Genomic DNA, 288358 nt, shown 5'->3' with positions numbered 1-288358 from the left:
CAAGCTTTGCCACGACCCTCACCACATCCACCAGGAAGGTACACCAAGAGTAGGGTCAGGAAAGCCAGAGAAGGTTTTACCATAGAAGGCCCAAGGGAACCGGACAAAGGTGGATCCCTGGTGGGGACGGCCAGGAGAAAGAGAGAGAGAGGGAAGCTCAGGACCACGCTCCGGAACTGCCTGGGGGTTGGCCGAGTCCAGCACCTGGTGGATGCAGCACGGCTCGGGTGGTCACTCAAGGCCAGAGTGACTGAAGGAACATCTGTGAGTAAAAACCCTGAAACTGCATCTCACGTCTCTGACTCTCCTTTCTGCACTATCACTACCCCCATCATCCACACCAGCTGCCCTGAGGCCATACCCCTCCCGTTGGGGGTTATACCACCATCGCTGCACCCATACTACCGGCCTCAGCGGACTGTTCTGCAGCGGCGGCCTTGTACCGCAAATCAACGGGTGGCGTAGTCGACACAGAAACAACATCTACCAAGACTGCCACACACTTAGTTTGACCACCCTGGGCACGGACCGGGTCACCGCCACAAGGACTACTACCCCTATCTAGATCCGGCTCCGGGTATCCCTTGAACATGGCCCAGGGGGCGCGTCATATACATGGAATGGGAGGGGGGAGGGATAGAGCATATATACATGGAATGGGAGGGGGGAGGGATAGAGCATATATACATGGAATAGGAGGGGAGGGAAAGAGAATATATACATGGAATGGGAGGGGGGAGGGAAAGAGCATATGTACATGGAATAGGAGGGGAGGGAAAGAGCATATATACATGGAATGGGAGGGGGAGGGAAAGAGCATATATACATGGAATGGGAGGGGGAGGGAAAGAGCATATATACATGGAATGGGAGGGGGAGGGAAAGAGCATATATACATGGAATGGGAGGGGGGAGGGATAGAGCATATATACATGGAATGGGAAGGGGGAGGGATAGAGCATTTATACATGGAATGGGAGGGGGAGGGAAAGAGCATATATACATGGAATGGGAGGGGGGAAGGAAAGAGCATATATACATGGAATGGGGGGAAAGAGCATATATACATGGAATGGGAGGGGGGAGGGATAGAGCATATATACATGGAATGGGAGGGGGAGGGAAAGAGCATATATATGACGCGCCCCCTGGGCCATGTTGTTAGGGATACCCGGAGCCGGATCAGATGGGGGTTGTAGTCTCCGAGTGGCTGTGACCCGGTCCGTGCCCAGGGTGTCAAACTCAGTGTGCGGCAGTCCTTGCAGATGTTCTTAGTGTCGACTACGCCACCCGTTGATTTGCGGTCAAAAGGCCGCCGCTGCAGGATGGTCCGCTGAGGCTGGTGGTGTGTGTGCAGCTGTGGTAGTATAACCCCCAACGGGAGGGGTATAGCCTCAGGGGGTCAGACGTGGAGGATGGTGGTTGTGAAGGTGCAGCAAGGAGACTCAGAGTCAGGAGATGCAGTTCAGGGCTTTTACTTACTGGTGTTCTTTTGGTCACTCTGGCCTTGAGTGACCACCCGAGCCGTGCTGCGTCCACCAGGTCCTGGACTCGGCCAACCCCCAGGCAATTCCGGAGCGTGGTCCTGAGCTCCTTTCTGACTCTCCCTTCCTCTGGCCGTTCCCACCAGGGATCCACTTTTGGCCGGCTCCCTCGGGTCTCTTGTTGGTCAAGCCTCCTCTGGGCTCCCTGACCCTATGCTCGGTGTGCCTTTCTAGTGGATTTGGTGAGGGTCGTGGCAGATCCTGCCCATGACCTCCGGTTCCTGGCTAAGGTGTGCTTTGGCCTCTGCCAGCTTGGGTTCCGGTACCCTGGTCCGCCAACCATTCACCCTTCTGTCCTTATTCTGGGATCTTGGGGTTCCTTCTTGTTTCCTCTCTGGGTCCTTCTGACTCCTCTCTCTCTCTCTCTCTCAGCAGACTCTGTTCTGGAGCTGGGCCCAGCCGGAGCCACAGCTCCCTGTCAGCCCTCCTGGCTGAGCTCCTCTGCTCTGCTCCTCAGGCTAAAGACTCTCACTGACTGACCCTGTTCTAAGATGGTGCCCACCTTATATACGCCCTCTATGTGTGAGCTCAGGTGACCAGCACCCAATGAGCTCCTATCTTTACCCAGACTACTCCCCCTATCTGCCCCTACACTACTGGGATGTTCCACCCCCCTCCCACTCCAGCCAGGGACAGACGCTGTCGTACCTGCACATATACTTGGTGGGAGTACCGTAGTTCTGTCCCCCGGAAATGGGATGTATGTAGTGCATGCAGCCTACTAGCTCAGTTCCACACTCCATCCTTACCCGGGAGTGGAATACCACACCTCTGGCTTGAGGTGTAATACCCCTGTAGCAGCCGAGTCCTCAGGGTGCTACATATACATGGAATGGGAGGGGGGAGGGATAGAGCATATATACATGGAATGGGAGGGGGAGGGAAAGAGCATATATACATGGAATGGGAGGGGAGGGAAAGAGCATATATACATGGAATGGGAGGGGGGAGGGATAGAGCATATATACATGGAATAGGAGGGGAGGGAAAGAGCATATATACATGGAATGGGAGGGGGGAGGGAAAGAGCATATATACATGGAATGGGAGGGGGGAGGGAAAGAGCATATATACATGGAATGGGAGGGGGAGGGAAAGAGCATATATACATGGAATGGGAGGGGGGAAGGAAAGAGCATATATACATGGAATGGGGGGAAAGAGCATATATACATGGAATGGGAGGGGGGAGGGAAAGAGCATATATACATGGAATGGGAGGGGGGAGGGAAAGAGCATATATACAGTACAGACCAAAAGTCTGGACACACCTTCTCATTAAAAGATTTTTCTGTATTTTCATGACTATGAAAATTGTACATTCACACTGAAGGCATCAAAACTATGAATTAACACATGTGGAATTATAAACTTAACAAAAAAGTGTGAAACAACTGAAAATATGTCTTATATTCTAGGTTCTTCAAAGTAGCCACCTTTTGCTTTGATGACTGCTTTGCACACTCTTGGCATTCTCTTGATGAGCTTCAAGAGGTAGTCACCGGAAATGGTTTTCACTTCACAGGTGTGCCCTGTCAGGTTTAATAAGTGGGATTTCTTGCCTTATAAATGGGGTTGGGATCATCAGTTGTGTTGTGCAGAAGTCTGGTGGATACACAGCTGATAGTCCTACTGAATAGACTGTTAGAATTTGTATTTTGGAAAGAAAAAAGCAGCTAAGTAAAGAAAAACAAGTGGCCATCATTACTTTAAGAAATGAAGGTCAGGCAGTCTGAAAAATTGGGAAAACTTTGAAAGTGTCCCCAAGTGCAGTTGCAAAAACCATCAAGCGCTACAAAGAAACTGGCTCACATGAGGACCGCCCCAGGAAAGGAAGACCAAGAGTCACCTCTACTTCTGAGGATAAGTTTATCCGAGTCACCAGCCTCAGAAATCGCAGGTTGACAGCAGCTCAGATTAGAGACCAGGTCAATGCCACACAGAGTTCTAGCAGCAGACACATCTCTACAACAACTGTTAAGAGGAGACTTTGTGCAGCAGGCCTTCATGGTAAAATAGCTGCTAGGAAACCACTGCTAAGGACAGGCAACAAGCAGAAGAGACTTGTTTGAGCTAAAGAACACAAGGAATGGACATTAGACCAGTGGAAATCTGTGCTTTGGTCTGAGAGTCCAAATTTGAGATCTTTGGTTCCAACCACCGTGTCTTTGTGCGATGCAGAAAAGGTGAACGGATGGACTCTACATGCCTGGTCCCCACCGTGAAGCATGGAGGAGGAGGTGTGATGGTGTGGGGCTGCTTTGCTGGTTACACTGTTGGGGATTTATTCAAAATTGAAGGCATACTGAACCACCATGGCTACCACAGCGTCTTGCAGCGGCATGCTATTCCAACCGGTTTGCGTTTAGTTGGACCATCATTTATTTTTTAACAGGACAATCATGGGCGGACCTATCGCCCGTGCAGCCGGTTCATTGAACGGGGGCCCCCGAGGGAGAGGGGGCCCCTCCAGCCTCCAGCAGGGCCGCCATCAGAGCATGACTGCCCTGACACCAACAAGGGGCCCAGCCAGTCGGGGCCCCCTCGGGGCCCCCCTCTTGTGCGTCTCCTCATGGGGCCCCCCCCGCCATCACATGACCGGAAATGTCCCTGTGCTCAGCATGGGCCCCCGGCCCCATGCTGAGCACAGGGACATCTCCGGTCATGTGACGGCGCCGGCACAATACTTACCCCTCCCCGTGCCTCCGCAGCGTCTTACGCGTCCTCTGACTGTGATGTCTCAGGTCAGAGGGCGCGGTGATGTCTTTACACCGCGCGCGCTCTCTCCTGACCTGTCACAGTGCAGAGCGGGAAGACGCGGGCAACGCTGGAGTCCGGAGCAGCGCCAGCAGCAGATAAGAAGTGAGGTGAGTATTGTTTTTTTTATTTTTTTCATGTATGGGGGCATGGGGCATTATATGGTGGGGAGAGAGAGGGTGTGACATCCTGCATGGGGCATTATATGGGGGGGTGATATCCTGCATGGAGCATTATATGGAGGGAGAGGTGACATCCTGCATGGGGCATTATATGGGGGGTAGAGGTGACATCCTGCATGGGGTATTATATGGGGGAGGTGACATCCTGCATGGGGCATTATATGGGGGGGTGACATCCTGCATGGGGCATTATATGGGGGGGTGATATCCTGCATGGGGCATTATATGGGGGGTGACATCCTGCATGGGGCATTATATGGGGGGAGAGGTGACATCCTGCATGGGGCATTATATGGGGGGTAGAGGTGACATCCTGCATGGGGCATTATATGGGGGTAGAGGTGACATCCTGCATGGAGCATTATATGGGGGGTAGAGGTGACATCCTTCATGGGGTATTATATGGGGGGTAGAGGTGACATCCTGCATGGGGCATTATATGGGGGGGTGACATCCTGCATGGGGCATTTTATGGGGGGTAGAGGTGACATCCTGCATAGGGCATTAAAAGGGGGGTGTCATCCTATATGAAGCATTATAAGGGGGGAACAGCCTGCATGAAGCGTTACATGGGGGCCAATATTCTGTATGGAGTGTTATATGGGGGTCAGTATTCTGTATGGAGCGTTATATGGGGGACAGTATCCTGTACGGAGCGTTATATGGGGACCAGTATCCTGTATGGAGCATTATATGGGGACCAGTATCCTGTATGGAGCATTATAAGGGGGTCAGTATCCTGTATGGAGCATTATATGGGGCCCATAATACTGTATGGAGGACTATACTGTCCGGTCTGCACTGTGCGCTGTGAGGATTCGCCGGCTTCTGAGCTATTGTAGAATTTACAATAGATATCGCTCATGTAATGTAGTAAGTGAAATCCTTGGCCTTGTACTATACATATATATTTATCTGTGGTATCTGAGCATCATGAATCATGGTATGTGTTAAAGGGGCCACTGAAACTCTGTCGCCCAGGGCCCACAAAAATCTGGAGCCGGCCCTGGGGGTAAGTATAACAAGTTTTATTTTTTTTAAATACAATTAATTAACTAGGAGTGGGGGGAATCAGAGATGCACGAGGGGATGAGAGATGCACGGGGAGGGGGGGGGCCTTCATGCCCCCTATGAAGGGCAGGGGGGGGCCCCCAAAAAGTTCTTGCACAGGGGCCCACTACAGTCTGTGTCCGCCCCTGGGTGGAGTCACTGTGTACATTCATTACATTACTGATCCTGAGTTACATCCTGTATTACACTCCAGAGCTGCACTCACTATTCTGCTGGTGCAGTCACTGTGTACATACATTACATTACTGATCCTGAGTTACATCCTGTATTATAATCCAGAGCTGCACTCACTATTCTGCTGGTGTAGTCACTGTGTACATACATTACATTACTGATCCTGTACTGATCCTGAGTTACATCCTGTATTATACTCCAGAGCTGAACTCACTATTGTGCTGGTGCAGTCACTGTGTACATACATTACATTACTGTTCCTGTACTGATCATGAGTTACATCCTGTATTATACTCCAGAGCTGCACTCACTTTTCTGCTGGTGCTGTCACTGTGTACATATATTACATTACTGATCCTGTACTGATCCTTAGTTACATCCTGTATTATACTCCAGAGCTGAACTCACTATTGTGCTGGTGCAGTCACTGTGTACATAAATTACATTACTGATCCTCTACTCATCCTCAGTTAATTCCTTTATTATACTCCAGAGATGCACTCACTATTCTGCTGGTGGAGTCACTGTGTACATACATTACATTACTGATCCTGAGTTCCATCCTGTATTATACTCCAGAGCTGCACTCACTATTCTGCTAGTGCAGTCACTGTGTACATACATTACATTACTGATCCTGAGTTCCATCCTGTATTATACTCCAGAGCTGCACTCACTATTCTGCTGGTGCAGTCACTGTGCACATACATTACATTACTGATCCGGTTCTGATCCTGAGTTACATCCTGTATTATACTCCAGAGCTGAAATCACTATTCTGCTGGTGCAGTCACTGTGTACATACATTACATTACTGATCCTGTACTGATCCTGAGTTACATCCTGTATTATACTCCAGAGCTGCACTCACTATTCTGCTGGTGCAGCCACTGTGTACATATATTACATTACTGATCCTGTACTGATCCTGAGTTACATCCTGTATTATACTCCAGAGCTGCACTCACTATTCTGCTAGTGCAGTCACTGTGTACATACATTACATTACTGATCCTGAGTTCCATCCTGTATTATACTCCAGAGCTGCACTCACTATTCTGCTGGTGCAGTCACTGTGCACATACATTACATTACTGATCCGGTTCTGATCCTGAGTTACATCCTGTATTATACTCCAGAGCTGCACTCACTATTCTGCTTGTGCAGTCTCTGTGTACATACATTACATTACTGATCCTCTACTGATCCTGAGTTACATCCTGTATTATACTCCAGAGCTGCACTCACTATTCTACTGGTGCACCAATGTGTACATATATTACATTACTGATCCTGTACTGATCCTGAGTTACATCCCTTATTATACCCCAGAGCTGCACTCACTATTCTGCTAGTGCAGTCACTGTGTACATACATTACATTACTGATCCTGAGTTCCATCCTGTATTATACTCCAGAGCTGCACTCACTATTCTGCTGGTGCAGTCACTGTGTACATACATTACATTACTGATCCTGTACTGATCCTTAGTTACATCCTATATTATACTCCAGAGCTGCACTCACTATTCTGCTGGTGCAGTCACTGTGGCATACATTACATTACTGATCCTGAGTTACATCCTGTATTATAATCCTGAGCTGTACTCACTATTCTGCTGGTGCAGTCACTGTGTACATATATTACATTACTAATCTTGTACTTATCCTGACTTGCATCCTGTATTATACTCCAGAGCTGCACTCACTATTCTGCTTGTGCAGTCACTGTGCACATACATTACATTACTGATCCTCTACTGATCCTCAGTTACATAATGTATTATACTCCAGAGCTGCACTCACTATTCTGCTGGTGCAGCCACTGTGTACATATATTACATTACTGATCCTGCACTGATCCTGAGTTATATACTGTATTATACTCCAGAGCTGCTCTCACTATTCTGCTGGTGCAGTCACTGTGTACATACATTACATTACTGATCCTGAGTTACATCCTGTATTATACTCCAGAGCTGTACTCACTATTCTGCTGGTGCAGTCACTGTGTGCATACATTACATTACTCATCCTGAGTTACATCTTGTATTATAATCCAGAGCTGCACTCACTATTCTGCTGGTGCAGTCACTGTGTACATACATTACATTATTGATCCTGTACTGATCCTGAGTTACATCCTGTATTATACTCCAGAGCAGCACTCACTATTCTGCTGGTTCAGTCACTGTGTACATACATTACATTACTGATCCTGAGTTACATCTTGTATTATAATCCAGAGCTGCACTCTCTATTCTGCTGGTGCAGTCACTGTGCACATACATTACATTACTGATCCTGTACTGATCCTGACTTACATACTGTATTATACTCCAGAGCTGCACTCACTATTCTGCTGGTGCAGTCACTGTGCACATACATTACATTACTGATCCTCTACTCATCCTCAGTTACTTCCTTTATTATACTCCAGAGCTGCACTCACTATTCTGCTCGTGGGGTCACTGTGTACATACATAATATTACTGATCCTGAGTTACATCCTCTATTATAATCCAGAGCTGCACACACTATTCTGCTGGTGCAGTCACTGTGTACATACATTACATTACTGATCCTGAGATACATCCTGTATTATACTCCAGAGCTGCACTCACTATTCTGCTGGTGCAGTCACTGTGTACATACATTACTGATCCTGAGTTCCATCCTGTATTATACTCGAGAGCTGAACTCACTATTCTGCTGGTGCAGTCACTGTGTACATACATTACATTACTGATCCTGAGTTCCATCCTGTATTATACTCCAGAGCTGTACTCACTATTCTGCTGGTGCAGTCACTGTGTACATACATTACATTACTGATCCTGAGTTACATCCTGTTTTATAATCCAGAGCTGCACTCACAATTCTGCTTGTGCAGTCACTGTGTACATATATTACATTACTGATCCTGTACTGATCCTGACTTACATCCTGTATTATACTCCAGAGCTGCACTCACTATTCTGCTGGTGCAGTCACTGTGCACATACATTACATTACTCACCCTCTACTGATCCTCAGATACATCCTGTATTATACTTCAGAGCTGCACTCACTATTCTGCTGGTGGATTCACTGTGTACATACATTACATTACTGATCCTGCACTGATCCTGAGTTATATCCTGTATTATACTCCAGAGCTGCACTCACTATTCTGCTGGTGCAGTCACTGTGCACATACATTACATTACTGATCCGGTTCTGTTCCTGAGTTCCATCCTGTATTATACTCCAGAGCTGCACTCACTATTCTGCTGGTGCAGCCACTGTGTACATATATTACATTACTGATCCTGTACTGATCCTGAGTTACATCCTGTATTATACTCCAGAGCTGCACTCACTATTCTGCTAGTGCAGTCACTGTGTACATACATTACATTACTGATCCTGAGTTCCATCCTGTATTATACTCCAGAGCTGCACTCACTATTCTGCTAGTGCAGTCACTGTGTACATACATTACATTACTGATCCTGAGTTCCATCCTGTATTATACTCCAGAGCTGCACTCACTATTCTGCTAGTGCAGTCACTGTGCACATACATTACATTACTGATCCGGTTCTGATCCTGAGTTACATCCTGTATTATATTCCAGAGCTGCACTCACTATTCTGCTGGTGCAGTCACTGTGTACATACATTACATTACTGATCCTGTACTGATCCTGAGTTACATCATGTATTATACTCCAGAGCTGCACTCACTATTCTGCTGGTGCAGCCACTGTGTACATATATTACATTACTGATCCTGTACTGATCCTGAGTTACATCCCTTATTATACCCCAGAGCTGCACTCACTATTCTGCTAGTGCTGTCACTGTGCACATACATTACACTACTGATCCTTAGTTACATCCTGTATTATACTCCAGAGCTGCACTCACTATTCTGCTGCTGCAGTCACTGTGTACATACATTACATGACTCATCTTGAGTTACATCTTGTATTATAATCCAGAGCTGCACTCACTATTCTGCTGGTGCAGTCACTGTGTACATACATTACATTACTGATCCTGAGTTACATCTTGTATTATAATCCAGAGCTGCACTCTCTATTCTGCTGGTGCAGTCACTGTGCACATACATTACATTACTGATCCTGTACTGATCCTGACTTACATACTGTATTATACTCCAGAGCTGCACTCACTATTCTGCTGGTGGAGTCACTGTGTACATACATTACATTACTGATCCTGAGATACATCCTGTATTATACTCGAGAGCTGCACTCACTATTCTGCTGGTGCAGTCACTGTGTACATACATTACTGATCCTGAGTTACATCCTGTATTATACTCGAGAGCTGAACTCACTATTCTGCTGGTGCAGTCACTGTGTACATACATTACATTACTGATCCTGAGTTCCATCCTGTGTTATACTCCAGAGCTGTACTCACTATTCTGCTGGTGCAGTCACTGTGTACATACAATTACATTACTGATCCTGTACTGATCCTGAGTTACATCCTGTATTATACTCCAGAGCTGCACTCACTATTCTGCTTGTGCAGTCACTGTGTACATATATTACATTACTGATCCTGTACTGATCCTGACTTACATCCTGTATTATACTCCAGAGCTGCACTCACTATTCTGCTGGTGCAGTCACTGTGTACATACATTACATTACTGATCCTGAGTTACATCCTGTATTATAATCCAGAGCTGCACTCACTATTCTGCTGGTGTAGTCACTGTGTACATACATTACATTACTGATCCTGTACTGATCCTGAGTTACATCCTGTATTATACTCCAGAGCTGAACTCACTATTGTGCTGGTGCAGTCACTGTGTACATACATTACATTACTGTTCCTGTACTGATCATGAGTTACATCCTGTATTATACTCCAGAGCTGCACTCACTTTTCTGCTGGTGCTGTCACTGTGTACATATATTACATTACTGATCCCGTACTGATCCTTAGTTACATCCTGTATTATACTCCAGAGCTGAACTCACTATTGTGCTGGTGCAGTCACTGTGTACATAAATTACATTACTGATCCTCTACTCATCCTCAGTTAATTCCTTTATTATACTCCAGAGCTGCACTCACTATTCTGCTGGTGGAGTCACTGTGTACATACATTACATTACTGATCCTGAGTTCCATCCTGTATTATACTCCAGAGCTGCACTCACTATTCTGCTAGTGCAGTCACTGTGTACATACATTACATTACTGATCCTGAGTTCCATCCTGTATTATACTCCAGAGCTGCACTCACTATTCTGCTGGTGCAGTCACTGTGCACATACATTACATTACTGATCCGGTTCTGATCCTGAGTTACATCCTGTATTATACTCCAGAGCTGAACTCACTATTCTGCTGGTGCAGTCACTGTGTACATACATTACATTACTGATCCTGTACTGATCCTGAGTTACATCCTGTATTATACTCCAGAGCTGCACTCACTATTCTGCTGGTGCAGCCACTGTGTACATATATTACATTACTGATCCTGTACTGATCCTGAGTTACATCCTGTATTATACTCCAGAGCTGCACTCACTATTCTGCTAGTGCAGTCACTGTGTACATACATTACATTACTGATCCTGAGTTCCATCCTGTATTATACTCCAGAACTGCACTCACTATTCTGCTAGTGCAGTCGCTGTGTACATACATTACATTACTGATCCTGAGTTCCATCCTGTATTATACTCCAGAGCTGCACTCACTATTCTGCTGGTGCAGTCACTGTGCACATACATTACATTACTGATCCGGTTCTGATCCTGAGTTACATCCTGTATTATACTCCAGAGCTGCACTCACTATTCTGCTTGTGCAGTCTCTGTGTACATACATTACATTACTGATCCTCTACTGATCCTGAGTTACATCCCTTATTATACCCCAGAGCTGCACTCACTATTCTGCTAGTGCAGTCACTGTGTACATACATTACATTACTGATCCTGAGTTCCATCCTGTATTATACTCCAGAGCTGCACTCACTATTCTGCTGGTGCAGTCACTGTGTACATACATTACATTACTGATCCTGTACTGATCCTTAGTTACATCCTATATTATACTCCAGAGCTGCACTCACTATTCTGCTGGTGCAGTCAGTGTGGCATACATTACATTACTGATCCTGAGTTACATCCTGTATTATAATCCTGAGCTGTACTCACTATTCTGCTGGTGCAGTCACTGTGTACATATATTACATTACTAATCTTGTACTTATCCTGACTTGCATCCTGTATTATACTCCAGAGCTGCACTCACTATTCTGCTTGTGCAGTCACTGTGCACATACATTACATTACTGATCCTCTACTGATCCTCAGTTACATCCTGTATTATACTCCAGAGCTGCACTCACTATTCTGCTGGTGGAGTCACTGTGTACATACATTACATTACTGATCCTGCACTGATCCTGAGCTATATACTGTATTATACTCCAGAGCTGCTCTCACTATTCTGCTGGTGCAGTCACTGTGTACATACATTACATTACTGATCCTGAGTTACATCCTGTATTATACTCCAGAGCTGTACTCACTATTCTGCTGGTGCAGTCACTGTGTACATACATTACATTACTCATCCTGAGTTACATCTTGTATTATAATCCAGAGCTGCACTCACTATTCTGCTGGTGCAGTCACTGTGTACATACATTACATTATTGATCCTGTACTGATCCTGAGTTACATCCTGTATTATACTCCAGAGCAGCACTCACTATTCTGCTGGTTCAGTCACTGTGTACATACATTACATTACTGATCCTGAGTTACATCTTGTATTATAATCCAGAGCTGCACTCTCTATTCTGCTGGTGCAGTCACTGTGCACATACATTACATTACTGATCCTGTACTGATCCTGACTTACATACTGTATTATACTCCAGAGCTGCACTCACTATTCTGCTGGTGCAGTCACTGTGCACATACATTACATTACTGATCCTCTACTCATCCTCAGTTACTTCCTTTATTATACTCCAGAGCTGCACTCACTGTTCTGCTCGTGGGGTCACTGTGTACATACATAATATTACTGATCCTGAGTTACATCCTCTATTATAATCCAGAGCTGCACACACTATTCTGCTGGTGCAGTCACTGTGTACATACATTACATTACTGATCCTGAGATACATCCTGTATTATACTCCAGAGCTGCACTCACTATTCTGCTGGTGCAGTCACTGTGTACATACATTACTGATCCTGAGTTCCATCCTGTATTATACTCCAGAGCTGTACTCACTATTCTGCTGGTGCAGTCACTGTGTACATACATTACATTACTGATCCTGAGTTCCATCCTGTATTATACTCCAGAGCTGTACTCACTATTCTGCTGGTGCAGTCACTGTGTACATACATTACATTACTGATCCTGAGTTACATCCTGTTTTATAATCCAGAGCTGCACTCACAATTCTGCTTGTGCAGTCACTGTGTATATACATTACATTACTGATCCTGAGTTCCATCCTGTATTATACTCCAGAGCTGCACTCACTATTCTGCTGGTGCAGTCACTGTGCACATACATTACATTACTGACCCTCTACTGATCCTCAGATACATCCTGTATTATACTTCAGAGCTGCACTCACTATTCTGCTGGTGGATTCACTGTGCACATACATTACATTACTGATCCGGTTCTGTTCCTGAGTTCCATCCTGTATTATACTCCAGAGCTGCACTCACTATTCTGCTGGTGCAGCCACTGTGTACATATATTACATTACTGATCCTGTACTGATCCTGAGTTACATCCTGTATTATACTCCAGAGCTGCACTCACTATTCTGCTAGTGCAGTCACTGTGTACATACATTACATTACTGATCCTGAGTTCCATCCTGTATTATACTCCAGAGCTGCACTCACTATTCTGCTAGTGCAGTCACTGTGTACATACATTACATTACTGATCCTGAGTTCCATCCTGTATTATACTCCAGAGCTGCACTCACTATTCTGCTAGTGCAGTCACTGTGCACATACATTACATTACTGATCCGGTTCTGATCCTGAGTTACATCCTGTATTTTATTCCAGAGCTGCACTCACTATTCTGCTGGTGCAGTCACTGTGTACATACATTACATTACTGATCCTGTACTGATCCTGAGTTACATCATGTATTATACTCCAGAGCTGCACTCACTATTCTGCTGGTGCAGCTACTGTGTACATATATTACATTACTGATCCTGTACTGATCCTGAGTTACATCCCTTATTATACCCCAGAGCTGCACTCACTATTCTGCTAGTGCTGTCACTGTGCACATACATTACACTACTGATCCTGAGTTCCATCCTGTATTATACTCCAGAGCTGCACTCACTATTCTGCTGCTGCAGTCACTGTGTACATACATTACATTACTCATCCTGAGTTACATCTTGTATTATAATCCAGAGCTGCACTCACTATTCTGCTGGTGCAGTCACTGTGTACATACATTACATTACTGATCCTGAGTTACATCTTGTATTATAATCCAGAGCTGCACTCTCTATTCTGCTGGTGCAGTCACTGTGCACATACATTACATTACTGATCCTGTACTGATCCTGACTTACATACTGTATTATACTCCAGAGCTGCACTCACTATTCTGCTGGTGGAGTCACTGTGTACATACATTACATTACTGATCCTGAGATACATCCTGTATTATACTCGAGAGCTGCACTCACTATTCTGCTGGTGCAGTCACTGTGTACATACATTACTGATCCTGAGTTACATCCTGTATTATACTCGAGAGCTGAACTCACTATTCTGCTGGTGCAGTCACTGTGTACATACATTACATTACTGATCCTGAGTTCCATCCTGTGTTATACTCCAGAGCTGTACTCACTATTTTGCTGGTGCAGTCACTGTGTACATACAATTACATTACTGATCCTGTACTGATCCTGAGTTACATCCTGTATTATACTCCAGAGCTGCACTCACTATTCTGCTTGTGCAGTCACTGTGTACATATATTACATTACTGATCCTGTACTGATCCTGACTTACATCCTGTATTATACTCCAGAGCTGCACTCACTATTCTGCTGGTGCAGTCACTGTGCACATACATTACATTACTGACCCTCTACTGATCCTCAGATACATCCTGTATTATACTTCAGAGCTGCACTCACTATTCTGCTGGTGGAGTCACTGTGTACATACATTACATTACTGATCCTGCACTGATCCTGAGTTATATCCTGTATTATACTCCAGAGCTGCACTCACTATTCTGCTGGTGCAGTCACTGTGCACATGCATTACATTACTGATCCGTTTCTGATCCTGAGTTACATCCTGTATTATACTCTAGAGCTGCACTCACTATTCTGCTGGTGCAGTCACTGTGTACATACATTACATTACTGATCCTGTACTGATCCTGTGTTACATCCTGTATTATACTCCAGAGCTGCACTCACTGTTCTGCTGGTGCAGCCACTGTGTACATATATTACATTATTGATCCTGTACTGATCCTGAGTTACATCCTGTATTATACTCCAGAGCTGCACTCACTATTCTGCTAGTGCAGTCACTGTGCACATACATTACATTACTGATCCTGAGTTCCATCCTGTTTTATACTCCAGAGCTGCACTCACTATTCTGCTAGTGCAGTCACTGTGAACATACATTACATTACTGATCCTGAGTTCCATCCTGTATTATACTCCAGAGCTGCACTCACTATTCTGCTGGTGCAGTCACTGTGCACATACATTACATTACTGATCCGGTTCTGATCCTGAGTTACATCCTGTATTATACTCCAGAGCTGCACTCACTATTCTGCTGGTGCAGTCACTGTGTACATACATTACATTACTGATCCTGTACTGATCCTGAGTTACATCATGTATTATACTCCAGAGCTGCACTCACTATTCTGTTGGTGCAGCCACTGTGTACATATATTACATTACTGATCCTGTACTGATCCTGAGTTACATCCCTTATTATACCCCAGAGCTGCACTCACTATTCTGCTAGTGCAGTCACTGTGTACATACATTATACTACTGATCCTGAGTTCCATCCTGTATTATACTCCAGAGCTGCACTCACTATTCTGCTGGTGCAGTCACTGTGTACATACATTACATTACTGATCCTGAGTTACATCCTATATTATACTCCAGAGCTGCACTCACTATTCTGCTGGTGCAGTCACTGTGTACATACATTACATTTCTGATCCTGAGTTACATCCTGTATTATAATCATGAGCTGTACTCACTATTCTGCTGGTGCAGTCACTGTGTACATATATTACATTACTGATCTTGTACTGATCCTGACTTGTATCCTGTATTATACTCCAGAGCTGCACTCACTATTCTGCTTGTTCAGTCACTGTGCACATACATTACATTACTGATCCTCAGTTATATCCTGTATTATACTCCAGAGCTGCACTCACTATTCTGCTAGTGCATTCTCTGTGTACATACATTACATTACTGATCCTGAGTTATATACTGTATTATACTCCAGAGCTGCTCTCACTATTCTGCTGGTGCAGTCACTGTGCACATACATTACATTACTGATCCTGTACTGATCCTGAGTTACATCCTGTATTATACTCCAGAGCTGCACTCACTATTCTGCTGGTGCAGTCACTGTGTACATACATTACATTACTAATCCTGTGCTGATCCTGAGTTACATCCTGTATTATACTCCAGAGCTGCACTCACTATTCTGCTGGTGCAGTCACTGTGTACATACATTATATTACTGATCCTGTACTGATCCTGAGTTGCATCCTGTATTATACTCCAGAGCTGCACTCACTATTCTGCTGGTGCAGTCACTGTGTACATACATTACATTACTGATTCTGTACTGATCCTGAGTTACATCCTGTATTATACTCCAGAGCTGCACTCACTATTCTGCTGGTGCAGTCACTGTGTACATACATTACATTATTGATCCTGTACTGATCCTGAGTTACATCCTGTATTATACTCCAGAGCAGCACTCACTATTCTGCTGGTTCAGTCACTGTGTACATACATTACATTACTGATCCTGAGTTACATCTTGTATTATAATCCAGAGCTGCACTCTCTATTCTGCGGGTGCAGTCACTGTGCACATACATTACATTACTGATCCTGTACTGATCCTGACTTACATACTGTATTATACTCCAGAGCTGCACTCACTATTCTGCTGGTGCAGTCACTGTGCACATACATTACATTACTGATCCTCTACTCATCCTCAGTTACTTCCTTTATTATACTCCAGAGCTGCACTCACTATTCTGCTCGTGGGGTCACTGTGTACATACATAATATTACTGATCCTGAGTTACATCCTCTATTATAATCCAGAGCTGCACACAATATTCTGCTGGTGCAGTCACTGTGTACATACATTACATTACTGATCCTGAGATACATCCTGTATTATACTCCAGAGCTGTACTCACTATTCTGCTGGTGCAGTCACTGTGTACATACATTACATTGCTGATCCTGTACTGATCCTGAGTTACATCCTATATTATACTCCAGAGCTGCACTCACTATTCTGCTGGTGCAGTCACTGTGTACATACATTACATTACTGATCCTGAGTTACATCCTGTTTTATAATCCAGAGCTGCACTCACTATTCTGCTTGTGCAGTCACTGTGTACATATATTACATTACTGATCCTGTACTGATCCTGACTTACATCCTGTATTATACTCCAGAGCTGCACTCACTATTCTGCTGGTGCAGTCACTGTGCACATACATTACATTACTGACCCTCTACTGATCCTCAGGTACATCTTGTATTATACTTCAGAGCTGCACTCACTATTCTGCTGGTGGAGTCACTGTGTACATACATTACATTACTGATCCTGCACTGATCCTGAGTTATATCCTGTATTATACTCCAGAGCTGCACTCACTATTCTGCTGGTGCAGTCACTGTGCACATACATTACATTACTGATCCGGTTCTGATCCTGAGTTACATCCTGTATTATACTCCAGAGCTGCACTCACTATTCTGCTGGTGCAGTCACTGTGTACATACATTACATTACTGATCCTGTACTGATCCTGAGTTACATCCTGTATTATACTCCAGAGCTGCACTCACTATTCTGCTGGTGCAGCCACTGTGTACATATATTACATTATTGATCCTGTACTGATCCTGAGTTACATCCTGTATTATACTCCAGAGCTGCACTCACTATTCTGCTAGTGCAGTCACTGTGCACATACATTACATTACTGATCCTGAGTTCCATCCTGTATTATACTCCAGAGCTGCACTCACTATTCTGCTAGTGCAGTCACTGTGAACATACATTACATTACTGATCCTGAGTTCCATCCTGTATTATACTCCAGAGCTGCACTCACTATTCTGCTGGTGCAGTCACTGTGCACATACATTACATTACTGATCCGGTTCTGATCCTGAGTTACATCCTGTATTATACTCCAGAGCTGCACTCACTATTCTGCTGGTGCAGTCACTGTGTACATACATTACATTACTGATCCTGTACTGATCCTGAGTTACATCCCTTATTATACCCCAGAGCTGCACTCACTATTCTGCTAGTGCAGTCACTGTGTACATACATTATACTACTGATCCTGAGTTCCATCCTGTATTATACTCCAGAGCTGCACTCACTATTCTGCTGGTGCAGTCACTGTGTACATACATTACATTACTGATCCTGAGTTACATCCTATATTATACTCCAGAGCTGCACTCACTATTCTGCTGGTGCAGTCACTGTGTACATACATTACATTTCTGATCCTGAGTTACATCCTGTATTATAATCATGAGCTGTACTCACTATTCTGCTGGTGCAGTCACTGTGTACATATATTACATTACTGATCTTTTACTGATCCTGACTTGCATCCTGTATTATACTCCAGAGCTGCACTCACTATTCTGCTTGTTCAGTCACTGTGCACATACATTACATTACTGATCCTCAGTTATATCCTGTATTATACTCCAGAGCTGCACTCACTATTCTGCTAGTGCATTCTCTGTGTACATACATTACATTACTGATCCTGAGTTATATACTGTATTATACTCCAGAGCTGCTCTCACTATTCTGCTGGTGCAGTCACTGTGCACATACATTACATTACTGATCCTGTACTGATCCTGAGTTACATCCTGTATTATACTCCAGAGCTGCACTCACTATTCTGCTGGTGCAGTCACTGTGTACATACATTACATTACTGATCCTGTACTGATCCTGAGTTACATCCCTTATTATACCCCAGAGCTGCACTCACTATTCTGCTAGTGCAGTCACTGTGTACATACATTATACTACTGATCCTGAGTTCCATCCTGTATTATACTCCAGAGCTGCACTCACTATTCTGCTGGTGCAGTCACTGTGTACATACATTACATTACTGATCCTGAGTTACATCCTATATTATACTCCAGAGCTGCACTCACTATTCTGCTGGTGCAGTCACTGTGTACATACATTACATTTCTGATCCTGAGTTACATCCTGTATTATAATCATGAGCTGTACTCACTATTCTGCTGGTGCAGTCACTGTGTACATATATTACATTACTGATCTTTTACTGATCCTGACTTGCATCCTGTATTATACTCCAGAGCTGCACTCACTATTCTGCTTGTTCAGTCACTGTGCACATACATTACATTACTGATCCTCAGTTATATCCTGTATTATACTCCAGAGCTGCACTCACTATTCTGCTAGTGCATTCTCTGTGTACATACATTACATTACTGATCCTGAGTTATATACTGTATTATACTCCAGAGCTGCTCTCACTATTCTGCTGGTGCAGTCACTGTGCACATACATTACATTACTGATCCTGTACTGATCCTGAGTTACATCCTGTATTATACTCCAGAGCTGCACTCACTATTCTGCTGGTGCAGTCACTGTGTACATACATTACATTACTAATCCTGTGCTGATCCTGAGTTACATCCTGTATTATACTCCAGAGCTGCACTCACTATTCTGCTGGTGCAGTCACTGTGTACATACATTATATTACTGATCCTGTACTGATCCTGAGTTGCATCCTGTATTATACTCCAGAGCTGCACTCACTATTCTGCTGGTGCAGTCACTGTGTACATACATTACATTACTGATTCTGTACTGATCCTGAGTTACATCCTGTATTATACTCCAGAGCTGCACTCACTATTCTGCTGGTGCAGTCACTGTGTACATACATTACATTATTGATCCTGTACTGATCCTGAGTTACATCCTGTATTATACTCCAGAGCAGCACTCACTATTCTGCTGGTTCAGTCACTGTGTACATACATTACCTTACTGATCCTGAGTTACATCTTGTATTATAATCCAGAGCTGCACTCTCTATTCTGCTGGTGCAGTCACTGTGCACATACATTACATTACTGATCCTGTACTGATCCTGACTTACATACTGTATTATACTCCAGAGCTGCACTCACTATTCTGCTGGTGCAGTCACTGTGCACATACATTACATTACTGACCCTCTACTGATCCTCAGATACATCTTGTATTATACTTCAGAGCTGCACTCACTATTCTGCTGGTGGAGTCACTGTGTACATACATTACATTACTGATCCTGCACTGATCCTGAGTTATATCCTGTATTATACTCCAGAGCTGCACTCACTATTCTGCTGGTGCAGTCACTGTGCACATACATTACATTACTGATCCGGTTCTGATCCTGAGTTACATCCTGTATTATACTCCAGAGCTGCACTCACTATTCTGCTGGTGCAGTCACTGTGTACATACATTACATTACTGATCCTGTACTGATCCTGAGTTACATCCTGTATTATACTCCAGAGCTGCAATCACTATTCTGCTGGTGCAGCCACTGTGTACATATATTACATTACTGATCCTGTACTGATCCTGAGTTATATCCTGTATTATACTCCAGAGCTGCACTCACTATTCTGCTAGTGCAGTCGCTGTGTACATACATTACATTACTGATCCTGAGTTCCATCCTGTATTATACTCCAGAGCTGCACTCACTATTCTGCTAGTGCAGTCGCTGTGTACATACATTACATTACTGATCCTGAGTTCCATCCTGTATTATACTCCAGAGCTGCACTCACTATTCTGCTGGTGCACCACTGTGTACATATATTACATTACTGATCCTGTACTGATCCTGAGTTACATCACTTATTATACCCCAGAGCTGCACTCACTATTCTGCTAGTGCAGTCACTGTGTACATACATTACATTACTGATCCTGAGTTCCATCCTGTATTATACTCCAGAGCTGCACTCACTATTCTGCTGGTGCAGTCACTGTGTACATACATTACATTACTGATCCTGTACTGATCCTGAGTTACATCGTATATTATACTCCAGAGCTGCACTCACTATTCTGCTGGTGCAGTCACTGTGTGCATACATTACATTACTGATCCTGAGTTACATCCTGTATTATAATCCTGAGCTGTACTCACTATTCTGCTGGTGCAGTCACTGTGTACATATATTACATTACTAATCTTGTACTTATCCTGACTTGCATCCTGTATTATACTCCAGAGCTGCACTCACTATTCTGCTTGTGCAGTCACTGTGCACGTACATTACATTACTGATCCTCTACTGATCCTCAGTTACATCCTGTATTATACTCCAGAGCTGCACTCACTATTCTGCTGGTGGAGTCACTGTGTACATACATTACATTACTGATCCTGCACTGATGGTGAGTTATATACTGTATTATACTCCATAGCTGCTCTCACTATTCTGCTGGTGCAGTCACTGTGTACATACATTACATTACTGATCCTGAGTTACATCCTGTATTATACTCCAGAGCTGTACTCACTATTCTGCTGGTGCAGTCACTGTGTACATACATTACATTACTCATCCTGAGTTACATCTTGTATTATAATCCAGAGCTGCACTCACTATTCTGCTGGTGCAGTCACTGTGCACATACATTACATTATTGATCCTGTACTGATCCTGAGTTACATCCTGTATTATACTCCAGAGCAGTACTCACTATTCTGCTGGTTCAGTCACTGTGTACATACATTACATTACTGATCCTGAGTTACATCTTGTATTATAATCCAGAGCTGCACTCTCTATTCTGCTGGTGCAGTCACTGTGCACATACATTACATTACTGATCCTGTACTGATCCTGACTTACATACTGTATTATACTCCAGAGCTGCACTCACTATTCCGCTGGTGCAGTCACTGTGCACATACATTACATTACTGATCCTCTACTCATCCTCAGTTACTTCCTTTATTATACTCCAGAGCTGCACTCACTATTCTGCTCGTGGGGTCACTGTGTACATATATAATATTACTGATCCTGAGTTACATCCTCTATTATAATCCAGAGCTGCACACACTATTCTGCTGGTGCAGTCACTGTGTACATACATTACATTACTGATCCTGAGATACATCCTGTATTATACTCCAGAGCTGCACTCACTATTCTGCTGGTGCAGTCACTGTGTACATACATTACTGATCCTGAGTTACATCCTGTATTATACTCGAGAGCTGAACTCAGTATTCTGCTGGTGCAGTCACTGTGTACATACATTACATTACTGATCCTGAGTTCCATCCTGTATTATACTCCAGAGCTGTACTCACTATTCTGCTGGTGCAGTCACTGTGTACATACATTACATTACTGATCCTGTACTGATCCTGAGTTACATCCTATATTATACTCCAGAGCTGCACTCACTATTCTGCTGGTGCAGTCACTGTGTACATACATTACATTACTGATCCTGAGTTACATCCTGTTTTATAATCCAGAGCTGCACTCACTATTCTGCTTGTGCAGTCACTGTGTACATATATTACATTACTGATCCTGTACTGATCCTGACTTACATCCTGTATTATACTCCAGAGCTGCACTCACTATTCTGCTGGTGCAGTCACTGTGCACATACATTACATTACTGACCCTCTACTGATCCTCAGATACATCCTGTATTTTACTTCAGATCTGCACTCACTATTCTGCTGGTGGAGTCACTGTGTACATACATTACATTACTGATCCTGCACTGATCCTGAGTTATATCCTGTATTATACTCCAGAGCTGCACTCACTATTCTGCTGGTGCAGTCACTGTGCACATACAATACATTACTGATCCGGTCCTGTTCCTGAGTTCCATCCTGTATTATACTCCAGAGCTGCACTCACTATTCTGCTGGTGCAGCCACTGTGTACATATATTACATTACTGATCCTGTACTGATCCTGAGTTACATCCTGTATTATACTCCAGAGCTGCACTCACTATTCTGCTGGTGCAGTCACTGTGCACATACATTACATTACTGATCCGGTTCTGATCCTGAGTTACATCCTGTATTATATTCCAGAGCTGCACTCACTATTCTGCTGGTGCAGTCACTGTGTACATACATTACATTACTGATCCTGTACTGATCCTGAGTTACATCATGTATTATACTCCAGAGCTGCACTCACTATTCTGCTGGTGCAGCCACTGTGTACATATATTACATTACTGATCCTGTACTGATCCTGAGTTACATCCCTTATTATAACCCAGAGCTTCACTCACTATTCTGCTAGTGCTGTCACTGTGCACATACATTACACTACTGATCCTGAGTTCCATCCTGTATTATACTCCAGAGCTGCACTCACTATTCTGCTGCTGCAGTCACTGTGTACATACATTACATTACTCATCCTGAGTTACATCTTGTATTATAATCCAGAGCTGCACTCACTATTCTGCTGGTGCAGTCACTGTGTACATACATTACATTACTGATCCTGAGTTACATCTTGTATTATAATCCAGAGCTGCACTCTCTATTCTGCTGGTGCAGTCACTGTGCACATACATTACATTACTGATCCTGTACTGATCCTGACTTACATACTGTATTATACTCCAGAGCTGCACTCACTATTCTGCTGGTGCAGTCACTGTGCACATACATTACATTACTGATCCTCTACTCATCCTCAGTTACTTCCTTTATTATACTCCAGAGCTGCGCTCACTATTCTGCTCGTGGGGTCACTGTGTACATACATAATATTACTGATCCTGAGTTACATCCTCTATTATAATCCAGAGCTGCTCACACTATTCTGCTGGTGGAGTCACTGTGTACATACATTACATTACTGATCCTGAGATACAAACTGTATAATACTCCAGAGCTGCACTCACTATTCTGCTGGTGCAGTCACTGTGTACATACATTACTGATCCTGAGTTACATCCTGTATTATACTCGAGAGCTGAACTCACTATTCTGCTTGTGCAGTCACTGTGTACATACATTACATTACTGATCCTGAGTTCCATCCTGTATTATACTCCAGAGCTGTACTCACTATTCTGCTGGTGCAGTCACTGTGTACATACAATTACATTACTGATCCTGTACTGATCCTGAGTTACATCCTGTATTATACTCCAGAGCTGCACTCACTATTCTGCTTGTGCAGTCACTGTGTACATATATTACATTACTGATCCTGTACTGATCCTGACTTACATCCTGTATTATACTCCAGAGCTGCACTCACTATTCTGCTGGTGCAGTCACTGTGCACATACATTACATTACTGACCCTCTACTGATCCTCAGATACATCCTGTATTATACTTCAGAGCTGCACTCACTATTCTGCTGGTGGAGTCACTGTGTACATACATTACATTACTGATCCTGCACTGATCCTGAGTTATATCCTGTATTATACTCCAGAGCTGCACTCACTATTCTGCTGGTGCAGTCACTGTGCACATACAATACATTACTGATCCGGTTCTGTTCCTGAGTTCCATCCTGTATTATACTCCAGAGCTGCACTCACTATTCTGCTGGTGCAGCCACTGTGTACATATATTACATTACTGATCCTGTACTGATCCTGAGTTACATCCTGTATTATACTCCAGAGCTGCACTCACTATTCTGCTGGTGCAGTCACTGTGCACATACATTACATTACTGATCCGGTTCTGATCCTGAGTTACATCCTGTATTATATTCCAGAGCTGCACTCACTATTCTGCTGGTGCAGTCACTGTGTACATACATTACATTACTGATCCTGTACTGATCCTGAGTTACATCATGTATTATACTCCAGAGCTGCACTCACTATTCTGCTGGTGCAGCCACTGTGTACATATATTACATTACTGATCCTGTACTGATCCTGAGTTACATCCTGTATTATAACCCAGAGCTTCACTCACTATTCTGCTAGTGCTGTCACTGTGCACATACATTACACTACTGATCCTGAGTTCCATCCTGTATTATAATCCAGAGCTGCACTCACTATTCTGCTGGTGCAGTCACTTTGTACATACATTACATTACTGATCCTGAGTTACATCTTGTATTATAATCCAGAGCTGCACTCTCTATTCTGCTGGTGCAGTCACTGTGCACATACATTACATTACTGATCCTGTACTGATCCTGACTTACATACTGTATTATACTCCAGAGCTGCACTCACTATTCTGCTGGTGCAGTCACTGTGCACATACATTACATTACTGATCCTCTACTCATCCTCAGTTACTTCCTTTATTATACTCCAGAGCTGCGCTCACTATTCTGCTCGTGGGGTCACTGTGTACATACATAATATTACTGATCCTGAGTTACATCCTCTATTATACTCCAGAGCTGCACTCACTATTCTGCTGGTGCAGTCACTGTGCACATACATTACATTACTGACCCTCTACTGATCCTCAGATACATCCTGTATTATACTTCAGAGCTGCACTCACTATTCTGCTGGTGGAGTCACTGTGTACATACATTACATTACTGATCCTGCACTGATCCTGAGTTATATCCTGTATTATACTCCAGAGCTGCACTCACTATTCTGCTGGTGCAGTCACTGTGCACATGCATTACATTACTGATCCGTTTCTGATCCTGAGTTACATCCTGTATTATACTCCAGAGCTGCACTCACTATTCTGCTGGTGCAGTCACTGTGTACATACATTACATTACTGATCCTGTACTGATCCTGAGTTACATCCTGTTTTATACTCCAGAGCTGCACTCACTGTTCTGCTGGTGCAGCCACTGTGTACATATATTACATTATTGATCCTGTACTGATCCTGAGTTACATCCTGTATTATACTCCAGAGCTGCACTCACTATTCTGCTAGTGCAGTCACTGTGTACATACATTACATTACTGATCCTGAGTTCCATCCTGTATTATACTCCAGAGCTGCACTCACTATTCTGCTAGTGCAGTCACTGTGAACATACATTACATTACTGATCCTGAGTTCCATCCTGTATTATACTCCAGAGCTGCACTCACTATTCTGCTGGTGCAGTCACTGTGCACATACATTACATTACTGATCCGGTTCTGATCCTGAGTTACATCCTGTATTATACTCCAGAGCTGCACTCACTATTCTGCTGGTGCAGTCACTGTGTACATACATTACATTACTGATCCTGTACTGATCCTGAGTTACATCATGTATTATACTCCAGAACTGCACTCACTATTCTGCTGGTGCAGCCACTGTGTACATACATTATACTACTGATCCTGAGTTCCATCCTGTATTATACTCCAGAGCTGCACTCACTATTCTGCTGGTGCAGTCACTGTGTACATACATTACATTACTGATCCTGAGTTACATCCTATATTATACTCCAGAGCTGCACTCACTATTCTGCTGGTGCAGTCACTGTGTACATACATTACATTTCTGATCCTGAGTTACATCCTGTATTATAATCATGAGCTGTACTCACTATTCTGCTGGTGCAGTCACTGTGTACATATATTACATTACTGATCTTGTACTGATCCTGACTTGCATCCTGTATTATACTCCAGAGCTGCACTCACTATTCTGCTTGTTCAGTCACTGTGCACATACATTACATTACTGATCCTCAGTTATATCCTGTATTATACTCCAGAGCTGCACTCACTATTCTGCTAGTGCATTCTCTGTGTACATACATTACATTACTGATCCTGAGTTATATACTGTATTATACTCCAGAGCTGCTCTCACTATTCTGTTGGTGCAGTCACTGTGCACATACATTACATTACTGATCCTGTACTGATCCTGAGTTACATCCTGTATTATACTCCAGAGCTGCACTCACTATTCTGCTGGTGCAGTCACTGTGTACATACATTACATTACTGATTCTGTACTGATCCTGAGTTACATCCTGTATTATACTCCAGAGCTGCACTCACTATTCTGCTGGTGCAGTCACTGTGTACATACATTACATTATTGATCCTGTACTGATCCTGAGTTACATCCTGTATTATACTCCAGAGCAGCACTCACTATTCTGCTGGTTCAGTCACTGTGTACATACATTACATTACTGATCCTGAGTTACATCTTGTATTATAATCCAGAGCTGCACTCTCTATTCTGCTGGTGCAGTCACTGTGCACATACATTACATTACTGATCCTGTACTGATCCTGACTTACATACTGTATTATACTCCAGAGCTGCACTCACTATTCTGCTGGTGCAGTCACTGTGCACATACATTACATTACTGATCCTCTACTCATCCTCAGTTACTTCCTTTATTATACTCCAGAGCTGCACTCACTATTCTGCTCATGGGGTCACTGTGTACATACATAATATTACTGATCCTGAGTTACATCCTCTATTATAATCCATAGCTGCACACACTATTCTGCTGGTGCAGTCACTGTGTACATACATTACATTACTGATCCTGAGATACATCCTGTATTATACTCCAGAGCTGCACTCACTATTCTGCTGGTGCAGTCACTGTGTACATACATTACTGATCCTGAGTTACATCCTGTATTATACTCGAGAGCTGAACTCACTATTCTGCTGGTGCAGTCACTGTGTACATACATTACATTACTGATCCTGAGTTCCATCCTGTATTATACTCCAGAGCTGTACTCACTATTCTGCTGGTGCAGTCACTGTGTACATACATTACATTACTGATCCTGTACTGATCCTGAGTTACATCCTATATTATACTCCAGAGCTGCACTCACTATTCTGCTGGTGCAGTCACTGTGTACATACAATTACATTACTGATCCTGAGTTACATCCTGTTTTATAATCCAGAGCTGCACTCACTATTCTGCTTGTGCAGTCACTGTGTACATATATTACATTACTGATCCTGTACTGATCCTGACTTACATCCTGTATTATACTCCAGAGCTGCACTCACTATTCTGCTGGTGCAGTCACTGTGCACATACATTACATTACTGACCCTCTACTGATCCTCAGATACATCCTGTATTATACTTCAGAGCTGCACTCACTATTCTGCTGGTGGAGTCACTGTGTACATACATTACATTACTGATCCTGCACTGATCCTGAGTTATATCCTGTATTATACTCCAGAGCTGCACTCACTATTCTGCTGGTGCAGTCACTGTGCACATACATTACATTACTGATCCGGTTCTGTTCCTGAGTTCCATCCTGTATTATACTCCAGAGCTGCACTCACTATTCTGCTGGTGCAGCCACTGTGTACATATATTACATTACTGATCCTGTACTGATCCTGAGTTACATCCTGTATTATACTCCAGAGCTGCACTCACTATTCTGCTAGTGCAGTCACTGTGTACATACATTACATTACTGATCCTGAGTTCCATCCTGTATTATACTCCAGAGCTGCACTTACTATTCTGCTAGTGCAGTCACTGTGTACATATATTACATTACTGATCCTGAGTTCCATCCTGTATTATACTCTAGACCTGCACTCACTATTCTGCTGGTGCAGTCACTGTGCACATACATTACATTACTGAACCGGTTCTGATCCTGAGTTACATCCTGTATTATATTCCAGAGCTGCACTCACTATTCTGCTGGTGCAGTCACTGTGTACATACATTACATTACTGATCCTGTACTGATCCTGAGTTACATCATGTATTATACTCCAGAGCTGCACTCACTATTCTGCTGGTGCAGCCACTGTGTACATATATTACATTACTGATCCTGTACTGATCCTGAGTTACATCCCTTATTATACCCCAGAGCTGCACTCACTATTCTGCTAGTGCTGTCACTGTGCACATACATTACACTACTGATCCTGAGTTCCATCCTGTATTATACTCCAGAGCTGCACTCACTATTCTGCTGCTGCAGTCACTGTGTACATACATTACATTACTCATCCTGAGTTACATCCTGTATTATATTCCAGAGCTGCACTCACTATTCTGCTGGTGCAGTCACTGTGTACATACATTACATTATTGATCCTGTACTGATCCTGAGTTACATCGTGTATTATACTCCAGAGCAGCACTCACTATTCTGCTGGTGCAGTCAATGTGTACATACATTACATTACTGATCCTGAGTTACATCTTGTATTATAATCCAGAGCTGCACTCTCTATTCTGCTGGTGCAGTCACTGTGCACATACATTACATTACTGATCCTGTACTGATCCTGACTTACATACTGTATTATAATCCAGAGCTGCACTCACTATTCTGCTGGTGCAGTCACTGTGCACATACATTACATTACTGATCCTCTACTCATCCTCAGTTACTTCCTTTATTATACTCCAGAGCTGCGCTCACTATTCTGCTCGTGGGGTCGCTGTGTACATACATAATATTACTGATCCTGAGTTACATCCTCTATTATAATCCAGAGCTGCTCACACTATTCTGCTGGTGGAGTCACTGTGTACATACATTACATTACTGATCCTGAGATACATCCTGTATTATACTCCAGAGCTGCACTCACTATTCTGCTGGTGCAGTCACTGTGTACATACATTACATTACTGATCCTGTACTGATCCTGAGTTACATCCTGTATTATACTCCAGAGCTGCAATCACTATTCTGCTGGTGCAGCCACTGTGTACATATATTACATTACTGATCCTGTACTGATCCTGAGTTACATCCTGTATTATACTCCAGAGCTGCACTCACTATTCTGCTAGTGCAGTCACTGTGTACATACATTACATTACTGATCCTGAGTTCCATCCTGTATTATACTCCAGAGCTGCACTCACTATTCTGCTAGTGCAGTCACTGTGTACATACATTACATTACTGATCCTGAGTTCCATCCTGTATTATACTCCAGAGCTGCACTCACTATTCTGCTGGTGCAGTCACTTTGCACATACATTACATTACTGATCCGGTTCTGATCCTGAGTTACATCCTGTATTATACTCCAGAGCTGCACTCACTATTCTGCTGGTGCAGTCACTGTGTACATACATTACATTATTGATCCTGTACTGATCCTGAGTTACATCGTGTATTATACTCCAGAGCAGCACTCACTATTCTGCTGGTGCAGTCAATGTGTACATACATTACATTACTGATCCTGAGTTACATCTTGTATTATAATCCAGAGCTGCACTCTCTATTCTGCTGGTGCAGTCACTGTGCACATACATTACATTACTAATCCTGTACTGATCCTGACTTACATACTGTATTATACTCCAGAGCTGCACTCACTATTCTGCTGGTGCAGTCACTGTGCACATACATTACATTACTGATCCTCTACTCATCCTCAGTTACTTCCTTTATTATACTCCAGAGCTGCGCTCACTATTCTGCTCGTGGGGTCGCTGTGTACATACATAATATTACTGATCCTGAGTTACATCCTCTATTATAATCCAGAGCTGCTCACACTATTCTGCTGGTGGAGTCACTGTGTACATACATTACATTACTGATCCTGAGATACATCCTGTATTATACTCCAGAGCTGCACTCACTATTCTGCTGGTGCAGTCACTGTGTACATGCATTACTGATCCTGAGTTACATCCTGTATTATACTCGAGAGCTGAACTCACTATTCTGCTGGTGCAGTCACTGTGTACATACATTACATTACTGATCCTGAGTTCCATCCTGTATTATACTCCAGAGCTGTACTCACTATTCTGCTGGTGCAGTCACTGTGTACATACAATTACATTACTGATCCTGTACTGATCCTGAGTTACATCCTGTATTATACTCCAGAGCTGCACTCACTATTCTGCTTGTGCAGTCACTGTGTACATATATTACATTACTGATCCTGTACTTATCCTGACTTACATCCTGTATTATACTCCAGAGCTGCACTCACTATTCTGCTGGTGCAGTCACTGTGCACATACATTACATTACTGACCCTCTACTGATCCTCAGATACATCCTGTATTATACTTCAGAGCTGCACTCACTATTCTGCTGGTGGAGTCACTGTGTACATACATTACATTACTGATCCTGCACTGATCCTGAGTTATATCCTGTATTATACTCCAGAGCTGCACTCACTATTGTGCTGGTGCAGTCACTGTGCACATGCATTACATTACTGATCCGTTTCTGATCCTGAGTTACATCCTGTATTATACTCCAGAGCTGCACTCACTATTCTGCTGGTGCAGTCACTGTGTACATACATTACATTACTGATCCTGTACTGATCCTGAGTTACATCCTGTATTATACTCCAGAGCTGCACTCACTGTTCTGCTGGTGCAGCCACTGTGTACATATATTACATTACTAATCCTGTACTGATCCTGAGTTACATCCCTTATTATACCCCAGAGCTGCACTCACTATTCTGCTAGTGCAGTCACTGTGTACATACATTATACTACTGATCCTGAGTTCCATCCTGTATTATACTCCAGAGCTGCACTCACTATTCTGCTGGTGCAGTCACTGTGTACATACATTACATTACTGATCCTGAGTTACATCCTATATTATACTCCAGAGCTGCACTCACTATTCTGCTGGTGCAGTCACTGTGTACATACATTACATTTCTGATCCTGAGTTACATCCTGTATTATAATCATGAGCTGTACTCACTATTCTGCTGGTGCAGTCACTGTGTACATATATTACATTACTGATCTTGTACTGATCCTGACTTGCATCCTGTATTATACTCCAGAGCTGCACTCACTATTCTGCTTGTTCAGTCACTGTGTACATACATTACATTACTGATCCTGCGTTATATACTGTATTATACTCCAGAGCTGCTCTCACTATTCTGCTGGTGCAGTCACTGTGCACATACATTACATTACTGATCCTATACTGATCCTGAGTTACATCCTGTATTATACTCCAGAGCTGCACTCACTATTCTGCTGGTGCAGTCACTGTGTACATACATTACATTACTAATCCTGTGCTGATCCTGAGTTACATCCTGTATTATACTCCAGAGCTGCACTCACTATTCTGCTGGTGCAGTCACTGTGTACATACATTATATTACTGATCCTGTACTGATCCTGAGTTACATCCTGTATTATACTCCAGAGCTGCACTCACTATTCTGCTGGTGCAGTCACTGTGTACATACATTACATTACTGATTCTGTACTGATCCTGAGTTACATCCTGTATTATACTCCAGAGCTGCACTCACTATTCTGCTGGTGCAGTCACTGTGTACATACATTATATTACTGATCCTGTGCTGATCCTGAGTTACATCCTGTATTATACTCCAGAGCTGCACTCACTATTCTGCTGGTGCAGTCACTGTGTACATACATTACTGATCCTGTGCTGATCCTGAGTTACATCATGTATTATACTCCAGAGCTGCACTCACTATTCTGCTGGTGCAGTCACTGTGTACATACATTACATTACTTATCCTGAGTTACATCCTGTATTATAATCCAGAGCTGCACTCACTATTCTGCTGGTGCAGTCACTGTGTACACACATTACATTACTGATCCTGTACTGATCCTGAGTTACATCCTGTATTATACTCCAGAGCTGCACTCACTATTCTGCTGGTGCAGTCACTGTGTACATACATTACATTACTGATCCTGTACTGATCCTGAGTTACATCCTGTATTATACTCCAGAGCTGCACTCACTATTCTGCTGGTGCAGCCACTGTGTACATATATTACATTAGTGATCCTGTACTGATCCTGAGTTACATCCTGTATTATACTCCAGAGCTGCACTCACTATTCTGCTAGTGCAGTCACTGTGTACATACATTACATTACTGATACTGAGTTCCATCCTGTATTATACTCCAGAGCTGCACTCACTATTCTGCTGGTGCAGTCACTGTGCACATACATTACATTACTGATCCGGTTCTGATCCTTAGTTACATCCTGTATTATACTCCAGAGCTGCACTCACAATTCTGCTGGTGCAGTCACTGTGTACATACATTACATTACTGATCCTGTACTGATCCTGAGTTACATCCTGTATTATACTCCAGAGCTGCACTCACTATTCTGCTGGTGCACCACTGTGTACATATATTACATTACTGATCCTGTACTGATCCTGAGTTACATCCCTTATTATACCCCAGAGCTGCACTCACTATTCTGCTCGTGCAGTCACTGTGTACATACATTACATTACTGATCCTGAGTTCCATCCTGTATTATACTCCAGAGCTGCACTCACTATTCTGCTGGTGCAGTCACTGTGTACATACATTACATTACTGATCCTGTACTGATCCTGAGTTACATCCTGTATAATAATCCTGAGCTGTACTCACTATTCTGCTGGTGCAGTCACTGTGTACATATATTACATTACTGATCTTGTACTTATCCTGACTTGCATCCTGTATTATACTCCAGAGCTGCACTCACTATTCTGCTGGTGCAGTCACTGTGTACATACATTACATTACTGATCCTCTACTGATCCTCAGTTACATCCTGTATTATACTCCAGAGCTGCTCTCACTATTCTGCTGGTGCAGTCACTGTGTACATACATTACATTACTCATCCTGAGTTACATCTTGTATTATAATCCAGAGCTGCACTCACTATTTTGCTTGGTGCAGTCACTGTGTACATACATTACATTACTGATCCTGTACTGATCCTGAGTTACATCCTGTATTATACTCCAGAGCAGCACTCACTATTCTGCTGGTGCAGTCACTGTGTACATACATTACATTATTGATCCTGTACTGATCCTGAGTTACATCCTGTATTATACTCCAGAGCAGCACTCACTATTCTGCTGGTGCAGTCACTGTGTACATACATTACATTACTGATCCTGAGTTACAGCTTGTATTATAATCCAGAGCTGCACTCTCTATTCTGCTGGTGCAGTCACTGTGCACAAACATTACATTACTGGTCCTGTACTGATCCTGACTTACATACTGTATTATATTCCAGAGCTGCACTCACTATTCTACTGGTGCAGTCACTGTGCACATCCATTACATTACTGATCCTCTACTCATCCTCAGTTACTTCCTTTATTATACTCCAGAGCTGCACTCACTATTCTGCTCGTGGGGTCACTGTGTACATACATAATATTACTGATCCTGAGTTACATCCTCTATTATAATCCAGAGCTGCTCACACTATTCTGCTGGTGGAGTCACTGTGTACATACATTACATTACTGATCCTGAGTTACATCCTGTTTTATAATCCAGAGCTGCACTCACTATTCTGCTTGTGCAGTCACTGTGTACATATATTACATTACTGGTCCTGTACTGATCCTGACTTACATCCTGTATTATACTCCAGAGCTGCACTCACTATTCTGCTGGTGCAGTCACTGTGCACATACATTACATTAATGACCCTCTACTGATCCTCAGATACATCCTGTATTATACTTCAGAGCTGCACTCACTATTCTGCTGGTGGAGTCACTGTGTACATACATTACATTACTGATGCTGCACTGATCCTGAGTTATATCCTGTATTATACTCCAGAGCTGCACTCACTATTCTGCTGGTGCAGTCACTGTGCACATACATTACATTACTGATCCGGTTCTGATCCTGAGTTACATCCTGTATTATACTCCAGAGCTGCACTCACTATTCTGCTGGTGCAGTCACTGTGTACATACATTACATTACTGATCCTGTACTGATCCTGAGTTACATCCTGTATTATACTCCAGAGCTGCAATCACTATTCTGCTGGTGCAGCCACTGTGTACATATATTACATTACTGATCCTGTACTGATCCTGAGTTACATCCTGTATTATACTCCAGAGCTGCACTCACTATTCTGCTAGTGCAGTCACTGTGTACATACATTACATTACTGATCCTGAGTTCCATCCTGTATTATACTCCAGAGCTGCACTCACTATTCTGCTAGTGCAGTCACTGTGTACATACATTACATTACTGATCCTGAGTTCCATCCTGTATTATACTCCAGAGCTGCACTCACTATTCTGCTGGTGCAGTCACTTTGCACATACATTACATTACTGATCCGGTTCTGATCCTGAGTTACATCCTGTATTATACTCCAGAGCTGCACTCACTATTCTGCTGGTGCAGTCACTGTGTACATACATTACATTACTGATCCTGTACTGATCCTGAGTTACATCCTGTATTATACTCCAGAGCTGCACTCACTATTCTGCTGGTGCGGCCACTGTGTACATATATTACATTACTGATCCTGTACTGATCCTGAGTTACATCCTGTATTATACTCCAGAGCTGCACTCACTATTCTGCTAGTACAGTCACTGTGTACATACATTACATTACTGATCCTGAGTTCCATCCTGTATTATACTCCAGAGCTGCACTCACTATTCTGCTAGTGCAGTCGCTGTGTACATACATTACATTACTGATCCTGAGTTCCATCCTGTATTATACTCCAGAGCTGCACTCACTATTCTGCTGGTGCAGTCACTGTGCACATACATTACATTACTGATCCGGTTCTGATCCTGAGTTACATCCTGTATTATACTCCAGAGCTGCACTCACTATTCTGCTTGTGCAGTCTCTGTGTACATACATTACATTACTGATCCTGTACTGATCCTGAGTTACATCCTGTATTATACTCCAGAGCTGCACTCACTATTCTGCTGGTGCAGTCACTGTGCACATACATTACATTACTGATCCGGTTCTGATCCTGAGTTACATCCTGTATTATACTCCAGAGCTGCACTCACTATTCTGCTGGTGCAGTCACTGTGTACATACATTACATTACTGATCCTGTACTGATCCTGAGTTACATCCTGTATTATACTCCAGAGCTGCAATCACTATTCTGCTGGTGCAACCACTGTGTACATATATTACATTACTGATCCTGTACTGATCCTGAGTTACATCCTGTATTATACTCCAGAGCTGCACTCACTATTCCGCTAGTGCAGTCACTGTGTACATACATTACATTACTGATCCTGAGTTCCATCCTGTATTATACTCCAGAGCTGCACTCACTATTCTGCTAGTGCAGTCACTGTGTACATACATTACATTACTGATCCTGAGTTCCATCCTGTATTATACTCCAGAGCTGCACTCACTATTCTGCTGGTGCAGTCACTTTGCACATACATTACATTACTGATCCGGTTCTGATCCTGAGTTACATCCTGTATTATACTCCAGAGCTGCACTCACTATTCTGCTGGTGCAGTCACTGTGTACATACATTACATTACTGATCCTGTACTGATCCTGAGTTACATCCTGTATTATACTCCAGAGCTGCACTCACTATTCTGCTGGTGCGGCCACTGTGTACATATATTACATTACTGATCCTGTACTGATCCTGAGTTACATCCTGTATTATACTCCAGAGCTGCACTCACTATTCTGCTAGTGCAGTCACTGTGTACATACATTACATTACTGATCCTGAGTTCCATCCTGTATTATACTCCAGAGCTGCACTCACTATTCTGCTAGTGCAGTCGCTGTGTACATACATTACATTACTGATCCTGAGTTCCATCCTGTATTATACTCCAGAGCTGCACTCACTATTCTGCTGGTGCAGTCACTGTGCACATACATTACATTACTGATCCGGTTCTGATCCTGAGTTACATCCTGTATTATACTCCAGAGCTGCACTCACTATTCTGCTTGTGCAGTCTCTGTGTACATACATTACATTACTGATCCTGTACTGATCCTGAGTTACATCCTGTATTATACTCCAGAGCTGCACTCACTATTCTGCTTGTGCAGTCTCTGTGTACATACATTACATTACTGATCCGGTTCTGATACTGAGTTACATCCTGTATTATACTCCAGAGCTGCACTCACTATTCTGCTTGTGCAGTCTCTGTGTACATACATTACATTACTGATCCTGTACTGATCCTGAGTTACATCCTGTATTATACTCCAGAGCTGCACTCACTATTCTGCTGGTGCACCACTGTGTACATATATTACATTACTGATCCTGTACTGATCCTGAGTTACATCCCTTATTATACCCCAGAGCTGCACTCACTATTCTGCTAGTGCAGTCACTGTGTACATACATTACATTACTGATCCTGAGTTCCATCCTGGATTATACTCCAGAGCTGCACTCACTATTCTGCTGGTGCAGTCACTGTGTACATACATTACATTACTGATCCTGTACTGATCCTGAGTTACATCCTATATTATACTCCAGAGCTGCACTCACTATTCTGCTGGTGCAGTCACTGTGTGCATACATTACATTACTGATCCTGAGTTACATCCTGTATTATAATCCTGAGCTGTACTCACTATTCTGCTGTTGCAGTCACTGTGTACATATATTACATTACTAATCTTGTACTTATCCTGACTTGCATCCTGTATTATACTCCAGAGCTGCACTCACTACTCTGCTTGTGCAGTCACTGTGCACATACATTACATTACTGATCCTCTACTGATCTTCAGTTACATCCTGTATTATACTCCAGAGCTGCACTCACTATTCTGCTGCTGCAGTCACTGTGTACATACATTACATAACTCATCCTGAGTTACATCTTGTATTATAATCCAGAGCTGCACTCACTATTCTGCTGGTGCAGTCACTGTGTACATACATTACATTATTGATCCTGTACTGATCCTGACTTACATACTGTATTATACTCCAGAGCTGCACTCACTATTCTGCTGGTGCAGTCACTGTGTACATACATTACATTACTGATCCTGAGTTACATCTTGTATTATAATCCAGAGCTGCACTCTCTATTCTGCTGGTGCAGTCACTGTGCACATACATTACATTACTGATCCTGTACTGATCCTGACTTACATACTGTATTATACTCCAGAGCTGCACTCACTATTCTGCTGGTGCAGTCACTGTGCACATACATTACATTACTGATCCTCTACTCATCCTCAGTTACTTCCTTTATTATACTCCAGAGCTGCACTCACTATTCTGCTCGTGGGGTCACTGTGTACATACATAATATTACTGATAATGAGTTACATCCTCTATTATAATCCAGAGCTGCACACACTATTCTGCTGGTGGAGTCACTGTGTACATACATTACATTACTGATCCTGAGATACATCCTGTATTATACTCCAGAGCTGCACTCACTATTCTGCTGGTGCAGTCACTGTGTACATACATTACTGATCCTGAGTTACATCCTGTATTATACTCGAGAGCTGAACTCACTATTCTGCTGGTGCAGTCACTGTGTACATATATTACATTACTGATCCTGAGTTCCATCCTGTATTATACTCCAGAGCTGTACTCACTATTCTGCTGGTGCAGTCACTGTGTACATACAATTACATTACTGATCCTGTACTGATCCTGAGTTACATCCTGTATTATACTCCAGAGCTGCACTCACTATTCTGCTTGTGCAGTCACTGTGTACATATATTACATTACTGATCCTGTACTGATCCTGACTTACATCCTGTATTATACTCCAGAGCTGCACTCACTATTCTGCTGTTGCAGTCACTGTGCACATACATTACATTACTGACCCTCTACTGATCCTCAGATACATCCTGTATTATACTTCAGAGCTGCACTCACTATTCTGCTGGTGGAGTCACTGTGTACATACATTACATTACTGATCCTGCACTGATCCTGAGTAATATCCTGTATTATACTCCACAGCTGCACTCACTATTCTGCTGGTGCAGTCACTGTGCACATGCATTACATTACTGATCCGGTTCTGATCCTGAGTTACATCCTGTATTATACTCCAGAGCTGCACTCACTATTCTGCTGGTGCAGTCACTGTGTACATACATTACATTACTGATCCTGTACTGATCCTGAGTTACATCCTGTATTATACTCCAGAGCTGCACTCACTGTTCTGCTGGTGCAGCCACTGTGTACATATATTACATTATTGATCCTGTACTGATCCTGAGTTACATCCTGTATTATACTCCAGAGCTGCACTCACTATTCTGCTAGTGCAGTCACTGTGTACATACATTACATTACTGATCCTGAGTTCCATCCTGTATTATACTCCAGAGCTGCACTCACTATTCTGCTAGTGCAGTCACTGTGAACATACATTACATTACTGATCCTGAGTTCCATCCTGTATTATACTCCAGAGCTGCACTCACTATTCTGCTGGTGCAGTCACTGTGCACATACATTACATTACTGATCCGGTTCTGATCCTGAGTTACATCCTGTATTATACTCCAGAGCTGCACTCACTATTCTGCTGGTGCAGTCACTGTGTACATACATTACATTACTGATCCTGTACTGATCCTGAGTTACATCATGTATTATACTCCAGAGCTGCACTCACTATTCTGCTGGTGCAGCCACTGTGTACATATATTACATTACTGATCCTGTACTGATCCTGAGTTACATCCCTTATTATACCCCAGAGCTGCACTCACTATTCTGGTAGTGCAGTCACTGTGTACATACATTATACTACTGATCCTGAGTTCCATCCTGTATTATACTCCAGAGCTGCACTCACTATTCTGCTGGTGCAGTCACTGTGTACATACATTACATTACTGATTCTGAGTTACATCCTATATTATACTCCAGAGCTGCACTCACTATTCTGCTGGTGCAGTCACTGTGTACATACATTACATTTCTGATCCTGAGTTACATCCTGTATTATAATCCTGAGCTGTACTCACTATTCTGCTGGTGCAGTCACTGTGTACATATATTACATTACTGATCTTGTACTGATCCTGACTTGCATCCTGTATTATACTCCAGAGCTGCACTCACTATTCTGCTTGTTCAGTCACTGTGCACATACATTACATTACTGACCCTGAGTTATATAATGTATTATACTCCAGAGCTGCACTCACTATTCTGCTAGTGCATTCTCTGTGTACATACATTACATTACTGATCCTGAGTTATATAATGTAGTATATTCCAGAGCTGCTCTCACTATTCTGCTGGTGCAGTCACTGTGCACGTACATTACATTACTGACCCTGTACTGATCCTGAGTTACATCCTGTATTATACTCCAGAGCTGCACTCACTATTCTGCTGGTGCAGTCACTGTGTACATACATTACATTACTAATCCTGTGCTGATCCTGAGTTACATCCTGTATTATACTCCAGAGCTGCACTCACTATTCTGCTGGTGCAGTCACTGTGTACATACATTACATTACTGATCCTGTACTGATCCTGAGTTACATCCTATATTATACTCCAGAGCTGCACTCACTATTCTGCTGGTGCAGTCACTGTGTGCATACATTACATTACTGATCCTGAGTTACATCCTGTATTATAATCCTGAGCTGTACTCACTATTCTGCTGGTGCAGTCACTGTGTACATATATTACATTACTAATCTTGTACTTATCCTGACTTGCATCCTGTATTATACTCCAGAGCTGCACTCACTATTCTGCTAGTGCAGTCACTGTGTACATACATTACATTACTGATCCTGAGTTCCATCCTGTATTATACTCCAGAGCTGCACTCACTATTCTGCTAGTGCAGTCGCTGTGTACATACATTGCATTACTGATCCTGAGTTCCATCCTGTATTATACTCCAGAGCTGCACTCACTATTCTGCTGGTGCAGTCACTGTGCACATACATTACATTACTGATCCGGTTCTGATCCTGAGTTACATCCTGTATTATACTCCAGAGCTGCACTCACTATTCTGCTTGTGCAGTCTCTGTGTACATACATTACATTACTGATCCTGTACTGATCCTGAGTTACATCCTGTATTATACTTCAGAGCTGCACTCACTATTCTGCTTGTGCAGTCTCTGTGTACATACATTACATTACTGATCCGGTTCTGATCCTGAGTTACATCCTGTATTATACTCCAGAGCTGCACTCACTATTCTGCTTGTGCAGTCTCTGTGTACATACATTACATTACTGATCCTGTACTGATCCTGAGTTACATCCTGTATTATACTCCAGAGCTGCACTCACTATTCTGCTGGTGCACCACTGTGTACATATATTACATTACTGATCCTGTACTGATCCTGAGTTACATCCCTTATTATACCCCAGAGCTGCACTCACTATTCTGCTAGTGCAGTCACTGTGTACATACATTACATTACTGATCCTGAGTTCCATCCTGTATTATACTCCAGAGCTGCACTCACTATTCTGCTGGTGCAGTCACTGTGTACATACATTACATTACTGATCCTGTACTGATCCTGAGTTACATCCTATATTATACTCCAGAGCTGCACTCACTATTCTGCTGGTGCAGTCACTGTGTGCATACATTACATTACTGATCCTGAGTTACATCCTGTACTATAATCCTGAGCTGTACTCACTATTCTGCTGGTGCAGTCACTGTGTACATATATTACATTACTAATCTTGTACTTATCCTGACTTGCATCCTGTATTATACTCCAGAGCTGCACTCACTACTCTGCTTGTGCAGTCACTGTGCACATACATTACATTACTGATCCTCTACTGATCTTCAGTTACATCCTGTATTATACTCCAGAGCTGCACTCACTATTCTGCTGCTGCAGTCACTGTGTACATACATTACATTACTCATCCTGAGTTACATCTTGTATTATAATCCAGAGCTGCACTCACTATTCTGCTGGTGCAGTCACTGTGTACATACATTACATTATTGATCCTGTACTGATCCTGAGTTACATCCTGTATTATACTCCAGAGCAGCACTCACTATTCTGCTTGTGCAGTCACTGTGTACATATATTACATTACTGATCCTGTACTGATCCTGACTTACATCCTGTATTATACTCCAGAGCTGCACTCACTATTCTGCTGTTGCAGTCACTGTGCACATACATTACATTACTGACCCTCTACTGATCCTCAGATACATCCTGTATTATACTTCAGAGCTGCACTCACTATTCTGCTGGTGGAGTCACTGTGTACATACATTACATTACTGATCCTGCACTGATCCTGAGTAATATCCTGTATTATACTCCACAGCTGCACTCACTATTCTGCTGGTGCAGTCACTGTGCACATGCATTACATTACTGATCCGGTTCTGATCCTGAGTTACATCCTGTATTATACTCCAGAGCTGCACTCACTATTCTGCTGGTGCAGTCACTGTGTACATACATTACATTACTGATCCTGTACTGATCCTGAGTTACATCCTGTATTATACTCCAGAGCTGCACTCACTGTTCTGCTGGTGCAGCCACTGTGTACATATATTACATTATTGATCCTGTACTGATCCTGAGTTACATCCTGTATTATACTCCAGAGCTGCACTCACTATTCTGCTAGTGCAGTCACTGTGTACATACATTACATTACTGATCCTGAGTTCCATCCTGTATTATACTCCAGAGCTGCACTCACTATTCTGCTAGTGCAGTCACTGTGAACATACATTACATTACTGATCCTGAGTTCCATCCTGTATTATACTCCAGAGCTGCACTCACTATTCTGCTGGTGCAGTCACTGTGCACATACATTACATTACTGATCCGGTTCTGATCCTGAGTTACATCCTGTATTATACTCCAGAGCTGCACTCACTATTCTGCTGGTGCAGTCACTGTGTACATACATTACATTACTGATCCTGTACTGATCCTGAGTTACATCATGTATTATACTCCAGAGCTGCACTCACTATTCTGCTGGTGCAGCCACTGTGTACATATATTACATTACTGATCCTGTACTGATCCTGAGTTACATCCCTTATTATACCCCAGAGCTGCACTCACTATTCTGGTAGTGCAGTCACTGTGTACATACATTATACTACTGATCCTGAGTTCCATCCTGTATTATACTCCAGAGCTGCACTCACTATTCTGCTGGTGCAGTCACTGTGTACATACATTACATTACTGATTCTGAGTTACATCCTATATTATACTCCAGAGCTGCACTCACTATTCTGCTGGTGCAGTCACTGTGTACATATATTACATTACTGATCTTGTACTGATCCTGACTTGCATCCTGTATTATACTCCAGAGCTGCACTCACTATTCTGCTTGTTCAGTCACTGTGCACATACATTACATTACTGACCCTGAGTTATATAATGTATTATACTCCAGAGCTGCACTCACTATTCTGCTAGTGCATTCTCTGTGTACATACATTACATTACTGATCCTGAGTTATATAATGTAGTATATTCCAGAGCTGCTCTCACTATTCTGCTGGTGCAGTCACTGTGCACATACATTACATTACTGATCCTGTACTGATCCTGAGTTACATCCTGTATTATACTCCAGAGTTGCACTCACTATTCTGCTGGTGCAGTCACTGTGTACATACATTACATTACTAATCCTGTGCTGATCCTGAGTTACATCCTGTATTATACTCCAGAGCTGCACTCACTATTCTGCTGGTGCAGTCACTGTGTACATACATTATATTACTGATCCTGTACTGATCCTGAGTTACATCCTGTATCATACTCCAGAGCTGCACTCACTATTCTGCTGGTGCAGTCACAGTGTACATACATTACATTACTGATTCTGTACTGATCCTGAGTTACAGCCTGTATTATACTCCAGAGCTGCACTCACTATTCTGCTGGTGCAGTCACTGTGTACATACATTACATTACTGATCCTGTGCTGATCCTGAGTTACATCCTGTATTATACTCCAGAGCTGCACTCACTATTCTGCTGGTGCAGTCACTGTGTACATACATTACTGATCCTGTGCTGATCCTGAGTTACATCATGTATTATACTCCAGAGCTGCACTCACTATTCTGCTGGTGCAGTCACTGTGTACATACATTACATTACTTATCCCGAGTTACATCCTGTATTATAATCCAGAGCTGCACTCACTATTCTGCTGGTGCAGTCACTGTGTACATACACTACATTACTGATCCTGAGTTCCATCCAGTATTATACTCCAGAGCTGCACTCACTATTCTGCAGGTGCAGTCACTGTGTACATACATTACATTACTTATCCTGAGTTACATCCTGTATTATACTCCAGAGCTGCACTCACTATTCTGCTGGTGCAGTCACTATGTACATACATTACATTACTGATCCTGTACTGATCCTGAGTTAAATCCTGTATTATACCCCAGAGCTGCACTCACTATTCTGCTAGTGCAGTCACTGTGTACATACATTACATTACTGATCCTGAGTTACATCCTGTAGATCTTTTTATTATAAAAATGAAAAACATAACAATAATAATAACAGAAACATAACAAAATTATCAACCACAAAATAAACAATGTAATGAACTGGTCCAGCCGCTCCCTCTCTCCTCACACACATATTATACATATATACACAATAATAACTACTCATATTGCAGACTTCTGGTCCGGTTACCAAACAAAATAATAACAATATAATAAGTAAAATAAACAATAACCGACAAAAATATATAGAAACTAATATATACATTTTTTTTATATATATTAATATAAAATAAATACTAACTATACAAATGTAAACATTACTAAACAAAACCCCCCACACTCAAGCCCACCAGTCCCTCCCCGGCACTGACCTGAGAGCTGGTCCTGCGCCTCATGCCTCAGTCCAACGTCCATAGGCCAGATCAGGCAGTGCCAGTTTTTCACCCAAATAACCAGTGTCCCACAAGATGAACCCACCTCCCCCTTTTCCCTCCACCGAACCTAACACCTACACCCAAACCCATATATACAATATATACAGAAACAAACAATACAATAACCACAACTGACAAAGCCCAAGTTCGGCGCCTGCAGCCCTACATCACTGTCTACTGATCAATAAAACAAAAATCTATGGTGTCAGCAGCAGCCCACCACCAGGAGAGGAGACGACCAGACTAGGGCACACTAAAAGAAAAGCCCCTCCAGAGGAGAGCGGCCCTCCGTGTACCCAGTCTCTCATACTCCAGAGAACGTACCTTCACCAGGTCACCGAGTATGGTCCTAAACACATCGTCCACTGGGAGGATTTTCCGCTGCGTCGATACTAAGCACCGTGCGTTCCACGTGTGATACCTAACCACTGCGCTAACTAGAAATAAGGTGCAGCGGTCCTGACCACCCAGGTCCCCGAATGCTCCATAGGCCAATTCCGCATAAGAGAGCCCGGCCAGCTGGGGCCAGCCAATGGAGGCGCCCACCCTGTTGTACACCTCTGTGTTAAAGGGACAACGAAGCAGGAAGTGGTCCATGCTTTCAAGCATGGTAACACAATGCTCCCGAGGACAGTTCCTGTCCTCAGAGCTCCTACTCTTCAGATTGTCCCTCACACACAGCTTCCCATGGAAGCAGCGCCAAGCCAAGTACCAAAACTTTGAGGGGATCCTGAAAGAATTCAAAAGATGCAGACCCACCCCAAGATCCCGACTTGGGCAATCCCTGCGCGCCAGAGGCCTCTGAAAATGGGTCAACAGAACCCTTTTGTCAAGGAGCTTCCTTGGCAGAGTCCTGAACTCCCACATTCCCAGACCCCACCTGCGAATTACCTTCAGAACCACAGTAGCGTAAGCCGGTAGATGTCCATGTGGTGTGCGTAGATCTTTCACTTGCCCTCCTGTCTCCCATTCCTGGAAGAAAGGCTGAAACCATCGCTTACAGGAGAATACCCACAGAGGAGCCCTCTCTTTCCAGAGGTTTGCAATATTGATCTTAATGAAGGTATTCACAAGGAATACCACAGGGTTCACCATACCCAACCCTCCTAGTCTCCTCGTATGGTAAGTAACCTCCTTCTTGACAAGGTTCAGTCTATTCCCCCATAACAGTTGGAAGAACAAACTGTAGACCCGAGTCCAGAGAGGCTCCAGCAAGATGCACACACTGCCCAGATAGATCAGCACAGGGAGCAGGTAAGTTTTGATCAGGTTTATCCTTTCCCTTAGGGTCAAAGACCAACCCTTCCATTGGTACACCTTCTGAATGGCGATCTGTAGCCTGCTGTCCCAATTTTGTTTGGGGCAATCCCCCTGGCCAAATTTGATGCCAAGAACTTTTGCAGAGACTTTGGGTTCTGGAAGGGTGTCCGGGAGATCAAAACCAGAATCTCCTCCTCCCAGCCAGAGACTCTCACACTTATCCCGGTTGATCTTGGACCCGGATGCCTCCGAGTAGCGATTTACCTCTGACATCAGCCATTCTGCCTCCCCATCAGAGGAAACAAAAACGGTGACATCATCGGCATACGCCACCACTCTCAGAGTGGCTTCCGGTGCTGCCCGGTCCATCACGATCCCAGCCAATGGTCCACGCTCCACCCTTCTAAGAAGTGGGTCAATCGCAAACACGTACAGCAGCGGGCTCAAGGAACAACCCTGGCGAACACCACACCCAACCTCAAAAGAGCTGCCAATCCAACCGTTCACAAGCGGGAAACTCTCTGCCCCAGCGTACAAGGTCTTAAGCCAATCAACAAACCCCCCCGGCCGGCCATACCTCAGAAGGACAGACCAGAGGTACTCATGATTAACCCGATCAAACGCTTTTGCCTGGTCCAATGACAGCATGTACCCCTTCCAGTGACCAGCCCTACTCTGCTCCACCGCCTCTCGGACACAGAGTACAGCACTAATTGTACTGCGGCCCGGAACAGAGCAATGCTGGGCCCCCGAAAGGAGCTGGGGTGCAAATTTCACCAGCCGATTAAACAGCACCTTTGCCAAAACCTTCCTGTCTGCATTCAGAAGCGCTATGGGAGGCCAATTCTCAATGCAAGATGGGTCCTTACCCTTTGACAAGATGATCAGGGCAGACCTCCTCATTGACTTTGGCAGAGTGCCCGAGGAAAGACATTCATTGAATACCTCAGTCAAGAGGGGAACCAAGGCGTCCTTAAAGGTCTTATAGAATTCAGATGTTAAGCCATCTGGACCGGGAGATTTCTTTAGGGCAAGCCCTTCAATCGCCAACTTAACTTCCTCTTCCCTGATCATCTCTGTCAAAACGCCAAGAGAGGGGTCTACCCCTGGTTCGGGGACGGCTTCAGCCAGAAAAGCCGACATCTCATCCCAATCCAGATCCCTCTTCCCCAAGAGGTGCGAGTAGAAGGATCTGACGACCTCCAGAGTCACTATAAAAGGCCGTCTATATGACATTACATGAAATTGAGCCTGTGTTACGGACACATGGAAAGTCATTACAAGATTTTGGCCTACACCTTCCTGTTGGCAAGTACGATGATCCAATCAATTCTGGCAAATATTACGACCCTGTTGCGGAAAAGGCTTTGAGGAGAAATTCCAAATGTTAAACCCAGGACAACGAAAGGCTTTCGAAAAAATCAGAGAAGCTTTTGAGATTCCAACTTGCAACAACGTCTATTTTTTATTGACGGACCTGGTGGAAGTGGTAAGACATTCCTGTATAATACAATCATGCATTACGTTCAGAGCAAAAATGAATTAGTCTTGCCATGTACATTTACAGGCATTGCTGCTACTTTGCTGGAAGGAGGCCGAACTTCCCATAATCTGTTCAAACTGCCTATACCAATTAATGAAACGTCGACGTGCAATATTCGTCATGGCAGCAATACTGCCAATGAGTTGAAAAACGCCAAACTCATAATCTGGGACGAAGCTTCTACGGCTCCAGCTCATGCTGTAAATGCAGTTGACACCTTCTACAAAGAACTCATGGCTGAAGATCCAAAAGTTCCCTCCAAAAAAACGTTCGGAGGTGCAGTGTCTGTTTTTGGTGGAGATTTTCGACAAATCCTTCCTGTTGTACCACATGGCACCAGAACCGAAATAATTTCAGCATGCATGAAGAACAGCAATTGTTGGAGGAATATTGAAGTCCTCAAATTGGACCAAAACATGCATACCAATGAGGACAATGTCCCCCAAGAACATCAAGGCTTTTCCCAATGGCTTTTAAACCTTGGAGATGGAAAACTTCAAGAACCAGGACTAGAGGAAGGTATCTTTGAAATTCCTTCTGTCTGCATTGAAAATGGATGTATTGTTGATGCTGTCTTTCCTCAAGTCATACAACCAGAAGATAAAAGCATTGCAAACCGTGCAATCCTAACTCCAAAAAACCAACATTCACATGAACTGAATGAAAATGTTCTTAGACGAATTCAGTCTGAATTGAAATGCTACACCAGTATTGATTCCATTCAGCAAGATACTGCAAATGCTGAGGAAGCAGCAAACTATCCGATGGAGTTCTTAAACAGCTTAACGCCTGGTGGTATGCCTCCTCATAGATTACATTTGAAAGTTGGAGCAGTAGTCATGCTATTAAGAAACCTTAACTCAAGAAGAGGTCTTTGCAATGGCACCAGAATAGTTGTGAAGCAAATGATGTCAAAAGTCATTGACTGTGAAATCCTCAGCGGATCATTTAAAGGTACAAGGGTATCATTCCCAGAGTTATTCTGCCCCAAGCCATCCTCATCTTCCTTTTACTTTAAAACGAAAACAGTTTCCCTTAAGACTTGCTTATGCTATGACCATCAACAAAAGTCAAGGGCAAACACTGGATTCAGTTGGCATATATTTGCCATCTCCAGCCTTCAGCCATGGCCAACTTTATGTCGCCTCTTCAAAGACAAAATCCTTCCAACAAGTCAAAGTCAAAGTTTTTGCTACTGATCAACGAGGCAACTTAAAGAAAGACCACAGAGTTTACACCAAAAATGTTCTTTACACAGAAGTTTTTGCACAATAATTTTTTTTTCCAGCTAATAGTTTAATAAAATGTAAAATGTTATATATAACAGTGAATGTGTCTTTCTGTTCAAAGCCAAAATGGGTGGCGGCTGTGCAGTGTGGTGCCTGAGTCAGAGCGTGTGCACACTGCACTACGATGCCATTTTACTGAAGACACTGTGTGTGCAAATTCCCAGACACAGTGTCTTCAAGAAAATGGCGCCAGATATTGTGAGATGCGCACACGTTGACTCAGGCACTATTTTATGGGAACAGCACATACCAGGATGGGGGCACAGGATGGCAGCAGCACATACCAGGATGGGGGCACAGGATGGGAGCAGCACATACCAGGATGGGGGCACAGGATGGCAGCAGCACATACCAGGATGGGGGCACAGGATGGGAGCAGCACATACCAGGATGGGGGCGCAGGATAGCAGCATATACCAGGATGGGGGCACAGGATAGCAGCACATACCAGGATAGGGGCACAGGATAGCAGCACATACCAGGATGGGGGCACAGGATGGCAGCAGCACATACCAGGATGGGGGCACAGGATAGCAGCAGCACATACCAGGATGGGGGCACAGGATGGGAGCAGCACATACCAGGATGGGGGCACAGGATGGGAGCAGCACATACCAGGATGGGGGCGCAGGATAGCAGCATATACCAGGATGGGGGCACATGATGGCAGCAGCACATACCAGGATGGGGGCACAGGATGGCAGCAGCACATACCAGGATGGGGGCACAGGATGGGGGCAGCACATACCAGGATGGGGGCACAGGATGGGAGGAGCACATGACAGGATGGAGGCCATATACCAATATAAATGCTCGCCACCCGGGCGTAGAACGGGTGGTTCAATAGCTAGTACATTATAGGTGAAGTAGACTCAAAAGACCAAAGCAGATTCAACCTTAAAGAACGAGTCATTACTTCTTCTTTTACCCATGAGCCCCGCACGTCATGCCCTACTGCCCCAATGCACATTTCGAATCTTCCTCAGGGGGTGCCCCTGCGTGCGTTGGGGCAGTTGGGCATGACGTGCGGACTCACGGGTAAGTGCCTCATTCATTACCAGTATACTTATCTCTAACATTCAAGAAGTTGTCCACTACTTTATGTATCCCCCCCGGGGCCCCTAAGACTTATTGTGAATACCTTCTGTTGCTGATAATGCCTGTGAGCGGCGCTATCGGTTGCCGCTCACAGGCATCACGTGACTCCGGCTGACGTCATGACAAGTGAGGCGTGACTCAGCACTGGGGTCCCCGCGGTGGCCGCTGGGTTGTGGGTGGGGTTACTCCCCGCGTCACACCTAGCATCCACCGTGCGCTTTCCCAATGAATGGAGAGAGGCAGAGCGCGTGGTGGATGCTGGGTGTGACGAGGAGGGGTAACCCCGCCCACAGCCTGGAGTCCACCCTGGAACCTGGAAGACAAAGACCCCCGGCTCCTGCCAGCACTTGTCATGACATCAGTGGATGTCAGAGCCGGCTGCAGCCGGGGGTCACATGATGCCTGTGAGGGGCCAGTGATAGCGCCACTCACAGGCCGTATCTGCAACAGAAGGTATTTACAAGAAGTCTTAGGGGCCCCGGGGGGATACATGGGGGGGATATAAAGTAGTGGACATCCCCTTTCAGCCATGGCGCTCTGTTTTACCACCTGTGTGCCTGTTTTTATGTAATCTCCACCTATATGATGTGTGCTGCTCCTCTTTATTGATTTTGATTTAATTATACTGAGTTAGGACCTAAGCACTATAATACTGTTGTGGGGATCTATGTGATACTGCTATATCTATGTCAGATATGTAATTGGTCTGGCACCCCCACTAAAACCACGTCCCCTCCCCCACCCCCCACCCCCCCGTCCAACTAATCTCATATATGTGTGTCTCTCTTGTGATTAATACAATTGATATTGATATTTACTTTATGATTGAAGTAGTAATGACTCGTTCTTTAAGGCTGAATTTGTCATGTCATTGTATCATAACACAGGATAACAAAAAAAATGGTGGTAGCCCATGCAAGTGCTGCACTCACTCTTCTGCTGGTGCAGTCACTGTGCACATACATTACATTACTGATCCTGTACTGATCCTGAGTTAAATCCTGTATTATACCCCAGAGCTGCACTCACTATTCTGGTAGTGCAGTCACTGTGTACATACACTACATTACTGATCCTGAGTTCCATCCAGTATTATACTCCAGAGCTGCACTCACTATTCTGCTGGTGCAGTCACTGTGTACATACATTACATTACTGATCCTGTACTGATCCTGAATTATATCCTGTATAATACTCCAGAGCTGCACTCACTATTCTGCTGGTGCAGTCACTGTGTACATAAATTACATTACTGATCCGGAGTTATATCCTGTATTATACTCCAGAGCTGCACTCACTATTCTGCTGGTGCAGTCACTGTGTACATACATTACATTACTGATCCGGAGTTATATCCTGTATTATACTCCAGAGCTGCACTCACTATTCTGCTGGTGCAGTCACTGTGTACATACATTACATTACTGATCCTGAGTTACATCCTGTATTATACTCCAGAGCTGCACTCATTATTCTGCTGGTGCAGTCACTGTGTACATACATTACATTACTGATCCTGAGTTACATCCTGTATTATACTCCAGAGCTGCACTCACTATTCTGCTGGTGCAGTCACTGTGTACATACATTACATTACTGATCCGGAGTTATATCCTGTATTATACTCCAGAGCTGCACTCACTATTCTGCTTGTGCAGTCACTGTGTACATACATTACATTACTGATCCTGAGTTACATCCTGTATTATACTCCAGAGCTGCACTCACTATTCTGCTGGTGCAGTCACTGTGTACATACATTACATTACTGATCCTGAGTTACCTCCTGTATTATACTCCAGAGCTGCACTCACTATTCTGCTGGTGCAGTCACTGTGTACATACATTACATTACTGATCCTGCACTGATCCTGAGTTATATCCTGTATTATACTCCAGAGCTGCACTCACTATTCTGCTGGTCCAGCCGCTCCCTCTCTCCTCACACACATATTATACATATATACACAATAATAACTACCTACACCATGACATCTGGTCCAGTTACCAAACAAATAATAACAATATAATAAACAATAACCGACAAATTATATACATACTAATATATACATTCTTCTTTTTTTTTTTTTTTTTTTTTTTTTTTTTATAAATAAAATAAATACTAACTATACAAATATATACAAGACAAAACAAAACCCCCCACACTCAAGCCCACCAGTCCCTCCCCGGCACTGACCTGAGAGCTGGTCCTGCGCCTCATGCCTCAGTCCAACGTCCATAGGCCAGATCAGGCAGTGCCAGTTTTTCACCCAAATAACCAGTGTCCCAAAAGATGAACCCACCTCCCCCTTTTCCCTCCACCCAACCTAACACCTACACCCAAACCCATATATACAATATATACAGAAACAAACAATACAATAACCACAACTGACAAAGCCAAAGTTCGGTGCCTGCAGCCCTACATCACTGTCTACTGATCAAAACAAAACAAAAATCTATGGTGTCAGCAGCAGCCCACCACCAGGAGAGGCGATGACCAGACTAGGGCACACTAAAAGAAAAGCCCCTCCAGAGGAGAGCGGCCCTCCGTGTACCCAGTCTCTCATACTCCAGAGAACGCACCTTCATCAGGTCACCGAGTATGGTCCTAAACACATCGTCCACTGGGAGGATTTTCCCCTGCGTCGATACTAAGCACCGTGCGTTCCACGTGTGATACCTAACCACTGCGCTAACTAGAAATAAGGTGCAGTGGTCCCGACCACCCAGGTCCCCGAATGCTCCATAGGCCAATTCCGCATAAGAGAGACCGACCAGCCAGGGCCAGTCAATGGAGGCGCCCATCCTGTTGTACACCTCTGTGTTAAAGGGACAACGAAGCAAGAAGTGGTCCATGCTTTCAAGCATGGTACCACAATGCTCCCGAGGACAGTTCCTGTCCTCAGAGCTCCTACACTTCAGATTGTCCCTCACACACAGTTTCCCATGGAAGCAGCGCCAAGCCAAGTCCCAAAACTTCGAGGGATCCTGATAGAATTCAAAAGATGCAGACCCACCCCAACATCCCGACTTGGGCAATCCCTGCACACCAGAGGCCTCTGAAAATGAGTCAACAGAACCCTTTTGTCAAGGAGCTTCCTTGGCAGAGTCCTGACCTCCCACATTCCCAGACCCCACCGACGAATTACCTTCAGAACCACAGTAGCGTAAGCCGGTAGATGTCAATGTGGTGTGCGTAGATCTTTCACTTGCCCTCCTGTCTCCCATTCCTGGAAGAAAGGCTGAAACCATCCCTTACAGCAGAATACCCACGGGGGAGCCCTCTCTTTCCAGAGGTTAGCAATATTGATCTTAATGAAGGTATTCACAAGGAATACCACAGGGTTCACCATACCCAACCCTCCTAGTCTCCTCGTATGGTAAGTAACCTCCCTCTTGACCAGGTTCAGTCTATTCCCCCATAACAGTTGGAAGAACAAACTGTAGACCCGAGTCCAGAGAGGCTCCGGCAAGATGCACACACTGCCCAGATAGATCAGCACAGGGAGCAGGTAAGTTTTGATCAGGTTTATCCTTTCCCTTAGGGTCAAAGACCAACCCTTCCATTGGTTCACCTTCTGAGTGGCGATCTCTAGCCTGCTGTTCCAATTTTGTTTGGGGCAATCCCCCTGGCCAAATTCGATGCCAAGAACTTTTGCAGAGACTTTGGGTCCTGGAAGGGTGTCCGGGAGATCAAAACCAGAATCTCCTCCTCCCAGCCAGAGACTCTCACACTTATCCCGGTTGATCTTGGACCCGGATGCCTCCGAGTAGCTATTTACTTCTGATATCAGCCACTCTGCCTCCCCATCAGAGGAAACAAAAACGGTGACATCATCGGCATACGCCACCACTCTCAGAGTGGCTTCCGGTGCTGCCCGGTCCATCACGATCCCAGCCAATGGTCCACGCTCCACCCTCCTAAGAAGTGGGTCAATTGCAAACACGTACAGCAGCGGGCTCAAGGGACAACCCTGGCGAACACCACACCCAACCTCAAAAGAGCTGCCAATCCAACCGTTCACAAGCGGGAAACTCTCTGCCCCAGCGTACAAGGTCTTAAGCCAATCAACAAACCCCCCCGGCAGGCCATACCTCAGAAGGACAGACCAGAGGTACTCATGATTAACCAGATCAAACGCTTTTGCCTGGTCCAATGACAGCATGTACCCCTTCCAGTGACCAGCCCTACCCTGCTCCACCGCCTCTCGGACACTAATTGTACTGCGGCCCGGAACAGAGCAATGCTGGGCTCCCGAAAGGAGCCGGGGTGCAAATTTCACCAGCCGATTAAACAGCACCTTTGCCAAAACCTTCCTGTCTGCATTGAGAAGCGCTATGGGACGCCAATTCTCAATGCAAGATGAGTCCCTACCCTTTGACAAGATAATCAGGGCAGACCTCCTCATTGATTTTGGCAGAGTGCCCGATAAAAGACATTCATTGAATACCTCAGTCAACAGGGGAACCAAGGCGTCCTTAAAGGTCTTATAGAATTCAGATGTTAAGCCATCTGGACCGGGAGATTTCTTTAGGGCAAGCCCTTCAATCGCCAACTTAACTTCCTCTTCCCTGATCATCTCTGTCAAAACGCCAAGAGAGGGGTCTACCCCTGGTTCGGGGACGGCTTCAGCCAGAAAAGCCGACATCTCATCCCAATCCAGATCCCTCTTCCCCAAGAGGTGCGAGTAGAAGGATCTGACGACCTCCAGGGTCCCTGATCTGGATCTTTTCAGGGACCCCGCAGTGTCAACCAGTCCTGTAACAACTTTACTATTCACTGACATCTTGCAGTTTCTGTAAGGGTCTGGCGAGCGGTACTTCCCATAATCCCTCTCAAAAACCAAAGATGCGTGTCTATCATACTGACACCTCATTAGCAAAGATTTCACTCTGGAGATCTCCTCGCGGCTACCTCCAGTTGAGACAAGATGCTCGAGTTTCCTCCTCAGGCCCTGATACAGGTGGTACCTGTCCAGGCTCCAGAGTCTCGAGAGCTGGCGGAAGAATCTCGCCACCCTTTTCTTGAACATCTCCCACCACTCTGACTTACTACTACAAAGATCCAGTAAGGGTACCTGGCTCTGAAGAAAATCCTCAAAGGACTGTCTTATCTCCGCTTCTACCAAGAGAGACGAATTGAGCCTCCAAAAGCCTCTTCCTATCCGGGGAGTCTCTGTAACATTCAGAAAAAACAAAATCAAACAGAGATCGGAGAACTCCACCTCAACAGCAGATACTGCTGAAGAGACGGCTTCCTCCTTTAAATAAAACTTGTCTATCCTGGACCTACAGTTACCTCTATGATAGGTGAACCCCTCGTGGACTGCGGTGAGCCGGATGTGGACATCTACCAGGCGAGCTTCACTAGCTACACTATTAAGGGCGACGCCATCATAAGTCAGCTTGTCTCTGGAACCTCCTCTATCTCGGGGCCTCATGACAGTGTTAAAGTCCCCTCCAAAGACGACCTGCCGACTCGTAAAAAGGTAGGGCTTGATTCTCATAAAGAGACACTTCCGGTCCCACTTAGATTGGGGACCATAGATGTTAATGAGCCAGAGCTCTTGTCCCTTCATGAGGACATCTAATATCAGGCACCTCCCCATTTCTAACTCAATAACCCGTCGGCATTCTACCGGTGCGGTAAAAAGGACCGCCACTCCGCTATACGGCTCGGCCGCAAGAGACCAATAGGAGGGCCCAAGTCTCCACTCCCTCTGCCATATTTGGCAGCCTGGTCTCTTGCAAAAAGAAAACGTCAGCTTCAACCCGGCTGAGAAAATCAAAGGCCGCCAATCTAGCCATATTTGACTTAATGCTGGCGACATTAATGGACACCAGCGTCAACGGAGTGGGTACCGCCATCATTGGTGATTGAGTTAGATAGCTTTCTTCTTCCCACTCCCCTTATCCTCTGCCTCAGAGGAGGAATCCTTCCCCCTCTTTAATGATACAGAGGTGTCCATTCCCACATTTTTCCTTCTTTTTTCGTCCTTGTCTCCGGACTCTGGGCCAGTCCCTCCCCCCAAGGACCTTGCATCCCCAGGAGAAGGAGACTCGGCGCCCACTGTAAGCTCCGCCGAAGCCAGAACCTCACCCTCAGCCTCCTCTTTTGAGGAAGAGATGTTATCAAGGGCTTGGAAGCGGTTAGAAAGACCAACTAGAGGGGAGTCAGTTTTACCTTCCTTAGGTACCTTGGTCAGAGCGGGAGAAGATATTTTATCTCCCTTCTTTCTCTTCTTTTTGGTGCCGAGCTTACGCTTGTTCTCTAGCCACCGCTTATTGTCCTCATCCATATTTTCATATTGGGAGGATTCTGAGGCAGAGGGGGTTTCCTCCCTGTGGATCCTCCTGACCTTCTCATCAAACTCATCATCCCTCGGGGCCTCAGCAGCAACACTGACATCCAGGACAGGGGCCGCCCCCGTAGCCCGGGGCTCGCCCCGCTCCCTCTCCTGTCTGCACTTGTCTAGACGCCTCAGCTGGGCAGGCATCTTTTTATTGTTTTTCTTCCCTGGCCCCTCAGCTCCCCCACCCCTGCTAGTTCTCTCCCCAGCAAAATCGGCCTCACGGCTTTCTCCCACCGGGGTCTCGACTGCATTAGCGAAGGAGCGAGGACAACGGCTGACTGGGTGACCTAACTCACCACACAGGTGGCACCTAATCTCCACACAAGAGGCAGCAAGGTGACCGACACCCCCACACAACGCACATTTCTGCACAGTGCAGTTTGCACTGAAGTGTGTAGGGTCGCCGTACCTGTGACAGAGCTTTGGTTGCCCCAGGTAGAAGACCAGGATACGATCCCTACCCAGGAAGGCAGATGATGGAATGTGGGCAACCGTACCACCTGAACACTTAAGTTTTACCATAAACGTCCAGGCCCCTGACCAGATACCAAACTCGTTGCGTTTTTTATTTGGCATCTCCACCACCTCTCCACACTGACCAAGCCATAATCATCAACATTAACAGAAATAAACACTTGAAATAGATCACTCTGTGTGTAATGAGTCTACATAATATATGAGTTTCACTTTTTGTATTGAAGAACTGAAATAAACTAACTTTTTGATGATATTCTAATTTAGTGAGATGCACTTGTATATTACCTCTCTTATCTGAGATTCGTGTACAGGAGACCTATATCAGTTGGGATAGCGTTTTACAGGCATCTAGTCAGGGATTATTGCATTGTACTCCGTGCTTGAAAAAAACTATTCCCTATTGAGAACGCTGTTAGCTGCTTTTAAAATAGGGACAGGTGCTAGATGGTATTATCAGCTGGAAATGAGTGTTCATTCTGGATGTGTTTGATCATATCTCACACACCACATGGCCAGATAAGGTAGCAAAATGTTAAAATGACATTTGCGGGTGAATGCATTTTTCACCGTTGAAAAAAATGCAAAAGTGCAAAAACACATCAAAAACGATAAGTGTGAACTTAGCCCAAGGTCTGGAGGTGCATTTTTGCTTTTGGTTATTTATTTGGCTTTATATACAGTGGCAAATCCAACCAAAACAAAGCAACGAAAAAGGAGCCAATGGTTTTAAAGATATGCATCAAAATTTATTAGTACATAGATGATCAGACAAAAGCAGGAATCAGTGTGGAAAACACATGAGGAATAGAAACCCGCAACAACCCTCTTCACATGGCGGACACATGCAGGACCAAACAGTACAATTTAAGTCGGATATAGACTATCTAAGTATTTGAGGAGTAACACCATACATAGATGATATGTCAATACATATTTTCAAGTACAGCACCTATACTGGACTAGAATACCCATGCTGTTCTATACTGCTGAGTGTACGTTCCCTATCATATGCCAGATATAACCATAAGTGACCTGCTAAGTCACTATATATACATACCAGAGATATCAAGCTTCAGCAGAAGACAGTCAGGGAATAGTCAAAGATTTAGAGGTCCGTCTAAGGTCGGCACATGCGGAGCAGAGAAGCCCCGACGCGCGTTTTGGTGGTTCCCTTCGTCAGGGGGCATGTTTGCTGCCTCGCTGTCACTTGCTTATATTGGCGCCAGGCATATTTAAAGACCGGAAGTGATATCAGCGTCACTGCGGAGACCAGGACGCCAGCCGACATCCGCATCATGTGACAGCGGAGGGGCGGGGCTTAAGCCCTAACGCCACACACCGCTGAAACACACAGTGTCATTGCGGAGGTAGAACGCCGGCCGGCATCCGCGTCATGTGGCAGCAGAGGGGCGGGGCATAAGCCCTGACGCCACACACCGCTAGAACACAAAGACCGCGGGACCGGAAGTGACGTGTGCGTCACCATTGGGATCCGGACGCCGGCCAGCATCCGCGTCATGTGACAGAAGCGGGGGCTACAGAATAGCCACAACACCTCATGTCACTGGGACACGGAAAGCCGGCCGGCGCACAGACCCACATAGTCAGCACATTTGCCTGACTGTCTCCTTCACTAGACCAGGTATCATCGCATCCCTCTCATTGAAATAACGAGAGTCAGTTCTATAAGGCCATGATGCCACATATCAAAGATTGTCTAAAAGATAAAATAAAGAAAGAGGGGAAAGAAAACATGAACTGGGGGGGGGGGACCCAGAAATGTAGAAATTTTTCCAAATTTATTAAAAAAGAAAAACTTAAATATCACATGGTCATAAGTATTCAGACCCTTTGCTCAGTATTGAGTAGAAGCCCCCTTTAGAGCTAGTACAGACACGAATCTTCTTGGGAATGATGCAACAAGTTTTTCACACCTGGATTTGGGGATCCTCTGTCATTCTTCCTTTCAGATCCTCTCCAGTTCCGTAAAGTTGGATGGTGAACGTTGGTGGACAGCCATTTTCAGGTCTCTCCAGAGATGCTCAATTGGGTTTAGGTCAGGGCTCTGGCTGGGCCAGTCAAGAATGGTCACAGAGTTGTTCTGAAGCCACTCCTTTGTTATTTTAGCTGTGTGATTAGGGTCATTGTCTTGTTGAAAGGTGAACCTTCGGCCAAGTCTGAGGTCCAGAGCACTCTGGAAGAGGTTTTCATCCAGGATATCTCTGTACTTGGCCGCATTCATGTTTCCTTCAATTGCAACCAGTCATCCTATCCCTGCAACTGACAAACACCCCCATAGCATGATGCTGCCACCACCATGTTTCACTATTGGGATTGTATTGGGCAGGTGATGAGCAGTGCCTGGTTTTCTCCACCCATACCGCTTAGAATTATCACCAAAGTTATCAAAAAGTTCTATCTTCATCTCATCAGACCAGAGAATCTTATTTCTCATAGTCTGGTAGTCCTTCATGTGTTTTTGAGCAACTTCTATGCGGGTTTTCATATGTCTTGCACTGAGGAGAGGCTTCCATCGGGCTACTCTGTCATAAAGGCCAAACTGGTGGAGGGCTGCAGTGATAGTTGACTTTGTAAAACTTTCTCCCATCTCCCTACTGCATCTCTGGAGCTCAGACACAGTGATCTTGGGTTTGTTCTTTACCTCTCTCACCAAGGCTCTTCTCCCACGATTGCTCAGTTTGGCTGGACGGCCAAGTCTATGAAGACTTCTGGTGGTCCCAAACTTCTTCCATTTAAGGATTAGGGAGGCCACTGTGCTCTTAGGAACCTTGAGTAATGCAGAAATTATTTTGTAACCTTGGCCAGATCTGTGCCTTGCCACAATTCTGTCTCTGAGCTCCTTGGGCAGTTCCTTTGAGCTCATGATTCTCATTTGGTCTGACATGCACTGTGAGCTGTGAGGTCTTATATAGACAGGTGTGTGCCTTTCCAAATCAAGTCCTATCAGTTTAATTAAACACAGCTGGACACAATGAAGAAGTAGAACCATCTCAAGGAGGATCACAAGGTAATGGACAGCGTGAGACTTAAATATGAGTGTCTGAGCAAAGGGTCTGAATTCTTATGATCTTGTGATATTTCAGTTTTTTTCTTTTTTAATAAATTTGCAAAAATTTCTATATTTCTGTTTTTTTCAGTCAAGATGGGGTGCAGAGTGTACTTTAATGAGAAAAAAGAATGAACTTTTTAGAATTTACAAAATGGCTGCAATGAAACAAAGAGTGAAACATTTAAAAGGGTCTGAATACTTTCCGTACCCACTGTATACATTTATTCATGATGTGGGGGGGGGCGCGGTCCCGGGCCCATCAGACTATAGTTACCCCACTGTATGTACATATATATACAATATTCATTTTTTAGAGTTAGGCATATAACAATTTTTAACAACTGCATACCAATTCCGTCTTGTTTCAATGGCACTCTCATACATATACAGCGATGGGTGACATTGATGCCTGTTCCCCAGGTAGCACATTTTAATCCCCCAACTGGGGTTATAAAATCCTTGGGGATTAATTTCATAGTGCTTTTATGAATTTTTTTTTATATAGTACTGTCCACACTGAGTATTTAATTCTCCCCTCTTTTCCTTCCTTTTTTTACTGTCCCATTTTACCATTCTTATTTGAATAAAAATTAATGAAAAACTAAAAATAAATACAATTGTTCACGTCCCCCACTCAGCAACAGCGCTTCCGGCTGGAACATCACTCCGGACGGGCACAGGAGAGGGGCAGATTCGGGATGTTGCTCCCGCAACATTTCCACCTTGCCAGAGGACCCTACCATAGTCACTACCATGGAGTGGGAGCTGGAGGACTGCTAACAAAATTGTATTCATCTGAATGCTGGAACCAACGGTGCTGTACATACCTAGAACAAATGAACTCAGCTGTCTCCCTGCGGTGGATCAGGGGATACCTTGTGTAATATTAAAGATTTTCCTGCAAAAATTGCTGAATATTCACAATTATTTTCTATTAGTCATTATTATAGGTGGAGATTGTCTTACTGACCCCACAGCCCTGGTGAGAAGGGTGGTCTCTAGAATACAGAAGGTCTTATTATGTCACAGTGGGCATGTGACCCTGGGCTCCCCAGGACGCCCAGCACCGAATCCAATTGGTTCCTGTGCATAAAACTTAGGTCGAGCCACATTTAGGTAAAAGGGTCCGAGTCTATGGATAAAATCTATGGATCAGAACATGTTTTTCCTACATTGACCATCATTTTTAGGTGTAACAGAATCACTGGTCCTCTCCTCCACTTTTGGCCGAGGTCTGGAGGATTACTGGGAGACATGGAACAGATGTTCTCCTGTTTGTAGCCCACCCATCAGACATGTATGTCGTAAACAACTGACACCCCATAAATGTCAGGAGGACTCTATTAAATACAAAGGGACATTAATCAATTTAAAAGTTTTATTTTTAAATTAAGAATTGCATGGAAGGACGAGGAGATGTTCTTGGAGGAGCCTCCTTCTTCAGCAGATGTTCCTTGCTGGTCAGGAGGCCACATGTAGATGGTGCCAGTCCTTCCATACAGGTACAGCATTGATGGTGGATGTGCTGTACTTTCCTCAGGGTGCTAGACGTGGCGGTTTTCTGCCCTCGCGATGTTTATGGAGCCGCGGTGACAGACACCAAATAAGCAGCTTTCTCGGATGGAGTGAGCAGCCCTGGATAGTCCACGCCGGCAGGATGAGATCACCCGGCGGAAGAGAGAACCTATGAGAAGAGACGTAACACTGATGTCAGTAACAGGACTCCATATCAGAGGACACGGCTGTGCGGTCACTGTGGCCCATACACAGGTACGGGGGGATTGTCCGCCATCATACATGTGACAATCCCACCACTGACAGATCTGCTCCACGGCCGACACCACACAACATGGGGCTTATTGTCACACTCACCTCTTCTCCTTTCCCCTTCTTCTTCTCTCTCTGGTTTTTGTTGTTTTTTCGGTTTTCTTTTCCCCTGAACTGGAAATTCGAATAAAAAACAAGAAAAAGATGTTGATTATAAACTCCTAAGAGATGAGCTTTGTATGGTTCTATAGGATGGTGTTATTCTCGTGGCTTGTAGCCCCGGTAATCGATTATTGCCCCATAATGGGGGAAATATGTCACATATACATAACATCAGCAGAGGGGTGAGAATTAGATTACCCAGAGAACTGATTAATATGAAACCTGCCATGTGGGGTCTCGACAAGGAGCTATGTCCCTTCTTACCATGACATTACTTGTAATGTGCCGCAGTGTTGCCTTATAATCAGTTACATAAACCTCAGTGTAACATTGAGGCCATAAAGGGGTCAGTATGGGCCATATGGGGCCGTGGGCGCAGGATTTGAGTCAGTTTGGCAGAAGACTGAACGGCCCCTTAGAACTTTTAACGCATAAAAGAATGGAGATTTTTACAGAATGAACTGCTCATCGCTTTATAGGGAGAAAAAAGTAGGAATTTTCTGATCCTTTATGTGCACGTTCACATTACATATTTTGACCACAAACTGTGATAGGATGTCATATAGACCTGTACACACCTGACAATGGGGAGGACTCGCTGTAATTAGCAGTGAAACACTGCTTGTCTCCATCAGGTTTAGAAGGGGAAGATTCTTGCTGCCTGTTTGGTAGAAGAAAAACATAAATTACAAGCGAAAACAATACAAAATGGACGAACACCCGTCTGCAAGGCCGGTTAGGACATTTGGATAACATGGAGGAGGCACTCTGCTCAGGACCCACTTCTATCAGTAAGAATGGAGAATCGCTAGTAATATTGGCCTGTAATGAGCTGGAAATGATTGACTGGTTGCAATGATCGGCTGTTATCGCCGGCGTTATCACAAGCCAGAACCACAGTGATCATCAATCATGGGGTGGTGGCGCTGGATATAGTGCTGAGTTACACTTATCTTACAGTTGATCTTCTGATATATCAGATCCAAACCCGATAATAATAATTTACTCACATGTCTGAGTGTTTTGCACTCTCTGGGGAATACACTGGAGGTGGCTTCAGTTCTTCATCGTTCATCACCCTGGTATTGGTGGAACAGAGCTAAAACATAGAGAAAAATAAAATAAATATATATTTAAACTTTATTTTAATTATAAGTTTTATAGATCTTACCGGTCACACTTACTTTAGAAAGCCTTTGAGACGATGATATAAAGTTCAGGCTTTCTGGCCAGTCATTATCCTCGCTTGTGTCCCCCTCATCTGAATCAATAAGTTCGTAATTGCTACATTGAGCTGAAAAGCACAAGTGTTATTAGAGATTATTAGTATGAGACCCGATCACGGAAAGTCACCATTTTATCACTAAAAATGATTGGGACTGATTGTCACAAAATATGAAAGACAAGACACACAAAAGCTTTCTGCAGATGACGTCTCCTTCTACTTACGGTCAAAGTAGCCAGTGTCCTCTTCTGACTCAAAGTTAGGAATGAAATGTGGCTCTTTACTTAGAAGACTGTCAAAGTCTATGCCACATAGGAATGGATGCATTTTGATCTCTTTCGCTCCTCCTGGGAAAGGAAGACAATAAAAAGTGATCTAGACATTATCAGATAGACAGCTCCATATCTGAACAGTTTATGTTACTCTGAACTAAAGACGTAACAGAGCTGATGTGAAGAAAAGTTGCTGAAAGTAAAGCAGAAAACCTCAGTGCTGATCCTCAGGGGCGTGATCATTTGTCTGGTCACAGATGTGTAATAATTCATTATTAATACTATTATATACATTACCTGTCCCAAGTCTATGTGCTGGATCTTTTCTGAGCAGCTCAGTGATGATGTCCTGAGCATCAGGTGGAGCAGTGCGATTATCAAATGTCCAAGTTATCTCATCTGTTATATTAAAAGAAAATGTTACAGAAAATAAAACCTCTTCATTTACTTTATTAAAACAAAAATCTTTTGGATTAACACAACAAGTAACTAAACCACAGAACCAATCTAAGCAAATAACAATGACACCACTCCGCATTCAGATTATTTTACTTACCCCTTAATATACTGCAGTAAGTGTCATATTTGGAATCCCCATGAAATGGTACACGGAATAGAAGGAATTCGTGTAGGATGATCCCTACCGACCACCAGTCCACAGGCCGCCCATAGCCTTCCTGTAAGATGACTTCAGGGGCGATGTATTCAGGGGAGCCAGCAATCTGGAAAGCAACAGAAGAAGGAGATGAGGAGCTGAGAAAATAATTGTGACGAATAACATCAGAGGAAAACGTTTTCTAGATGAGAAGATATCAGAGAAGAAGAAATAGATGAGAAGAGTAAAGAACAAGATCCTGTAAGTAAAGCCGACCTCATCATCACGGAACTCTCTGGTGACGTCCTCGGTTGGAGCCTCGTAGGTTTCTGATGTTGGTCTCATGAGGCCGAGTTTGGAAAGTCCGAAGTCCGTGACTTTAATATGACCAGATGCCGATACCAGGAGGCTGTGAAAAAACAGACGGTGTCAGCCCCAAGTAATAACCCATAGACTTTATGACAATCTCTAAATTTCTTCCTCCTAGAGGGGGCACTTACTTCTCAGGCTTCAGGTCTCGGTGCACCACACCAAAGCTGTGCAGGTATTCCACAGCCAGGACTGTTTCTGCAATGTACTTTCGGGCCAAGGGGACAGGTAAAGGTCCATAGATGTTCATAAGACTGCCACAGTCTCCTCCTACAGGAGAAAGCAAATATGACAGGAGAGGGTTTGTTACAATGTAAATGACACATGATGCGTGTGAATGAGAAATAAGCGGAGACATTGGGGCAGGATGTCACACATAGAGATATACTGTGTAATAATGCAAAAGAAAAACAATGGAGCGTACCCTAATAGTAACTAGGACTGCGCGGATTGTCTATGAAGCCAAACCACAAATGTGCAAAAGCTGCAGAAATAAGTGCAAGGAAACAACGTCCCATATAAAAATGTGAAGCTATACTATGTATATAGATGTGTATGTGCAGTGTGTGTGTATATAGCTGTGTATGTGCAGTATATGTGTATATAGCTGTGTATGTGCAGTATATGTGTATATAGCTGTGTATGTGCAGTGTGTGTGTATATAGCTGTGTATGTGCAGTGTGTGTGTATATAGCTGTGTATGTGCAGTATATGTGTATATAGCTGTGTATGTGCAGTGTGTGTGTATATAGCTGTGTATGTGCAGTATATGTGTATATAGCTGTGTATGTGCAGTATATGTGTATATAGCTGTGTATGTGCAGTATATGTGTATATAGATGTGTATGTGCAGTATATGTGTATATAGCTGTGTATGTGCAGTATATGTGTATATAGCTGTGTATGTGCAGTGTGTGTGTATATAGCTGTGTATGTGCAGTATATGTGTATATAGCTGTGTATGTGCAGTGTGTGTGTATATAGCTGTGTATGTGCAGTGTGTGTATATAGCTGTGTATGTGCAGTATATGTGTATATAGCTGTGTATGTGCAGTGTGTGTATATAGCTGTGTATGTGCAGTATATGTGTATATAGCTGTGTATGTGCAGTATATGTGTATATAGCTGTGTATGTGCAGTATATGTGTATATAGCTGTGTATGTGCAGTGTGTGTGTATATAGCTGTGTATGTGCAGTATATGTGTCTATAGCTGTGTATGTGCAGTATATGTGTATATAGATGTGTATGTGCAGTATATGTGTATATAGCTGTGTATGTGCAGTATATGTGTATATAGCTGTGTATGTGCAGTGTGTGTGTATATAGCTGTGTATGTGCAGTGTGTGTGTATATAGCTGTGTATGTGCAGTATATGTGTATATAGCTGTGTATGTGCAGTGTGTGTGTATATAGCTGTGTATGTGCAGTATATGTGTATATAGCTGTGTATGTGCAGTGTGTGTGTATATAGCTGTGTATGTGCAGTATATGTGTATATAGCTGTGTATGTGCAGTATATGTGTATATAGCTGTGTATGTGCAGTATATGTGTATATAGCTGTGTATGTGCAGTGTGTGTGTATATAGCTGTGTATGTGCAGTATATGTGTATATAGCTGTGTATGTGCAGTATATGTGTATATAGCTGTGTATGTGCAGTATATGTGTATATAGCTGTGTATGTGCAGTGTGTGTGTCATGACATGATTATATTTAAATATGTCCTTTTTTTTTTTTTAAATAAATGTGTATTGTTGTTCATGAGAAAACAATAAGGCATCCCCTAAAAATAAGCCCTAACCCATCTTTTGGAGCAAAAAATTGATATAAGACCCTGTCTTATTTTTTGGAAAAACCCTGTACAAACTGTAAAAATTCAGTCAAACCCTCCTTTATCTATAGTGAAAATTTCTGCCACATAATCATTTTTCTGGCCTGTTGTTAACAGATAACTTATAGTAAAAGCAGTGTGGACATGTAACCATCTATGTGGTCACATTCTGCTTATGGAGAAGGTCCTAGAGATGAGCAGACCAGCGCTGGATATAGATACGATGGATATGTCCTACCTGGTACATACTCCATGACCATGCACAGATGACGTGTGGATGGAAAGGAGCACAACATGGAGGCCACGAAGGGACAATCTGCGAATGTTAGGATGTCCCTCTCTAGAAAGGCCCGTTCAAGTCTTACTGGATCTTTCAGCTTCTGCTTGTCCAGTTTCTTCATGGCGTATAACTGTTTGGAGTCTTTTTGGCGCACTAAGTGGACGGTTCTGAAGAGGAAGAAAATCGGTGGTTTATAATGTATTCTTACTAACAGTCTGTCTATAGACCTCATCACATCTCCTGTACTAATGGTGAATACTAGATGAGCTGCCGTCGCTACATAGATGATCTCCACTGGGAGGTCCTCATCCATGTCACATCCTGACTCACTGGAAAAGAGACAATTAGATGTGCACAGAAGAGATGAGCGAATAAAATACAATGGATTAGAATTCTACTCAAATTTTACATATATCCGCATTGGCCAAAATGGCGAAATTTTTGTAATTCTCTTCCTCATGGATTCGGCAAAATGGTGAACATTGGCTACTATTTTCTAAACCTTAAAAGTCCGTCAAAATGTTAAAAAATAAACAAACTCTTACACTTACCTCTCTGGCTCCTCTATCTCAACCTTTTGGTCCTCACTGTACTTTCAAAGCTGCTGCCAGTGCTGAAGAACAAGAAAATGTCTAAGGCTGAGACAGGACTTCTGGCATTGATGACGTCTAGGAAGATTCTGCACAAACGCATAAAAGGTCATGGTGGCATGACATTGCAAATCTTCCTGCTCTTGCATAGAATCCTCCTGGACCTTCTCCAAGCTAGAAGTTCTGGCCCAGCGTGAGCGGCAGCAATCTGAAGACGCGGTGAGGATCGGACAGATGAGGCTGAGAAGCGGAGGGGTCGGAGAGCTGAGCAGTAAGGTCAGTATGAGTATTTTTTCCATTTTGTACATCTAAGGCTAAGTGCACACGATGCGTATTTGAAGCGGAAATTTCCGCTTCATTTCCGCATGTCATTTTTCCTGGAAAACGCATGCAGAATTTGGCATGCGTTTTTCGCGCGTAATTCGCGCGTTTTGCACATGCGGAATTGCCTTGCGTTTTCTACTGCATTGTAGATGGCAATTCCGCATGCGTAAACGCACAAAGAATTGACATGCTGCGGAATTTTCCGCACAACAAAACGCTGCGGAAAATTCCGCATCGTGGGCATTACAATTGCGGAATGCCATAGGGGACCATGGCAGAAGGCTAACATGCGTAATTCATGCGTTTACGCTGCGGAATTTTCCGCACAAAATACGCATGAAATACGCATCGTGTGCACATAGCCTTACATTTATTAAGATCTGGGGTCTGGAGAGAACCCAGAGCGTAATAAGAGATATTACATTTGCCGAGTGATAACTTCTACGTCAATCACATTTCCCAGGAAAGTCTGCACGAAAGGCGAATGTGAATTATGCCAGATCCGCTCTTCTCTAGAGAACAGGGATGTGGACTCCAATAATTCCTCTATGGTAACACTGTACGGGCACAGAGACAGAGGGATCATCATAAGGAGCCCTAGAAACCGAATATTATGCCGACATCAAGCTCACCCAAAAGCTCCACAGCTGAACTGTTTGATCTGTTCGTAGTCGCTCTTACAAGGATTTCTCCCTGGGTTCAATGATCCGATCAAGTCCTAGAAATAATAAGAAATGGCATTAAAGCATAAAATCTGCAGAAAGATAAAATCTGTGGATGCCGGACCCCCACAGACAACATTATGTATATGGGATATCCCCCATACACAGACATCACTGTACTGCAGGGGAGGAGACGGGAGATCACACAGCGGGGGCAGGAATAATAATGCCGCCATCACACACAATAGATCTGATCTACATGAAGAATAGGGATATCCCCTCGTCATATGGGGGATAATATTATATGTGTAATTCACCCCCGTTACCTGATCATACACAGACGTCTCCGCTGATACTTACACTGACAGATTCCTGGACCTCGGGGGTCTCACATATTCCACCGTCAGTAATTGCCGGCACAGATATTCCTATAATAATGAGGAAACGTTTTGTATTAGACGATATCAGTACATAATATATAACATCCATATTAAGAAGGAGATGAGACGGGCTCTGTACACGGTGTAATACTGGTATATGGGATTCTGCACACAACGTATATATTTATGGCTCCTCCATAGATGGATATTCTGGACCATAAATGGCCATTGTTCAGGATCTGATTCATCCTAGAACAATTACATGATCGGGGACCTAGGAGCCTCCTTGTACATGATAAAGAAGAGCACAGAGGAGAGAAGCAGAATTACCTGCGCCCCCTCCATTATAGTCTATAAGGGGCTCCGGAGCCGTCACCGGCCTCATACAGAGGATGGAGAGTAAATCTACATGTTCTCTGCCGTTCTCTATAATATCTCGATATGTGAATGTAAGAATATTAGATGATTGCTCACCTTCCATCAGATCAGTGTTCAGCCCCTGCTGACTGGTATTAGGGTCCGGGATAGTCAGGTTTTCCCCCTCTTCAGAGTCACCTTCTGATGTTTCCTGTTCGTCACAATATGTACAATTAATGTAGCATTTCACAAATACTAAATCACCGTATACAGTCCGTCCTCGACTTAGAAACATCTGACTTACAAACGACTCCAAGATACAAAGGGTTGATGATGAAAAAAAAAAGCTAATATTCACCACTCTCCTCTCCGGCCGCCCCGCTGCTCACCACCTATCGTCCAGTCCTCTTCTTTCCAATGTCATGTGCTACTTCTCCGGTCTCTTCACTATAGTGCAGGACTTCTGGCCACATTCAGGACCCAGATTTCACTGCTCATCATAAGGTCATAAGGACGAGACGGGAAGTCCTGCCCCATAGTGAAGAGGCTGGAAATGTGGCACACTATGATGGAATAAGAGGACCGGGTGGCGGACAGCGAGCAAAATATTATTGTTTTTTTTTACTCTTTCCATTTTACATTCAAATTTGGGTTACAAACAAAACTATAGGCTATATCTAGTTCATAACCCAAGGACGGCCTGTACATAAGGCAGGAAGGACTAAACCTGGATCTATGGGATAATCTCATTACTGGACGGACTCTACATAAGGCACGAAGTACTAAACCTGGATCTATGGGACAATCTCAGTATTGGACGGACTATACATGACCGCTCCCTCCAGAAAATCAACATGAATATATAAGGGACTTGTATCTACAACTGTTCTCTAATAACTTCTATTGTCAGAACTGCAGCATTTAGAAGAATGAAGATTGTGATGATGAAGTGAGACAGAGGTGGAAACACAACCTCTGCATCGCTGAGTACAGAATGTCACTACAGAGGGTTGAGCTGCAGAGACAGGCTGCCATAGAACATCCTGCGCCTCTGACATCATAAATCTGCCACTCTGCTATTTGACGGCTAATCTGGAGAAGATTAGACCAGGACGTGTGATATAGAAAGTGATGGATCCTTACCAGACGCTCCAGTGAGCCGGCCGGACGCTCCAGTACATACAGGACATTTTGTGCCAGTTGTATAATAAAGGCCAATTCTCCACTTGTGGATTTTTCTTCAGCCTATAAAGATGGAAATAAATAGAAAAGGAAAATCATGAGAGAACATGGAGGAGGCCGATTATGTCACCACTTTACTCCTGCGATCTGCTCTACAATTACTACATATCTAGTGACTTAGTGCCGGTTATATATTATATTATTATCGGCCTAAAGAACTATTTTATGTGAATAAACTTATATTCTGTTATTATAACTTTTCGATGTTTTATGCAGATTTCTACCACTTACCTGTTGCACCAATGTCCTGATGTTCTTCTGTAAATGCTCAAGATATGCTGAGCTTATACGACCTTGCTGATATTTGGTCAGGCAGTCTCTCAACAGCTCCATAACCAGCCGGTAAGTGAAGCTGAGGACGCCATCGGGTAGCGGCAGCACAATGTCAGGGGCATAGGTGGTAAGAATCCCCTGCAGCAGTGCCAACACCTGAAAATTGTCTGAAGGAATTTCAGACATTTCAAATAAATCCAAATAAATCCAAATCGCAGTCAGTAAATCACTAGCTATGTAGCTAATCACCAACAACAATGACACCGGAATGTCAAAGTGACACTGGAGCTGTAAACACTGGCACAAGTAATGGTGGTGCATTATGATGTCATAATATCATCACGGAATGTTGAGATGTTACCATATATGGAGCTTCTCTCCATAAAAGGAAGTTGCCTAGCAACACAAGCAGCAACTCTATAGGCTGTCGGCAGTGAGCATTGTCAGAGGTAAAAATAAAGCAAGTGTCAGAGGCAAGCATTAATAAGTTATTAAAAAAAGCCCTGCATCCACTCCTATGTCACTAGGTAAAAAAATAATGACTCTACTTCTTTGGTGAATTATAACCCCCAGAATGCCCTGGAAGCTTCAGAAATTCAAGAAATGCGGTGAGTTGTGATTCTCTCCAAAGGCAAAAGGATTGTAGTCAACCACATGTGACATAAATGGCCCCTATGGGATCTTCAAGGGTTTGTTCAGCGCCGCTTACTTCCATACTGGGAGGTGACATCACGTCTACAGATACATGATGGGACGGTGTAAGTGTGGCCGCCATCATGCCTGTGACTTGGTAGGTTCCTCAGACGGCAGCTCACTCACCTCCCAATGTGGAAGGAAGCGGCCGGAGAACACTTTTAATCTATAAAAGAAATAAAGATTCCACCAAATCCGTGTAGAATATTTTTTGTTCTTTTCACTACAGAAAAAAAAAATGATGAAAACATCTCATGTACCGCGCACTGTTACCCATAAATATTGTAGCTCGTTCCATTAAAAAAAGCTCTTGCCTAAATCTAAGCAGAAAAATGAAAGTTATGGGTCAATGATTAAAAAAGCAAAATAAACTGGATATCTGTGTAATTGTATCAACCTGCAGAATAAAGATAATTTGTCTACAGTGAGCGGCAAAAAAAAGGAAAATAAAAAAGTGATGGAAGATTTATTTATTTATTCATCGTCACTCATATCATACCATTAAAAAAGAAAGAAACTGTAGTGGTGGTGAATTCTGATGTCATAATAGCGGTGATGTCATCATGGAATCTTGTGAGGGAATCATATATGGAGCTTCTCACCTTATAAGGAAGTTGCCTAGCAACAGTGAAGAAGGTAAAACCATAGGGTGAGCATCAGTGCTTGTATGTAAGAGGGAGCTGTGGGCACCGGGCTCTTCTCATCAGTGAGGGGATTTATAAATATATTTATTAATATCTGTATACACAATAAAAATCATAATTACGTATTTATAAGAAATCCGGATTCAGGATCTAAAAGAAGTATCTTTATCTGGGGGGTCCAGGGAATGAAGATCAGAAGCCCACGCCTCACCACCCCCCAATCTCCCAAGATGGGGGTCTCTATTACGAATATGACCCTGCCTGCACTCCTTATTAAAGAAATAGAAGAACTGGGAGGACTATTGAGTTACACCTTAGATATAGACAAAACTGAGACCTTATTATTAAGAAGCCCTTCAAAGCCACTATGGACAAAGAGATTCCAGTTCTGCTGGATTGAAACAGCGCTGAAATATTTGGGGATATACAGTGACATGTTAAAGTTTGGGCCACCCCCGGTCAAAATTAATGTTATAGTGAACAGCTAAGCAAGTTGAAGATGAATTGATCTCTAAAAGGCCTAAAGTTAAAGATGACGCATTTCCTTTGTATTTTAGGCAATATATATATATATATATATATAGTCAGTTTTTACTTTTTAAAAATTACAAAAAGGAAAATGGGCCGATGCAAAACTTTGGGCACCCTTGGAGATTTGTGTGCTCAGATACCTTTGTTGACCAAGATTTCAGACCTTAATTAGCCTGTTAGGGTTATGGCTTGTTCATTATCATGGTTAGGAAAGTCCAGGTGATGCAAATTTCCCAGCTTTATAAAAACCCAACCTCCTCTAAGCTTGTGACAAAAACCAGCAGCCATGGGTTCTTCTAAGAAGCTGCCTAGCACTCTGAAAATGAAAATGGTGGAGGCCCACAAAGCAGGAGAAGGCTATAAGAAGATAGCAAAGCGTTTTCAAGTTGCCCTTTCCTCAGTTTGAATTGTAATTAAAAAATGGCAGCTACCAGGAACATTGGAGGTCAAGATAAAGTCTGGAAAACCAAACAAAATTTCAGTAAGAGCCACTCGTACGGTTGCTAGAGAGGCAAATCAGAACCCTGACTGACTGCAAAAAAACTTCAGAAAGATTTAGCAGACTTTGGAGTTGTGATACATTGTTCTACTGATTAGAGACACCTGCACAAATATGGCCTTCATGGAAGAGTCATCAGAAGAAAACCTCTCCTGCGTCCGACTTCTCACCATAAAATTCAGCATCAAAAGTATGCAAAAGAGCATCTAAACAAGCCTGATGCATTTTGGAAACAAGTCCTGTGGACCGATGAGGTTAAAATAGAACTCTTTGGCCACAATGATCAAAGGTCTGTGTGGAGAAAAAAGGGCACGGAATTTCAGGAAAAGAACATCTTGCCAACCCTTAAGCATGGGGGTGGATCAATCATGCTTTGGGGCTGTGTTACAGCCAATGGCACGGGGATCATTTCACGGGTAGAGGGAAGAATGAATTAAATGAAATTTCAACAAATTCTTGATGCCAACATAACATCATCTGTAAAAAAGCTGAAGTTGAAAAGAGGATGGCTTCTACAAATTGATAATGATCCTAAGCACATGTCACAATCCACAATAGACTTCAACAGGAGCAAGCTGAAGGTTTTACAATGGCCCTCACAGTCCCCTGATCTGAACATCATTGAAAATCTTTGGCTCGACCTCAAAATAGCAGTGCATGCAAGACAACCCAGGAATCTCACAGAGCTGGAGTAAGGCTATTTGCCCACGATGCAGAAATGCTCCGGATTTTTTCCTGAGCATTTCTGCATCTCCCTGGCAGAAAAAACGCATGCGGATTGTACATGCGGATTGTACATGCGTTTTTTCTGCCAGGGACAAGCGTATGTCCCGCGTTTTTCACATGCGATTTGGCATGCGGGTTGTCAAGCGCTTTTCCAAGCAATTTTAGCATCACTTGGAAAAGTGCTTGACAACTTGTTCACACTTTATAAATCCATGTAACCGGCTTGGATTTATATAGTGTGACCAAGATAATAGTTAAAAAGAATTTTAAGGAGACCGGGGGCCATCAGAAGGTGAGTATAATGTTTATTTTTTATTTTAAATTCTTTTGCAGGTACCATGGTACCCGGGTCTGGATGAGAGTCTCCTCTTCTCCAGACCCGGGTACCATCCGCACATTGAGTCGCTTAATATCCGCATGTGCACATGTAGTCATGTGGATATTATACGATTCAATGCAAGTCAATGGCGGTACGCAAAATTAATGGTAGTGCTGTGGATTTTTCCGCAATGATAATCCGCAGCGGTAATTTCCACAGCACGTGCATAGCACATGCGGATTATCATTGGGGAACATTGCAGACCTTCTACCAAGCGTTTGTTAAGCGTTTTGCGGTGGAATTGCTGCTGCGGAAACGCTTAAAAAACGCATCGTGGGCACACAGCCTTATAATCCAAGGAAGAATGGATGAAAATCCCTCAAACAAGAATTGAAAGACTTTTGTCTGGTTACAAAAAGCGTTTACAAGCTGTGATACTTGCAAAAGGGGGCGCTACTAGGTACTAACCACACAAGGCGCCCAAATTGACGAAATTATGGCAAAATATCCAAATATAAGCCAGTTATATCACATCTGTCATCATCATTAATCTAACAAAACAAGACTGGGACCCCAAATCATTCAATGGCTTTCCAAAGTGAATATAAAGAAGGGGGCTGGAAGCAAGTGTAACTAGAAGGAAGCCCCACGTGACCGGGATGTGCCAGGAGGGTGTAATTTTAATCCCAATATCCGGATTGGTTATAAGCCTGGGGGGGCGGGCATTGGAAGGGGCTGGGGAGATATAATAAGGAAAAGTGCGGGAAAACGGTCAGTCCAGGAAGGAAGTCAGCGGGGAAAGTTCCCACCCACCCACCCCTTCTTTCTGTTGGTATTCTGTGAAGTTAATGGTGAAAGGGTGGTTTTACTGAAGAGGAGATAAAGGAGTTATTACTATTGTGTATTATCGATGGGTTATATTAAAAAAGGACATGTAAAGTTTTATGAGGGTTTGTCGCAGTGGCTTGGCGGGGGGTGGGGTTCTTGGAGTTGGCACAGAAGTGTCGGTGGAAAGAATATTGGATAATCACAGGCAGTGCCTTGATTAACCGGGGTGATCTGGCATTTGGTTTTGGGCTCTGGACGGGGTTTTACCCTGGGAGCTTTTGGTGCCCTTGAGCTGGTGATGGACGGCTGAGGGTAATATGGTGGTTCGAGTTCGGTTTAATTTATGCCAGATCTAATTTTAACTCCAAGAACCCTCCCTTCTTATTTATTTTATAACACTGTTAATATGTTAATGTTGTTTGTTAATAAAATGGCCGCTGTGGCCAAATTTATCCAAAGAAATACAGGTGCAGTGTTTTTATTTGGTGGGGGAAGGTGAGTGCTGGAAGGTGGGGGCATGTTGATCCATGGAACCCGTGTTGGCAGTACACGGTCATGAAAGGACAAGTATCCTTGAATGATACATTTCTCCATGCCCTTATAGACAATACTAAACACAAACTCCAATGACAAAATATGGAATATGGATGATCCAAATCTAACTCATTCAAAGATATTGGATTCTTTAGTTCAAGCACAAAAATATCTTCAATCATCCAGGTATCTAGAAAAGAGGCTAAAAGTTTGTCCCAGGTCGTACCGGACCCCCTCAAGGGGATATAGAATGGGACTATACACAACAAATAACTCCAAAAGCAAATCTTTATCATTGCTTATGGGGATGTCCAAGTATCCAAACTTTCATTTGCAATGACACACTTAACTAATTTTGTACCACAAGGTCATCTATGGTTCTATCTTTTGTTACATGAACCCAGAAATGTATCAATATAAGAAAGGGGCGAATAAATTGTTACAGGAGTGAAATCTGTTATTCACACCTAGGTCCAGAAACAACCACAGCCCTTCAAACTGTTTCTGTAAAAAATGTCATCATATCTATTCAAAACGGTCTGGGTAGAAGCTTCATTATCATTACATAAGGAAAATAAGCTTAAATATTAGAACAAATTCATAGACTGCACAAATGTTATTCAGTTTGTTTCTGTTGAAAACTGTTTTTGCTCCCACTTACTGCATAGTGCATTGCATGTTTACAATTTATTGACGCTTTTTTTATTTTAATGTTGTATTCCAATAAAAATATTTCAGGTTCTATAAAAAGAGCTTGATTATTGTATCATAATGATGATTAAAAGCCTGATGTTACCATTTTACTGCAGTAAATTTATCACTTAAACATGAGCTATGTATGAGGGAGTTGGACTCTGGGAAATTGAGGAGTCGGACATTTCTCTTCTCGACTCCACAGCCCTGCTATAAACACTGGTATAAGTAATGATGGTAAATTCATGGAATCTTGTAGTAATGTCATCATGGAATCTTGAGATGTTGCCTTATATAGAGCACCTCACCTTATAAAGAGGTTGCCTAGCAAGAAATAAGGCAGCAGTACTACAGGCTGAGCATCAGTACCAGATGCAGACATGGAGGAAAGAGCTGTGGGGGCTTTACTCCTCTGACCAGTGGGGGGATTTTTATGTTCTAAGATAAATCATTTATATCTGTTATACACAGTAAAATGTATATTATTACTAGTGATGATCAAGCACTAAAGTGCATGGGAGCTCGTTGCTCGAGTCAAGAAAATCATAATGCTTGGGTGCTCAACCCAAGTAGCGAGCTCAATGTGAGCCAATGGGAAATTTCAGCATTTTTTCGGCACCCCCCCCCTCCCCGGGGTCTGGAGGGGGCCTATAAATTGGCCATGATATGGGAACAGCATGGGGAAGACCCCTGGAAGCATCTCTGTCTCCCAGGCCACTGCTGTGAACAATATTGTCAGAGTATTATGCCACTTTTTTACGGACTCACAATAAATCATACAATTACGAAACCAAAATGGATTTTCCTGCAAAAAATGTTAAGGAACATCCTTTCCAGGGTAATGACTTATATATAAGGCAAAATAAATAACCAAAAACAAAAATGGCTCCTTCACACCTTGGGCTATGTTCACAAGTAGCGTTTTTGATGCATTTTTGCACTTTTGCATTGCTTTCAATGGTGGAAAATACATTTACTAGTAAAAGAAATTTTAACATTTTACTACCTTATCTTGTCATGTGGTGTGTGAGACATGATCGGACAAATCCTGTTATATTTATGAAGGAGGGACTGTCAAAAGTCACAAAGCCTATATTTACAAGGCCATTAGGCGGCTCTTACTATTGTTAGAGGGCCAGCAGTCGATCCTCACTATTGTTAGACAGCCATCAGCCGGCTATGCTTTGTTGTTCCCATTATAAAGTAGTGGGTCTCCTATACTGTTATTGCATGAGCAGTGACTGCAAGGGCTTACAAAAATTTGGACGCACTCCAATACCCCCTTTGAACAGACGTAGAAGAGGGCCACATTAAAAAAAATGTTCCCATTATTAAGGAGCGGGTCTCCAATACTGGTAATGCCTATGCACTAAGTGCAAAGGCTGTGAAAATTTAGGACGCAACCAAATACCCCTTTGAAGAGACGTAGAGGAAGTCCTCATTAAAAAAATTGTTCCCATTATTAAGGAGTGGGTCTCCTACAGTGGTAATGCCCATGCACTAAGCGCATGGGCTGAAAAACATTTACCCATTGGGGGTATACATGACAATACTGTATAACATACAGAATGTTAGAGGTAGGCCTAAAAATATTTCCTACGGGCAACTTAAACACCTTTTAAAAAAATTATGTGGGTGTTGCATGATGGTCACCCTGTTGATATGGTGATGGATGATGAGGAGAAGGAGAAGGAGGAGGGTGACATAAAACAGACAAAATCAGGAAGCGTATACCCATGTCTGGGTGTGAAGAGGCGCATGGGAATAGACCCCCCCAACAAAAAACACTGAATTTGACTTTATGTTCTGCTGCTATCATCCGGTGGTGTTGAGAAGTCTGGCCTAATCCAGCCCTTGTTCATTTTGATAAGAGTCAGCCTGTCAGCATTTTCAGTTGACAGGCAGATGCACTTTTCAGTTATAATACCCCCAGTGGCACAATAAACCCGCTCTGATAAAATGCTGGCGGCAGGGTAGGCCAGGACCTCCAAGGCGTAGAGAGACAGTTCATGCCTCATGTCCAGCTTGGATACCCAATAGTTATAAGGCACAGAGGAATCACAGAAGACGTTGGTACAGTTGGCAAGGTACTCCTTCAGCATCTTTCAAAACTTTCTCCTCCTTGTCAGAGTACCCCACGCATCAGGGCAGGGGCACTGGGAGTGTCTGAGAAAACTGTCCCAGACCTTTGACAGTGTTCCCCTACCTCTGCTACATCGTATTTGTGTCTCCCTCACCTGTACTCTTTGGTTGTCCAACAAACTGTGACCTTTGCTGCCAGCATTTTCAGATGGGAATTTTTTTAATAATTCTACAACAAGGGCCTTCTGGTACTGCAACATTTTATTAGACCGCTCTGCCCCGAGAAGGAGAGATAGAAAGATGTCCTTGTAGCGTGGATCCAGAAATGTGACAAACCAGTAATTATTGGTGGCCAAAATGCGTGGGTCACGGGAAAGGCAGTGGAACATAAAGTCAGCTATGTGTGCCAGACTGCCAACAGCCAAGACTTCCCTGTCCTGACCCAGAGGACCACTGTCCATGCTCTCCTCGTCCTCCTCTTTGTTCTCCCTCTCCTCAGGCCATCCACATTGAACAAACGGTATGACTGTTGTGTGCGTAGTACCGTCTGTAGTGCAGGAAAACAGCTCCTGTTCCTCCTCCTCTTCCACATCATCACCCAATCCATGTTGAGATGAGATGAGGCTGGGCTTTGTGACATCACCTTGTATAGTTCCTTGCTCCATCTCATCGTGCTCCGCCTACAATGCCTCCTCTTTAATTGTGAGCACAGAGCATTTCAGTAGACAGAGAGGCAGGATGGTGATGCTAATTATGGCGTCATCGCCGCTCATCATCTTGGTGGAGTCCTCAAAGTTTTAGAGTACGGCACAGATGTCAGACATCCAGGCCCACTCATCAGCTCTAATTTGCGGAGGCTGACCTGAATACCGATGGGGATGTTGAAGCTAGAACTCAACAACTGCCATCTGCTGCTCACAAATCCTTCCCAACATATGAAACATTGAGTTCCATCGTGTGGTGACATCGCACACGAGTCAGTGAGTTGGTATGGCTAGGGTGGGGGAAGCTGTAAGTGACTTCCTGAAATGGGCACACACGTGGCGTTCTTTCACAAGCAGGTCATGCAGATCCGTGTAGGTTTTGAGAAACCGCTGAACCATTAGATTGATCACATGGGCCAGGCACGGCATGTGTGCGAGTTTGCCAAGCCTCAGAGTCACAACCATGTTCCGGTCATTGTCAAACATGATCTTGCCTGGCTGTAAGTTTAACAGTGACAGCCACAGATCTGCCTGCTCTATTACAGATGTCAACAACTTTGCAGCAGTGGGCAGTTTGTCACCTAAGCATATCAGCTTCAGCAGTGCCTGTTGACACTTGGCCGAAGCAGTGCTATAGTGCTTCCAGTCTCCGACTGAAGTGGTCATTTCGGAGATGGAGGCTGATGAGGAGGAGTTTCAGAAGCTGTAGAATCTGAGGGCAACCCTGGTTGACCCTGGGCCCGCAATCCGTTCTGGCCACAAGCACTTGTCCACGTGCCCGTGGTTAGGTGGACCTTCCCAGTGACTGTGTTGGTAAGGGCACGTGAAATGTTCTGGGACACGTGCTTGTGTAAGGCGGGGACGGCACACCGGGAGAAATAGTGGTGGCTGGGGACCGAGTACCGAGGGGCACCCGCCGCCATGAATTTGCCGAAAGATTCTGTCTCCACGAGCCTAAAAGGCAACATTTCAAGTGCAAGCATTTGAAAAATGTGGCAGTTTAGTATTGTGGCCTGTGGGGCGTTAGCTGCATATTTGCCCTTGCATTCAAAGGACTGGAGTAGGGACAACTGAACACTGCGTTGTGACAAGGACGTGGACGTGGTTACTGATGGTGGTTGTTGCAAGTGTGCAAAAGAGGCATCTTTGCCTGCGCCATGGACAGGGGATTGGTGTGCACGCACAACAGCAGAACAGGCAGTGGTGTCCCCCGCAGAAACTGTTTCTGGACCCTAGCGTTTGGTCCAATTAGTCAGGTGCTTTGCTGTCATGTGCCTGATCATGCTGGTGGTCGTCAGGCTGGTAGTTTTGCAGCCCCTGCTGATGCTGGCATGGCAGATGTTGCAAATGGCCTGTTTGGAATTAACTTGACAGTCTTTAAAAAAGTGCCAGACTATGGAAGACCTAACAGTTGGACAGGCAACTTCCCTCGTGTTGGTGTTCCGGAGAACTGTTGCCCGCCTTGTGTCTGTGGCCACCCCACTGCTTGTTCCTGCCTGTTGTGGTGCTACACCTCCCTCCCCCTGTGTGCTGCTGTCCTCGCTATGCATGTCACCTTGCCAGGTTGGTCAGTGACTTCATTGTCCACCACCTTGTCTTCCAAGTACGCACCCTGGGCCTCCTGATGACTTGCTGGCAATTGTGTCTCATCATCATCCACCTCTTGCGACAGTAATTGCATTTTCCCACCATCGCCTTCATGTGACTGTAGCTGCTCAAATACATGGGCATCGCTACATGTGATCTCCTCTTGCCCCGCTTGAAGCGCGCCGGGCGAGAGTCCTGAATCCCTAAATGGAAATGTGAACAGCTCTTCAGAGTGTCCAAGTGTGGGATCAGTTGTCTCCAGGCACTCGGCATGGGGGGAGAAAGGAGGATCAGAGTGAGGAATATGCGGTCCAGGCTCACAGCTACTGAGACTGGACCATATGGAAGACAGGGTGGTGGTGGTGGCAAACTGACTGGAAACATTATCTGCTATCCAACCAACAACCTTTTCACACTGCTTTGGCTTCAATAGTGGTGTTTCGCGGCCCCCTTCAAAGTAGGGCAGGAAGGTAGGTCGACATGATATGGGTGCTTTAGTGCTCCCTCAGCAGGCATAATTTCAGCTTGCCCACGACCTCGGCCTCTGCGTGCACCATCAGCATCATGTCCTCTTTCCAGTCCCTTGCCACGTGCCTTGCCCATTTTAAATGGAGTATAATATTTGTCACGTTCCCAAAAATGTCAGGATTATTACAGCAGTAATATCGGATCAAGTCTGATGACCACGGTTTTAAGCAGTGGCCTTATAGTATGGTATTGGTTAGCGTCCAAGTGTGAATAGGTTTGAACAGCACACAACTGACAGACTTTAAATGGAGTATAATATTTGTCACATTTCCAAAAATGTCAGGATTATTACCGCAGTAACATCGTATCACCTGAGATGGACAAGTTTCTCTGCTTCCACAATACAGCAATGCTATTAAAATCAAACAAATCTGGCTGTATGCTGCTAACAAGCAAATGGAGCAGTAAAAGTGGTGTATTATATCGCTTTTCAACCAAATAATTAGGATTAAGCGCAAAAAGAATATTAAACCTGTTATCTAAGGCTGTGGATATGAGTAACAGCAGCAGACAGAAAGTTCAATGGATTTATTGTGCTGTATACACTCTCCACAAACTCTGCCTAACTCCTGCTATCACCAGTAATATATGCATCTGGATTAGTCCTTAGCAGGACTGTTAGTATAGATGTATATTGCTGTGGAATACCTGACTAAATCAACCGCCAATTCTCTCCCTCGCTCAGCAGCAGCTCTCCCTACTCTGCCTGTCTGAAGGGTAGACTGTGACGGGCATAGGGTCCCGGGTCTGATATAGACCTGATGACGCTGTGTGGCCAGCCAATCACTGTAATGCCACAACCAACATGGCTGCAGCATTACAGTGACGAGTGGCGAGTACTGAGCAGTTGCGAGCACGCTCGCTCATCGCTAATTATTACTCACCACCACACCCAGGTCTCTATTATAAATAACCCTGCCTGACATTAGAGAAATTCTACATTTTAAGTTAATTCTTTTTAATTCTTTCTACAAAACAGAAAAAAAGAGTCGAAATCAGTGGAGCTCAGGGATGTTTAGATATTTAGCTATTTTTTTTTGAGCAAGTGACAGATCCTCTATAATCTTGGTGAATAAAACACTAGTCCTAATAAATCTCCTCCTACGTTCTCCGATCACCACCATATTTGTATTCCAAGAGCCTCAAAGCACCGGAAAGAGAAAGTAAGTGAAGAATCAGGCGCATTCTAATCTGTAACCATGGAGACACATAGGCAGCATAAGAGCTGTATACACTACACAAGATTTACAAATTTGTTTCATTTTTTATTTTAAGGAACCAAGTAAAAAAAAATACTGTAAAAGATCTTCTAACAACTAGAAATGATTCCAGGATTGTCTTTCCACTATATATACAGTATATACTCACAACACAAAAGTTAACTAATAGTTTTAATGATTTTCTGTAATAAATATTTGTATAAATATCAGAAACATTTATATAAAAATACAACAAATGATAATAAATATTTCAATTATAAAACAAGAAATACGTCTTATAATAATATTACTCAGCAATTTATAAAAGTAACAAAGTTCTTGTCGCTGCTGCTCCTGACGACCAATCAGATTTCTGCCGTTTTGCCTCTAGCAGTGCGGAATCGATGGCTGGAATCTGACTGGTTGCTACGGGCAACACTTTCATTATTCTCTACACTGTTTGTATAAATAATCCTTGAACTCTCGTTGTCGATAGCAACCGATTAGAATTCAGCTTTTACATTTGTAATTTACACGAGATAAATAAACGTGATTTCTGATTGGTCGCTAGGGCTAACAAAGACGCTACATGACAGCTGAGGCTCCGTGACAATGGCGTCTGTTACTCCAGGTACTGGATGATGGGCCGGACACAGGTGCAGCCCACCGTCACCAGCGGCTTCTCCAGCCTATAGGTGGGACACATCCTCTCATCTCACCACGCAGGACCAGGATCTCCTGTCTGATGGGGACTGAGTTCATGCTGAGGTCCACATGACCCTCCGGGTCCAAACATCTGCGGTGGAGACATCGGGCCTCGCTGATGACCGCAGGGAATCTGTTATTGTCCACATTAGAGCTGGTGGAAGGAGATGATAGAAATCAGGACACAGCAGTAACCATGTTTAGTCCCCCATACTCCGGCCTGCTGACCCCCATATATCATTATTATTATTTCTGCCATTACTCCATGTACATTCACCTGTATTCCCATGGAGAGATGGAGCGGCTCCTCACACTGTCCGCCATTACTTGTGCAGAACTCCGACTGCCGACCTTCATATCCACCTTCACACGTGGAGGAAATGTGGTGTCCGGTGTGAAGAGACATCCCCCGCCGGACACTAGAGGGGCCTCCCAGCCATCAGCGCCAGGGACCTGCCCTTCTCCTCCATGGACACAAGAGATGAAGATCAGAAGAAGCAAAGTGGAGAAAACCTGAGGACAGAAGATGTCACACATGTGATAGGGGACATTGTGGAAGTGTCAACATTATGTAGTGATATAAGTAAGGGTTAAATAATGGATCAATAATATACACTAATAATATTCATACTCGTATGGACCTATCCCAAAGATATGCAACAGCGCTCAAGCCAAGAGCAACCAGATATGACTATATAACACATATAAGAAAGTCCAACATTCTAAGTGGAATTCATTCAACAATATATTATATTGTCATTGTATCATAACAGAGGATAACAAATAAAATGGTGGTGGCCCCAAGCAAGTGCTGCACTCACTATTCTGCTGGTGCAGTCACTGTGTACATACATTACATTACTGATCCTGAGTTACATCCTGTATTATACTCCAGAGCTGAACTCACTATTCTGCTGGTGCAGTCACTATGTACATACATTACATTACTGATCCTGTACTGATTCTGAGTTACATCCTGTATTATACTCCAGAGCTGCACTCACTTTTCTGCAGGTGCAGTCACTGTGTACATACATTACATTACGGATCCTGAGTTCCATCCTGTATTATACTCCAGAGCTGCACTCACTTTTCTGCAGGTGCAGTCACTGTGTACATACATTACATTACTGATCCTGTACTGATCCTGAGTTATATCCTGAATTATACTCCAGAGCTGCACTCACTATTCTGCTGGTGCAGTCACTATGTACATACATTACATTACTGATCCTGTACTGATCCTGAGTTACATCCTGTATTATACTCCAGAGCTGCACTCACTTTTCTGCAGGTGTAGACACTGTGTACATACATTACATTACTGATCCTGAGTTCCATCCTGTATTATACTCCAGAGCTGCACTCACTTTTCTGCAGGTGCAGTCACTGTGTACATACATTACATTACTGATCCTGTACTGATCCTGAGTTATATCCTGAATTATACTCCAGAGCTGCACTCACTATTCTGCTGGTGCAGTCACTATGTACATACATTACATTACTGATCCTGTACTGATCCTGAGTTACATCCTGTATTATACTCCAGAGCTGCACTCACTTTTCTGCAGGTGTAGACACTGTGTACATACATTACATTACTGATCCTGAGTTCCATCCTGTATTATACTCCAGAGCTGCACTCACTATTCTGCTGGTGCAGTCACTGTGTACATACATTACATTACTGATCTTGAGTTACATCCTGTATTATACTCCAGAGCTGCACTCACTATTCTGCTGGCGCAGTCACTGTGTACATACATTACATTACTGATCTTGAGTTACATCCTGTATTATACTCCAGAGCTGCACTCACTATTCTGCTGGTGCAGTTACTGTGTACATACATTACATTACTGATCCTGTGTTACATCCTGTATTATACAGTCAGTCACTGTGTACATATATTACATTATTGATCCTGCACTGATCCTGAGTTACATCCTGTATTATACTCCAGAGCTGCACTCACTTTTCTGCAGGTGTAGACACTGTGTACATACATTACATTACTGATCCTGCACTGATCCTGTGTTACATCCTGTATTATACTCCATAGCTGCACTCACTATTCTGCTGGTGCAGTCACTGTGTACATACATTACATTGCTGATCCTGAGTTCCATCCTGTATTATACTCCAGAGATGCACTCACTTTTCTGCAGGTGCAGTCACTGTGTACATATATTACATTATTGATCCTGCACTGATCCTGAGTTCCATCCTGTATTATACTCCAGAGCTGCACTCACTATTCTGCTGGTGCAGTCACTGTGTACATACATTACATTACTGATCTTGAGTTACATCCTGTATTATACTCCAGAGCTGCACTCACTATTCTGCTGGCGCAGTCACTGTGTACATGCATTACATTACTGATCCTGTGTTACATCCTGTATTATACTCCAGAGCTGCACTCACTATTCTGCTGGTGCAGTCACTGTGTACATACATTACATTGCTGATCCTGAGTTCCATCCTGTATTATACTCCAGAGATGCACTCACTTTTCTGCAGGTGCAGTCACTGTGTACATATATTACATTATTGATCCTGCACTGATCCTGAGTTACATCCTGTATTATGCTCCAGAGCTGCACTCACTTTTCTGCTGGAGCAGTCACTGTGTACATACATTACATTACTGATCCTTTACTGATCCTGAGTTACATCCTGTATTATACTGCAGTGCTGCACTCACTATTCTGCTGGTGCAGTCACTGTGTACATACATTACATCACTGATCCTGAGTTACATATTGTATTATACTCCAGAGCTGCACTCACTTTTCTGCAGATGCAGTCACTGTGTACATACATTACATTACTGATTCTGAGTTCCATCCTGTATTATACTCCAGAGCTGCACTCACTTTTCTGCAGGTGCAGTCACTGTGTACATATATTACATTACTGATCCTGCACTGATCCTGAGTTACATCCTGTATTATACTGCAGAGCTGCACTCACTATTCTGCTCGTGCAGTCACTGTGTACATACATTACATTACTGATCCTGTACTGATCCTGAGTTACATCCTGTATTATACTCCAGAGCTGCACTCACTTTTCTGCAGGTGTAGACACTGTGTACATACATTACATTACTGATCCTGAGTTCCATCCTGTATTATACTCCAGAGCTGCACTCACTATTCTGCTGGTGCAGTCACTGTGTACATATATTCCATTACTGATCCTGCACTGATCCTGAGTTACATCCTGTATTATACTCCAGAGCTGCACTCACTATTCTGCTGGTGCAGTCACTGTGTACTTACATTACATTACTGATCCTGTACTGATCCTGAGTTACATCCTGTATTATACTCCAGAGCTGCATTCACTATTCTGCTGGTGCAGTCACTGTGTACATACTTTACATTACTGATCCTGTACTGATCCTGAGTTACATCCTGTATTATACTCCAGAGCTGCGCTCACTATTCTGCTGGTGCAGTCACTGTGTACATACATTACATTACTGATCCTGAGCTACAACATGTATTATACCCCAGAGCTGCGCTCACTATTCTGCTGGTGCAGTCACTGTGTACATACATTACATTACTGATCCTGTACTGATCCTGAGTTACATCCTGTATTATACTCCAGATCTGCACTCACTAATCTGCTGGTGTAGTCACTGTGTACATACATTACATTACTGATCCTGAGTTACATTCTGTATTATACTCCAGAGCTGCATTCACTATTCTGCTTGTGCAGTCACTGTGTACAGACATTACATTTCTGATCCTGTACTGATCCGGAGTTACATCCTGTATTATACTCCAGAGCTGCACTCACTATTCTGCTGGTGCAGTCACTGTGTACATACATTACATTACTGATCCTGAGTTACATCCTGTAGTATACCCCAGAGCTGCACTCACTATGCTGCTGGTGCAGCCACTGTGTACATATTTTACATTACTGATCCTGTACTCATCCTGAGTTATATCCTGTATTATACTCCAGAGCTGCATTCACTATTCTGCAGGTGTAGACACTGTGTACATCCACTACATTACTGATCCTGAGTTCCATCCTGTATTATACTCCAGAGCTGCACTCACTATTCTGCTGGTCCAGTCACTGTGTACATACATTACATTACTGATCCTGTGTTACATCCTGTATTATACTCCAGAGCTGCACTCACTATTCTGCTAGTGCAGTCACTGTGTACATACATTACATTACTGATCCTGTGTTACATCCTGTATTATACTCCAGAGCTGCACTCACTATTCTGCTGGTGCAGTCACTGTGTACATACATTACATTGCTGATCCTGAGTTCCATCCTATATTATACTCCAGAGCTGCACTCACTTTTCTGCAGGTGCAGTCACTGTGTACATATATTACATTATTGATCCTGTACTGATCCTGAGTTACATCTTGTATTATACTGCAGAGCTGCACTCACTATTCTGCTGGTACAGTCACTGTGTACATACATTACATTACTGATCCTTTACTGATCCTGAGTTACATCCTGTATTACACTGCAGAGCTGCAGTCACTATTCTGCTGCTGCAGTCACTGTGTACATACATTACATTACTGATCTTGAGTTACATCCTGTATTATACTCCAGAGCTGCACTCACTATTCTGCTGGTGCAGTCACTGTGTACATACATTACATTACTGATCCTGTGTTAAATCCTGTATTATACTCCAGAGCTGCACTCACTATTCTGCTGGTGCAGTCACTGTGTACATACATTACATTACTGATCCTGAGTTCCATCCTGTATTATACTCCAGAGCTGCACTCACTATTCTGCTGGTGCAGTCACTGTGTACATATATTACATTATTGATCCTGTACTGATCCTGATTTACATCTTGTATTATACTGCAGAGCTGCACTCACTATTCTGCTGGTGCAGTCACTGTGTACATACATTACATTACTGATCCTTTACTGATCCTGAGTTACATCCTGTATTACACTGCAGAGCTGCACTCACTATTCTGCTGCTGCAGTCACTGTGTTCATACATTACATTGCTGATCCTGAGTTCCATCCTGTATTATACTCCAGAGCTGCACTCACTTTTCTGCAGGTGCAGTCACTGTGTACATATATTACATTATTGATCCTGCACTGATCCTGAGTTACATCCTGTATTATACTCCAGAGCTGCACTCACTTTTCTGCTGGAGCAGTCACTGTGTACATACATTACATTACTAATCCTGCACTGATCCTGAGTTACATCCTGTATTATACTCCAGAGCTGCACTCACTATTCTACTGGTGTAGTCACTGTGTACATACATTACATTACTGATCCTGAGTTACATCCTGTATTATACTCCAGAGCTGCACTCACTATTCTACTGGTACAGTCACTGTGTACATACATTACATTACTGATCCTGTACTGATCCTGAGTTACATCCTGTATTATACTCCAGAGCTGCACTAACTATTCTGCCAGTGCAGTCACTATGTACATACATTACATTACTGATCCTGAGTTACATCCTGTATTATACTCCAGAGCAGCACTCACTTTTCTGCAGGTGCAGTCACTGTGTACTTACATTACATTACTGATCCTGTACTGATCCTGAGTTACATCCTGTATTATACTCCAGAGCTGCATTCACTATTCTGCTGGTGCAGTCACTGTGTACATACATTACATTACTGATCCTGTACTGATCCTGAGTTACATCCTGTATTATACTCCAGAGCTGCACTCACTATTCTGCTGGTGCAGTCACTGTGCACATACATTACATTACTGATCCTGAGTTCCATCCTGTATTATACTCCAGAGCAGCACTCACTTTTCTGCAGGTGCAGTCACTGTGTACATACATTACATTACTGATCCTGAGCTACATCATGTATTATACCCCAGAGCTGCGCTCACTATTCTGCTGGTGCAGTCACTGTGTACATACATTACATTACTGATCCTGTACTGATCCTGAGTTACATCCTGTATTATACTCCAGAGCTGCACTCACTATACTGCTGGTGTAGTCACTGTGTACATACATTACATTACTGATCCTGAGTTACATCCTGTATTATACTCCAGAGCTGCACTCACTATTCTGCTGGTGCATTCACTGTGTACATACATTACATTACTGATCCTGAGTTACATCCTGTATTATACTCCAGAGCTGCACTCACTATTCTGCTGGTGCAGTCACTGTGTACATATATTACATTACTGATCCTGCACTGATCCTGAGTTACATCCTGTATTATACTCCAGAGCTGCACTCACTATTCTGCTGGTGCAGTCACTGTGCACATACATTACATTACTGATCCTGAGTTCCATCCTGTATTATACTCCAGAGCAGCACTCACTTTTCTGCAGGTGCAGTCACTGTGTACTTACATTACATTACTGATCCTGTACTGATCCTGAGTTACATCCTGTATTATACTCCAGAGCTGCATTCACTATTCTGCTGGTGCAGTCACTGTGTACATACATTACATTATTGATCCTGTACTGATCCTGAGTTACATCCTGTATTATACTCCAGAGCTGCGCTCACTATTCTGCTGGTGCATTCACTGTGTACATACATTACATTACTGATCCTGAGCTACATCATGTATTATACCCCAGAGCTGCGCTCACTATTCTGCTGGTGCAGTCACTGTGTACATACATTACATTACTGATCCTGTACTGATCCTGAGTTACATCCTATATTATACTCCAGAGCTGCACTCACTATTCTGCTGGTGTAGTCACTGTGTACATACATTACATTACTGATCCTGAGCTACATCATGTATTATACCCCAGAGCTGCACTCACTATTCTGCTGGTGCAGTCATTGTGTACATATATTGCATTACTGATCCTGTACTGATCCTGAGTTACATCCTGTATTATACCCCAGAGCTGCGCTCACTATTCTGCTGGTGCAGTCACTGTGTACAGACATTACATTGCTGATCCTGTACTGATCCTGAGTTACAGCCTGTATTATGCTGCAGAGCTGCACTCACTTTTCTGCAGGTGCAGTCACTGTGTACATACACTACATTACAGATCCTGTACTTATCCTGAGTTACCTCCTGTATTATACTCCTGAGCTGCACTCACTATTCTGCTGGTGGAGTCACTGTGTTCATACATTACATTACTGATCCTGTACTTATCCTGAGTTACATCCTGTATTATACTCCAGAGCTGCACTCACTATTCTGCTGGTGCAGTCACTGTGTACATACATTACATTACTGATCCTGAGTTACATTCTGTATTATACTCCAGAGCTGCATTCACTATTCTGCTTGTGCAGTCACTGTGTACATACATTATATTTCTGATCCTGTACTGATCCTGAGTTACATCCTGTATTATACTCCAGTGCTGCGCTCACTATTCTGCTGGTGCAGTCACTGTGTACAGACATTACATTGCTGATCCTGTACTGATCCTGAGTTACATCCTGTATTATACTCCAGAGCTGCACTCACTATTCTGCTGGTGCAGTCACTGTGTACATACATTACATTACTGATCCTGTACTGATCCTGAGTTACATCCTGTATTATACTCCAGAGCTGCGCTCACTATTCTGCTGGTGCATTCACTGTGTACATACATTACATTACTGATCCTGAGCTACATCATGTATTATACCCCAGAGCTGCGCTCACTATTCTGCTGGTGCAGTCATTGTGTACATATATTACATTACTGATCCTGTACTGATCCTGAGTTACATCCTGTATTATACTCCAGAGCTGCACTCACTATTCTGCTGGTGTAGTCACTGTGTACATACATTACATTGCTGATCCTGAACTGATCCTGAGTTACAGCCTGTATTATGCTGCAGAGCTCCACTCACTTTTCTGCAGGTGCAGTCACTGTGTACATACATTACATTACAGATCCTGTACTTATCCTGAGTTACCTCCTGTATTATACTCCTGAGCTGCACTCACTATTCTGCTGGTGGAGTCACTGTGTACATACATTACATTACTGATCCTGTACTGATCCTGAGTTACATCCTGTATTATACTCCAGAGCTGCACTCACTATTCTGCTTGTGCAGTCACTGTGTACATACATTATATTTCTGATCCTGTACTGATCCTGAGTTACATTCTGTATTATACTCCAGAGCTGCATTCACTATTCTGCTTGTGCAGTCACTGTGTACATACATTATATTTCTGATCCTGTACTGATCCTGAGTTACATTCTGTATTATACTCCAGAGCTGCGCTCACTATTCTGCTGGTGCAGTCACTGTGTACAGACATTACATTGCTGATCCTGTACTGATCCTGAGTTACATCCAGTATTATACTCCAGAGCTGCACTCACTATTCTGCTGGTGCAGTCACTGTGTACATACATTACATTACTGATCCTGTACTGATCCTGAGTTACATCCTGTATTATACTCCAGAGCTGCGCTCACTATTCTGCTGGTGCATTCACTGTGTACATACATTACATTACTGATCCTGCGCTACATCATGTATTATACCCCAGAGCTGCGCTCACTATTCTGCTGGTGCAGTCACTGTGTACATACATTACATTACTGATCCTGTACTGATCCTGAGTTACATCCTGTATTATACTCCAGAGCTGCACTCACTATTCTGCTGGTGTAGTCAATGTGTACATACATTATATTACTGATCCTGAGCTACATCATGTATTATACCCCAGAGCTGAACTCACTATTCTGCTGGTGCAGTCATTGTGTACATATATTACATTACTGATCCTGTACTGATCCTGAGTTACATCCTGTATTATACCCCAGAGCTGCGCTCACTATTCTGCTGGTGCAGTCACTGTGTACAGACATTACATTGCTGATCCTGTACTGATCCTGAGTTACAGCCTGTATTATGCTGCAGAGCTGCACTCACTTTTCTGCAGGTGCAGTCACTGTGTACATACATTACATTACAGATCCTGTACTTATCCTGAGTTACCTCCTGTATTATACTCCTGAGCTGCACTCACTTTTCTGCTGGTGCAGTCACTGTGTACATACATTACTTTATTGATCCTGTACTGATCCTGAGTTACATCCTGTATTATACTCCAGAGCTGCACTCACTTTTCTGCTGGTGCAGTCACTGTGTACATACATTACATTACTGATCCTGAGTTACATTCTGTATTATACTCCAGAGCTGCATTCACTATTCTGCTTGTGCAGTCACTGTGTACATACATTATATTTCTGATCCTGTACTGATCCTGAGTTACATCCTGTATTATACTCCAGAGCTGCGCTCACTATTCTGCTGGTGCAGTCACTGTGTACAGACATTACATTGCTGATCCTGTACTGATCCTGAGTTACATCCTGTATTATACTCCAGAGCTGCACTCACTATTCTGCTGGTGCAGTCACTGTGTACATACATTACATTACTGATCCTGACTTACATCCTGTAGTATACCCCAGAGCTGCACTCACTATTCTGCTGGTGCAGTCACTGTGTACATATTTTACATTACTGATCCTGTACTGATCCTGAGTTACATCCTGTATTATACTCCAGAGCTGCATTCACTATTCTGCTGGTGCAGTCTCTGTGTACATACATTACATTACTGATCCTGTACTGATCCTGCGTTACATCCTGTATTATACTCCAGAGCTGCTCTCACTATTCTGCTGGTGCAGTCACTGTGTACATACATTACATTACTGATCCTGAGTTACATCCTGTATTATACTGCAGAGCTGTACTCACTATTCTGCTGGTACAGTCACTGTGTACATACATTACATTACTGATCCTGAGTTACATCCTGTATTATACTGCAGAGCTGCACTCACTATTCTGCTGCTGCAGTCACTGTGTACATACATTACATTACTGATCCTGAGTTACATCCTGTATTATACTCCAGAGCTGCACTCACTATTCTGCTGGTTCAGTCACTGTGTACATATATTACATTACTGATCCAGAGTTCCATCCTGTATTATACTCCAGAGCTGCACTCACTTTTCTGCAGGTGCAGTCACTGTGTACATACATTACATTACTGATCCTGAGTTACATCCTGTACTATAGTCCAGAGCTGCACTCACTTTTCTGCAGGTGCAGTCACTGTGTACATACATTACATTACTGATCCTGAGTTCCATCCTGTATTATACTCCAGAGCTGCACTCACTATTCTGCTGGTCCAGCCGCTCCCTCTCTCCTCACACACATATTATACATATACACACAATAATAACTACCTACACCATAACATCTGGTCCGGTTACCAAACAAATAATAACAATATAATAAACAATAACCGACAAATTATATACAAACTAATATATACATTCTTCTTTTTTTTTTTTTTTTTTAAATAAATAAAATAAAATAAATACTAACTATACAAATATATACAAGACAAAACAAAACCCCCCACACTCAAGCCCACCAGTCCCTCCCCGGCACTGACCTGAGAGCTGGTCCTGCGCCTCATGCCTCAGTCCAACGTCCATAGGCCAGATCAGGCAGTGCCAGTTTTTCACCCAAATAACCAGTGTCCCACAAGATGAACCCACCTCCCCCCTTTTCCCTCCACCCAACCTAATACCTACACCCAAACCCATATATACAATATATACTGAAACAAACAATACAATAACCACAACTGACAAAGCCCAAGTTCGGCGCCTGCAGCCCTACATCACTGTCTACTGATCAATAAAACAAAAATCTATGGTGTCAGCAGCAGCCCACCACCAGGAGAGGCGATGACCAGACTAGGGCACACTAAAAGAAAAGCCCCTCCAGAGGAGAGCTGCCCTCCGTGTACCCAGTCTCTCATACTCCAGAGAACGCACCTTCACCAGGTCACCGAGTATGGTCCTAAACACATCGTCCACTGGGAGGATTTTCCGCTGCGTCGATACTAAGCACAGTGCGTTCCACGTGTGATACCTAACCACTGCGCTAACTAGAAATAAGGTGCAGCGGTCCCGACCACCCAGGTCCCCGAATGCTCCATAGGCCCATTCCGCATAAGAGAGACCGACCAGCCGGGGCCAGCCAATGGAGGCGCCCACCCTGTTGTACACTTCTGTGTTAAAGGGACAACGAAGCAGGAAGTGGTCCATGCTTTCAAGCATGGTACCACAATGCTCCCGAGGACAGTTCCTGTCCTCAGAGCTCCTACACTTCAGATTGTGCCTCACACACAGTTTCCCATGGAAGCAGCGCCAAGCCAAGTCCCAAACCTTCGAGGGGATCCTGATAGAATTCAAAAGATGCAGACCCACCCCAAGATTCCGACTTGGGCAATCCCTGAGCGCCAGAGGCCTCTGAAAATGGGTCAACAGAACCCTTTTGTCAAGGAGCTTCCTTGGCAGAGTCCTGACCTCCCACATTCCCAGACCCCACCAGCGAATTACCTTCAGAACCACGGTAGCGTAAGCCGGGAGATGTTCATGCGGTGTGCAGAGATCCTTCACTTGCCCTCCTGTCTCCCATTCCTGGAAGAAAGGCTGAAACCATCCCTTACAGGAGAATACCCACGGAGTAGCCCTCTCTTTCCAGAGGTTTGCAATATTGATCTTAATGAAGGTATTCACAAGGAATACCACAGGGTTGACCATACCCAACCCTCCTAGTCTCCTCGTACGCTAAGTAACCTCCCTCTTGACCAGGTTCAGTCTATTCCCCCATAACAGTTGAAAGAACAAACTGTAGACCAGAGTCCAGAGAGGCTCTGGCAAGATGCACACACTGCCCAGATAGATCAGCAAAGGGAGCAGGTAAGTTTTGATCAGGTTTACCCTCTCCCTTAGGGTCAAAGACCAACCCTTCCATTGGTTCACCTTCTGAGTGGCGATCTCTAGCCTGCTGTCCCAATTTTGTTTGGGGTAATCCCCCTGGCCAAATTCGATGCCAAGAACTTTTGCAGAGACTTTGGGTTCTGGAAGGGTGTCCGGGAGATCAAAACCAGGATCTCCTCCTCCCAGCCAGAGACTCTCACACTTATCCCGATTGATCTTAGACCCGGATGCCTCCGAGTAGCGATTTACCTCTGACATCAGCCATTCTGCCTCCCCATCAGAGGAAACAAAAACGGTGACGTCATCGGCATACGCCACCACTCTCAGAGTGGCTTCCGGTGCTGCCCGGTCCATCCCGATCCCAGCCAACGGTCCACGCTCCACCCTCCTAAGAAGTGGGTCAATCGCAAACACGTACAGTAGCGGGCTCAAGGGACAACCCTGGCGAACACCACACCCAACCTCAAAAGAGCTGCCAATCCAACCGTTCACAAGCGGGAAACTCTCTGCCCCAGAGTACAAGGTCTTAAGCCAATCAACAAACCCCCCCCGGCAGGCCATACCTCAGAAGGACAGACCAGAGGTACTCATGATTAACCCGATCAAACGCTTTTGCCTGGTCCAATGACAGCATGTACCCCTTCCAGTGGCCAGCCCTACCCTGCTCCACCGCCTCTCGGACACAGAGTACAGCACTAATTGCACTGCGGCCCGGAACAGAGCAATGCTGGGCCCCCGAAAGGAGCTGGGGTGCAAATTTCACCAGCCGATTAAACAGCACCTTTGCCAAAACCTTCCTGTCTGCATTCAGAAGCGCTATGGGAGGCCAATTCTCAATGCAAGATGGGTCCTTACCCTTTGACAAGATGATCAGGGCAGACCTCCTCATTGACTTTGGCATAGTGCCCGAGGAAAGACACTCATTGAATACCTCAGTCAAGAGGGGAACCAAGGCGTCCTTAAAGGTCTTATAGAATTCAGATGTTAAGCCATCCGGACCGGGAGATTTCTTCAGGGCAAGCCCTTCAATCGCCAACTTAACTTCCTCTTCCCTGATCATCTCTGTCAAAACGCCAAGAGAGGGGTCTACCCCTGGTTCGGGGACGGCTTCAGCCAGAAAAGCCGACATCTCATCCCAATCCAGATCCCTCTTCCCCAAGAGGTGCGAGTAGAAGGATCTGACGACCTCCAGGATCCCTGATCTGGATCTTTTCAAGGACCCCGCAGTGTCAACCAGTCCTGTAACAACTTTACTATTCACTGACATCTTGCAGTTTCTATAAGCGTCGGGCGAGCGGTACTTCCCGTAATCCCTCTCAAAAACCAAAGATGCATGTCTATCATACTGACACCTCATTAGCAAAGATTTCACTCTGGAGATCTCCTCGCGGCTACCTCCAGTTGAGACAAGATGCTCGAGTTTCCTCCTCAGGCCCTGATACAGGCGGTACCTGTCCAGGCTCCTGAGGCTCGAGAGCTGGCGGAAGAATCTCGCCACCCTTTTCTTAAACATCTCCCACCACTCTGACTTACTACTACAAAGATCCAGTAAGGGTACCTGGCTCTGAAGAAAATCCTCAAAGGACTGTCTTATCTCCGCTTCTTCCAAGAGAGACGAATTGAGCCTCCAAAAGCCTCTTCCCATCCGGGGGGTCTCTGTAACATTCAGGGAAAACAAAATCAAACAGTGATCGGAGAACTCCACCTCAACAACAGATACTGCTGAAGAGACGGCTTCCTCCTTTAAATAAAACCTGTCTATCCTGGACCTACAGTTACCTCTATGATAGGTGAACCCCTCGTGGCCTGCGGTGTGCCGGATGTGGACATCCACCAGGCGAGCCTCACTAGCTATACTATTAAGGGCGACGCTATCATAAGTCAGCTTGTCTCTGGAACTTCCTCTATCCCGGGGCCTCGTGACAGTGTTGAAGTCCCCTCCAAAGACGACCTGCCGACTTGTAAAAAGGTAGGGCTTGATCCTCATAAAGAGACACTTCCGGTCCCATTTAGATTGGGGACCATAGATGTTAATGAGCCGAAGCTCTTGTCCCTTCATGAGGACATCTAATATCAGGCACCTCCCCATTTCTAACTCAATAACCCGTCGGCATTCTACCGGTGCGGTAAAAAGGACCGCCACTCCGCTATACGGCTCGGCCGCAAGAGACCAATAGGAGGGCCCGAGTCTCCACTCCCTCTTAGCTATAAAAACCTCTGCCATATTTGGCAGCCTGGTCTCTTGCAAAAAGAAAATGTCAGCTTCAACCCGGCTGAGAAAATCAAAGGCCGCAAATCTAGCCATGTTTGACTTAATGCTGGCGACATTAATGGACGCCAGCGTCAACGGAGTGGGTACCGCCATCATTGGTGATTGAGTTAGATGGCTTTCTTCTTCCCACTCCCCTTATCCTCTGCCTCAGAGGAGGAATCCTTCCACCACACAGAGGTGTCCATTCCCACATTTTTCCTTCTTTTTTCGTCCTCGTCTCTGGACTATGGGCCAGTCCCTCCCCCCAAGGACCTTGCATCCCCAGGAGGAGGAGACTCGGCGCCCCCTGTAAGCTCCGCTGAAGCCGGAACCTCAGCCTCCTCCTCAGAGGAAGAGATGTTATCAAGGGCTTGGAACCGGTTAGAAAGACCAACTAGAGGGGAGTCGGTTTTACCTTCCTTAGGTACCTTGGTCAGAGCGGGAGAAGATGTTTTATCTCCCTTCTTTTTCTTCTTTTTGGTGCCGAGCTTACGCTTGTGCTCTAGCCACCGCTTATTATCCTCATCCATACTTTCATAATGGGAGGATTCTGAAGCAGAGGCAGTTTCCTCCCTGTGGATCCTCCTGACCTCCTCATCCAACTCATCATCCCTCGGGGCCTCAGCAGCAACACTGGCATCCAGGACAGGGGCTGCCCCGGTAGTCTGGGGCTCGCCCCTCTCCGTCTCCTGTCTGCGCTTGTCTAGACGCCTCAGCTGGGCAGGCGTCTTTTTATTGCTTTTCTTCCCTGGCCCCTCAGCTCCCCCACCCCTGCTAGTCCCCTCTCCAGCAGAATCGGCCTCACGGCTTACTCCCACCGGGGTCTCGACTGCATTAGCAAAGGAGCGAGGACAATGGCTGAATGGGTGGCCTAACTCACCACAAAGGTGGCACCTAATCTCCACACAAGAGGCGGCAAGATGGCCAACACCCCCACACAACGCGCATTTCTGCACGGTGCAGTTTGCACTGAAGTGTGTGGGGTCGCCGCACCTGTGACAGAGCTTCGGTTGCCCCAGGTAGAAGACCAGGATACGATCCCTACCTAGGAAGGCAGACGATGGAATGTGGGCAACCGTACCACCTGAACGCTTAAGTTTTACCATAAACGTCCAGGCCCCTGACCAGATACTAAACTCGTCGCGGTTTTTCTTTGGCATCTCCACCACCTCTCCATACCGTCCAAGCCACGTCATGATGTCATAGCAAGAAAACGACTCGTTACGAGTCATCACGGTCACTTTCTTGATCTGGTTTTGGCGAGACACTGCCTGAACGGCAAAGTCTCGCCAGCCGGGCTCATTTTTTGCCAACTCATAATTCGCCCAGAAGAGCTCAAGCCCCTCCGGCCGAACAAAGCTGACATCAAACTCAGGCATGGAATAGGGATGTATCAAGGCGTAGATGTCAATCGCCTTGAAGCCCATCCTCAGCAGGAGCTCCACAACTTTAGACCTTGGCGGACATGCATCACTGCCCCTCCACCGAAGACGGACCACATTCCTACGCACACTGCCTGGCCCGGCTGTTGGGAGGGACCACACTGTTTCTCCCCCTTTTTGCTCTCGGAAGGCCCCGAGGCCATGCCTCTCTATCCAGAAGGATAGATCAACCTCTCGACCCTCTACCATTAGTGATCTCTCCCCCTTCTTTAGAGCCTCCAGAAGGCGCCTTTGCAACATGCCGTCCCCAAAGCCCGGAGACGAGGAGGATGCCCTATTTGCCCCGGAGGTGACACTGGCATAACTCTGGACAGGTGTTGCCACCCCCGGGGGGGCAACCGGACCAGTGACCACATCAGCCCCAACAGTATCACCATTACCCACCTCCATCTCACCCTCCACCAAACCAGCAACCACACCACTAGACAATGAATTATCCTCATTCACCTTCACCACCACATTCATTCCTGCTGGACGAGTAACAATGGTGGATGACCTTTTGACCTCCGCATCAGGCACAAGGGACTCAGTCACCTCCATAGAACTGGAGGCGACCTCACCCCCGGTCTTATGTGTGCCCTCCACATCATCGGTCGGTAATTTCCGCTGTTTGGCATTTGGTATAATGTGCAGCTGATCTCTAGCTGCAGTTAGGCGCCGCTGATCTTTAGCATCAGGATCTTCCGGACCAGCGACGCCAACACAAAATAGCACTTTCGTGGGAGGACCGGAACGCTCAGCCCCAACTGCCCCCTCACACTGCCGCCGCTTCTCAACTAAGTGATCAGCGGCAACAGCATTCAGAGGCACCGAGGCTACCGGAGCTGCCCCCGACACCGGGCTGCTCCCCCCTCCCACTGAGGAGCGCACCACAGCATCGTGGCCTGATGGAACGCCCGCCGCCGGGCCGCCCTCACTGTCCAGCCTCTCGGCTGATGCACCTCCTGCTACGTCCCCACTACTACAAGCAGAGACGGAGCTCTGCGCCTCACTACCGCGCTCTGTAATCTCCCCGCGCCTTTGCACCGGATTCACAGCAGAACCCGGGCTGGGCTGGGCAACGGGGCTTATACAGCGAGCTGAGCCTGCCGCCGACTCAGGGGGTACAGGGAGGGGGGCATATACGTATCTTACCGCTTCCTGCAGCTTTGGCTTGGTCTTCTTTGCCTTTTTGTGGCCCCCAGGTGCCTCTTCTGGTAGATCGTCACCAAGATGGAAGTTTTGGAGGCACACTGGGGACTCCAGGAGCTTAATCTCCGCCATTAGCGCCCCTCCCTGGCCGCTGCTGTCACTGTCCTCCCCAGAGCCGGCAGAACTGCGACCGGATGTCACTGTCGCCTGTCCTGCAGGGAGCTCGCTGCACGTGGCCTGCGGGTGACTTTGCAGGCTGCCAGGTGGGGCTTGCTGCTGGTCATCATCACTCTCATCATCCACCTGGCTCTCAGGCTGCAGCCCTATCTGCCTTTGCTCTCTGGTATCAGCCATTTCTCTAAAGCGGTCTTCATTTATAAGTTTTTCTTTGAAAGGACCACTCTGCTCCCTGATGGTGGCTTTCCTAAGTTCCAGGCGTTGAATTTCACTGCTCAGCCTTTTTACCTCGGCTTGGAGTTTTGCCTTCCTTGGTTTGGAGGCCCCCACAGCTTTGGCGCTTGTGCAGCGCAGCTCCTCCCGGAGCCTCCTGATGAGCTTGCTGGCATCTTCATACTCACGGAGGCGGATCATGACCCGGGAGGCATAGGTGGACACAGACTCCCGGGGTCCCTGCAGCACCCATTCCCCCTCAGGGAGGTCGGCCTCACCTCCGTGAGCACTCAGCTTTCCTCCGGAAGGAGCGCCATCTTGCACGCCGCTGTCAGGCTTTTCCTCCATGCTGGAAGCCTTGCGGCTTCTGGGGGTCTCCACAATCCCGGGGAGAGTAGGAGCCACATTGCTGCGACTCCTGGTGCAGCGTCTCACCCCCGAGTCCTCTGATGTGCAGGCCGGTTGCTGGTTTCTTCTGCCCCCCGCCGGCCTGGTTCGGGAAGCAGAAGCCTGGGACTTGGCTCCATCACTCATCCCAGAAACCCGTTCCCTCCCTGGGAAAGAGAGAGAGCAGGTCCCCAGGTGGAGAGGTGTTGGTTTCTCAGAGATCAGGAGCTCACAGCAGGATCTGCAGCCACCACACCCGCAATCACCACACTGACTAGCAGCTGATCAGAGCTGCACCCAGTATGCTGCTGGTGGAGTCACTGTGTACATACATTACATTACTGATCCTGAGTTACATCCTGTATTTTACCCCAGAGCTGCACTCACTATTCTGCTGGTGCAGTCACTGTGTACAAACATTACATTACATTACTGATCCTGTACTGATCCTGAGATACATCCTGTATTATACTCCGGAGCTGCACTCACTATTCTGCCAGTGCAGTCACTATGTACATACATTACATTACTGATCCTGAGTTACATCCTGTATTATACTCCAGAGCTGCACTCACTATTCTGCTTGTGCAGTCACTGTGTACATATATTACATTACTGATCCTGCACTGATCCTGAGTTACATCCTGTGTTATACTCCAGAGCTGCACTCACTATTCTGCTGGTGCAGTCACTGTGTACATACATTACATTACTGATCCTGAGTTACATCCTGTATTATACCCCAGAGCTGCACTCACTATTCTGCTGGTGTAGTCACTGTGCACATATATTACATTACTGATCCTGCACTGATCCTGAGTTACATCATGTATTATACTCCAGAGCTGCACTCACTATTCTGCCAGTGCAGTCACTATGGACATACATTACATTACTGATCCTGTACTGATCCTGAGTTACATCCTGTATTATACTCCAGAGCTGCACTCACTATTCTGCTGGTGCAGTCACTGTGTACATACATTACATTACTGATCCTGAGTTACATCCTGTATTATACTGCAGAGCTGCACTCACTATTCTGCTGCTGCAGTCACTGTGTACATATATTACATTACTGATCCTGAGTTACATCCTGTATTATAGTCCAGAGCTGCACTCACTATTCTGCTGGTGCAGTCACTGTGTTCATATATTACATTACTGATCCTGCACTGATCCTGAGTTACTTCCTGTATTATACTCCAGAGCTACACTCACTATTCTGCTGCTGCAGTCACTGTGTACATACATTATATTACTGATCCTGAGTTACATCCTGTATTTTACCCCAGAGCTGCACTCACTATTCTGCCAGTGCAGTCACTATGTACATACATTACATTACTGATCCTGCACTGATCCTGAGTTACATCCTGTATTATACTCCAGAGCTGCACTCACTAATCGGCTGGAGCAGTCACTGTGTACATACATTACATTACTGATCCTGAGTTACATCCTGTATTATACCCCAGAGCTGCACTCACTATTCTGCTGGTGTAGTCACTGGGTACATACACTACATTACTGATCCTGAGTTACATCCTGTATTTTACCCCAGAGCTGCACTCACTATTCTGCTGGTGCAGTCACTGTGTACAAACATTACATTACATTACTGATCCTGTACTGATCCTGAGATACATCCTGTATTATACTCCGGAGCTGCACTCACTATTCTGCCAGTGCAGTCACTATGTACATACATTACATTACTGATCCTGAGTTACATCCTGTATTATACTCCAGAGCTGCACTCACTATTCTGCTTGTGCAGTCACTGTGTACATATATTACATTACTGATCCTGCACTGATCCTGAGTTACATCCTGTGTTATACTCCAGAGCTGCACTCACTATTCTGCTGGTGCAGTCACTGTGTACATACATTACATTACTGATCCTGAGTTACATCCTGTATTATACCCCAGAGCTGCACTCACTATTCTGCTGGTGTAGTCACTGTGCACATATATTACATTACTGATCCTGCACTGATCCTGAGTTACATCATGTATTATACTCCAGAGCTGCACTCACTATTCTGCCAGTGCAGTCACTATGGACATACATTACATTACTGATCCTGTACTGATCCTGAGTTACATCCTGTATTATACTCCAGAGCTGCACTCACTATTCTGCTGGTGCAGTCACTGTGTACATACATTACATTACTGATCCTGAGTTACATCCTGTATTATACTGCAGAGCTGCACTCACTATTCTGCTGCTGCAGTCACTGTGTACATATATTACATTACTGATCCTGAGTTACATCCTGTATTATAGTCCAGAGCTGCACTCACTATTCTGCTGGTGCAGTCACTGTGTTCATATATTACATTACTGATCCTGCACTGATCCTGAGTTACTTCCTGTATTATACTCCAGAGCTACACTCACTATTCTGCTGCTGCAGTCACTGTGTACATACATTATATTACTGATCCTGAGTTACATCCTGTATTTTACCCCAGAGCTGCACTCACTATTCTGCCAGTGCAGTCACTATGTACATACATTACATTACTGATCCTGCACTGATCCTGAGTTACATCCTGTATTATACTCCAGAGCTGCACTCACTAATCGGCTGGAGCAGTCACTGTGTACATACATTACATTACTGATCCTGAGTTACATCCTGTATTATACCCCAGAGCTGCACTCACTATTCTGCTGGTGTAGTCACTGGGTACATACACTACATTACTGATCCTGAGTTACATCCTGTATTATACTCCAGAGCTGCACACACTATTCTGCTGGTGCAGTCACTGTGTACATACATTACATTACTGATCCTGAGTTACATCCTGTGTTATACTCCAGAGCTGCACTCACTATTCTGCCAGTGCAGTCACTGTGTACATACATTACTGATCCTGAGTTACATCCTGTATTATACCCCAGAGCTGCACTCACTATTCTGCTGGTGTAGTCACTGTGTACATGCATTACATTACTGATCCTGCACTGATCCTGACTTACATCCTGTATTATACTGCAGAGCTGCACTCACTATTCTGCCAGTGCAGTCACTATGTACATACATTACATTACTGATCCTGCACTGATCCTGAGTTACATCCTGTATTATACTCCAGAGCTGCACTCACTATTCTGCCAGTGCAGTCACTATGTACATACATTACATTACTGATCCTGAGTTACATCCTGTATTATACTCCAGAGCTGCACTCACTATTCTGCTGGTACAGTCACTGTGTACATACATTACATTACTAATCGGAGAGAATTATGAATACAGCTCTGGAGTATTATACTGGTTGTAATGATAAGTAATACAATATATTTAAGCAGTAATATGCGTCTCACGATTCGACAAACCCTTTCTAACAACATTCCCTCTTGAACATTGGAGAAACCTCACTGTCCTGTAATATTACAGTATATTATATATAACGCTCTGGATTCATTGTAGCGTTTGTTCTGTTAGTAAATAACAATGTAACATTAATAGACCCCAGATGTGGTGATCAGAGAGGGGCCGCTGCTCTTACCAGGGATGGTGCGGCCATTGTTCTCCTGGATGTGCTCTGCTGCGGTTCTGCTGCTGGACTGGGCTGTGACCCCGACTCCAGGACACATTATATAAGGGTCACACTTGTTTCTGGCCTTTCCTGGAAAGTTCATTACCTGATATTCAGGCTTCAATAACTTTGTGTATTTTTTATGATTTATTTTTCCTAATCTTTAGTAATGGGAAACACTGGGAGAATGGAAAGGTCCGGATCATCTCCGCTGTGGAATCCCTTAATCACTAATTAACCTGCAGAGCGGACACAGAAATAATATTCCCTGATGAAGATAAGAAGAGTCATAAACCCGAGCGCGGACTTGTAATAACAGGTGTGAGAAGCAGAAGACGTTCTGTCACTCCATATACTCAGAGGGGCATCTGCGGACTGCGGGGGATGTCAGATGTAGTAGACTGCCTTATAGGCGTGTGAGTGGTGTGACGGGGGTAATTCTGGGTATAATTAATTGGGGAAACAATATATAAAACACCATAAATGAGGGGTGTCAGTGCTTTATGTATGATTGTATGAATGCTCGGCGGTCTTTCCCCGCTCCACCCCGACTCATGGAGAAAGCCTGACAGTCCTGCTGCTTCCACCTAATTAAACAGAAAGCCCATAAAGCCAATTCATCATTGCCTTGTGTCTGGTTTTTGTTTGTGCCATATTCATCTTTTCATTTGCCCTTTTTTATCGCCACTGTTTTATTTCTTCATCTGTTGGTTTTTATGTTCTCCGTTGCCGGTGAGGTTTTGCCTTTCCAGATGTTTTCTTCTGGTTCATCATTTACAACTTTCTGAAAAGTTACAAAAGTTTTGCAGATATGCACTTGTGGCGCCCCTGCGGGTGGTTCAGTCTCCACAGGGGTACTGCATCTCAGCCAGAAGTGTGGTACCCCACTCTCAGGTAAGGAGGGAGCACTACCCGGGACCCACACACTCACATCCAACACTACACCACCTCATTAGGGAAGGGCAAGATTGCTCCTGAGGGAGAGCACAGCCCCTGTCCCTGTGTAGAGGTACACAGGGGGTCCGTTCAAGTGCACCCAAATTAACTGAGAGTCTGCTGGATCACTTCCCCGGAGGACACAGGACGACGTGGGCGGTTATAATTCGGCGGTTGTAACCTGGAGCATCTTGACAACTGTGAGTAAAACCTGAAGACTGCACCCGCTGTGTCCTTGACTAATTGCTGCACCACCTGCCTTGCACTACACCAACATCTACCTCATCAAATACTATATCCTGCCCTGGAGCTGAGCTCTGCCGGTGGAGAGCTGCACTATCTCTGCTGCGTCACCATCAGCTCCAGAGGATCTGCACCGCAGCGGCGCCCCCTATAGCCGCATACCACGGGTGGCGTCACAAATTTTATTCCCCTTTTCTTTATTCCCAAATTGACTTTCACTGTTCTTCATTTGACCGCCCTGGGCCATGGACCGGGTCACCGCCACCGTGACAATACAGGACCGGCCCGGCTACCGAGTACCCCACGGCCCATGGGGCGCGTCACTCCTCTCTCCTCTCCCTCCCTTGAGTGATTTTATGTATGCTAGTTTATTTTTTATTTTGGGCGGGGGGGGGTGCAAAATGTGCAACTTATTGTGCTGAAGAAAGGCAAAAAAAAGTTTTAATAAAAATAAAGGAAATGTTTTTCTTTAGTGCAGAGTTCATGAATCATTGATATAAAGTTACTAGAGATGATGGAATCTGCCAGGATTTCTATTTGTCAAAATGTGAGAATTTTACAGGGAAATTTGATTTGCCGCAAAGTTATTCTCTGCTAATTGAATCTTCCTCATTATGGGGTCTCTATTGTAATATCTTTAATCTATTGTAACCGTTTGCCCTCTATGGTTCAGCAAGATGGCGGCTGCAGCCGGCTGTCGTTATGTTGAATATGCAATAAAACTTATATTCTGGAGAAAACGGAGTTTTGTACAATTCAAAATTCAATGAGAATTCCAGTCGAATACATTTCATCATCTTTAATAGTTACATTACAGGAAAGCAATGATGGGGGGATAGTTATATTAGGAAACCCCGAGGTCCGTCACTGCTGTGAGCTGTTATCTCTGAGGCCCCAGATAAGCGGAGAGTTCAGATAAACGATGGCCGTGATTTAGGGAAGTGCTGGGATCTGACGCTGGTTTCTCTCTTTTATAATCGGACATTATAGGGCAGAGTCGGACAGTCCACAGTGACGGCCTCCATTCCTCACCGGTCACAGACTCTGCGGGAACTTACAGAAACTTTTAGGAAAACTCTGATTCCTGGGATGGAGACTCCACCTGGAGCAAAAAGTGGTATAAATAGCGAGAGGGACGGGGATGGAAGGATCAGACAGGAGATCCACCGGAATATAGAGCGACCAGAAGAAGCAGGATGGTCCTTACAAGAACATCTCTCATCCTTGTGAGCAGGGGTGGATTAAGAGTAGCAAGGGCCCCGGGCAGTTTAGATGGCATGGCCCCCCCCACACACACACACACCTGATGTATCACGTGACTTGTGACATGATCCCCCTTTGATAGATCATGTAATAGTTCATGTGAAATTAATTCTGCACAATATTAATATATTAACCCCTTCGCAACCTTGGGTTTTGTCGTTTTTGCTTTTTCGTTTTTTGCTCCCCTTGTTCCCAGAGCCATAGCGTCTTTATTTTTTGGACAATATGGCCGTCTGAGGGCTTATTTTTTGCGGGACAAGTTGTACTTTTCAACACCATTACTAGTTTTACCATAGCGTGTACGGGAAAACGGTAAAAAAATTCCAAGTGCAGTAAAATTGCAAAAAAAGTCCAATACCACAGTTGTTTTTTATTTATTTTTTTACCACTTTCACTGAATGCTAAAACTGACTTGCCATTCTTATTCTCCAGATCATTACAAATTCGTAGACACCAAACATGTATAGGTTATTTTATATTTAAGTGGTGAAAAAAAATTCAAAAATTTGGTAAATTTTTTTTTAAAAAAATAGCGCCATTTTCCGAGACCTGTAGCGTCTCCATTTTTCGGGATCTGGGGCTGGGTGAGGGCTTATTTTTTGCGCGTCGGGCTTACGTTTTTATTGATAACATTTTGGGGTAGATCCGATGTTTTGATCGCCCGTTATTGCATTTTATTTCAATTTTGCGGCGACCAAAAAACGTAATTCTGGCGTTTAGAATTTTTTCTCGTTACACCGTTTACCGATAGGATTAATTCTTTTTTTATATTGATAGATCGGGCGATTCTGAACGCGGCGATACCAAATATGTGTATGTGGGTTTTTTTTTTTTATATTTTATTTTGAATGGGGTAAAAGGGGGGTGATTTAAACTTTTATATTTTTTTTATATTTTTAAAAACATTTTTTTTTCACTTACTGCATGCTTCTATAGTCTCCATAGGAGACTAGAAGCAGCAGTTGTCTGATCGTCTCTGCTAGATACAGGGGACCAGCAGATCCCCTGCATATAGCAGAAATGGTCCTGTGCTATGAGCGCCGACCACTAGGTGGCGCTCATAGCGACGAGATCATGACAACCACAGGCGTCTGCTGCAGACCCTGGGTTGTCATGCACGCCCATCGGTTACCCGCGATCACGTGACTGGGTCGCCGGTGGGCGGGGCTTATGACGCGCAACCCAGAAGCGCGCGTTTAATGTCGCTGTCGGAGATTGACAGCGGCATTTAACATGTTAACAGCCGCGGGTGGATGGCGATTCCACCCGCGGCTGTTGCGGGCACATGTCAGCTGTAAGAATCAGCTGACATGTGCTCGGTTCAGTGCGGGCTCAGCGCCGGAGACCTCACTGAACCGGGGGTACGCAAATGTGCGTACTAATACGGCAAGGGTTGGAAAGGGGTTAATTATAATTTTTTTTTTATATTAATTGTATGACTTAATATTGAGCACAATTAAGTATGCTGACATCCCCCTATGTATGTAGGGTCTCATACTGTATAATATGAGCTTTCACATAATCCTCCTATACACAGCAGGAGGCCGCACGGCGCTCCCCCCCAGATACAGCAGGAGGCCGCACGGCGCTCCCCCGCAGATACAGCAGGAGACCGCACGGCCCCTCCCCGCAGATACAGCAGGAGGCCGCACGGCGCTCCCCCGATACAGCCGGAGGCTGCAAGGCGCCCATCGAGATACAGCCGGAGACTGCACGGCCCCCCCCCCCCCCAGATACAGCAGGAGGCCGCCCGGCGCCCCCCCAGATACAGCAGGAGGCCGCACGGCGCTCCCCCGATACAGCCGGAGGCTGCAAGGCGCCCATCGAGATACAGCCGGAGACCGCACGCCCCCCCCCCCCCAGATACAGCAGGAGGCCGCCCGGCGCCCCCCCCAGATACAGCAGGAGGCCGCACGGCGCTCCCCCCCCCAGATACAGCAGGAGGCCGCACGGCGCCCCCCCCCCAGATACAGCAGGAGGCCGCACGGCGCCCCCCCCCCCAGATACAGCCGGAGACCGCACGGCCCCTCCCCCCCAGGTACAGCAGGAGGCCGCACGGCGCCCCCCCCCCCAGATACAGCAGGAGGCCGCACGGCGCCCCCCCCCCCAGATACAGCAGGAGGCCGCACGGCGCCCCCCCCCCCCCAGATACAGCAGGAGGCCGCACGGCGCCCCCCCCCCCCAGATACAGCCGGAGACCGCACGGCCCCCCCCCAGATACAGCAGGAGGCCGCACGGCGCCCCCCCCCCCAGATACAGCAGGAGGCCGCACGGCGCTCCCCCCCCAGATACAGCAGGAGGCCGCACGGCGCTCCCCCCCCAGATACAGCAGGAGGCCGCACGGCGCTCCCCCCCCAGATACAGCCGGAGGCCGCACGGCGCTCCTCCCCAGATACAGCCGGAGGCCGCACGGCGCTCCCCCCCCAGATACAGCCGGAGGCCGCACGGCGCTCCCCCCCCAGATACAGCCGGAGGCAGCACGGCGCTCCCCCCCAGATACAGCCGGAGGCAGCACGGCGCTCCCCCGATACAGCCGGAGGCTGCAAGGCGCCCATCGAGATACAGCCGGAGACCGCACGCCCCCCCCCCCCCCCCAGATACAGCAGGAGGCCGCCCGGCGCCCCCCCCAGATACAGCAGGAGGCCGCACGGCGCTCCACCCCCCAGATACAGCAGGAGGCCGCACGGCGCCCCCCCCCCCAGATACAGCAGGAGGCCGCACGGCGCCCCCCCCCCCCCAGATACAGCCGGAGACCGCACGGCCCCTCCCCCCCAGATACAGCAGGAGGCCGCACGGCGCCCCCCCCCCAGATACAGCAGGAGGCCGCACGGCGCCCCCCCCCCAGATACAGCCGGAGACCGCACGGCCCCCCCCCCCCAGATACAGCCGGAGGCCGCACGGCGCCCCCCCCCCAGATACAGCAGGAAGCCGCACGGCGCCCCCCCCCCAGATACAGCAGGAGGCCGCACGGCGCTCCCCCCCCAGATACAGCAGGAGGCCGCACGGCGCTCCCCCCCCAGATACAGCCGGAGGCCGCACGGCGCTCCTCCCCAGATACAGCCGGAGGCCGCACGGCGCTCCCCCCCCAGATACAGCCGGAGGCCGCACGGCGCTCCCCCCCCAGATACAGCCGGAGGCAGCACGGCGCTCCCCCCCCAGATACAGCCGGAGGCCGCATGGCGCCCCCCCCAAATACAGCCGGAGTCAGCACGGCGCCCCCCCCAGATACAGCTGGAGGCCGCACGGCACCCCCCCAGATACAGCCGGAGGCCGCACGGCGCCCCCCCCAGATACAGCCGGAGGCCGCACGGCGCCCCCCCCGAGATACAGCGGGAGGCCGCACGGCACCCCCCCCGAGATACAGCCGGAGGCCGCACGGCGCCCCCCCCAGATACAGCAGGAGGCCGCACACACACAAACAAACATATACAGACATATACAAAGACAAATATATACACGCATAGGCTGCGTTCCCACTGTGCGTTTTTCAAGCGTTTTTGCCACGGAATTTCCGCAGCGAAAACGCTGAAAAAACTCTTGGTAATACGTGCCCCATGGTCCCTAATGATAATCCTAATCCTAATGATAATGCGGATTATCATTGCGGAAAAATCCGCAGCATGTCCATTCATTTTGCGGACATGCAGTGTAATTGCCGCCATTGACTTGCATTGAATCGCTTAATATCCGTATGACTACATGTGCACATGCGGATATTAAGCGACTCAATGTGCGGATGGTACCCGGGTTTTGAGAAGAGGAGACTCTCATCCAGACCCGGGTACCATAGAACCTGTAAAAAAAAAGAATTTAAAATAAATAAAATAAAGATTATACTTACCTTCCGTTGGCCCCCGGTCTCTTCAGCGATACGTCCGGTCTGTTGTATGCGTCGCGGTGGTGTGAAAGGACCTGCCATGATGTCATTTAGTCATGTGACAGGTCACACGACAGCTGACATCGGCTGTCGCGTGACCTGTCACATGACTAAATGACATCATGAAAGGTCCTTTCACACCACCGTGATCCGCCGAAGACACCGGACGCACCGCTGAGGAGACCGGGGGCCATCGGAAGCTAAGTATAATCTTTATTTTTTACCATTCTCATTCTTTTTTATAACTATTACTTGGTCACACTATATATGCCGGTTGCCGGTTGCATGGATTTATATAGTGTGACCAAGTTGTCAAGCACTTTTCCAAGTGATGCTGAAATCTCTAGGAAAGTGCTTGATAACCCGCATGCATGAATGCTGCAAAAACGCTTGACAAACGCTTCTACCTGGCGGGAAAAGCGCATGCACAATAAGCACGTACAATCCGCATGCGTTTTTCCTGCCAGGGAGAAGCGGAAAAAATCTGCAGCATTTCTGCATGGTGGGCACATAGCCATAAACACATTTGAAACAGAAAAATACATATAAAGAGACATATCACACAATGATACCGGCACACACTGACACATCACTCACCGTCCCCCTGCTCGGCTCCAGTCGTCCAGCTCCTCTCTGGTGGTAAGAAGCAGTGCAGGGCGCACTGCATGACGTCATGCTAGCAGACACTGCCGCGCACAGGGCCGTGTCTTCTAGCTGTGATGCGGCCGGGCCAGCACACGTGCGCACGCACGATATGCAGATATGCGCACACATGCACATGGTACGCAAGATATGCGCACAGACACATGCATACAGGCATACGTACATATCTTACAAACACATAAAACTGTCCTGTCCAGCAGCTCCTCAGGCATGTCTCAGTGCAGGGCCACCAGCGTGTCACAGACATGGCCCTGCTTTCAGAGGGGCCCACTCGCCGTTGGGGCCTGGGCTGCTTCTACAGCATCTGTGTAGGACCTCTAGCGCTGCTTGATTGCCAGCACTTCACCTGACATGGCCGTGCGCTGTGCGGTTGAGTCTGGTAGTAATGGCGCGGCAGGGGCAATACACAAGCACAATTATAGGCGCAGTGTCGCCCCAGCCGTGTCATTAATACCAGACACAGCCACACAGCTCACGGCCATGTCAGGTGAAGTGCCAGTGGTCCTGCACGGGGGAAGCAGCCCGGGCCACAACAGAGAGTGAGCCCCCCTGATGGTCCACAAATACATACACATAGATACATACACACACACATATACATACATACACACATATATATATATATATATATATATATAATATATATAACAGACACTGCACATGGACTTACCCTTTCTGTACATTATGCAGGTTGTTCTTTCATCTTCCCTGTGGGGCAGCCTCCCCTCCTCTTGGGGCCCGACTGCAGAGTTCTCGGTGTAATTGCTGGGCAGGAGGGGGAGAGCGGAGAGGTAACATTCAGACCCGGGTAGGGGGCAGGGGGAGCAGTGGCCATGCTGTAAGCTGTCTCTGTGCTCTGCTGGAGGCCGGAGCAGGTGGGCGGAGCCTCCTCTACTGCACTTACACAGTCAGCACCTGGTGAGTCATCCTCGCAGCGCCGCGGGACACAGCAGAGCAGATTCCATCTTCCGGCTCCCGGGCCCTCCTGTCACACATTATAATGAGGTCAATCCGGCCACAGGCCCCTGGGAGCCCCGGGCCCCATGGCAGCCCCGGGCGGTAGCCCGGATTGACCTCATTATAATCCGCCTATGCTTGTGAGTATTATAGGGACCATGTTATACTATTGTGTTCAGTAAGGGAGATGATATCCAGAATTCAAATGTTAATTCCAATAGTCTGGAAAAAGTTCCATGATTTATAGCACTTGCAAGTATTTGATAAAATAATAGTTAAAGGAATTTTTCTATGAAGAGGTAAGATTATATTGAATGCTTTTATGAAATCAGAAGAGGAGAAAGGCAGGACTCTGATCCTAAATAGTTATTTTAAAATGATTTTTCAGCTCGGGGTTAATAAAACAGTTTATAAATGAAAAGTTCTATATCTTTCTATTATACTTTGGAGCCGATTCTTTGGTGACTGTTTTTTGCCGAGTTTTTGGTGTTCAGCACCTTTTATTTTTGTTTGTGGCGTATTCATCTTAACATTTACACCTTTTGTTTCAGTCCCTTTTTTATGTTTTCGTCCTTTTTTTGTTTGTTCGCTTCTTTTTTTCGCTACATTGCGGAGTTTAGGGTTTCCAGATGTTTTCGTCTGATTTATCATTTGTGACTTTTCAAAAAATCTTGCCCATATTTTGCAACATTTTAGCAGAACATTCAACTTTTTAAGCTAAAAAGTTGCAAGACAGGTTAAAGTAAAAAGCATTTTTTGATTTTAGCGCAAAGTTGATGAAACGTTTGGGCCATTTTGATGACTTTGGCACATTGAAAACCAAAGGACAAAAAAAAGAAAAAAAATGCAAATGATAAACTGGACCCTTTATGTTTCAATTGCTCCCAATTTTAAGGCTATGTGCCCACGTTGCATTTATGAAGCAGAAAATTTCTGCTGCATAAATGCAAGTCCTCTCCCGGAAAAACGCATGCGGAATTCCGCACGCGTTTATCGCGCATTTTTCGCGCGTTTATCACGCGTTTTCCACATGCGGAATTGCCTTGCGTTTTTTATGCATTGGACAAAGGCAATTCCGCTTGCGGAAACGCAAAATTAAATGACATGCTGCGGATTTTTGAACGCGGCATAAACACTGCGGAAAAATCCGCAGCATGTGCATAGAACTTGCGGAATCCCATTGGGGACCATGGGGTGCGGATATACATGCGTTTTTCAAGCGTTTGCGCTGCGGAAATTCCGCAGAATATACGCTTGAAAAATGCTACGTGGGCACACAGCCTAAAGATATTAGTTTGCTGTCAGTGAATGAGAACACTGCTGTTTCCATTCAGAGGCAGTAAACCTGTCTGTATCTAGTCGAGAAGCGGATACAATTGTATCCAGTGCAGACAATGCTCTGTGAGCAAAACCCCAGACTGATACATTGTAACAAGCTATTAGATTGTGGCTGATATATATTGTGCTCAGGAGCATTTTCTAGACTGGATACAATGTATCCGCTGAGAGCAGGAGCAGCAATGTGCAGGATTACGGCCTCCGAATGGAAACAGAACCGTCCTCATTCACTGACATCAAGCAGAGATCCTGAAGATGGTGAGAGATGAAACACAAAGGGTAATAACACAAAGATGGAGAAGATTTCATTTATTCACTGATTTACCGCTGCTCCCATCACTAGTGGTGACGTTACATTTCTTAAAGAGACAGGACACATAATATTTGTAATTCTCCCTCTAAAGGTAGATAATAGACTCAGCCTTGTTAAAGGGGTTATAAGAAACTGTTTTATATATATATATAAAGAAAACAAACCAAGTATTGCTCACCCTCCCCAGGTCTAACTCCAGCTTTCCGACACTGCCTGGTCTGTGCTGATTGTCTGCAGTGCTGACATCAAGTTGACAGCATTGCAACCAATCAGTGAGCTGAACACAACCATGATTGGCTGCAGAGTTGTCGATGTGATGTCAGTGCTGCAGACAATCAGCAGAGATCCGGCAGCAGCGGAGAGCTGGAGTTAGACCCAGGGAGGGGGAGTAATACTCAGTTTGTTTTGTTACAGCCACTGTAGCCCATGATAGTCACTATTCTGAAAGGGGACAACCCCTTCAAGGCAAACGTCATCTGCACAAGACAAGTTTCCCCTCTTCTGTTTGCAATGATGTGAATCATTCTCCATGTTCTCTCCATCTTTCCCTATCTCTCAGGCGGCCGTCCTGGTCTCCTTCAGCTCGTCGGCCTTTCTACCAGAGGAGGATTTGCCCCATGATCAGGAAGGATCTAGGGGTGAAGAGCTCCCTCTAGAGGGCAGACAGAGATGTCCTGGAAGAAGGAACCGGCGCCTGCCGACCAGTATGACAGTGGACACCAGTCTGATTGACAGCAGCTCTATGGACGGCTCGGTGCAGATGGAGGACGGTCCCACCCGCTCTCTGTCCCCCTGAGAATACAGGTAATATCACAACCTGTCACATTACAAGCAGCGCTGAATAGTGATACAGTCCGGTGGAGATTCCCGGAGTCTCCTATAGAAGGACGTCTAGTAAAGTATAGAAAGAAAATAATCTTTTCAGTAGAGTTACAATAGCAGGGAATAGCTTGTCGGGATGTTTTTATAACCCCTTTAGTGGAGAATAACGTCTTCCCACCTTCTAGCCGCCTCTCGTTCTTCTTTTCCTGCCTACAAGCTCCCAGTAACCGTTCAGAAATCTCCCCTGTCCCCAAATAGACTTCAGGGGAGGAGGGAGATGCAGCTGCAGTTATTAGGAATTAAACATGAAGGAGAGAAGCTGAGAGCGCGCGGCGCGGCTCTGACATCACCCAGAATAACCTTGTATGGAGGGAGAAACTGGAGATTTATAGAAGACTGAAGAAAAAGCCTCGAGAATCTGCAGGATGAGGACAAGGAGCGCGGACATGGACCAGGTGTTACACAGCTTCTCTCACTGTGTATTTTTATTCCCAGTCTCCGCACAGATCCCAACAGGTTCCCTGTCGTCATTGCCGAGGCCGATTGTCTGACTTTTGCTTGTGTAGACGCTGATGGCCATGAAAGTCCAGACCTGATCTCCTTCCCCATCCAGCAGGAGGTGATAGTCCTACGACGGGAGCAGAAAGGCTGCAGCTTCTCCTACAGACTGGAGGGCGAGGTGGTGACTCTGGGCTGCACATGTGTCACACCAACCATCAGCTATTACTGAATACGTGGAAATATGGATGGTGGACGCCTGATTGTCAACTTTTAAGATTTCTTAAGAATTTTTTATTTAAATAATAAAATAAAAGCAACTTTAATTTTTTTATAGTGTTATCTCTGGTTACAATAGATTTTGGGGTTTGGTAGTAGCTACTTGTCCATTACACAGGTCCATGTTATGGTGGAAAATACTGGTATCATCAGAGGACACATGCCGTATATTCTCATTGTGTAGGGCCATGCTGCTCCTTCAGGTGTCCTCAAGTTCATATGGAGGCGTCTTTTCTTCTTTAGATTCCAATACAATGTTTCTAGGGAAAGTTCCTCCATAAAAAGAAATCTAATATGGCAGAACGTCTGCTGCTCCGTAATATGAGGGAATCGGTGTGACGCTCTACAGGCGATGGGCAAATGGGCCTTCACCTTAAAGGTTTGGAACAAGATGGTGAGTTATCACTTATCCATAGGATAGGGGATAATTACTGATCGCTTGGGGCCCAATCACTAAAGACCCCACTAATCCCAAATGTGGGCTCCATAATGAATGGAGTGGAGGTCAAGTATGCAGACCCCTCATTATGTATGGGATTGTTGGATTGCCCAGACTAGCGCTCATTCTCAGGATTCCAAGACACGGACAAGATGGCGGATGAGACTATAAATTATCTTGAAAGTTTCTGACATGGCTGAAAATCAGTTTTTTGGCCATTATAAAATACTGTGAGGCCGATATATTAAGACTAAAGTTGTGCACGGACTGAAGTAGCATTACTGGCAGAAGAAACGCCAACGCTCTTGCAGAATTTGACAGGTGGACATAGCTATGTCCCATCCAGTCCCGGCTCCTCTCTAGCTCTGCCCAATTTGGCGGAGTTTCTTCAAACTGCCAAAAAAATTTTTAAAACTTGGAATATTTCTGTACAACTCCTCTTTGCTCAATTTTTTTGAATACATTTCAAAGCAGATTGCGCCAGTTTTCTGATAAAAAAAGCTATGATGAAAGATTTTGGTAAGTCCATTACTACACACCACCAAAAACCCACCTCTCCCAGGGGCTTGCCTATAATAAGTGCAGGGTTTACTGTCTCCTTCGTGCCCTAGAGACTAGGGGAGCCAAAAAGGTCCCTTTGTCCCATATGTAAAGAGTCTAGATTATTACTACTAAAGACCTGTGTCAGTTGGAGGAACTGATGGAGATTTAGCATCTGGGCCCTCGAGCTTCTGGATACATCACTGATCACCCTTATACTAAAATAAGGATATGGCAGCATCATGTTCTGTCTCAGGCTCTGGAAGACGTGTGAAGGTAAGGAGTAAAATGGGTTCTGAGGAAAGCAGGGAAATCCTGGAGAAAACCTTCTGCAGGTGACGACTCGTGAGCAGATTTATCTTCCAGCAAAGCGAGAACTCAGACCGTAAAACCAAAACTACACAGTATGGACTGAAAAACAACAATGTGGTGGGGTCACTGACCAAATCAACCCAATAAAGGACGCGTGGATAAACCTGAAGCTTAAGTGAGGATTGGGGAACATGGCAGGGATTGTCCAGACCTATAGACTTATCCAGGACTCAAGACAATGACTGCCAAAAAGTCCACCAATGTCTTCACTTACGTGTGTCTATGCTATGACTCTTTCAGGGTCATCTATTTGGTCTCCGACATGTCTCCTGGTTCATGTATTGCCCGTATTGTGTTATTATATAAAACGCTGGGTCATTGAGAGGAAGAGGAGCCGGAGCTATAATGTGCACCAGGGCTAAGGGACATTTAGGCCACGTGAGCGCAACATGCAGCCCGGGCTCCACAGTATGTAGATGGCCGTGCCACACTCTCTGCCCTGAAGACCTTGTGAGATCCAGGTCAGCACCCGCTATCGACTGCTCCCATGTATCTTCTCTGGCTTGTGGCTTAAAGTGATGCCCAGAATGGACAAGACAGCGCTAATGGCACACAATGTGGCTAGCATGGCATAAACGGCAATGTTATGGAGGCACTGTGTGGCTGACACTGTTATGGGGGCATTGTGTATGAATTGGTCAGTCATCAACACTGGAGGTCCTATGTAAGTAGATCCCACCATTCACCAGGCACCTAAATCAGAGGAACGTACCGCCCCCTACTCCAGGTAGAAAAATGTAAAACCGTCCATGTTGTTAATATTGTGTAATATAAATGATTTTCCTGCATAAGTTGCTGAATATTCTTTATCATTTGCTGTTATAAATTTGTTATTAGTCATTATTACAGGTGGAGATTGTCTTACTGACCCCACAGCCCTAGTGAGAAGGGTGGTCTCAGAAGTGATCACTAGAATACAGAAGGTTATGTGACAGTGGGTATGTGACCCCTGGGCTCCCCAGGACGCCCAGCACCGAATCCAACTGGTCCCTGTGCATAACACTTATGTAGAGCCATATTAGGTAAAAAGGTCCAAGTCTATGGATAAAATCTATGGATCAGAACATGTTTTTTCTACATTGACCGTCATTCTTAGGTGTAACAGAATCACTGGTCCTCGCCTACACTTTTGGTTGAGGTTTAGAGGATTAATGGGAGACAGGTAACAGATATTCTCCTGTTTGGAGCCCACCCATCAAACATGTATAACGTATAGTACTGACGCCCCATAAATGTCTATTAAATCCAAAGGGACATTAATCAATTTGAAAGTTTTATTTTTAAATTAAGAATTGCATGGAAGGACGAGAAGATGTTCTTGGAGGAACCTCCTTCTTCAGCAGATGTTCCTTGCTGGTCAGGAGGCCACATGTAGATGGTGCCAGTCCTTCCATACAGGTACAGCATTGATGGTGGATGTGCTGTACTTTCCTCAGGGCGCTAGACGTGGCGGTTTTCTGCCCTCGCGATGTTTATGGAGCCGCGGTGACAGACACCAAATAAGCAGCTTTCTCGGATGGAGTGAGCAGCCCTGGATAGTCCACGCCGGCAGGATGAGATCACCCGGCGGAAGAGAGAACCTATGAGAAGAGACGTAACACTGATGTCAGTAACAGGACTCCATATCAGAGGACACGGCTGTGCGGTCACTGTGGCCGGACGGCAGAGGAATCATCCATACACAGGTGACCCTTATTAACATGACATTACTTGTAATGTGCCGCAGTGTTGCCTTATAATCAGTTATATAAACCTCAGCGTAACATTGAGGCCATAAAGGGGTCAGTATGGGCCATATGGGGCCGTGGGCGCAGGATTCGGGTCAGTTTGGCAGAAGACTAAAAGGCCCCTTATAACTTTTAACGCATAAAAGAATGAAGATTTTTACAGAATGAACTGCTCATTGTTTTATAGGGAGAAAAAAGTAGTAATTTTCTGATACTTTATGTGCACGTTCACATTACACGTTTTGATCATAGGCTGTAATAGGATGTCATATAGACCTGTACACACCTGACAATGGGGAGGACTCGCTGTCCTTAGCAGTAAAACACTGCTTGTCTACATCAGATTTGGAAGGGGAAGATTCTTGCTGCCTGTTTGGTAGAAGAAAAACATATAAATTACAAGTAAAAACAATAAGAACACCCGTCTGCAAGGCCGGTTAGGACATTTGGATAACATGGAGGAGGCACCCTGCTCAGGACCCACTTCTATCACTAAGAATGGAGAATCGCTAGTAATATTGGCCTGTAATGAGTTGGAAATGATTGACTGGTTGCAATGATCGGCTGTTATCGCCAGCGTTATCACAAGCCAGAACCACAGTGATCATCAATCATGGGGTGGTGGCGCTGGATATAGTGCTGAGTTACACTTATCTTACAGTTGATCTTCTGATATATCAGATCCAAACCCTATAATAATAATTTACTCACATGTCTGAGTGTTTTGCACTCTCTGGGGAATACACTGGAGGTGGCTTCAGTTCTTCATCGTTCATCACCCTGGTATTGGTGGAACAGAGCTAAAACATAGAGAAAAATAAAATAAATATCTATTTAAACTTTATTTTAATTATAGGTTTTATAGATCTTACCGGTCACACTTACTTTAGAAAGCCTTTGAGACGATGATATAAAGTTCAGGCTTTCTGGCCAGACATTGTCCTCACTTGTGTCTCCCTCATCTGAATCAATATGTTCATAATTGCTACATTGAGCTGCAAGGTATAAGTGTTATTAGAGATTATTGGTATAAGACCCGGTCACGGAAAGTCACCATTTTATTACTAATAATGATGGGGACTGGTTGTCACATAAAATGAAAGACAAGACACACAACAGATGACGTCTAATTCTACTTACGGTCAAAGTAGCCAGTGTCCTCTTCTGACTCAAAGTCAGGAATGAAATGTGGCTCCATACTTAGAAGACTGTCAAAGTCTATGCCACATAGGAATGGATGCATTTTGATCTCTTTAGCTCCTCCTGGGAAAGGAAGACAATAAAAAGTGATATAGACATTATCAGACAGACAGCTCCATATCTGAACAGTTTATGTTACTCTGAACTGAAGACATAATAGAACTGATGTGAAGAAAACTTGTTGCTCAATGTCAGAGCATGAAGAAAGGGAATGAACAAGCAGATAAAGCAGAGAACCTCAGTGCTGATCCTCAGGGGTGTGATCATTTATCTGGTCACAGATGTGTAATAATTCATTATTAATACTATTATATACATTACCTGTCCCAAGTCTATGTGCCGGATCTTTTCTGAGCAGCTCAGTGATGATGTCCTGAGCATCAGGTGGAGGAGTGCGATTATCAAATGTCCAAGTTATCTCATCTGTTATATTAAAAGAAAATGTTACAGAAAATAAAACCTCCTCATTTACTTTATTAACACAAAAATCTTTTGTATTAACACAACAAGTAACTAAACCACAGAACCAATCTAAGCAAATAACAATGACATCACACCGCATCCAGATTATTTTACTTACCCCTTAATATACTGCAGTAAGTGTCATATTTGGAATCCCCATGAAATGGTACACGGAATAGAAGGAATTCGTGTAGGATGATCCCTACCGACCACCAGTCCACAGGCCGCCCATAGCCTTCCTGTAAGATGACTTCAGGGGCGATGTATTCAGGGGAGCCAGCAATCTGGAAAGCAACAGAAGAAGGAGATGAGGAGCTGAGAAAATAATTGTGACGAATAACATCAGAGGAAAACGTTTTCTAGATGAGAAGATATCAGAGAAGAAGAAATAGATGAGAAGAGTAAAGAACAAGATCCTGTAAGTAAAGCCGACCTCATCATCACGGAACTCTCTGGTGACGTCCTCGGTTGGAGCCTTGTAGGTTTCTGATGTTGGTCTCATGAGGCCGAGTTTGGAAAGTCCGAAGTCCGTGACTTTAATATGACCAGATGCCGATACCAGGAGGCTGTGAAAAAACAGACGGTGTCAGCCCCAAGTAATAACCCATAGACTTTATGACAATCTCTAACTTTCTTCCTCCTAGAGGGGGCACTTACTTCTCAGGCTTCAGGTCTCGGTGCACCACACCAAAGCTGTGCAGGTATTCCACAGCCAGGACTGTTTCTGCAATGTACTTTCGGGCCAAGGGGACAGGTAAAGGTCCATAGATGTTCATAAGACTGCCACAGTCTCCTCCTACAGGAGAAAGCAAGTATGACAGGAGAGGGTTTGTTACAATGTAAATTACACATGATGCGTGTGAATGAGAAATAAGCGGAGACATTGGGGCAGGATGTCACACATAGAGATATACTGTGTAATAATGCAAAAGAAAAACAATGGAGCGTACCCCAATAGTAACTAGGACTGCGCTGAATGTCTATGAAGCCAAACCACAAATGTGCAAAAGCTGCAGAAATAAGTGCAAGGAAACAACGTCCCATATAAAAATGTGAAGCTATACTATGTATATTACAATAAATAACCTAAATAAATCTATAATTGATAGAAGGTGTCAGCCGTCTCATAGTATGGTGTAATATAATCTGACGGAGTATGAAACGCTTGTTGCAGCGCGGTACTCATACTTTTTTTCTTAAATATAGCTATCCACTCTCCTTCATGGTGGGATATTACCATCAACAAGAATATATTATATATACTACCCCATCCTATGAGATTGCTGACATCTTCTATGATTTATAGATTTATCTCGCTTATTTATTGTAAGACACTATACTTTTTCGGCCGTATTAGTATCCCTTTTTTCTATGAGTCACCTTGTTAGTTTAAGTTATTTATTCCATGGGACTAATAAAGATTCATATTTTTATATAGGGGGTTGTTTTATTGCATTTATTTGTACAGCTTTTGCTCATTTGTGGCTTTGCTTTATGTACTGTACAATGTAGAGCGTATACTATATACTGCAGAGCGACCCTATACATAAAGACAGAGCTGGGCTTCATCTACGAGCCTCTGGTTCATTTCTCTATGAAATGCTCATCTACCGTGGTTCCCCGAAAATAACAACTACCCCGAAAATAAGCTCTAGCATGATTTTACAGGATTTTTGGAGTATGCTTGAAATATAAGTCCTACTCCAAAAATAAGCCCTAGTTACAGTCAGGGCCAGCATTAAGAGGGGGGGGACTTGGCAGTTGCCCAGGGCCCGCACTCTTTAGGGGCTCCCAACATTTCTATTCCGAGGTTAAGACTGCTTAATGACCTTTGGTGACATCATGGTCATGTGACCATGATGTGACCATAGGTCCTTTAACTACAAGAGAGTCTAGATGAACTGAAGGGGAGGCCGGCTACTGTGTATCATTTATGCAGTGTGTGTATAGGCATGTGTATGTATGTGCTGTGTGCATGTACGTATCTATGTATGTGCTGTGTGTGTATAGGCATGTGTATGTATGTGCTGTGTGTGCATGTACATATCTATGTATGTGCTGTGTGTGTATATACATCTGTATGTGCAGTATATGTGTGTATAAACATGTGTATGTATGTGCTGTGTGTGCATGTACATATATATCTATGTATTTGCTGTGTGTGTATATACATGTGTATGTATGTGATGTGTGTATGTGCAGCGTTTGTGTGTATACAGTTGTGCTCAAAAGTTTACATACCCCGGCAGAATTTTTCTTTCTTGGCCTTGTTTCAGTGAATATGAATGATCACAAATAAACTTTTTCTCCACTCATGGTTATTGGTTGGGCGAAGCCATTTATAGTCAAACTCAGCAAATACTGGAGGCAAATTTGCACTCATCAGCACGGAAGCTGCGGATGGGACGTACTTGGACGTTCCAACATGACAACGATCCAAAACACAAGGCCAAGTCGACCTGTCATTGGCTACAGCAGAACAAAGTGAAGGTTCTGGAGTGGCCATCTCAGTCTCCTGACCTCAATATCATTGAGCCACTCTGGGGAAATCTCAAGAAAGTATTTCATGCAAGACATCACAGGAATTTACAGGAACTGGAGGCTTTTTGCCCAGAAGAATGGGCAGCTTTACCATCTGAGAAAATAGAGAACCTCATCCACAACTACCACAAAAGACTTCAAGCTGTCATTGATGTTAGAGGGGGCAATACACGGTATTAAGAACTGGGGTATGTGAACTTTTGATCAGGGTCATTTGGATGTTTTTGGTTGTCATTAAGATTTAAAAAGAGAAAACACAGTAGTTTGACAATAAATGGCTTCACCCAACCAATAACCGTGAGTGGAGAAACAGTTATCATTCATATTCTCTGAAACAAGGCCAAGAAAGGAAAAATTCTGGCGGGGTATGTAAACTTTTGAGCACAACTGTACATGTGAATATGTAGTGTGTGTATGTGCAGTGTGTGTGTTTGATGACATAGTTATATTTGAAAAAATGTTTATTTTTTTCAAGAATAAATGTGGATTGTTGCGCATGAGGAAAACAATAAGACATCCCCTGAAAAACAACGAACCCATCTCTCACAGCAAAAAACTATAGACCCTGTGTTATTTTTGAGGAAACATGGTGCAAACTGTTAAAATTCAGTCAAATCCTCCTTTCTCCATAGTGGAGATTTCTGCCATGCTCAGTGAGGACATACCCTGAAGACTTTCACAGACAAATTCATTTTTCTGGCATGTTGTTAACAGATAACTTATAGTAAAAGCAGTGTGGACATGTAACCATCTATGTGGTCACATTCTGCTTATGGAGAAGGTCCTAGAGATGAGCAGACCAGCGCTGGATATAGATACGATGGAGATGTCCTACCTGGTACATACTCCATGACCATGCACAGATGACGTGTAGTTGGAAAGGAGCACAACATGGAGGCCACGAAGGGACAATCTGCGAATGTTAGGATGTCCCTCTCTAGAAAGGCCCGTTCAAGTCTTACTGGATCTTTCAGCTTCTGCTTGTCCAGTTTCTTCATGGCGTATAACTGTTTGGAGTCTTTTTGGCGCACTAAGTGGACTGTTCTGAAGAGGAAGAAAATCGGTGGTTTATAATGTATTCTTACTAACAGTCTGTCTATAGACCTCATCACATCTCCTGTACTAATGGTGAATACTAGATATGCTGCCATCGCTATATAGATGATCTCCACTGGGAGGTCCTCATCCGTGCCCCATCGTAAATGAACTGAATAATGACAATTAGATGTGCACAGAAGAGATGAGAGAATTAATTACAGTGAAATAGAATTCTACTCATATTTTACAAAGATCTGGATTCACCAAAATGGCGATTTTATTTTGTAATTTGCTTCCTCATGGATTCAGCAAAATGATGAGCAAGTGGACACTATTTTCTAAGCCTTAAAAGGCCTTCAAAATGTTAAAAAAAAAACACATTCTTATCCTCACCTCTCCGGCCCCTCTGCCTCAACTGCCTGGTCCGCACTTTCAAATCTCTGCTGCCAGTGCAGAAGTCCAAACATGTCTAAGGCTGAGACAGGACTTCTGGCATTGAGGAGGTCTAGGAGGATTCTGCACAAACGCATGAAAGGTCACGGTGTCGTGGAGTTGGGAATCTTCATGAGCTTGCATAGAATCCTCCTGAAGCTCCTCAAAACTAGAAGTTCTGGCCCAGCGTGAGCAGCGGCAATCTGAAGATGTGGTGAGGACTGGACGGATGTTGGTAAAAAGCAGAGGGGTCGGAGAGGTGAGCAGTGAGGTCAGTATAAGTCTATTGTCCACTTTTTACATCTTACACTTATTAGTCTCTGGGGTCTGGAGAGAACCCAGACCATAACAAAAGACATTCAATTTGTGAATCACATTTCCCAGGAAAGTCTGCATGAACAGGCGAATGTGAATTATGCCAGATCCGCTCTTCTCTAGAGAACAGGGATGTGGACTCCAATAATTCCTCTATGGTAACACTGTACGGGCACAGAGACAGAGGGATCATCATAAGGAGCCCTAGAAAACATATATTATGCCGACATCAAGCTCACCCAAAAGCTCCACAGCTGAACTGTTTGATCTGTTTGTAGTCGCTCTTACAAGGATTTCTCCCTGGGTTCAATGATCCGATCAAGGCCTAGAAATAATAAGAAATGGCATTAAAGCATAAAATCTGCAGAAAGATAACATCAGTGGATGCCGGACCCCCACAGACACCATTATATATAGGGTATATCCCCCATACACAGACATCACTGTACTGCAGGGGAGGAGACAGGAGATCACACAGCGGGGGCAGGAATAATAATGCCGCCATCACACACAATAGATCTGATCTACATGAAGAATAGGGATATCCCCTCGTCATATGGGGGATAATATTATATGTGTAATTCACCCCCGTTACCTGATCATACACAGACATCTCCGCTGATACTTACACTGACAGATTCCTGGACCTCGGGGGTCTCACATATTCCACCTTCAGTAATTGCCGGGACAGATATTCCTATAATAATGAGGAAACTTTTCATATTAGACGATATCAGTACATAATATATAACATCCATATTAAGAAGGAGATGAGACGGGCTCTGTACACGGTGTAATACTGGTATATGGGATTCTGCACACAACGTATATATTTATGGCTCCTCCATAGATGGATATTCTGGACCATAAATGGCCATTGTTCAGGATCTGATTCATCCTAGAACAATTACATGATCGGGGACCTAGGAGCCTCCTTGTACATGATGGAGAAGAGCACAGAGGAGAGAAGCAGAATTACCTGCGCCCCCTCCATTATAGTCTATAAGGGGCTCCGGAGCCGTCACCGGCCTCATACAGAGGATGGAGAGTAAATCTACATGTTCTCTGCCGTTCTCTATAATATCCAGATAGGTGAATGTAAGAATATTAGATGATTGCTCACCTTCCATCAGATCAGTGTTCAGCCCCTGCTGACTGGTATTAGGGTCCGGGATAGTCAGGTTTTCCCCCTCTTCGGAGTCACCTTCTGATGTTTCCTGATGGGTTTAATATGTGCAATTAATATAACATTTCACAAATACTAAATTACCGTATACAGTCCATCCTCGACTTATGAACTTCTGACTTACAAATGACTCCAAGATACAAAGGGTTGATGTTGAAAAAAAAGCTAATATTCATCCTCCAGTCCTTTCCACTGTCATGTGCCGTTTCTCTGGTCTCTTTACTATTGTCTAGGACTTCCGGCTGCATTCAGGACCCAGAGGTCACTATTCATCATAAGGTCATAAGGATGAGGCTGGAAGTCCTGCTCCATAGTGAAGAGGCTGGAAATGTGGTGCACTATGATGGAAAAAGGAGGACCGGGTGGCGGGCAGCGAGCAAAAAATTATTGTTTTTTTTTTACCCTGTTTTAACTTATATACAAATTTGGGTTACAAACAAACCTATAGGATTTATCTAGTTTGTGACAAGGGGACGACCTGTACATAAGTCAGGAAGTACTAAACCAGGACCTAGGGGATAAGCTCAGTATTGGACGGACTATGCAAAAGGCAGGAAGAACTAAACCTGGATCTACGGGACAATCTCAGTATTGGATGGACCATACACGGCCGCTCCCTCCAGAAAATCCACATGAATTTGTAAGGGACTTGTATCTACAGCTGTTTTCTAATAACTTCTATTATCAGAACTGCAGCATTAACAAGATGGAAGATTGTGATGATGGAGTGAGACAGAGACGGAAACACAACCTCTGCAGCCGTAGAGACAGGCGGCCATAGAATATCCTGCACCTCTGACATCATAAATCTGCCCCTCTGCTGTATGACGGCTAATCTGGAGAAGATCAGACCAGGACGTGTGATATAGAAGGTGATGGATCCTTACCAGACGCTCCAGTGAGCCGGCCGGACGCTCCAGTACATACAGGACATTTTGGGCCAGTTGTATAATAAAGGCCAATTCTCCACTTGAGGATTTTTCTTCAGACTATAAAGATGGAAAGAAATAGAAAGGGAAAATCATGAGAGAACATGGAGGAGGCCGGTTATGCCACCACTTTACTCCTGCGATCTACTCTACAATTACTACATATCTGGTGACTTGGTGCCAGTTGTCTATAATATAATCAGGGATGTGTCCGTCTGTCCGAAGCCTCTATAGACTGCGCCTGCACAGTCTGGCCCCAGACAGAAGAATGCATCCAGCCATTACAGGTGACAGATAAGATGAGTATATGGCACTGGAGATCGCAGTATGCGTAGGCACTGAAGGCATACTGCGTTCAGAGCCTACGCATACCTAGGCCGGGGGAGGAATGCAACGTCGGAATCGGCGCTTGTGCATAGCGCGCTATCTGGCGCCATTTTAGTGAAAGCAGATTTGCAGTGTGTCTTCAATAAAATGACACTGGACAGCGCTGTATGCGCACGCGAGTACTCTGGCGCCTTTTTGTTGAATACATGCGGTAAATGTGTCTTCACTAAAATGGAGCCAGATTCCGATTGTCATTTCAGGAAAATAACACAGGTGACGCGCTTCCGGGGAGCGATGGAAAGGTGAGTAGGATGGGTAGCACATAACAGGATGGGGGAGCAAGATGGGGGAGCACAAAACAGGATGGGGGAGCACATAACAGGATGGGGGAGCACATAACAGGATGGGGTGCACATAATAGGATGGAAGAGCACATAACAGGATGGGGGCAGCACATAGGATAAGGGCAGCACATAACAGGATGGGGAGCACTTAACAGGATGGGGGCAGCACATAGGATAGGGGCAGCACATAACAGGATGGGGAGCACATAACAGGATGGGGAAGCACATAACAGGTTGGGGGCAGCACATAACAGGATGGGGGCAGCACAAAATAGGATGGTGGAGCACATAACAGGATGGCAGAGCACGCAACAGGATGGGGAGCACATAACAGGATGGGGGAGCACATAACAGGATGGCAGAGCACGCAACAGGATGGGGAGCACATAACAGGATGGAGGAGCACATAACAGGATGGGGTAGCACATAACAGGATAGGGGAGCATATACCAGGATGGGGGAGCATATACCAGGATGGGGAAGCATATACCAGGAAGGGGGAAGCACATAACAGGATGAGGAAGCAGGATGGGGGAGCATGGACGAGGATGGGGGAGCATGGACGAGGATGGGGGAGCATGGACCAGAATGGGGGATCATGAACCAGGATAGGGGACCATATACCAGTAAAAATGCTCCCCACCCGGGCGTAGAATGGGTTCAATAGCCAGTATACTATATTACTGTCGGCCTAAAGAACAATTTTATGTAAATAAACTTATATTCCATCATTATTACTTTTATATGTTTTGTGCAGATTTCTGCTACTTACCTGTTGCACCAATGTCCTGATGTTCTTCTGTAAATGCTCAAGATATGCTGAGCTCATACGACCTTGCTGGTATTTGGTCAGGCAGTCTCTCACTAGCTCCATAACCAGTCGGTAAGTGAAGCTGAGGACGCCATCGGGTAGTGGTAGCACAATGTCAGGGGCATAGGTGGTAAGAATCCCCTGCAGCAGTGCTAGCACCTGAAAATTGTCTGAAGGAATTTCAGACATTTCAAATAAATCCAAATCGCAGTCAGTAAATCACTAGCTATGTAGTTAATCACCAACAACAATGACACCGGAATGTCAAAGTGACACTGTAGCTGTAAACACTGGCACAAGTATTGTTGGTGCATTATGATGTCATAATAGCAGTGATATCATCACGGAATGTTGAGATGTTACCTTATATGGAGCTTCTCTCCATAAAAGTTAGTTGCCTAGCAACACAAGCAGCATCATCACAGGCTGAGCATCAGTACCAGGTGCAGGCATGGAGGAAAGACCTGTGGGGGCTTTACTCCTCTGACCAGCGGGGAGATTTTTATGTTTTAAATTCAATCATTTACATCTGTTCTACATAATAAAAAATATATCATTTCTATAAGAAATCCAGATTCAGATGCTAAAAGAAGTATATTTACTGGTGGATCAGAGACTGCAGCTCAGAGGCCCACACCTCCCCCCACATCCGCTTCCCAAGATAGGGGTCTGTGCACAGCTCTCCGCAGCAGCCAGCAGCCAGGCAGCATTATGTGGTGAGTATGGCAGCGCTGCAGTGCTGAAATCAGCAGGTCTGCGGCAGCACGGTATGGCATAGTGCACCTGGGACCTATGGAATCTTCAAGGGTTTGTTCAGCGCCGCGTACTTCCATACTGGGAAGTGAACAGCGCTGATGACATCACATCTACAGATACATGATGGGACGGTGTAAGTGTGGTCGCCATCATGCCTGTGACTTGGTAGGTTTCCTCAGACGGCAGCTCACTCACCTCCCAATGTGGAAGGAAGCGGCCGGAAAATCCTTTTAGTCTATAAAAAAAATTAAGATTCCACCAATTCTTGCAGACAATTTTTTTTGCTCTTCTCACCTCAGAAAAAAAAACAAATGATGAAAACATCTCATGTACCGCGCACTGTTACCCATAAATATTGTAGCTCGTTCCATTGAGCTCCTGGTCAAATCTAAACAGAAAAATGAAAGTTATGGGTCAATGAGTAAAACAGCAAAATAAACTGGATATCTGTGTAATTGTATCAACCTGCAGAATAAAGTTAATTTGTCTACAGTGAGCGGCAAAAAAGAAGGAAAATAAAAAAGTGATGGAAGATTTATTTATTTATTCATCGTCACTCATATCATACCATTAAAAAAGAAAGAAACTGTAGTGGTGGTGAATTCTGATGTCATAATAGCGGTGATGTCATCATGGAATCTTGTGATGGAATCTTATATGGAGCTTCTCACCTTATAAGGAAGTTGCCTAGCAACAGTGAAGATGGTAAAACCATAGGGTGAGCATCAGTGCTTGTATGTAAGAGGGAGCTGTGGGCACCGGGCTCTTCTCATCAGTGAGGGGATTTATAAATATATTTATTAATATCTGTATACACAATAAAAATCATAATTACGTATTTATAAGAAATCCGGATTCAGGATCTAAAAGAAGTATCTTTATCTGGGGGGTCCAGGGAATGAAGATCAGAAGCCCACGCCTCACCATCTCCCCCAATCTCCCAAGATGGGGGTCTCTATTACAAATATAACCCTGCCTGACATTTGAGAAAATCTAAATTTTGTTAATTATTACTAATTTTTATTACGAAACAGAAAAAAAGAGTCGGAATCAGGAGAATTCAGGGATGTTTAGATATTTAGCTCAAATTTTGAGCAAGTGACAGATCCTCTGTAATCTTGGTGAAAAAAACACTAGTTCTAATAAATCTCCTCCTACGTTCTCCGATCACCACCATATTTGTATTCCAAGAGCCTCAAAGCACCGGAAAGAGAAAGTAAGTGAAGAATCAGGCGCATTCTAATCTGTAACCATGGAGACACATAGGCTGCATAAGAGCTGTATACACTACACAAGATTTACAAATTTGTTTCATTTTTTATTTTAAGGAACCAAGTAAAAAAAAATACTGTAAAAGATCTTCTAACAACTAGAAATGATTCCAGGATTGTCTTTCCACTATATATACAGTATATACTCACAACACAAAGGTTAACTAATAGTTTTAATGATTTTCTGTAATAAATATTTGTATAAATATGAGAAACATTTATGTAAAAATACAACAAATAATAATAAAAATTTCAATTATAAAACAAGAAATACGTCTTATAATAATATTACTCAGCGATTTATAAAAATAACAAAGTTCTTGTCGCTGCTGCTCCTGACGACCAATCAGATTTCTGCCGTTTTGCCTCTTGCAGTGCGGAATCGATGGCTGGAATCTGACTGGTTGCTACGGGCAACACTTTCATTATTCTCTACACTGTTTGTGACGCACCCCTGGGCCTACTTGGTGTAGCGTTGCGCACGCGGGGACTACCCGGAGCCGGGCCTGTTGGGGGTAGTAGTCTCGTGGCGGTGACCCGGTCCGTGCCCAGGGAGTCAGACTAAGTGGCGGTATATTAGCAGTAGATGTAGGACGACTACGCCACCCGTTGAATGCAGCTATGGAGCTGCTGCTGCAGGGCAGACCGCTGAGGCCGGTGGTAGGATAGTGCAGCGTAGATGGTATAAACCCCAACGGGAGGGGTATGGCCTCAGGGCAGCCGACGTGGATGATGGGGGTAGCAGGAACCACTCAGAGACAATGCGGTGTAGTTCAGGGTCTTTACTGGTGACAAAGATAGACCCTCCCGGAGTACTGGCTAGCGGTCGGGGCCTGGTCAGTCCTTGAGCAGATGGGATCCCCCTTGGCCAGGCGGAGTTGTAGGCCTCCCCAACTAATTGTACTCTTCTGGCTTCCTTGCTAGAGGCGGGTAAAGGTAGCCCACGTCCCCGAGTGTACCGTGTGGTGCTCACCCGTATGGCCGGTGACTCGGGGCCATCTAGTGGCTTCCGCTCCACGACGGCGGTGCTGGTCCCACGCGTGTGACCGTGCCTTCGGGTTTCTTGGCCAGAGGACCTGAAATCCCCTGCCGGGCGGTTTCTGCTGCTGGGTCTGGGTTAATCCCCACAGCCTCGGACTCCGGGTCCGGTGGTAACTCTTCAATCAGGGCGAGCTCTTCAGCTGCCAGCCCCTGATTCCTTTTAGCACTGCTCCCACAGAGCTCCTGATCTCTCTTTCCTATAGCTGCTTCTCTTCTTCTCAACTCTTCTTCTCCCTAACCCTGCCTCAGCCCCAGCTTTATATAGGGGAAGTTCTTCCCCTCCCAGGACTGGGCAGGAGGTGTGGCATGCATAGGATTCCTGACCAAGAGACCTCCCACCTGCTCTCAGACATAACATTGCTATTACTGTGGAGACCAGACCCCTGGGGTGCCACATTCCCCCCTAGTGAAAGTTAGTACTCCGGGACTAAACATATTTTTGTAACATAACAAATTACAAACAGAAACAACGCAATAAAGAAAAACATTAGGATGGTCACGGCGTGTCCGCAACCGGGTGTAACTTTTGAGGAAAACAAGGGTGTCCATTTCACCAAAAACAGGGAGACGTAACCAGGTAGGGGTCTGTCCTGCCCCGAGTCCTTAACAGTCTTTCAGTCCGTCCTGGGTTACGCTCCAACTATATGCACAAAGGATTCCCGGTAAATCCACCAAAGACTCCTATAAATAACTAGAAACACATAATTATACACAAGCAACAATAAACAGATAAACATTAATAAAATAGCTTGAACATTTAGATCCTCCACCGTATGGGCAACTGGCCTCTAGTGACCCTAGTGGACCTACGGAGCTGGCTGACTGGTCCTGAGCTACAGGGTATAGGAGCTGTCAAGGGTAAACTGGGCAGCCGTCTACGGACTCTTTGGCTCACTAGGGGTATGGCAGGCTCACTATAAGCAGAGGGTTGATTCTCCTGGTCTGCTTGTGTGGGGTCTTCTGCCTCCTGGACCGGCTGTTCTTCCAGCTCCACCTGTGTCTCCGTAGGCACTTGGGATGCTGGTTGGAGGAACGTGAGGACGGGTACCACAACAGCACCATTGACTTGAGTCCAAGACCGAGGGAAGTCTCCGAGCACAGTACTAACCATATCTTCCCTTTCCTCTACGGGTCGAGGGTCTTCTTTTTCCTCTTCAGGGTTCCGTAGCTGTTCAGGACACTTCTTCAGGTGATCCCGGGATACAATGGCTGTGGTTTCCCCTCCGTCTTTACTGATTGTACAGATCTTTGGGTTGTCGTGGCTTGAGGGCAGTACGGTGTACGGGTCCTTCTCCCACTGGTCGTCCAACTTGTGGAGCCGTCTTTTCCTCTTCAAGACCTGCTCTCCGGGCACCAGGGGAACAGCGGGAGCATACTGGTTGTAAGTTTTCTCCTGTCTTTCCCTAGCTTGACAGAGACTTCGCTCCACGCTCTCCTGTACTTTCCGGTACTGCTGCTGCCTCTCTGTGTCCCAGTCTGCTTCTGGTGAAGTGTCCTCGGGTGTCAGGACTCCCATCTCCAGATCAACAGGAAGCTTACCAGGTCTCGCCCTCATTAGGTAAGCCGGGGTACAGTTGGTGGAACCTACAGGGATGTGGTTGTATAGGTCCACCAGGTCGGGCAGCTTTTCAGGCCACAGACTACGTTCTTCCAGGGGCAATGTTTTCAGAAGATCTATCACCACCTGGTTCATTTTCTCACAAAGTCCATTAGTTTGCGGGTGATAGGGTGTTGTTCTTATCTTCCGGCAGCCATACAGGGTGCAGAACTCCTGGAAGACTTCCGCTTCAAAGGCAGGCCCCTGGTCCGTCAGCACCTGCTCCGGGTATCCGTGCGGACGGCAGAAGTGCTGCTGGAAGGCTCTAGCTGCTGTTTGAGCCGTTAAGTCCTTGACGGGGACGACAACCAAGAACCGGGAGTAGTGATCCACGATGGTTAACGCGTAGACGTAGCCACTTCTGCTTGGGGTCAGTTTTACATGATCCAAGGCTACCAGTTCCAACGGCTGTCTGGTGATGATGGACTGCAGGGGAGTCTTCTGGCTAGCACGGTCCCTCCTTCTTAGGTTGCATGGGCCACAGTCTCTGCACCACCTCTCGATGGTTCCTCTCATGCCTACCCAATGGAACCGCCCGCGCAGCAGGAACTCCAGCTTCTTCCATCCGAAGTGCCCAGCTCCGTCGTGGTATGCCTCCATCACCATAGCTGCGTCTCTTCTTGGCACCACTACTTGCCAGATTAGTTCATGCGTCCGGGAGTTAACCATTCTGCGGCACAACTTCCCCTTGTAAAGGAACAGTCGACTCTTCTCAGCCCACAGTTGCTTGGCTTCCTCCGGAACGTCTGGGTCAAGGCGTGCATCTGGCCGAGTCAGCATCTCCTTTACCAGTCGGATGGCAGGGTCACTGTCTTGCGTCTCCGCCCAGTTGTAATGAGGTAATGGGTTGAACGTAGCGGATTGCTTACTCCTTACACGGTGGGAATACTGGATAGTCCCATGACGGTGGAACGCGGGGAGTTCAACTTCTTCCAGTTCCTCTGAATCTTCCCCTACGTCCGGTAGGTTCGGCATCCTGGACAGGGCGTCCGCGTTGGTATTGGAGCGTCCTGCCCGGTATTTGATTGTAAACTCATAGTTGGACAAGCGGGCCATCCATCTCTGCTCTAGGGCACCGAGTCTTGCCGTGTCCAGGTGTGTCAACGGGTTGTTATCCGTGTACACGGTGAACCGGGAAGCAGCAAGGTAGTGCTTAAAGCGTTCGGTGACTGCCCACACCACTGCCAGGAACTCTAGCTTAAATGAGCTGTAATTCTCAGGGTTTCTTTCGGTGGGTCGCAGTTTTCGGCTGGCGTAAGCAATTACCCGTTCCTTCCCCTGCTGGATCTGGGACAGTACGGCTCCTAGCCCGATGTTACTGGCGTCGGTGTAGAGGATAAATGGCTGGCTATAATCAGGGTACGCCAGGATTTCATCCCCCGTGAGGGCCATCTTCAGCTGGTGGAAGGACCCTTCTTCCAGCTTCTCCCATCTGAAGGGTGGCTTCTGGTTCTTGGCCTTCCTGGACTGGCCTATCAGAAGGTCCTGCATAGGAGCTGCCTTTTTGGTGAAACCGGGAATGAACCTTCGGTAGTAGCCTACCAACCCGAGGAACTGCCTCACTTCCTTTACGCTGGAGGGGCTTGGCCATTCCTTAATTGCGGTGATCTTATCAGGGTCGGGAGCCACTCCGTCAGCACTCACCACGTGTCCCAGGTACTGCAACTTTGGCTTCAGGAGGTGACACTTGGAAGGTTTCACCTTTAGGCCGTAACTTGCCAGAGCTTCAAACACTTCCGCCAGGTGCTTCAGGTGGTCCTCGTAGGTCTTGGAGTAGACGATGATATCGTCCAGGTATAACAGGACCGTCTCAAAGTTCCGGTGTCCCAGACAGCACTCCATCAATCGCTGGAAGGTTCCTGGTGCGTTGCAGAGTCCAAACGGCATGCAGGTAAACTCGCTAAGTCCCATCGGGGTGGTGAATGCGGTCTTCTCCCGATCCGCCTCTGCTACAGGAACCTGCCAGTACCCGCTAGTGAGATCCAAGGTGGAGAAGAAGTTAGCAGATTTTAAAGCAGCCAAAGACTCCTCTATTCTTGGTAAGGGGTACGCATCTTTGTGTGTGATACGGTTAATTTTCCGGTAATCTACACACATTCTCATGGTGTTGTCTTTCTTTTTGACCAAGACTAGTGGAGCTGCCCAGGGGCTACAGCTATCCCTGATTACCCCAGCCTCCTTCATGTCTCTAAGCATCCCCTTGGCGTGTTGGTAGTGTGCAGGGGGTACGGGCCGATACCTCTCTTTTATGGGAGGATGGTCTCCCGTGGGGATGTGGTGTTCTACCCCCTTGACTCGCCCGAAGTCTAACGGGTGTTTACTAAACACTCTCTCGTACTCTTGAACCACCCGGTAGACTCCCTGTTTCTGGTGGGAGGGAGTGGAGTCAGTACCCAAATGTAGTTGCTGACACCAATCCTCCATTATTTTCGTAGAGCCGTTACCTTCCTCCGGGTGAGATGGAGGCAAGGGTTCCACAGACTGTATAGAATTTTGGTTGATAGTATATAATTTGGCTAGCGTAGCATACCGGGGCAGGTATACTTCCCTTTTCCCAATATTTATTATGTGAACGGGTACCCTCCCATGGCGTACATCAACTACCCCCCGGGCTGTCAAAATGGTGGGCCTACTGTCTGAGTAGACTGGCTCTACCATGGCCTGGTAATCTCTACCTCTCAGACCAATAGCTGCCCGGCACCAAATCATCATTTCACTTTTCGGGGGTATGGCAATAGGGAAAGGGTCACACATTCTTACGCTACCAATCTCACCGCCGGAGAGTTCCACTTGTTGCCGTCGCATCAGTGCCCGGATCTCTTTCTGGAGCACTCGCTGCTGGCCGGAGCTGGCGTTCTTGGCAACCTGCTGTAAAATGAAAATCACCTCTGCAAGACAATTTTCAATCACATTAGTTCCTAGAGTTATCTTTGGGTGACTCTCGCGCTTGTCAATGTCTACAATGATCAGTCCCTGTGCTGCCAGTTCGACTCTACCGATTTTAATGGTCATTTCTTTAAATCCGATCTGTGGCACGGGCTGACCATTACTGGCGATGATACTCAAGTCGTCGTCTGGATAGCGGGTTATATCCAAGTCATTCCAGTACTGCTTGAAGAGCACGTACGGGATGGTGGTGACCTGTGACCCGGTGTCCAGTAGGGCACTCATAGGAATGCCATCCAGTACCACAGGCAAGACTGGACGTCCTCCCACATATTTGTCGCGCCAGCTCGATGGGCCTGGTGATCTTTTTCCTGGGGGTTGGCCCTCTACCCCAGGTTGTGCCAGTTTAAAGGACAGTACCTTGCCATATGTCCGAGTTGATTGCAGCGGCGGCAGATGGGTTGTCCGTCCTCGTTGTATCGGTCGCTGGGTCTTCCTCTGGCCGGTGGGGTCCTCCTTGGTCGACGCCACGGGATGTCCTCCGGTCCGGATGCCAGCTGGATCTTCCCTGGAGTGGAAACCTGTAAAGACTGCACAGTTCGGGTTAGCGCAGCAACGCTTTTAGCTAGCTCTTGGACCTGATGGTGCAGGTCTGGAGCCGGGTCATTGTTCAAAGCCTGCGCATCAGCCCCCACAGGCCCTGCCGACAAGGGCGCCGCCTCCTGGTGGTAAGTGATAGCTGGGCGCCTGTGGGTCACAACGCCACCCGGTGCCGGTTCTCGGAGCACCCGGATGGCTCTGTCCTTGAACTGTGCAAAGTCCAGATGAGGATCCTGTAAGGCTATGGCCCGCAACTGGGTTCGGTGGACATTGCAATATAGTCCCTCTATAAATTGTTCGGTCAACAGCCTGTCCTCGTTTCCCACGCTGTCGGGGTCGGTCTGCTTAATGGCTCTCAGGGCCTCTTGTAGGTTTAGTGCATAGTCCCTTATACTCTCATGTGCTCGCTGCTTGCACCCATAGAATTTAAGCTTAATCTCGGCTGAGGTGCGGGTATCAAAGGTGTCCCTCAGCCGGGTTAGTATCCCCGCGACAGTCCTCCTCCCAGGTGGCCAGGACTTTACCTCCCTTTGGGCTGCCCCGGTTAGTTGGGCCACCAGGATGCTCACTTTTTGCTCTTCTGTGAGGGGGTACACCTGGAAGAGGCTATCCAGCTTTTCTCTAAAGTCATTCAGGGTATGTGACTCTCCTGAGTATTGGGGTAGCCAGGCTGCTCCCGGGATATAGGGCATGGTAAAAGGCATGACTGCAGCAGCGCTGGCGGGGGTTGAGGCAGTGAAGCTCTCCTCCGTATCCGACATCTTTCTCCCCCCCTAGTGGACCGTGGCCTACCTTGCGATGATCCTCTTCCGTAGGCCGCGGCTCCGCAGTGGATCGTCAGGGTTGAGGACCTTCCGTCGCGCTCCTGTGACGTCGGCGTCTGCTGGGCTCCTTCCAGGACCTTACGCAACGTCCGGACGTGAGGCGGGGCTTCAGTTCTCGCGCGCTTTCGGAGTCCACGCCCCTCTTCTTCCCGCGCGGCGTCTTCAAGATGGCGTCCAACGGCGGGAAAACTCCATGGAAGGCGGGAAGAAGGCAGAAGATGGCGCCGGATGGCGGGAAAACTTCGCGGATGGTGGGAAGAAGGTAGAAGATGGCGCCGGATGGCGGGAAACCTCCACGGATGGCGGGAATCTTCACCACTGGTAAGTTTAAACAGTCTTTTTCAGGCACGCAGTACCCGGTGGTTGCAGGCACGTAATCCTGCCGACTACGCCAAAAGTTGACGCACCCCTGGGCCTACTTGGTGTAGCGTTGCGCACGCGGGGACTACCCGGAGCCGGGCCTGTTGGGGGTAGTAGTCTCGTGGCGGTGACCCGGTCCGTGCCCAGGGAGTCAGACTAAGTGGCGGTATATTAGCAGTAGATGTAGGACGACTACGCCACCCGTTGAATGCAGCTATGGAGCTGCCGCTGCAGGGCAGACCGCTGAGGCCGGTGGTAGGATAGTGCAGCGTAGATGGTATAACCCCCAACGGGAGGGGTATGGCCTCAGGGCAGCCGACGTGGATGATGGGGGTAGCAGGAACCACTCAGAGACAATGCGGTGTAGTTCAGGGTCTTTACTGGTGACAAAGATAGACCCTCCCGGAGTACTGGCTAGCGGTCGGGGCCTGGTCAGTCCTTGAGCAGATGGGATCCCCCTTGGCCAGGCAGAGTTGTAGGCCTCCCCAACTAATTGTACTCTTCTGGCTTCCTTGCTAGAGGCGGGTAAAGGTAGCCCACGTCCCTGAGTGTACCGTGTGGTGCTCACCCGTATGGCCGGTGACTCGGGGCCTTCTAGTGGCTTCCGCTCCACGACGGCGGTGCTGGTCCCATGCGTGTGACCGTGCCTTCGGGTTTCTTGGCCAGAGGACCTGAAATCCCCTGCCGGGCGGTTTCTGCTGCTGGGTCTGGGTTAATCCCCACAGCCTCGGACTCCGGGTCCGGTGGTAACTCTTCAATCAGGGCGAGCTCTTCAGCTGCTAGCCCCTGATTCCTTTTAGCACTGCTCCCACAGAGCTCCTGATCTCTCTTTCCTATAGCTGCTTCTCTTCTTCTCAACTCTTCTTCTCCCTAACCCTGCCTCAGCCCCAGCTTTATATAGGGGAAGTTCTTCCCCTCCCAGGACTGGGCAGGAGGTGTGGCATGCATAGGATTCCTGACCAAGAGACCTCCCACCTGCTCTCAGACATAACATTGCTATTACTGTGGAGACCAGACCCCTGGGGTGCCACATTTGTATAAATAATCCTTGAACTCTCGTTGCCGATAGCAACCGATTAGAATTCAGCTTTTACATTTGTAATTTAAACAAGAAAAATAAACGTGATTTCTGATTGGTCGCTAGGGCTAACAAAGACGCTACATGACAGCTGAGGCTCCGTGACAATGGCGTCTGTTACTCCAGGTACTGGATGATGGGCCGGACACAGGTGCAGCCCACCGTCACCAGCTGCTTCTCCAGCCTATAGGTGGGACACATCCTCTCATCTCACCACGCAGGACCAGGATCTCCTGTCTGATGGGGACTGAGTTCATGCTGAGGTCCACATGACCCTCCGGGTCCAAACATCCGCGGTGGAGACATCGGGCCTCGCTGATGACCGCAGGGAATCTGTTATTGTCCACATTAGAGCTGGTGGAAGGAGATGAGAGAAATCAGGACACAGCAGTAACCATGTTTAGTCCCCCATACTCCGGCCTGCTGACCCCTATATATCATTATTATTATTTCTGCCATTACTCCATGTACATTTACCTGTATTCCCATGGAGAGATGGAGCGGCTCCTCACACTGTCCGCCATTACTTGTGCAGAACTCCGACTGCCGACCTTCATATCCACCTTCACACGTGGAGGAAATGTGGTGTCCGGTGTGAAGAGACATCCCCCGCCGGACACTAGAGGGGCCTCCCAGCCATCAGCGCCAGGGACCTGCCCTTCTCTTCCATGGACACAAGAGATGAAGATCAGAAGAAGCAAAGTGGAGAAAACCTGAGGACAGAAGATGTCACACATGTGATAGGGGACATTGTGGAAGTGTCAACATTATGTAGTGATATAAGTAAGGGTTAAATAATGGATCAATAATATACACTAATAATATTCATACTCGTATGGACCTATCCCAAAGATATGCAACAGCGCTCAAGCCAAGAGCAACCAGATATGACTATATAACACATATAAGAAATTCCAACATTTTAAGTGGAATTCATTCAACAATCTATTATACTAGCTATTGAACCCGTTCTAAGCCCAGGTGGCGAGCATTTTTATTGATATATGGTCTCCCATATATCGTATGAGTATGTGTTCCCCCCTCCTGGTATTTGTGCTGCCCCCATCCTGTCCCCACGATCCTATCCTGGTATGCATGGCACACCTCAACCCCAATCCTGGTATGCATGGCACCCCTCATCCCCAATCCTGGTATGCATGGCACTCCTCACCCCCAATCCTGGTATGCATGACACCGCTTACCCCAATCCTGGTATGCCTGGCTCTCCTCATCCCCCATTCTGGTATGCATGGCACCCCTCATCCCCAATCCTGGCATGCATGGCCCCCTCATCCCCAATCCTGGTATGCATGGCCCCCCTCATCCCCAATCCTGGTGTGCATGGCACCCCTCATCCCCAATCCTGCTATGCATGGCCCCCCTCATACCCCAATACTGGTATGCATGGCAATCCTCATCCCCCAATCCTGGTATGCATGGTACCCCTCATCCAGCTATCCTGGTATGCATGGCACCCCTCAACCCCAATCCTGGTATGCATAGTACCCCTCACCCCCCAATCCTGGTATGCATGGCACCCATCACCCCAATCCTGGTATGCATGGCACCCCTCAACCCCAATCCCGGTATGCATCGCACCCCTCATGCCCAATCCTGGTATGCATGGCACATCTCATGCCCAATCCTGGTATGCATGGCCCCCCTTATCCCCAATCCTGGTATGCCTGGCCCCCCTCTTCCCCAATCCTGGTATGCATGGCACCCCTCATCCCCAATCCTGGTATGCATGGCCCCCCTCATCCCCCAATCCTGGTATGCATGGCAACCCTCATCCCCCAATCCTGGTATGCATGGTACCCCTCATCCCCCTATCCTGGTATGCATGGCACCCCTCAACCCCAATCCTGGTATGCATAGTACCCCTCACCACCCAATCCTGGTATGCATGGCACCCCTCAACCCCAATCCCAGTATGCATCGCACCCCTCATGCCCAATCCTGGTATGCATGGCACCCCTCATGCCCAATCCTGGTATGCATGGCACCCCTCATGCCCAATCCTGGTATGCATGGCACCCCTCATCCCCAATCCCGATATGCATGGCACCCCTCATCCCCAATCCCGGTATGCATGGCACCCCTTATCCCCAATCCCGGTATGTATGGCACCCCTCATTCCCAATCCTGGTATGAATGCCACTCTTCATCCCAATCCTGGTATGCATGGGCCCCTCATCCCCAATAATGTTATACATGGTACACCTTATCCCTATCCTGGCATACATGGTACCCCTCATCCCTCTCCTGGTATGTATGGTACCCCTCATCCTGGTGTGCTTGGTACCCCTCATCCCAATTCAGGTATGTATGGCATCCTCATCCCAGAAACCTGGTATGCATGGCACCCAATCCCTCATCCTAGAATGCATGGTACCCCTCATCCTTATCCTGGTATGCAAGATACCCCTCATCCTGGTACGCATGGCACCCCATACCTCATCCTGGTATGCATGGTACCCCGCATTCCTATCCTAGCATGCTTGGTACCCCTCATCCCTATTCTGGTATGCATGACACCCCTCACCCCCCCAATCCTGGTATGCATGGTCCCCTCACCCCCCAATCCTGGTTTGCATGGTCCCCTCACCCCCCCAATCCTAGTATGCATGGTCCCCTCAACCCCCAATCCTGGCATGCATGGTCCCCTCACCTCCCAATCCTGGTATGCATGGGCCACTCATCCCCCAATAATGGTATGTGTGGTAGCCCTCATCCTGGTATGCATAGTCCCCTCACCCCCCCAATCCTGGTATGTGTGGTACCCCTCACCTCCCAATACTGGTATGTATGGTTTCCTCACCCACCAATCCTGGCATGCATGGTCCCCTCACCCCCCAATCCTGGTATGTGTGGTACCCATCACCCCCCAATCCTGGTATGCATGGTCCCCTCACCCCCCAATCCTGGTATGTGTGGTACCCCTCACCCCCCAATCATGGTATGCATGGTCCCCTCACCACCCAATTCTGGTATGTGTGGTACCCCTCATCCTGGTATGCATGATCCCCTCGCCCCACAATCCTGGAATGCATGGTCCCCTCACCACCAATCCTGGTATGTGTGGCCCCCTCATCCCTTTCACTCTGTACACACATACAAAAAAAATAAACAGTTATACTCATCTTTCTTCTCTGTGCTCCAGCGCTGCTGCGTCCTGTTTTGCCAGGGGCCTGGGGAGGAGTGCGGCGCTGGAGCACCGCGCTGTCCGGCGCCATTTTGCTGAAGACACACTGCAAATGTGTCTTCAGTAAAATGGCGCCGGATAGCGCTATGCGCATGAGCCGATCCGATGCCTCACTCCTGCCCCGGACTTCGGCGAAAAGAGGCGCCGTGGCAACGCTTCCCCCAGTCAGGTAAGTATGTATGTATGGAGATCGCGGGATGCGTTCAGTTTCTACGCATACCGCGATCTCCGGCGCCATATACTCCTCTTATCTGTAACGGCTGGATGTATGATTCTGTTTGGAGCCAGACTGCGCATCGCGCATGCACAGTCTATCGAGGCTTTACACAGAGACACGCATCGCAGGTTATATTATAGACTAGATATAGAACCCGTTCTACTCCCGGGTGGCGAGCATTTTTATTGGTATATGGTCTCCCAGGCTGGTATGTGCTGCACCCCTCCTGGTATTTGTGCTGCCCCAATCCTGTCCCCGCCTTTTTATCCTGGTATGCATGGCACCCCTCATCCCTATCTTGGTATGCATGGCACCCCTCATCCCTATCCTGTAATGCATGGCACCCCTCATCCCTATCCTGGTATGCATGGCACCCCTCATCCCTATCATGGTATGCATGGCACCCCTCATCCCTATCCTGGTATGCATGGCACCCTTCATCCCTATCCTGTAATAGATGGCACCCTTCACCCCCCATCCTGTAATGTATGGCATCCTTCACCCCCAATCCTGGAAGGCATGGCACCCCTCATCCCCAATAGTGGTATGCCTGGCACCCGTCATTCCCACTCCTGGTATGTGTGGTACTCCTCATCCCTATCCTGGTATGTATGGTATCCCTCATCCTGGTATGCATGGCACCCCTCACCCCCAATCCTGGTATGCATAGCACCGCTCACCCCCAATCCTGGTATGCATGGCACCCCTCAACTCCAATCCTGGAAATCATGGCATCCCTCATCCCCAATCCTGGTATGCGTGGCACCCCTCATCCCCAATCCTAGTATGTGTGGTACTCCTCATCCCAATCCTGGTATGCAGGGTACTCCATCTATCATCCTTATCCTGGTACGTATGGTATCCCTCATCCTTGCATGCATGGGCCCCTCACCCACATCCTGGTATGCATGGCACTCCTCACCCACATCCTGGTATGCATGGCATCCCTCACTCCCATCCTGGTATGCATGGCACTCCTCATCCCTATGCTGGTATGCATGGCCCCTCATCCGAATCCTGGTATGCATGGCACCCCTCATCCCCAATCCTGGTATGCATGGCATCCCTCATCCCCAATCCTGGTATGCATGGCACCCCTCATCCCCAATCCTGCTATGCATGGCACCCTTCATCCCCAATCCTGGTATGCATGGCACCCCTCACCCCCCAATCCTGGTATGCATGGCTCCCTCATCCCCAATCCTGGTATGCATGGCCCCCTCTTCCCCAATCCTGGTATGCATGGCAACTCTCATGCCCAATCCTGGTATGCATGGCTCCCACATCCCCAGTCCTGGGTATGCATGGCTCACTCATCCCCAATCCTGGTATGCATGGCTCCCTCATCCCCAATCCTGGGAAGCATGGCACCCCTCATCCCCAATCCTGTTATGCATGGCACCCCTCATCCCCAATCCTGTTATGCATGGCACCGCTCATCCCCAATTTGGTATGCATGGCTCCCTCATCCTCAATCCTGGAATGCATGTCATCCCTCATCCCCAATCCTGGTATGCATGGCACCCCTAATCCCCAATCCTGTTATGCATGGCACCACTCATCCTCAATCCTGGTATGCATGGCTCCCTCACCCCCATCCTGGTATGCATGCCATCCCTCATCCCTAATCCTGGTATGCATGGCACCTCTCTTCCCCAATCCTGGTATGCATGGCACCCTTCATCCCCAATCCTGGTATGCATGGCATCCCTCACCCCCCAATTCTGGTATGCATGGCTCCCTCATCCCCAATCCTGGTATGCATGGCCCCCTCTTCCCCAATCCTGGTATGCATGGCACCCCTCAAACCCAATCCTGGTATGCATGGCTCCCTCATCCCCAATTCTGGTATTCATGGTACCCCTCATCCCCAATCCTGGTATGCATGGCTCCGTCATCCACAATCCTGATATGCAAGGCACTCCTCATCCCTATCTTGGTATGCATGGCACTCCTCATCCCTATCCTGGTAAGCATGGGCCCCTCATTCCCAATCCTGGTATACATGGTACCCCTCATCACTATCCTGGTATGTATTGCACCCCTCATCCTCGTATGCATGGCACTCCATCACTCATCCTGGTATGCATGGTACCCCTCATCCCTATTCTGGTATGCATGGTACCCCTCATCCTGGTGTGCATGGCACCCCTCATCCCAATTCTGCTATGTATGGCCTCCTCATCCCAGAAACCTGGTATGCATGACAACCAATCCCTCATCCTAGTATGCATGGCACCCCTCATCCTTATCCTGGTATGCATGGTACCCCTCATCCCTATTCTGGTATGCATGGTACCCCTCATCCTGGTATGCCTGGCACCCCATCCCTCATCCTGGTATGCATGGCACCTCTCTTCCCCAATCCTGGTATGCATGGCACCCTTCATCCTCAATCCTGGTATGCATGGCATCCCTCACCCCCCAATTCTGGTATGCATGGCTCCCTCATCCCCAATCCTGGTATGCATGGCCCCCTCTTCCCCAATCCTGGTATGCATGGCACCCCTCAACCCCAATCCTGGTATGCATGGCTCCCTCATCCCCAATTCTGGTATTCATGGTACCCCTCATCCCCAATCCTGGTATGCATGGCTTCGTCATCCACAATCCTGATATGCAAGGCACTCCTCATCCCTATCTTGGTATGCATGGCACTCCTCATCCCTATCCTGGTAAGCATGGGCCCCTCATTCCCAATCCTGGTATACATGGTACCCCTCATCACTATCCTGGTATGTATTGCACCCCTCATCCTCGTATGCATGGCACCCCTCATCCCTATTCTGGTATGCATGGTACCCCTCATCCTGGTGTGCATGGCACCCCTCATCCCAATTCTGCTATGTATGGCCTCCTCATCCCAGAAACCTGGTATGCATGACACCCAATCCCTCATCCTAGTATGCATGGCACCCCTCATCCTTATCCTGGTATGCATGGTACCCCTCATCCCTATTCTGGTATGCATGGTACCCCTCATCCTGGTATACATGGCACCCCATCCCTCATCCTGGTATGCATGGCACCCCGCATTCCTATTCTGGTATGCATGGCACCCCTCATCCCCTAATCCTGGCATGCATGGTCCCCTCAACCCCCAATCCTGGTATGCATGGTCCTCTCACCCCCCAATGCTGGTATACATGGTCCCCTCACCCCCCAATCCTGATATGCATAGTCCCTTCACCCCCCAATCCTGGTATGTATGGTCCCCTCACCTTGCAATCCTGATATGCATTTTCCCTCACCCCCAATCCTGGTATGCATGGCACCCCTCATCCCCAATCCTGTTTTGCATGGCACCCCTCAACCCCAATCCTGTTATGCATGGCAACACTCATCCCCAATTTGGTATGCATGGCTCCCTCATCCTCAATCCTGGTATGCATGGCATCCCTCATCCCCAATCCTGGTATGCATGGCACCCCTAATCCCCAATCCTGTTATGCATGGCACCAATCATCCTCAATCCTGGTATGCATGGCTCCCTCACCCCCATCCTGGTATGCATGGCACTCCTCATCCCTATCCTGGTATGCATGGCCCCTCATCCGAATCCTGGTATGCAGAGCATCCTTCATCCTCAATCCTGGTAAGCATGGCATCCCTCATCCCCAATCCTGGTCTGCATGGCCCCCTCTTCCCCAATCCTGGTATGCATGGCTCCCCTCAACCCCAATCGTGGTATGCATGGCTCCCACATCCCCAGTCCTGGTATGCGTGGCTCCCTCATCCCCAATCCTGGTATGCATGGCTCCATCATCCCCAATCCTGGTATGCATGGCTCCCTCATCCCCAATCCTGGTATGCATGGCTCCTCATCCCTAATCCTGGTATGTGTGGCACCCCTCATCCCCAATCCTGTTATGCATGGCACCACTCATCCCCAGTCCTGATATGCATGGCTCCCTCATCCCCAATCCTGGTATGCATGGCTCCCCTCATCCCCAATCCTGGTATGCATGGCTCCCTCATCCCCAATCCTGGTATGCATGGCACCCCTCATCCCCAATAATGTTATGCATGGCACCACTCATCCCCAATCCTGGTATACATGGCTCCCTTATCCCCAATCCTGGTATGCAAGGCACCCATCATCCCCAATCCTTGTATGCATGGCACCCCTCATCCCCAATCCTATTATGCATAGCACCTCTCATCCTCAATTCTGGTATGCGTGGCTCCCTCATCCCCAATCCTGGTATGCATGGCACCCCTCGTCCCCAATCCTGGTATGCATGGTTTCCTCATCCCCAATCCTGGTATTCATGTTACGCCTCATCCCCAATCCTGGTATGCATGGCTCCGTCATCCACAATCCTGATATGCAAGGCACTCCTCATCCCTATCCTGGTATGCATGGCACTCCTCATTCCTATCCTGGTAAGCATGGGCCCCTCATCCCCAATCCTGGTATACATGGTACCCCTCATCACTATCCTGGTATGTATGGTACCCCTCGTCCTCGTATGCATGGCACTCCATCCCTCATCCTGTTATGCATGGTACCCCTCATCTCTATTCTGGTATGTATGGTACCCCTCATCCTGGAGTGCATGGCACCCCTCATCCCAATTCTGCTATGTATGGCCTCCTCATCCCAGAAACCTGGTATGCATGACAACCAATCCCTCATTCTAGTATGCATTGCACCCCTCATCCTTATCCTGGTACACATGGTACCCCTCATCCCTATTCTGGTATGCATGGCACCCCTCATCCCCTAATCCTGGTATGCATGGTCCTCTCACCCCCCAATGCTGGTATACATGGTCCCCTCACCTCCCAATCCTGATATGCATAGTCCCTTCACCCCCCAATCCGGGTATGTATGGTTCCCTCACCTCGCAATCCTGATATGCATTTTCCCCTCACCTCCCAATCCTGGTATGCATGGTCCGCTCTCCCCACAATCCTGGTATGCTTGGTACCCCTCATTCCCCAAATCCTGGTATATGTGGACCCCTCACCCCCAATCCTGGTATGTGTGGTGCCCTCACCCCCCAATCCTGGTATACATGGCACCCCATCCCTCATTCTGGTATGCATGGCACCCCTCATTCCCCAATCCTTTTTTGTGTAGTACCCCTTTATCCTGGTATACATGGTCCCCTCACCTCCCAATTCTGGTATGTATGGTCCCCTCACCCCACAATCCTGGTAAGCTTGGTACCCCTCATCCCCCAAATCCTGGTATGTGTGGCCCCCTCACCCCCAATCCTGGTATGTGTGGCCCCCTCACCCCCCAATCCTGGTATGTGTGGCCCCCTCACCCCCCAGTCATGGTATGTTTGGCCACCTCTTCCCTTTCACGCTGTACACACATGCAAAAAAATAATCACTTATACTCACCTTTCTTCCCTGTGCTCCAGCGCTGCTGTGCCCTGTTCTGCCGGAGGCCGGGGGAGGAGTGTGGCGCCGGGGTACGTGCATGCCCATACCGCACTGTCCGGTGCCATTTTGCTGAAGACAAACTGCAAATGTGTCTTCAGTAAAATGGCACCGGATAGCACTATGCACATGCGCCTATCCGACGCCTCACTCCTGCCCCGGTCTCTGGCGAAGAGCAACGCTCCTCCTGGTCAGGTAAGTATGTAAGTATGGCACCAGAGATCGCGGTATGCATTCAGTGTCTACGCATACCGCGATCTCCGGCGCCATACACACTCCTCTTACCTGTAACAGCTGGATGCGGCCTTCTGTCTGAAGCCAGACTGTGCGTCGCGCATGCGCAGTCTATAAAGGCATCAGACAGAGACACGCATCTCCCATTATATTATAGATTGTCATGTCATTGACCAAGAACCCAAGCTCAGGACAACAGTATCTATAATATAACGGCAGAGGCGTGTCTCTGTCCGAAGCCTCGATAGACTGCGCATGCGTGACGCGCCTGCAGAGTCTATACCCCCCACAGAGGCACGCATCCCCATCCTAAACGAGGATGTGGATTGTGGCGCCAGAAATCGCGGTACGCATAAGCACTGAACGCATACCGCGATTTCCGGCACCATAACAACTTACCTATCCGGGAGGTCAGTTGCCACGGCATCTCTTCAGGCAGAAGGCCGGGATCCACCGTCGGTACCGGCGCATGCGCATAGCGCACTTCCGGCGCCGTTTTATTGAAGACACATTGCAAGGGTGTCTTCAACAAGATGGCGCCGGAAACCGCGGTCTGCGCAGGCGCTGATCCGGCGTCAGTGCTCTCCCCCGCCCTCTTCTGACATCACTAATCATTTAAATATCTAACGCACCCCCACACTTCGCCGCCATTTTAAAAAAAGAAGATTTCTGCGTCACACAGCGCCTCCAGTCTCTAGCTTAAAAAAACAAAAACATTTTGTAGTATATATAGATATATATATTACACATATATCTATATATATATAAAGAAGATACTATATACAAATATATATATCTATATATACTATATAGAATAGTTATCAGAGTACTCCAACACAGTCAGCGGAGCAATCCCGCACAAAATACGTCAGCGGAGCAATCCCGCACAAAATACGTCAGCGGAGCAATCCTGCACAAAAAACCTCAGCGGAGCAATCCCGCACAAAATACGTCAGCGGAGCAATCCCGCACAAAATACGTCAGCGGAGCAATCCTGCACAAAAAACCTCAGCGGAGCAATCCCGCACAAAATACGTCAGCGGAGCAATCCTGCACAAAAAACCTCAGCGGAGCAATCCCGCACAAAATACGTCAGTGGAGCAATCCCGCACAAAAAAACCTCAGCGGAGCAATCCCGCTCAAAAAACTTCAGCGGAGCAATCCCGCACAAAAAACTTCAGCGGAGCAATTCCGCACAAAATACGTCAGCAGAGCAATCCCGCACAAAAACCTCAGCGGAGCAATCCCGCACAAAAAACCTCAGCGGAGCAATCCCGCACAAAAAAACCTTAGCGGAGCAATCCCGCACAAAAAACTTCAGCGGAGAAATCCCGCACAAAAAACGTCAGAGGAGCAATCCCGCACAAAATACGTCAGCGGAGCAATCCCGCACAAAAAACCTCAGCGCAGCAATCCCGCACAAAATACGTCAGCGGAGCAATCCCGCACAAAATACGTCAGCGGAGCAATCCCGCACAAAATACGTCAGCGGATCAATCCCGCACAAAAAACTTCAGAGGAGCAATTCCGCACAAAAAAACCTCAGCGGAGAAATCCCGTACAAAAAACCTCAGCGGAGCAATCCCGCACAAAAAACTTCAGAGGAGCAATCCCGCACAAAAAAACCTCAGCGGAGCAATCCCGCACAAAAAACTTCAGCGGAGCAATCCCGCACAAAAAACGTCAGCGGAGCAATCCCACACAAAATACCTCAGCGGAGCAATCTCGCACAGAATACGTCAGCGGAGCAATCCCGCACAAAATACGTCAGCGGAGCAATCCCGCACAAAATACCTCAGCGGAGCAATCCCGCACAGAATACGTCAGCGGAGCAATCCCGCACAAAATATGTCAGCGGAGCAATCCCGCACAAAATACGTCAGCGGAGCAATCCCACACAAAAAACATCAGCGGAGCAATCCCGCACAAAATCTGTCAGTGGAGCAATCCCGCACAAAAAACGTCAGCGGAGCAATCCCGCACAAAAAACCTCAGCGGAGCAATCCCGCACAAAAAACTTCAGAGGAGCAATCCCGCACTAAAAAACCTCAGCGGAGCAATCCCGCACAAAAAACGTCAGCGGAGCAATCCCACACAAAATACCTCAGCGGAGCAATCTCGCACAGAATACGTCAGCGGAGCAATCCCGCACAAAATACGTCAGCGGAGCAATCCCGCACAAAATACCTCAGCGGAGCAATCCCGCACAGAATACGTCAGCGGAGCAATCCCGCACAAAATACGTCAGCGGAGCAATCCCGCACAAAAAACATCAGCGGAGCAATCCCGCACAAAATCTGTCAGTGGAGCAATCCCGCACAAAATACGTCAGCGGAGCAATCCCGCACAAAAAACCTCAGCGGAGCAATCCCGCACAAAAAACTTCAGAGGAGCAATCCCGCACTAAAAAACCTCAGCGGAGCAATCCCGCACAAAAAACGTCAGTGGAGCAATCCCGCACAAAATACGTCAGCGGAGCAATCCCACACAAAATACGTCAGCGGAGTAATCCCGCACAAAATACGTCAGCGGAGAAATCCCGCACAGAATACGTCAGCGGAGCAATCCCACACAAAATACGTCAGCGGAGTAATCCCGCACAAAATACGTCAGCGGAGCAATCCCGCACAAAATACGTCAGTGGAGCAATCCCGCACAAAATACGTCAGCGGAGCAATCCCGCACAAAAAACGTCAGCGGAGCAATCCCACACAAAATACGTCAGCGGAGCAATCCCGCACAAAAAACGTCAGCGGAGCAATCCCACACAAAATACGTCAGCGGAGCAATCCCGCACAAAATACGTCAGCGGAGCAATCCCGCACGAAAAACATCAGCGGAGCAATCCCGCACAAAATCTGTCAGTGGAGCAATCCCGCACAAAATACGTCAGCGGAGCAATCCCGCACAAAATAAGTCAGCGGAGCAATCCCGCACAAAAAAACGTCAGCGGATCAATCCCGCACAAAAAACGTCAGCGGATCAATCCCGCACAAAAAACTTCAGCGGAGCAATCCCGCACAAAATACGTCAGCAGAGTAATCCCGCACAGAAAAACGTCAGCGGAGCAATCCCGCACAGAAAACCGTCAGTGGAGCAATCCCGCACAAAATACGTCAGCGGAGCAATCCCGCACAAAAAACGTCAGCGGAGAAATCCCGCACAGAATACGTCAGCGGAGCAATCCCGCACAAAATACGTCAGCGGAGCAATCCCGCACAAAAAACCTTAGCGGAGCAATCCCGCACAAAAAACTTCAGCGGAGAAATCCCGCACAAAAAACGTCAGCGGAGCAATCCCGCACAAAAAACATCAGCGAGCAATCCTGCACAAAATACGTCAGCGGAGCAATCCCGCACAAAAAACCTCAGCGCAGCAATCCTGCACAAAATACGTCAGCGGAGTAATCCCCCACAAAATACGTCAACGGATCAATCCCGCACAAAAAAACCTCAGCGGAGAAATCCCGTACAAAAAACCTCAGCGGAGCAATCCCGCACAAAAAACTTCAGAGGAGCAATCCCGCACAAAAAAACCTCAGCGGAGCAATCCCGCACAAAAAACTTCAGCGGAGCAATCCCGCACAAAAAACGTCAGCGGAGCAATACCGCACAAAAAACATCAGCGGAGCAATCCCGCACAAAATACCTCAGCGGAGCAATCTCGCACAGAATACGTCAGCGGAGCAATCCCGCACAAAATACCTCAGCGGAGCAATCTCGCACAGAATACGTCAGCGGAGCAATCCCGCACAAAATACGTCAGCGGAGCAATCCCGCACAAAATACCTCAGCGGAGCAATCCCGCACAGAATACGTCAGCGGAGCAATCCCGCACAAAAAACATCAGCGGAGCAATCCCGCACAAAATCTGTCAGTGGAGCAATCCCGCACAAAATACGTCAGTGGAGCAATCCCGCACAAAATACGTCAGCGGAGCAATCCCGCACAAAAAACCTCAGCGGAGCAATCCCGCACAAAAAACTTCAGAGGAGCAATCCCGCACAAAAAAACCTCAGCGGAGCAATCCCGCACAAAAAACTTCAGCGGAGCAATCCCGCACAAAAAACGTCAGTGGAGCAATCCCACACAAAATACGTCAGCGGAGCAATCCCGCACAAAATACGTCAGCGGAGCAATCCCGCACAAAATACGTCAGCGGAGCAATCCCGCACGAAAAACATCAGCGGGGCAATCCCGCACAAAATACGTCAGCGGAGCAATCCCGCACAAAAAACGTCAGCGGAGCAATCCCACACAAAATACGTCAGCGGAGCAATCCCGCACAAAATACGTCAGCGGAGCAATCCCGCACAAAATACGTCAGCGGAGCAATCCCGCACAAAATACGTCAGCGGAGCAATCCCGCACAAAAAACGTCAGCGGAGCAATCCCACACAAAATACGTCAGCGGAGCAATCCCGCACAAAATACGTCAGCGGAGCAATCCCGCACGAAAAACATCAGCGGAGCAATCCCGCACAAAATCTGTCAGTGGAGCAATCCCACACAAAATAAGTCAGCGGACCAATCCCGCACAAAAAAACCTCAGCGGAGCAATCCCGCACAAAAAACTTCAGCGGAGCAATCCCGCACAAAAAACGTCAGCGGAGCAATACCGCACAAAAAACATCAGCGGAGCAATCCCGCACAAAATACCTCAGCGGAGCAATCTCGCACAGAATACGTCAGCGGAGCAATCCCGCACAAAATACCTCAGCGGAGCAATCTCGCACAGAATACGTCAGCGGAGCAATCCCGCACAAAATACGTCAGCGGAGCAATCCCGCACAAAATACCTCAGCGGAGCAATCCCGCACAGAATACGTCAGCGGAGCAATCCCGCACAAAAAACATCAGCGGAGCAATCCCGCACAAAATCTGTCAGTGGAGCAATCCCGCACAAAATACGTCAGTGGAGCAATCCCGCACAAAATACGTCAGCGGAGCAATCCCGCACAAAAAACCTCAGCGGAGCAATCCCGCACAAAAAACTTCAGAGGAGCAATCCCGCACAAAAAAACCTCAGCGGAGCAATCCCGCACAAAAAACTTCAGCGGAGCAATCCCGCACAAAAAACGTCAGTGGAGCAATCCCACACAAAATACGTCAGCGGAGCAATCCCGCACAAAATACGTCAGCGGAGCAATCCCGCACAAAATACGTCAGCGGAGCAATCCCGCACGAAAAACATCAGCGGGGCAATCCCGCACAAAATACGTCAGCGGAGCAATCCCGCACAAAAAACGTCAGCGGAGCAATCCCACACAAAATACGTCAGCGGAGCAATCCCGCACAAAATACGTCAGCGGAGCAATCCCGCACAAAATACGTCAGCGGAGCAATCCCGCACAAAATACGTCAGCGGAGCAATCCCGCACAAAAAACGTCAGCGGAGCAATCCCACACAAAATACGTCAGCGGAGCAATCCCGCACAAAATACGTCAGCGGAGCAATCCCGCACGAAAAACATCAGCGGAGCAATCCCGCACAAAATCTGTCAGTGGAGCAATCCCACACAAAATAAGTCAGCGGACCAATCCCGCACAAAAAAACGTCAGCGGATCAATCCCGCACAAAAAACGTCAGCGGATCAATCCCGCACAAAAAACGTCAGCGGAGCAATCCCGCACAAAAAACGTCAGCAGAGTAATCCCGCACAGAAAAACGTCAGCGGAGCAATCCCGCACAGAAAAACGTCAGCGGAGCAATCCCGCACAAAATACGTCAGCGGAGCAATCCCGCACAAAAAACGTCAGCGGAGAAATCCCGCACAGAATACGTCAGCGGAGCAATCCCGCACAAAATACGTCAGCGGAGCAATCCCGCACAGAAAAACGTCAGCGGAGCAATCCCGCACAAAATACGTCAGTGGAGCAATCCCGCACAAAATACGTCAGCGGAGCAATCCCGCACAAAAAACCTCAGCGGAGCAATCCCGCACAAAAAACTTCAGAGGAGCAATCCCGCACAAAAAAACCTCAGCGGAGCAATCCCGCACAAAAAACTTCAGCGGAGCAATCCCGCACAAAAAACGTCAGTGGAGCAATCCCACACAAAATACGTCAGCGGAGCAATCCCGCACAAAATACGTCAGCGGAGCAATCCCGCACAAAATACGTCAGCGGAGCAATCCCGCACGAAAAACATCAGCGGGGCAATCCCGCACAAAATACGTCAGCGGAGCAATCCCGCACAAAAAACGTCAGCGGAGCAATCCCACACAAAATACGTCAGCGGAGCAATCCCGCACAAAATACGTCAGCGGAGCAATCCCGCACAAAATACGTCAGCGGAGCAATCCCGCACAAAATACGTCAGCGGAGCAATCCCGCACAAAAAACGTCAGCGGAGCAATCCCACACAAAATACGTCAGCGGAGCAATCCCGCACAAAATACGTCAGCGGAGCAATCCCGCACGAAAAACATCAGCGGAGCAATCCCGCACAAAATCTGTCAGTGGAGCAATCCCACACAAAATAAGTCAGCGGACCAATCCCGCACAAAAAAACGTCAGCGGATCAATCCCGCACAAAAAACGTCAGCGGATCAATCCCGCACAAAAAACGTCAGCGGAGCAATCCCGCACAAAAAACGTCAGCAGAGTAATCCCGCACAGAAAAACGTCAGCGGAGCAATCCCGCACAGAAAAACGTCAGCGGAGCAATCCCGCACAAAATACGTCAGCGGAGCAATCCCGCACAAAAAACGTCAGCGGAGAAATCCCGCACAGAATACGTCAGCGGAGCAATCCCGCACAAAATACGTCAGCGGAGCAATCCCGCACAGAAAAACGTCAGCGGAGCAATCCCGCACAAAATACGTCAGTGGAGCAATCCCGCACAAAATACGTCAGCGGAGCAATCCCGCACAAAATACGTCAGCGGATCAATCCCGCACAAAAAACTTCAGCGGAGCAATCCCACACAAAATACGTCAGTAGAGCAATCCCGCACAGAATACATCAGCGGAGCAATCCCGCACAGAATACATCAGCGGAGCAATCCCACACAAAATACGTCAGTAGAGCAATCCCACACAAAATACGTCAGCGGAGCAATCCCCCACAAAATACGTCAGCGGAGCAATCCCGCACAAAAAAACGTCAGCGGATCAATCCCGCACAAAAAACGTCAGCGGAGAAATCCCGCACAAAAAACCTCAGCGGAGAAATCCCGCACAAAAAACCTCAGCGGAGCAATCCCGCACAAAAAACGTCAGCGGAGCAATCCCGCACAGAATACGTCAGCGGACCAATCCCGCACAGAAAAACGTCAGCGGAGAAATCCCGCACAAAAAACGTCAGCGGAGCAATCCCACACAAAATACGTCAGCGGAGAAATCCCGCACAAAAAACCTCAGCGGAGCAATCCCGCACAAAAAACGTCAGCGGAGCAATCCCGCACAGAATACGTCAGCGGACCAATCCCGCACAGAAAAACGTCAGCGGAGAAATCCCGCACAAAAAACGTCAGCGGAGCAATCCCGCACAAAATACGTCAGCGGAGAAATCCCGCACAAAATACGTCAGCGGACCAATCCCGCACAGAAAAACGTCAGCGGAGCAATCCCGCACAAAATACGTCAGCGGAGCAATCCCGCACAAAATAAGTCAGCGGAGCAATCCCGCACAAAAAACTTCAGCGGAGCAATCCCACACAAAATACGTCAGTGGAGCAATCCCGCACAAAATAAGTCAGCGGAGCAATCCCGCACAAAAAACTTCAGCGGAGCAATCCCACACAAAATACGTCAGTGGACCAATCCCGCACAGAATACATCAGCGGAGCAATCCCGCACAGAATACATCAGTCGAGCAATCATGCACAAAATACGTCAGCGGAGCAATCGCACACAAAATATTTCAGCGGAGAAATCCCGCACAAAATAAGTCAGTGGAGCAATCCCGCACAAAATACGTCAGCGGAGCAATCCCGCACAAAATACGTCAGCGGAGCAATCCCACACAAAATACGTCAGCGGAGGAATCCCGCACAAAATACGTCAGCGGACCAATCCCGCACAGAAAAACGTCAGCGGAGCAATCCCACACAGAATACATCAGCGGAGCAATCCCGCACAAAATACGTCAGCGGACCAATCCCGCACAGAATACATCAGCGGAGCAATCCCGCACAGAATACATCAGTCGAGCAATCATGCACAAAATACGTCAGCGGAGCAATCCCGCACAAAAAAACGTCAGCGGAGCAATCCCGCACAAAAAACATCAGCGGAGAAATCCCGCACAAAATAAGTCAGCGGAGCAATCCCGCACAGAAAAACGTCAGCGGAGCAATCCCGCACAAAATACGTCAGCGGACCAATCCCGCACAGAAAAACGTCAGCGGAGCAATCCCGCACAAAATACGTCAGCGGAGCAATCCCGCACAAAATACGTCAGCGGAGAAATCCCGCACAAAATACGTCAGCGGAGCAATCCCGCACAGAAAAACGTCAGCGGAGCAATCCCGCACAAAATACGTCAGCGGAGCAATCCCGCACAGAAAAACGTCAGCGGAGAAATCCCGCACAAAATACGTCAGCGGAGCAATCCCGCACAGAAAAACGTCAGCGGAGAAATCCCGCACAAAATACGTCAGCGGAGCAATCCCGCACAAAATACGTCAGCGGAGAAATCCCGCACAAAATACGTCAGCGGAGCAATCCCGCACAGAAAAACGTCAGCGGAGCAATCCCGCACAAAATAAGTCAGCGGAGCAATCCCGCACAGAAAAACGTCAGCGGAGCAATCCCGCACAAAATACGTCAGCGGACCAATCCCGCACAGAAAAACGTCAGCGGAGCAATCCCGCACAAAATACGTCAGCGGAGCAATCCTGCATAAAATACGTCAGTGGAGCAATCCCGCACAAAAAAACGTCAGCGGAGCAATCCCGCACAAAAAACATCAGTGGAGCAATCCCACACAAAATACGTCAGCGGAGAAATCCCGCACAAAAAACCTCAGCGGAGAAATCCCGCACAAAATAAGTCAGCGGAGCAATCCCGCACAGAAAAACGTCAGCGGAGCAATCCCGCACAAAATACGTCAGCGGACCAATCCCGCACAGAAAAACGTCAGCGGAGCAATCCCGCACAAAATACGTCAGCGGAGCAATCCCGCACAAAATACGTCAGCGGAGAAATCCCGCACAAAATACGTCAGCGGACCAATCCCGCACAGAAAAACGTCAGCGGAGCAATCCCGCACAAAATACGTCAGCGGAGCAATCCCGCACAAAATACGTCAGCGGAGCAATCCCGCACAAAAAACTTCAGCGGAGCAATCCTACACAAAATACGTCAGCGGAGCAATCCCGCACAAAATACGTCAGCGGAGCAATCGCACACAAAATATTTCAGCGGAGCAATCCCGCACAAAATACGTCAGCGGAGCAATCCTGCATAAAATACGTCAGTGGAGCAATCCAGCCACTTTCCTCTGAATATATATAATACGTCAGCGGAGCAATCCAGCCACTTTCTACTGAATATATATAATACGTCAGCGGAGCAATCCGGCCACTTTATACTGAATATAAATATATATAATACGTCAGCAGAGCAATCCAGCCACTTTCTACTGAATATATATAATACGTCAGCGGAGCAATCCGGCCACTTTATACTGAATATAAATATATATAATACGTCAGCAGAGCAATCCGGCCACTTTATACTGAATATAAATATATATAATACGTCAGCGGAGCTATCCAGCCACTTTATACTGAATATAAATATATATAATACGTCAGCGGAGCAATCCAGCCACTTTCTACTGAATATATATATATATATATATACTACATCAGCGGAGCAATCCGGCCACTTTCTGCTGAATATATATATATATACTACGTCAGCGGAGCAATCCAGCCACTTTATGAAACGTCAGCAGAGCTAAATATTTTAATTAAAGTTTACAACCTTATTCGTTCCGTAATTCCATTATAATGGCCCCCAAACGCCAGCAAGTTCTTTCTGAGGAGGAAACTCAGGCAAGAAAATCAACAAGGGCTGAAGCTCAAAAGGTTGGTAGAAGTAGGGGTAAAAAACAGCACCTTAAATTGCAGCGTGAAAAAAATACTGTCAGAAGAAAGGCTGCCCGTCATAATCTCACCCAAAAAAGCCTCAACAGATGCGCAACGCTGACGCTGAGAGGCATAGGTCTGCCCCAGAGAGGCATAGGTCTGCCCCAGAAAGGCGTAGGTCTGCCCCAGAGAGGCGTAGGTCTGCCCCAGAGAGGCATAGGTCTGCCCCAGAGAGGCGTAGGTCTGCCCCAGAGAGGCATAGGTCTGCCCCAGAGAGGCGTAGGTCTGCCCCAGAGAGGCATAGGTCTGCCCCAGAGAGGCGTAGGTCTGCCCCAGAGAGGCATAGGTCTGCCCCAGAGAGGCATAGGTCTGCCCCAGAGAGGCGTAGGTCTGCCTCAGAGAGGCATAGGTCTGCCCCAGAGAGGCATAGGTCTGCCCCAGAGAGGCGTAGGTCTGCCCCAGAGAGGCGTAGGTCTGCCCCAGAGAGGCGTAGGTCTGCCCCAGAGAGGCGTAGGTCTGCCCCAGAGAGGCATAGGTCTGCCCCATAGAGGCGTAGGTCTGCCCCAGAGAGGCGTAGGTCTGCTCCAGAGAGGCATAGGTCTGCCCCAGAAAGGCGTAGGTCTGCCCCATAGAGGCATAGGTCAGCCCCAGAGAGTGTGACAGACGCTGAGCTTCAGCAGCATCGCAGCGCCAATGCTGAGAGACACAGAGGAGCCCGTACTAAACAACCTGTCCGCTGGGGTAAAAACGGAAGATCTCGCAACACTGCTTTGCTTACTGAAAACTTCAATGAAGACGACATTGGGGCATGCTATCTTGGCCCAATGAACAACAAATGCTCATTTTGTAATACCAACCATTTCCAAAATGAAATTGCAACAAACTGTTGTCATAGTGGAACCATCAAACTGGAAGAAGTGTGAATGCATCCCTATATTACTAATTGCATGAAGAGATCAGAACCAAACTCCAAGAATTTCATGGAAAACATAAGATCATACAATAGTGCAAACGCTTTTGCATCCATGGGCGCACAAATTGACCAATCAATTAACAGGCGATCAGGTCCTTTCTGTTACAGAATCCATGGGCAAATTTACCATGCAACATCTGCGTTGCACCCTAACCAAGGTGAATCACCAACATACGCCCAGTTATATATTCTGGATTCGGCACAATCCAGCCAACAGTGGATGCATTCGTAATCTTATGGAAAATCTACAAAGAATTCTGGAAGATATCAATCCTTTCTCCAGAGAATACAAAAATATGTTGCAATTTGAACAAGAAGAAATGCTAAAAGCAAATCTAGAAAACCGAATGCCAATTGAATATAGCATGACTTTCGTGAGAGAAAAAGTAAATACTATGCACCCCGGCAGAATCAATGCTCCAACTGCCAGAGGGGAAATTGCTGCCATTTTCCACAGCACAGATGGTGCAACCCCAAAAAACCGTGACATTACCATTCATCCAAAAAGTGGAATTTTACAGAATATATCTATTCTGAGTAGACTCTGTGACCCAATGAGCTACGCTTTGCTTTTCCCTTATGGGGACTCTGGGTGGACTACAGAACTAAAAAAAACAGTTGGTCGAGGAAATGTGACTCCACTTCAATGGTATTCATACCACTTTGCCATTCGTGATGGTACTTTAACCAGTTCCTTAATGCAGGAAAGCTGACACACCAATTTATGGTTGATGCCTATTGCAAAACTGAGGCAAACCGTTTGAATTGGGTGCGCACAAAGCAACGAAAAAGGAGCCAATGGTTTTAAAGATATGCATCAAAATTTATTAGTACATAGATGATCAGACAAAAGCAGGAATCAGGGTGGAAAACACATGAGGAATAGAAACCCGCAACAACCCTCTCCACATGGCGGACACATGCAGGACCAAACAGTACAATTTAAGTCGGATATAGACTATCTAAGTATTTGAGGAGTAACACCATACATAGATGATATGTCAATACATATTTTCAAGTACAGCACCTATACTGGACTAGAATACCCATGCTGTTCTATACTGCTGAGTGTACGTTCCCTATCATATGCCAGATATAACCATAAGTGACCTGCTAAGTCACTATATATACATACCAGAGATATCAAGCTTCAGCAGAAGACAGTCAGGGAATAGTCAAAGATTTAGAGGTCCGTCTAAGGTCGGCACATGCGGAGCAGAGAAGCCCCGACGCGCGTTTTGGTGGTTCCCTTCGTCAGGGGGCATGTTTGCTGCCTCGCTGTCACTTGCTTATATTGGCGCCAGGCACATTTAAAGACCGGAAGTGATATCAGCGTCACTGCGAAGACCAGGACGCCAGCCGACATCCGCATCATGTGACAGCGGAGGGGCGGGGCTTAAGCCCTAACGCCACACACCGCTGAAACGCACAGTGTCATTGCGGAGGTAGAACGCCGGCCGGCATCCGCGTCATGTGACAGCAGAGGGGCGGGGCATAAGCCCTGATGCCACACACCGCTAGAACACAAAGACCGCGGGACCGGAAGTGACGTGTGCGTCACCATTGGGATCCGGACGCCGGCCAGCATCCGCGTCATGTGACAGAAGCGGGGGCTACAGAATAGCCACAACACCTCATGTCACTGGGACACGGAAAGCCGGCCGGCGCACAGACCCACATAGTCAGCACATTTGCCTGACTGTCTCCTTCACTAGACCAGGTATCATCGCATCCCTCTCATTGAAATAACGAGAGTCAGTTCTATAAGGCCATGATGCCACATATCAAAGATTGTCTAAAAGATAAAATAAAGAAAGAGGGGAAAGAAAAACTTAAATATCACATGGTCATAAGTATTCAGACCCTTTGCTCAGTATTGAGTAGAAGCCCCCTTTAGAGCTAGTACAGCCATGAATCTTCTTGGGAATGATGCAACAAGTTTTTCACACCTGGATTTGGGGATCCTCTGTCATTCTTCCTTTCAGATCCTCTCCAGTTCCGTCAAGTTGGATGGTGAACGTTGGTGGACAGCCATTTTCAGGTCTCTCCAGAGATGCTCAATTGGGTTTAGGTCAGGGCTCTGGCTGGGCCAGTCAAGAATGGTCACAGAGTTGTTCTGAAGCCACTCCTTTGTTATTTTAGCTGTGTGATTAGGGTCATTGTCTTGTTGAAAGGTGAACCTTCGGCCAAGTCTGAGGTCCAGAGCACTCTGGAAGAGGTTTTCATCCAGGATATCTCTGTACTTGGCCGCATTCATGTTTCCTTCAATTGCAACCAGTCATCCTATCCCTGCAACTGAAAAACACCCCCATAGCATGATGCTGCCACCACCATGTTTCACTGTTGGGATTGTATTGGGCAGGTGATGAGCAGTGCCTGGTTTTCTCCACCCATACCGCTTAGAATTATCACCAAAGTTATCAAAAAGTTCTATCTTCATCTCATCAGACCAGAGAATCTTATTTCTCATAGTCTGGTAGTCCTTCATGTGTTTTTGAGCAACTTCTATGCGTGTTTTCATATGTCTTGCACTGAGGAGAGGCTTCCATCGGGCTACTCTGTCATAAAGGCCAAACTGGTGGAGGGCTGCAGTGATAGTTGACTTTGTAAAACTTTCTCCCATCTCCCTACTGCATCTCTGGAGCTCAGACACAGTGATCTTGGGTTTGTTCTTTACCTCTCTCACCAAGGCTCTTCTCCCACGATTGCTCAGTTTGGCTGGACGGCCAAGTCTATGAAGACTTCTGGTGGTCCCAAACTTCTTCCATTTAAGGATTAGGGAGGCCACTGTGCTCTTAGGAACCTTGAGTAATGCAGAAATTATTTTGTAACCTTGGCCAGATCTGTGCCTTTCCACAATTCTGTCTCTGAGCTCCTTGGGCAGTTCCTTTGAGCTCATGATTCTCATTTGGTATGACATGCACTGTGAGCTGTGAGGTCTTATATAGACAGGTGTGTGCCTTTCCAAATCAAGTCCTATTGACGCGCCCCTGGGCCTGTGTCGCGCTGCGTTGTGCATGCGGGAGCTTACCCGGAGCCGGATCTCTTGAGGGTTGTAGTCTCGTGGCGGTGATCCGGTCCGTGCCCAGGGAGTCAGACTAAGTGGCGCTGTATTAGCGGTAGATGTTGGACGACTACGCCACCCGTTGAGTACAGCTAAGGAGCTGCTGCTGCAGGGCAGACCGCTGAGGCCGGTGGTAGGATTGTGTAGCGTGATAGTATAACCCCCAACGGGAGGGGTATGGCCTCAGGGCAGCCGACGTGGATGATGGGGGTAGCAGGAACCACTCAGAGACGGTACGGTGTAGTTCAGGGTCTTTACTGGTGACAACGATAGACCCTCCCGGAGTACTGGCTAGCGATTGGGGCCTGGTCAGTCCTTGAGCAGATGGGATCTCCCCTGGCCAGGCGGAGTTGTAGGCCTCCCAAACTAACGATACTCTTCTGGCTACCTTGCTAGAAGCGGGTATAAGTAGCCCACGTCCCTGAGTGTACCGTGTGGTGCTCACCCGTATGGCCGGTGACTCGGGGCCTTCTAGTAGCTTCCGCTCCACGACGGCGGTGCTGGTCCCACGCGTGTGACCGTGCCTTCGGGTTTCTTGGTCAGAGGACCTGCAATCCCCTGCCAGTCGGTTTCTGCTGCTGGATAGGAGTTAGTCCCCACAGCCTCGGACTCCGGGTCCGGTGATAACTTCTCAGTCAGGGCGAGCTCTGCAGCTGCCAGCCCCTGACTCCTTGTAGCACTGCTCCCACAGAGCTCCTGATGTTCTTTCCTATATCTGCTTCTCTTCTCTGTCTCTACTTCTTCTCTACTCCTGGCATGGACCAGGAGCTGGGCCCAGCCGGAGCCACAGCTCCCTGTCAGCCCTCCTGGCTGAACTCTCCCTCTGAACTCTCTAACCCTGCCTCAGCCCCAGGTTTATATAGGGGAAGTTCTTCCCCTCCCAGGACTGGGCAGGAGGTGTGGCATGCATAGGATTCCTGACCAAGAGACCTCCCACCTGCTCTCAGACATAACATTGCTGTTACTGTGGAAACCAGACCCCTGGGGTGCCACACTATCAGTTTAATTAAACACAGCTGGACACAATGAAGGAGTAGAACCATCTCAAGGAGGATCACAAGGTAATGGACAGCGTGAGACTTAAATATGAGTGTCTGAGCAAAGGGTCTGAATTCTTATGATCTTGTGATATTTCAGTTTTTTTCTTTTTTAATAAATTTGCAAAAATTTCTATATTTCTGTTTTTTTCAGACAAGATGGGGTGCAGAGTGTACTTTAATGAGAAAAAAGAATGAACTTTTTAGAATTTACAAAATGGCTGCAATGAAACAAAGAGTGAAACATTTAAAGGGGTCTGAATACTTTCCGTACCCACTGTATATATTTATTCAGGATGTGGGGGGGGGCGCGGTCCTGGGCCCATCAGACTATAGTTACCCCACTGTATGTACATATATATACAATATTCATTTTTTAGAGTTAGGCATATAACAATTTTTTTTTTGGTTTTTTGACTTGTTTGCATTCTGTGCAATTTAAGGGTGTGGCATGCCCTTTGTTGAGCTGATTGGTATATATGTAGCTTACCACGGGCCTAGGTGGTCTGGAGTTGGGACCCGGTCCTATTTGTCTACCCTTTTATATGCATTACTTCAACTTTGATATACAGTAAGGTTTTTAATATAGGCAGTATAGGTACCGTCCCAATTTAGGGTCACCTTGCCGCTGGTGGGACGGCTTGTATACTTTTTTTGATCAAAAATAGTTCACTAAGTACCCTATATTTATTATGCAATTTTGCTTTACATTTATATATAATTATGGTAGGGTATGAGATATATTTTTGTCTTGCTTCTTTTATGCTAATTTTTAACAACTGCATACCAATTCCGTCTTGTTTCAATGGCACTCTCATACATATACAGCGATGGGTGACATTGATGCCTGTTCCCCAGGTAGCACATTTTAATCCCCCAACTGGGGTTATAAAATCCTTGGGGATTAATTTCATAGTGCTTTTATGAAATTTTTTTTATATAGTACTGTCCACACTGAGTATTTAATTCTCCCCTCTTTTCCTTCCTTTTTTTACTGTCCCATTTTACCATTCTTATTTGAATAAAAATTAATGAAAAACTAAAAATAAATACAATTGTTCACGTCCCCCACTCACCAACAGCGCTTCCGGCTGGAACATCACTCCGGACGGGCACAGGAGAGGGGCAGATTCGGGATGTTGCTCCCGCAACATTTCCACCTTGCCAGAGGACCCTACCATAGTCATTACCATGGAGTGGGAGCTGGAGGACTGCTAACAAAATTGTATTCATCTGAATGCTGGAACCAACGGTGCTGTACATACCTAGAACAAATGAACTCAGCTGTCTCCCTGCGGTGGATCAGGGGATACCTTGTGTAATATTAAAGATTTTCCTGCAAAAATTGCTGAATATTCACAATTATTTTCTATTAGTCATTATTATAGGTGGAGATTGTCTTACTGACCCCACAGCCCTGGTGAGAAGGGTGGTCTCTAGAATACAGAAGGTCTTATTATGTCACAGTGGGGATGTGACCCTGGGCTCCCCAGGACGCCCAGCACCGAATCCAATTGGTTCCTGTGCATAAAACTTAGGTCGAGCCACATTTAGGTAAAAGGGTCCGAGTCTATGGATAAAATCTATGGATCAGAACATGTTTTTCCTACATTGACCATCATTTTTAGGTGTAACAGAATCACTGGTCCTCTCCTCCACTTTTGGCCGAAGTCTGGAGGATTACTGGGAGACATGGAACAGATGTTCTCCTGTTTGGAGCCCACCCATCAGACATGTATGTCGTAAACAACTGACACCCCATAAATGTCAGGAGGACTCTATTAAATACAAAGGGACATTAATCAATTTAAAAGTTTTATTTTTAAATTAAGAATTGCATGGAAGGACGAGGAGATGTTCTTGGAGGAGCCTCCTTCTTCAGCAGATGTTCTTTGCTGGTCAGGAGGCCACATGTAGATGGTGCCAGTCCTTCCATACAGGTACAGCATTGATGGTGGACGCGCTGTACTTTCCTCAGGGTGCTAGATGTGGCGGTTTTCTGCCCTCGCGATGTTTATGGAGCCGCGGTGACAGACACCAAATAAGCAGCTTTCTCGGATGGAGTGAGCAGCCCTGGATAGTCCACGCCGGCAGGATGAGATCACCCGGCGGAAGAGAGAACCTATGAGAAGAGACGTAACACTGATGTCAGTAACAGGACTCCATATCAGAGGACACGGCTGTGCGGTCACTGTGGCCGGACGGCAGAGGAATCATCCATACACAGGTACGGGGGGATTGTCCGCCATCATACATGTGACAATCCCACCACTGACAGATCTGCTCCACGGCCGACACCACACAACATGGGGCTTATTGTCACACTCACCTCTTCTCCTTTCCCCTTCTTCTTCTCTCTCTGGTTTTTGTTGTTTTTTCGGTTTTCTTTTCCCCTGAACTGGAAATTCGAATAAAAAACAAGAAAAAGATGTTGATTATAAACTCCTAAGAGATGAGCTTTGTATGGTTCTATAGGATGGTGTTATTCTCGTGGCTTGTAGCCCCGGTAATCGATTATTGCCCCATAATGGGGGAAATATGTCACACATACATAACATCAGCAGAGGGGTGAGAATTAGATTACCCAGAGAACTGATTAATATGAAACCTGCCATGTGGGGTCTCGACAAGGAGCTATGTCCCTTCTTACCATGACATTACTTGTAATGTGCCGCAGTGTTGCCTTATAATCAGTTACATAAACCTCAGTGTAACAATGAGGCCATAAAGGGGTCAGTATGGGCCATATGGGGCCGTGGGCGCAGGATTTGAGTCAGTTTGGCAGAAGACTGAATGGCCCCTTAGAACTTTTAACGCATAAAAGAATGGAGATTTTTACAGAATGAACTGCTCATCGCTTTATAGGGAGAAAAAAGTAGTAATTTTCTGATCCTTTATGTGCACGTTCACATTACATGTTTTGACCACAAACTGTGATAGGATGTCATATAGACCTGTACACACCTGACAATGGGGAGGACTCGCTGTAATTAGCAGTGAAACACTGCTTGTCTCCATCAGGTTTAGAAGGGGAAGATTCTTGCTGCCTGTTTGGTAGAAGAAAAACATAAATTACAAGCGAAAACAATACAAAATGGACGAACACCCGTCTGCAAGGCCGGTTAGGACATTTGGATAACATGGAGGAGGCACCCTGCTCAGGACCCACTTCTATCACTAAGAATGGAGAATCGCTAGTAATATTGGCCTGTAATGAACTGGAAATGATTGACTGGTTGCAATGATCGGCTGTTATCGCCGGCGTTATCACAAGCCAGAACCACAGTGATCATCAATCATGGGGTGGTGGCGCTGGATATAGTGCTGAGTTACACTTATCTTACAGTTGATCTTCTGATATATCAGATCCAAACCCGATAATAATAATTTACTCACATGTCTGAGTGTTTTGCACTCTCTGGGGAATACACTGGAGGTGGCTTCAGTTCTTCATCGTTCATCACCCTGGTATTGGTGGAACAGAGCTAAAACATAGAGAAAAATAAAATAAATGTATATTTAAACTTTATTTTAATTATAAGTTTTATAGATCTTACCGGTCACACTTACTTTAGAAAGCCTTTGAGACGATGATATAAAGTTCAGGCTTTCTGGCCAGTTATTATCCTCGCTTGTGTCCCCCTCATCTGAATCAATAAGTTCGTAATTGCTACATTGAGCTGAAAAGCACAAGTGTTATTAGAGATTATTAGTATGAGACCCGATCACGGAAAGTCACCATTTTATCACTAAAAATGATTGGGACTGATTGTCACAAAATATGAAAGACAAGACACACAAAAGCTTTCTGCAGATGACGTCTCCTTCTACTTACGGTCAAAGTAGCCAGTGTCCTCTTCTGACTCAAAGTTAGGAATGAAATGTGGCTCTTTACTTAGAAGACTGTCAAAGTCTATGCCACATAGGAATGGATGCATTTTGATCTCTTTCGCTCCTCCTGGGAAAGGAAGACAATAAAAAGTGATCTAGACATTATCAGATAGACAGCTCCATATCTGAACAGTTTATGTTACTCTGAACTAAAGACGTAACAGAGCTGATGTGAAGAAAAGTTGCTGAAAGTAAAGCAGAAAACCTCAGTGCTGATCCTCAGGGGCGTGATCATTTGTCTGCTCACAGATGTGTAATAATTCATTATTAATACTATTATATACATTACCTGTCCCAAGTCTATGTGCTGGATCTTTTCTGAGCAGCTCAGTGATGATGTCCTGAGCATCAGGTGGAGGAGTGCGATTATCAAATGTCCAAGTTATCTCATCTGTTATATTAAAAGAAAATGTTACAGAAAATAAAACCTCTTCATTTACTTTATTAAAACAAAAATCTTTTGGATTAACACAACAAGTAGCTAAACCACAGAACCAATCTAAGCAAATAACAATGACACCACACCGCATTCAGATTATTTTACTTACCCCTTAATATACTGCAGTAAGTCTCATATTTGGAATCCCCATGAAATGGTACACGGAATAGAAGGAATTCGTGTAGGATGATCCCTACCGACCACCAGTCCACAGGCCGCCCATAGCCTTCCTGTAAGATGACTTCAGGGGCGATGTATTCAGGGGAGCCAGCAATCTGGAAAGCAACAGAAGAAGGAGATGAGGAGCTGAGAAAATAATTGTGACGAATAACATCAGAGGAAAACGTTTTCTAGATGAGAAGATATCAGAGAAGAAGAAATAGATGAGAAGAGTAAAGAACAAGATCCTGTAAGTAAAGCCGACCTCATCATCACGGAACTCTCTGGTGACGTCCTCGGTTGGAGCCTTGTAGGTTTCTGATGTTGGTCTCATGAGGCCGAGTTTGGAAAGTCCGAAGTCCGTGACTTTAATATGACCAGATGCCGATACCAGGAGGCTGTGAAAAAACAGACGGTGTCAGCCCCAAGTAATAACCCATAGACTTTATGACAATCTCTAACTTTCTTCCTCCTAGAGGGGGCACTTACTTCTCAGGCTTCAGGTCTCGGTGCACCACACCAAAGCTGTGCAGGTATTCCACAGCCAGGACTGTTTCTGCAATGTACTTTCGGGCCAAGGGGACAGGTAAAGGTCCATAGATGTTCATAAGACTGCCACAGTCTCCTCCTACAGGAGAAAGCAAATATGACAGGAGAGGGTTTGTTACAATGTAAGTTACACCTGATGCGTGTAAATGAGAAATAAGCGGAGACATTGGGGCAGGATGTCACACATAGAGATATACTGTGTAATAATGCAAAAGAAAAACAATGGAGCATACCCTAATAGTAACTAGGACTGCGCTGAATGTCTATGAAGCAAAACCACAAATGTGCAAAAGCTGCAGAAATAAGTGCAAGGAAACAACGTCACATATAAAAATGTGAAGCTATACTATGTATATACATGTGTATGTGCAGTATATGTGTATATAGATGTGTATGTGCAGTATATGTGTATATAGCTGTGTATGTGCAGTATATGTGTATATAGCTGTGTATGTGCAGTATATGTGTATATAGCTGTGTATGTGCAGTGTGTGTGTATATAGCTGTGTATGTGCAGTATATGTGTATATAGCTGTGTATGTGCAGTATATGTGTATATAGCTGTGTATGTGCAGTATATGTGTATATAGATGTGTATGTGCAGTATATGTGTATATAGCTGTGTATGTGCAGTATATGTGTATATAGCTGTGTATGTGCAGTGTGTGTGTATATAGCTGTGTATGTGCAGTGTGTGTGTATATAGCTGTGTATGTGCAGTATATGTGTATATAGCTGTGTATGTGCAGTGTGTGTGTATATAGCTGTGTATGTGCAGTATATGTGTATATAGCTGTGTATGTGCAGTATATGTGTATATAGCTGTGTATGTGCAGTATATGTGTATATAGCTGTGTATGTGCAGTGTGTGTGTATATAGCTGTGTATGTGCAGTATATGTGTATATAGCTGTGTATGTGCAGTATATGTGTATATAGCTGTGTATGTGCAGTATATGTGTATATAGATGTGTATGTGCAGTATATGTGTATATAGCTGTGTATGTGCAGTATATGTGTATATAGCTGTGTATGTGCAGTATATGTGTATATAGCTGTGTATGTGCAGTATATGTGTATATAGCTGTGTATGTGCAGTATATGTGTATATAGCTGTGTATGTGCAGTATATGTGTATATAGCTGTGTATGTGCAGTATATGTGTATATAGCTGTGTATGTGCAGTATATGTGTATATAGCTGTGTATGTGCAGTATATGTGTATATAGCTGTGTATGTGCAGTGTGTGTGTATATAGCTGTGTATGTGCAGTATATGTGTATATAGCTGTGTATGTGCAGTATATGTGTATATAGATGTGTATGTGCAGTGTGTGTGTATATAGATGTGTATGTGCAGTATATGTATATATAGCTGTGTATGTGCAGTATATGTGTATATAGCTGTGTATGTGCAGTGTGTGTGTATATAGCTGTGTATGTGCAGTATATGTGTATATAGCTGTGTATGTGCAGTATATGTGTATATAGCTGTGTATGTGCAGTATATGTGTATATAGATGTGTATGTGCAGTATATGTGTATATAGCTGTGTATGTGCAGTATATGTGTATATAGCTGTGTATGTGCAGTATATCTATATATAGCTGTGTATGTGCAGTATATGTGTATATAGATGTGTATGTGCAGTATATGTGTATATAGCTGTGTATGTGCAGTATATGTGTATATAGCTGTGTATGTGCAGTATATGTGTATATAGCTGTGTATGTGCAGTGTGTGTGTATATAGCTGTGTATGTGCAGTATATGTGTATATAGCTGTGTATGTGCAGTATATGTGTATATAGCTGTGTATGTGCAGTATATGTGTATATAGCTGTGTATGTGCAGTGTGTGTGTATATAGCTGTGTATGTGCAGTATATGTGTATATAGCTGTGTATGTGCAGTATATGTGTATATAGATGTGTATGTGCAGTGTGTGTGTATATAGATGTGTATGTGCAGTATATGTGTATATAGCTGTGTATGTGCAGTATATGTGTATATAGCTGTGTATGTGCAGTGTGTGTGTATATAGCTGTGTATGTGCAGTATATGTGTATGTAGCTGTGTATGTGCAGTATATGTGTATATAGCTGTGTATGTGCAGTGTGTGTGTATATAGCTGTGTATGTGCAGTATATGTGTATATAGATGTGTATGTGCAGTATATGTGTATATAGCTGTGTATGTGCAGTATATGTGTATATAGCTGTGTATGTGCAGTATATGTGTATATAGCTGTGTATGTGCAGTGTGTATATAGTTGTGTATGTGCAGTATATGTGTATATAGATGTGTATGTGCAGTATATGTGTATATAGCTGTGTATGTGCAGTATATGTGTATATAGTTGTGTATGTGCAGTGTGTGTGTATATAGCTGTGTATGTGCAGTATATGTATATATAGCTGTGTATGTGCAGTGTGTGTGTATATAGCTGTGTATGTGCAGTATATGTGTATATAGCTGTGTATGTGCAGTATATGTGTATATAGCTGTGTATGTGCAGTATATGTGTATATAGCTGTGTATGTGCAGTGTGTGTGTATATAGCTGTGTATGTGCAGTATATGTGTATATAGCTGTGTATGTGCAGTGTGTGTGTATATAGCTGTGTATGTGCAGTATATGTGTATATAGCTGTGTATGTGCAGTATATGTGTATATAGCTGTGTATGTGCAGTATATGTGTATATAGCTGTGTATGTGCAGTGTGTGTGTATATAGCTGTGTATGTGCAGTATATGTGTATATAGCTGTGTATGTGCAGTATATGTGTATATAGCTGTCTATGTGCAGTGTGTGTGTATATAGCTGTGTATGTGCAGTATATGTGTATATAGCTGTGTATGTGCAGTATATGTGTATATAGATGTGTATGTGCAGTATATGTGTATATAGCTGTGTATGTGCAGTATATGTGTATATAGATGTGTATGTGCAGTATATGTGTATATAGCTGTGTATGTGCAGTATATGTGTATATAGCTGTGTATGTGCAGTATATGTGTATATAGCTGTGTATGTGCAGTGTGTATATAGTTGTGTATGTGCAGTATATGTGTATATAGATGTGTATGTGCAGTATATGTGTATATAGCTGTGTATGTGCAGTATATGTGTATATAGTTGTGTATGTGCAGTGTGTGTGTATATAGCTGTGTATGTGCAGTATATGTGTATATAGCTGTGTATGTGCAGTGTGTGTGTATATAGCTGTGTATGTGCAGTATATGTGTATATAGCTGTGTATGTGCAGTATATGTGTATATAGCTGTGTATGTGCAGTATATGTGTATATAGCTGTGTATGTGCAGTGTGTGTGTATATAGCTGTGTATGTGCAGTATATGTGTATATAGCTGTGTATGTGCAGTGTGTGTGTATATAGCTGTGTATGTGCAGTATATGTGTATATAGCTGTGTATGTGCAGTATATGTGTATATAGATGTGTATGTGCAGTATATGTGTATATAGCTGTGTATGTGCAGTATATGTGTATATAGATGTGTATGTGCAGTATATGTGTATATAGCTGTGTATGTGCAGTATATGTGTATATAGATGTGTATGTGCAGTATATGTGTATATAGCTGTGTATGTGCAGTATATGTGTATATAGCTGTGTATGTGCAGTGTGTGTGTCATGACATGATTATATTTAAATATGTCCTTTTTTTTTTTTTAAATAAATGTGTATTGTTGTTTATGAGAAAACAATAAGGCATCCCCTAAAAATAAGCCCTAACCCATCTTTTGGAGCAAAAAATTGATATAAGACCCTGTCTTATTTTTTGGAAAAACCCTGTACAAACTGTAAAAATTCAGTCAAACCCTCCTTTATCTATAGTGAAAATTTCTGCCACATAATCATTTTTCTGGCATGTTGATAACAGATAACTTATAGTAAAAGCAGTGTGGACATGTAACCATCTATGTGGTCACATTCTGCTTATGGAGAAGGTCCTAGAGATGAGCAGACCAGCGCTGGATATAGATACGATGGAGATGTCCTACCTGGTACATACTCCATGACCATGCACAGATGACGTGTAGTTGGAAAGGAGCACAACATGGAGGCCACGAAGGGACAATCTGCGAATGTTAGGATGTCCCTCTCTAGAAAGGCCCGTTCAAGTCTTACTGGATCTTTCAGCTTCTGCTTGTCCAGTTTCTTCATGGCGTATAACTGTTTGGAGTCTTTTTGGCGCACTAAGTGGACGGTTCTGAAGAGGAAGAAAATCGGTGGTTTATAATGTATTCTTACTAACAGTCTGTCTATAGACCTCATCACATCTCCTGTACTAATGGTGAATACTAGATGAGCTGCCATCGCTACATAGATGATCTCCACTGGGAGGTCCTCATCCATGCCCCATCGTAAATGAATTGAATAATGACAATTAGATGTGCACAGAAGAGATGAGAGAATAAAATACAATGGATTAGAATTCTACTCAAATTTTACATATATCCGCATTGGCCAAAATGGCGAAATTTTTGTAATTCTCTTCCTCATGGATTCGGCAAAATGGTGAACATTGGCTACTATTTTCTAAACCTTAAAAGTCCGTCAAAATGTTAAAAAATAAACAAACTCTTACACTTACCTCTCTGGCTCCTCTATCTCAACCTTTTGGTCCTCACTGTACTTTCAAAGCTGCTGCCAGTGCTGAAGAACAAGAAAATGTCTAAGGCTGAGACAGGACTTCTGGCATTGATGACGTCTAGGAAGATTCTGCACAAACGCATAAAAGGTCATGGTGGCATGACATTGCAAATCTTCCTGCTCTTGCATAGAATCCTCCTGGACCTTCTCCAAGCTAGAAGTTCTGGCCCAGCGTGAGCGGCAGCAATCTGAAGACGCGGTGAGGATCGGACAGATGAGGCTGAGAAGCGGAGGGGTCGGAGAGCTGAGCAGTAAGGTCAGTATGAGTATTTTTTCCATTTTGTACATCTTACATTTATTAAGATCTGGGGTCTGGAGAGAACCCAGAGCGTAATAAGAGATATTACATTTGCCGAGTGATAACTTCTACGTCAATCACATTTCCCAGGAAAGTCTGCACGAAAGGCGAATGTGAATTATGCCAGATCCGCTCTTCTCTAGAGAACAGGGATGTGGACTCCAATAATTCCTCTATGGTAACACTGTACGGGCACAGAGACAGAGGGATCGTCATAAGGAGCCCTAGAAACCGAATATTATGCCGACATCAAGCTCACCCAAAAGCTCCACAGCTGAACTGTTTGATCTGTTCGTAGTCGCTCTTACAAGGATTTCTCCCTGGGTTCAATGATCCGATCAAGGCCTAGAAATAATAAGAAATGGCATTAAAGCATAAAATCTGCAGAAAGATAACATCTGTGGATGCCGGACCCCCACAGACAACATTATGTATATGGGATATCCCCCATACACAGACATCACTGTACTGCAGGGGAGGAGACAGGAGATCACATAGCGGGGGCAGGAATAATAATGCCGCCATCACACACAATAGATCTGATCTACATGAAGAATAGGGATATCCCCTCGTCATATGGGGGATAATATTATATGTGTAATTCACCCCCGTTACCTGATCATACACAGACGTCTCCGCTGATACTTACACTGACAGATTCCTGGACCTCGGGGGTCTCACATATTCCACCGTCAGTAATTGCCGGCACAGATATTCCTATAATAATGAGGAAACGTTTTGTATTAGACGATATCAGTACATAATATATAACATCCATATAAAGAAGGAGATGAGACGGGCTCTGTACACGGTGTAATACTGGTATATGGGATTCTGCATACAACGTATATATTTATGGCTCCTCCATAGATGGATATTCTGGACCATAAATGGCCATTGTTCAGGATCTGATTCATCCTAGAACAATTACATGATCGGGGACCTAGGAGCCTCCTTGTACATGATAAAGAAGAGCACAGAGGAGAGAAGCAGAATTACCTGCGCCCCCTCCATTATAGTCTATAAGGGGCTCCGGAGCCGTCACCGGCCTCATACAGAGGATGGAGAGTAAATCTACATGTTCTCTGCCGTTCTCTATAATATCTCGATATGTGAATGTAAGAATATTAGATGATTGCTCACCTTCCATCAGATCAGTGTTCAGCCCCTGCTGACTGGTATTAGGGTCCGGGATAGTCAGGTTTTCCCCCTCTTCAGAGTCACCTTCTGATGTTTCCTGTTCGTCACAATATGTACAATTAATGTATCATTTCACAAATACTAAATCACCGTATACAGTCCGTCCTCGACTTAGAAACATCTGACTTACAAACGACTCCAAGATACAAAGGGTTGATGATGAAAAAAAAAGCTAATATTCACCACTCTCCTCTCCGGCCGCCCCGCTGCTCACCACCTATCGTCCAGTCCTCTTCTTTCCAATGTCATGTGCTACTTCTCCGGTCTCTTCACTATAGTGCAGGACTTCTGGCCACATTCAGGACCCAGATTTCACTGCTCATCATAAGGTCATAAGGACGAGACGGGAAGTCCTGCCCCATAGTGAAGAGGCTGGAAATGTGGCACACTATGATGGAATAAGAGGACCGGGTGGCGGACAGCGAGCAAAATATTATTGTTTTTTTTTACTCTTTCCATTTTACATTCAAATTTGGGTTACAAACAAAACTATAGGATATATCTAGTTCATAACCCAAGGACGGCCTGTACATAAGGCAGGAAGGACTAAACCTGGATCTATGGGATAATCTCATTACTGGACGGACTCTACATAAGGCACGAAGTACTAAACCTGGATCTATGGGACAATCTCAGTATTGGACGGACTATACATGGCCGCTCCCTCCAGAAAATCAACATGAATATATAAGGGACTTGTATCTACAACTGTTCTCTAATAACTTCTATTGTCAGAACTGCAGCATTTAGAAGAATGAAGATTGTGATGATGAAGTGAGACAGAGGTGGAAACACAACCTCTGCATCGCTGAGTACAGAATGTCACTACAGAGGGTTGAGCTGCAGAGACAGGCTGCCATAGAACATCCTGCGCCTCTGACATCATAAATCTGCCACTCTGCTATTTGACGGCTAATCTGGAGAAGATTAGACCAGGACGTGTGATATAGAAAGTGATGGATCCTTACCAGACGCTCCAGTGAGCCGGCCGGACGCTCCAGTACATACAGGACATTTTGTGCCAGTTGTATAATAAAGGCCAATTCTCCACTTGTGGATTTTTCTTCAGCCTATAAAGATGGAAATAAATAGAAAAGGAAAATCATGAGAGAACATGGAGGAGGCCGATTATGTCACCACTTTACTCCTGCGATCTGCTCTACAATTACTACATATCTAGTGACTTAGTGCCGGTTATATATTATATTATTATCGGCCTAAAGAACTATTTTATGTGAATAAACTTATATTCTGTTATTATAACTTTTCGATGTTTTATGCAGATTTCTGCCACTTACCTGTTGCACCAATGTCCTGATGTTCTTCTGTAAATGCTCAAGATATGCTGAGCTTATACGACCTTGCTGATATTTGGTCAGGCAGTCTCTCAACAGCTCCATAACCAGCCGGTAAGTGAAGCTGAGGACGCCATCGGGTAGCGGCAGCACAATGTCAGGGGCATAGGTGGTAAGAATCCCCTGCAGCAGTGCCAACACCTGAAAATTGTCTGAAGGAATTTCAGACATTTCAAATAAATCCAAATAAATCCAAATCGCAGTCAGTAAATCACTAGCTATGTAGCTAATCACCAACAACAATGACACCGGAATGTCAAAGTGACACTGGAGCTGTAAACACTGGCACAAGTAATGGTGGTGCATTATGATGTCATAATATCATCACGGAATGTTGAGATGTTACCATATATGGAGCTTCTCTCCATAAAAGGAAGTTGCCTAGCAACACAAGCAGCAACTCTATAGGCTGTCGGCAGTGAGCATTGTCAGAGGTAAAAATAAAGCAAGTGTCAGAGGCAAGCATTAATAAGTTATTAAAAAAAGCCCTGCATCCACTCCTATGTCACTAGGTAAAAAAATAATGACTCTACTTCTTTGGTGAATTATAACCCCCAGAATGCCCTGGAAGCTGCAGAAATTCAAGAAATGCTGTGAGTTGTGGTTCTCTCCAAAGGCAAAAGGATTGTAGTCAACCACATGTGACATAAATGGCCCCTATGGGATCTTCAAGGGTTTGTTCAGCGCCACTTACTTCCATACTGGGAGGTGACATCACGTCTACAGATACATGATGGGACGGTGTAAGTGTGGCCGCCATCATGCCTGTGACTTGGTAGGTTCCTCAGACGGCAGCTCACTCACCTCCCAATGTGGAAGGAAGCGGCCGGAGAACACTTTTAATCTATAAAAGAAATAAAGATTCCACCAAATCCGTGTAGAATATTTTTTGTTCTTTTCACTACACAAAAAAAAAATGATGAAAACATCTCATGTACCGCGCACTGTTACCCATAAATATTGTAGCTCGTTCCATTAAAAAAAGCTCTTGCCTAAATCTAAGCAGAAAAATGAAAGTTATGGGTCAATGATTAAAAAAGCTAAATAAACTGGATATCTGTGTAATTGTATCAACCTGCAGAATAAAGATAATTTGTCTACAGTGAGCGGCAAAAAAAAGGAAAATAAAAAAGTGATGGAAGATTTATTTATTTATTCATCGTCACTCATATCATACCATTAAAAAAGAAAGAAACTGTAGTGATGGTGAATTCTGATGTCATAATAGCGGTGATGTCATCATGGAATCTTGTGATGGAATCTTATATGGAGCTTCTCACCTTATAAGGAAGTTGCCTAGCAACAGTGAAGATGGTAAAACCATAGGGTGAGCATCAGTGCTTGTATGTAAGAGGGAGCTGTGGGCACCGGGCTCTTCTCATCAGTGAGGGGATTTATAAATATATTTATTAATATCTGTATACACAATAAAAATCATAATTACGTATTTATAAGAAATCCGGATTCAGGATCTAAAAGAAGTATCTTTATCTGGGGGGTCCAGGGACTGAAAGTCAGAAGCCCACGCCTCACCACCCCCCAACTTCCCAAGATGGGGGTCTCTACAAATATGACCCTGCCTGCACTCCTTATTAAAGAAATAGAAGAACTGGGAGGACTATTGAGTTACACCTTAGATATAGACAAAACTGAGACCTTATTATTAAGAAGACCTTCAAAGCCACTATGGACAAAGAGATTCCAGTTCTGCTGGATTGAAACAGCGCTGAAATATTTGGGGATATACAGTGACATGTTAAAGTTTGGGCCACCCCCGGTCAAAATTAATGTTATAGTGAACAGCTAAGCAAGTTGAAGATGAATTGATCTCTAAAAGGCCTAAAGTTAAAGATGACGCATTTCCTTTGTATTTTAGGCAATATATATATATATATATATATATATATATATATATTGAAGTTGAAAAGAGGATGGCTTCTAAAAATGATAATGATCCTAAGCACATGTCACAATCCACAATAGACTTCAAAAGGAGCAAGCTGAAGGTTTTACAATGGCCCTCACAGTCCTCTGATCTGAACATCATTGAAAATCTTTGGCTCAACCTCAAAATAGCAGTGCATGCAAGACAACCCAGGAATCTCACAGAACTGGAGTAAGGCTATGTGCCCATGATGCAGAAATGCTCCGGATTTTTTCCTGAGCATTTCTGCATCTCCCTGGCAGAAAAAACGCATGCGGATTGTACATGCGGATTGTACATGCGTTTGTTCTGCCAGGGACAAGCGTATGTCCCGCTTTTTTCACATGCGATTTCGCATGCGGAGTAATAAGCGCTTTTCCAACCAATTTTAGCATCACTTGGAAAAGTGCTTGACAACTTGGTCACACTATATAAATCTATGCAACCGTCATGAATTTATATAGTGTGACCAAGTAATAGTTAAAAAGAATGGTAAAAAAGTAAACATTATACTTACCTTCTGATGGCCCCCGGTCTCCTTCTCCGGTGCGTCCAGTGTGTTTGGCAGCTCACAGTGGTCTAAAAGGACCTTTCATGACGTCATTTAGTCATGTGACAGGTCACGCGACCGCCGACGTCAGCGGTCACGTGACCCTTCACATGACTAAATGACGTCATGGAAGGTCCTTTTAGACCATTGCGAGCCGCCGGGGACCCAGGACACACCGCTAAGGAGACAGGGGGCCATCAGAAGGTGAGTATAATGTTTTATTTTTTATTTTAAATTCTTTTTTTTTGCAGGTACCATGGTACCCAGGTCTAGATGAGAGTCTCCTCTTCTCCAGAACAGGGTACCATCCGCACATTGAGTCGCTTAATATCCTCATGTGCACATGTAGTCATGTGGATATTATACGATTCAATTCAAGTCAATGGCGGTACGCAAAATTAATGGTAGTGCTGCGGATTTTTACGCAATGATAATCCGCAGCAGAAATTTCCACAGCACGTGCATAGCACATGCGGATTATCATTTGGGAACATTGCAGACCTTCTACCAAGCGTTTTTTAAGCATTTCCGCGGCGGAATTGCAGCTGTGGAAGCGCTTAAAAAACGCATCGTGGGCACACAGCCTTATAATCCAAGGAAGAATGGATGAAAATCCCTCAAATAAGAATTGAAAGACTTTTGTCTGGTTACAAAATGCGTTTACAAGCTGTGATACTTGCAAAAGGGGGCGCTACTAGGTACTAACCACACAAGGCGCCCAAATTGATGAAATTATGGCAAAATATCCAAATATAAGCCAGTTATATCACATCTGTCATCATCATTAATCTAACAAAACAAGACTGGGACCCCAAATCATTCAATGGCTTTCCAAAGTGAATATAATGAAAGGACAAGTATCCTTGAATGATACATTTCTCTATGCCCTTATAGACAATACTAAACACAAACTCCAATGACAAAATATGGAATATGGATGATCCAAATCTAACTCATTCAAACATATTGGATTCTTTAGTTCAAGCACAAAAATATCTTCAATCATCCAGGTATCTAGAAAAGAGGCTAAAAGTTTGTCCCAGGTCGTACCGGACCCCCTCAAGGGGATATAGAATGGGACTATACACAACAAATAACTCCAAGAGCAAATCTTTATCATTGCTTATGGGGATGTCCAAGTATCCAAACTTTCATTTGCAATGACACACTTCACTAATTTTGTAGCACAAGGTCATCTATGGTTCTATCTTTTGTTACATGAACCCAGAAATGTATCAATATAAGAAAGGGGCGAATAAATTGTTACAGGAGTGAAATCTGTTATTCACACCTAGGTCCAGAAACAACCACAGCCCTTCAAACTGTTTCTGTAAAAAATGTCATCATATCTATTCAAAACGGTCTGGGTAGAAGCTTCATTATCATTACATAAGGAAAATAAGCTTAAATATTAGAACAAATTCATAGACTGCACAAATGTTATTCAGTTTGTTTCTGTTGAAAACTGTTTTTGCTCCCACTTACTGCATAGTGCATTGCATATTTACAATTTATTGACGCTTTTTTTATTTTAATGTTGTATTCCAATAAAAATATTTCAGGTTCTATAAAAAGAGCTTGATTATTGTATCATAATGATGATTAAAAGCCTGATGTTACCATTTAACTGCAGTAAATTTATCACTTAAACATGAGCTATGTATGAGGGAGTTGGACTCTGGGAAATTGAGGAGTCGGACATTTCTCTTCTCGACTCCACAGCCCTGCTATAAACACTGGTATAAGTAATGATGGTAAATTCATGGAATCTTGTAGTAATGTCATCATGGAATCTTGAGATGTTGCCTTATATAGAGCACCTCACCTTATAAAGAGGTTGCCTAGCAAGAAATAAGGCAGCAGTACTACAGGCTGAGCATCAGTACCAGATGCAGACATGGAGGAAAGAGCTGTGGGGGCTTTACTCCTCTGACCAGTGGGGGGATTTTTATGTTCTAAGATAAATCATTTATATCTGTTATACACAGTAAAATGTATATTATTACTAGTGATGATCAAGCACTAAAGTGCATGGGAGCTCGTTGCTCGAGTCAAGAAAATCATAATGCTTGGGTGCTCAACCCAAGTAGTGAGCCCAATGTGAGCCAATGGGAAACTTCAGCATTTTTTCGGCACCCCCCCCCTCCCCGGGGTCTGGAGGGGGCCTATAAATTGGCCATGATATGGGAACAGCATGGGGAAGACCCCTGGAAGCATCTCTGTCTCCCAGGCCACTGCTGTGAACAATATTGTCAGAGTATTATGCCACTTTTTTACGGACTCACAATAAATCATACAATTACGAAACCAAAATGGATTTTCCAACAAAAAATGTTAAGGAACATCCTTTCCAGGGTAATGACTTATATATAAGGCAAAATAAATAACCAAAAACAAAAATGGCTCCTCCACACCTTGGGCTATGTTCACAAGTAGCGTTTTTGATGCATTTTTGCACTTTTGCATTGCTTTCAATGGTGAAAAATACATTTACTAGTAAAAGAAATTTTAACATTTTACTACCTTATCTTGTCATGTGGTGTGTGAGACATGATCGGACAAATCCTGTTATATTTATGAAGGAGGGACTGTCAAAAGTCACAAAGCCTATATTTACAAGGTCATTAGGCGGCTCTTGCTATTGATAGAGGGCCAGCAGTCTATCCTCACTATTGTTAGAGAGCCATCAGCCGGCTATGCTTTGTTGTTCCCATTATAAAGGAGTGGGTCTCCTATACTGTTATTGCATATGCAGTGACTGCAATGGCTGCCAAAAATTAGGACACACTTCAATACCCCTTTGAAGAGACGTAGAGGAGGGCCTTATTAAAAAAATGTTCCCATTATAAAGTAGTGGGTCTCCTATACTGTTATTGCATGAGCAGTGACTGCAAGGGCTTACAAAAATTTGGACGCACTCCAATACCCCCTTTGAACAGACGTAGAAGAGGGCCACATTAAAAAAAATGTTCCCATTATTAAGGAGCGGGTCTCCAACACTGGTAATGCCTATGCACTAAGTGCAAAGGCTGTCAAAATTTAGGACGCAACCAAATACCCGTTTGAAGAGACGTAGAGGAAGTCCTCATTAAAAAAATTGTTCCCATTATTAAGGAGTGGGTCTCCTACAGTGGTAATGCCCATGCACTAAGCGCATGGGCTGAAAAACATTTACCCATTGGGGGTATACATGACCATACTGTATAACATACAGAATGTTAGAGGTAGGCCTAAAAATATTTCCTACGGGCAACTTAAACACCTTTTAAAAAAATTATGTGGGTGTTGCATGATGGTCACCCTGTTGATATGGTGATGGTGGATGAGGAGAAGGAGAAGGAGGAGGGTGACATAAAACAGACAAAATCAGGAAGCGTATACCCATGTCTGGGTGTGAAGAGGTGCATGGGAATAGACCCCCCCAACAAAAATCACTGAATTTGACTTTATGTTCTGCTGCTATCATCCGGTGGTGTTGAGAAGTCTGGGTTAATCCAGCCCTTGTTCATTTTGATAATAGTCAGCCTGTCAGCATTTTCAGTTGACAGGCTGATGCACTTTTCAGTTATAATACCCCCAGTGGCACAATAAACCCGCTCTGACAAAATGCTGGCGGCAGGGTAGGCCAGAACCTCCAAGGCGTAGAGAGACAGTTCATGCCTCACGTCCAGCTTGGATACCCAATAGTTATAAGGCACAGAGGAATCACCGAAGACGTTGGTACACTTGGCAAGGTACTCCTTCAGCATCTTCCAAAACTTTCTCCTTCTTGTCAGAGTACCCCACGCATCAGGGCAGGGGCACTGGGAGGGTCTGAGAAAACTGTCCCAGACCTTTGACAGTGTTCCCCTACCTCTGCCACATCGTATTTGTGTCTCCCTCACCTGTACTCTTTGGTTGTCCAACAAACTGTGACCTTTGCTGCCAGCATTTTCAGATGGGAATTTTTTTAATAATTCTATAACAAGGGCCTTCTGATATTGCAACATTTTATTAGACCACTCTGCCCCGAGAAGGAGAGATAGAAAGATGTCCTTGTAGCATGGGTCTAGAAATGTGACAAACCAGTAATTATTGTTGGCCAAAATGCGTGGGTCACGGGAAAGGCAGTGGAACATAAAGTCAGCTATGTGTGCCAGACTGCCAACAGCCAAGACTTCCCTGTCCTGACCCAGAGGACCACTGTCCATGCTCTCCTCGTCCTCCTCCTTGTTCTCCCGCTCCTCAGGCCATCCACATTGAACAAACGGTATGACTGTTGTGTGCGTAGTACCGTCTGTAGTGCAGGAAAACAGCTCCTGTTCCTCCTCCTCTTCCTCATTATCACCCAATCCATGTTGAGATGAGATAAGGCTGGGCTTTGTGACATCACCTTGTATAGTTCCTTGCTCCATCTCATCGTGCTCCGCCTACAATGACTCCTCTTTAATTGTGAGCACAGAGCATTTCAGTAGACAGAGAGGCAGGATGGTGATGCTAATTATGGCGTCATCGCCGCTCATCATCTTGGTGGAGTCCTCAAAGTTTTAGAGGACTGCACAGATGTCAGACATCCATGCCCACTCATCAGCTCTAATTTGCGGAGGCTGACCTGAATACCGATGGGGATGTTGAAGCTAGAACTCAACAACTGCCACCTGCTGCTCACAAATCCTTCCCAACATATGAAAGATTGAGTTCCAGCGTGTGGTGACATCGCACACGAGTCAGTGAGTTGGTATGGCTAGGGTGGGGGAAGCTGTAAGTGACTTCCTGAAATGGGCACACACGTGGCGTTCTTTCACAAGCAGGTCATGCAGATCCGTGTAGGTTTTGAGAAACCGCTGAACCACTAGATTTATCACATGGGCCAAACTCGCACACATGCCATGCCTCAGAGTCACAACCATGTTCCGGTCATTGTCAAACATGATCTTGCCTGGCTGTAAGTTCAACAGTGACAGCCACAGATCTGCCTGCTCTATTACAGATGTCAACAACTTTGCAGCGGTGTGCAGTTTGTCACCTAAGCATATCAGCTTCAGCAGTGCCTGTTGACACTTGGCCGAAGCAGTGCTATAGTGCTTCCAGTCTCCGACTGAAGTGGTCATTTCGGAGATGGAGGCTGATGAGGAGGAGTTTCAGAAGCTGTAGAATCTGAGGGCAACCCTGGTTGACTCTGGGCCCGCAATCCATTCTGGCCACAAGCACTTGTCCACGTGCCCGTGGTTAGGTGGACCTTCCCAGTGACTGTGCTGGTAAGGGCACGTGAAATGTTCTGGGACACGTGCTTGTGTAAGGCAGGGACGGCACACCGGGAGAAATAGTGGTGGCTGAGGACCGAGTACCGAGGGGCACCCGCCGCCATGAATTTGCCGAAAGATTCTGTCTCCACGAGCCTAAAAGGCAACATTTCAAGTGCAAGCATGTGAAAAATGTGGCAGTTTAGTATTGTGGCCTGTGGGGCGTTAGCTGCATATTTGCCCTTGCATTCAAAGGACTGGGGTAGGGACAACTGAACACTGCGTTGTGACAAGGACGTGGACGTGGTTACTGATGGTGGTTGTTGCAAGTGTGCAAAAAGAGGCATCTTTGCCTGCGCCATGGACAGGGGATTGGTGTGCACGCACAACAGCAGAACAGGCAGTGGTGTCCACCACAGAAACTGTTTCTGGACCCTAGCATTTGGTCCAATTAGTCAGGTGCTTTGCTGTCATGTGCCTGATCATGCTGGTGGTGGTCAGGCTGGTAGTTTTGCAGCCCTTGCTGATGCTGGCATGGCAGATGTTGCAAATGGCCTGTTTGGAATTAACTTGACAGTCTTTAAAAAAGTGCCAGACTATGGAAGACCTAACAGTTGGACTGGTAACTTCCCTCGTGTTGGTGTTCCGGAGAACTGTTGCCCGCCTTGTGTCTGTGGCCACCCCACTGCTTGTTCCTGCCTGTTGTGGTGCTACACCTCCCTCCCCCTGTGTGCTGCTGTCCTCGCTATGCATGTCACCTTGCCAGGTTGGTCAGTGACTTCATTGTCCACCACCTTGTCTTCCAAGTACGCACCCTGGGCCTCCTGATGACTTGCTGGCAATTGTGTCTCATCATCATCTACCTCTTGCGACAGTAATTGCATTTTCCCACCATCGCCTTCATGTGACTGTAGCTGCTCAAATACATGGGCATCGCTACATGTGATCTCCTCTTGCCCCGCTTGAAGCGCGCCGGGCGAGAGTCCTGAATCCCTAAATGGAAATGTGAACAGCTCTTCAGAGTGTCCAAGTGTGGGATCAGTTGTCTCCAGGCACTCGGCATGGGGGGAGAAAGGAGGATCAGAATGAGGAATATGCGGTCCAGGCTCACAGCTACTGAAACTGGACCATATGGAAGACAGGGTGGTGGTGGTGGCAAACTGACTGGAAACATTATCTGCTATCCAACCAAAAACCTTTTCACACTGCTTTGGCTTCAATAGTGGTGTTTCGCGGCCCCCTTCAAAGTAGGGCAGGAAGGTAGGTCGACATGATATGGGTGCTTTAGTGCTCCCTCAGCAGGCATAATTTCAGCTAGCCCACGACCTCGGCCTCTGCGTGCACCATCAGCATCATGTCCTCTTTCCAGTCCCTTGCCACGTGCCTTGCCCATTTTAAATGGAGTATAATATTTGTCACGTTCCCAAAAATGTCAGGATTATTACCGCAGTAACATCGTATCACCTGAGATGGACAAGTTTCTCTGCTTCCACAATACAGCAATGCTATTAAAATCAAACAAATCTGGCTGTATGCTGCTAACAAGCAAATGGAGCAGTAAAAGTGGTGTATTATATTGCTTTTCAACCAAATAATTAGGATTAAGCGAAAAAAGAATATTAAACCTGTTATCTAAGGCTGTGGATATGAGTAACAGCAGCAGACAGAAAGTTCAATGGATTTATTGTGCTGTATACTCTCTCCACAAACTCTGCCTAACTCCTGCTATCACCAGTAATATATGCATCTGGATTAGTCCTTAGCAGGACTGTTAGTATAGATGTATATTGCTGTGGAATACCTGACTAAATCAACCGCCAATTCTCTCCCTCGCTCAGCAGCAGCTCTCCCTACTCTGCCTGTCTGAAGGGTAGACTGTGACGGGCATAGGGTCCCGGGTCTGATATAGACCTGATGACGCTGTGCGGCCAGCCAATCACTGTAATGCCACAACCAACATGGCTGCAGCATTACAGTGACGAGTGGCGAGTACCGAGCAGTTGCGAGCACGCTCGCTCATCGCTAATTATTACTCACCACCACACCCAGGTCTCTATTATAAATAACCCTGCCTGACATTAGAGAAATTCTACATTTTAAGTTATTTCTTTTTAATTCTTTCTACAAAACAGAAAAAAGAGTCGAAATCAGTGGAGCTCAGGGATGTTTAGATATTTAGCTAATTTTTTCTGAGCAAGTGACAGATCCTCTATAATCTTGGGGAATGAAACACTTGTCCTAATAAATCTCCCCCTACGTTCTCCGATCACCACCATATTTGTATTCCTAGAGCCTCAAAGCACCAGAAAGAGAAAGTAAGTGAAGAATCAGGCGCATTCTAATCTGTAACCATGGAGACACATAGGCTGCATAAGAGCTGTATACACTACACAAGATTTACAAATTTGTTTCATTTTTTATTTTAAGGAACCAAATAAAAAAAAATACTGTAAAAGATCTTCTAACAACTAGAAATGATTCCAGGATTGTCTTTCCACTATATATACAGTATATACTCACAACACAAAGGTTAACTAATAGTTTTAATGATTTTAATAAATATTTGTAAAAATATGAGAAACATTTATATAAAAATACAACAAATGATAATAAATATTTCAATTATAAAACAAGAAATACGTCTTATAATAATATTACTCAGCGATTTATAAAAGTAACAAAGTTCTTGTCGCTGCTGCTCCTGACGACCAATCAGATTTCTGATGTTTTGCCTCTTGCAGTGCGGAATCGATGGCTGGAATCTGACTGGTTGCTACGGGCAACACTTTCATTATTCTCTACACTGTATAAATAATCCTTGAACTCTCGTTGTCGATAGCAACCGATTAGAATTCAGCTTTTACATTTGTAATTTACACGAGATAAATAAACGTGATTTCTGATTGGTCGCTAGGGGTAACAAAGACGCTACATGACAGCTGAGGCTCCGTGACAATGGCGTCTGTTACTCCAGGTACTGGATGATGGGCCGGACACAGGTGCAGCCCACCGTCACCAGCGGCTTCTCCAGCCTATAGGTGGGACACATCCTCTCATCTCACCACGCAGGACCAGGATCTCCTGTCTGATGGGGACTGAGTTCATGCTGAGGTCCACATGACCCTCCGGGTCCAAACATCCGCGGTGGAGACATCGGGCCTCGCTGATGACCGCAGGGAATCTGTTATTGTCCACATTAGAGCTGGTGGAAGGAGATGAGAGAAATCAGGACACAGCAGTAACCATGTTTAGTCCCCCATACTCCGGCCTGCTGACCCCTATATATCATTATTATTATTTCTGCCATTACTCCATGTACATTCACCTGTATTCCCATGGAGAGATGGAGCGGCTCCGCACACTGTCCGCCATTACTTGTGCAGAACTCCGACTGCCGACCTTCATATCCACCTTCACACGTGGAGGAAATGTGGTGTCCGGTGTGAAGAGACATCCCCCGCCGGACACTAGAGGGGCCTCCCAGCCATCAGCGCCAGGGACCTGCTCTTCTCCTCCATGGACACAAGAGATGAAGATCAGAAGAAGCAAAGTGGAGAAAACCTGAGGACAGAAGATGTCACACATGTGATAGGGGACATTGTGGAAGTGTCAACATTATGTAGTGGTATAAGTAAGGGTTAAATAATGGATCAATAATATACACTAATAATATTCATACTCGTATGGACCTATCCCAAAGATATGCAACAGCGCTCAAGCCAAGAGCAACCAGATATGACTATATAACACATATAAGAAAGTCCAACATTCTAAGTGGAATTCATTCAACAATATATTATATTGTCATTGTATCATAACACAGGATAACAAATAAAATGGTGGTGGCCCCATGCAAGTGCTGCACTCACTATTCTGCTGGTGCAGTCACTATGTACATACATTACATTACTGATCTTGAGTTACATCTTGTATTATACTCCAGAGCTGCGCTCACTATTCTGCTGGTGCAGTCACTGTGTACATACATTACATTACTGATCTTGAGTTACATCCTGTATTATACTCCAGAGCTGCACTCACTATTCTGCTGGTGCAGTCACTGTGTACATACATTACATTACTGATCCTGAGTTACATCCTGTATTATACTCCAGAGCTGCACTCACTATTCTACTGGTGCAGTCACTGTGTACATACATTACATTACTGATCCTGAGTTACCTGCTGTATTATACTACAGAGCTGCACTCACTATTCTGCTGGTGCAGTCACTGTGTACATACATTAAATTACTGATCCTGTGTTGCATCCTGTATTATACTCCAGAGCTGCACTCACTATTCTGCTGGTGCAGTCACTGTGTACATACATTACATTACTGATCCTGTGTTACATCCTGTATTATACTCCAGAGCTGCACTCACTATTCTGCTGGTTCAGTCACTGTGTACATACATTACATTACTGATCCTGAGTTACCTCCTGTATTATACTACAGAGCTGCACTCACTATTCTGCTGGAGCAGTCACTGTGTACATACATTAAATTACTGATCCTGTGTTACATCCTGTATTATACTACAGAGCTGCACTCACTATTCTGCTGGTGCAGTCACTGTGTACATACATTACATTACTGACCCTGAGTTACCTCCTGTATTATACTACAGAGCTGCACTCACTATTCTGCTGGTGCAGTCACTGTGTACATACATTAAATTACTGATCCTGAGTTACATCCTGTATTATACTCCAGAGCTGCACTCACTATTCTGCTGGTGCAGTCACTGTGTACATACATTACATTACTGATCCTGAGTTACCTCCTGTATTATACTACAGAGCTGCACTCACTATTCTGCTGGTGCAGTCACTGTGTACATACATTACATTCCTGATCCTGAGTTACATCCTGTTTTATACTCCAGAGCTGCACTCACTATTCTGCTTGTGCAGTCACTGTGTACATACATTACATTACTGATCCTGTACTGATCCTGAGTTACATCTTGTATTATACTCCAGAGCTGCACTCACTATTCTGCTGGTGCAGTCACTGTGTACATACATTACATCACTGATCCTGTACTGATCCTGAGTTACATCTTGTATTATACTGCAGAGCTGCACTCACTATTCTGCTGGTGGAGTCACTGTGTACATACATTACATTACTGATCCTTTACTGATCCTGAGTTACATCCTGTATTACACTGCAGAGCTGCACTCACTATTCTGCTGCTGCAGTCACTGTGTACATACATTACATTGCTGATCCTCAGTTCCATCCTGTATTACACTCCAGAGCTGCACTCACTTTTCTGCAGGTGCAGTCACTGTGTACATGTAGCACCCTGAGGATTCGGCTGCTACAGGGGTATTACACCTCAAGCCAGAGGTGTGGTATTCCACTCCCGGGTGAGGATGGAGTGTGGAACTGAGCTCAGTAGGCTGCATGCACTACATACATCCCATTTCCGGGGGACAGACCAATGGTACTCCCACTAGAGAAATGTGCAGGTACGACAGTGTCTGTCCCTGGCTGGAGTGGGAGGGGGGTGGAACATCCCAGTAGTGTAGGGGCAGATAGGGGGAGCAGTCTGGGTAATGCTAGGAGCTCATTGGGTGCTGGTCACCTGAGCTCACACATAGAGGGAGTATATAAGGTGGGAACCATCTTAGATCAGGGTCAGTCTGTCAGAGTTGAGTCAGAGAAGCAGAGCAGCTCAGCCAGCTCCAAGGCCAAGAGAGAGAGAGAGGAGAAAGAAGGACCCAGAGGGGGAGAAGAGGGAACTCCAAGAACCCAAAATTAGACCAGAGGGTGAAGAGTTGGCACAAGGGTACCGGATCCCAAGCTGGTGGAGGGCCCTAATCCTTAGCCAGAGACCGGAGGTCGTGGGCAGGATCTGCCACGACCACCCACTAAATCCACCCGGAAGGCAAACCGTGAATAGGGTCAGGGAACCCAGAGACAAGGGTTTTACCAACAAGAGGCCCGAGGGAGCCGGACTTAGGTGGATCCCTGGTGGGGAAGGCCAGAGAGAAGGACAAGTCAGAAAGGGAGCTCGGGACCACGCTCCGGAATCGCCTGGGGGTTGGCCGAGTCCAGGACCTGGTGGACGCAGCACGGCTCGGGCGGTCACTCAAGGCCGGAGTGACCAACACAAAAGCAGTAAGTAAAACCCTGAACTGCACAGCCCGACTCGGAGTCTTATTACTACTCTCACTGCACCACCACAACCACCACCCTCTACAGCTGACCCCCTGAGGCTATACCCCTCCCGTTGGGGGTTATACTACCTGAGCTGCGCACACACCACCAGCCTCAGCGGACCCTGCTGCAGCGGCGGCCGTACTGACCGCAAATCAACGGGTGGCGTAGTCGACACTAAAGAACATCCAGTAACATCTGTAGGACTGCCACACACTGAGCTTGACACCCTGGGCACGGACCGGGTCACCGCCACTCGGAGACTACAACCCCCACCTGATCCGGCTCCGGGTATCCCCCAAACAACACTGGCCCAGGGGGCGCGTCATACATACATTACATTACTGATCCTGAGTTACATCCTGTAGTATACCCCAGAGCTGCACTCACTATTCTGCTGGTGCAGTCACTGTGTACATATTTTACATTACTGATCCTGTACTCATCCTGAGTTATATCCTGTATTATACTCCAGAGCTGCATTCACTATTCTGCTGGTGCAGTCTCTGTGTACATACATTACATTACTGACCCTGTATTGATTCTGCATTACATCCTGTATTATACTCCAGAGCTGCACTCACTATTCTGCTGGTGCAGTCACTGTGTACATACATTACATTACAGATCCTGAGTTCCATCCTGTATTATACTCCAGAGCTGCACTCACTATTCTGCTGCTGCAGTCACTGTGTACATACATTACATTACTGATCCTGAGTTACATCCTGTTTTATACTCCAGAGCTGCACTCACTATTCTGCTGGTGCAGTCACTGTGTACATACATTACATTACTGATCCTGAGTTACATCCTGTAGATCTTTTATTATAAAAATGAAAAACATAACAAAATTAATAACAAGAAAATAAACAATGTAATGAACTGGTCCAGCCGCTCCCTCTCTCCTCACACACATATTATACATATATACACAATAATAACTACCTACACCATGACATCTGGTCCGGTTACCAAACAAATAATAACAATATAATAAACAATAACCGACAAATTATATACAAACTAATATATACATTCTTTTTTTTTTTTTAAATAAATAAAATAAAATAAATTAAAATAAATACTAACTATACAAATATATACAAGACAAAACAAAAACCCCCCACACTCAAGCCCACCAGTCCCTCCCCGGCACTGACCTGAGAGCTGGTCCTGCGCCTCAGTCCATGTCCAACGTCCATAGGCCAGATCAGGCAGTGCCAGTTTTTCACCCAAATAACCAGTGTCCCAAAAGATGAACCCACCTCCCCCCTTTTCCCTCCACCCAACCTAACACCTACACCCAAACCCATATATACAATATATACAGAAACAAACAATACAATAACCACAACTGACAAAGCCCAAGTTCGGCGCCTGCAGCCCTACATCACTGTCTACTGATCAATAAAACAAAAATCTATGGTGTCAGCAGCAGCCCACCACCAGGAGAGGAGATGACCAGACTAGGGCACACTAAAAGAAAAGCCCCTCCAGAGGAGAGCGGCCCTCCGTGTACCCAGTCTCTCATACTCCAGAGAACGCACCTTCACCAGGTCACCGAGTATGGTCCTAAACACATCGTCCACTGGGAGGATTTTCCGCTGCGTCGATACTAAGCACCGTGCGTTCCACGTGTGATACCTAACCACTGTGCTAACTAGAAATAAGGTGCAACGGTCCCGACCACCCAGGTCCCCGAATGCTCCATAGGCCCATTCCGCATAAGAGAGACCGGCCAGCCAGGGCCAGCCAATGGAGGTGCCCACCCTGTTGTACACCTCTGTGTTAAAGGGACAACGAAGCAGGAAGTGGTCCATGCTTTCAAGCATGGTACCACAATGCTCCCGAGGACAGTTCCTGTCCTCAGAGCTCCTACACTTCAGATTGTCCCTCACACACAGTTTCCCATGGAAGCAGCGCCAAGCCAAGTCCCAAACCTTCGAGGGGATCCTGATAGAATTCAAAAGATGCAGACCCACCCCAAGATTCCGACTTGGGCAATCCCTGAGCGCCAGAGGCCTCTGAAAATGGGTCAACAGAACCCTTTTGTCAAGGAGCTTCCTTGGCAGAGTCCTGACCTCCCACATTCCCAGACCCCACCGGCGAATTACCTTCAGAACCACGGTAGCGTAAGCCGGGAGATGTCCATGCGGTGTGCGGAGATCCTTCACTTGCCCTCCTGTCTCCCATTCCTGGAAGAAAAGCTGAAACCATCCCTTACAGGAGAATACCCACAGAGGAGCCCTCTCTTTCCAGAGGTTTGCAATATTGATCTTAATGAAGGTATTCACAAGGAATACCACAGGGTTGACCATACCCAACCCTCCTAGTCTCCTCGTACGGTAAGTAACCTCCCTCTTGACCAGGTTCAGTCTATTCCCCCATAACAGTTGAAAGAACAAACTGTAGACCCGAGTCCAGAGAGGCTCTGGCAAGATGCACACACTGCCCAGATAGATCAGCAAAGGGAGCAGGTAAGTTTTGATCAGGTTTATTCTTTCCCTTAGGGTCAAAGACCAACCCTTCCATTGGTTCACCTTCTGAGTGGCGATCTCTAGCCTGCTGTCCCAATTTTGTTTGGGGTAATCCCCCTGGCCAAATTCGATGCCAAGAACTTTTGCAGAGACTTTGGGTTCTGGAAGGGTGTCCGGGAGATCAAAACCAGGATCTCCTCCTCCCAGCCAGAGACTCTCACACTTATCCCGGTTGATCTTAGACCCGGATGCCTCCGAGTAGCGATTTACCTCTGACATCAGCCATTCTGCCTCCCCATCAGAGGAAACAAAAACGGTGACGTCATCGGCATACGCCACCACTCTCAGAGTGGCTTCCGGTGCTGCCCGGTCCATCCCGATCCCAGCCAACGGTCCACGCTCCACCCTCCTAAGAAGTGGGTCAATCGCAAACACGTACAGTAGCGGGCTCAAGGGACAACCCTGGCGAACACCACACCCAACCTCAAAAGAGCTGCCAATCCAACCGTTCACAAGCGGGAAACTCTCTGCCCCAGAGTACAAGGTCTTAAGCCAATCAACGAACCCCCCCGGCAGGCCATACCTCAGAAGGACAGACCAGAGGTACTCATGATTAACCCGATCAAACGCTTTTGCCTGGTCCAATGACAGCATGTACCCCTTCCAGTGGCCACCCCTCCCCTGCTCCACCGCCTCTCGGACACAGAGTACAGCACTAATTGTACTGCGGCCCGGAACAGAGCAATGCTGGGCTCCCGAAAGGAGCTGGGGTGCAAATTTCACCAGTCGATTAAACAGAACCTTTGCCAAAACCTTCCTGTCTGCATTGAGAAGCGCTATGGGACGCCAATTCTCAATGCAAGATGGGTCCTTACCCTTTGACAAGATGATCAGGGCAGACCTCCTCATTGACTTTGGCAGAGTGCCCGAGGAAAGACACTCATTGAATACCTCAGTCAAGAGGGGAACCAAGGCGCCCTTAAAGGTCTTATAGAATTCAGATGTTAAGCCATCCGGACCGGGAGATTTCTTCAGGGCAAGCCCTTCAATCGCCAACTTAACTTCCTCTTCCCTGATCATCTCTGTCAAAACGCCAAAGAGGGGTCTACCCCTGGTTCGGGGACAGCTTCAGCCAGAAAAGCCGATATCTCATCCCATTCCAGATCCCTCTTCCCCAAGAGGTGCGAGTAGAAGGATCTGACGACCTCCAGGATCCCTGATCTGGATCTTTTCAGGGACCCCGCAGTGTCAACCAGTCCTGTAACAACTTTACTATTCACTGACATCTTGCAGTTTCTGTAAGGGTCGGGCGAGCGGTACTTCCCGTAATCCCTCTCAAAAACCAAAGATGCGTGTCTATCATACTGACACCTCATTAGCAAAGATTTCACTCTGGAGATCTCCTCGCGGCTACCTCCAGTTGAGACAAGATGCTCGAGTTTCCTCCTCAGGCCCTGATACAGGCGGTACCTGTCCAGGCTCCTGAGGCTCGAGAGCTGGCGGAAGAATCTCGCCACCCTTTTCTTAAACATCTCCCACCACTCTGACTTACTACTACAAAGATCCAGTAAGGGTACCTGGCTCTGAAGAAAATCCTCAAAGGACTGTCTTATCTCCGCTTCTTCCAAGAGAGACGAATTGAGCCTCCAAAAGCCTCTTCCCATCCGGGGGGTCTCTGTAACATTCAGGGAAAACAAAATCAAACAGTGATCGGAGAACTCCACCTCAACAACAGATACTGCTGAAGAGACGGCTTCCTCCTTTAAATAAAACCTGTCTATCCTGGACCTACAGTTACCTCTATGATAGGTGAACCCCTCGTGGCCTGCGGTGTGCCGGATGTGGACATCCACCAGGCGAGCCTCACTAGCTATACTATTAAGGGCGACGCTATCATAAGTCAGCTTGTCTCTGGAACCTCCTCTATCCCGGGGCCTCGTGACAGTGTTGAAGTCCCCTCCAAAGACGACCTGCCGACTCGTAAAAAGCTAGGGCTTGATCCTCATAAAGAGACACTTCCGGTCCCATTTAGATTGGGGACCATAGATGTTAATGAGCCGAAGCTCTTGTCCCTTCATGAGGACATCTAATATCAGGCACCTCCCCATTTCTAACTCAATAACCCGTCGGCATTCTACCGGTGCGGTAAAAAGGACCGCCACTCCGCTATACGGCTCAGCCGCAAGAGACCAATAGGAGGGCCCGAGTCTCCACTCCCTCTTAGCTATAAACACCTCTGCCATATTTGGCAGCCTGGTCTCTTGCAAAAAGAAAATGTCAGCTTCAACCCGGCTGAGAAAATCAAAGGCCGCAAATCTAGCCATGTTTGACTTAATGCTGGCGACATTAATGGACGCCAGCGTCAACGGAGTGGGTACCGCCATCATTGGTGATTGAGTTAGATGACTTTCTTCTTCCCACTCCCCTTATCCTCTGCCTCAGAGGAGGAATCCTTCCCCCTCTTTAATGACACAGAGGTGTCCATTCCCACATTTTTCCTTCTTTTTTCGTCCTCGTCTCCGGACTCTGGGCCATTCCCTCCCCCCAAGGACCTTGCATCCCCAGGAGAAGGAGACTCGGCGCCCCCTGTAAGCTCCGCTGAAGCCGGATCCTCACCCTCAGCCTCCTCCTCAGAGGAAGAAATGTTATCAAGGGCTTGGAACCGGTTAGAAAGACCAACTAGAGGGGAGTCGGTTTTAACTTCCTTAGGTACCTTGGTCAGAGCGGGAGAAGATGTTTTATCTCCCTTCTTTTTCTTCTTTTTGGTGCCGAGCTTACGCTTGTTCTCTAGCCACCGCTTATTATCCTCATCCATACTTTCATAATGGGAGGATTCTGAAGAAGAGGCAGTTTCCTCCCTGTGGATCCTCCTGACCTCCTCATCCAACTCATCATCCCTCGGGGCCTCAGCAGCAAGACTGGCATCCAGGACAGGGGCTGCCCCGGTAGTCTGGGGCTCGCCCCGCTCCCTCTCCTGTCTGCGCTTGTCTAGACGCCTCAGCTGGGCAGGCGTCTTTTTATTGCTTTTCTTCCCTGGCCCCTCAGCTCCCCCACCCCTGCTAGTCCCCTCCCCAGCAGAATCGGCCTCACGGCTTACTCCCACCGGGGTCTCGACTGCATTAGCAAAGGAGCGAGGACAACGGCTGAATGGGTGACCTAACTCACCACACAGGTGGCACCTAATCTCCACACAAGAGGCGTCAAGATGGCCGACACCCCCACACAACGCGCATTTCTGCACGGTGCAGTTTGCACTGAAGTGTGTGGGGTCGCCGCACCTGTGACAGAGCTTCGGTTGCCCCTGGTAGAAGACCAGGACACGATCCCTACCCAGGAAGGCAGACGATGGAATGTGGGCAACCGTACCACCTGAACGCTTAAGTTTTACCATAAACGTCCAGGCCCCTGACCAGATACCAAACTCGTCGCGGTTTTTCTTTGGCATCTCCACCACCTCTCCATACCGACCAAGCGAAGTCATGATGTCATAGCAAGAAAGCGACTCATTACGAGTCATCACGGTCACTTTCTTGATCTGGTTTTGGCGAGACACTGCCTGAACGGCAAAGTCTCGCCAGCCGGGCTCATTTTTTGCCAACTCATAATTCGCCCAGAAGAGCTCAAGCCCCTCCGGCCGAACAAAGCTGACATCAAACTCAGGCGTGGAATAGGGATGTATCAAGACGTAGATGTCAATCGCCTTGAAGCCCATCCTCAGCAGGAGCTCCTCAACTTTAGACCTTGGAGGACATGCATCACTGCCCCTCCACCGAAGACGGACCACATTCCTACGCACACTGCCTGGCCCGGCTGTTGGGAGGGACCACACTGTATCTCCCCCTTTTTGCTCTCGGAAGGCCCCGAGGCCATGCCTCTCTATCCAGAACGATAGATCAACCTCTCGACCCTCTACCATTAGTGATCTCTCCCCCTTCTTTAGAGCCTCCAGAAGGCGACGTTGCAACATGCCGTCCCCAAAGCCCGGAGACGAGGAGGAAGCCCTATTTGCCCCGGAGGTGACACTGGCATAACTCCGGACAGGTGTTGCCACCCCCGGGGGGGCAACCGGACCAGTGACCACGTCAGCCCCAACAGTATCACCATTACCCACCTCCATCTTACCCTCCACCAAACCAGCAACCACACCACCAGACAATGAATTATCCTCATTCACCTCCACCACCACATTCATTCCTGCTGGACCAGTAACAATGGTGGATGACCTTTTGACCTCCGCATCAGGCACAAGGGGCTCAGTCACCTCCATAGAACTGGAGGCGACCTCACCCCCGGTCTTATGTGTGCCCTCCACATCATCGGTCGGTAATTTCCGCTGTTTGGCATTTGGTATAATGTGCCGCTGATCTCTAGCTGCAGTTAGGCGCCGCTGATCTTTAGCATCAGGATCTTCCGGACCAGCAACGCCAACACAAAATAGCACTTTCGTGGGAGGACCGGAGCGCTCAGCCCCAACTGCCCCCTCACACTGCCGCCGCTTCTCAACTAAGTGATCAGCGGCAACAGCATTCAGAGGAGCCGAGGCTACCGGAGCTGCCCCCGACACCGGGCTGCTCCCCCCTCCCACTGAGGAGCGCACCACAGCATCGTGGCCTGATGGAACGCCCGCCGCCGGGCCGCCCTCACTGTCCAGCCTCTCGGCTGATGCACCTCCTGCTACGTCCCCACTACTACAAGCAGAGACGGAGCTCTGCGCCTCACTACCGCGCTCTGTAATCTCCCCGCGCCTTTGCACCGGATCCACAGCAGAACCCGGGCTGGGCTGAGCAACGGGGCTTATACAGCGAGCTGAGCCTGCCGCCGACTCAGGGGGTACAGGGAGGGGGGCATATACGTATCTTACCGCTTCCTGCAGCTTTGGCTTGGTCTTCTTTGCCTTTTTGTGGCCCCCAGGTGCCTCTTCTGGTAGATCGTCACCAAGATGGAAGCTTTGGAGGCACACTGGGGACTCCAGGAGTTTAATCTCCGCCATTAGCGCCCCTCCCTGGCCGCTGCTGTCACTGTCCTCCCCAGAGCCGGCAGAACTGCGACCGGATGTCACTGTCGCCTGTCCTGCAGGGAGCTCGCTGCATGTGGCCTGCGGGTGACTTTGCAGGCTACCAGGTGGGGCTTCCTGCTGGTCATCATCACTCTCATCATCCACCTGGCTCTCAGGCTGCAGCCCCATCTGCCTTTGCTCTCTGGTATCAGCCATTTCTCTAAAGCAGTCTTCATTTATAAGTTTTTCTTTGAAAGGACCACTCTGCTCCCTGATGGTGGCTTTCCTAAGTCCCAGGCGTTGAATTTCACTGCTCAGTCTTTTTACCTTGGCTTGGAGCTTGGCCTTCCTTGGATTGGAGGCCCCTGCAGCTTTGGCGCTTGTGCAGCGCAGCTCCTCCCGTAGCCTCCTGATGAGCTTACTGGCATCTTCATACTCACGGAGGTGGATCATGACCCGGGAGGCATAGGTGGACACAGACTCCCGGGGTCCCTGCTGCGCCCACCCCCCCTCAGGGAGGTCGGCCTCACCTCCGTGAACACTCAGCTTTCCTCCGGAAGGAGCGCCATCTTGCACGCCGCTGTCAGGCTTTTCCTCCATGCTGGAAGCCTTGCGGCTTCTGGGGGTCTCCACAATCCCGGGGGGAGTAGGAGCCACATTGCTGTGACTCCTGGTGCAGCGTCTCACCCCCGAGTCCTCTGATGTGCAGGCCGGTTGCTGGTTTCTTCTGCCCCCCGCCGGCCTGGTTCGGGAAGCAGAAGCCTGGGACTTGGCTCCTTCACTCATCCCAGAAACCAGCTCTCCCTCCGGGAAAGAGAGAGAGCAGGTCCCCAGGTGGAGAGGTGTTGGTTCTCAGAGATCAGGAGCTCACAGCAGGATCTGCAGCCACCACACCCGTAATCAGCACACTGACTAGCAGCTGATCAGAGCTGCACCCAGTATGCTGCTGGTGGAGTCACTGTGTACATACATTACATTACTGATCCTGAGTTACATCCTGTATTATACTCCAGAGCTGCACTCACTATTCTGCTGGTGCAGTCAATGTGTACATACATTACATTATTGATCCTGTACTGATCCTGAGTTACGTCCTGTATTATACTCGAGAGCTGCACTCACTATTCTGCTGGTGCAGTCACTGTGCACATACATTACATTACTGATCCTCTACTCATCCTCAGTTACTTCCTTTATTATACTCCAGAGCTGCACTCACTATTCTGCTGGTGGAGTTACTGTGTACATACATTACATTACTGACCATGAGATACATCCTGCATTATACTCCGGAGCTGCACTCACTATTCTGCTGGTACATTCAATGTGTACATAAATTACATTACTGATCCTGAGTTACATCCTGTATTATAATCCAGAGCTGCACTCACTATTCTGCTGGTGCAGTCACTGTGTACATATATTACATTACTGATCCTGTACTGATCCTGACTTACATCCTGCATTATACTCCAGAGCTGCACTCACTATTCTGCTGGTGCAGTCACTGTGGACATATATTACATTACTGATTCTCTACTCATCCTCAGTTACATCCTTTATTATACTCCAGAGCTGCACACACTATTCTGCTGGTGTAGTCACTGTGTACATTCATTACATTACTGATCCTCAGTTACATCCTGTATTATACTCCAGGGCTGCACTCACTATTCTGCTGGTGGAGTCACTGTCTACATTCATTACATTACTGATCCTGAGTTACATCCTGTATTATAATTCAGAGCTGCACTCACTATTCTGCTGGTGCAGTCACTGTCTACATTCATTACATTACTGATCCTGACTTACATCCTGCATTATACTCCAGAGCTGCACTCACTATTCTGCTGGTGCAGTCACTGTGCACATATATTACATTACTGATTCTCTAGTCATCCTCAGTTACATCCTTTATTATACTCCAGAGCTGCACACACTATTCTGCTGGTGGAGTCACTGTGTACATTCATTACATTACTGATCCTGAGTTACATCCTGTATTATAATCCAGAGCTGCACACACTATTCTGCTGGTGGAGTCACTGTGTACATTCATTACATTACTGATCCTGAGTTACATCCTGTATTACACTCCAGAGCTGCACTCACTATTCTGCTGGTGCAGTCACTGTGTACATACATTACATTACTGATCCTGAGTTACATCCTGTATTATAATCCAGAGCTGCACTCACTATTCTGCTGGTGTAGTCACTGTGTACATACATTACATTACTGATCCTGTACTGTTCCTGAGTTACATCCTGTATTATACTCCAGAGCTGAACTCACTATTGTGCTGGTGCAGTCACTGTGTACATACATTACATTACTGATCCTGTACTGATCCTTAGTTACATCCTGTATTATACTCCAGAGCTGAACTCACTATTGTGCTGGTGCAGTCACTGTGTACATACATTACATTACTGATCCTCTACTCATCCTCAGTTAATTCCTTTATTATACTCCAGAGCTGCACTCACTATTCTGCTGGTGGAGTCACTGTGTACATACATTACATTACTGATCCTGAGTTCCATCCTGTATTATACTCCAGAGCTGCACTCACTATTCTGCTAGTGCAGTCACTGTGTACATACATTACATTACTGATCCTGAGTTCCATCCTGTATTATACTCCAGAGCTGCACTCACTATTCTGCTGGTGCAGTCACTGTGCACATACATTACATTACTGATCCGGTTCTGATCCTGAGTTACATCCTGTATTATACTCCAGAGCTGAACTCACTATTCTGCTGGTGCAGTCACTGTGTACATACATTACATTACTGATCCTGTACTGATCCTGAGTAACATCCTGTATTATACTCCAGAGCTGCACTCACTATTCTGCTGGTGCAGCCACTGTGTACATATATTACATTACTGATCCTGTACTGATCCTGAGTTACATCCCTTATTATACCCCAGAGCTGCACTCACTATTCTGCTAGTGCAGTCACTGTGTACATACATTACATTACTGATCCTGAGTTCCATCCTGTATTATACTCCAGAGCTGCACTCACTATTCTGCTGGTACAGTCACTGTGTACATACATTACATTACTGATCCTGAGTTACATCCTGTATTATACTCCAGAGCTGCACTCACTATTCTGCTGGTGCAGTCAATGTGTACATACATTACATTATTGATCCTGTACTGATCCTGAGTTACGTCCTGTATTATACTCGAGAGCTGCACTCACTATTCTGCTGGTGCAGTCACTGTGCACATACATTACATTACTGATCCTCTACTCATCCTCAGTTACTTCCTTTATTATACTCCAGAGCTGCACTCACTATTCTGCTGGTGGAGTTACTGTGTACATACATTACATTACTGACCATGAGATACATCCTGCATTATACTCCGGAGCTGCACTCACTATTCTGCTGGTACATTCAATGTGTACATAAATTACATTACTGATCCTGAGTTACATCCTGTATTATAATCCAGAGCTGCACTCACTATTCTGCTGGTGCAGTCACTGTGTACATATATTACATTACTGATCCTGTACTGATCCTGACTTACATCCTGCATTATACTCCAGAGCTGCACTCACTATTCTGCTGGTGCAGTCACTGTGGACATATATTACATTACTGATTCTCTACTCATCCTCAGTTACATCCTTTATTATACTCCAGAGCTGCACACACTATTCTGCTGGTGTAGTCACTGTGTACATTCATTACATTACTGATCCTCAGTTACATCCTGTATTATACTCCAGGGCTGCACTCACTATTCTGCTGGTGGAGTCACTGTCTACATTCATTACATTACTGATCCTGAGTTACATCCTGTATTATAATTCAGAGCTGCACTCACTATTCTGCTGGTGCAGTCACTGTCTACATTCATTACATTACTGATCCTGACTTACATCCTGCATTATACTCCAGAGCTGCACTCACTATTCTGCTGGTGCAGTCACTGTGCACATATATTACATTACTGATTCTCTAGTCATCCTCAGTTACATCCTTTATTATACTCCAGAGCTGCACACACTATTCTGCTGGTGGAGTCACTGTGTACATTCATTACATTACTGATCCTGAGTTACATCCTGTATTATAATCCAGAGCTGCACACACTATTCTGCTGGTGGAGTCACTGTGTACATTCATTACATTACTGATCCTGAGTTACATCCTGTATTACACTCCAGAGCTGCACTCACTATTCTGCTGGTGCAGTCACTGTGTACATACATTACATTACTGATCCTGAGTTACATCCTGTATTATAATCCAGAGCTGCACTCACTATTCTGCTGGTGTAGTCACTGTGTACATACATTACATTACTGATCCTGTACTGTTCCTGAGTTACATCCTGTATTATACTCCAGAGCTGAACTCACTATTGTGCTGGTGCAGTCACTGTGTACATACATTACATTACTGATCCTGTACTGATCCTTAGTTACATCCTGTATTATACTCCAGAGCTGAACTCACTATTGTGCTGGTGCAGTCACTGTGTACATACATTACATTACTGATCCTCTACTCATCCTCAGTTAATTCCTTTATTATACTCCAGAGCTGCACTCACTATTCTGCTGGTGGAGTCACTGTGTACATACATTACATTACTGATCCTGAGTTCCATCCTGTATTATACTCCAGAGCTGCACTCACTATTCTGCTAGTGCAGTCACTGTGTACATACATTACATTACTGATCCTGAGTTCCATCCTGTATTATACTCCAGAGCTGCACTCACTATTCTGCTGGTGCAGTCACTGTGCACATACATTACATTACTGATCCGGTTCTGATCCTGAGTTACATCCTGTATTATACTCCAGAGCTGAACTCACTATTCTGCTGGTGCAGTCACTGTGTACATACATTACATTACTGATCCTGTACTGATCCTGAGTAACATCCTGTATTATACTCCAGAGCTGCACTCACTATTCTGCTGGTGCAGCCACTGTGTACATATATTACATTACTGATCCTGTACTGATCCTGAGTTACATCCCTTATTATACCCCAGAGCTGCACTCACTATTCTGCTAGTGCAGTCACTGTGTACATACATTACATTACTGATCCTGAGTTCCATCCTGTATTATACTCCAGAGCTGCACTCACTATTCTGCTGGTACAGTCACTGTGTACATACATTACATTACTGATCCTGTACTGATCCTTAGTTACATCCTATATTATACTCCAGAGCTGCACTCACTATTCTGCTGGTGCAGTCACTGTGTGCATACATTACATTACTGATCCTGAGTTACATCCTGTATTATAATCCTGAGCTGTACTCACTATTCTGCTGGTGCAGTCACTGTGTACATATATTACATTACTAATCTTGTACTTATCCTGACTTGCATCCTGTATTATACTCCAGAGCTGCACTCACTATTCTGCTTGTGCAGTCACTGTGCACATACATTACATTACTGATCCTCTACTGATCCTCAGTTACATCCTGTATTATACTCCAGAGCTGCACTCACTATTCTGCTGGTGTAGTCACTGTGTACATACATTACATTACTGATCCTGCACTGATCCTGAGTTATATACTGTATTACACTCCAGAGCTGCTCTCACTATTCTGCTGGTGCAGTCACTGTGTACATACATTACATTACTGATCCTGAGTTACATCCTGTATTATACTCCAGAGCTGTACTCACTATTCTGCTGGTGCAGTCACTGTGTACATACATTACATTACTGATCCTGAGTTACATCCTGTATTATACTCCAGAGCTGTACTCACTATTCTGCTGGTGCAGTCACTGTGCACATATATTACATTACTGATTCTCTACTCATCCTCAGTTACATCCTTTATTATACTCCAGAGCTGCACACACTATTCTGCTGGTGGAGTCACTGTCTACATTCATTACATTACTGATCCTGAGTTACATCCTGTATTATAATTCAGAGCTGCACTCACTATTCTGCTGGTGCAGTCACTGTCTACATTCATTACATTACTGATCCTGACTTACATCCTGCATTATACTCCAGAGCTGCACTCACTATTCTGCTGGTGCAGTCACTGTGCACATATATTACATTACTGATTCTCTAGTCATCCTCAGTTACATCCTTTATTATACTCCAGAGCTGCACACACTATTCTGCTGGTGGAGTCACTGTGTACATTCATTACATTACTGATCCTGAGTTACATCCTGTATTATAATCCAGAGCTGCACACACTATTCTGCTGGTGGAGTCACTGTGTACATTCATTACATTACTGATCCTGAGTTACATCCTGTATTACACTCCAGAGCTGCACTCACTATTCTGCTGGTGCAGTCACTGTGTACATACATTACATTACTGATCCTGAGTTACATCCTGTATTATAATCCAGAGCTGCACTCACTATTCTGCTGGTGTAGTCACTGTGTACATACATTACATTACTGATCCTGTACTGATCCTGAGTTACATCCTGTATTATACTCCAGAGCTGAACGCACTATTGTGCTGGTGCAGTCACTGTGTACATACATTACATTACTGTTCCTGTACTGATCATGAGTTACATCCTGTATTATACTCCAGAGCTGCACTCACTTTTCTGCTGGTGGAGTCACTGTGTACATACATTACATTACTGATCCTGAGTTCCATCCTGTATTATACTCCAGAGCTGCACTCACTATTCTGCTAGTTCAGTCACTGTGTACATACATTACATTACTGATCCTGAGTTCCATCCTGTATTATACTCCAGAGCTGCACTCACTATTCTGCTGGTGCAGTCACTGTGCACATACATTACATTACTGATCCGGTTCTGATCCTGAGTTACATCCTGTATTATACTCCAGAGCTGAACTCACTATTCTGCTGGTGCAGTCACTGTGTACATACATTACATTACTGATCCTGTACTGATCCTGAGTAACATCCTGTATTATACTCCAGAGCTGCACTCACTATTCTGCTGGTGCAGCCACTGTGTACATATATTACATTACTGATCCTGTACTGATCCTGAGTTACATCCTGTATTATACTCCAGAGCTGCACTCACTATTCTGCTAGTGCAGTCACTGTGTACATACATTACATTACTGATCCTGAGTTCCATCCTGTATTATACTCCAGAGCTGCACTCACTATTCTGCTGGTGCAGTCACTGTGCACATACATTACATTACTGATCCGGTTCTGATCCTGAGCTACATCCTGTATTATACTCCAGAGATGCACTCACTATTCTGCTGGTGCACCACTGTGTACATATATTACATTACTGATCCTGTACTGATCCTGAGTTACATCCCTTATTATACCCCAGAGCTGCACTCACTATTCTGCTAGTGCAGTCACTGTGTACATACATTACATTACTGATCCTGAGTTCCATCCTGTATTATACTCCAGAGCTGCACTCACTATTCTGCTGGTACAGTCACTGTGTACATACATTACATTACTGATCCTGTACTGATCCTTAGTTACATCCTATATTATACTCCAGAGCTGCACTCACTATTCTGCTGGTGCAGTCACTGTGTGCATACATTACATTACTGATCCTGAGTTACATCCTGTATTATAATCCTGAGCTGTACTCACTATTCTGCTGGTGCAGTCACTGTGTACATATATTACATTACTAATCTTGTACTTATCCTGACTTGCATCCTGTATTATACTCCAGAGCTGCACTCACTATTCTGCTTGTGCAGTCACTGTGCACATACATTACATTACTGATCCTCTACTGATCCTCAGTTACATCCTGTATTATACTCCAGAGCTGCACTCACTATTCTGCTGGTGTAGTCACTGTGTACATACATTACATTACTGATCCTGCACTGATCCTGAGTTATATACTGTATTACACTCCAGAGCTGCTCTCACTATTCTGCTGGTGCAGTCACTGTGTACATACATTACATTACTGATCCTGAGTTACATCCTGTATTATACTCCAGAGCTGTACTCACTATTCTGCTGGTGCAGTCACTGTGTACATACATTACATTACTCATCCTGAGTTACATCTTGTATTATAATCCAGAGCTGCACTCACTATTCTGCTGGTGCAGTCACTGTGCACATATATTACATTACTGATTCTCTACTCATCCTCAGTTACATCCTTTATTATACTCCAGAGCTGCACACACTATTCTGCTGGTGGAGTCACTGTCTACATTCATTACATTACTGATCCTGAGTTACATCCTGTATTATAATTCAGAGCTGCACTCACTATTCTGCTGGTGCAGTCACTGTCTACATTCATTACATTACTGATCCTGACTTACATCCTGCATTATACTCCAGAGCTGCACTCACTATTCTGCTGGTGCAGTCACTGTGCACATATATTACATTACTGATTCTCTAGTCATCCTCAGTTACATCCTTTATTATACTCCAGAGCTGCACACACTATTCTGCTGGTGGAGTCACTGTGTACATTCATTACATTACTGATCCTGAGTTACATCCTGTATTATAATCCAGAGCTGCACACACTATTCTGCTGGTGGAGTCACTGTGTACATTCATTACATTACTGATCCTGAGTTACATCCTGTATTACACTCCAGAGCTGCACTCACTATTCTGCTGGTGCAGTCACTGTGTACATACATTACATTACTGATCCTGAGTTACATCCTGTATTATAATCCAGAGCTGCACTCACTATTCTGCTGGTGTAGTCACTGTGTACATACATTACATTACTGATCCTGTACTGATCCTGAGTTACATCCTGTATTATACTCCAGAGCTGAACTCACTATTGTGCTGGTGCAGTCACTGTGTACATACATTACATTACTGTTCCTGTACTGATCATGAGTTACATCCTGTATTATACTCCAGAGCTGCACTCACTTTTCTGCTGGTGGAGTCACTGTGTACATACATTACATTACTGATCCTGAGTTCCATCCTGTATTATACTCCAGAGCTGCACTCACTATTCTGCTAGTTCAGTCACTGTGTACATACATTACATTACTGATCCTGAGTTCCATCCTGTATTATACTCCAGAGCTGCACTCACTATTCTGCTGGTGCAGTCACTGTGCACATACATTACATTACTGATCCGGTTCTGATCCTGAGTTACATCCTGTATTATACTCCAGAGCTGAACTCACTATTCTGCTGGTGCAGTCACTGTGTACATACATTACATTACTGATCCTGTACTGATCCTGAGTTACATCCTGTATTATACTCCAGAGCTGTACTCACTATTCTGCTGGTGCAGCCACTGTGTACATATATTACATTACTGATCCTGTACTGATCCTGAGTTACATCCTGTATTATACTCCAGAGCTGCACTCACTATTCTGCTAGTGCAGTCACTGTGTACATACATTACATTACTGATCCTGAGTTCCATCCTGTATCATACTCCAGAGCTGCACTCACTATTCTGCTAGTGCAGTCGCTGTGTACATACCTTACATTACTGATCCTGAGTTCCATCCTGTATTATACTCCAGAGATGCACTCACTATTCTGCTTGTGCAGTCTCTGTGTACATACATTACATTACTGATCCTCTACTGATCCTGAGTTACATCCTGTATTATACTCCAGAGCTGCACTCACTATTCTGCTGGTGCACCACTGTGTACATATATTACATTACTGATCCTGTACTGATCCTGAGTTACATCCCTTATTATACCCCAGAGCTGCACTCACTATTCTGCTAGTGCAGTCACTGTGTACATACATTACATTACTGATCCTGAGTTCCATCCTGTATTATACTCCAGAGCTGCACTCACTATTCTGCTGGTACAGTCACTGTGTACATACATTACATTACTGATCCTGTACTGATCCTTAGTTACATCCTATATTATACTCCAGAGCTGCACTCACTATTCTGCTGGTGCAGTCACTGTGTGCATACATTACATTACTGATCCTGAGTTACATCCTGTATTATAATCCTGAGCTGTACTCACTATTCTGCTGGTGCAGTCACTGTGTACATATATTACATTACTAATCTTGTACTTATCCTGACTTGCATCCTGTATTATACTCCAGAGCTGCACTCACTATTCTGCTTGTGCAGTCACTGTGCACATACATTACATTACTGATCCTCTACTGATCCTCAGTTACATCCTGTATTATACTCCAGAGCTGCACTCACTATTCTGCTGGTGGAGTCACTGTGTACATACATTACATTACTGATCCTGCACTGATCCTGAGTTATATACTGTATTATACTCCAGAGCTGCTCTCACTATTCTGCTGGTGCAGTCACTGTGTACATACATTACATTACTGATCCTGAGTTACATCCTGTATTATACTCCAGAGCTGTACTCACTATTCTGCTGGTGCAGTCACTGTGTACATACATTACATTACTCATCCTGAGTTACATCTTGTATTATAATCCAGAGCTGCACTCACTATTCTGCTGGTGCAGTCACTGTGTACATACATTACCTTATTGATCCTGTACTGATCCTGAGTTACATCCTGTATTATACTCCAGAGCAGCACTCACTATTCTGCTGGTTCAGTCACTGTGTACATACATTACATTACTGATCCTGAGTTACATCTTGTATTATAATCCAGAGCTGCACTCTCTATTCTGCTGGTGCAGTCACTGTGCACATACATTACATTACTGATCCTGTACTGATCCTGACTTACATACTGTATTATACTCCAGAGCTGCACTCACTATTCTGCTGGTGCAGTCACTGTGGACATACATTACATTACTGATCCGCTACTCATCCTCAGTTACTTCCTTTATTATACTCCAGAGCTGCACTCACTATTCTGCTCGTGGGGTCACTGTGTACATACATAATATTACTGATCCTGAGTTACATCCTCTATTATAATCCAGAGCTGCACACACTATTCTGCTGGTGCAGTCACTGTGTACATACATTACATTACTGATCCTGAGATATATCCTGTATTATACTCCAGAGCTGCACTCACTATTCTGCTGGTGCAGTCACTGTGTACATACATTACTGATCCTTTGTTCCATCCTGTATTATACTCGAGAGCTGAACTCACTATTCTGCTGGTGCACTCACTGTGTACATACATTACATTACTGATCCTGAGTTCCATCCTGTATTATACTCCAGAGCTGTACTCACTATTCTGCTGGTGCAGTCACTGTGTACATACATTACATTACTGATCCTGTACTGATCCTGAGTTACATCCTATATTATACTCCAGAACTGCACTCACTATTCTGCTGGTGCAGTCACTGTGTACATACATTACATTACTGATCCTGAGTTACATCCTGTTTTATAATCCAGAGCTGCACTCACAATTCTGCTTGTGCAGTCACTGTGTACATATATTACATTACTGATCCTGTACTGATCCTGACTTACATCCTGTATTATACTCCAGAGCTGCACTCACTATTCTGCTGGTGCAGTCACTGTGCACATACATTACATTACTGACCCTCTACTGATCCTCAGATACATCCTGTATTATACTTCAGAGCTGCACTCACTATTCTGCTGGTGGAGTCACTGTGTACATACATTACATTACTGATCCTGCACTGATCCTGAGTTATATCCTGTATTATACTCCAGAGCTGCACTCATTATTCTGCTGGTGCAGTCACTGTGCACATACATTACATTACTGATCCGGTTCTGTTCCTGAGTTCCATCCTGTATTATACTCCACAGCTGCACTCACTATTCTGCTGGTGCAGCCACTGTGTACATATATTACATTACTGATCCTGTACTGATCCTGAGTTACATCCTGTATTATACTCCAGAGCTGCACTCACTATTCTGCTAGTGCAGTCACTGTGTACATACATTACATTACTGATCCTGAGTTCCATCCTGTATTATACTCCAGAGCTGCACTCACTATTCTGCTAGTGCAGTCACTGTGTACATACATTACATTACTGATCCTGAGTTCCATCCTGTATTATACTGCAGACCTGCACTCACTATTCTGCTGGTGCAGTCACTGTGTACTTACATTACATTACTGATCCGGTTCTGATCCTGAGTTACATCCTGTATTATATTCCAGAGCTGCACTCACTATTCTGCTGGTGCAGTGACTGTGTACATACATTACATTACTGATCCTGTACTGATCCTGAGTTACATCATGTATTATACTCCAGAGCTGCACTCACTATTCTGCTGGTGCAGCCACTGTGTACATATATTACATTACTGATCCTGTACTGATCCTGAGATACATCCCTTATTATACCCCAGAGCTGCACTCATTATTCTGCTAGTGCTGTCACTGTGCACATACATTACACTACTGATCCTGAGTTCCATCCTGTATTATACTCCAGAGCTGCACTCACTATTCTGCTGCTGCAGTCACTGTGTACATACATTACATTACTCATCCTGAGTTACATCTTGTATTATAATCCAGAGCTGCACTCACTATTCTGCTGGTGCAGTCACTGTGTACATACATTACATTACTGATCCTGAGTTACATCTTGTATTATAATCCAGAGCTGCACTCTCTATTCTGCTGGTGCAGTCACTGGGCACATACATTACATTACTGATCCGGTTCTGATCCTGAGTTACATCCTGTATTATATTCCAGAGCTGCACTCACTATTCTGCTGGTGCAGTCACTGTGTACATACATTACATTACTGATCCTGTACTGATCCTGAGTTACATCATGTATTATACTCCAGAGCTGCACTCACTATTCTGCTGGTGCAGCCACTGTGTACATATATTACATTACTAATCCTGTACTGATCCTGAGTTACATCCTGTATTATACTCAAGAGCTGCACTCACTATTCTGCTAGTGCAGTCACTGTGTACATACATTACATTACTGATCCTGAGTTCCATCCTGTATTATACTCCAGACCTGCACTCACTATTCTGCTGGTGCAGTCACTGTGCACATACATTACATTACTGATCTGGTTCTGATCCTGAGTTACATCCTGTATTATATTCCAGAGCTGCACTCACTATTCTGCTGGTGCAGTCACTGTGTACATACATTACATTACTGATCCTGTACTGATCCTGAGTTACATCATGTATTATACTCCAGAGCTGCACTCACTATTCTGCTGGTGCAGCCACTGTGTACATATATTACATTACTGATCCTGTACTGATCCTGAGTTACATCCCTTATTATACCCCAGAGCTGCACTCACTATTCTGCTAGTGCTGTCACTGTGCACATACATTACACTACTGATCCTGAGTTCCATCCTGTATTATACTCCAGAGCTGAACTCACTATTCTGCTGCTGCAGTCACTGTGTACATACATTACATTACTCATCCTGAGTTACATCTTGTATTATAATCCAGAGCTGCACTCACTATTCTGCTGGTGCAGTCACTGTGTACATACATTACATTACTGATCCTGAGTTACATCTTGTATTATAATCCAGAGCTGCACTCTCTATTCTGCTGGTGCAGTCACTGTGCACATACATTACATTACTGATCCTGTACTGATCCTGACTTACATACTGTATTATAATCCAGAGCTGCACTCACTATTCTGCTGGTGGAGTCACTGTGTACATACATTACATTACTGATCCTGAGATACATCCTGTATTATACTCCAGAGCTGCACTCACTATTCTGCTGGTGCAGTCACTGTGTACATTACATTACTCATCCTGAGTTACATCCTGTATTATACTCGAGAGCTGAACTCACTATTCTGCTGGTGCAGTCACTGTGTACATACATTACATTACTGATCCTGAGTTCCATCCTGTATTATACTCCAGAGCTGTACTCACTATTCTGCTGGTGCAGTCACTGTGTACATACAATTACATTACTGATCCTGTACTGATCCTGAGTTACATCCTGTATTATACTCCAGAGCTGCACTCACTATTCTGCTTGTGCAGTCTTTGTGTACATATATTACATTACTGATCCTGTACTGATCCTGACTTACATCCTGTATTATACTCCAGAGCTGCACTCACTATTCTGCTGGTGCAGTCACTGTGCACATACATTACATTACTGACCCTCTACTGATCCTCAGACACATCCTGTATTATACTTCAGAGCTGCACTCACTATTCTGCTGGTGGAGTCACTGTGTACATACATTATATTACTGATCCTGCACTGATCCTGAGTTATATCCTGTATTATACTCCAGAGCTGCACTCACTATTCTGCTGTTGCAGTCACTGTGCACATGCATTACATTACTGATCCGTTTCTGATCCTGAGTTACATCCTGTATTATACTCCAGAGCTGCACTCACTGTTCTGCTGGTGCAGCCACTGTGAACATATATTACATTATTGATCCTGTACTGATCCTGAGTTACATCCTGTATTATACTCCAGAGCTGCACTCACTATTCTGCTAGTGCAGTCACTGTGCACATACATTACATTACTGATCCTGAGTTCCAGCCTGTATTATACTCCAGAGCTGCACTCACTATTCTGCTGGTGCAGTCACTGTGTACATACATTACATTACTGATCCTGTACTGATCCTGAGTTACATCCTGTATTATACTCCAGAGCTGCACTCACTGTTCTGCTGGTGCAGCCACTGTGAACATATATTACATTATTGATCCTGTACTGATCCTGAGTTACATCCTGTATTATACTCCAGAGCTGCACTCACTATTCTGCTAGTGCAGTCACTGTGCACATACATTACATTACTGATCCTGAGTTCCAGCCTGTATTATACTCCAGAGCTGCACTCACTATTCTGCTAGTGCAGTCACTGTGAACATACATTACATTACTGATCCTGAGTTCCATCCTGTATTATACTCCAGAGCTGCACTCACTATTCTGCTGGTGCAGTCACTGTGCACATACATTACATTACTGATCCGGTTCTGATCCTGAGTTACATCCTGTATTATACTCCAGAGCTGCACTCACTATTCTGCTGGTGCAGTCACTGTGTACACACATTACATTACTGATCCTGTACTGATCCTGAGTTACATCATGTATTATACTCCAGAGCTGCACTCACTATTCTGTTGGTGCAGCCACTGTATACATATATTACATTACTGATCCTGTACTGATCCTGAGTTACATCCCTTATTATACCCCAGAGCTGCACTCACTATTCTGCTAGTGCAGTCACTGTGTACATACATTATACTACTGATCCTGAGTTCAATCCTGTATTATACTCCAGAGCTGCACTCACTATTCTGCTGGTGCAGTCACTGTGTACATACATTACATTACTGATCCTGAGTTACATCCTATATTATACTCCAGAGCTGCACTCACTATTCTGCTGGTGCAGTCACTGTGTACATACATTACATTACTGATCCTGAGTTCCATCCTGTATTATACTCCAGACCTGCACTCACTATTCTGCTGGTGCAGTCACTGTGCACATACATTACATTACTGATCTGGTTCTGATCCTGAGTTACATCCTGTATTATATTCCAGAGCTGCACTCACTATTCTGCTGGTGCAGTCACTGTGTACATACAATACATTACTGATCCTGTACTGATCCTGAGTTACATCATGTATTATACTCCAGAGCTGCACTCACTATTCTGCTGGTGCAGCCACTGTGTACATATATTACATTACTGATCCTGTACTGATCCTGAGTTACATCCCTTATTATACCCCAGAGCTGCACTCACTATTCTGCTAGTGCTGTCACTGTGCACATACATTACACTACTGATCCTGAGTTCCATCCTGTATTATACTCCAGAGCTGCACTCACTATTCTGCTGCTGCAGTCACTGTGTACATACATTACATTACTCATCCTGAGTTACATCTTGTATTATAATCCAGAGCTGCACTCACTATTCTGCTGGTGCAGTCACTGTGTACATACATTACATTACTGATCCTGAGTTACATCTTGTATTATAATCCAGAGCTGCACTCTCTATTCTGCTGGTGCAGTCACTGTGCACATACATTACATTACTGATCCTGTACTGATCCTGACTTACATACTGTATTATAATCCAGAGCTGCACTCACTATTCTGCTGGTGGAGTCACTGTGTACATACATTACATTACTGATCCTGAGATACATCCTGTATTATACTCCAGAGCTGCACTCACTATTCTGCTGGTGCAGTCACTGTGTACATACATTACTGATCCTGAGTTACATCCTGTATTATACTCGAGAGCTGAACTCACTATTCTGCTGGTGCAGTCACTGTGTACATACATTACATTACTGATCCTGAGTTCCATCCTGTATTATACTCCAGAGCTGTACTCACTATTCTGCTGGTGCAGTCACTGTGTACATACAATTACATTACTGATCCTGTACTGATCCTGAGTTACATCCTGTATTATACTCCAGAGCTGCACTCACTATTCTGCTTGTGCAGTCTTTGTGTACATATATTACATTACTGATCCTGTACTGATCCTGACTTACATCCTGTATTATACTCCAGAGCTGCACTCACTATTCTGCTGGTGCAGTCACTGTGCACATACATTACATTACTGACCCTCTACTGATCCTCAGACACATCCTGTATTATACTTCAGAGCTGCACTCACTATTCTGCTGGTGGAGTCACTGTGTACATACATTACATTACTGATCCTGCACTGATCCTGAGTTATATCCTGTATTATACTCCAGAGCTGCACTCACTATTCTGCTGGTGCAGTCACTGTGCACATGCATTACATTACTGATCCGTTTCTGATCCTGAGTTACATCCTGTATTATACTCCAGAGCTGCACTCACTATTCTGCTGGTGCAGTCACTGTGTACATACATTACATTACTGATCCTGTACTGATCCTGAGTTACATCCTGCATTATACTCCAGAGCTGCACTCACTGTTCTGCTGGTGCAGCCACTGTGAACATATATTACATTATTGATCCTGTACTGATCCTGAGTTACATCCTGTATTATACTCCAGAGCTGCACTCACTATTCTGCTAGTGCAGTCACTGTGCACATACATTACATTACTGATCCTGAGTTCCAGCCTGTATTATACTCCAGAGCTGCACTCACTATTCTGCTAGTGCAGTCACTGTGAACATACATTACATTACTGATCCTGAGTTCCATCCTGTATTATACTCCAGAGCTGCACTCACTATTCTGCTGGTGCAGTCACTGTGCACATACATTACATTACTGATCCGGTTCTGATCCTGAGTTACATCCTGTATTATACTCCAGAGCTGCACTCACTATTCTGCTGGTGCAGTCACTGTGTACACACACTACATTACTGATCCTGTACTGATCCTGAGTTACATCATGTATTATACTCCAGAGCTGCACTCACTATTCTGTTGGTGCAGCCACTGTATACATATATTACATTACTGATCCTGTACTGATCCTGAGTTACATCCCTTATTATACCCCAGAGCTGCACTCACTATTCTGCTAGTGCAGTCACTGTGTACATACATTATACTACTGATCCTGAGTTCAATCCTGTATTATACTCCAGAGCTGCACTCACTATTCTGCTGGTGCAGTCACTGTGTACATACATTACATTACTGATCCTGAGTTACATCCTATATTATACTCCAGAGCTGCACTCACTATTCTGCTGGTGCAGTCACTGTGTACATACATTACATTTCTGATCCTGAGTTACATCCTGTATTATAATCATGAGCTGTACTCACTATTCTACTGGTGCAGTCACTGTGTACATATATTACATTACTGATCCTGTACTGATCCTGAGTTACATCCTGTATTATACTCCAGAGCTGCACTCACTATTCTGCTTGTTCAGTCACTGTGCACATACATTACATTACTGATCCTCAGTTATATCCTGTATTATACTCCAGAGCTGCACTCACTATTCTGCTAGTGCATTCTCTGTGTACATACATTACATTACTGATCCTGAGTTATATACTGTATTATACTCCAGAGCTGCTCTCACTATTCTGCTGGTGCAGTCACTGTGCACATACATTACATTACTGATCCTGTACTGATCCTGAGTTACATCCTGTATTATACTCCAGAGCTGCACTCACTATTCTGCTGGTGCAGTCACTGTGTACATACATTACATTACTAATCCTGTGCTGATCCTGAGTTACATCCTGTATTATACTCCAGAGCTGCACTCACTATTCTGCTGGTGCAGTCACTGTGTACATACATTATATTACTGATCCTGTACTGATCCTGAGTTGCATCCTGTATTATACTCCAGAGCTGCACTCACTATTCTGCTGGTGCAGTCACTGTATACATACATTACGTTACTGATTCTGTACTGATCCTGAGTTACATCCTGTATTATACTCCAGAGCTGCACTCACTATTCTGCTGGTGCAGTCACTGTGTACATTTATTACATTATTGATCCTGTACTGATCCTGAGTTACATCCTGTATTATACTCCAGAGCAGCACTCACTATTCTGCTGGTTCAGTCACTGTGTACATACATTACATTACTGATCCTGAGTTACATCTTGTATTATAATCCAGAGCTGCACTCTCTATTCTGCTGGTGCAGTCACTGTGCACATACATTACATTACTGATCCTGTACTGATCCTGACTTACATACTGTATTATACTTCAGAGCTGCACTCACTATTCTGCTGGTGCAGTCACTGTGCACATACATTACATTACTGATCCTCTACTCATCCTCAGTTACTTCCTTTATTATACTCCAGAGCTGCACTCACTATTCTGCTCGTGGGGTCACTGTGTACATACATAATATTACTGATCCTGAGTTACATCCTCTATTATAATCCAGAGCTGCACACAATATTCTGCTGGTGCAGTCACTGTGTACATACATTAAATTACTGATCCTGAGATAAATCCTGTATTATACTCCAGAGCTGTACTCACTATTCTGCTGGTGCAGACACTGTGTACATACATTACATTGCTGATCCTGTACTGATCCTGAGTTACATCCTATATTATACTCCAGAGCTGCACTCACTATTCTGCTGGTGCAGTCAATGTGTACATACATTACATTACTGATCCTGAGTTCCATCCTGTATTATACTCCAGAGCTGTACTCACGATTCTGCTGGTGCAGTCACTGTGTACATACAATTACATTACTGATCCTGTACTGATCCTGAGTTACATCCTGTATTATACTCCAGAGCTGCACTCACTATTCTGCTTGTACAGTCACTGTGTACATATATTACATTACTGATCCTGTACTGATCCTGACTTACATCCTGTATTATACTCCAGAGCTGCACTCACTATTCTGCTGGTGCAGTCACTGTGCACATACATTACATTACTGACCCTCTACTGATCCTCAGATACATCCTGTATTATACTTCAGAGCTGCACTCAAAATTCTGCTGGTGGAGTCACTGTGTACATACATTACATTACTGATCCTGCACTGATCCTGAGTTATATCCTGTATTGTACTCCAGAGCTGCACTCACTATTCTGCTGGTGCAGTCACTGTGCACATGCATTACATTACTGATCCGTTTCTGATCCTGAGTTACATCCTGTATTATACTCCAGAGCTGCACTCACTATTCTGCTGGTGCAGTCACTGTGTACATACATTACATTACTTATCCTGTACTGATCCTGAGTTACATCCTGTATTATACTCCAGAGCTGCACTCACTGTTCTGCTGGTGCAGCCACTGTGTACATATATTACATTATTGATCCTGTACTGATCCTGAGTTACATCCTGTATTATACTCCAGAGCTGCACTCACTATTCTGCTAGTGCAGTCACTGTGTACATACATTACATTACTGATCCTGAGTTCCATCCTGTATTATACTCCAGAGCTGCACTCACTATTCTGCTAGTGCAGTCACTGTGAACATACATTACATTACTGATCCTGAGTTCCATCCTGTATTATACTCCAGAGCTGCACTCACTATTCTGCTGGTGCAGTCACTGTGCACATACATTACATTACTGATCAGGTTCTGATCCTGAGTTACATCCTGTATTATACTCCAGAGCTGCACTCACTATTCTGCTGGTGCAGCCACTGTGTACATATATTACATTACTGATCCTGTAATGATCCTGAGTTACATCGCTTATTATACCCCAGAGCTGCACTCACTATTCTGCTAGTGCAGTCACTGTGTACATACATTATACTACTGATCCTGAGTTCCATCCTGTATTATACTCCAGAGCTGCACTCACTATTCTGCTGGTGCAGTCACTGTGTACATACATTACATTACTGATCCTGAGTTACATCCTATATTATACTCCAGAGCTGCACTCACTATTCTGCTGGTGCAGTCACTGTGTACATACATTACATTTCTGATCCTGAGTTACATCCTGTATTATAATCATGAGCTGTACTCACTATTCTGCTGGTGCAGTCACTGTGTACATATATTACATTACTGATCTTGTACTGATCCTGACTTGCATCCTGTATTATACTCCAGAGCTGCACTCACTATTCTGCTTGTTCAGTCACTGTGCACATACATTACATTACTGATCCTCAGTTATATCCTGTATTATACTCCAGAGCTGCACTCACTATTCTGCTAGTGCATTCTCTGTGTACATACATTACATTACTGATCCTGAGTTATATACTGTATTATACTCCAGAGCTGCTCTCACTATTCTGTTGGTGCAGTCACTGTGCACATACATTACATTAATGATCCTGTACTGATCCTGAGTTACATCCTGTATTATACTCCAGAGCTGCACTCACTATTCTGCTGGTGCAGTCACTGTGTACATACATTACATTACTAATCCTGTGCTGATCCTGAGTTACATCCTGTATTATACTCCAGAGCTGCACTCACTATTCTGCTGGTGCACCACTGTGTACATATATTACATTACTGATCCTGTACTGATCCTGAGTTACATCCTGTATTATACTCCAGAGCTGCACTCACTATTCTGCTGGTGCAGTCACTGTGTACATACATTATATTACTGATCCTGTACTGATCCTGAGTTACATCCTGTATTATACTCCAGAGCTGCACTCACTATTCTGCTGGTGCAGTCACTGTGTACATACATTACATTACTGATTCTGTACTGATCCTGAGTTACATCCTGTATTATACTCCAGAGCTGCACTCACTATTCTGCTGGTGCAGTCACTGTGTACATATATTACATTATTGATCCTGTACTGATCCTGAGTTACATCCTGTATTATACTCCAGAGCAGCACTCACTATTCTGCTGGTTCAGTCACTGTGTACATACATTACATTACTGATCCTGAGTTACATCTTGTATTATAATCCAGAGCTGCACTCTCTATGTTAGAACCTTGCTGTTAGGTTTTTTTTCCTTTGCTGGTCACATGACCTTGTTGGCCTATTTAATCCTGCTCCGCCCTTCTGGCTTTGCTGGACTTCATTGTATATCTACTTTCTAGCTAGCCTGTGCTCTGTGTCTTGCTCTGTTAGTTTGCTTGGTCTACTGACCTCTATGTTCTATATATTTTGTTTGTTCGTCTGTCTGCTACTATTTCTGTTAGGAGGTGTCCCATATTCCTCCCAGTCCTTAGTACTTGTAGGGATTCCTCCCCCACATCTATAGGTCTTCGTACAGACTAGCTTAGGACTTTAGCAGGTCTGATCGCAGGATCAGGTTCCCTGTTACATCGTAGGGATTCAGCTGAGTTCTATCGTAGGGACAGATCTCCTCTCTTTCCTTAGCTCTGGTAGCAGAACATAACAGTAAGTCCAGCCAGCAAATTCTCTAAGGAAAGATTTTTTTTGTTCCATCATGGTGTCGGTTCAGGATTTGGCTAAACACCTGCAGGGACTCTCTCTGGAAGTGGCCGAGCTCCGTCAGCACGTGAGTAACTGTCCTGGAGCATATTTCTTGGAACCTAAGGTATGTTTGCCGGATTTATTTTTTGGTGAACATCGAGAATTTTTTTCATTTAAAAATGCTTGCTTATTGTATTTTCGTTTGAGACCCAAGTCCTCTGGGGATGAATCCCAGCGCGTAGGGTTCATAATGTCACTTTTGCGCAAAGAGCCTCAGGAGTGGGCCTTTTCTTTGCAACCTAGTGATACATGCTTCAGATCAGTGGATAGTTTTTTTTCTGCTTTAGGACTATTATATGATGATCCTGACCGTGTCGCATCAGCTGAGATTGAGTTGAGACGTTTGAAACAGGGATCAGGTAATGTGGAAAAATATTGTACTCATTTTCGTCGTTGGTCCACTCAAACAGGGTGGAACGATTCTGCTCTGAAAAGTCTATTTCTTGCTGGGCTCAGTGAAAGGGTTAAAGACCTGCTAATTGCTTATCCTATACCTGAGGATTTGCAACAGGCTATGCAATTAGCTATACGGGTGGATAGAAGACTGCGTGCTAGGGTTAATGAGAGCAAATCCTCTGCTATGTCAGTTTCTGGTTATGATAATGTGTGTACTAACAGTGGTGAACCGATGGAGATTGGATCGGTGGCACCTCGCTCTCAAGAAAAAGACCGTCGTTTTTCGAAAGGCTTGTGTTTCTATTGCGGAAAATCTGGTCATTTGATTAAAGGCTGTGAGCTTCGTATGAAGAAAGAAAAAAAAATGGTCAGTCATGCCCGTATTGCCTGTTTAAATTCCAAGGGTATATTTTTAGCTGCTTCCACGATTGCTCAGGAAAAATTAATGGAATTTCGGGTGTTTGTTGATTGCGGGTCTACACTGAATGTAATTGATGGGGGATTCGTGGAAAAACTCAATTTAAAACCTGAACCTTTATCATCCCCCATTGCTGTGGTTTCTGTGGATGGTTCCCCTTTGAAGAATATTACTCTCAAGGTCTGTGAATTTCCTCTCACTATTAATGGTGTTCACCATGAGAAATTGGATTTGGTAGTGTTGAATAACTTGCCTTCTCCAGTAATATTGGGATTGCCCTGGTTAAAATTTCACAATCCTGTACTGGATTGGTCTACCAGTGAAATTAAATCCTGGAGCCATAAATGTTATGACAAGTGTTGTAACGGGCGTATTGCAGCTTTGGATAGGGGAGAATTGCCTGTTCCTATTCAGGATTTTTGGAGAGTTTTTTCTGAGAAAGAATCGCAGGTTTTGCCTCCCCATAGAGACTATGATTGTTCTATTGAATTTGTCCCTGGAGCGACTCTTCCTAAAAGTCGTTTATTTAACCTTACTATTCCTGAGAGGAGGGCTTTGGAGGAATACATACAGACAAGTTTGGCCGCCGGTCACATTAGGCCCTCTAAGTCTCCTGTGGCGGTTGGATTTTTTTTTGTAAAAAAAAAGGACGGCGGTTTACGTCCTTGTCTGGATTTTCGTGAGATTAACAAAATTACGGTACGCAATCCTTACCCACTGCCATTGATTCCTGATCTGTTTAACCAGTTATTGGGGGCCAAGTGGTTCTCTAAAATTGACCTTAAGGGGGCATACAATCTGTTGCGCATGAAGGAGGGTGATGAATGGAAGACTGCTTTTAACACTCCTGTGGGTCATTTTGAGAATCTGGTTATGCCTTTTGGTCTTACTAATGCTCCTGCATTTTTTCAGAATCTGATTAATGACATCCTTAGACCTTTGATCGGTAAAAATGTGGTTGTGTATTTGGATGACATTTTGATTTATTCGCCAGATCTGGAGTCTCATTGGCGGAGCGTGCGTGAGGTATTACAGTTATTAATGGACAATTCGCTTTTTGCTAAGCTGGAGAAATGTGAGTTCGCTGTACAGAGAATTAGTTTTTTGGGCTACATTATCTCCAGCAAAGGTTTTGAGATGGATCCGGTTAAGGTTCAGGCTGTGCAGGAATGGCCTAGGCCTATTGGTTTGAAATCGATACAGAGGTTTTTGGGTTTCGCCAATTACTATAGAAAATTCATAAAAAATTTTTCTAGTATTGTCAAACCTCTGACTGATCTCACCAGGAAAGGTGCTGATGCGGTTCAGTGGTCTTCTGAGGCCATTGAAGCTTTTGTGTATCTCAAGGAGAGGTTCACCTCTGCTCCCATCCTTATGCAGCCTGATGTTACTAGGCCGTTTTTGGTTGAGGTTGATGCTTCCTCTGTGGGGGTTGGCGCAGTATTGTCTCAGGATAACGGGGATGGATTACATCCCTGTGCCTTTTTTTCAAAAAAATTTTCGGAGACTGAATTGAATTACGATATTGGTAATCGGGAATTATTGGCTATTAAACTCGCATTTGAACACTGGCGCCACTTCTTGGAAGGTGCGGAATTTCCCGTTCAGGTTCTTACGGATCATAAAAATCTGATATATCTTGACGCTGCCAAGCGCCTGAATGCCCGTCAGGCTAGGTGGGCACTGTTTTTCTCGCGGTTTAATTTCTCCGTTACTTACATCCCTGGTACTAAGAATGTTAAGGCGGATGCCTTGTCTCGCAGTTTTTCTCCCATAGTCGGTGCTGAGAAAGAGGAAAACATTTTACAAGAAGGTGCTGTGATAGCTGCTTTGGACTCCGTTTTGGAAGATGAGATTCTTAAAGCTCAGGAGAATGCCCCATCTAACACTCCTCATGGGAGGTTGTTTGTGCCTGGGACCTTTAGGAGAGATTTGTTTGTTGAGTGTCACGAATCTCGGTTGGCAGGTCATCCCGGAATCTCTGAGACCAAGAGACTGGTGGGTCGCAGTTTTTGGTGGCCTGGATGGCAGAAGGAAGTCATTAAGTGGGTACGCCAATGTACTGTATGTGCTAGATCTAAGTCCTCACATACTCCTGCTGCGGGGTTGCTTTGTCCTTTGGAGGTCCCCAGTGCTCCTTGGACACATTTGGCTATGGACTTTATAACTGACCTTCCCCCCTCTGAGGGTTTTACTGTCATCTGGGTGGTCGTGGACCGTTTTAGCAAGATGTGTCACTTGGTTCCCTTCGTCAAACTGCCCTGCGCTAAAACTCTCGCTAAGGCCTTTGTCAAGGAAATTGTCAGACTTCATGGCGTTCCTACTGACATTGTTTCTGATAGGGGTCCTCAGTTCGTGGCTCGTTTTTGGCGTGCCTTTTGTGACAGGTTGGGAATTCATTTGTTGTTTTCGTCCGGATATCATCCTGAATCTAATGGCCAGACAGAAAGGAAAAACCAGGATGTTGAGCAGTTCTTGCGTTGTTTTGTGGCAGACAATCAAGAGGGGTGGTCTGAGTTTCTGCCACTTGCCGAATTTGCTCTGAACAATCATACATCTTCTTCTGCTGGTTGTTCGCCTTTTTTTTGTTGTTCTGGGAGACATCCGTCGTTTGGGTCGTTCTCCAAGTTGGGATCTGCCGTGCCTGAGGAGGAGAATTTTTCCGGTGATTTGGAAAGAGTTTGGACGGATGTGCGTGGTAATCTTCAGGAGGCCAACAGAAAATCTAAAGACTACTTTGATAGGAAACGACAGGAGGTTTTGTTCGCTGTTGGTGACATGGTTTGGTTGTCCTCTAGGAATCTGCGGTTGAGGATTCCTTCTAAGAAATTGGGTCCCAAGTTTGTAGGGCCCTTTAAGGTGCTTCAGGTTGTCAACCAATCTGCTGTTAGGTTGGAGGTTCCTACCTCCTGGAGAATTAATCCGGTCTTTCATGTCTCTCTGTTAAAAAAAGCTGTTGTGTCGGATGGTGACGCCTCTGCCTCTGTTCCTCCAGTGGTGGAGGACGGGGAATATGAAATTTCTCGCATCCTTGACTCTAGACGGTATAGAGGTAGTTTGCAGTATCTTGTGGCCTGGAAAGGTTTTGGACCCGAGGATAACTCTTGGGTGAGGTCAGATGATGTTTCCGCGTCCAGACTTATCAGAGCGTTTCACAGGAGATTTCCTGATAAGCCTGGTCCTAGGGGATCCGGAGGATCCTCTTAGAAGGGGGGGTACTGTTAGAACCTTGCTGTTAGGTTTTTTTTCCTTTGCTGGTCACATGACCTTGTTGGCCTATTTAATCCTGCTCCGCCCTTCTGGCTTTGCTGGACTTCATTGTATATCTACTTTCTAGCTAGCCTGTGCTCTGTGTCTTGCTCTGTTAGTTTGCTTGGTCTACTGACCTCTATGTTCTATATATTTTGTTTGTTCGTCTGTCTGCTACTATTTCTGTTAGGAGGTGTCCCATATTCCTCCCAGTCCTTAGTACTTGTAGGGATTCCTCCCCCACATCTATAGGTCTTCGTACAGACTAGCTTAGGACTTTAGCAGGTCTGATCGCAGGATCAGGTTCCCTGTTACATCGTAGGGATTCAGCTGAGTTCTATCGTAGGGACAGATCTCCTCTCTTTCCTTAGCTCTGGTAGCAGAACATAACACTCTATTCTGCTGGTGCAGTCACTGTGCACATACATTACATTACTGATCCTGTACTGATCCTGACTTACATACTGTATTATACTCCAGAGCTGCACTCACTATTCTGCTGGTGCAGTCACTGTGCACATACATTACATTACTGTTCCTCTACTCATCCTCAGCTACTTCCTTTATTATACTCCAGAGCTGCACTCACTATTCTGCTCGTGGGGTCACTGTGTACATACATTACATTACTGATCCTGAGATACATCCTGTATTATACTCCAGAGCTGCACTCACTATTCTGCTGGTGCAGTCACTGTGTACATACATTACTGATCCTGAGTTACATCCTGTATTATACTCGAGAGCTGAACTCACTATTCTGCTGGTGCAGTCACTGTGTACATACATTACATTACTGATCCTGAGTTCCATCCTGTATTATACTCCAGAGCTGTACTCACTATTCTGCTGGTGCAGTCACTGTGTACATACATTACATTACTGATCCTGTACTGATCCTGAGTTACATCCTATATTATACTCCAGAGCTGCACTCACTATTCTGCTGGTGCAGTCACTGTGTACATACATTACATTACTGATCCTGAGTTACATCCTGTTTTATAATCCAGAGCTGCACTCACTATTCTGCTTGTGCAGTCACTGTGTACATATATTACATTACTGATCCTGTACTGATCCTGACTTACATCCTGTATTATACTCCAGAGCTGCACTCACTATTCTGCTGGTGCAGTCACTGTGCACATACATTACATTACTGACCCTCTACTGATCCTCAGATCCATCCTGTATTATACTCCAGAGCTGCACTCACTATTCTGCTAGTGCAGTCACTGTGTACATACATTACATTACTGATCCTGAGTTCCATCCTTTATTATACTCCAGAGCTGCACTTACTATTCTGCTAGTGCAGTCACTGTGTACATACATTACATTACTGATCCTGAGTTCCATCCTGTATTATACTCCAGACCTGCACTCACTATTCTGCTGGTGCAGTCACTGTGCACATACATTACATTACTGATCCGGTTCTGATCCTGAGTTACATCCTGTATTATATTCCAGAGCTGCACTCACTATTCTGCTGGTGCAGTCACTGTGTACATACATTACATTACTGATCCTGTACTGATCCTGAGTTACATCATGTATTATACTCCAGAGCTGCCCTCACTATTCTGCTGGTGCAGCCACTGTGTACATATATTACATTACTGATCCTGTACTGATCCTGAGTTACATCCCTTATTATACCCAGAGCTGCACTCACTATTCTGCTAGTGCTGTCACTGTGCACATACATTACACTACTGATCCTGAGTTCCATCCTGTATTATACTCCAGAGCTGCACTCACTATTCTGCTGCTGCAGTCACTGTGTACATACATTACATTACTCATCCTGAGTTACATCTTGTATTATAATCCAGAGCTGCACTCACTATTCTGCTGGTGCAGTCACTGTGTACATACATTACATTATTGATCCTGTACTGATCCTGAGTTACATCGTGTATTATACTCCAGAGCAGCACTCACTATTCTGCTGGTGCAGTCACTGTGCACATACATTACATTACTGATCCTGTACTGATCCTGACTTACATACTGTATTATACTCCAGAGCTGCACTCACTATTCTGCTGGTTCAGTCACTGTGCACATACATTACATTACTGATCCTCTACTCATCCTCAGTTACTTCCTTTATTATACTCCAGAGCTGCGCTCACTATTCTGCTCGTGGGGTCGCTGTGTACATACATAATATTATTGATCCTGAGTTACATCCTGTATTATACTCCAGAGCTGCACTCACTATTCTGCTGGTGGAGTCACTGTGTACATACATTACATTACTGATCCTGAGATACATCCTGTATTATACTCCAGAGCTGCACTCACTATTCTGCTGGTGCAGTCACTGTGTACATACATTACTGATCCTGAGTTACATCCTCTATTATACTCGAGAGCTGAACTCACTATTCTGCTGGTGCAGTCACTGTGTACATACATTAAATTACTGATCCTGAGTTCCATCCTGTATTATACTCCAGAGCTGTACTCACTATTCTGCTGGCGCAGTCACTGTGTACATAAAATTACATTACTGATCCTGTACTGATCCTGAGTTACATCCTGTATTATATTCCAGAGCTGCACTCACTATTCTGCTTGTGCAGTCACTGTGTACATATATTACATTACTGATCCTGTACTGATCCTGACTTACATCCTGTATTATACTCCAGAGCTGCACTCACTATTCTGCTGGTGCAGTCACTGTGCACATACATTACATTACTGACCTTCTACTGATCCTCAGATACATCCTGTATTATACTTCAGAGCTGCACTCACTATTCTGCTGGTGCAGTCAATGTGTACATACATTACATTACTGATCCTGCACTGATCCTGAGTTATATCCTGTATTATACTCCAGAGCTGCACTCACTATTGTGCTGGTGCAGTCAATGTGCACATGCATTACATTACTGATCCGTTTCTGATCCAGAGTTACATCCTGTATTATACTCCAGAGCTGCACTCACTATTCTGCTGGTGCAGTCACTGTGTACATACATTACATTATTGATCCTGTACTGATCCTGAGTTACATCGTGTATTATACTCCAGAGCAGCACTCACTATTCTGCTGGTGCAGTCACTGTGCACATACATTACATTACTGATCCTGTACTGATCCTGACTTACATACTGTATTATACTCCAGAGCTGCACTCACTATTCTGCTGGTTCAGTCACTGTGCACATACATTACATTACTGATCCTCTACTCATCCTCAGTTACTTCCTTTATTATACTCCAGAGCTGCGCTCACTATTCTGCTCGTGGGGTCGCTGTGTACATACATAATATTACTGATCCTGAGTTACATCCTGTATTATACTCCAGAGCTGCACTCACTATTCTGCTGGTGGAGTCACTGTGTACATACATTACATTACTGATCCTGAGATACATCCTGTATTATACTCCAGAGCTGCACTCACTATTCTGCTGATGCAGTCACTGTGTACATACATTACTGATCCTGAGTTACATCCTCTATTATACTCGAGAGCTGAACTCACTATTCTGCTGGTGCAGTCACTGTGTACATACATTAAATTACTGATCCTGAGTTCCATCCTGTATTATACTCCAGAGCTGTACTCACTATTCTGCTGGCGCAGTCACTGTGTACATAAAATTACATTACTGATCCTGTACTGATCCTGAGTTACATCCTGTATTATATTCCAGAGCTGCACTCACTATTCTGCTTGTGCAGTCACTGTGTACATATATTACATTACTGATCCTGTACTGATCCTGACTTACATCCTGTATTATACTCCAGAGCTGCACTCACTATTCTGCTGGTGCAGTCACTGTGCACATACATTACATTACTGACCTTCTACTGATCCTCAGATACATCCTGTATTATACTTCAGAGCTGCACTCACTATTCTGCTGGTGCAGTCACTGTGTACATACATTACATTACTGATCCTGCACTGATCCTGAGTTATATCCTGTATTATACTCCAGAGCTGCACTCACTATTGTGCTGGTGCAGTCAATGTGCACATGCATTACATTACTGATCCGTTTCTGATCCAGAGTTACATCCTGTATTATACTCCAGAGCTGCACTCACTATTCTGCTGGTGCAGTCACTGTGTACATACATTACATTACTGATCCTGTACTGATCCTGAGTTACATCCTGTATTATACTCCAGAGCTGCACTCACTGTTCTGCTGGTGCAGCCACTGTGTACATATATTACATTATTGATCCTGTACTGATCCTGAGTTACATCCTGTATTATACTCCAGAGCTGCACTCACTATTCTGCTAGTGCAGTCACTGTGTACATACATTACATTACTGATCCTGAGTTCCATCCTGTATTATACTCCAGAGCTGCACTCACTATTCTGCTAGTGCAGTCACTGTGAACATACATTACATTACTGATCCTGAGTTCCATCCTGTATTATACTCCAGAGCTGCACTCACTATTCTGCTGGTGCAGTCACTGTGCACATACATTACATTACTGATCCGGTTCTGATCCTGAGTTACATCCTGTATTATACTCCAGAGCTGCACTCACTATTCTGCTGGTGCAGTCACTGTGTACATACATTACATTACTGATCCTGTACTGATCCTGAGTTACATCATGTATTATACTCCAGAGCTGCACTCACTATTCTGCTGGTGCAGCCACTGTGTACATATATTACATTACTGATCCTGTACTGATCCTGAGTTACATCCCTTATTATACCCCAGAGCTGCACTCACTATTCTGCTAGTGCAGTCACTGTGTACATACATTATACTACTGATCCTGAGTTCCATCCTGTATTATACTCCAGAGCTGCACTCACTATTCTGCTGGTGCAGTCACTGTGTACATACATTACATTACTGATCCTGAGTTACATCCTATATTATACTCCAGAGCTGCACTCACTATTCTGCTGGTGCAGTCACTGTGTACATACATTACATTTCTGATCCTGAGTTACATCCTGTATTATAATCATGAGCTGTACTCACTATTCTGCTGGTGCAGTCACTGTGTACATATATTACATTACTGATCTTGTACTGATCCTGACTTGCATCCTGTATTATACTCCAGAGCTGCACTCACTATTCTGCTTGTTCAGTCACTGTGCACATACATTACATTACTGATCCTCAGTTATATCCTGTATTATACTCCAGAGCTGCACTCACTATTCTGCTAGTGCATTCTCTGTGTACATACATTACATTACTGATCCTGAGTTATATACTATATTATACTCCAGAGCTGCTCTCACTATTCTGCTGGTGCAGTCACTGTGCACATACATTACATTACTGATCCTGTACTGATCCTGAGTTACATCCTGTATTATACTCCAGAGCTGCACTCACTATTCTGCTGGTGCAGTCACTGTGTACATACATTACATTACTAATCCTGTGCTGATCCTGAGTTACATCCTGTATTATACTCCAGAGCTGCACTCACTATTCTGCTGGTGCAGTCACTGTGTACATACATTATATTACTGATCCTGTACTGATCCTGAGTTACATCTTGTATTATACTCCAGAGCTGCACTCACTATTCTGCTGGTGCAGTCACTGTGTACATACATTACATTACTGATTCTGTACTGATCCTGAGTTACATCCTGTATTATACTCCAGAGCTGCACTCACTATTCTGCTGGTGCAGTCACTGTGTACATACATTACATTACTGATCCTGTGCTGATCCTGAGTTACATCCTGTATTATACTCCAGAGCTGCACTCACTATTCTGCTGGTGCAGTCACTGTGTACATACATTACTGATCCTGTGCTGATCCTGAGTTACATCATGTATTATACTCCAGAGCTGCACTCACTATTCTACTGGTGCAGTCACTGTGTACATACATTACATTACTTATCCTGAGTTACATCCTGTATTATAATCCAGAGCTGCACTCACTATTCTGCTGGTGCAGTCACTGTGTAAATACATTCCATTACTGATCCTGTACTGATCCTGAGTTAAATCCTGTATTATACTCCAGAGCTGCACTCACTATTCTGCTGGTGCAGTCACTGTGTACATACATTACATTACTGATCCTGTACTGATCCTGAGTTACATCCTGTATTATACTCCAGAGCTGCACTCACTATTCTGCTGGTGCAGTCACTGTGTACATACATTACATTACTGATCCTGTACTGATCCTGAGTTACATCCTGTATTATACTCCAGAGCTGCACTCACTATTCTGCTGGTGCAGTCACTGTGTACATACATTACATTACTGATCCTGTACTGATCCTGAGTTACATCCTGTATTATACTCCAGAGCTGCACTCACTATTCTGCTGGTGCAGCCACTGTGTACATATATTACATTACTGATCCTGTACTGATCCTGAGTTACATCCTGTATTATACTCCAGAGCTGCACTCACTATTCTGCTAGTGCAGTCACTGTGTACATACATTACATTACTGATACTGAGTTCCATCCTGTATTATACTCCAGAGCTGCACTCACTATTCTGCTAGTGCAGTCACTGTGTACATACATTACATTACTGATCCTGAGTTCCATCCTGTATTATACTCCAGAGCTGCACTCACTATTCTGCTGGTGCAGTCACTGTGAACATACATTACATTACTGATCCGGTTCTGATCCTTAGTTACATCCTGTATTATACTCCAGAGCTGCACTCACAATTCTGCTGGTGCAGTCACTGTGTACATACATTACATTACTGATCCTGTACTGATCCTGAGTTACATCCTGTATTATACTCCAGAGCTGCACTCACTATTCTGCTGGTGCACCATTGTGTACATATATTACATTACTGATCCTGTACTGATCCTGAGTTACATCCCTTATTATACCCCAGAGCTGCACTCACTATTCTGCTAGTGCAGTCACTGTGTACATACATTACATTACTGATCCTGAGTTCCATCCTGTATTATACTCCAGAGCTGCACTCACTATTCTGCTGGTGCAGTCACTGTGTACATACATTACATTACTGATCCTGTACTGATCCTGAGTTACATCCTATATTATACTCCTGAGCTGCACTCACTATTCTGCTGGTGCAGTCACTGTGTGCATACATTACATTACTGATCCTGAGTTACATCCTGTATTATAATCCTGAGCTGTACTCACTATTCTGCTGGTGCAGTCACTGTGTACATATATTACATTACTGATCTTGTACTTATCCTGACTTGCATCCTGTATTATACTCCAGAGCTGCACTCACTATTCTGCTTGTGCACTCACTGTGCATATACATTACATTACTGATCCTCTACTGATCCTCAGTTACATCCTGTATTATACTCCAGAGCTGCTCTCACTATTCTGCTGGTGCAGTCACTGTGTACATTCATTACATTACTCATCCTGAGTTACATCTTGTATTATAATCCAGAGCTGCACTCACTATTTTGCTTGGTGCAGTCACTGTGTACATACATTACATTACTGATCCTGTACTGATCCTGAGTTACATCCTGTATTATACTCCAGAGCAGCACTCACTATTCTGCTGGTGCAGTCACTGTGTACATACATTACATTATTGATCCTGTACTGATCCTGAGTTACATCCTGTATTATACTCCAGAGCAGAACTCACTATTCTGCTGGTGCAGTCACTGTGTACATACATTACATTACTGATCCTGAGTTACATCTTGTATTATAATCCAGAGCTGCACTCTCTATTCTACTGGTGCAGTCACTGTGCACATACATTACATTACTGATCCTGTACTGATCCTGACTTACATACTGTATTATACTCCAGAGCTGCACTCACTATTCTGCTGGTGCAGTCACTGTGCACGCACATCCATTACATTACTGATCCTCTACTCATCCTCAGTTACTTCCTTTATTATACTCCAGAGCTGCACTCACTATTCTGCTCGTCGGGTCACTGTGTACATACATTACATTACTGATCCTGAGATACATCCTGTATTATACTCCAGAGCTGCACTCACTATTCTGCTGGTGCAGTCACTGTGTACATACATTACTGATCCTGCGTTTCATCCTGTATTATACTCGAGAGCTGAACTCACTATTCTGCTGGTGCAGTCACTGTCTACATACATTACATTACTGATCCTGTACTGATCCTGAGTTACATCCTATATTATACTCCAGAGCTACACTAACTATTCTGCTGGTGCAGTCACTGTGTACATACATTACATTACTGATCCTGAGTTACATCCTGTTTTATAATCCAGAGCTGCACTCACTATTCTGCTTGTGCAGTCACTGTGCACATACATTACATTACTGACCCTCTACTGATCCTCAGATACATCCTGTATTATACTTCAGAGCTGCACTCACTATTCTGCTGGTGGAGTCACTGTGTACATACATTACATTACTGATCCTGCACTGATCCTGAGTTATATCCTGTATTATACTCCAGAGCTGCACTCACTATTCTGCTGGTGCAGTCACTGTGTACATACATTACATTACTGATCCTGTACTGATCCTGAGTTATATCCTGTATTATACTCCAGAGCTGCAATCACTATTCTGCTGGTGCAGCCACTGTGTGCATATATTACATTACTGATCCTGTACTGATCCTGAGTTACATCCTGTATTATACTCCAGAGCTGCACTCACTATTCTGCTAGTGCAGTCACTGTGTACATACATTACATTACTGATCCTTAGTTCCATCCTGTATTATACTCCAGAGCTGCACTCACTATTCTGCTAGTGCAGTCACTGTGTACATACATTACATTACTGATCCTGAGTTCCATCCTGTATTATACTCCAGAGCTGCACTCACTATTCTGCTGGTGCAGTCACTGTGCACATACATTACATTACTGATCCGGTTCTGATCCTGAGTTACATCCTGTATTATACTCCAGAGCTGCACTCACTATTCTGCTGGTGCAGTCACTGTGTACATACATTACATTACTGATCCTGTACTGATCCTGAGTTACATCCTGTATTATACTCCAGAGCTGCACTCACTATTCTGCTAGTGCAGTCACTGTGTACATACATTACATTACTGATCCTGAGTTCCATCCTGTATTATACTCCAGAGCTGCACTCACTATTCTGCTAGTGCAGTCGCTGTGTACATACATTACATTACTGATCCTGAGTTCCATCCTGTATTATACTCCAGAGCTGCACTCACTATTCTGCTGGTGCAGTCACTGTGCACATACATTACATTACTGATCCGATTCTGATCCTGAGTTACATCCTGTATTATACTCCAGAGCTGCACTCACTATTCTGCTTGTGCAGTCTCTGTGTACATACATTACATTACTGATCCTGTACTGATCCTGAGTTACATCCTGTATTATACTCCAGAGCTGCACTCACTATTCTGCTGGTGCACCACTGTGTACATATATTACATTACTGATCCTGTACTGATCCTGAGTTACATCCCTTATTATACCCCAAAGCTGCACTCACTATTCTGCTAGTGCAGTCACTGTGTACATACATTACATTACTGATCCTGAGTTCCATCCTGTATTATACTCCAGAGCTGCACTCACTATTCTGCTGGTGCAGTCACTGTGTACATACATTACATTACTGATCCTGTACTGATCCTGAGTTACATCCTATATTATACTCCAGAGCTGCACTCACTATTCTGCTGGTGCAGTCACTGTGTGCATACATTACATTACTGATCCTGAGTTACATCCTGTATTATAATCCTGAGCTGTACTCACTATTCTGCTGGTGCAGTCACTGTGCACATACATTACATTACTGACCCTCTACTGATCCTCAGATACATCCTGTATTATACTTCAGAGCTGCACTCACTATTCTGCTGGTGGAGTCACTGTGTACATACATTACATTACTGATCCTGCACTGATCCTGAGTTATATCCTGTATTATACTCCACAGCTGCACTCACTATTCTGCTGGTGCAGTCACTGTGCACATGCATTACATTACTGATCCGGTTCTGATCCTGAGTTACATCCTGTATTATACTCCAGAGCTGCACTCACTATTCTGCTGGTGCAGTCACTGTGTACATACATTACATTACTGATCCTGTACTGATCCTGAGTTACATCCTGTATTATACTCCAGAGCTGCACTCACTGTTCTGCTGGTGCAGCCACTGTGTACATATATTACATTATTGATCCTGTACTGATCCTGAGTTACATCCTGTATTATACTCCAGAGCTGCACTCACTATTCTGCTGGTGCAGTCACTGTGTACATACATTACATTACTGATCCTGTACTGATCCTGAGTTACATCCCTTATTATACCCCAGAGCTGCACTCACTATTCTGGTAGTGCAGTCTCTGTGTACATACATTATACTACTGATCCTGAGTTCCATCCTGTATTATACTCCAGAGCTGCACTCACTATTCTGCTGGTGCAGTCACTGTGTACATACATTACATTACTGATTCTGAGTTACATCCTATATTATACTCCAGAGCTGCACTCACTATTCTGCTGGTGCAGTCACTGTGTACATACATTACATTTCTGATCCTGAGTTACATCCTGTATTATAATCCTGAGCTGTACTCACTATTCTGCTGGTGCAGTCACTGTGTACATATATTACATTACTGATCTTGTACTGATCCTGACTTGCATCCTGTATTATACTCCAGAGCTGCACTCACTATTCTGCTTGTTCAGTCACTGTGCACATACATTACATTACTGATCCTCAGTTATATCCTGTATTATACTCCAGAGCTGCACTCACTATTCTGCTAGTGCATTCTCTGTGTACATACATTACATTACTGATCCTGAGTTATATACTGTATTATATTCCAGAGCTGCTCTCACTATTCTGCTGGTGCAGTCACTGTGCACATACATTACATTACTGATCCTGTACTGATCCTGAGTTACATCCTGTATTATACTCCAGAGCTGCACTCACTATTCTGCTGGTGCAGTCACTGTGTACATACATTACATTACTAATCCTGTGCTGATCCTGAGTTACATCCTGTATTATACTCCAGAGCTGCACTCACTATTCTGCTGGTGCAGTCACTGTGTACATACATTATATTACTGATCCTGTACTGATGCTGAGTTACATCCTGTATTATACTCCAGAGCTGCACTCACTATTCTGCTGGTGCAGTCACTGTGTACATACATTACATTACTGATTCTGTACTGATCCTGAGTTACATCCTGTATTATACTCCAGAGCTGCACTCACTATTCTGCTGGTGCAGTCTCTGTGTACATACATTACATTACTGATCCTGTGCTGATCCTGAGTTACATCCTGTATTATACTCCAGAGCTGCACTCACTATTCTGCTGGTGCAGTCACTGTGTACATACATTACATTACTGATCCTGAGTTACATCCTGTAGATCTTTTTATTATAAAAATGAAAAACATAACAATAATAATAACAGAAACATAACAAAATTATCAACCACAAAATAAACAATGTAATGAACTGGTCCAGCCGCTCCCTCTCTCCTCACACACATATTATACATATATACACAATAATAACTACTCATATTGCAGACTTCTGGTCCGGTTACCAAACAAAATAATAACAATATAATAAGTAAAATAAACAATAACCGACAAAAATATATAGAAACTAATATATACATTTTTTTTATATATATTAATATAAAATAAATACTAACTATACAAATGTAAACATTACTAAACAAAACCCCCCACACTCAAGCCCACCAGTCCCTCCCCGGCACTGACCTGAGAGCTGGTCCTGCGCCTCATGCCTCAGTCCAACGTCCATAGGCCAGATCAGGCAGTGCCAGTTTTTCACCCAAATAACCAGTGTCCCACAAGATGAACCCACCTCCCCCTTTTCCCTCCACCGAACCTAACACCTACACCCAAACCCATATATACAATATATACAGAAACAAACAATACAATAACCACAACTGACAAAGCCCAAGTTCGGCGCCTGCAGCCCTACATCACTGTCTACTGATCAAAACAAAACAAAAATCTATGGTGTCAGCAGCAGCCCACCACCAGGAGAGGAGATGACCAGACTAGGGCACACTAAAAGAAAAGCCCCTCCAGAGGAGAGCGGCCCTCCGTGTACCCAGTCTCTCATACTCCAGAGAACGTACCTTCACCAGGTCACCGAGTATGGTCCTAAACACATCGTCCACTGGGAGGATTTTCCGCTGCGTCGATACTAAGCACCGTGCGTTCCACGTGTGATACCTAACCACTGCGCTAACTAGAAATAAGGTGCAGCGGTCCTGACCACCCAGGTCCCCGAATGCTCCATAGGCCAATTCCGCATAAGAGAGCCCGGCCAGCTGGGGCCAGCCAATGGAGGCGCCCACCCTGTTGTACACCTCTGTGTTAAAGGGACAACGAAGCAGGAAGTGGTCCATGCTTTCCTGTCCTCAGAGCTCCTACTCTTCAGATTGTCCCTCACACACAGCTTCCCATGGAAGCAGCGCCAAGCCAAGTACCAAAACTTTGAGGGGATCCTGAAAGAATTCAAAAGATGCAGACCCACCCCAAGATCCCGACTTGGGCAATCCCTGCGCGCCAGAGGCCTCTGAAAATGGGTCAAGAGAACCCTTTTGTCAAGGAGCTTCCTTGGCAGAGTCCTGAACTCCCACATTCCCAGACCCCACCTGCGAATTACCTTCAGAACCACAGTAGCGTAAGCCGGTAGATGTCCATGTGGTGTGCGTAGATCTTTCACTTGCCCTCCTGTCTCCCATTCCTGGAAGAAAGGCTGAAACCATCGCTTACAGGAGAATACCCACAGAGGAGCCCTCTCTTTCCAGAGGTTTGCAATATTGATCTTAATGAAGGTATTCACAAGGAATACCACAGGGTTCACCATACCCTACCCTCCTAGTCTCCTCGTATGGTAAGTAACCTCCTTCTTGACCAGGTTCAGTCTATTCCCCCATAACAGTTGGAAGAACAAACTGTAGACCCGAGTCCAGAGAGGCTCCAGCAAGATGCACACACTGCCCAGATAGATCAGCACAGGGAGCAGGTAAGTTTTGATCAGGTTTATCCTTTCCCTTAGGGTCAAAGACCAACCCTTCCATTGGTACACCTTCTGAATGGCGATCTGTAGCCTGCTGTCCCAATTTTGTTTGGGGCAATCCCCCTGGCCAAATTTGATGCCAAGAACTTTTGCAGAGACTTTGGGTTCTGGAAGGGTGTCCGGGAGATCAAAACCAGAATCTCCTCCTCCCAGCCAGAGACTCTCACACTTATCCCGGTTGATCTTGGACCCGGATGCCTCCGAGTAGCGATTTACCTCTGACATCAGCCATTCTGCCTCCCCATCAGAGGAAACAAAAACGGTGACATCATCGGCATACGCCACCACTCTCAGAGTGGCTTCCGGTGCTGCCCGGTCCATCACGATCCCAGCCAATGGTCCACGCTCCACCCTCCTAAGAAGTGGGTCAATCGCAAACACGTACAGCAGCGGGCTCAAGGAACAACCCTGGCGAACACCACACCCAACCTCAAAAGAGCTGCCAATCCAACCGTTCACAAGCGGGAAACTCTCGGCCCCAGCGTACAAGGTCTTAAGCCAATCAACAAACCCCCCTGGCCGGCCATACCTCAGAAGGACAGACCAGAGGTACTCATGATTAACCCGATCAAACGCTTTTGCCTGGTCCAATGACAGCATGTACCCCTTCCAGTGACCAGCCCAACTCTGCTCCACCGCCTCTCGGACACAGAGTACAGCACTAATTGTACTGCGGCCCGGAACAGAGCAATGCTGGGCTCCCGAAAGGAGCCGGGGCGCAAATTTCACCAGCCGATTAAACAGCACCTTTGCCAAAACCTTCCTGTCTGCATTGAGAAGCGCTATGGGACGCCAATTCTCAATGCAAGATGGGTCCTTACCCTTTGACAAGATAATCAGGGCAGACCTCCTCATTGACTTTGGCAGAGTGCCCGAGGAAAGACATTCATTGAATACCTCAGTCAAGAGGGGAACCAAGGCGTCCTTAAAGGTCTTATAGAATTCAGATGTTAAGCCATCTGGACCGGGAGATTTCTTTAGGGCAAGCCCTTCAATCGCCAACTTAACTTCCTCTTCCCTGATCATCTCTGTCAAAACGCCAAGAGAGGGGTCTACCCCTGGTTCGGGGACGGCTTCAGCCAGAAAAACCGACATCTCATCCCAATACAGATCCCTCTTCCCCAAGAGGTGCGAGTAGAAGGATCTGACAACCTCCAGGATCCCTGATCTGGATCTTTTCAGGGACCCCGCAGTGTCAACCAGTCCTGTAATAACTTTACTATTCACTGACATCTTGCAGTTTCTGTAAGGGTCGGGCGAGCGGTACTTCCCATAATCCCTCTCAAAAACCAAAGATGGTCTACAGGATCAATAGATACATCACCTGTACTACTAGATATGTTATATACTTTGCCACGTGTCCATGTGGACTTATATATGTGGGCATGACTACCCGTCAATTTAAAGTGCGTGTCCGCGAGCACGTTTTGGACATTATTGCTGCGGCTGACCACACGGACATATCCACCCTCAAAACCTTACCTCGCCATTTTAAGATCCACCACAATTGTGATGCGTCGATGCTCAAAATAAGGGGCATCGACTGCATAATACCCAGTATACGGGGGGGTAAGGTGGGTCAACGACTGGCCCAAATGGAATCCTGTTGGATTTGGTCCCTCAACACATTGCACCCAAAGGGACTCAATGAGAGCATTAGCTATTCCCCCTTTCTCTAATCCCTAGTATCTACCACAAAGTTCTATCTAAGGTGGCCACAGTTAATTGAGGCTAGATTTTATAATCTTAACATCCAATATACATGGTTTTAATGATTTTAACTCACTGTTTTTCTTGCAATAATTAGTTCTTACCTTTTGTCTGGTCGTTTCTTTTCTTCACTATCTGGGGGTGGTTTCTCGATCCGGCCGTGAGAATGGGCCCTCTACCGGACATGGTGTTCCATTCAGTCCATGTGAATCTGCGGGGGATCATGGACGACAATCTGCATGGTGGAGATATTAAATTATTAAAGCTGTAAGATTATAATCTGTACTCATAGATACATCTATTATACTACATGTAAATATCAATTCATGCTATAATGTTGTATAAAACGAAAAAGTGGACTGATATTTTCTTCAATGACATTTTTCGATATTATGTATCTTAATGTTGTGTATCTTGCATATGAACATATGTTTTGTAGTATGTTGGGTGTCTATTGCACAATGGGTGTGCAGGGTACTGTTATATCTCCGTCATATATGTTATGTACACACATACATATGGGCGCACACGGCGCAATTTTGTTTATTTATGTGTGTATATACACTGATGGACATCATCGCACACATGTATGTATTTGGGCGAATTATGGGGTATATATCTGATGACACAGCCAAATGTTGGCCCCCTAAAAAATTAAAAATTATGTTGATATAACAAATAACATCATTTGTGTGTGTGCCTGTGATCTGATATGTATATACAATCAGGGATGCCAAATATATCCGGATGGGTATCATCTGTTCTTTATTTTATTTTTTTATTTTTTTACCTCACATGTCGCACTTGGGTCTTCCCCCCCCCCCCGGATCATGTTTTCTTTCCCTTCTTTCTTTATTTTATCTTTTAGACAATCTTTGATATGTGGCATCATGGCCTTATAGAACTGACTCTCGTTATTTCAGTGAGAGGGCTGCGATGATACCTGGTCTAGTGAAGGAGACAGTCAGGCAAATGTGCTGACTATGTGGGTCTGTGCGCCGGCCGGCTTTCCGTGTCCCAGTGACATGAGGTGTTGTGGCTATTCTGTAGCCCCCGCTTCTGTCACATGACGCGGATGCTGGCCGGCGTCCGGATCCCCATGGTGACGCACACGTCACTTCCGGTCCCGCGGTCTTTGTGTTCTAGCGGTGTGTGGCGTCAGGGATTATGCCCCGCCCCTCTGCTGTCACATGACGCGGATGCCGGCCGGCGTTCTACCTCCGCAATGACACTGTGTGTTTCAGCGGTGTGTGGCGTTAGGGCTTAAGCCCCGCCCCTCCGCTGTCACATGATGCGGATGTCGGCTGGCGTCCTGGTCTCCGCAGTGACGCTGATATCACTTCCGGTCTTTAAATGTGCCTGGCGCCAATATAAGCAAGTGACAGCGAGGCAGCAAACATGCCCCCTGACGAAGGGAACCACCAAAACGCGCGTCGGGGCTTCTCTGCTCCGCATGTGCCGACCTTAGACGGACCTCTAAATCTTTGACTGATTCCTGCTTTTGTCTGATCATCTATGTACTAATAAATTTTGATGCATATCTTTAAAACCGTTGGCTCCTTTTTCGTTGCTTTGTTTTGGTTGGATTTGTAATTTATGGCGATGGAGCCTAATATGTCCGTAATAGGGTAGTATTGAATAGAGTAACAATTCTATGGTTATTTATATTTGACACGATATATACTATCTACTCATGATTAGCGTGTATTATATTATTTTATATACATTGGGTACAGAAAGTATTCAGACCCCTTTAAATTTTTCACTCTTTGTTTCATTGCATTCTAAAAAGTTCATTTTTTTCTCATTAAAGTACACTCTACACCCCATCTTGACTGAAAAAAAAAACAGAAATGTAGAAATTTTTCCAAATTTATTAAAAAAGAAAAACTGAAATATCACATGGTCATAAGTATTCAGACCCTTTGCTCAGTATTGAGTAGAAGCCCCCTTTTGAGCTAGTACAGCCATGAATCTTCTTGGGAATGATGCAACAAGTTTTTCACACCTGGATTTGGGGATCCTCTGCCATTCTTCCTTTCAGATCCTCTCCAGTTCCGTCAAGTTGGATGGTGAACGTTGGTGGACAGCCATTTTCTGGTCTCTCCAGAGATGCTCAATTGGGTTTAGGTCAGGGCTCTGGCTGGGCCAGTCAAGAATGGTCACAGAGTTGTTCTGAAGCCACTCCTTTGTTATTTTAGCTGTGTGATTAGGGTCATTGTCTTGTTGAAAGGTGAACCTTCGGCCAAGTCTGAGGTCCAGAGCACTCTGGAAGAGGTTTTCATCCAGGATATCTCTGTACTTGGCCGCATTCATGTTTCCTTCAATTGCAACCAGTCATCCTATCCCTGCAGCTGAAAAACACCCCCATAGCATGATGCTGCCACCACCATGTTTCACTGTTGGGATTGTATTGGGCAGGTGATGAGCAGTGCCTGGCTTTCTCCACCCATACCGCTTAGAATTATCACCAAAAAGTTCTATCTTCATCTCATCAGACCAGAGAATCTTATTTCTCATAGTCTGGGAGTCCTTCATGTGTTTTTGAGCAACTTCTAGGCGGGTTTTCATATGTCTTACACTGAGGAGAGGCTTCCATCGGGCTACTCTGTCATGAAGGCCAAACTGGTGGAGGGCTGCAGTGATAGTTGACTTTGTAAAACTTTCTCCCATCTCCCTACTGCATCTCTGGAGCTCAGACACAGTGATTGGGTTTGTTCTTTACCTCTCTCACCAAGGCTCTTCTCCCACGATTGCTCAGTTTGGCTGGATGGCCAAGTCTATGAAGACTTCTAGTGGTCCCAAACTTCTTCCATTTAAGGATTATGGAGGCCACTGTGCTCTTAGGAACCTTGAGTAATTCAGAAATTATTTTGTAACCCTGGCTAAATCTTTGCCTTGCCACAATTCTGTCTCTGAGCTCCTTGGGCAGTTCCTTTGAGCTCATGATTCTCATTTGGTCTGACATGCACTGTGAGCTGTGAGGTCTTATATAGACAGGTGTGTGCCTTTCCAAATCAAGTCCTATCAGTTTAATTAAACACAGCTGGACACAATGAAGGAGTAGAACCATCTCAAGGAGGATCACAAGGAAATGGACAGCGTGAGACTTAAATATGAGTGTCTGAGCAAAGGGTCTGAATTCTTATGACCTTATGATATTTCAGTTTTTTTCTTTTTTAATAAATTTGCAAAAATTTCTATATTTCTGTTTTTTTCAGTCAAGATGGGGTGCAGAGTGTACTTTAATGAGAAAAAAATGAACTTTTTAGAATTTACCAAATGGCTGCAATGAAACAAAGAGTGAAAAATGTAAAGGGGTCTGAATACTTTCCGTACCCACTGTATACATTTATTCAGGATGTGGGGGGGGGCGCGGTCCCGGGCCCATCAGACTATAGTTACCCCACTGTATGTACATATATATACAATATTCATTTTTTAGAGTTAGGCATATAACAATTTTTAACAACTGCATACCAATTCCGTCTTGTTTCAATGGCACTCTCATACATATACAGCGAGCGATGGGTGACATTGATGCCTGTTCCCCAGGTAGCACATTTTAATCCCCCAACTGGGGTTATAAAATCCTTGGGGATTAATTTCATAGTGTTTTTATGAATTTTTTTTTATATAGTACTGTCCACACTGAGTATTTAATTCTCCCCTCTTTTCCTTCCTTTTTTTACTGTCCCATTTTACCATTCTTATTTGAATAAAAATAAATGAAAAACTAAAAATAAATACAATTGTTCACGTCCCCCACTCAGCAACAGCGCTTCCGGCTGGAACATCACTCCGGACGGGCACAGGAGAGGGGCAGATTCGGGATGCTGCTCCCGCAACATTTCCACCTTGCCAGAGGACCCTACCATAGTCACTACCATGGAGTGGGAGCTGGAGGACTGCTAACAAAATTGTATTCATCTGAATGCTGGAACCAACGGTGCTGTACATACCTAGAACAAATGAACTCAGCTGTCTCCCTGCGGTGGATCAGGGGATACCTTGTGTAATATTAAAGATTTTCCTGCAAAAATTGCTGAATATTCACAATTATTTTCTATTAGTCATTATTATAGGTGGAGATTGTCTTACTGACCCCACAGCCCTGGTGAGAAGGGTGGTCTCTAGAATACAGAAGGTCTTATTATGTCACAGTGGGGATGTGACCCCTGGGCTCCCCAGGACGCCCAGCACCGAATCCAATTGGTTCCTGTGCATAAAACTTAGGTCGAGCCACATTTAGGTAAAAGGGTCCGAGCCTATGGATAAAATCTATGGATCAGAACATGTTTTTCCTACATTGACCATCATTTTTAGGTGTAACAGAATCACTGGTCCTCTCCTCCACTTTTGGCCGAGGTCTGGAGGATTACTGGGAGACATGGAACAGATGTTCTCCTGTTTGTAGCCCACCCATCAGACATGTATGTCGTAAACAACTGACACCCCATAAATGTCAGGAGGACTCTATTAAATACAAAGGGACATTAATCAATTTAAAAGTTTTATTTTTAAATTAAGAATTGCATGGAAGGACGAGTAGATGTTCTTGGAGGAACCTCCTTCTTCAGCAGATGTTCCTTGCTGGTCAGGAGGCCACATGTAGATGGTGCCAGTCCTTCCATACAGGTACAGCATTGATGGTGGATGTGCTGTACTTTCCTCAGGGTGCTAGACGTGGCGGTTTTCTGCCCTCGCGATGTTTATGGAGCCGCGGTGACAGACACCAAATAAGCAGCTTTCTCGGATGGAGTGAGCAGCCCTGGATAGTCCACGCCGGCAGGATGAGATCACCCGGCGGAAGAGAGAACCTATGAGAAGAGACGTAACACTGATGTCAGTAACAGGACTCCATATCAGAGGACACGGCTGTGCGGTCACTGTGGCCGGACGGCAGAGGAATCATCCATACACAGGTACGGGGGGATTGTCCGCCATCATACATGTGACAATCCCACCACTGACAGATCTGCTCCACGGCCGACACCACACAACATGGGGCTTATTGTCACACTCACCTCTTCTCCTTTCCCCTTCTTCTTCTCTCTCTGGTTTTTGTTGTTTTTTCGGTTTTCTTTTCCCCTGAACTGGAAATTCGAATAAAATACAAGAAAAAGATGTTGATTATAAACTCCTAAGAGATGAGCTTTGTATGGTTCTATAGGATGGTGTTATTCTCATGGCTTGTAGCCCTGGTAATCGATTATTGTCCCATAATGGGGGAAATATGTCACATATACATAACATCAGCAGAGGGGTGAGAATTAGATTACCCAGAGAACTGATTAATATGAAACCTGCCATGTGGGGTCTCGACAAGGAGCTATGTCCCTTCTTACCATGACATTACTTGTAATGTGCCGCAGTGTTGCCTTATAATCAGTTACATAAACCTCAGTGTAACATTGAGGCCATAAAGGGGTCAGTATGGGCCATATGGGGCCGTGGGCGCAGGATTTGAGTCAGTTTGGCAGAAGACTGAACGGCCCCTTAGAACTTTTAACGCATAAAAGAATGGAGATTTTTACAGAATGAACTGCTCATCGCTTTATAGGGAGAAAAAAGTAGTAATTTTCTGATCCTTTATGTGCACGTTCACATTACATGTTTTGACCACAAACTGTGATAGGATGTCATATAGACCTGTACACACCTGACAATGGGGAGGACTCGCTGTAATTAGCAGTGAAACACTGCTTGTCTCCATCAGGTTTAGAAGGGGAAGATTCTTGCTGCCTGTTTGGTAGAAGAAAAACATAAATTACAAGCGAAAACAATACAAAATGGACGAACACCCGTCTGCAAGGCCGGTTAGGACATTTGGATAACATGGAGGAGGCACCCTGCTCAGGACCCACTTCTATCACTAAGAATGGAGAATCGCTAGTAATATTGGCCTGTAATGAACTGGAAATGATTGACTGGTTGCAATGATCGGCTGTTATCGCCGGCGTTATCACAAGCCAGAACCACAGTGATCATCAATCATGGGGTGGTGGCGCTGGATATAGTGCTGAGTTACACTTATCTTACAATTGATCTTCTGATATATCAGATCCAAACCCGATAATAATAATTTACTCACATGTCTGAGTGTTTTGCACTCTCTGGGGAATACACTGGAGGTGGCTTCAGTTCTTCATCGTTCATCACCCTGGTATTGGTGGAACAGAGCTAAAACATAGAGAAAAATAAAATAAATATATATTTAAACTTTATTTTAATTATAAGTTTTATAGATCTTACCGGTCACACTTACTTTAGAAAGCCTTTGAGACGATGATATAAAGTTCAGGCTTTCTGGCCAGTCATTATCCTCGCTTGTGTCCCCCTCATCTGAATCAATAAGTTCGTAATTGCTACATTGAGCTGAAAAGCACAAGTGTTATTAGAGATTATTAGTATGAGACCCGATCACGGAAAGTCACCATTTTATCACTAAAAATGATTGGGACTGATTGTCACAAAATATGAAAGACAAGACGCACAAAAGCTTTCTGCAGATGACGTCTCCTTCTACTTACGGTCAAAGTAGCCAGTGTCCTCTTCTGACTCAAAGTTAGGAATGAAATGTGGCTCTTTACTTAGAAGACTGTCAAAGTCTATGCCACATAGGAATGGATGCATTTTGATCTCTTTAGCTCCTCCTGGGAAAGGAAGACAATAAAAAGTGATCTAGACATTATCAGATAGACAGCTCCATATCTGAACAGTTTATGTTACTCTGAACTAAAGACGTAACAGAGCTGATGTGAAGAAAAGTTGCTGAAAGTAAAGCAGAAAACCTCAGTGCTGATCCTCAGGGGCGTGATCATTTGTCTGCTCACAGATGTGTAATAATTCATTATTAATACTATTATATACATTACCTGTCCCAAGTCTATGTGCCGGATCTTTTCTGAGCAGCTCAGTGATGATGTCCTGAGCATCAGGTGGAGGAGTGCGATTATCAAATGTCCAAGTTATGTCATCTGTTATATTAAAAGAAAATGTTACAGAAAATAAAACCTCTTCATTTACTTTATTAAAACAAAAATCTTTTGTATTAACACAACAAGTAACTAAACCACAGAACCAATCTAAGCAAATAACAATGACACCACACCGCATTCAGATTATTTTACTTACCCCTTAATATACTGCAGTAAGTGTCATATTTGGAATCCCCATGAAATGGTACACGGAATAGAAGGAATTCGTGTAGGATGATCCCTACCGACCACCAGTCCACAAGCCGCCCATAGCCTTCCTGTAAGATGACTTCAGGGGCGATGTATTCAGGGGAGCCAGCAATCTGGAAAGCAACAGAAGAAGGAGATGAGGAGCTGAGAAAATAATTGTGACGAATAACATCAGAGGAAAACGTTTTCTAGATGAGAAGATATCAGAGAAGAAGAAATAGATGAGAAGAGTAAAGAACAAGATCCTGTAAGTAAAGCCGACCTCATCATCACGGAACTCTCTGGTGACGTCCTCGGTTGGAGCCTCGTAGGTTTCTGATGTTGGTCTCATGAGGCCGAGTTTGGAAAGTCCGAAGTCCGTGACTTTAATATGACCAGATGCCGATACCAGGAGGCTGTGAAAAAACAGACGGTGTCAGCCCCAAGTAATAACCCATAGACTTTATGACAATCTCTAACTTTCTTCCTCCTAGAGGGGGCACTTACTTCTCAGGCTTCAGGTCTCGGTGCACCACACCAAAGCTGTGCAGGTATTCCACAGCCAGGACTGTTTCTGCAATGTACTTTCGGGCCAAGGGGACAGGTAAAGGTCCATAGATGTTCATAAGACTGCCACAGTCTCCTCCTACAGGAGAAAGCAAATATGACAGGAGAGGGTTTGTTACAATGTAAATGACACATGATGCGTGTGAATGAGAAATAAGCGGAGACATTGGGGTAGGATGTCACACATAGAGATATACTGTGTAATAATGCAAAAGAAAAACAATGGAGCATACCCTAATAGTAACTAGGACTGCGCTGAATGTCTATGAAGCAAAACCACAAATGTGCAAAAGCTGCAGAAATAAGTGCAAGGAAACAACGTCCCATATAAAAATGTGAAGCTATACTATGTATATAGATGTGTATGTGCAGTGTGTGTGTATATAGCTGTGTATGTGCAGTATATGTGTATATAGCTGTGTATGTGCAGTATATGTGTATATAGCTGTGTATGTGCAGTGTGTGTGTATATAGCTGTGTATGTGCAGTGTGTGTGTATATAGCTGTGTATGTGCAGTATATGTGTATATAGCTGTGTATGTGCAGTGTGTGTGTATATAGCTGTGTATGTGCAGTATATGTGTATATAGATGTGTATGTGCAGTATATGTGTATATAGCTGTGTATGTGCAGTATATGTGTATATAGCTGTGTATGTGCAGTATATGTGTATATAGCTGTGTATGTGCAGTATATGTGTATATAGCTGTGTATGTGCAGTGTGTGTGTATATAGCTGTGTATGTGCAGTGTGTGTGTATATAGCAGTGTATGTGCAGTATATGTGTATATAGCTGTGTATGTGCAGTATATGTGTATATAGATGTGTATGTGCAGTATATGTGTATATAGCTGTGTATGTGCAGTATATGTGTATATAGCTGTGTATGTGCAGTATGTGTGTATATAGCTGTGTATGTGCAGTGTGTGTGTATATAGCTGTGTATGTGCAGTATATGTGTATATAGCTGTGTATGTGCAGTATATGTGTATATAGCTGTGTATGTGCAGTATATGTGTATATAGATGTGTATGTGCAGTATATGTGTATATAGCTGTGTATGTGCAGTATGTGTGTATATAGCTGTGTATGTGCAGTGTGTGTGTATATAGCTGTGTATGTGCAGTGTGTGTGTATATAGCTGTGTATGTGCAGTATATGTGTATATAGCTGTGTATGTGCAGTGTGTGTGTATATAGCTGTGTATGTGCAGTATATGTGCATATAGCTGTGTATGTGCAGTATATGTGTATATAGCTGTGTATGTGCAGTATATGTGTATATAGCTGTGTATGTGCAGTGTGTGTGTATATAGCTGTGTATGTGCAGTATATGTGTATATAGCTGTGTATGTGCAGTATATGTGTATATAGCTGTGTATGTGCAGTATATGTGTATATAGCTGTGTATGTGCAGTATATGTGTATATAGATGTGTATGTGCAGTGTGTGTGTATATAGCTGTGTATGTGCAGTGTGTGTGTATATAGCTGTGTATGTGCAGTGTGTGTGTATATAGATGTGTATGTGCAGTATATGTGTATATAGCTGTGTATGTGCAGTGTGTGTGTATATAGCTGTGTATGTGCAGTATATGTGTATATAGCTGTGTATGTGCAGTATATGTGTATATAGATGTGTATGTGCAGTGTGTGTGTATATAGCTGTGTATGTGCAGTGTGTGTGTATATAGCTGTGTATGTGCAGTATATGTGTATATAGCTGTGTATGTGCAGTATATGTGTATATAGCTGTGTATGTGCAGTATATGTGTATATAGCTGTGTATGTGCAGTATATGTGTATATAGATGTGTATGTGCAGTATATGTGTATATAGCTGTGTATGTGCAGTATATGTGTATATAGCTGTGTATGTGCAGTGTGTGTGTATATAGCTGTGTATGTGCAGTGTGTGTGTATATAGCTGTGTATGTGCAGTATATGTGTATATAGCTGTGTATGTGCAGTATATGTGTATATAGCTGTGTATGTGCAGTATATGTGTATATAGTTGTGTATGTGCAGTGTGTGTGTATATAGCTGTGTATGTGCAGTGTGTATATAGCTGTGTATGTGCAGTATATGTGTATATAGCTGTGTATGTGCAGTATATGTGTATATAGTTGTGTATGTGCAGTATATGTGTATATAGATGTGTATGTGCAGTATATGTGTATATAGCTGTGTATGTGCAGTATATGTGTATATAGCTGTGTATGTGCAGTATATGTGTATATAGCTGTGTATGTGCAGTATATGTGTATATAGCTGTGTATGTGCAGTGTGTGTGTATATAGCTGTGTATGTGCAGTATATGTGTATATAGCTGTGTATGTGCAGTGTGTGTGTATATAGCTGTGTATGTGCAGTATATGTGTATATAGCTGTGTATGTGCAGTATATGTGTATATAGCTGTGTATGTGCAGTGTATGTGTATATAGATGTGTATGTGCAGTATATGTGTATATAGATGTGTATGTGCAGTATATGTGTATATAGCTGTGTATGTGCAGTATATGTGTATATAGCTGTGTATGTGCAGTATATGTGTATATAGCTGTGTATGTGCAGTGTGTGTATATAGCTGTGTATGTGCAGTATATGTGTATATAGCTGTGTATGTGCAGTGTGTGTATATAGCTGTGTATGTGCAGTGTGTGTGTATATAGCTGTGTATGTGCAGTATATGTGTATATAGCTGTGTATGTGCAGTATATGTGTATATAGCTGTGTATGTGCAGTATATGTGTATATAGCTGTGTATGTGCAGTATATGTGTATATAGCTGTGTATGTGCAGTATATGTGTATATAGCTGTGTATGTGCAGTGTGTGTGTATATAGCTGTGTATGTGCAGTATATGTGTATATAGCTGTGTATGTGCAGTATATGTGTATATAGCTGTGTATGTGCAGCATATGTGTATATAGCTGTGTATGTGCAGTATATGTGTATATAGCTGTGTATGTGCAGTGTGTGTGTATATAGCTGTGTATGTGCAGTATATGTGTATATAGCTGTGTATGTGCAGTATATGTGTATATAGCTGTGTATGTGCAGTATATGTGTATATAGCTGTGTATGTGCAGTGTGTGTGTATATAGCTGTGTATGTGCAGTGTGTGTGTATATAGATGTGTATGTGCAGTATATGTGTATATAGCTGTGTATGTGCAGTATATGTGTATATAGATGTGTATGTGCAGTATATGTGTATATAGCTGTGTATGTGCAGTATATGTGTATATAGCTGTGTATGTGCAGTATATGTGTATATAGCTGTGTATGTGCAGTATATGTGTATATAGATGTGTATGTGCAGTATATGTGTATATAGCTGTGTATGTGCAGTATATGTGTATATAGCTGTGTATGTGCAGTATATGTGTATATAGCTGTGTATGTGCAGTATATGTGTATATAGCTGTGTATGTGCAGTATATGTGTATATAGATGTGTATGTGCAGTATATGTGTATATAGCTGTGTATGTGCAGTATATGTGTATATAGCTGTGTATGTGCAGTATATGTGTATATAGATGTGTATGTGCAGTATATGTGTATATAGATGTGTATGTGCAGTGTGTGTGTATATAGCTGTGTATGTGCAGTATATGTGTATATAGCTGTGTATGTGCAGTATATGTGTATATAGCTGTGTATGTGCAGTATATGTGTATATAGCTGTGTATGTGCAGTATATGTGTATATAGCTGTGTATGTGCAGTATATGTGTATATAGCTGTGTATGTGCAGTGTGTGTGTATATAGCTGTGTATGTGCAGTATATGTATATATAGCTGTGTATGTGCAGTATATGTGTATATAGCTGTGTATGTGCAGTATATGTGTATATAGCTGTGTATGTGCAGTGTGTGTGTATATAGCTGTGTATGTGCAGTATATGTGTATATAGCTGTGTATGTGCAGTGTGTGTGTATATAGCTGTGTATGTGCAGTGTGTGTGTATATAGATGTGTATGTGCAGTATATGTGTATATAGCTGTGTATGTGCAGTATATGTGTATATAGATGTGTATGTGCAGTATATGTGTATATAGCTGTGTATGTGCAGTATATGTGTATATAGCTGTGTATGTGCAGTATATGTGTATATAGCTGTGTATGTGCAGTATATGTGTATATAGATGTGTATGTGCAGTATATGTGTATATAGCTGTGTATGTGCAGTATATGTGTATATAGCTGTGTATGTGCAGTATATGTGTATATAGCTGTGTATGTGCAGTATATGTGTATATAGCTGTGTATGTGCAGTATATGTGTATATAGATGTGTATGTGCAGTATATGTGTATATAGATGTGTATGTGCAGTATATGTGTATATAGCTGTGTATGTGCAGTATATGTGTATATAGCTGTGTATGTGCAGTATATGTGTATATAGCTGTGTATGTGCAGTATATGTGTATATAGATGTGTATGTGCAGTGTGTGTGTATATAGCTGTGTATGTGCAGTATATGTGTATATAGCTGTGTATGTGCAGTATATGTGTATATAGCTGTGTATGTGCAGTATATGTGTATATAGCTGTGTATGTGCAGTATATGTGTATATAGCTGTGTATGTGCAGTATATGTGTATATAGCTGTGTATGTGCAGTGTGTGTGTATATAGCTGTGTATGTGCAGTATATGTATATATAGCTGTGTATGTGCAGTATATGTGTATATAGCTGTGTATGTGCAGTATATGTGTATATAGCTGTGTATGTGCAGTGTGTGTGTATATAGCTGTGTATGTGCAGTATATGTATATATAGCTGTGTATGTGCAGTATATGTGTATATAGCTGTGTATGTGCAGTATATGTGTATATAGCTGTGTATGTGCAGTGTGTGTGTATATAGCTGTGTATGTGCAGTATATGTGTATATAGCTGTGTATGTGCAGTGTGTGTGTATATAGCTGTGTATGTGCAGTGTGTGTGTATATAGCTGTGTATGTGCAGTATATGTGTATATATCTGTGTATGTGCAGTATATGTGTATATAGCTGTGTATGTGCAGTGTGTGTGTATATAGCTGTGTATGTGCAGTATGTGTGTATATAGCTGTGTATGTGCAGTATATGTGTATATAGCTGTGTATGTGCAGTATATGTGTATATAGCTGTGTATGTGCAGTATATGTGTATATAGCTGTGTATGTGCAGTATATGTGTATATAGATGTGTATGTGCAGTATATGTGTATATAGCTGTGTATGTGCAGTATATGTGTATATAGATGTGTATGTGCAGTATATGTGTATATAGCTGTGTATGTGCAGTATATGTGTATATAGCTGTGTATGTGCAGTGTGTGTGTCATGACATGATTATATTTAAATATGTCCTTTTTTTTTTTTTAAATAAATGTGTATTGTTGTTCATGAGAAAACAATAAGGCATCCCCTAAAAATAAGCCCTAACCCATCTTTTGGAGCAAAAAATTGATATAAGACCCTGTACAAACTGTAAAAATTCAGTCAAACCCTCCTTTATCTATAGTGAAAATTTCTGCCACATAATCATTTTTCTGGCATGTTGTTAACAGATAACTTATAGTAAAAGCAGTGTGGACATGTAACCATCTATGTGGTCACATTCTGCTTATGGAGAAGGTCCTAGAGATGAGCAGACCAGCGCTGGATATAGATACGATGGAGATGTCCTACCTGGTACATACTCCATGACCATGCACAGATGACGTGTAGTTGGAAAGGAGCACAACATGGAGGCCACGAAGGGACAATCTGCGAATGTTAGGATGTCCCTCTCTAGAAAGGCCCGTTCAAGTCTTACTGGATCTTTCAGCTTCTGCTTGTCCAGTTTCTTCATGGCGTATAACTGTTTGGAGTCTTTTTGGCGCACTAAGTGGACGGTTCTGTAGAGGAAGAAAATCGGTGGTTTATAATGTATTCTTACTAACAGTCTGTCTATAGACCTCATCACATCTCCTGTACTAATGGTGAATACTAGATGAGCTGCCATCGCTACATAGATGATCTCCACTGGGAGGTCCTCATCCATGCCCCATCGTAAATGAATTGAATAATGACAATTAGATGTGCACAGAAGAGATGAGCGAATAAAATACAATGGATTAGAATTCTACTCAAATTTTACATATATCCGCATTGGCCAAAATGGCGAAATTTTTGTAATTCTCTTCCTCATGGATTCGGCAAAATGGTGAACATTGGCTACTATTTTCTAAACCTTAAAAGTCCGTCAAAATGTTAAAAAATAAACAAACTCTTACACTTACCTCTCTGGCTCCTCTATCTCAACCTTTTGGTCCTCACTGCACTTTCAAAGCTGCTGCCAGTGCTGAAGCCCAAAAAAATGTCTAAGGCTGAGACAGGACTTCTGGCATTGATGACGTCTAGGAAGATTCTGCACAAACGCATAAAAGGTCATGGTGGCATGACATTGCAAATCTTCCTGCTCTTGCAGAGAATCCTCCTGGACCTTCTCCAAGCTAGAAGTTCTGGCCCAGCGTGAGCGGCAGCAATCTGAAGACGCGGTGAGGATCGGACAGATGAGGCTGAGAAGCGGAGGGGTCGGAGAGCTGAGCAGTAAGGTCAGTATGAGTATTTTTTCCATTTTGTACATCTTACATTTATTAAGATCTGGGGTCTGGAGAGAACCCAGAGCGTAATAAGAGATATTACATTTGCCGAGTGATAACTTCTACGTCAATCACATTTCCCAGGAAAGTCTGCACGAAAGGCGAATGTGAATTATGCCAGATCCGCTCTTCTCTAGAGAACAGGGATGTGAACTCCAATAATTCCTCTATGGTAACACTGTACGGGCACAGAGACAGAGGGATCATCATAAGGAGCCCTAGAAACCGAATATTATGCCGACATCAAGCTCACCCAAAAGCTCCACAGCTGAACTGTTTGATCTGTTCGTAGTCGCTCTTACAAGGATTTCTCCCTGGGTTCAATGATCCGATCAAGGCCTAGAAATAATAAGAAATGGCATTAAAGCATAAAATCTGCAGAAAGATAACATCTGTGAATGCCGGACCCCCACAGACAACATTATGTATATGGGATATCCCCCATACACAGACATCACTGTACTGCAGGGGAGGAGACAGGAGATCACATAGCGGGGGTAGGAATAATAATGCCGCCATCACACACAATAGATCTGATCTACAAGAAGAATAGGGATATCCCCTCGTCATATGGGGGATAATATTATATGTGTAATTCACCCCCGTTACCTGATCATACACAGACGTCTCCGCTGATACTTACACTGACAGATTCCTGGACCTCGGGGGTCTCACATATTCCACCGTCAGTAATTGCCGGCACAGATATTCCTATAATAATGAGGAAACGTTTTGTATTAAACGATATCAGTACATAATATATAACATCCATATAAAGAAGGAGATGAGACGGGCTCTGTACACGGTTTAATATTGGTATATGGGATTCTGCATACAACGTATATATTTATGGCTCCTCCATAGATGGATATTCTGGACCATAAATGGCCATTGTTCAGGATCTGATTCATCCTAGAACAATTACATGATCGGGGACCTAGGAGCCTCCTTGTACATGATGGAGAAGAGCACAGAGGAGAGAAGCAGAATTACCTGCGCCCCCTCCATTATAGTCTATAAGGGGCTCCGGAGCCATCACCGGCCTCATACAGAGGATGGAGAGTAAATCTACATGTTCTCTGCCGTTCTCTATAATATCCCGATATGTGAATGTAAGAATATTAGATGATTGCTCACCTTCCATCAGATCAGTGTTCAGCCCCTGCTGACTGGTATTAGGGTCCGGGATAGTCAGGTTTTCCCCCTCTTCAGAGTCACCTTCTGATGTTTCCTGTTCGTCACAATATGTACAATTAATGTAGCATTTCACAAATACTAAATCACCGTATACAGTCCGTCCTCGACTTAGAAACATCTGACTTACAAACGACTCCAAGATACAAAGGGTTGATGATGGAAAAAAAAGCTAATATTCACCACTCTCCTCTCCGGCCGCCCCGCTGCTCACCACCTATCGTCCAGTCCTCTTCTTTCCAATGTCATGTGCTACTTCTCCGGTTTCTTCACTATAGTGCAGGACTTCTGGCCACATTCAGGACCCAGATTTCACTGCTCATCATAAGGTCATAAGGACGAGACGGGAAGTCCTGCCCCATAGTGAAGAGGCTGGAAATGTGGCACACTATGATGGAATAAGAGGACCGGGTGGCGGACAGCGAGCAAAATATTATTGTTTTTTTTTACTCTTTCCATTTTACATTCAAATTTGGGTTACAAACAAAACTATAGGATATATCTAGTTCATAACCCAAGGACGGCCTGTACATAAGGCAGGAAGGACTAAACCTGGATCTATGGGATAATCTCATTACTGGACGGACTCTACATAAGGCACGAAGTACTAAACCTGGATCTATGGGACAATCTCAGTATTGGACGGACTATAGATGGCCGCTCCCTCCAGAAAATCAACATGAATATATAAGGGACTTGTATCTACAACTGTTCTCTAATAACTTCTATTGTCAGAACTGCAGCATTTAGAAGAATGAAGATTGTGATGATGAAGTGAGACAGAGGTGGAAACACAACCTCTGCATCGCTGAGTACAGAATGTCACTACAGAGGGTTGAGCTGCAGAGACAGGCTGCCATAGAACATCCTGCGCCTCTGATATCATAAATCTGCCACTCTGCTATTTGACGGCTAATCTGGAGAAGATTAGACCAGGACGTGTGATATAGAAAGTGATGGATCCTTACCAGACGCTCCAGTGAGCCGGCCGGACGCTCCAGTACATACAGGACATTTTGTGCCAGTTGTATAATAAAGGCCAATTCTCCACTTGTGGATTTTTCTTCAGCCTATAAAGATGGAAATAAATAGAAAAGGAAAATCATGAGAGAACATGGAGGAGGCCGATTATGTCACCACTTTACTCCTGCGATCTGCTCTACAATTACTACATATCTAGTGACTTAGTGCCGGTTATATATTATATTATTATCGGCCTAAAGAACTATTTTATGTGAATAAACTTATATTCTGTTATTATAACTTTTCGATGTTTTATGCAGATTTCTGCCACTTACCTGTTGCACCAATGTCCTGATGTTCTTCTGTAAATGCTCAAGATATGCTGAGCTTATACGACCTTGCTGATATTTGGTCAGGCAGTCTCTCAACAGCTCCATAACCAGCCGGTAAGTGAAGCTGAGGACGCCATCGGGTAGCGGCAGCACAATGTCAGGGGCATAGGTGGTAAGAATCCCCTGCAGCAGTGCCAACACCTGAAAATTGTCTGAAGGAATTTCAGACATTTCAAATAAATCCAAATAAATCCAAATCGCAGTCAGTAAATCACTAGCTATGTAGCTAATCACCAACAACAATGACACCGGAATGTCAAAGTGACACTGGAGCTGTAAACACTGGCACAAGTAATGGTGGTGCATTATGATGTCATAATATCATCACGGAATGTTGAGATGTTACCATATATGGAGCTTCTCTCCATAAAAGGAAGTTGCCTAGCAACACAAGCAGCAACTCTATAGGCTGTCGGCAGTGAGCATTGTCAGAGGTAAAAATAAAGCAAGTGTCAGAGGCAAGCATTAATAAGTTATTAAAAAAAGCCCTGCATCCACTCCTATGTCACTAGGTAAAAAAATAATGACTCTACTTCTTTGGTGAATTATAACCCCCAGAATGCCCTGGAAGCTGCAGAAATTCAAGAAATGCTGTGAGTTGTGGTTCTCTCCAAAGGCAAAAGGATTGTAGTCAACCACATGTGACATAAATGGCCCCTATGGGATCTTCAAGGGTTTGTTCAGCGCCGCTTACTTCCATACTGGGAGGTGACATCACGTCTACAGATACATGATGGGACGGTGTAAGTGTGGCCGCCATCATGCCTGTGACTTGGTAGGTTCCTCAGACGGCAGCTCACTCACCTCCCAATGTGGAAGGAAGCGGCCGGAGAACACTTTTAATCTATAAAAGAAATAAAGATTCCACCAAATCCGTGTAGAATATTTTTTGTTCTTTTCACTACAGAAAAAAAAATGATGAAAACATCTCATGTACCGCGCACTGTTACCCATAAATATTGTAGCTCGTTCCATTAAAAAAAGCTCTTGCCTAAATCTAAGCAGAAATTGAAAGTTATGGGTCAATGATTAAAAAAGCAAAATAAACTGGATATCTGTGTAATTGTATCAACCTGCAGAATAAAGATAATTTGTCTACAGTGAGCGGCAAAAAAAAGGAAAATAAAAAAGTGATGGAAGATTTATTTATTCATCGTCACTCATATCATACCATTAAAAAAGAAAGAAACTGTAGTGGTGGTGAATTCTGATGTCATAATAGCGGTGATGTCATCATGGAATCTTGTGATGGAATCTTATATGGAGCTTCTCACCTTATAAGGAAGTTGCCTAGCAACAGTGAAGATGGTAAAACCATAGGGTGAGCATCAGTGCTTGTATGTAAGAGGGAGCTGTGGGCACCGGGCTCTTCTCATCAGTGAGGGGATTTATAAATATATTTATTAATATCTGTATACACAATAAAAATCATAATTACGTATTTATAAGAAATCCGGATTCAGGATCTAAAAGAAGTATCTTTATCTGGGGGGTCCAGGGACTGAAAGTCAGAAGCCCACGCCTCACCACCCCCCAATCTCCCAAGATGGGGGTCTCTATTACGAATATGACCCTGCCTGCACTCTTTATTAAAGAAATAGAAGAACTGGGAGGACTATTGAGTTACACCTTAGATATAGACAAAACTGAGACCTTATTATTAAGAAGCCATTCAAAGCCACTATGGACAAAGAGATTCCAGTTCTGCTGGATTGAAACAGCGCTGAAATATTTGGGGATATACAGTGACATGTTAAAGTTTGGGCACCCCTGGTCAAAATTAATGTTATAGTGAACAGCTAAGCAAGTTGAAGATGAATTGATCTCTAAAAGGCCTAAAGTTAAAGATGACGCATTTCCTTTGTATTTTAGGCAATATATATATATATATATATATATATATATATATATATATATATATATATATATATATAGTCAGTTTTTACTTTTTAAAAATTACAAAAAGGAAAATGGGCCGATGCAAAACTTTGGGCACCCTTGGAGATTTGTGTGCTCAGATACCTTTGTTGACCAAGATTTCAGACCTTAATTAGCCTGTTAGGGTTATGGCTTGTTCATTATCATGGTTAGGAAAGTCCAGGTGATGCAAATTTCCCAGCTTTATAAAAACCCAACCTCCTCTAAGCTTGTGACAAAAACCAGCAGCCATGGGTTCTTCTAAGCAGCTGCCTAGCACTCTGAAAATGAAAATGGTGGAGGCCCACAAAGCAGGAGAAGGCTATAAGAAGATAGCAAAGCGTTTTCAAGTTGCCCTTTCCTCAGTTTGAATTGTAATTAAAAAATGGCAGCTACCAGGAACATTGGAGGTCAAGATAAAGTCTGGAAAACCAAACAAAATTTCAGTAAGAGCCACTCGTACGGTTGCTAGAGAGGCAAATCAGAACCCTGATTGACTGCAAAAAAACTTCAGAAAGATTTAGCAGACTTTGGAGTTGTGATACATTGTTCTACTGATTAGAGACACCTGCACAAATATGGCCTTCATGGAAGAGTCATCAGAAGAAAACCTCTCCTGCGTCCGACTTCTCACCATAAAATTCAGCATCAAAAGTATGCAAAAGAGCATCTAAACAAGCCTGATGCATTTTGGAAACAAGTCCTGTGGACCGATGAGGTTAAAATAGAACTCTTTGGCCACAATGATCAAAGGTCTGTGTGGAGAAAAAAGGGCATGGAATTTCAGGAAAAGAACATCTTGCCAACCCTTAAGCATGGGGGTGGATCAATCATGCTTTGGGGCTGTGTTACAGCCAATGGCACGGGGATCATTTCACGGGTAGAGGGAAGAATGAATTAAATGAAATTTCAACAAATTCTTGATGCCAACATAACATCATCTGTAAAAAAGCTGAAGTTGAAAAGAGGATGTCTTCTACAAATTGATAATGATCCTAAGCACATGTCACAATCCACAATAGACTTCAACAGGAGCAAGCTGAAGGTTTTACAATGGCCCTCACAGTCCCCTGATCTGAACATCATTGAAAATCTTTGGCTCGACCTCAAAATAGCAGTGCATGTGACGCGCCCCTGGGCCTGTGTCGCGCTGCGTTGCGCACGCGGGAGCTTACCCGGAGCCGGATCTGTTTAGGGTTGTAGTCTCGTGGCGGTGACCCGGTCTGTGCCCAGGGAGTCAAACTGGACGGCAGTCTGTTAGCGGTAGAAAATGGTTGATGACTACGCCACCCGTTGAATGCAGCCAGGGGGCTGCTGCTGCAGGGCAGACCGCTGAGGCCGGTGGAAGGATGGTGCAGCGTGATAGTATAACCCCCAACGGGAGGGGTATGGCCTCAGGGCAGCCGACGTGGATGATGGGGGTAGCAGGAACCACTCAGAGACGGTATGGTAGCGTTCAGGGTCTTTACTGGTAACAACGATAGACCCTCCCGGAGTACTTGCTAGCGAACGGGGCCTGGTCAGTCCTTGAGCAGATGGGATCTCCCCTGGCCAGGCGGAGTTGTAGGCCTCCCAAGCTGACTGTACTCTTCTGGCTACCTTGCTAGAAGCTGATGTAAGTAGCCCACGTCCCTGAGTGTACCGTGTGGTGCTCACCCGTATGGCCGGTGACTCGGGGCCTTCTAATGGCTTCCGCTCCACGATGGCAGTGCTGGTCCCACGCGTGTGACCGGGCCTTCGGGCTTCTGGGCCAGGGGACCTGAAATCCCCTGCCTGACGGATTCTGCTGCTGGGTAGAAGTTAGTCCCCACAGCCTCGGACTCCGGGTCCGGTAAAGAATCTTCTTAGTCAGGGCGAGCTCTTTAGCTGCCAGCCCCTGACTCCTTGTGACTCTGCTGCTTCCTATGCTGCTCTTGTCTCTACTCTTCCTGGACTCACTAACCCTGCCTCAGCCCCGGGTTTATACAGGGGAAGTTCTTCCCCTCCCAAGGCTGGGCAGGAGGTGTGGCATGCACAGGATCCCTGACCAAAGGACCTCCCACCTGCTCTCAGACGTAATATCTCTATCACTGTGACAACCAGACCCCTGGGGTGTCACACTCCCCCCTAGTGAAATTTAGTACTCCGGGACTAAACACTTTTTAGAAAAATATAACAAGGTATATCAAAGAACAATAAAATACAATAAGGAAACACAATAAGATGGTCACGGATGTCCGCAACCGGGTGCAGTCTTTGAAGAAAAGCAAAGGTGTCCATTTCACCAACACAGCGAGACGTAACCAGGTAGGGGTCTGTCCTACCCCGAGTCCTTAACAGTCTCTAGTCCATCCTGGGTTACGCTCCAACTATATACAAAGGATTCCCGGTAAATCCACCAAGGTTTCCTAAAAATAACTAGAAACACAAAATTATACACAAGCAACAATAAACAGGTAAACATTGTAAAACAACTTAAACATTTAGATCCTCCAACGTGCGGGTAACTGGCCTCTAGTGGCCCTAGTGGACCTACGGAGCTGACTGTCTGGCCCTGAACTACAGGGTGTAGGAGCTGTCAAGGGTAAACTGGGCAGCTGTCTACCGGCTCTTTGTCTCACTAGGGGTACGGCAGGCTCACTATAAGCAGAGGGTGGATTCTCCTGTTCCGCTTGGGTGGAGTCTTCTGCCTCCTGGACCGGCTGCTCTTCCAGCTCTACCCGTTGCTCCGTAGGTTCTTGGGATGATGGTTGGAGGAAGGTGAGTACGGGTACCACAACTGCACCATTGACTTGAGTCCAAGACCGAGGGAAGTCCCCGAGCACGGTACTAACCATATCTTCCCTTTCTTCCACGGGTCGATGGTCTTCCTGTTCCTCCTCAGGGTTCCTCAGTTGTTCGGGGCACTTCTTCAGGTGGTCCCGGGATACAATGGCTGTGGTTTCCCCTCCATCTTTACTGATGGTACAGACCTTCGGGTTCTCGTGGCTTGAGGGCAGTACGGTGTACGGGTCCTTCTCCCACTGGTCGTCCAACTTGTGGAGCCGTCTCTTCCTCTTCAAGACCTGCTCTCCGGGTACCAGGGGAACAGCGGGAGCATACTGGTTGTAAGTCTTCTCTTGTCTTTCCCTAGCCTGACAGAGACTTCGCTCCACGCTCTCCTGTACTTTCCGGTACTGCTGCTGCCTCTCTGTGTCCCAGTCTGTTTCTGGTGAAGTGTCCTCGGGCGTCAGGACTCCCATTTCCAGGTCAACAGGTAACTTACCAGGTCTTGCCCTCATTAGGTAAGCCGGGGTACAGTTGGTGGAACCTACCGGGATGTGGTTGTATAGGTCCACCAGATCGGGCAACTTCTCAGGCCACAGACTGCGTTCTTCCAGGGGCAACGTTTTTAGAAGATCCATTACCACCTGGTTCATTTTCTCACAAAGTCCATTAGTTTGCGGATGGTAGGGTGTCGTCCTTATCTTCCGGCAGCCATACAGATTGCAGAATTCCTGGAAGACCTCCGCTTCAAAGGCAGGTCCCTGGTCCGTCAGCACTTGGTCCGGGTACCCGTGTGGACGGCAAAAGTGCTGCTGGAAGGCTCTAGCTGCTGTTCGAGCCGTTAAGTCCTTGACGGGGACGACAACCAGAAACCGGGAGTAATGATCCACGATGGTTAACGCGTAGACGTAGCCACTTCTGCTGGGGGTCAGTTTTACATGATCCAAGGCTACCAGTTCCAACGGTTGCCGGGTGACGATGGACTGCAGGGGAGTCTTCTGGCTGGCCCGGTCCTTCCTTCTCAGATTGCACGGGCCACAGTCTCTGCACCACTTCTCGATGGTTCCCCTCATGCCTACCCAGTGGAACCGCTCGCGCAGCAGGAACTCCAGCTTTTTCCACCCGAAGTGTCCAGCTCCGTCGTGGTATGCCTCCATCACCATGGCTGCGTCTCTTCGTGGCACCACTACTTGCCAGAGTAGTTCATGCGTCCTGGAGTTAACCATTCTGCGGCACAACTTCCCCTTGTAAAGGAACAGTCGACTCTTCTCTGCCCATAGTTGTTTGGCTTCCTCTGGAGCGTCTGATTCCAGGCTAGCCTCCGGGCGAGTCAGCATCTCCTTCACCAGTCGGACGGCAGGGTCGCTGTCTTGCGTTTCCGCCCAGTTGTAGTGAGGTAAGGGGTTCAACGTAGCAGCCTGCTTACTCCTTACCCGGTGGGAATACTGGATAGTCCCATGACGGTGGAACGCAGGGAGTTCAACTTCTTCCAGTCCCTCCGGATCTTCTCCTCCGTCCGGCAGGTTGGGCATCCTGGACAGGGCGTCCGCGTTGGTATTGGAGCGCCCTGCCCGGTATTTAATTGTGAACTCGTAGTTGGACAGACGGGCCATCCACCTCTGCTCCAGGGCACCGAGTCTTGCCGTGTCCAGGTGTGTCAGCGGGTTGTTATCCGTGTATACGGTGAACCGGGAAGAAGCGAGGTAATGCTTAAAGCGCTCGGTGACTGCCCATACCACGGCCAGGAACTCTAGCTTAAATGAGCTATAATTCTCGGGATTCCTTTCGGTGGGTCGCAGTTTTCGGCTGGCATAGGCGATTACTCGCTCTTTCCCCTGCTGAATCTGGGACAGTACGGCTCCTAGCCCGACGTTACTGGCGTCGGTGTAGAGGATGAAGGGCTGGCTATAGTCCGGATACGCCAAGATTTCATCCCCCGTGAGGGCCATTTTCAGCTGGCGGAAGGACTCTTCCTCTAGCTCTTCCCATTTGAAGGGCGGCTTCTGGTTCTTGGCCTTCCGGGACTGGCCTATCAGGAGGTCCTGCATAGGCGCCGCCTTTTTGGTGAAACCGGGAATAAACCTTCGGTAGTAGCCTACCAACCCTAGGAACTGCCGCACTTCTTTTACGCTGGAAGGGCTTGGCCATCCTTTGATTGCGGTGATCTTATCGGGGTCGGGAGCCACTCCGTCAGCGCTCACCACGTGTCCCAGGTATTGCACCTTTGGTTTCAGGAGGTGACACTTGGAGGGTTTCACCTTTAGGCCGTAACTCGCCAGAGCTTCGAACACCTCCGCCAGGTGTTTCAGGTGGTCCTCATAAGTTTTGGAGTATACGATGACATCGTCCAGGTACAACAGGACCGTCTCGAAGTTTCTGTGGCCCAGACAGCACTCCATTAATCGTTGGAAGGTTCCTGGGGCGTTGCAGAGTCCGAACGGCATGCAGGTGAACTCGCTAAGTCCCATCGGGGTGGTGAATGCGGTCTTCTCCCGGTCCGCCTCTGCTACAGGAACCTGCCAGTACCCGCTAGTGAGATCCAAGGTAGAGAAGAAGTTAGCAGATCTTAAAGCAGCCAATGACTCCTCTATCCTTGGTAAGGGGTACGCATCCTTGTGTGTGATACGGTTGATTTTCCGGTAATCTACACACATCCTCATGGTGTTGTCTTTCTTTTTGACTAAAACTAGTGGGGCTGCCCAGGGGCTACAGCTATCCCGGATTACCCCAGCCTCCTTCATGTCTCTAAGCATCCCCTTGGCGTGTTGGTAATGTGCAGGGGGTACGGGTCGATACCTCTCTTTTATGGGAGGATGATCTCCCGTGGGGATGCGGTGTTCTACCCCCTTGACTCGCCCGAAGTCTAACGGGTGTTTACTAAACACTCTCTCATACTCTTGAACCACCCGATAGACTCCTTGTTTCTGGTGTGAGGGAGTGGAGTCAGTACCCAGATGTAGTTGCTGACACCAGTCCTCCATGTCTTTCTTAGAGCCGTTACCTTCCTCCGGGTGAGATGGAGGCAAGGGTTCCACAGATTGTATAGAATTTTGATTAGTGGTATATAATTTGGCTAGCGTGGCATACCGGGGCAGGTACACTTCCCTCTCCCCGATATTTATTATGCGAACGGGCACCCTCCCATGGCGTACATTGACCACCCCCCGTGCTGTCAAAATGGTGGGCCTACTGTCTGAGTAAACTGGTTCTACCATTGCCTGGTAATCTCTACCTCTCAGACCAATAGCTGCCCGGCACCAAATCATCATTTCACTTTTTGGGGGCATGGCAATAGGAAAAGGGTCACACATTCTTACGCTACCAATCTCACCGCCGGAGAGTTCCACTTGTTGCCGTTGCATCAGTGCCCGGATCTCTTTCTGGAGCACCCGCTGCTCGCCGGAGCTGGCATTCTTGGCAACCTGCTGTAAAAGGAAAATCACCTCTGCAAGACAATTTTCAATTACATTAGTTCCTAGAGTTATCTTTGGGTGACTCTCATGTTTATCAATGTCTACAATGATCAGTCCCTGTGCGGCCAGTTCGACTCTACCAATTTTGATGGTCACCTCTTTAAATCCGATCTGTGGCACGGGCTGACCATTGCTGGCGATGATACTCAAGTCGTCGTCAGGGTAGCGGGTAATATCCGAGTCATTCCAGTACTGCTTGAAGAGCACGTACGGGATGGTGGTGACCTGTGACCCGGTGTCCAGTAGGGCACTCATGGGAATGCCATCCAGTACCACAGGTAAGACTGGACGTCCTCCCACATATCTGTCGCGCCAGTTCGATGGGCCTGGTGATCTTTTTCCTGGGGGTTGGCCCTCTACCCCAGGTTGTGCCCGTTTAAAGAACAGTACCTTTCCATATGTCCGGGTTGATTGCAGCGGCGGCAGATGGGTCGTCCGTCCTCGCTGTATCGGTCACTGGGTCTTCCTCTGGCCGGTGGGGTCCTCCTTGGTCGACGCCACGGGATGTCCTCCGGTCCGGATGCCAGCTGGATCTTCCCTGGAGTGGAAACCTGTAAAGACTGCACAGTTCGGGTTAGCGCAGCAACGCTTTTAGCTAGCTCTTGGACCTGATGGTGTAGGTCTGGAGCCGGGTCATTGTCCAAAGCCTGCGCATCAGCTCCCACAGGCCCTGCTGACAAGGGCGCCGCCTCCTGGTAGTAAGTGGTAGTGGGGCGTCTGTGGGTCACAACGCCACCTGGTGCCGGTTCTCGGAGCACCCGGATGGCTCTGTCCTTGAACTGTGCAAATTCTAGATGAGGGTCCTGTAAGGCCATTGCCCGCAACTGGGTGCGGTGGGCATTGCAATATAAACCCTCTATAAATTGTTCGGTCAACAGCCTGTCCTCGTTTCCCACTCCATTAGGGTCGGTCTGCTTAATGGCCCTCAGGGCCTCTTGTAGGTTGAGTGCATAGTCCCTTATACTCTCATGCGCTCGCTGCTTGCACCCGTAGAATCTAAGTTTAATCTCGGCTGAGGTGCGGGTATCAAAAGTGTCCTTCAGCCGGGTTAGTATCCCTGCGACAGTCTTCCTCCCAGGTGGCCAGGATTTTACTTCCCTTTTGGCTGCCCCAGTTAGTTGGGCCACCAGGATGCTCACTTTTTGCTCTTCTGTGAGGGGGTACACCTGGAAGAGGCTATCCAGCTTTTCTCTAAAGTCATGCAGGGTATGTGACTCCCCTGAGTACTGGGGTAGCCAAGCTGCTCCCGGGATATAGGGCATGGTGAAGGGCATAACTGCAACAGCGGTAGCGCTGGCGGGGGTTGAGGCAGTGGAGCTCTCCTCCGTATCCGACATCTTCCTCCCCCCTAGTGGACCGTGGCCTACCTTGCGATGATCCTGTTCCGTAGGCCGCGGCTCCGCAGTGGATCGTCAGGGTTGAGGACCTTCCGTCGCGCTCCTGTGACGTCGGCGTCTGCTGGGCTCCTTCCAGGACCTTACGCAACGTCCGGACGTGAGGCGGGGCTTCAGTTCTCGCGCGCTTTCGGAGTCCACGCCCCTCTTCTTCCCGCGCGGCGTCCTCAAGATGGCGTCCAATGGCGGGAAAACTCCACGGATGGCGGGAAGAAGGCTGAAGATGGCGGGAAACTTCACCGATGGCAGGAAGAAGGCTGAAGATGGCGCCGGATGGCGGGAATCTTCACCGATGGCGGGAATCTTCACCACTGGTAAGTTTGAACAGTCTTTGCTTTTCAGGCACGCAGTACCCGGTGGTTGCGGGCACGTGATCCTGCCGACTACGCCAAAGTTGACGCGCCCCTGGGCCTGTGTCGCGCTGCGTTGCGCACGCGGGAGCTTACCCGGAGCCGGATCTGTTTAGGGTTGTAGTCTCGTGGCGGTGACCCGGTCCGTGCCCAGGGAGTCAAACTGGACGGCAGTCTGTTAGCGGTAGAAAATGGTTGATGACTACGCCACCCGTTGAATGCAGCCAGGGGGCTGCTGCTGCAGGGCAGACCGCTGAGGCCGGTGGAAGGATGGTGCAGCGTGATAGTATAACCCCCAACGGGAGGGGTATGGCCTCAGGGCAGCCGACGTGGATGATGGGGGTAGCAGGAACCACTCAGAGACGGTATGGTAGCGTTCAGGGTCTTTACTGGTAACAACGATAGACCCTCCCGGAGTACTTGCTAGCGAACGGGGCCTGGTCAGTCCTTGAGCAGATGGGATCTCCCCTGGCCAGGCGGAGTTGTAGGCCTCCCAAGCTGACTGTACTCTTCTGGCTACCTTGCTAGAAGCTGATGTAAGTAGCCCACGTCCCTGAGTGTACCGTGTGGTGCTCACCCGTATGGCCGGTGACTCGGGGCCTTCTAATGGCTTCCGCTCCACGATGGCGGTGCTGGTCCCACGCGTGTGACCGGGCCTTCGGGCTTCTGGGCCAGGGGACCTGAAATCCCCTGCCTGACGGATTCTGCTGCTGGGTAGAAGTTAGTCCCCACAGCCTCGGACTCCGGGTCCGGTAAAGAATCTTCTTAGTCAGGGCGAGCTCTTTAGCTGCCAGCCCCTGACTCCTTGTGACTCTGCTGCTTCCTATGCTGCTCTTGTCTCTACTCTTCCTGGACTCACTAACCCTGCCTCAGCCCCGGGTTTATACAGGGGAAGTTCTTCCCCTCCCAAGGCTGGGCAGGAGGTGTGGCATGCACAGGATCCCTGACCAAAGGACCTCCCACCTGCTCTCAGACGTAATATCTCTATCACTGTGACAACCAGACCCCTGGGGTGTCACACATGCAAGACAACCCAGGAATCTCACAGAGCTGGAGTAAGGCTATTTGCCCACGATGCAGAAATGCTCCGGATTTTTTCCTGAGCATTTCTGCATCTCCCTGGCAGAAAAAACGCATGCGGATTGTACATGCGGATTGTACATGCGTTTTTTCTGCCAGAGACAAGCGTATGTCCCGCGTTTTTCACATGCGATTTGGCATGCGGGTTGTCAAGCGCTTTTCCAAGCAATTTTAGCATCACTTGGAAAAGTGCTTGACAACTTGTTCACACTTTATAAATCCATGTAACCGGCTTGGATTTATATAGTGTGACCAAGATAATAGTTAAAAAGAATGTTAAGGAGACCGGGGACCATCAGAAGGTGAGTATAATGTTTATTTTTTATTTTAAATTCTTTTGCAGGTACCATGGTACCCAGGTCTGGATGAGAGTCTCCTCTTCTCCAGACCCGGGTACCATCCGCACATTGAGTCGCTTAATATCCTCATGTGCACATGTAGTCATGTGGATATTATGCGATTCAATGCAAGTCAATGGCGGTACGCAAAATTAATGGTAGTGCTGTGGATTTTTCCGCAATGATAATCCGCAGCGGTAATTTCCACAGCACGTGCATAGCACATGCGGATTATCATTGGGGAACATTTCAGACCTTCTACCATGCGTTTGTTAAGCGTTTTGCGGTGGAATTGCTGCTGCGGAAACGCTTAAAAAACGCATCGTGGGCACACAGCCTTATAATCCAAGGAAGAATGAATGAAAATCCCTCAAATAAGAATTGAAAGACTTTTGTCTGGTTACAAAAATTTACGAAATTATGGCAAAATATCCAAATATAAGCCAGTTATATCACATCTGTCATCATCATTAATCTAACAAAACAAGACTGGGACTCCAAATCATTCAATGGCTTTCCAAAGTGAATATAATGAAAGGACAAGTATCCTTGAATGATACATTTCTCCATGCCCTTATAGACAATACTAAACACAAACTCCAATGACAAAATATGGAATATGGATGATCCAAATCTAACTCATTCAAACATATTGGATTCTTTAGTTCAAGCACAAAAATATCTTCAATCATCCAGGTATCTAGAAAAGAGGCTAAAAGTTTGTCCCAGGTCGTACCGGACCCCCTCAAGGGGATATAGAATGGGACTATACACAACAAATAACTCCAAAAGCAAATCTTTATCATTGCTTATGGGGATGTCCAAGTATCCAAACTTTCATTTGCAATGACACACTTAACTAATTTTGTACCACAAGGTCATCTATGGTTCTATCTTTTGTTACATGAACCCAGAAATGTATCAATATAAGAAAGGGGCGAATAAATTGTTACAGGAGTGAAATCTATTATTCACACCTAGGTCCAGAAACAACCACAGCCCTTCAAACTGTTTCTGTAAAAAATGTCATCATATCTATTCAAAACGGTCTGGGTAGAAGCTTCATTATCATTACATAAGGAAAATAAGCTTAAATATTAGAACAAATTCATAGACTGCACAAATGTTATTCAGTTTGTTTCTGTTGAAAACTGTTTTTGCTCCCACTTACTGCATAGTGCATTGCATGTTTACAATTTATTGACGCTTTTTTTATTTTAATGTTGTGTTCCAATAAAAATATTTCAGGTTCTATAAAAAGAGCTTGATTATTGTATCATAATGATGATTAAAAGCCTGATGTTACCATTTTACTGCAGTAAATTTATCACTTAAACATGAGCTATGTATGAGGGAGTTGGACTCTGGGAAATTGAGGAGTCGGACATTTCTCTTCTCGACTCCACAGCCCTGCTATAAACACTGGTATAAGTAATGATGGTAAATTCATGGAATCTTGTAGTAATGTCATCATGGAATCTTGAGATGTTACCTTATATAGAGCACCTCACCTTATAAAGAGGTTGCCTAGCAAGAAATAAGGCAGCAGTACTACAGGCTGAGCATCAGTACCAGATGCAGACATGGAGGAAAGAGCTGTGGGGGCTTTACTCCTCTGACCAGTGGGGGGATTTTTATGTTCTAAGATAAATCATTTATATCTGTTATACACAGTAAAATGTATATTATTACTAGTGATGATCAAGCACTAAAGTGCATGGGAGCTCGTTGCTCGAGTCAAGAAAATCATAATGCTTGGGTGCTCAACCCAAGTAGCGTGCCCAATGTGAGCCAATGGGAAACTTCAGCATTTTTTCGGCACCCCCCCCTCCCCGGGGTCTGGAGGGGGCCTATAAATTGGCCATGATATGGGAACAGCATGGGGAAGACCCCTGGAAGCATCTCTGTCTCCCAGGCCACTGCTGTGAACAATATTGTCAGAGTATTATGCCACTTTTTTACGGACTCACAATAAATCATACAATAACGAAACCAAAATGGATTTTCCTGCAAAAAATGTTAAGGAACATCCTTTCCAGGGTAATGACTTATATATAAGGCAAAATAAATAACCAAAAACAAAAATGGCTCCTCCACACCTTGGGCTATGTTCACAAGTAGCGTTTTTGATGCATTTTTGCACTTTTGCATTGCTTTCAATGGTGGAAAATACATTTACTAGTAAAAGAAATTTTAACATTTTACTACCTTATCTTGTCATGTGGTGTGTGAGACATGATCGGACAAATCCTGTTATATTTATGAAGGAGGGACTGTCAAAAGTCACAAAGCCTATATTTACAAGGCCATTAGGCGGCTCTTACTATTGTTAGAGGGCCAGCAGTCGATCCTCACTATTGTTAGACAGCCATCAGCCGGCTATGCTTTGTTGTTCCCATTATAAAGGAGTGGGTCTCCTATACTGTTATTGCATATGCAGTGACTGCAATGGCTGCCAAAAATTAGGACACACTTCAATACCCCTTTGAAGAGACGTAGAGGAGGGCCTCATTAAAAAAATGTTCCCATTATAAAGTAGTGGGTCTCCTATACTGTTATTGCATGAGCAGTGACTGCAAGGGCTTACAAAAATTTGGACGCACTCCAATACCCCCTTTGAACAGACGTAGAAGAGGGCCACATTAAAAAAAATTTCCCATTATTAAGGAGCGGGTCTCCAATACTGGTAATGCCTATGCACTAAGTGCAAAGGCTGTCAAAATTTAGGACGCAACCAAATACCCCTTTGAAGAGACGTAGAGGAAGTCCTCATTAAAAAAATTGTTCCCATTATTAAGGAGTGGGTCTCCTACAGTGGTAATGCCCATGCACTAAGCGCATGGGCTGAAAAACATTTACCCATGGGGGGTATACATGACAATACTGTATAACATACAGAATGTTAGAGGTAGGCCTAAAAATATTTCCTACGGGCAACTTAAACACCTTTTAAAAAAATTATGTGGGTGTTGCATGATGGTCACCCTGTTGATATGGTGATGGATGATGAGGAGAAGGAGAAGGAGGAGGGTGACATAAAACAGACAAAATCAGGAAGCGTATACCCATGTCTGGGTGTGAAGAGGCGCATGGGAATAGACCCCCCCCAACAAAAAACACTGAATTTGACTTTATGTTCTGCTGCTATCATCCGGTGGTGTTGAGAAGTCTGGCCTAATCCAGCCCTTGTTCATTTTGATAAGAGTCAACCCGCTCTGATAAAATGCTGGCGGCAGGGTAGGCCAGGACCTCCAAGGCGTAGAGAGACAGTTCATGCCTCATGTCCAGCTTGGATACCCAATAGTTATAAGGCACAGAGGAATCACAGAAGACGTTGGTACAGTTGGCAAGGTACTCCTTCAGCATCTTTCAAAACTTTCTCCTCCTTGTCAGAGTACCCCACGCATCAGGGCAGGGGCACTGGGAGTGTCTGAGAAAACTGTCCCAGACCTTTGACAGTGTTCCCCTACCTCTGCTACATCGTGACCTTTGCTGCCAGCATTTTCAGATGGGAATTTTTTTAATAATTCTACAACAAGGGCCTTCTGGTACTGCAACATTTTATTAGACCGCTCTGCACCGAGAAGGAGAGATAGAAAGATGTCCTTGTAGCGTGGATCCAGAAATGTGACAAACCAGTAATTATTGGTGGCCAAAATGCGTGGGTCACGGGAAAGGCAGTGGAACATAAAGTCAGCTATGTGTGCCAGACTGCCAACAGCCAAGACTTCCCTGTCCTGACCCAGAGGACCACTGTCCATGCTCTCCTCGTCCTCCTCCTTGTTCTCCCTCTCCTCAGGCCATCCACATTGAACAAACGGTATGACTGTTGTGTGCGTAGTACCGTCTGTAGTGCAGGAAAACAGCTCCTGTTCCTCCTCCTCTTCCTCATTATCACCCAATCCATGTTGAGATGAGATGAGGCTGGGCTTTGTGACATCACCTTGTATAGTTCCTTGCTCCATCTCATCGTGCTCCGCCTACAATGCCTCCTCTTTAATTGTGAGCACAGAGCATTTCAGTAGACAGAGAGGCAGGATGGTGATGCTAATTATGGCGTCATCGCCGCTCATCATCTTGGTGGAGTCCTCAAAGTTTTAGAGTACGGCACAGATGTCAGACATCCAGGCCCACTCATCAGCTCTAATTTGCGGAGGCTGACCTGAATACCGATGGGGATGTTGAAGCTAGAACTCAACAACTGCCATCTGCTGCTCACAAATCCTTCCCAACATATGAAACATTGAGTTCCATCGTGTGGTGACATCGCACACGAGTCAGTGAGTTGGTATGGCTAGGGTGGGGGAAGCTGTAAGTGACTTCCTGAAATGGGCACACACGTGGCGTTCTTTCACAAGCAGGTCATGCAGATCCGTGTAGGTTTTGAGAAACCGCTGAACCATTAGATTGATCACATGGGCCAGGCACGGCATGTGTGCGAGTTTGCCAAGCCTCAGAGTCACAACCATGTTCCGGTCATTGTCAAACATGATCTTGCCTGGCTGTAAGTTTAACAGTGACAGCCACAGATCTGCCTGCTCTATTACAGATGTCAACAACTTTGCAGCGGTGTGCAGTTTGTCACCTAAGCATATCAGCTTCAGCAGTGCCTGTTGACACTTGGCCGAAGCAGTGCTATAGTGCTTCCAGTCTCCGACTAAAGTGGTCATTTCGGAGATGGAGGCTGATGAGGAGGAGTTTCAGAAGCTGTAGAATCTGAGGGCAACCCTGGTTGACCCTGGGCCCGCAATCCGTTCTGGCCACAAGCACTTGTCCACGTGCCCGTGGTTAGGTGGACCTTCCCAGTGACTGTGTTGGTAAGGGCAGGTGAAATGTTCTGGGACACGTGCTTGTGTAAGGCGGGGACGGCACACCGGGAGAAATAGTGGTGGCTGGGGACCGAGTACCGAGGGGCACCCGCCGCCATGAATTTGCCGAAAGATTCTGTCTCCACGAGCCTAAAAGGCAACATTTCAAGTGCAAGCATTTGAAAAATGTGGCAGTTTAGTATTGTGGCCTGTGGGGCGTTAGCTGCATATTTGCCCTTGCATTCAAAGGACTGGGGTAGGGACAACTGAACACTGCGTTGTGACAAGGACGTGGACGTGGTTACTGATGGTGGTTGTTGCAAGTGTGCAAAAGAGGCATCTTTGCCTGCGCCATGGACAGGGGATTGGTGTGCACGCACAACAGCAGAACAGGCAGTGGTGTCCCCCGCAGAAACTTTCTGGACCCTAGCATTTGGTCCAATTAGTCAGGTGCTTTGCTGTCATGTGCCTGATCATGCTGGTGGTCGTCAGGCTGGTAGTTTTGCAGCCCCTGCTGATGCTGGCATGGCAGATGTTGCAAATGGCCTGTTTGGAATTAACTTGACAGTCTTTAAAAAAGTGCCAGACTATGGAAGACCTAACAGTTGGACTGGCAACTTCCCTCGTGTTGGTGTTCCGGAGAACTGTTGCCCGCCTTGTGTCTGTGGCCACCCCACTGCTTGTTCCTGCCTGTTGTGGTGCTACACCTCCCTCCCCCTGTGTGCTGCTGTCCTCGCTATGCATGTCACCTTGCCAGGTTGGTCAGTGACTTCATTGTCCACCACCTTGTCTTCCAAGTACGCACCCTGGGCCTCCTGATGACTTGCTGGCAATTGTGTCTCATCATCATCCACCTCTTGCGACAGTAATTGCATTTTCCCACCATCGCCTTCATGTGACTGTAGCTGCTCAAATACATGGGCATCGCTACATGTGATCTCCTCTTGCCCCGCTTGAAGCGCGCCGGGCGAGAGTCCTGAATCCCTAAATGGAAATGTGAACAGCTCTTCAGAGTGTCCAAGTGTGGGATCAGTTGTCTCCAGGCACTCGGCATGGGGGGAGAAAGGAGGATCAGAGTGAGGAATATGCGGTCCAGGCTCACAGCTACTGAAACTGGACCATATGGAAGACAGGGTGGTGGTGGTGGCAAACTGACTGGAAACATTATCTGCTATCCAACCAACAACCTTTTCACACTGCTTTGGCTTCAATAGTGGTGTTTCGCGGCCCCCTTCAAAGTAGGGCAGGAAGGTAGGTCGACATGATATGGGTGCTTTAGTGCTCCCTCAGCAGGCATAATTTCAGCTTGCCCACGACCTCGGCCTCTGCGTGCACCATCAGCATCATGTCCTCTTTCCAGTCCCTTGCCACGTGCCTTGCCCATTTTAAATGAAGTATAATATTTGTCACGTTCCCAAAAATGTCAGGATTATTACAGCAGTAATATCGGATCACGTCTGATGACCACGGTTTTAAGCAGTGGCCTTATAGTATGGTATTGGTTAGCGTCCAAGTGTGAATAGGTTTGAACAGCACACAACTGACAGACTTTAAATGGAGTATAATATTTGTCACATTTCCAAAAATGTCAGGATTATTACCGCAGTAACATCGTATCACCTGAGATGGACAAGTTTCTCTGCTTCCACAATACAGCAATGCTATTAAAATCAAACAAATCTGGCTGTATGCTGCTAACAAGCAAATGGAGCAGTAAAAGTGGTGTATTATATCGCTTTTCAACCAAATAATTAGGATTAAGCGCAAAAAGAATATTAAACCTGTTATCTAAGGCTGTGGATATGAGTAACAGCAGCAGACAGAAAGTTCAATGGATTTATTGTGCTGTATACACTCTCCACAAACTCTGCCTAACTCCTGCTATCACCAGTAATATATGCATAAGGATTAGTCCTTAGCAGGACTGTTAGTATAGATGTATATTGCTGTGGAATACCTGACTAAATCAACCGCCAATTCTCTCCCTCGCTCAGCAGCAGCTCTCCCTACTCTGCCTGACTAAAGGGTAGACTGTGACGAGCATAGGGTCCCGGGTCTGATATAGACCTGATGACGCTGTGTGACCAGCCAATCACTGTAATGCCACAACCAACATGGCTGCAGCATTACAGTGACGAGTGGCGAGTACTGAGCAGTTGCGAGCACGCTCGCTCATCGCTAATTATTACTCACCACCACACCCAGGTCTCTATTATAAATAACCCTGCCTGACATTAGAGAAATTCTAAATTTTAATTTAATTCTTTTTAATTCTTTCTACAAAACAGAAAAAAGAGTCGAAATCAGTGGAGCTCAGGGATGTTTAGATATTTAGCTAATTTTTTTTGAGCAGGTGACAGATCCTCTATAATCTTGGGGAATGAAACACTTGTCCTAATAAATCTCCTCCTACGTTCTCCGATCACCACCATATTTGTATTCCAAGAGCTTCAAAGCACCGGAAAGAGAAAGTAAGTGAAGAATCAGGCGTATTCTAATTTGTAACCATGGAGACACATAGGCTGCATAAGAGCTGTATACACTACACAAGATTTACAAATTTGTTTCATTTTTTATTTTAAGGAACCAAATAAAAAAAAATACTGTAAAAGATCTTCTAACAACTAGAAATGATTCCAGGATTGTCTTTCCACTATATATACAGTATATACTCACAACACAAAGGTTAACTAATAGTTTTAATGATTTTCTGTAATAAATATTTGTATAAATATGAGAAACATTTATATAAAAATACAACAAATGATAATAAATATTTCAATTATAAAACAAGAAATACGTCTTATAATAATATTACTCAGCGATTTATAAAAATAACAAAGTTCTTGTCGCTGCTGCTCCTGACGACCAATCAGATTTCTGCCGTTTTGCCTCTTGCAGTGCGGAATCGATGGCTGGAATCTGACTGGTTGCTACGGGCAACACTTTCATTATTCTCTACACTGTTTGTATAAATAATCCTTGAACTCTCGTTGTCGATAGCAACCGATTAGAATTCAGCTTTTACATTTGTAATTTACACGAGATAAATAAACGTGATTTCTGATTGGTCGCTAGGGCTAACAAAGACGCTACATGACAGCTGAGGCTCCGTGACAATGGCGTCTGTTACTCCAGGTACTGGATGATGGGCCGGACACAGGTGCAGCCCACCGTCACCAGCTGCTTCTCCAGCCTATAGGTGGGACACATCCTCTCATCTCACCACGCAGGACCAGGATCTCCTGTCTGATGGGGACTGAGTTCATGCTGAGGTCCACATGACCCTCCGGGTCCAAACATCCGCGGTGGAGACATCGGGCCTCGCTGATGACCGCAGGGAATCTGTTATTGTCCACATTAGAGCTGGTGGAAGGAGATGAGAGAAATCAGGACACAGCAGTAACCATGTTTAGTCCCCCATACTCCGGCCTGCTGACCCCCATATATCATTATTATTATTTCTGCCATTACTCCATGTACATTCACCTGTATTCCCATGGAGAGATGGAGCGGCTCCTCACACTGTCCGCCATTACTTGTGCAGAACTCCGACTGCCGACCTTCATATCCACCTTCACACGTGGAGGAAATGTGGTGTCCGGTGTGAAGAGACATCCCCCGCCGGACACTAGAGGGGCCTCCCAGCCATCAGCGCCAGGGACCTGCCCTTCTCTTCCATGGACACAAGAGATGAAGATCAGAAGAAGCAAAGTGGAGAAAACCTGAGGACAGAAGATGTCACACATGTGATAGGGGACATTGTGGAAGTGTCAACATTATGTAGTGATATAAGTAAGGGTTAAATAATGGATCAATAATATACACTAATAATATTCATACTCGTATGGACCTATCCCAAAGATATGCAACAGCGCTCAAGCCAAGAGCAACCAGATATGACTATATAACACATATAAGAAAGTCCAACATTTTAAGTGGAATTCATTCAACAATATATTATATTGTCATTGTATCATAACAGAGGATAACAAATAAAATGGTGGTCGCCCCAAGCAAGTGCTGCACTCACTATTCTGCTGGTGCAGTCACTGTGTACATACATTATATTACTGGTCCTGAGTTACATCCTGTATTATACTCCAGAGCTGAACTCACTATTCTGCTGGTGCAGTCACTATGTACATACATTACATTACTGATCCTGTACTGATCCTGAGTTACATCCTGTATTATACTCCAGAGCTGCACTCACTATTCTGCTGGTGCAGTCACTGTGTACATACATTACATTACTGATCCTGAGTTCCATCCTGTATTATACTCCAGAGCTGCACTCACTTTTCTGCAGGTGCAGTCACTGTGTACATACATTACATTACTGATCCTGTACTGATCCTGAGTTACATCCTGAATTATACTCCAGAGCTGCACTCACTATTCTGCTGGTGCAGTCACTATGTACATACATTACATTACTGATCCTGTACTGAACCTGAGTTACATCCTGTATTATACTCCAGAGCTGCACTCACTTTTCTGCAGGTGTAGACACTGTGTACATACATTACATTACTGATCCTGAGTTCCATCCTGTATTATACTCCAGAGCTGCACTCACTATTCTGCTGGTGCAGTCACTGTGTACATACATTACATTACTGATCTTGAGTTACATCCTGTATTATACTCCAGAGCTGCACTCACTATTCTGCTGGCGCAGTCACTGTGTACATACATTACATTACTGATCTTGAGTTACATCCTGTATTATACTCCAGAGCTGCACTCACTATTCTGCTGGTGCAGTTACTGTGTACATACATTACATTACTGATCCTGTGTTACATCCTGTATTATACTCCAGAGCTGCACTCACTATTCTGCTGGTGCAGTCACTGTGTACATGCATTACATTACTGATCCTGTGTTACATCCTGTATTATACTCCAGAGCTGCACTCACTATTCTACTGGTGCAGTCACTGTGTACATATATTACATTGCTGATCCTGAGTTCCATCCTGTATTATACTCCAGAGCTGCACTCACTTTTCTGCAGGTGCAGTCACTGTGTACATATATTACATTATTGATCCTGCACTGATCCTGAGTTACATCCTGTATTATACTCCAGAGCTGCACTCACTTTTCTGCTGGAGCAGTCACTGTGTACATACATTACATTACTGATCCTGCACTGATCCTGATTTACATCCTGTATTATACTCCAGAGCTGCACTCACTATTCTACTGGTACAGTCACTGTGTACATACATTACATTACTGATCCTTTACTGATCCTGAGTTACATCCTGTATTATACTGCAGAGCTGCACTCACTATTCTGCTGGTGCAGTCACTGTGTACATACATTACATTACTGATCCTTTACTGATCCTGAGTTACATCCTGTATTACACTGCAGAGCTGCACTCACTATTCTGCTGGTGCAGTCACTGTGTACATACATTACATTACTGATTATGAGTTACATCCTGTATTTTACCCCAGAGCTGCACTCACTATTCTGCTGGTGCAGTCACTGTGTACATACATTACATTACTGATCCTGTACTGATCCTGAGTTACATCCTGTATTATACTCCAGAGCTGCACTCACTATTCTGCTGGTGCAGTCACTATGTACATACATTACATTACTGATCCTGTACTGATCCTGAGTTACATCCTGTATTATACTCCAGAGCTGCACTCACTATTCTGCTGGTGCAGTCACTGTGTACATACATTACATTACTGATCCTGAGTTCCATCCTGTATTATACTCCAGAGCTGCACTCACTTTTCTGCAGATGCAGTCACTGTGTACATACATTACATTACTCATCCTGAGTTCCATCCTGTATTATACTCCAGAGCTGCACTCACTTTTCTGCAGGTGCAGTCACTGTGTACATATATTACATTACTGATCCTGCACTGATCCTGAGTTACATCCTGTATTATACTGCAGAGCTGCACTCACTATTCTGCTCGTGCAGTCACTGTGTACATACATTACATTACTGATCCTGTACTGATCCTGAGTTACATCCTGTATTATACTCCAGAGCTGCAATCACTTTTCTACAGGTGTAGACACTGTGTACATTCATTACATTACTGATCCTGAGTTCCATCCTGTATTATACTCCAGAGCTGCACTCACTATTCTGCTGGTGCAGTCACTGTGTACATATATTCCATTACTGATCCTGCACTGATCCTGAGTTACATCCTGTATTATACTCCAGAGCTGCACTCACTATTCTGCTGGTGCAGTCACTGTGTACTTACATTACATTACTGATCCTGTACTGATCCTGAGTTACATCCTGTATTATACTCCAGAGCTGCATTCACTATTCTGCTGGTGCAGTCACTGTGTACATACATTACATTACTGATCCTGTACTGATCCTGAGTTACATCCTGTATTATACTCCAGAGCTGCGCTCACTATTCTGCTGGTGCAGTCACTGTGTACATACATTACATTACTGATCCTGTACTGATCCTGAGTTACATCCTGTATTTTACTCCAGAGCTGCACTCACTATTCTGCTGGTGTAGTCACTGTGTACATACATTACATTACTGATCCTGAGTTACATCATGTATTATACCCCAGAGCTGCGCTCACTATTCTGCTGGTGCAGTCACTGTGTACAGACATTACATTGCTGATCCTGTACTGATCCTGAGTTACATCCTGTATTATGCTGCAGAGCTGCACTCACTTTTCTGCAGGTGCAGTCACTGTGTACTTACATTACATTACAGATCCTGTACTTATCCTGAGTTACCTACTGTATTATACTCCTGAGCTGCACTCACTATTCTGCTGGTGTAGACACTGTGTACATACATTACATTACTGATCCTGAGTTACATTCTGTATTATACTCCGGAGCTGCATTCACTATTCTGCTTGTGCAGTCACTGTGTACATACATTATATTTCTGATCCTGTACTGATCCTGAGTTACATCCTGTATTATACTCCAGAGCTGCACTCACTATTCTGCTGGTGCAGTCACTGTGTACAGACATTACATTGCTGATCCTGTACTGATCCGGAGTTACATCCTGTATTATACTCCAGAGCTGCACTCACTATTCTGCTGGTGCAGTCACTGTGTACATACATTACATTACTGATCCTGAGTTACATCCTGTAGTATACCCCAGAGCTGCACTCACTATTCTGCTGGTGCAGTCACTGTGTACATATTTTACATTACTGATCCTGTACTCATCCTGAGTTATATCCTGTATTATACTCCAGAGCTGCATTCACTATTCTGCTGGTGCAGTCTCTGTGTACATACATTACATTACTGATCATGAGTTATATCCTGTATTATACTCCAGAGCTGCACTCACTTTTCTGCAGGTGTAGACACTGTGTACATCCATTACATTACTGATCCTGAGTTCCATCCTGTATTATACTCCAGAGCTGCACTCACTATTCTGCTGGTCCAGTCACTGTGTACATACATTACATTACTGATCGTGAGTTCCATCCTGTATTATACTCCAGAGCTGCACTCACTATTCTGCTGGTGCAGTCACTGTGTACATACATTACATTACTGATCTTGAGTTACATCCTGTATTATACTCCAGAGCTGCACTCACTATTCTGCTGGTGCAGTCACTGTGTACATACATTACATTGCTGATCCTGAGTTCCATCCTGTATTATACTCCAGAGCTGCACTCACTTTTCTGCAGGTGCAGTCACTGTGTACATATATTACATTATTGATCCTGTACTGATCCTGATTTACATCTTGTATTATACTGCAGAGCTGCACTCACTATTCTGCTGGTACAGTCACTGTGTACATACATTACATTACTGATCCTTTACTGATCCTGAGTTACATCCTGTATTACACTGCAGAGCTGCAGTCACTATTCTGCTGCTGCAGTCACTGTGTTCATACATTACATTGCTGATCCTGAGTTCTATCCTGTATTATACTCCAGAGCTGCACTCACTTTTCTGCAGGTGCAGTCACTGTGTACATATATTACATTATTGATCCTGCCCTGATCCTGAGTTACATCCTGTATTATACTCCAGAGCTGCACTCACTATTCTGCTGGTCCAGTCACTGTGTACATACATTACATTACTGATCCTGAGTTCCATCCTGTATTATACTCCAGAGCTGCACTCACTATTCTGCTGGTGCAGTCACTGTGTACATACATTACATTACTGATCTTGAGTTACATCCTGTATTATACTCCAGAGCTGCACTCACTATTCTGCTGGTGCAGTCACTGTGTACATACATTACATTACTGATCCTGTGTTACATCCTGTATTATACTCCAGAGCTGCACTCACTATTCTGCTGGTGCAGTCACTGTGTACATACATTACATTACTGATCCTGAGTTCCATCCTGTATTATTCTCCAGAGCTGCACTCACTTTTCTGCAGGTGCAGTCACTGTGTACATATATTACATTATTGATCCTGTACTGATCCTGATTTACATCTTGTATTATACTGCAGAGCTGCACTCACTATTCTGCTGGTGCAGTCACTGTGTACATACATTACATTACTGATCCTTTACTGATCCTGAGTTACATCCTGTATTACACTGCAGAGCTGCACTCACTATTCTGCTGCTGCAGTCACTGTGTTCATACATTACATTGCTGATCCTGAGTTCCATCCTGTATTATACTCCAGAGCTGCACTCACTTTTCTGCAGGTGCAGTCACTGTGTACATATATTACATTATTGATCCTGCACTGATCCTGAGTTACATCCTGTATTATACTCCAGAGCTGCACTCACTATTCTACTGGTGAAGTCACTGTGTACATACATTACATTACTGATCCTGTGTTACATCCTGTATTATACTCCAGAGCTGCACTCACTATTCTACTGGTGCAGTCACTGTGTACATACATTACATTACTGATCCTGTACTGATCTTGAGTTACATCCTGTATTATACTCCAGAGCTGCACTAACTATTCTGCCAGTGCAGTCCCTGTGTACATACATTACATTACTGATCCTGAGTTCCATCCTGTATTATACTCCAGAGCTGCACTCACTTTTCTGCAGGTGCAGTCACTGTGTACATACATTACATTACTGATCCTGTACTGATCCTGAGTTACATCCTGTATTATACTCCAGAGCTGCACTCACTATTCTACTGGAGCAGTCACTGTGTGCATACATTACATTACTGTTCCTGTACTGATCCAGAGTTACATCCTGTATTATAATGCAGAGCTGCACTCACTATTCTGCTGGAGCAGTCACTGTGTACATATAATACATTACTGATCCTCCACTGATCCTGAGTTACATCCTGTATTATACTCCAGAGCTGCACTCACTATTCTGCTGGAGCAGTCACTGTGTGCATACATTACATTACTGTTCCTGTACTGATCCAGAGTTACATCCTGTATTATACTGCAGAGCTGCACTCACTATTCTGCTCGTGCAGTCACTGTGTACATACATTACATTACTGATCCTGTACTGATCCTGAGTTACCTCCTGTATTATTCTCCAGAGCTGCACTCACTATTCTGCTGGTGCAGTCACTGTGTACATACATTACATTACTGATCCTGAGTTCCATCCTGTATTATACTCCAGAGCTGCACTCACTATTCTGCTGGTGCAGTCACTGTGTACATATATTACATTACTGATCCTGCACTGATCCTGAGTTACATCCTGTATTATACTCCAGAGCTGCACTCACTATTCTGCTGGTGCAGTCACTGTGCACATACATTACATTACTGATCCTGAGTTCCATCCTGTATTATACTCCAGAGCAGCACTCACTTTTCTGCAGGTGCAGTCACTGTGTACTTACATTACATTACTGATCCTGTACTGATCCTGAGTTACATCCTGTGTTATACTCCAGAGCTGCATTCACTATTCTGCTGGTGCAGTCACTGTGTACATACATTACATTACTGATCCTGTACTGATCCTGAGTTACATCCTGTATTATACTCCAGAGCTGCACTCACTATTCTGCTGGTGGAGTCACTGTGCACATACATTACATTACTGATCCTGAGTTACATCCTGTATTATACTCCAGAGCTGCACTCACTATTCTGCTGGTGCATTCACTGTGTACATACATTACATTACTGATCCTGAGTTACATCCTGTATTATACTCCAGAGCTGCACTCACTATTCTGCTGGTGCAGTCACTGTGTACATATATTACATTACTGATCCTGCACTGATCTTGAGTTCCATCCTGTATTATACTCCAGAGCTGCGCTCACTATTCTGCTGGTGCAGTCACTGTGTACATACATTACATTACTGATCCTGTACTGATCCTGAGTTACATCCTGTATTATTCTCCAGAGCTGCACTCACTATTCTGCTGGTGTAGTCACTGTGTACATACATTACATTACTGATCCTGAGTTACATCCTGTATTATACTCCAGAGCTGCACTCACTATTCTGCTGGTGCATTCACTGTGTACATACATTACATTACTGATCCTGAGTTACATCCTGTATTATACTCCAGAGCTGCACTCACTATTCTGCTGGTGCAGTCACTGTGTACATATATTACATTACTGATCCTGCACTGATCCTGAGTTACATCCTGTATTATACTCCAGAGCTGCACTCACTATTCTGCTGGTGCAGTCAATGTGCACATACATTACATTACTGATCCTGAGTTCCATCCTGTATTATACTCCAGAGCAGCACTCACTATTCTGCTGGTGCAGTCACTGTGTACATACATTATATTACTGATTCTGTACTGATCCTGAGTTACATCCTGTATTATACTCCAGAGCTGCACTCACTATTTTGCTGGTGTAGTCACTGTGTACATACATTACATTACTGATCCTGAGCTACATCATGTATTATACTCCAGAGCTGCACTCACTATTCTGCTGGTGCAGTCATTGTGTACATACATTATATTACTGATCCTGTACTGATCCTGAGTTACAGCCTGTATTATGCTGCAGAGCTGCACTCACTTTTCTGCAGGTGCAGTCACTGTGTACATACACTACATTACAGATCCTGTACTTATCCTGAGTTACCTCCTGTATTATACTCCTGAGCTGCACTCACTATTCTGCTGGTGGAGTCACTGTGTACATACATTACATTACTGATCCTGTACTGATCCTGAGTTACATCCTGTATTATACTCCAGAGCTGCACTCACTATTCTGCTGGTGCAGTCTCTGTGTACATACATTACTTTATTGATCCTGTACTGATCCTGAGTTACATCCTGTATTATACTCCAGAGCTGCACTCACTATTCTGCTGGTGCAGTCACTGTGTACATACATTACATTACTGATCCTGAGTTACATTCTGTATTATACTCCAGAGCTGCATTCACTATTCTGCTTGTGCAGTCACTGTGTACATACATTATATTTCTGATCCTGTACTGATCCTGAGTTACATCCTGTATTATACTCCAGAGCTGCGCTCACTATTCTGCTGGTGCATTCACTGTGTACATACATTACATTACTGATCCTGAGCTACATCATGTATTATACCCCAGAGCTGCGCTCACTATTCTGCTGGTGCAGTCACTGTGTACATACATTACATTACTGATCCTGTACTGATCCTGAGTTACATCCTGTATTATACTCCAGAGCTGCACTCACTATTCTGCTGGTGTAGTCACTGTGTACATACATTACATTACTGATCCTGAGCTACATCATGTATTATACCCCAGAGCTGCACTCACTATTCTGCTGGTGCAGTCATTGTGTACATATATTACATTACTGATCCTGTACTGATCCTGAGTTACATCCTGTATTATACCCCAGAGCTGCGCTCACTATTCTGCTGGTGCAGTCACTGTGTACAGACATTACATTGCTGATCCTGTACTGATCCTGAGTTACAGCCTGTATTATGCTGCAGAGCTGCACTCACTTTTCTGCAGGTGCAGTCACTGTGTACATACATTACATTACAGATCCTGTACTTATCCTGAGTTACCTCCTGTATTATACTCCTGAGCTGCACTCACTATTCTGCTGGTGGAGTCACTGTGTACATACATTACATTACTGATCCTGTACTGATCCTGAGTTACATCCTGTATTATACTCCAGAGCTGCACTCACTATTCTGCTGGTGCATTCACTGTGTACATACATTACATTACTGATCCTGAGTTACATCCTGTATTATACTCCAGAGCTGCACTCACTATTCTGCTGGTGCAGTCACTGTGTACATATATTACATTACTGATCCTGCACTGATCCTGAGTTACATCCTGTATTATACTCCAGAGCTGCACTCACTATTCTGCTGGTGCAGTCAATGTGCACATACATTACATTACTGATCCTGAGTTCCATCCTGTATTATACTCCAGAGCAGCACTCACTTTTCTGCAGGTGCAGTCACTGTGTACTTACATTACATTACTGATCCTGTACTGATCCTGAGTTACATCCTGTATTATACTCCAGAGCTGCACTCACTATTCTGCTGGTGCATTCACTGTGTACATACATTACATTACTGATCCTGTACTGATCCTGAGTTACATCCTGTATTATACTCCAGAGCTGCGCTCACTATTCTGCTGGTGCATTCACTGTGTACATACATTACATTACTGATCCTGAGCTACATCGTGTATTATACCCCAGAGCTGCGCTCACTATTCTGCTGGTGCAGTCACTGTGTACATACATTATATTACTGATCCTGTACTGATCCTGAGTTACATCCTGTATTATACTCCAGAGCTGCACTCACTATTTTGCTGGTGTAGTCACTGTGTACATACATTACATTACTGATCCTGAGCTACATCATGTATTATACTCCAGAGCTGCACTCACTATTCTGCTGGTGCAGTCATTGTGTACATACATTATATTACTGATCCTGTACTGATCCTGAGTTACAGCCTGTATTATGCTGCAGAGCTGCACTCACTTTTCTGCAGGTGCAGTCACTGTGTACATACACTACATTACAGATCCTGTACTTATCCTGAGTTACCTCCTGTATTATACTCCTGAGCTGCACTCACTATTCTGCTGGTGGAGTCACTGTGTACATACATTACATTACTGATCCTGTACTGATCCTGAGTTACATCCTGTATTATACTCCAGAGCTGCACTCACTATTCTGCTGGTGCAGTCACTGTGTACATACATTACTTTATTGATCCTGTACTGATCCTGAGTTACATCCTGTATTATACTCCAGAGCTGCACTCACTATTCTGCTGGTGCAGTCACTGTGTACATACATTACATTACTGATCCTGAGTTACATTCTGTATTATACTCCTGAGCTGCATTCACTATTCTGCTTGTGCAGTCACTGTGTACATACATTATATTTCTGATCCTGTACTGATCCTGAGTTACATCCTGTATTATACTCCAGAGCTGCGCTCACTATTCTGCTGGTGCAGTCACTGTGTACAGACATTACATTGATGATCGTGTACTGATCCTGAGTTACATCCTGTATTATACTCCAGAGCTGCACTCACTATTCTGCTGGTGCAGTCACTGTGTACATACATTACATTACTGATCCTGAGCTACATCATGTATTATACCCCAGAGCTGCGCTCACTATTCTGCTGGTGCAGTCACTGTGTACATACATTACATTACTGATCCTGTACTGATCCTGAGTTACATCCTGTATTATACTCCAGAGCTGCACTCACTATTCTGCTGGTGTAGTCACTGTGTACATACATTACATTACTGATCCTGAGCTACATCATGTATTATACCCCAGAGCTGCACTCACTATTCTGCTGGTGCAGTCATTGTGTACATATATTACATTACTGATCCTGTACTGATCCTGAGTTACATCCTGTATTATACCCCAGAGCTGCGCTCACTATTCTGCTGGTGCAGTCACTGTGTACAGACATTACATTGCTGATCCTGTACTGATCCTGAGTTACAGCCTGTATTATACTCCAGAGCTGCACTCACTATTCTGCTGGTGCAGTCACTGTGTACATACATTACATTAATGATCCTGAGTTACATTCTGTATTATACTCCAGAGCTGCATTCACTATTCTGCTTGTGCAGTCACTGTGTACATACATTATATTTCTGATCCTGTACTGATCCTGAGTTACATCCTGTATTATACTCCAGAGCTGCGCTCACTATTCTGCTGGTGCAGTCACTGTGTACAGACATTACATTGCTGATCCTGTACTGATCCTGAGTTACATCCTGTATTATACTCCAGAGCTGCACTCACTATTCTGCTGGTGCAGTCACTGTGTACATACATTACATTACTGATCCTGTACTGATCCTGCGTTACATCCTGTATTATACTCCAGAGCTGCACTCACTATTCTGCTGGTGCATTCACTGTGTACATACATTACATTACGGATCCTGAGTTACATCCTGTATTATACTGCAGAGCTGTACTCACTATTCTGCTGGTACAGTCACTGTGTACATACATTACATTACTGATTCTGAGTTACATCCTGTATTATACTGCAGAGCTGCACTCACTATTCTGCTGCTGCAGTCACTGTGTACATACATTACATTACTGATCCTGAGTTACATCCTGTATTATACTCCAGAGCTGCACTCACTATTCTGCTGGTTCAGTCACTGTGTACATATATTACATTACTGATCCAGAGTTCCATCCTGTATTATACTCCAGAGCTGCACTCACTTTTCTGCAGGTGCAGTCACTGTGTACATACATTAAATTACTGATCCTGAGTTACATCTTGTACTATAGTCCAGAGCTGCACTCACTATTCTGCTGGTGCAGTCATTGTGTACATATATTACATTACTGATCCTGTACTGATCCTGAGTTACATCCTGTATTATACCCCAGAGCTGCGCTCACTATTCTGCTGGTGCAGTCACTGTGTACAGACATTACATTGCTGATCCTGTACTGATCCTGAGTTACAGCCTGTATTATACTCCAGAGCTGCACTCACTATTCTGCTGGTGCAGTCACTGTGTACATACATTACATTACTGATCCTGAGTTACATTCTGTATTATACTCCAGAGCTGCATTCACTATTCTGCTTGTGCAGTCACTGTGTACATACATTATATTTCTGATCCTGTACTGATCCTGAGTTACATCCTGTATTATACTCCAGAGCTGCGCTCACTATTCTGCTGGTGCAGTCACTGTGTACAGACATTACATTGCTGATCCTGTACTGATCCTGAGTTACATCCTGTATTATACTCCAGAGCTGCACTCACTATTCTGCTGGTGCAGTCACTGTGTACATACATTACATTACTGATCCTGAGTTACATCCTGTAGTATACCCCAGAGCTGCACTCACTATTCTGCTGGTGCAGTCACTGTGTACATACATTACATTACTGATCCTGTACTGATCCTGCGTTACATCCTGTATTATACTCCAGAGCTGCACTCACTATTCTGCTGGTGCATTCACTGTGTACATACATTACATTACTGATCCTGAGTTACATCCTGTATTATACTGCAGAGCTGTACTCACTATTCTGCTGGTACAGTCACTGTGTACATACATTACATTACTGATTCTGAGTTACATCCTGTATTATACTGCAGAGCTGCACTCACTATTCTGCTGCTGCAGTCACTGTGTACATACATTACATTACTGATCCTGAGTTACATCCTGTATTATACTGCAGAGCTGCACTCACTATTCTGCTGGTTCAGTCACTGTGTACATATATTACATTACTGATCCAGAGTTCCATCCTGTATTATACTCCAGAGCTGCACTCACTTTTCTGCAGGTGCAGTCACTGTGTACATACATTAAATTACTGATCCTGAGTTACATCTTGTACTATAGTCCAGAGCTGCACTCACTTTTCTGCAGGTGCAGTCACTGTGTACATACATTACATTACTGATCCTGAGTTCCATCCTGTATTATACTCCAGAGCTGCACTCACTATTCTGCTGGTCCAGCCGCTCCCTCTCTCCTCACACACATATTATACATATACACACAATAATAACTACCTACACCATGACATCTGGTCCGGTTACCAAACAAATAATAACAATATAATAAACAATAACCGACAAATTATATACAAACTAATATATACATTCTTCTTTTTTTTTTTTTTTTAAATAAATAAAATAAAATAAATACTAACTATACAAATATATACAAGACAAAACAAAACCCCCCACACTCAAGCCCACCAGTCCCTCCCCGGCACTGACCTGAGAGCTGGTCCTGCGCCTCATGCCTCAGTCCAACGTCCATAGGCCAGATCAGGCAGTGCCAGTTTTTCACCCAAATAACCAGTGTCCCACAAGATGAACCCACCTCCCCCCTTTTCCCTCCACCCAACCTAACACCTACACCCAAATCCATATATACAATATATACAGAAACAAACAATACAATAACCACAACTGACAAAGCCCAAGTTCGGCGCCTGCAGCCCTACATCACTGTCTACTGATCAATAAAACAAAAATCTATGGTGTCAGCAGCAGCCCACCACCAGGAGAGGAGATGACCAGACTAGGGCACACTAAAAGAAAAGCCCCTCCAGAGGAGAGCGGCCCTCCGTGTACCCAGTCTCTCATACTCCAGAGAACGCACCTTCACCAGGTCACCGAGTATGGTCCTAAACACATCGTCCACTGGGAGGATTTTCCGCTGCGTCGATACTAAGCACCGTGCGTTCCACGTGTGATACCTAACCACTGCGCTAACTAGAAATAAGGTGCAGCGGTCCCGACCACCCAGGTCCCCGAATGCTCCATAGGCCCATTCCGCATAAGAGAGACCGACCAGCCGGGGCCAGCCAATGGAGGCGCCCACCCTGTTGTACACCTCTGTGTTAAAGGGACAACGAAGCAGGAAGTGGTCCATGCTTTCAAGCATGGTACCACAATGCTCCCGAGGACAGTTCCTGTCCTCAGAGCTCCTACACTTCAGATTGTCCCTCACACACAGTTTCCCATGGAAGCAGCGCCAAGCCAAGTCCCAAACCTTCGAGGGGATCCTGATAGAATTCAAAAGATGCAGACCCACCCCAAGATCCCGACTTGGGCAATCCCTGAGCGCCAGAGGCCTCTGAAAATGGGTCAACAGAACCCTTTTGTCAAGGAGCTTCCTTGGCAGAGTCCTGACCTCCCACATTCCCATACCCCACCAGCGAATTACCTTCAGAACCACGGTAGCGTAAGCCGGGAGATGTTCATGCGGTGTGCAGAGATCCTTCACTTGCCCTCCTGTCTCCCATTCCTGGAAGAAAGGCTGAAACCATCCCTTACAGGAGAATACCCACGGAGGAGCCCTCTCTTTCCAGAGGTTTGCAATATTGATCTTAATGAAGGTATTCACAAGGAATACCACAGGGTTGACCATACCCAACCCTCCTAGTCTCCTCGTACGGTAAGTAATCTCCCTCTTGACCAGGTTCAGTCTATTCCCCCATAACAGTTGAAAGAACAAACTGTAGACCCGAGTCCAGAGAGGCTCTGGCAAGATGCACACACTGCCCAGATAGATCAGCAAAGGGAGCAGGTAAGTTTTGATCAGGTTTACCCTCTCCCTTAGGGTCAAAGACCAACCCTTCCATTGGTTCACCTTCTGAGTGGCGATCTCTAGCCTGCTGTCCCAATTTTGTTTGGGGTAATCCCCCTGGCCAAATTCGATGCCAAGAACTTTTGCAGAGACTTTGGGTTCTGGAAGGGTGTCCGGGAGATCAAAACCAGGATCTCCTCCAGCTAGCCAGAGACTCTCACACTTATCCCGGTTGATCTTAGACCCGGATGCCTCCGAGTAGCGATTTACCTCTGACATCAGCCATTCTGCCTCCCCATCAGAGGAAACAAAAACGGTGACGTCATCGGCATACGCCACCACTCTCAGAGTGGCTTCCGGTGCTGCCCGGTCCATCCCGATCCCAGCCAACGATCCACGCTCCACCCTCCTAAGAAGTGGGTCAATCGCAAACACGTACAGTAGCGGTCTCAAGGGACAACCCTGGCGAACACGCACCCAACCTCAAAAGAGCTGCCAATCCAACTGTTCACAAGCGGGAAACTCTCTGCCCCAGAGTACAAGGTCTTAAGCCAATCAACACACCCCCCCGGCAGGCCATACCTCAGAAGGACAGACCAGAGGTACTCATGATTAACCCGATCAAACGCTTTTGCCTGGTCCAATGACAGCATGTACCCCTTCCAGTGGCCAGCCCTACCCTGCTCCACCGCCTCTCGGACACAGAGTACAGCACTAATTGTACTGCGGCCCGGAACAGAGCAATGCTGGGCCCCCGAAAGGAGCTGGGGTGCAAATTTCACCAGCCGATTAAACAGCACCTTTGCCAAAACCTTCCTGTCTGCATTCAGAAGCGCTATGGGAGGCCAATTCTCAATGCAAGATGGGTCCTTACCCTTTGACAAGATGATCAGGGCAGACCTCCTCATTGACTTTGGCAGAGTGCCCGAGGAAAGACACTCATTGAATACCTCAGTCAAGAGGGGAACCAAGGCGTCCTTAAAGGTCTTATAGAATTCAGATGTTAAGCCATCCGGACCGGGAGATTTCTTCAGGGCAAGCCCTTCAATCGCCAACTTAACTTCCTCTTCCCTGATCATCTCTGTCAAAACGCCAAGAGAGGGGTCTACCCCTGGTTCGGGG

Source organism: Phyllobates terribilis, unplaced genomic scaffold, assembly GCF_046119375.1.
Source record: "Phyllobates terribilis strain yellow unplaced genomic scaffold, ASM4611937v1 Scaffold_3__8_contigs__length_932513732, whole genome shotgun sequence".
Lineage (NCBI taxonomy): Eukaryota > Metazoa > Chordata > Amphibia > Anura > Dendrobatidae > Phyllobates > Phyllobates terribilis.
This window is presented reverse-complemented; position numbering follows the sequence as displayed.